Consider the following 229,815-nt stretch of genomic DNA (forward strand, 5'->3'; position numbering starts at 1 on the left):
TAAAAGTATTAGTGAGGGTTTTAAAAGCGACTGGCCCTTAGATGTATATTGGAAGGCGTTCTCGCGATATCGACCAAAATATGGACCGGGTGATCCAGAAAATCATCTGTCGGGTACTGCTAGTTTATTTATATATGCAATACCACTAACAGTATTCCTGCCAAGATTCCAAGGGCTGTTGATTTCGCCTTGTAGAACTTTTTCATTTTCTTCTACTTAATATGGTAGGTGTCATACCCATTTTACAAAGTTTTTTCCAAAGTTATATTTTGCGTCAATAAACCAATCCAGTTACCATGTTTCATCCCTTTTTTCGTAGTTGGTATAGAATTATGGCTTTTTTTTATTTTTCGTAATTTTCGATATCGATAAAGTGGGCGTGGTTATGGTCGGATTTCGGCCATTTTTTATACCAAGATAAAGTGAGTTCAGATAAGTATGTGGGCTAAGTTTAGTAAAGATATATCGGTTTTTGCTCAAGTTATTGTGTTAACGGCCGAGCGGAAGGACAGACGGTGGACTGTGTATAAAAACTGGGCGTGGCTTCCACCGATTTCGCCCATTTTCACAGAGAACAGTTACCGTCACAGAATCTATGCTTCTATCAAATTTGAGAAGGATTGGTAAATTTTTGTTCGACTTATAGCATTAAAAGTATTCTAGACAAACTAAATGAAAATGGGCGGAGCCACGCCCATTTTGAAATTTTCTTTTATTTTTGTATTTTGTTGCATCATATCATTACTGGAGTTGAATTTTGACTTAATTTACTTATATACAGTAAAGATATTAAATTTTTTGTTAAAATTTGAATTAAAAAAATTTTTTTTTAAAAAGTGGGCGTGTTCTTCATCCAATTTTGCTAATTTTTATTTAGCACATATATAGTAATAGTAGTAACGCTCCTGCCAAATTTCATCATGATATCTTCAACGACTGCCAAATTACAGCTTGCAAAACTTTTAAATTACCTTCTTGTAAAAGTGGGCGGTGCCACGCCCATTGTCCAAAATCTTACTAATTTTCTATTCTGCGTCATAACCTCAACCCATCTACCAAGTTTCATCGCTTCAACCACCTTTGGCAATGAATTATCGCATTTTTTCGGTTTTTCGAAATTTTCGATATCGAAAAAGTGGGCGTGGTTATAGTCCGATATCGTTCATTTTAAATAGCGATCTGAGATGAGTGCTCAAGAACCTACATACCAAATTTCATCAAGATACCTCAAAATTTACTCAAGTTATCGTGTTAACGGACGGACGGACGGACGGACATGGCTCAATCAAATTTTTTTTCGATCCTGATTATTTTGATATATGGAAGTCTATATCTATCTCGATTCCTTTATATATGTACAACCAACCGTTATCCAATCAAACTTAATACACTCTGTGAGCTCTGCTCAACTGAGTATAAAAATTGTAAGGCTCATTTTTCTTTTATGTAGCTATTTCATAGAGCTACATTTAAGATTTTTTTTAAAGCAAGTTACAATCCAATACGTTTAGTATTGTATCAGATTACATCTCTCCGACTTTAATTTATGATATATCTATATCCATATATAAATCTTTTAAAATAAAGTCGCTAATGTCATTGTAGGCCCATCACTTCACACAGAGTGCTCCGATTTTAAAACGGTTTTCTGCATTTCAAAGCTAAGCTAGATTAGATTGGCATTTTCGATATAATTTGAAGGTATATATTATAGTGGTGGGGAAATTTGCAAAATGTTCGGTTCCCGCAACATAAATGGTTAGAGGTTAAATATACTTATAAAGAAGGATGTATGTTTGCATACAACTTATGTACTCCGAAATCATTCCCCGATTTTGATCAAATTTGCAGGGTCGCTTCATCGCAAACTCAAGAGGATTCCTATCAAATCCCTTCCTGGAAAGGGGACCCGGGAACGATCCATTCCAACTAATTCTATTCACGGTTCGATTTGCCTGAAATTAGGTATTTAAGCAGCCCTTTGTCTGGATTAGTATTTACGAGACTTTTTCCGGGGAGCGGACCAGGGACTGGGACAGGGACTCCGGCGGGGACTTGGGCTTTGACTGGGGCTGGGACTGTAACTGGAACTGGGGCTGGGAATAAGGGATGGTGAAGAATAAGAACTATAGAGAGAAAAGAATGACGGAGAAAGAAACTGAGAAAGATATGGAGTTCGACGAAGATAGAGAAGAAAATACGGAGAAGGAGAAAGGGACGTATAGAAAGAGAAAAACAGAGGGACGAGTGAATAAAAGGACAAGGAAAATGGGGAGGAAGATTTTGAGACAAAAGCTTATGTAGATAGATCAAAGTTAAGACAGAACAACGTATGCCAGGTCTGCTTATATTTATAGATAAATGATATGAAAATTGATTTTTTTTACTTTTTAGAACTTTTTATGTTCTGCTTGCTTGGCTCATTATCAATATATGCAAAAACGTGTCTCTTAAAGGTAAATAATTATATTTTGTAGCTTATAATTGCGTTTTCAAAGCACTTTACGGAAACTAAAGTAGTATTGTGTGTTACTGAATTATAAAAATCAATAAGTTTTAGAACAAAAATGAATACCCAGCAGAAAAAACGAACGGTGCTGAACGGGTACAAATCGGATGAAGAGCGTGACATTTAGTACTCACACTTGTACCAGTAGCGCTTAGGGTCGAGCTAGGTTTATATATTTAAATAAATTAATTAAAGGCTGCGACTATTTCAAAACCACCTGCGACTGAGTTAGTTAACGACGCGTTCAAAAGGCAAGTTCAGTGTAGACACTTTTAAAGCATTCATAATTGGTTCAGTCTCCCGATATTCATCCGATTAGCAGCAGTTCGGAGGTAGTCATTAAGGGCCTTTTTACCATCTCCAGCTAAGGTAGATCTTATCTGGAGGATAGCTACCTATCAGATAGATTCATTTGACACTTATGTTTTCACCAACACAGGGTGACCTACCAAGGGTTAAATCGATAAGTAGAACAAAACATCTTTTGTGAATACACGAAAATTGGCCAAACAGTTAACTTTTTTTACACTATATTAGGAAATGCACATAACAGAGACGCGAGTATGTAGAAAATAGAAATTTGTATATGTAAACAAAATAAATGTAAGGCGCGATAACCTCCGAAGAGATCTAAGGCCGAGCTTCTCTTCTAATATGCGTCGTGCTCCTCTTGATTTTCTCTACAAATTGGCCGGACGGGACCTACTTGTTTTATGCCGACTCTGAACGGCATCTGCAGGCAGATGAGTTTTCACTGAGAGCTTTTCATGGCAGAAATATACTCGGAGCGCTTCCCAAACACTGCCGAGGGGCGACCCCGCTTAGAAAAATTGTCTTCTAATTGAAAAACCTTATTTCTAAAATTTTGATGTTGCTTTGCCAGGGATGGGAACCCAGGGCATAAGGTGTGGTAGGCGGAGCACGCTACCATCACGCCACGATGGCCGCCAATTTGTATATGTATCTTAGAAAAAAGGGACGGACCTAAATCTATTGCGAAACTGTCGCTTTGCGTGATTGTCTCTAATTTTTTCTGTAGGGTATATACAATGTTACCCGAACTTAGGCTACTTTCTGTTTTTGTTTTGTTATTTGGAATGGTATAATGTGTTTTGTGTGTGTGTGGAAATTTCGCTGAAAAAATCGGCATAGATTGCAAGTATAAAAGGTGTGAAAAATTTTAATATCACATTGTCAGTTTTAGTGTTGAAGACGTAAGTGATATTTTGTTGTAATTTCTTCAAGCTAATACTTTACAAAATGCTGAAACATCTGATTGCTAAGTAAGTAACTAAATTATATTATCCTTTCAGAAAAAAATAGTATCGCAAATTAAAAGATATTTTAAGAGTCAAATCGATATATTAGTAAAGCACATACTGCTATATGTCCTTTGGTTTAAATTTAGAGAAATATATATGTACATCCTGTTTTTGAATTTTTCCTTTATTTAAATCAGATATAGTATAGTTAGTGGCATAGGTCCTAGAAAGCTTTATCAAAAGGACGAACTTATTTTATAAGATAGGTCCTGCTTTTAAATATTATTTCTCAGTTTGGTCGTTAAACAAACACAATGGACGCATATAGTATATTTGGGGTCCTCACAGACCAGCTAGTTAACACAACCAGCTAACATAACTTTATTGAGCGCGCTGAATCTGATTTCTAATAGGCTATTGGCTACATTCAATGCGTTCACACGCAAACTAAATTTTAAAATACCGAGGGGATCGATTCGGCCACGTTATCAAATTGGTGATTTATTTCTGCAGTCGGTTGAAAAACATATCTATGTATGCCTTTGCAAAGTTTTCCTTCCAGATATTTTTAGATAATTTTATCGTCTATCACCAGAAAGTAACTAATTCGATACGTTTTGCAGTTACTACGGCGATATAAACTCATTTCATAAATAATTTGACGGAATTTTGGCCTCTAAGCAGATATTTAGGCGATCGTTAACTGTAGCGTTTTGAATTTTTCTTTGTTCCGATAATTTATATGGGGAATGGTCCAAACAGAGATTTTTTGCAAATAATTGCAAAACTTAAAATTTTTCTCTAGTCTATGCTTTCGCAGGAACACACTTTTGCACTTTCATTTGTATAAAAAACATAGAAAACATATAGTTTTTCTAATTATTGTGAAAAACTTTTCAAACACAACAGCAAAGTAAGTCGGTAAAACATTTTCTAGGATTTCTGAATTTCTGTACCCAAGTTCTTTATATTTGTGTTCGGGTGCAAGCGAACATTACATACTCAGATGAGAGCTATGGAGACAAAATAAGGGAAAATCACCATGTAGGAAAATGAACCTAGAGTAACCCTGGAATGTGTTTGTATGAAATGTGTATCAAATGGAAGGTATTAATGAGTATTTTAAAAGGGAGTGGGCCTTAGTTCTCTAGGTGGACGCCTTTTCGAGATATATCCATAAAGGTGGACCAGGCCTTACTCGAGAATTTGTTTGTACGATATGGGTATCAAATGAAATGTGTTAATGTGTATTTTAAAAGGGCGTGGGCCTTAGTTCTATAGGTGGACGCCTTTTCAAGATATCGCTATAAAGGTGGACCTGGGGTGACTCTAGAACTTGTTTGTACGATATGGGTATCAAATGAAATGTGTTAATGTGTATTTTAAAAGGGCGTGGGCCTTAGTTCTATAGGTGGACGCCTTTTCAAGATATCGCCATAAAGGTGGACTAGGGGTGACTCTAGAATTTGTTTGTACGATATGGGTATCAAATGAAATGTGTTAATGTGTATTTTAAAAGGGCGTGGGCCTTAGTTCTATAGGTGGACGCCTTTTCAAAATATCGCCATAACGGTGGACCAGGGGTGACTCTATAATTTGTTTGTATGATATGGGTAGTAGCAAATAAAAGGTGTTAATGAGTATTTTAAAAGGGAGTGGTGGTAGTTGTATATGTGAAGGTGTTTTCGAGATATTGACCAAAATGTGGACCAGGGTGACCCAGAACATTATCTGTCGGGTACCGCTAATTTATTTATATATGTAATACCACGAACAGTATTCCTGCCAAGATTCTAAGGGCTTTTGATTTCGCCCTGCAGAACTTTTTCATTTTCTTCTACTTAATATGGTAGGTGTCACACCCATTTTACAAAGCTTTTTTCTAAAGTTATATTTTGCGCCAATAAACCAATCCAATTACCATGTTTCATCCCTTTTTTCGTATTTGGTATAGAATTATGGAATTTTTTCATTTTTCGAAAATTTCGATATCGAAAAAGTGGGCGTGTCATAACCGGATTTCGGCCATATTTTACACCAATACAAAGTGAGTTCAGATAATTTTTTTTAAGTGGGCGTGGCCGTTCTCCGTTCTTCAACGACTGCCAAATTACAGCTTACAAAATATTAAAATTACCTTCTTTTAAAAGTGGGCGGTGCCACGCCTATTGTCCAAAATTTTACTAATTTTCTAATCTGCGTCATAAGTTCAACTCACCTACCAAGTTTCATCGCTTTATTCGTCTTTGGTAATGAATTATCGAACTTTTTCGGGTTTTCGAAATTTTCGATATCGAAAAAGTGGGCGTGGTTATAGTTCGATATCGTTCATTTTAAATATCGATCTGAGATGAGTGCCCAGGAACCTACATATCAGATGAGATACCTCAAAACGGACAGACGGACGTATGGCTCAATCAAATTTTTTTTCGATACTGATGATTTTGATATATGGAAGTCTATATCTATCTCGATTCCTTTATACCTGTAAAACCAACCGTTATCCAATCAAAGTTAATATACTCTGTGAGCTCTGCTCAACTGAGTATAAAAACAACAATGTTACACGTGTGGCACTTTATATTTTGTTAAGTTTCTCTAGACTTTTTTGACTCTAATTTAAATATATTTTTCTTTCCGTATGTTTCCGCATTCTTGGAGGCTGCAAGTCTTCTATTATTTATATTTCCGTAGGAATATATGCAACTGTTTCATCTACTACAAAGTTTTATTTAACTATCAAATGCAACTCAGCTTAAAGTACTCTTACGTACCAAAAAAAAGCAATTCTAGACCTGAGATTTGCGAGCGAGGCTGTTTGAATTTTGACATTTATCCCTTAGTTGACACACTTTGTATTGTACACAATGATTGTGAAAGTACTATATTTTCTCTGTTTTAAATATGAGTCCACACATATCAAAAGTGCCTAACTCCACAAATGGCATTCTTACTAGTGTTTCGTGTATTATACATTAGACGATCAAATCAAAAGTTTTTAATAAAACAAGCAAGGTTAAGACAAAATAAGGGAAAATCAACATTTAGGAAAATGAACCTAGGGTAACCCTGGAATGTGTTTGTATGGCATGGGTATCAAATGAGAGGTGGTAATGATTATTTTAAAAGGGAGAGGGCCTTATTTCGCAATAAGGTGAACCAGGGGTGACTCAAGAATGTGTTTGTACGTTATGGGTATCAAATTAAAGGTATAAATGGGGGTTTTCAAAGGAAGTGGCCTTTAGTTTTATATGTGAAGGCGTTTTCAAGATATCGACCAAAATGTGGACCAGGGAGACCCAGAACATCATTTGTCGGGTACCGCTAATTTATTTATATATGTACGAACAGTATTCTTGCCATGACAACAGATCACACAGACCTTGCTGCCAACGACCCAAGGCTCCTGGGCTAGAACGACGTCCTCATATGTTGTGCTGTGGCGTAATATTAGCGCAGCCGAAGCTGCCTTGGAGTGGTGCAGGTTTATATGCAGTACCTGCGCGCTCGCTAATGGTCGGTTTCAGCATCGATGTCCATCCTCCGCTGATCCGCACCGTCGTATCCTCCTCCACGATAGTATCGTCGAATTCAGCATCCGACGGATCGGATTTCAACAGAAGTTGCTCGTCCATGCTAGTAAAGAACTCGCCCGCAATCTCAGATACCGAGACTGTATCGCTCTCGACATCCGGAGCCTCATGTCCACTCAAGGTGTTGCACGGGTCCTCGAGATTTTTTTTGGCGGTTGCGGGTTCGCTCGAGGCGGTGTCCACAATCACCAGATTTTCAGTCGGCTAAGAAGTTCTTAAAAAACAATAAAGAACTATTAGTCCTGAACCCTGACAAGGGCAACGTAACAGTTCTGATGGAAAAATCTGATTATGATAAGATTTTACAGGAAATGATAAACGATATTTCCTCATATCGGGTCTTGAAACGCGACCTCACAAACAAGTTACAGGACAAGAATAATGAAATTGTAGAAAAAATTTTTAAAAAAATGTGATAAATATAAAAGAAAAATATAGTCTCCTCAGTAAAACTGCAAATACGCCTAGGTTGTATGGTTTGTTGAAAATCCTTAAAGAGGGAGTTCCACTCGTTAATTCTCCGTCGTATAATTTATGTAAATATTGTAACGAATTTAGTGAAACTCCAATATTTAGTAAAGCATGATGGCCTTTATTAGATTACTTTGGGAGTAGTACAATTATACTTCACAATTATACTCCACTTCGCAACTGATAGCGTGTTTAAATCAAACTGGTTACTGACTACTCAGCTTTCGCTGCTTTTATACTCTCTGTTGCACGTTCACCCATTTCTACTAAGGCCTAGTAACTTCGAGAACTTCACGCCTGGTTATCAACCATATATGTACATGTATATTTGTAGTTTATAGTCTCTCGCATAGCCACATGCCATATGTGAGTACTACTTCAGCTAATGGTGAGTATCCCTCCGCTGCCTTGGGTGTACATGATGATTGATTTGTTCACATACATACTGCTTATTATCGGCTTAGTGATGGTAGTATTGCTTAGTGATACTAATATTCGTCACACTGCCCTCTACCTAAGTCTGATCGTCCCGATCAGACAAATCTCTCGATCTAACCGCTGCTAGCCTCTCCAAGTGAACACCCTTCTATTTCGTGGTTTCCCAATTGTTTGTATTCGGTAGATGACATCACTGATCCTCTTCACAACTCTGTACGGGCCTCCCAAATTGCACCAAAATTTGGATGGAGCACCTTTCCGCCGGTGAGGGTTGTATAGCAGTACCAAATCTCCCTCCAGGAAACCTTCCGAATTATTATTCTTGTACCTGTGTTTCATCCTACTACTCATTATCCTGAACCGTTCCGTCACACTCTGTTGTTTGGCGAATGAACTACTTCGCAGAGCTTTATCTTGACGGATTGACTTTGCATCCTCAGTATAGTCTTGACAGTTCAAATTCTTTCCTTCGTTTTAATGCGTCCATTTGGTTTTGCCAATGCCAGTGTTTCTCTTGCAGATATCTTTGATTTTTCTTTATTTGGCCCATTCGTTCCATTAACCTTTACCTTTGACTTTCGTGGTCTTTGTTGAGTCTCCTCCACCAGCTCTCGCTTACTGCTGCACCCTTTCTCCAAACTGAAGTTAAGTGGCACATCCTGGTTCTCATAGCGCATAATCCTTCTCTGCATATCGATGATGATGTCATGGTCAACTCAGAAGTCCACTCCCACTCGTACTGAAACACGTATTTTCCTTATAGCAGAAAATATTCCTAGTAAAAAATGAACGGGATCGGTTAAATACCACGGCAAGTTAGATATAAAACAAGTTTAAAGGGGTCGTAGACTAGAATAATAAGCTATAACTTAGCAAAAAATAGTTTTGAATCAATGATATTTCACTTATCAAGTTTTATTGTAAGAGGAAATGGGGAAACATTTTTTTTAAACGGGCGGTGCCACGTGTTATGTAGACAAGTAATTTATCTGAAATGAAATGTACACTTAAAGCACACGCTGAGTATATAATGATCGGTTACACCCGAACTTAGACACCTTTACTTGTTATATTTTATATTTACCTTAAAAATCGCTTAGGTATGTACATCTGTTCACTATATATTTCTTATCTTATAAAGCCGATTATTTGGAGATTACGAATGGGATAAGATTATTGTTCAACCCCATTCATGAAAGGTATGAAGTCTTCGGCACAGCCGAAGACAGTCCCGTCCTTACTTGTTTTTTTGCGATTTTGCGAAGTGGAATTCCGGTTACAGTTAAGATAATTATTGTGCTTTTGTAGGGTCCTCTCCTTCATTGCCAGGAGGGAGCGTATCAGTTTGACGAGGGCCTCGAGCGGTCATGATTGCTACCACTTGAATTCGGTCGTCGTAGCCAAGGTGGACTTTGACCACCCTGTCCAGTCTCCATTCATTCGGGGGCAGGTTGTCTTCCTTTATGCTCATCAAATCCCCTATTGTCATATTTGTTTTTGGAGTTCGATTAGGTTGATGACCGATGGTGGGTTTTCGCTGGCATCGGGTTGTAGAGGAGCAAGTAGTGCCCTACAATTAGGAAATGCCCAGGCGTTAGTGGTTCCATATCGACTTTATCAATACTTCATTCTGCGCAATAGCGTGGCAAAGTCCTGGAATGTTTATTTGGAGTTTTGAGATATTTTCATGACATTTTTTGTGAAACTTTTGATTTCCACACAGCCCCCCCCCCCCCCCCCCCTCCCATGTGAGCAGCCGCAGCAGGGATAAAAAGCCACGCTATTTCTTGGTGGGAGTGAAGAGCTAGGATCTTGAGGCGGGCATCGGTTAATAATGCCTTAAATTCTGCTCTAAGCGCCCGAGCTGCCCCGACGAAGTTAGTTCCGTTCCACATGGATGGCCTTCGTAGAGAAACAGATGCAGCCAAATACGGTCTCTTGGACGATGAGAGTCCCTAGATTATCTTTTTTGATACCCCCTAACATGATTTGGAAGTAAATGTCACCGTCTAAAATAAGGTCGACTGATTCGTTAATAAAGAACCGTTTGTCCGCTAATATGATATTAGGGAAAGCTTGTAATGCGGTTGGATTTGCCTGACAGGTTGGGAAGTTTTACTTTCGCGGAAACCTGATTAGTGATACCAGTGACAGCCTAGTAGGCGGCAAGTTGATACGGCCTTTGAGCCTTTCTGTAATAAAGGTGCATTCGGGCCCAGAATCATTTAAGGCACGCGCCGAAAAATTTGTATTATTGTAAAATACGTTGGCGTGTGCTGTACCTAGTAAGGCTTCCGTATTTTATATTGGAAGCTGAGAAACATGATGTGACATTATTGACATTGTTGTTGTGCTTATTTGCCGCATCACGCCTCTGCATTGCTTCGGCCGAAGTGCTTGGGATGTTGTCATTGGGGTATGATCCTTTTGGCCTACCCGCAGGTGTTGATGCAATTGCCTGAATATGTAGGAGCGTGTGATGTCGTAGGTGGCAAATGCTGTAGTTATATGAGCTAGTACACTTAGAGACAGTATGTCCCGACGAGAGGCACTTGATACAAGTGTTGTTACTTTTAATAAAGTGTAATCTGATATCGGACATGAGTTTGGGCTCGTTGGACTTGCACATACTGCACGCGCGCTTGGCCACGCTTCTTTGAAAGGCGCCAAGATTTCGGCGCGAAGGATCGGTAGACTGTCTACCGTTCTGCTGTTTAGGGGCTTTACTAATATCGCTACCGGTAATGCCTGAAACAGTTTCCAGTGCCTGGAATCTATGGGAAGAATTTGTCCATTTCTTTCCACTTGGAGACTTTTGTCTTATTGGCGACTGTCTGCTCCCAGAGAGCTAAGGTACTTTCTGGCAGCTTGTTCGAGCATAGGTAAGTAATGATGGCATCCCAGTTTGAGATGTCGATCTGAGCGTTTTAAGGTACGCGATACAGTTATTGATCTCGCGTTGCGTCGAGTTACCACACTCACTCAAAATTTTTTTAAACTAAATAAAATCTTTAGTTGGGTGTTGATCAGGATACTTTAGTTTGCGTACCTGTCAGTTAAATTCTTCCATGCTGTGGTGAAAACGTCGTTTGTGAGTTGGTACTTTAGAACAATTTCCTTTGCTTCCCCCTCAGTCTTTTGAATGAGGTAATACAACCTCTCGGCATTAAGCGGACTCTTGTTGATATATATGGCCGTGAACATGTCCTGGAAAGTTGGACAAGATAGGTAATCGCCCTTAAATACTTCGGTGTCGCAAGGAGGCAAGCGGATATTGCGTTCACGCTCGCGCTCTCCTTTGGGTCGAACCTCACTATCTTTTATACCTTTCATGAAAATGAAATAGTATATTAATTTCGGCACGAATCCTAAAATTGTAAGTTCTGAAAAGAAAATAGGTAGACCCACCACTAGGTATACCGAAACAAATAAGATGAAGAGCTGAGTTGTTTTAGCCATGTCCGTCTGTTCGCCTGTCCGTCTGTCTGTTTGTGTGCAAACTGGTCCCTCAATTTTTGAGATATCTTAATAAAATTTCGTGAGCGGGTGTATTTAGGTGTCCGATTAGACATTTGTTGGAACCGGCCTGTTCGGACCACTATAACATATATCCTCCATGCAACCAATTTTTCAGAAAAAGAGGATTTTTGTCATATCTTCCTCAATTTATCAGATTGAAGCTTCAAACTTCACCATATGCTTTCGTATATTGCACATATTGTTGTCTGAATAAATGGATGAGATCGGTCGTATATATAGCACATATCTCCCACAACCGATTGTTCAGATAGGAAACTTTTCGTAATTACTGCCCCATTTTAAGAGCTAGAGGCTTCAAATTTCAACAAATGCTGCTGTGTGAATAAATGATAGAGATCGGTTGTATATATAGTATATATCTCATACAACCGATTTTTCAGATAAGAAACTTTTCGCAATTTCAGCCCCATTTTATCAGTTAGAAGCTTCAAATTTCATCAAATGCTCACATATATAGCATATATTGTTGTCTGAAAAAATCATGGAGATCGGTGGAAAATATCTAATATCTAATCTAATCTAATATCTAATCTAATCTAGTCTAATCTAATGTATATTATAAATATGAAAGTTTGGATGTTTTTATGTTTGGATGTTTGTCCAGACGTTTGTCTTTGTGACTCAATAACGCACGAACAGACAGATTTGGATGAAATTTCCACACATGTAGCCAATAGTCTAGAAGGATCTACTAGCTATATTTTTTTGAAAAGGTGGGCGGGTGGGAAGTCCCCCCGTTATAATTTAATTATTGTATTTTTTGGTCTTTGTGACTGAATCACGCCAGAATGGCTACACGGATTTAGGACAGAGACAATAGTTTACTGGCGAATACTTTACGTATATTGACCTTCACCAATATTACAAACTCAATGGGTCAAATAAGTCGAGGGCTTATAAAGTGCGCAGTGACATCCTACCCCCTACCCTTCCGGTATAATTTCTGAAATATTTTCGGGATGCGTCCGGCAACCCGTCGGAGTTATTTCGGGACTTTTTCGGGATCCTCTGGGGATCCTTCCGGTATTGTTTCTGGAAAACTTTCGAGATCTCGCCAGGGTCATTGCGGGATTTTTTTCGGGACTATTTCGGGATCATTTGGGGATCCTACCGGGATCATTTCCGGATGGTTTTCGGGATTCCGCTAGGGTAGTTTCGGGGCTTTTTCGGAACTATTTTGGGACCCTTCCGGCATCATTTCAGGATGATTTTTACGATCCGTCCGGGATCCCGTCAGGCTCATTTCGGGAATTTTTCGCGATCATTTCTGGATAGTTTTCGGAATACATCTAAGATCCCGCCGGGGTTATTTTGGGTCATTTTCGGTATCCCTCCGAGAGCATTTCTGGATCACGTGAGGGTTATTTCGGAACTATTTCGGGATCATTGGGGACTCTTCCGGTATAATTTCTGGACGACTTTCGGGATGCGTCCGGAATCCCGTCGGAGTTATTTCGGGTCTTTTTCGGGATCATCTGGGGATACTTCTGGTATCATTTCTGGACGACTTTCGGGATCCCGTCAGGATCATTTCGGAACTCTTTCGGGCCTATTTCGGGATCATTTGGGGATCCTTCCGGGATAATTTCTGGATGATTTTCGCGATCCGTCCGGGATCCCGTAGGGTCATTTTGGGACTTTTTCGCTATCATTTGTGGATAGTTTTCGGGATACATGTGGGATCATTTCGGGACTATTCCGGGATCTTTTGGGGACTCTTCCGGTATAATTTCTGGATGATTTACGTGATCCGTCCAGGTACTAGTCAGGGTCTTTTCGGGATCATTTTGGACTCTTACGGAATCATTTCTGGATAGTTTTCGGGATCCGTCCGGGTCTTTTCGGGACTTTTTCGGGTTCATTTGGGGACCCTTCGGTGATACTTTCGTGACGGTTTACGGAATCCCGTCGGGTCATTTCATGATGGCTCAATCAAATTTTTTTTCGATACTGACGATTTTGATATATGGAAGTGTATATCTTTCTCGATTCCTTTATACCTGTACAACCAACCGTTATTCAATCAGAGTTAATATACTCTGTGTGCAAAGCACGCTGAGTATAAAAATAAGTTGGTACTTTGTGTGAATGGTCCCGAAAATATCCCGAAAGTCCCGAATAAGTCCCGAAAAAGTCCCGAAATGACCCTGACGGGATCCCGGACAGATGTCGAAAACCATCTAGAAATGATGCCAGAAGGGTCCTCAAATGATCCCGAAATAGTCTCAAAAAATTCCCGAAATTGCTCTGACGGGATCCCAGACGGAGCCCGAAAGCCATCAAGAAATGATACAGGAGCCATCCTCAAATGTTCCCGAAATAGTGCTAAAAATTTTCCGAAATGACCTTTATGGTATCCCGGACAGATCCTGAAATGATCTCAGAAGGGTGCTCAAATGATCTTGAAATAGTCCAGAAAAAGTCACGAAATTACCCCGTCGGGATCCCAGACGGATTCCGAAAACCACACAGAAATGATCCCGAAAGGATCCGCAAATAATCCCGAAATAATCCCGGACGGATCCCAGAAACCATCCAGATATGATCCTTAAAAAGTCCCTGATTGATCCCGAAATGACCTTGACGGGATCCCAGATTGATCCCGAAAGCCATGCAGAACTGATGCCGGCAAACTCTCCGCCCGTCCGTCCGTCCGCTAGCACGATAACTTGAGTAAATATTGAGATATCTTCACCAAATTTGACACACTAGTTTATCTGGACCCAGAATAGGTATAGAAAATGAGCGAAATCGAATGATAACCACGCCCATTTTTTATATACATATATATAATTTTGGAAAACACAAAAAACCTGATGATTTAGTAAATAATACACCTAGAATGTTGAAATTTGAAATGGGACTGATATTGAGACTCTTGATAAAAATTTGGAAAAATGTTTTCAATTGGGCGTGGCACCGTTCACTTGTGATAAAATCAATTTTATAAATATTATTATTCCTAAACCAAAAATCATTAAACCTATCGTAACAAAATTCGGCAGAGAGGTTGCCTTTACTATAAGGAATGCTTTGAAGAAAAATTAACGAAATCTTTTAAAGACCACGCCCACTTTCATATAAAATATTTTTAAAAGGGTCGTGGACGAATAAAATAAGTTATATCTTTGTGCAAAAGAACTTTATATAATGGCATTTCATTTCTCAAGCAGATTTATAACAATCAATAGGAAAAACTTCAAATTTAAAAAAATGGGCGTGGTAGCGCCCCTTTTATGACTAAGCCATTTTCTGTTTCGGGAGCCATAACTCGAAGAAAAATTAACATATCGTAACAAAATTGTGTACACGTATTTTCCTTATAGCAGAAAATATGTCTAGTAAAAATGGACGGGATCAGTTAAAGACTACGGCAGCTTAGATATAAAATAAGCTTAAAAGGGTCGTAGACTAGAATAATAAGCTATAACTTAGCAAAAAATAGTTTTGAATCAATGCTATTTCACTTATCAAGTTTTATTATACGAGGAAATGGGGAGATATTTTTTAAACGGGCGGAGCCACGTGTTATGTAGAAAAGTAATTTATCTGAAATGAAATGTACAATTGAAGCTCACGCTAAGTATATAATGTTCGGTTACACCCGAACTTAGACACCTTTACTTGTTATACTCAACTGAGCAGAGCTCACAGAGTATATTAATTTTGTTCGCATAACGGTACCCCGTACCGGCATAAACTAATCTAGATAGATATAGACTTCTATATATCAAAATGATCTGGGCGAAAAAAGAAATCCATTTAGCCATGTCCGTCCGCCCGTCCGTCAGTCCGTCTGTCTCTCCGTGAACACGATAACTTGAGTAAATTTTGAGGAATCTTGATGAAATTTGGTATGTAGGTTCCTGGGCACTCATCTCAGATCGATATTTACAATGAATGAAATCGGACTATAACCACGCCCCCTTTTTCGATATCGAAAATTTCGAAAAACCGAAAAAGTGCGATAATTCGTTATCAAAGACGGATAGAGCGATGAAATTTGATGGGTGGATTGACCTTATGACAGCAGAATAGAAAATTAGTAAAATTTTGGGCATTGGACGTGGCAATGGCCACTTTTTAAAGAAGGTTATTTAAATATTTTGCCAAAATGTTTGCCAAATAAAAATTAACAAAATCGGATGACGAACACGCCCACTATAAAAAAAAAATGTTTAAAAGTCAAATTATAATTTAATATCTTTAGAGTATATAAGTAAATTATATCAACATTCAACTCCAGTAATGATATGGTGCAACAAAATACAAAACTAAAAGAAAATTTCAAAACGGGCGTGGCTCCGCCCTTTTTCATTTAATTTGTCTAGAATACTTTTAATGCCATAAGTCGAACAAAAATTTACCAATCATTTTGAAATTTAGTATTGGCATGGATTCCATGACGATAACTGTTTTCTATGAAAATGGGCGAAATCGGTTGAAGACACGCCCATTTTTTATACATAGTCGACCGTCCTTCCCTTCCGCTCGGCCGTTAACACGATAACTTGACCAAAAATCGATATATCTTTACTAAGCTTAGTCCACGCACTTATCTGAACTCACTTTATCTTGGTATAGAAATGGCCGAAATACGACTATGACCACGCCCACTTTTTCGATATCGAAAATTACGAAAAATTCCATAATTCCATACCAAATATGAATAAAGAGATGAAACATGGTAATTGGATTGGTTTATTGACGCAAAATATAACTTTAGAAAAAAACTTTGTAAAATGGGTGTGAGACACCTACAATATTAAGTAGAAGAAAATAAAAAAGTTCTGCAGGGCGAAATCAAAAGCCTTTGGAATCAGGGCAGGAATACTGTTCGTGGTATTACATATATAAATAAATTAGCGGTACCCGACAAATGATGTTCTGGGTTACCTTAGTCCACCTTTATGGCGATATCTCGAAAAGGCGTCCACCTATAGAACTAAGGCCCACTACGTTTTAAATAATCATGAACACCTTTCATTTGATACCCATGTCATAAAAACACATTCCAGGGTTACCCTAGGTTCATTTTCCTACATGGTGATTTTACTTTATTTTGTCTCCAAAGCTCTCAGCTGAGTATGTAATATTCGGTTACACCCGAACTTAGCCTTCCTTACTTGTTTTTTAATTAATTTCATTTTTTTTTTCAGTTCCCCTTTGTTAGTTTTAATTTTTTTGACATCATCATATTTGGTGGCCGGACAAGGTCGAAAGCCAGGTTCGTGTCGAACAGATATACAACATTTGCAAAGCGTCAACAGAGCAGATGTGAGTATGAAGTTTTATAAACTTAAATAAATTAAGTGTCAGCTCTATGTATATAGCTAGGCCAATTTTATAGTACTATGTATAGACTTTAAAGCCATTTTAAAAGCTTATCGTCGCTGCGCTAACGAAAACAGTTATGTGTTTTTCTTAAAATTTTTTTTATTGCATATTTTATTATCACTATATAGAGTCCACATTTCTGCATATGCAGTTTTTTTATATCTCTTTTGGTTTAGAAGTGAATGAATACAACTATGTGCTCACAGTACTAGAAGTACTCTGAAAAACGGTTATGTACTTACTCACTAGCTTATAATTTTTTTGAATCGCTGGCGAAAGTGCTTTGATTTCAATGTAAAAAATAATTACAAACCATCTCGATTCCCAAGGCAGCAGGTTCTATGAACCGGAGCGACTCAGGATTTTTCCCGACCAATTCAGTGTAACCCCATTTAATTTGTTGCGTCCCTCCCACAAATTGTCATCCTCCCAGCAGATCCTTGCAGCGTGACTGCGCAATATTCTCCTGCTCCGGGAGGGTATCGAACCCAATCCAGGACCTGTACCTGACCCCGGTGCAGAGAAATGGTTTTGCTGCGTTTGCCGGAAAATAACCTTTTTAGGACGGCCACACTCTTGTCAATGTGTCACGTGCAAGAGATGGTTGCATCGGACAGGATGTTCTGGGCTAGAGCCCAAAACCCGAAGCCTTCATAACTTTTATAAATTTGGCTCTTTGCTGATTACGCCCAAGGGAGTCCCGTAGTCTGCGTCCACTTCCTTCTAGCTGCCCCGCTTCTCAGCAAGCCATAACAAGTAACCACTGCGGCTCTGGCCCCATGGCGCCACCAGCTCATACGATCGCTCCTCCCCCGATGGGTAAGGGGGTCAGAATATATCCGCGGTAGGTATGCCTGTCGTAAGATGCGACTAAAATACCAGATTCAAGGGGTGTGTAGCGCAACCCTTCAGGTTCCCATCGCAATATATAGCTTCTCCAAACCCAATTGTTAACCTCACCTATCCGCGGCGAATCCTGTTTCACTAACAGGCGAGGCTCTGGCGACCCCAAGCTCCTCATGGAACTGGGATGGCCTGAAGGTTTAATGTGGCCACATAAATCGTTCCCGAGATGGTCGGGCTAGCACCTTAATGGTGCTGTGGTACCGGAGCGTACCGGACATGTATCCGGCAAAGGACCATCACATCGATAACACTCCCCAAAGCCTTCGGGGAGCACCCTATCGCTACAACAACAACAACATCGCTCCTCCTCATAGCTACAATCTCTGTAGTAGAGTCGGTAGCAATGCCGAGCATCAGCCCCCGCCCCCGTCTTCTTCTCCCCCTCTTTCCGGCACTAGCACTCGAGTAGGTCATAGAAACAAATTCTTTGGTCCCTACCACCTTTTGCACCGTTTGCCAGCACAGAATATATATGGTTGCAACATTTGTCCAATGCAGCTGCTGCCTTGGACGATGCCACTTTCCTAGATGTTCTGGTCTCAGCGACGGCAATCCCCTGACGGGTTTTATCACGCCATACTGCTAGGCCGCAAACCCAACTACACCGGGTACCCAAATGCTTACCCAGGAAAGTCTAGTCCCAAGGCCACAACAGCAATTGCATCCTGGCCTCCCTCAACTCAGACGTAGTCACCAATCACTTACCCCTAGAGTGACGACGTTTACCCCGTTGCACTTCAAAATTCTGCAGTTAAACTTTATGGGTTAACTGGGAAGATCACGGAGATATGCAGTTGATTTCACGAAGCGGCATAACATGCGCATTGCAGCGATCGAAAAAACCAAACATACAGCAAGATCTGCTGAGGACCTGCTCTGGACATAACGTCCACAGAAGAGATCGCGAGAGCGGAGATGCCCGCGGTCTCGCGTTTATCACCCACCACACAGTGCAATATAATCTATTTGATCCCGACATCGGCATTACGCTACCGACTGTCTTACACCCTAAAATCTTGGGTGTGACGTTCGATCAGGATCTACATTTTGGATTGTACCCAAAATCCAGAGCCGTAATAAAATCCCCAAACCTCTTTCCGGCAGCACTTGGGGTAAAGACAAAGAAAGGCTCATTACTACTTACAAAGTAATTGGCCGGCCGGTTGCATGCTTCGCGTCCCGATATGGTCGCCAAGCCTAAAGGTTACTCACTGGAAGAAAATACAGGCCTGCCAAAATACTGCTCTCAGAACCGCTACGGCCTGTTTTCTTACGTCCCCAGAACACCACGTACACAATGAGGCGAGAGTACTCCCAAACAGTTCTGTTTCTGTTGAATACCCAGAAACCTGGGCAGCCCAACAGACGTCTGATTGATGAAGCTACACCTCCCATGGGCTTAAGGGGTAATCTCCGTAATCATAATGAGGAATAACGGCAAAAATTGCATGCATTTCCCTACCGCCGACTGCAAATTTGAATCATGTTTGAAAGCAGCTATGTGCTATAAAACGGCGCAAATATTTATCACGTCATAATGGGTTAAAAATAATGATTTTTTCCTTCACACATCAATAACGTACTTTCCATAAAATATTTCAAAATACGACATTTGCAAAAAACCAGAAATAAGTTTTTTTGATCTCCTGAAAAGTTACTGAAAAACACATAACTGTTTTTATGAGCGCAGCGACGTTATGCTTTAATTATTTACAGTTCGAAGGTATATGGTATATGCACCTTGGAATGACCCTCGACGAATCTTGGGAGTTCCGCTGCCGAAGAATGAATTTCACGTATTTATATACAAGCCCAGACGAAACGGCGTATAGAGCAGAAGAATTCAAAATACGTAATATATGGTAAGTATTTTTAATTGCAGGCAAAGCTTTTGGTTTTAGTTGAAAGTTATGTTGTCTTTTATGTTGTTGATTTTTCGATAGGGTGCAAAAGTGAAGACTTGTGTCAAAAGAAACTTTTCTCAAATACCAAGTGCATTGCTAAAATATTAGTTTCGTTTTTCGTTCTCAAAAAATAGCACTGAAGATGGCACAACACCGAACCCGGTTCGTTTTCAAATCAAATTTGACAAGGAATGATGGAAAATTGTTCCAATATACAGCAATTACTTGAATTGGAACCATTTCCCGCCATTCCGCGTCAAGTTTGGTACGGAGACAAATCGGTTTCAGCGTTGCGCCATCTTTAGTGCAATTTATCGAGAACGAAACAAGAAAAATAATTTTACTATAAAATTTGATTTCGAAAAAATTTCTTTCAACCCAAATGACTACACTTTTCTTTATATTGGAACGAATTTCGGGGAAATTCCGCTTATTTCAAACTTTCTGCTAACGTTCGAATCGCTAAACTGTCGAAAATTTCACTGCAATTTTCAGTATTTCAAAGTGGTCTTTCTTTAGATTACTTTGGGAGTAGTACAATTATACTTCAATATCAAGTATATAACTCAAACTGATTACTCGTTCGTCAGCTTGCGCTGCTTTTATTCTATCTATTGTCTCTTCCGCATATTTCTCCAAAGGTCTAGACGTTTCACCTTCTGCAACTGTTGTATCTCCTGCTTGGTTACCAGCTATATATGTACATGTATATTTGTAGTTAATGCTTTTCTACTTGTAATATCCGTGTGTATGTATGAGTAACTACTTCGGCGATAACTACATCTGTGTGTGTGGAATATCTCTTCGTCGCCTTTACGTACGCGTGTAAATGGATTAAATTGATGTGTTCGTGTACACAAGAGTGGCAGCTTGCCTTATTGTTGTTGTGCCTTTATTTACTAACAGTCTAGTTATGCTAAAATTCGCCACACTGCATTCCACCTAAGTTGACTCGTCCCGATCTAAACACTGCCAGCCTGTCCAAATGAACCACTTTCATTTTCTTTCGTGGTTAGCCAATGGTTTGTATGATGCAAACCACATCGTTGATTCGTTTTACAACTTTGTATGGGCCTTCCCACTTACACTGTAATTTCGGAGACAAACCATTTTTTCGTTGTGGGTTGTATTACAGCACCAAATCTCCTTCCCGAAAGCCTTCTGAATTAATTGCTTTATCATATCTGGCTTTCATCTTGTCACTCATAATCTTGGTTCGTTGTCTTACAAGATCGTGTATTTCCTTCATCTCTTCCTCCAAGACGCCAGTGGATTTCTTGGTATTTCTCTCCGAATCGGCATTTATACCAAACATCAAATCAGCTGACAGTCGAAGGTCATTGCCAAAAATGACCTTTGCGGGAGTTTGGCCCATTGTTTCATGCACTGCCGATAGGTAAGCCATCAAGAATAATGATATGTATGTATCCCACTCTTTATGGAACTTGTCCACTACTTTCCTCAAGCGCTCCTCCAAGGTTCTATTGTATCGTTCCAACATACCAACGGACTGAGGATGCAATACAACTGTATCCATGTTTTTCGAATGCCCAATGTCTTACACATTTCTTGGAACACATGCTGCTTCAAAATTCTTGCCTTGGTGACAATATAACTCCATTGGTACACCTCCATCCCAATTGTTTGCAAACACTTCTGATACTGTTTCAGCTTCATGATTTGGGATTGGGTATACCTCTGGCCATTTTCTAAAGTAATCCATAACCACCAGTACATATTTGTTTCCGCGATTGCTAGTAGGAAATGGAACTGCGATATCCATAGTAATCCTTTCAAATGGTGCACCTGAGTTATATTGCTTCATCTGGCCACGACTTGGGGATTCGGGCCCCTTCGCTCTGCTGCAAACCTTGCAGTTGGCAATCCACTCCATGACCGACTGACGGCAAAGAACCCAATAGAATCTCTGCTTCATTTTCTCAAGCGTCTTCGTGATCCCCAGATGACCGCCACTTGGACCATTATGTAGCTCGTTGAGAACGTCAGGAATCCTTTTCCTGGGAACAACTACTAGTTTCCTCTTACATTGACCATCCTGTATCCAAAACGTTCCAATATGACTTCGCAATAGGACTCTCTGCTGACATCTCTTTATTTGGTTTTCGTTTCTTTCGAGCCCTCGCATAACATGTGACAGATCTGTATCTTCTTGTTGACACTTCCTTAGTTGTTCCATGGCCCATTCATCCGAACACATTATAGTCATAAGCCGGACATCTATGATGTTTTCCTTAGCCTCAGCTTTCGAACAGTGTTTGCATTCCAAATTACATGGTCTTCGTGACATTGCATCGGCATTCCCATGGGTACTACCTTTCCGACGCTCAATGTAAAAGTCATAGCTTTGTAGTCGCCCGATCCACCGTGTCAATTGACCTTCTGAATTACGGAACTGCAGGAGCCATTTCAACGCGATCTGTCCTGATGCGGAATCGCTGCCCGTAGAGGTACTTGTGAAAATGTTTAATGCACTCTACCAATGCCAGCAACTCTCTGCGTGTAAAGCAATAGTTCTTCTCTGGTTTTCCAGAGAAATCTCCTGTCCGTCGACCAGTTGTGATAAAACGCCTGCTATAGCATATTCACTGGCATCTGTATCTAGAATAAATGTTGCTCCTGCAATCGGATATGCCAACATTGGGGCAGTGCACAAACACTCTTTCAATGTTTGGAGGGCCACTTCTTGCTCCTTCTTCCACTCAGAAGCTTTATTTTTTCTTGTAAGCTCATGGTACAAATTGGCGGTAATATGTGCACAGCCAAAGGAAACTTCTCAATTCATGCAGGTTCTGTTGTCTTGGCCAATCCTTTACAGCCTCTATCTTTTCATTCGCAGTGTAGACGCCCTCTGTCGTTACCTTGTGAACCAAATAACTTACTTCCTTTTTAAACAGCGAACACTTTTTGGCACTTAGTTTCAGACCAGCGCCAGGTATTGTCTGGAAAACTTCCTCTAAGTTCTTAAGATGTTCTTTAAAGTTCTTTCCCAATTCGATAGTGTCGTCTAAGTATACTAAGCATATTTTCCAATGTAGTCCTTTCCGTACCTGTGTAAAATATATTAAATTATTTATTTGGGTGGAGGCACCATACCCCTTAATATTTAAACAAGATTATTTAAGGAGGTGGCACACTTGAGTGCCGAATACTGAATCTTCTTTATTAATAAAAACTTCAGCGTATTTATACATAATTCTTATGCGCTACTTAGTTACTACATAAACATATACATATTTACTCTTAATTCTTATTAAGTCTAACAAAATAACAAAAGTAATGTAGCCAAGCGTATGCATACACATTCGTACACACATTCATAAGTTGCTTCAATGCACTTGCTGAAAGCGTGTGAAAATGTTGGAGTAGAGGAATACGCGGTGTCAGCAAATTCTTAGTTACAGACTAAGCAACTTAGACACCGCGTGAGTTATGTGTGTAGATAGGTATGCAGTCACTTTGGATACATCTTTAAAAAGTAGCTGGTGTATTAAATTAAATTTCCAAAGACCAGCACCGACACTGAAGGCTGTTTTCTCTTTGTCTTCCTCCTTCACTTCCACTTGCCAGTAGCCGCTTTTCAAGTCCAGTGTGGAAAACCATTTCGTACCAGAGAGCGAGTCCAGAGTGTCGTCAATTCTTGGCAATGGGTAGCTATCCTTTTTCGTAACGTCATTCAACTTCCGATAGTCCACGCAAAACCTCATTTTTCCATCCATCTTCTTCACAAGTACCACCGGTGAGCTCAATGGACTAGCTGTCGCTTATTTCTTGTATGATTTGACTCACAACTTTCCCCTTCGCCAGTGAAAGACTACGAGGAGCTTGACGGATCGGCCTCGCATTTCCAGTGCCAATTTGATGTTTCACAATATTGGTGCGCCCTGGATTGGAGCCATCTTGGTCAAATATATTTGCGTACTTTATTAGCAGTTGATTTGCCTTATTCTGATAGTCTTCCTCTATACCCTCCGTCCATGCCGTGATGTCATTTGAAAGATCAATGTTGCTTGTTGAAACGTTTTGCTGGATCTACTCACAGTTAATAATTACATCAGCCTCTTGGCATCTTCCCAATATAGTATCAGTTTGAATGGTGACTTGAACTCATTGAGTACTCGTACCGAATACGTCCATCTTGTTTAGTTGTACCCAGGGTTTTTCCTACAAGTATTTTCGTTGTTGATTTGTTTGCTGCCTCGACAGCCCACAATTTGTTTGTTCCACAATCTCCATCAATCTTTGCCCAGATGACCGCCTCCGATTTTGGTGGTATTTGCTGATTCTCCTCCATCAGCACTTGTTTACTGCTGTAGCCTTTTTCGTAGCCAAAATTAAGTGGCACATCCATGTTCTTATATCGCATCGTCTTGCTTTGCATGTCGATCTTGATGCCTTGGTCGATTAAGAAGTCCACTCCAATTATGATTGCATCAACAGTTTCTGTCACTACAAAATTCTGTAGTACCGTGACGTTCCCAATTGCGACTTCACATGCTACTTCTCCTAGAACCTGGGTGTCTACTCCAGTGGCTGTAACCAATCTTGCTCCATGCAATGGTCTTATCTTCTCGTTGACTAAATCCGATCGAAAGATGGAATGAGATGCACCCGTTTCTACAGTCAGTAAACGTTCCTTTCCAACCACACGTCTCCCTATGGTAAGATTGCTGGACCTTCTTCCAATTTGCGAGATAGAGATTATGACTCGCTTTAGTTTAACGATTGAGTAAACTTGGAGATTTGCTCATCTCCTTCAGCTCTCCGTTTGGGGCCACCCCCATTGTTGGAACTATTAGGACCGGTGCTGCGATGACGTAGAATGTGAGCTGGGTTGCCGCACTTGAAACATTTCATAACTCCGGCATTTTTTTGTTGTGATCCCTTCAGTGCTTCCAAAATTATGTCTACCCAATCTGGCTTTTCTACTTCCACGCGATGAGCTTTGTATGCGGGCTTACTCAAAAGTGACGCTGTTTCCTGAGTCAGTGCATGGGATACAGTTTCAGCAAATGTTAGCTTTGGACTTGCGTATGTAGCTCGCTTCGTTACCACGTCCCGTATGCCATTTATAAAGCTCTGGATTTTTACCCTCTAGATGTATTCCACGGTTGCGTCCACATTTGCTAAATGGGCCAGCCTTTCGACATCCGACGCAACTCCTGCAAAGTCTCATTCGCTTTTTGGTAGCGGTTTTGCAACTCAATTTGGTATATCTGTTTCCTATGCTCGCCTCCGTAACGTCTCTCAACAGCGGCCATTAATGCTTCATAACTGTTCCGTTCGTACTCTGGAATAGTCTGGTGTGAGATGTCAGCGTGCGACAACATCGCGAGCCTGCGATGGCTGGAAGAAGTGGTTCCAAACCTCCAAAGGCAAGGCACGAACGCGCGGTTTGAGGTGGTGGATAAAGCTCAAATCCCAACGGTACCAAAAGTTAAGGTGTGGATACCATGCGTGATGACGTCGGAGGATACACTTCGACTTCTGCAGAATCAGAACATACCGACAAAGGATGAGGAGGTACTTACTGTATCTCGACCTACGGGGGAAGATCAGTTCTACATCTTCCAAATAAACAAGCAGGCGGAGGACAATATACGCAGCTTGGCAAAATGTTCTTTGGTATAGGAGAAATTTACATGCGACTCAGGAAAAGAAGTCCGAGGATACAAATCCTTACACGCTAGAAGTGGGCGAAGTCGAAAAGGACCTCAAAACCCAAAGAGAACAAGGACAGGTGGAGGTAGCCGACGGCACCACAAAGGTATTAGAAGAGGACCAGCAGCCAAATGGTGCTGCGAGTCGCACACCCGGCACAACAGTTACAAGAGGCTGAGGGGGTCTTCGAATTCTCTAAACCAAAAGGGCAAGGGTGCTGCGAGTCGTACAGATAAACTTCCAACACAGTAAAGTGGCATCGAGCGAACTGCTCCTAACCCTTGAGGAGCGCTTGACTTGGCGTTGATCCACGAGCCGTGGCTCTCATCGGGAGGAAAGGTTTCTGTAGTAATGGTAAGAAAACAGCTGCATTCATATATGCTGCCTAATTACACTACTGAGGACCTCGTATCTTTTTGGTATCAAAAAGTTTCATAAATTTTGTTTTATTTTTATAATAGCGGTATTTATGTATAAATTGCCATGCAACGTAAGATGCAAAATTTCTATTTTGATCTGCGTACAGCGCTTAATAATACAAAAATATCAGCTTTCGATTTCAAAGTATTTTCGAAAGTATGTATGTATCCTGTTTTTAAATAATTTTTTTATTTTTTATTTGGTACTTTTATCATCACTGGGTGTGTACATTTCATGCTTATATAATTTTAATAAAACAGTGTAATAATAGCAATGTAAATAAATGTTATATTTATATTTATATTATATTAATTTTAACATATCCGAATGCCATGCACCATTTGCTCCGTCGGATATGCATCATACTACTATTGTTCTTAAATTTGAGTTTTATGAGTTTTGTGTACCCTGTATAAATGATGATATCGCTTTTAATTTTGCACGGTGCGATATGTCTATCCTTAACCATGTTTTCTCGGAAATTAACTGGGCTGATCTTTTTTCCTCCTCAGATGTTAACATATCCTATGAAGTATTTATATCAACGCTTTTCGACCTATGCTTAAGGCATGTTCCAGTCTTTAACAAAGGGTTAAAAAAAATTGAGGAATTTGCGAAAGAAATACTACAAAAAGTTTAGTCAGACCAAAAGTCTATCCGTTTACGAGAAGTATTAGCAGTATCTAAAGGAGTTTAACTGCCTGGATAAGTTTCTTTACAAAAACTATATTCTTAGCTTTCAGATAAACATTAAGTCCCATCCTAAAACATTTTGGAATTTTATTAAATCTAAAAGGACATGCTCCTCGGTTCCTGCTTTTGTTTTTTACCAAGATAATGTAGCTAAAAATCCTAGTGCGGTATTGAACCTGTTTGCGGACTTTTTTAGTGCTAATTTTGCATCTTATAATGTTGCCCCTTCTTTATTATTTAAATTCTTCTCTGGATTTCGGTTCAATGTCATTTTCATGTGACGATATCTCAAGTGTTATTACTAAATTAAAGCAATCAGTCAAGACAGATTCTGATGGTCTCTCAAGTGCCTTGATTAAAGGTTGTCCGGCCTTAGTTTTGCCTCTTGAGATCCTGTTGACATATTAACTTTAGTGCGGGGAGTTTATTGATGCTTGGAAACTTGCACCGAAAACTCCTATCTACAAATCTGGAAATAAGAGTGATGTCTGTAACTACAGACCTATATCAAAGCTCACTACTGTTTCGAAGTTATTTGAATGTGTTGTAAAAGACAAGTTATACTTTTCAGTGAAGAGCCTAATTTGTTCCAAGTAGCATGGTTTTGTTGCGGGACGTTCGACGGTCACAAAATCTAGTTGAGTTTAGTGAGTATTGTATATCTGCTTTTGCATCTGGATACCAGGTAGATTGTGCTTATTCTGACTTCTCCAAAGTTTTAGATAAGGTATCACTTATTCATAAACTTTCCTGTCTTGGTTTTCACTCAATTTTTCTGCATTGGTTAAAATCATATTTAATTAACAGATGGTGTATTGTCTGTACTGATGGTGTATCATCCGATCATTACGTTGCGACTTCCGGCGTTCCGCAAGCCAGTATTCTTGGACCCTTGGTCTTTGTCCTATTCGTCAAGGACATCAGCGCTTGCTTTTCGTTTGCTAGGTTTCTGTTGTATGCTGATGATCTTAAAGTTTTCTCCTTTATGAAGTCTTCGCGTGATATTTTCGAACTTCAGTATGAAATTAATAGTCTCCATTCCTGGTGCGTTAGATCACACCTCTCTTTAAATATTAGTAAATGCTTTCACGTAACCTACTCTAAATTGAGCTTTAAGTTTAATTGTTCATATACCATTGATAACAATCCAGTGCAGACTGTTGATAAAATCAAGGACCATGGTGTGGTTTATGATACCAAATTTTCTTTCAACAGCCATGTAAACTTTATCATAGCCAAATCGTATGCAATGCTTGGTTTTATTCGGCATAATAGGTCCGAGTTCTCTGACCCGTATACACCTTAATTGCTCTACAATTCATTTGTACGATCTCATCTCTAGTATGCCACTATCATTTGGCGACCGTTCCAACAGTTTGCAATTAACAGGATTGAGCGAGTTCAAAAAGTTTTTCTTAAATACTGTTCTGCGGTCGCTTAGATATACTAGCCCTCTTCCCTCATAAAATGCACGTTTACTTCTTTTAAATCTTAAACCTTTAGAAGCGAGAAGGTCTATTCTTTCTTTGACCTATTATATTGCATCATCCATGGGGATACAGATTGTGCTGCTCTTCTTAAGAAAATTTATTTTAATGTTCCCATAAGAGAACTTAGAAGCTTTTACCCTTTTTATGGCATAAATAGTAAACGAATTATGCGAGAAATGCCCCAATTAATTACCCGCACTGTGAGCGAAATTAATAAGATCTCATATTTTATCGAGCTTGATTTCTCTTTGTCGAAGAATGTTTTTATTAATTTATTAAAGTGTGTTTTTTAGTTATCAATACTTTTATATTAGTCTGTAAGTGCTAGCTTTTCATTGACTTGTTAAATTTTTGTATTTATTAATTGTAGTCTGTTTTTTAATTGTATGAAAATTGTTAGTAGCCTGTAAGAATTTTGTTAATATTATGCTGTATAATTTTTGAATTGGTAGTCTGTAAGAACTTGTGTTCGTTAACTTAATAAACAAATAAATCAATTCCACTTCTGACACCAATTGTATCGAATTTCGGTGAAATTCCGCTTATTCCAAACCTTCTGCCAACGTTCGAATGGGTAAACTGTTGAATAGTTCACTCCAATTTTCAGTATTGCAAACTGGTCTTTATTTAGATTACTTTGGGGGTAGTATAATTGTACTTCAATATTACTTACTTAACAAAAGCGTGTTTAAATCAAACTGAGTAAACATTCCTCAGCTTGCACTGCTTTTATGCTCTCTGTTTTCTCGTCCGCATATTTCTCCAAAGGTCTTGACGTTTCACCTTCTAGAAATATTCGATCTCCTTGTTAGTTACCACCTATATAGACGTATATTTGTAGTTAATGCCTTTCTACTGGCCATATGCGTGTGTATGTGTGAGTAACTACTTCGGCGATGACTACATCTGTGTGTGAGATACCTCCTCATCGCATTTTATGTACGTGTGTAAATGGATTAAATTGATGTGTTCGGGTACACAAGAGTGACAGCTTGCTTTACTGTTGTTGATCCTTTATTTACTAACAGCTTAGTGATGCTAAAAATCGCCACAATATTATGATGTGATTATGATATAGATATGTCCCGAATTCGATCGAATTATTTTCATTGCGTAGCGAAGAGGGATTAGAGCTGAGTTCAGTATGCTCTACACTCCAACTTTAAAAACAATTGCTGCCAAGTGTTTGCCTACATAGATGACCTATACATGCTGGTTAGGGGTAAATTTCGTGTAAAATAAAAAATTGAGCCAAAAATCAGCGAAACAAACATTGGACTGAAGAACTGGTCTACCTAAATGATTGCTCCCAACAAGGCTCAAGCAGCCCTGGTGATTAGGTTTCCGATAATATTCATTAGGGATCTGACGAATACTCAAAACATCTTCGTGTTGAGGCTGCATTGAGGACGATGATATTAAATCATGTTGTCGATACATTCTTTAAGGGTTCGCCGCTAGGTTATGGTATTTTGTTCTAAGTTAGTCAGATCTCCGGAGGATATATCGATGATCTAATTTAGGGGTATTTGAAAACACATCCTCGCCACGTATGAGTTCTACAAGTGGAAAGTGGGGGGCAGGCAAGGGGAGCATTTGCACCGGGCGCTACACACAGGGGCGCCAAATGGTTCGCAAAGCAGAACTTCCTGGATAATTTGTATTTTTATTACAACTGATTTCTGGAAAATATTGATTTCTGGAAAAAATTTTCTGTACTAAAAAATGCATGCATATATCCGGAACACTTGCGACAGGTTCTGGAATAATTGAAAGCATATATGTTTTTTCTCACGTTCAACGTTACGATGTCAAACGTGAATATGATACACGATGCAGCGCCAGAATACAAGCGCTTAGCGTTATCCTCGATGGGCTAGAGAATGTAGTAGAACACATAGAACAGTTTGCAGATTAGCACATAACAAGTGACACCAGATGCGAAGCTACAATCCTTTCCAAAATATACTAAATTTTAGTTTCATAACATTAGCTTGTTTCTGGTATGAAATCTTAAGGAGGATTGATCGTGTGCAGCTCAGATTACAAGATCCGGGAATGAATTTTAGAGAAGGAAGCGTATCATGATCTTAATCATTAGCGACTGAACTATCCGAAATTCGAGACACTTTCTGTGAAGAAGTAATAGAAAAAGCGAAAGTCTCTTTTTGAAAAATGCGATATTGATATAGTAAAACGTGTAAGAAGGCACCGCAAAATGCCTGGAGAATCGGCTAGAGATGTTGGTCTTTCCGCAGAATGTGAAATTTCTCACATAATTAAAAGTGTTCTCGATCGTCTCCAAAAAGAAATACGTACAAGATTTACACGACTTATTTTACTTAATTAATTGGCGCTTAACCGTTAAAACGTGTATGGCCGTCCAACAAGGTGCGCCAGTTGCTTCTCCTCTCTGCCAACCGTCGCCAATTGGTCACACCAAGGAAGTATAATTGTTTTCCACCCAATCCTTAAAGCGGAATGGGGCGACCCTCTACCTCTGCTTCCATAGGCTGGTTCCGATAGAAACACTTTCTTGGCCGGAGCGTAATCTTTCATTCGCATAACGTGGCCTAACCAGCGCAGCCGCTGCCTTTTAATTCGCTGGACTATGTTGATGTCTGCGCAGAGCTCGTACAGCTCATCGTTAAATCTTCTTCGGTACTCGCCATCGCAAAGGCGTAGAGGTCCATAAATTTTTCGAAGAACTATTCTCTCGAACACTCCCAGAGCCGCTTCATCTCCATATAGCAGGACGGGTACGATAAGTGACTCCTATAGTTTGATTTTCCTTTGCCGAGAGAGGACTTTACTTTTCAATTGCCTATCTAGTTAAAAGTAGCATTTATTGGCAAGAGTGATTCTTCGCCTGATTTCAGAGCTGATGTTGTTGCTAGTGTTGATTCTGGTTCCCAAATAAACGAAGTCTTTTACTCTTTCGAAATTATGACTGGCAACAGTAGCGTGGTTGCCAAGGTGCATATGCGCTGACTCTTTGCTTGATGACAGAAGGTACTTCGTTTTGTTCTCCTCACCATCAAACCCGTCTTTACCGCTTCTTTTTCAAGTTTGGAGTCAGCAGAACTAACGCCGCGGGTATTTAGGCCGATGATATCAATGTAATCAGCATATGCCAATAATTTCACGTTTTTATAGAATATAGCCTTTACCCGCGGCCCCCTCCGCAAGGAGAAAATTAAATATATGGGCTATTCACGTTAGCCTGCTTATCAAGTTATCTGTTTAAAAAAATTTTTCTGTCTAATGCATTTTATTTTTGTAATTGAGAAAAAAAAAAGATCTATATGTGCTGATAACGTGATAGGATCCCCAAAGAATCCCGAAATTATCCAGAAAAATCCACGATATGACCCCGACGATATAGCGGACGGATCCAGAAAACCGTCCAGAAATGCCCCGGAAGGGTCCCGAAAGTTCCCGGAATATTCCCAAAAAACCCGAAATGACGACGACATGATTCTAGACTTATCCAGAGAACCACACAGAAATTATCCCTGAAGGGTACCAAAATTATCCCGAAATAGTCCCGGAAAAGTTCCGAAATGACCCTGACGGGCTCACGGACGGATCTCAAAAGCCATCCAGAAAATATCCAGGAAGGGTTCCAAAATTTTTTATTAGTCGAGAAAAAGTCCCAAAATGACCCCGACGGGATCCCGGACGGATCCCGAAAACCATCTAGAAATGATGCCGTATGGTACCTCAAATGATCCCGTATTAGTCGAGAAAAAGTCCCGAAATGACCCCGACGGGATCCCGGACGGATCCCGAAAACCTTCTAGAAATGATATCGGACGGCACCTCAAATGATTACGAAATAGTCTCGAAATGACCCTGGCGGGATCGCGGACGGATCCCGAAAATCATCCAGATATGATGCAGAAAGGGCCCCCAAATGATCCCGTATTAGTCAAGAAAAAGTCCAGAAATGACCCCGACGGGATCCCGGACGGATCACAAAAACCATCTAGAAATGATGCAAGAAGGTATCTTAAGTGATCCAGTATTAGTCGAGAAAAAGTCCCGAAATGATCCCGAAAACCATCCAGATATGGTGCCGAAAGGGCCCTCAAATGATCCCGTATTAGTCGAGAAAATGTCCAGAAATGACTACGACGGGATCCCGGACGGATCCCGAAAACCATCCAGATATGATGCCGGAAGGGTCCCCAAATGATCCCGTATTAGTCGACAAAAAGTCCCAAAATGACCCTGACGGGATCCCGGACGGATCCCGAAAACCATCGGGAAATGATGCCGGAAGGGTCCCCAAATGATCCCGTATTAGTCGAGAAAAAGTCCCAAAATTACCCTGACGGGATCCCGGACGGATCCCGACAACCATCCATATATGATGCCGAAAGGGTCCCCAAATGATCCCGTATTAGTCGAGAAAAAGTCCATAAATAACTCCGACGGGATCCCGGGCGGATCCCGAAAACCATCTAGAAATGAATTCGGACGGCACCTCAAATGATCCCGAAATAGTCCCGAAATGACCTCGACTGGATCCCGGACGGATCCCGAAAACCATCCAGATATGATGCCGAAAGGTTCCCCAAATGACCCTAACGGTATTACAAATAGGGTGAAGATAATTATAAAACCATGTTAATAAGGCAGCGGGCGCGTTGGAGCGAATGAAGAGTTGCAAAGAAACATACAGGTAAAGCTAATAAAAGCGTGCTAATAAGAGCAATTGATGGAGGGCGGATGGCGGGAGGAGGAGAGTACCACTGATCGTTTTTCCAAAATTGTTTAGATCTCGATCTGTATGAGCCAGATACCAAAAATTATTAATTTAGGAGAAAATTTACATTGATTTATAACAATTTATAGATTTTGGACCAGAGGGAGAGAGGAGGGGTGTGCCACTGCTCACTTTGTAAGCCCTCGACTTATTTGACCCATTGAGTCTGTAATATTGGTGAAGGCCCGTATACGTAAAGTTATGTGTAAAAATTATTAAAAAGTAATTGTTCGAAGGGGTCGTGGGAACCCCACCCCCCTTTCCATGTTCGAAAAAAATTTCGCTAGTAGACTATTGTCTGTGTCCCAAATTTCATCAAAATCCGTGTAGCCGTTCTGGCGTGATTCAGTTACAAAACGAAAAAAATACAATAATTAAATTATAACTGTTCCTAGGGGGCGGGGACATCCCCCCCTTTCAAAAAAATATAGCTAGTAGATCCTTCTAGACTATTGGCTATATGCGTGCCAAATTTCATCCAAATCGGTCCAGCCGTTCTTGCGTGATTGAGTCACAAAGGCAAACGTCTGGACAAACATCCAAACATCCAAACGTCCAAACTTTCCCATTTATAATATACTAGCCTTTACCCGCGGCCCCGTCCGCAAGGAGAAATTTAAATATTTGGGCTATTCGCCTGCTTATCAAGTTATCTGTTTAAAATTTTTTTTTCTGTCTAATGCATTTTATTTTTGTAATTGAGTAAAAAAAGAACTAAATGAGCTGATAACCTGATAGGATCCCAAATGATCCCGAAATTATCCAGGAAAAGCTACGAAATGAACCCCATGCTATCGCGGACGGATCCCGAAAACCATCCAGAAATGCCCCGGAAGGGTCTCCAAAAGTTCCTGGAATAGTCCCAAAAAAACCGGAAATGACAACGACACGATTCTAGACGTATCCAGAGAACCGCACAGAAATGATCCCTGAAGGTGTTCCAAAATGATCCCGAAAAGGTTCCGAAATGACCCTGATGGGCTCCCGGGCGGATCTCAAAAACCATCCAGAAAATATCCAGGAAGGGTCCCAAAACTATCCCGACATACTCCAGAAAAAGTTCCGAAATGGCTCCGAGGGGATCCACGACGGATCGCGAAACCATACAGAAATGATTCCGGAAGGATCTCAAAATGATCCCGAAATAGTCCGGAAATTACCCAGATGGGATCCCGCACAGATCCAGAAATGATCCCGGAAGGGTCCAAAAACTATCCCGGAAAAGTAACAAAAAATCCCGAAATGTCTCCTACGGCATCCCGGACGAATCAAGAAATGATCTCGGAAGGGTCCCCAAATGATCCCAAAATGGTCCCGAAATGACCCTGATGGATCAGGCAAACCATCAAGAAATTATGCCGGAAGGGTCCCTAAATGATCCCGAAATAATACAGAAAAGGTCACGAAACGATCCCTAGAGGATCCCCAAATGATCCCGTATTAGCCCCGAAAACGTCCCGAAATAACCCCGACGGGATCCCGGACAAATCCCGAAAACCATCCAGAAATGATGCCGGAAGGGATCTCAAATGATTCCGAAAGAGTCCCGCAATGATTCACGGGATCCCGAACGGATAACGAAAATCATCCAGAAGTGATGCCGGAAAGGTCCTCAAATGATCACCTAATAGTCCCGAAATGACCCTTAAGGGATCCTGGACGGATCCCGTAACCATCCATAAATGATCCCGATACAGTCCCGAAGAAGTTCCGAAATGACCCTGACGGGATCTCGAAAGCATCCCTAAATGACCCTGACGGGATCCCGGACAGATCCCGAAATCGATCCAGAAATGATCTTGGGAGGGACCCCAAATGATCCCGAAAAAGTTCCGTAATGATTCCGACGGGATCCTGAACGGATACCGAAAACCATCCAGAAGTGATGCCGGAAAGGTCCTCAAATGATCACCTAATAGTCCCAAAATGACCCTGACGGCATCCCGGACTGATCCCGAAATCCATCCAGAAATGATCTTGGGAAGGTCCCAAAATGATCCCGAAATAGTCTCGGAAAAGTCCAGAAATTACCCTGACGGGATCCCGGACGAATCCTGAAAACCAATCTTAAATGATGCCGAAAAAGTCCCGAAATGACCCTGATGGGACCCCGAAAGGATCCCGAAAACTATCCAGAAATGATGCCGGAAAGGTTCTCAAATGATCTCCTAATAGTTCCTAAAAAACCCTGACGGGATCCCGAACGGATCCCGACAACTATCCAGAAATGATACCGAAAGGGCCCGCAAATGATCCCGTATTAGTCGAGAAAAAGTCCCGAAATGACCCCGACCGGATGCCGGACGAATCCCAAAACCATCCAGAAATGATGCCGGAAGGGACCCCAAATGATCCCGAAAAAGTCCCGCAATTATTCCGACGGGATCCTGAACGGATAACGAAAACCATCCAGAAGTGATGCCGGAAAGGTCCTCAAATGATCACCTAATAGTCCCAAAATGACCCTGACGGCATCCGGGACAGATCCCGAAATCCATCCAGAAATGATCTTGGGAAGGTCCGAAAATGATCCCGAAATAGTCTCGGAAAAGTCCAGAAATTACCCTGACGGGTTCCCGGACGAATCCTGAAAACCATCTTTAAATGATCCCGAAAAAGTCCCGAAATGACCCTGACGGGATCCCGAAAGGATTCCGAAAACTATCCAGAAATGATGCCGGAAAGGTCCTCAAAAGACCCATAATAGTCCCGAAATGACCGTGACGGGATCCCGAACGGATCCCGACAACTATCCAGAAATGATGCCGAAAGGGTCCGCAAATGATCCCGTATTAGTCGAGAAAAAGTCCCGAAATGACGCCGACGGGATCCCGGACGAATCCCAAAAACCATCCAGAAATGATGCCGGTAGGTATCCCAAATGATCCCGAAATAGTCCCGAAATGACCTCGTCGGCATCCCGGACGGATCCCGAAAATTATCCAGAAATGATGCCGGAAAGGTCCCCAAATGATCCCCTAATAGTCCCGAAATTACCCTGATGGGATCCCGGACGGATCACGAAAACCATCCAGAAATGATGCCGAAAGGGTTCCCAAATTATCCCGTATTAGTCGCGAAATAGTATCGAAATGACCCCGACGGGATCCCGAAAACCATCCAGAAATGATGCCCAAAGGGTTCCCAAATGATCACGTATTAGGCGCGAAAAAGTCCCGAAATGACCCGACGGGATCCCTGACGGATCCCGAAAACCATCCAGAAATGATGCCGGAAGAGCCCCCAAATGATCCCGTAAAAGTCCTCAAATGACCCCGACGAGATCCCGGACGGATCCCGAAAGCCATCCAGAAATGATGCCGGAAGAGCCCCCAAATGATCCCGAAAAAGTCCCCAAATTACCCCGACAAGATCCCGGACGGATCCCGAAAACCATCCAGAAATGATGCCGGAAGAGCCACAAAATGATCCCGAAAAAGTCCCCAAATGACCCCGACGAGATCCCGGACGTATCCCAAAAACCATCCAGAAATGATGCCGGAAGAGCCCCAAATGATCCCGAAAAAGTCCTCAAATGACCCCGACGAGATCCCGGACGGATCCCGAAAACCATCCAGAAATGAAATGACCCCGACGGGATTCCGGACGAATTCCGAAGACCATCCAGAAATGATGCCTAAAGGGACCCAAAATAACCCCGAAAAAGTCCCGTAATGATCCCGGAAACCATCAAGAATTTATATCTCGAAGGTACGCAAATGATCCCGAAAGTACCCCGATGGGAACCCGGACGGATCCCGAAAACCATCCAGAAATGATGCCGGAAGGGTCCCCAAATGATCGCGAAATAGTCCCGAAATTATTCCGGAATAGTCCCGAAAATGTCCCAAAATAACCCCGACGGGATCACGGACGGATCCCGAAAACTATACAGAAATGATCCCGGGGGTCCCAAAATGATTCCGAAATAGTCCCGAAAAGGTCCCGAAATTACCCCGGCGGGATCCCGGACGGATCCCGAAAACCATCCAGAAATGATTCCGGAAGGGTCTCGATATGACCCTCACGGGATTATAAATAAGGTGAAGCTAATTATAAAACCATGTTAATAAGGCAGCAGGCGCATTGGAGCGAGTGAAAAGTTACATAGAAACATACAGGTAAAGCTAATAAAAGCGTGCTAATAAAAACAATTGAAGAAGGGCGGATGGCGGGAGTAGAAGGGGAGGACCACAGATCGTTCCTCCAAAATTGTCTATTGATTTAGGAGAAAATTTATATTGAGTTATAACAATTTATAGATTTTACACCAGAGGGGTAGATAAAGGGGAGGGGGCGGAGGAGGGTGTCACTGCTTACTTTGTAAGCCCTCGACTTATTTGACCCCTTGAGTCTGTGATATCGGTGAAGGCCAGTATACGTAAAGTTATAATGTGTAAAAATTATTAAAAAGTAATTGCTCGAAGGGGTCGTGGGACCCCCACCCCTCTTTCCATGTTCGAAAAAAATTTCGCTAGTAGACTATTGTCTGTGTCCCAAATTTCATCAAAATCCGTGTAGCCATTCTAGCGTGATTCAGTCGCAAAGACGAAAAAATATAATAATTAAATTATAACTGTTCCTATGGGGCGGGGACCACGCCCCTTTTGAAAAATATATAGCTAGTAGATCCTTCTAGACTATTGGCTATATGTGAGCAAAATTACATCCAAATCGGTCCAGCCGTTCTTGCGTGATTGAGTCACAAAGACAAACGTCTGGACAAACATCCAAACATACAAACATCCAAACTTTGCCATTTATAATATACTAGCCTTTACCCGCGGACCCGTCCGCAAGGAGAAAATGAAATATATGGGCTATTCACGTTAGCCTGTTTATAAAGTTACCTGTTTAAAATTTTGTTTCTGGGTAATGCATTTTATATTTGTAATTGAGTAAAAAAGGAACCAAATGAGCTGATAACCTAATAGGATCCCCAAAAGATCCCGAAATTATCCATAAAAAGCCACGAAATGACCCCGACGCTATCGCGCACGGATCCCTAAAACCATCCAGAAATGCCCCGAAGGGTCTTCAAAAGTTCCCGGAATAGACCCAAAAACCCGAAATGACAAGGACACGATTCTAGAGTTATCCAGAGAACCACACAGAAATGATCCCTGAAGGGTACCACAATGATCCCGTAATAGTCCCGAAAAAGTTCCGAAATGACCCTGACGGGCTCCCCGACAGATCTCAAAAACCATCCAGAAAATATCCAGGAAGGTTTCCTAAATTATCCCGACATATTCCAGAAAAAGTTCCGAAATGACCCCGAGGGGATCCACGACGTATCGCGAAAACCATACAGAAATGATTCCGGAAGGGTCCCAAAATGATTCCGAAATAGTCCGGAAATGACCCCGATGGGATCCCGCACGGATCCAGAAATGATCCCGGAAGGGTTCCAAAACTATCCCGAAAACCATACAGAAATGATTCCGGAAGGGTCCCAAAATGATTCCGAAATAGTCCGGAAATGATCCCGCACGGATCCAGAAATGATCCCGGAAGGGTTCCAAAACTATCCCGAAAAAGTAGCAAAAAAAATCTCGAAATTACTCCTATGGCATCCCGGACGGATCCAGAAATGACCTCGGAAGGGTTCCCAAATTACCCTGATGGATCCGGCAAACCATCAAGAAATGATGCCGGAAGGGTCCCCAAATGATCCCGTATTAGTCGCAAAAAAGTCCAGAAATGACCTCGACGGGATCCCGGACGGATACCCAAAACCATTTAGACATGATGCCGGAAGGTCCCCCAAGTGATCCCGAAATAGTCCCGAAATTACCCCGACGGGATCCCGGACGGATCCCGAAAACCAACCAGAAATGATGCCGGTAGGTACCCAAATGATCCCGAAATGACCCCGACGGGATCCCGGACGGATACCCAAAACCATCTCGAAATGATGCCGGAAGGTACCCCAAATGATCCCGAAATAGTCCTAAAATGACCCCGCCGAGATCCCGGACGGATACCCAAAACCATTTAGACATGACGCCGGAAGGTCCCCCAAGTGATCCCGAAATAGTCCCGAAATGACCACGACGGGATCCCGGACGGATCCCGAAAACCAACCAGAAATGATGCCGGTAGGTACCCCAAATGATCCCGAAATATTCCTGAAATGACCCCGACGAGATCCCGGACGGATACCGAAAACCTTCCAGAAATGATATCGGAAGGGACCCCAAATGATCCCGAAAAAGTACCGAAATGAAACCAATGGGATCCCGGACGGGTCCCGAAATTCATTCAAATTTATCCCGAAATAGTCCCGAAGAAGTCCCGAAATGACGCTAACGGGACCACGGACAGATCCCTCAAATCCATCTAGGAATGATCTTGGAAGAGTACCAAAATGATCCTGAAACAGTCTCGGCAAAGTCCAGAAATTGCCCTGACGGGATCTCGGACTGATCCTGAAAACCATGCTTAAATGATTCCGAAAAATTCCCGAAATGAACCTGACGGTATTCCGTACGGATCCCGAAAACTATCCAGATATAATGCCTGTACCTACCCCAAATGATCCCGAAATAGGCCCGAAATGACCCCGGCGGGATCCCGGACGGACACTGAAAACCAACCAGAAATGATGCCGGTAGGTACCCCCAAATGATCCCAAAATTACCCCGTCGGGATCCCGAACGGATCCCTAAAACTATCCAGATATGATGCCAGAAAGTCCCCAAATAATCCCCTAACAGTCCCTAAATGACGCAGACGGAATCCCGGAAGGAACCCGAAAACCATCCACATATGATGCCGAAAACGTCCCCAAATGATCCCGTATTAGTCGCGAAAAATTCCCGAAATGACCCCGACGGGATCCCGGACGGATACCCAAAACTTTCTAGAAATGATGCCGGAAGGTAACCAAAATGATCCCGAAAAATCCCTGAAATGACAAAGACGGGATCTCGGACCGATTCAGAAAACCATGTAGAAATGATGCCGGAAGGAACCCCAAATGACCCCGAAAAAGTCCCGAAATTACCCCGATGGGGTCCCAGACGGATCCCGAAAACCAACCAGAAATGATGCCGGTAGGTACCCCAAATGATCCCGAAATAGTCCCGAAGTGACCCGTCTGGATCACGGACGGATCCCAAAAAAGTTCTGAAATGATCCCGACGGGATCCCAGATGAATTGCGAAAACCATCCAGAAATGATGCCGGTGGATACCCCAAAATGATCCCGAAATAGTCCCGAAATTACCCTGAAGGGATCCCCGAGGGATCCCCGAAACTATCCAGTAATAATGCCCTAAAGGTTCCCAAATGATCCCCAAATAGTCCCGAAATGACCCCGACGGGATGCCGGACGAATCCCGAAGACCATCCAGAAATGATGCCTAAAGGGACCCAAAATAACCCCGAAAAAGTCCGGCAATGATCCCGGCAACCATCAAGAATTTATCTCGCGAAGGTACGCAAATGATCCCGAAAGTACACCGACGGGATCCCGGACGGATCACGAAAACCATCCAGAAATGATGCCGGAAGGGTCCCCAAATGATCGCGAAATAATCCCGAAATTATTCCCAAAATAACCCCGACGGGATCCCGGACGGATCCCGAAAACTATACAGAAATGATCCCGGAAGGGTCCCAAAATGATACCGAAATAGTCCCGAAAAAGTCCCGAATTTACCCCGACGGGATCCCGGACCGATCCCGAAAACCATCCAGAAATGATCCCGGAAGGGTCTCCATATGAGGTGAAGCTAATTATAAAACCATGTTAATAAAGCAGCAGGCGCTGGAGCGAATGAAAGGTTGCATAGAAACGTACAGGTAAAGTTAATAAAAGCGTGCTAATAAAAACAATTGAAGGAAGGCGGATGGCGGGGGTAAAAGGAGAGGACCACTGATCGTTCCTCCAAAATTGTCTAGATCTCGATCTGTATGTGCCAGATACCAAAAACTATTGATTTAGGAGAAAATTTATATTGAGTTATAACAATTTATAGATTTTACACCAGAGAGGGAGATAAAGGGGGAAAGGGGGCGGTGGGTGTCACTGCTTACTTTGTAAGCCCTCACTTATTTGACCCCTTGAGTCTGTGATATTGGTGAAGGCCAGTATACGTAAAGTTATTATGTGTAAAAATTATTAAAAAGTAATTGCTCGAAGAGGTCGTGGGACCCCCACCCCTCTTTCCATGTGCGAAAAAAATTTCGCTAGTAGACTACTGCCTGTGTGCCATATTTCATCAAAATCCGTGATTCAGTCGCAAAGACGAAAAAATATAATAATTAAATTATAACTGTTCCTAGGGGGCGGGGACCACGCCCCTTTTCAAAAATATATAGCTAGTAGATCCTTCTAGACTATTGGCTATATGTGTGCAAAATTTCATCCAAATCGGTCCAGCCGTTCTTGCGTGATTGAGTCACAAAGACAAACGTCTGGACAAACATCCAAACATCCAAACTTTCCCATTTATAATATACTAGCCTTTACCCGCGGCCCCGTCCGCAAGGAGAAAATGAAATATGTGGGCTATTCACGTTAGCCTGCTTATAAAGTTATCTGTTTAAAATTTTTTTTCTGTCTAATGCATTTTATTTTTGTAATTGAGTAAAAAAAAAGAACTTTATGAGCTGATAACCTGATAGGATCCCAAAATGATAACGAAATTATCCAGAAAAAGCCACGAAATGACCCCGACGCTATCGCGGACGGATCCCGAAAACCATCCAGAAACGCCCCGGAAGTGTTTCCAAAAGTTCCCGAAGTAGTCCCAAAAAAACCCGAAATGACAACGACACGATTCTAGACTTATCCAGATAACCACACAGAAATGATGCCTGAAGGGTACCAAATTGATCCCGAAATAGTCCCGAAAAAGTTCCGAAATTACCCTGACGGGCTCCCGGACGGATCTCAGAAACCATCCAGAAAATATCTAGGAAGGGTCCCTAAATTATCCCGACTAACTCCAGAAAAAGTTCCGAAATGGCTCCACGATGGATCGCGAAAACCATATAGAAATGATTCCGGAAGGATTCCAAAATGATCCCGAAATAGTCCGGAATTGACCCAGATGGGATCCCGCACAGATCCAGAAATGATCCCTGAAGGGTCCAAAAACTATCCCGGAAAAGTAACAAAAAATCCCGAAATGGCTCCTACGGCATCCCGGACGGATCCAGAACTGATCTCGGAAGGGTTCCCAAATGATCCCAAAATGGTCCCGAAATGACCCTGATGGATCCGGCAAACCATCAAGAAATTATGCCGAAAGGGTCCCAAAATGATCCCGAAATAATACAGAAAAAGTCACGAAACGACCCCTAGAGGATCCCCAAATGATCCCGTATTAGCCCCGAAAAGGTCCCGAAATAACCCCGACGGGATCCCGGACAAATCCCGAAAACCATCCAGAAATGATGCCGGAAGGAATCCCAAATGATTCCGTAAAAGTCCCGCATCGATTCCGACGGGATCCCGAACGGATACCGAAAATCATCCAGAAGTGACGCCGGAAAGGTCCTCAAATGATCACCTAATAGTCCCGAAATGACCCTTAAGGGGTCATGGACGGATCCCATAAACCATCCAGAAATGATCCCGATATATTCCCGAAGAAGTCCCGAAATGACCCTGACGGGATCTCGAACGCACCCCTACATGACCCTGACGGGATCCCGGACAGATCCCGAACTCCATCCAGAAATGATCTTGGGAGGGACCCCAAATGATCCCGAAAAAGTCCCGCAATGATTCCGAGGGGATCCTGATCGGATACCGATAACCATCCAGAAGTGATGCCGGAAAGTTCCTCAAATGATCACCTAATACCAAAATGATCCTGACGGCATCCCGGACTGATCCCAAAATCCATCCAGAAATGATCTTGGGAAGGTCCCAAAATTATCCCGAAATAGTCTCGGAAAAGTTCAGAAATTACCCTGACGGGTTCCCGGACGAATCCTGAAAGCCATCTCTAAATGATCCCGAAAAAGTCCCGAAATGACCCTGACTGGACCACGAAAGGATCCCGAAAACTATCCAGAAATGATGCCGGAAATGTCCTCAAATGATCACCTAATAGTTCCGAAAAGACCCTGACGGGATCCCGAACGGATCCCGACAACTATCTTGAAATGATGCCGAAAGGGCCCGCAAATGATCCCGTATTAGTCGAGAAAAAGTCCCGAAATGACCCCGACGGGATCCCGGACGAATCCCAAAAACCATCCAGAAATGATGCCGGTAGGTATCCCAAATGATCCCGAAATAATCCCGAAATGACCTCGTCGGCATCCCGGACGGATACCGAAAATTATCCAGAAATGATGCCGGAAAGGTCCACAAATGATCCCCTAATAGTCCCGAAATTACCCTGATGGGATCCTGGACGGATCCCGAAAACCATCCAGAAATGATGCCGGAAGAGCCCTCAAATGATCCCGAAAAAGTCCCCAAATGACCCCGACGATATCCCGGACGGAACCCGAAAACCATCCAGAAATGATGCCGGAAGAGCTCCCAAATGATCCCGAAAAAGTCGCCAAATGACCCCGACGAGATCCCGCACGGATCCCGAAAACCATCCAGAAATGATGCCGGAAGAGCCCCAAATGATCCCGAAAAAGTCCCCAAATGACCCCGACATACTCCAGAAAAGGTTCCGAGGGAATCAACGACGGATCGCGAAAACCATACAGAAATGATTCCGGAAGGATCCCAAAATGATCCCGAAATAGTCCGGAAATGACCCAGATGGGATCCCGCACAGATCCAGAAATGATCCCGGAAGGGTCCAAAAACTATCCCGGAAAAGTAACAAAAAATCTCGAAATGGCTCCTACGGCATCCCGGACGGATCCAGAAATGATCTCGGAAGGGTCCCCAAATGATCCCAAAATGGTCCCGAAATGACCCTGATGGATCCGGCAAACCATCAAGAAATTATGCCGGAAGGGTCCCCAAATGATCCCGAAATAAAACAGAAAAAGTCACGAAACAACCCTAGAGGATCCCCAAATGATCCCGTATTAGCCCCGAAAAAGTCCCAAAATGACCCTGACGGGATCCCGAAAGGATTCCGAAAACAATACAGAAATGATGCCGGAAAGGTCCTCAAATGATCCCCTAATAGTCCCGAAATGACCGTGACGGGATCCCGACAACTATCCAGAAATGATGCCGAAAGGGTCCGCAAATGATCCCGTATTAGTCGAAAAAAAGTCCCGAAAGGACCACGACGGAATCCCGGACGAATCCCAAAAACCATCCAGAAATGATGCCGGTAGGTATCCCAAATGATCCCGAAATAGTCCCGAAATGACCTCGTCGGCATCCCGGACGGATCCCGAAAATTATCCAGAAATGATGCCGGAAAGGTTCCCAAATGATCCCCTAATAGTCCTGAAATTACCCTAATGGGATCCCGGACGGATCCCGAAAACCATCCAGAAATGATGCCGAAAGGGTTCCCAAATGATCCCGTATTAGTCGCGAAAAAGTCCCGAAATGACCCCGACGGGATCCCGGACGGATCCCGAAAACCATCCAGAAATGATGCCGGATGAGCCCCAAAATGATCCCGAAAAAGTCCCCAAATGACCCCGGCGAGATCCCGGACGGATCCCGAAAACCATCCAGAAATGATGCCGGAAGAGCCCCCAAATGATCCCGAAAAAGTCCCCAAATGACCCCGACGATATCCCGGACGGATCCCGAAAATCATCCAGAAATGATGCCGGAAGAGCCCCCAAATGATCCCGAAAAAGTCCCCATATGACCCCGACGAGATCCCGCACGGATCCCGAAAACCATCCAGAAATGATGCCGGAAGGGTCCCCAAATGATCGCAAAATAGTCCCGAAATGATTCCGGAATAGTCCCGAAAATGTTCCAAAATAACCCCGACGGGATCCCGGACGGATCCCGTAAACTATACAGAAATGATCCCGGAAGGGTCCCAAATGATCCCGAAATAGTCCCGAAAAAGTCCCGAAATTACCCCGGCGTAATCCCGGACCGATCCCGAAAACCATCCAGAAATGATCCCGGAAGGGTCTCGATATGACCCTTACGGGATTACAAATAAGGTGAAGCTAATTATAAAACCATGTTAATAAGGCAGCAGGCGCATTGGAGCGAATAAAAAGTTAGATAGAAACATACAGGTAAAGCTAATAAAAGCGTGCTAATAAAAACAATTGATGGAGGGCGGATGGCGGGAGTAGAGGAGAGGACCACTGATCGTTCCTCCAAAATTGTCTAGATCTCGTTCTGTATGTACCAGATACAAAAAACTATTGATTTAGGAGAAAATTTAGATTGAGTTATAACAATTTATGGATTTTACACCAGTGGAGGAGATAAAGGGGGGCGGGCGGAGGGTGTCACTGCTTACTTTGTAAGCCCTCGACTTATTTGACCCCTTGAGTCTGTGATATTGGTGAAGGCCAGTATACGTAAAGTTATAATGTGTAAAAATTATGAAAAATAATTTATCGAAGGGGTCGTGGGACCCCCACCCCTCTTTCCATGTTCGAAAAAAATTTCGCTAGTAGACTACTGTCTGTGTCCCAAATTTCATCAAAATCCGTGTAGCCATTCTGGCGTGATTCAGTCGCAAAGACGAAAAAATATAATAATTAAATTATAACTGTTCGTAGGGGGCGGGGACCACGCCCCTTTTGAAAAATATATAGCTAGTAGATCCTTCTAGACTATTGGCTATATGTGTGCAAAATTTCATACAAATCGGTCCAGCCGTTCTTGCGTTATTGAGTCACAAAGACAAACGTCTGGACAAACATCCAAACATCCAAACATCCAAACATCTAAACATCCAAACATCCAAACATCTTAACATCCAAACTTTCCCATTTATAATATATATTAGACTAGCCTTAACCCGCGGCCCCGTCCGCAAGGAGAAAATAAAATATATGTGCTATTCACGTTAGCCTGCTTATCAAGTTGTCTGTTTAAAAATTTTTTCTGTCAATGTATTTTATTTTTTAATACAGTAAAAAAAAAGAACTAACTGAGCTGATGGGCACGCTTACATGAATAGTACAATACACATTTTTCGAATTAAAAAAATACATTTTGTTTCTAAGTTAAATTAATTGATATGACAGGGGTGAAAGAATTACTACTCATAGAACAAAGGAGTGAAACTACAATTAGCTAAAACCAAAAAGAAGTTTTTAAATGAAAGCAGTGTTGCTTTTTCTGGTATTTAGTTGGTTAAAATATTACAAAAATTTTAATTATAGTTATAATAGTTCGTTACAGGATTCATTTAAAAATAGAACGAAAAAGCTGTGATATATTAAAGATAAAACATACCGAATTTTAATTACGAATAATTTGCCGTAAATCCACGGCCATGTGTGCTGAATTACCGGTTTCGAAGAGACCTAAAATGATCCCGGAAGTGTCCCTAAATGACACCAAATAGTCACGAAATGATGCCGACGGGATCCTGGACAAATCTCGAAAACTATCCAGAAATGATGCCGGAAGGGTCCCAAAATAATCCCGAAGTAGTCACGAAAAGTCCCGAAATGACCCTGACGGGATCCCGGACGGGATCCCGAAAACCATCCAGATTTGATTCCTCAACGGTCCGCAAATGATCCCGATATAGTCCGAAAAAGTCCCGAAAAAACTCTGACGGGATCCCGGACAAATCCCGAAAATCGCCCAGAAATTATCCCGGAGGAGTCCCAAAATGATTCCGAAATAGTAGTCACGAAAAAGGCCCGAAATGACCCTGACGGGATCCCGAAAACCATCCAGAAATGACTCTGGAGGGATCCGGAAATGATCCCGGAAAAGTCCACAAACCATCCAGAATTGATCTCTGAAGGTTCCGCAAATGATCCCGAAATAGTCCCGAAAGTCACGAAAAACTCAGACCCATCCCGAAAATCATGAAGAAATTATCCTGGAAGGGTACCAAAATTACCCCGAAGTAACTCCGACGGGATCCCGGACAGATCCCGAAAATCATCCAGAACTGAGCTCTGAAACGTCCGCAAATAATCCAGAAATAGTCCGGAAAAAGTCCCGAAAAAACTCCGTCGGGATCCCGGACAGATCCCGAAAATCACCCAGAAATTATGCCGGAGGGGTCCCAAAATGATTCCGAAATAGTCCCGAAAAAGTCCCGAAATGACCTTGAGGGGATCCCAGACCGATACCGAAAACCACCCAGAAATGATCTTTAAGGGCAACTGACCCCGAAATAGTCGTGAAAAAGTCCCGAAATTACCCCGACGGGATCCCGAAAACCATCCAGAAATTATCCCTGAAGGATCCCCAAATGATCCAAGAACAGTCTCGAAATTCCCTGACATTTTCCCCAAAAAGTAAAAAAATAAACCCGACGGGATCTCGGACGGATCCCGGACCATCCAGAAATGATGCCGGTTGGTACCCCAAAATGATCCCGAAATAGGCCAGAAATGACCCCGTCGGGTTCCCGGACGGATCCCCAAAAGTATACAGAAATGATGCTGGAAGATGAAATGATCCCCTTAAAGAAAGATGAAAAATTAAATGATCCCCTTATAGTTCCGAAATGATCCTGACGGGATTCCCGACGGATCCCGGAAACTATCCAGAAATGATGCCGGAAAGGTTCCCAAGTTATCCCTAAATAGTCCCGAAATTACCCTGACGGTATCCCGGACGGATCACGAAAACCATCCGGAAATGATGGCGAAAGGGTCCCCAAATGATCCCGCATTAGTCGCGGGTTCCGAAATGACCATGACGAGATCCCCGAAGGATCCCGGAAACTATCCAGAAATGATGCCGGAAAGGTTCCCAAGTTATCCCCAAATAGTCCCGAAATTACCCTGACGGTATCCCGGACGGATACCGAAAACCATCTAGAAAAGTGGCCGGAAGATACCCCAAATGATCCCGAAAAAGTCCTGAAATGATCCAGACAGGGTCCCGGACGGATATCGTAAACCATCCAGAAATGATGCCGGAAGAGACCCCAAATGATCTCGCAAAAGTCCCAAAATGACCCCCACAGGATCCCGGACGGATCTCGTAAACCATCCAGAAATGATGCCGGAAGAGACCCCAAATGATCCCGCAAAAGTCCCAAAATGACCCCGACAGGATCCCGGACGGATCCCGTAAACCATCCAGAAATGATGCCGGTAGGTACCCCAAATGGTCCCGATATGACCCCGTCGGGATCCCGCACGGATCCCTAAAACTATCCAGAAATGATGCCGGAAAGGTCCCCAAATAACCCCCTAATAGTCCCGAAATTACGCCGACGGAATCCCGGACGGATCCGGAAACCATCCAGAAATGATGCCGGAGGAGACCCCAAATGATCCCGCTAAAGTCCCAAAATGACCCCGACAGGGTCCCGGACGGATCCCGTAAACCATCCAGAAATGATGCCGGTAGGTACCCCAAATGGTCGCGATATGACCCCGTCGGGATCCCGAACGGATCCCTAAAACTATCCAGAAATGATGCCGAAAGGGTCCCCAAATAATCCTGTATTAGTCGAGAAAAAGTTCCGAAATGACTCCGACGGGATCCCGGATGGATCCCGAAAACCATCTAGAAATGATGCCGGAAGAGACCCCAAATGATCCCGCAAAGGTCCCAAAATGACCCCGACAGGATCCCGGACGGATCCCGAAAACCATCCAGAAATGATGCCGGAGGAGACCCCAAATGATCCCGCTAAAGTCCCAAAATGACCCCGACAGGGTCCCGGACGGATCCCGTAAACCATCCAGAAATGATGCCGGAAGAGACCCCAAATGATCTCGCATAAGTCCCAAAATGACCCCGACAGGATCCCGGACGGATCCCGTAAACCATCCAGAAATGATTTCGGAAGAGACCCTAAATGATCCCGCAAAAGGCCCAAAATGACCCCGACAGGATCCCGGACGGATCCCGAAAACCATACAGAAATAATGCCGGAAGAGACCCCAAATGATCCCGCAAAAGTCTCAAAATGACCCCGACAGGATCACGGACGGAAAAGGCGCGAAATAACCCTGACGGGATCCCGGACGGATCCCTAAAACCACCCAGAAATGATCTTTAAGGGCAACTGACCCCGAAATAGTCGTGAAAGTCCCGAAATTACCCCGACGGCATCCCGAAAACCATCCAAAATTATCCCTGAAGGATTCCCAAATGATCCGAGAACAGTCTCGAAATTCCCTGACATTTTCCCGAAAAAGTAAAAAAATAAACCCGACGGGATCCCGGACGGATCCCGAAAACGATCCAGAAATGATGCCGGAAGGAACCCCAAATGATCCCGAAAAATTCCCGAAATTCCCCCGATGGGATCCCGGACGGATCCCGGATCATCCAGAAATGATGCCGGTTGGTACCCCAAAATGATCCCGAAATAGGCCAGAAATGACCCCGTCGGGATCCCGGACGGATCCCCAAAAGTATTCAGAAATGATGTTGGAAGGTGAAATGATCCCCTTAAAGAAAGATGAAAAATGAAATGATCCCCTTATAGTTCCGAAATGATCCTGACGGGATTCCCGACGGATCCCGGAAACTATCCAGAAATGATGCCGGAAAGGTTCCCAAGTTATCCCCAAATAGTCCCGAAATTACCCTGACGGTATCCCGGACGGATCACGAAAACCATCCGGAAATGATGGCGAAAGGGTCCCCAAATGATCCCGCATTAGTCGCGGGTTCCGAAATGACCCTGACGGGATCCCCGAAGGATCCCGGAAACTGTCCAGAAATGATGCCGGAAAGCTTCCCAAGTTATCCCCAAATAGTCCCGAAATTACCCTGACGGTATCCTGGACGGATACCGAAAACCATCTAGAAAAGTGGCCGGAGGATACCCCAAATGATCCCGAAAAAGTCCTGAAATGATCCAGACGGGATCCCGGACTAATCCCGAAAACTATCCATCTGGGTACCCCAAATGATCCCGAAATAGTCCCGAAATGACCCCGCCGGGATCACGGGCGGATCCCGAAAAAGTCCTGAAAGGACCCCGACGGGATCCCGTACGGATCCCGAAAATCATCCAGAAATGATGAAGGTAGGCACCCAAATGATCCCGAAATAATCCCGAAATGATCCCGGACGGATCCCGAAAACCAACCAGAAATGATGCCGGTAGGTACCCCAAATGGTCCCGATATGACCCCGTCGGGATCCCGAACGTATCCCTAAAACTATCCAGAAATGATGCCGGAAAGGTCCCCAAATAACCCCCTAATAGTCCCGAAATTACGCCGACGGAATCCCGGACGGATCCGAAACTATCCAGAAATGATGCCGGAGGAGACCCCAAATGATCCCGCTAAAGTCCCAAAATGACCCCGACAGGGTCCCGGACGGATCCCGTAAACCATCCAGAAATGATGCCGGTAGGTACCCCAAATGGTCCCGATATGACCCCGTCGGGATCCCGAACGGATCCCCAAGACTATCCAGAAATGATGCCGAAAGGGTCCCCAAATGATCCTGTATTAGTCGAGAAAAAGTTCCGAAATTACTCCGACGGGATCCCGGACGGATCCCGAAAACCATCTAGAATTGATACCGGAAGGTACCCCAAATGATGCCGAAATAGTCCCGAAATGACATCGACGGGATCCCGGACGGATCCCGAAAACCATCTAGAAATGATGCCGGAAGAGACCCCAAATGATCCCGCAAAGGTCCCAAAATGACCCCGACAGGATCCCGGACGGATCCCGAAAACCATCCAGAAATGATGCCGGAGGAGACCCCAAATGATCCCGCTAAAGTCCCAAAATGACCACGACAGGGTCCCGGACGGATCCCGTAAACCATCCAGAAATGATGCCGGAAGAGACCCCAAATGATCTCGCAAAAGTCCCAAAATGACCCCGACAGGATCCAGGACGGATCCCTAAAACCATCCAGGAATGATTACGGAAAGGACCCAAACTGACCCCGAAAAAGTCCCGTAATGATCCCGGAAACCATCAAGAATTTATCTCTCGAAGGTATGCAAATGATCCCGAAAGTACCCCGACGGGATCCCGGACGGATCCCGAAAACCATCCAGAAATGATGCCGGAAGGGTCCCCACATGATCGCGAAATAGTCCCGAAATGATTCCGGAATAGTCCCGAAAATGTCCCAAAATAACCCCGAAGGGATCCCGGACGGATCCCGAAAACTATACAGAAATGATCCCGGAAGGGTTCCAAAATGATCCCGAAATAGTCCCGAAAAAGTCCCGAAATTACCCCGGCGTAATCCCGGACCGATCCTGAAAACCATCCAGAAATGATCCCGGAAGGGTCTCGATATGACCCTTACGGGATTACAAATAAGGTGAAGCTAATTATATGTTAATAAGGCAGCAGGCGCATTGGAGCGAATGAAAAGTTACATAGAAACATACAGGTAAAGCTAATAAAAGCGTGCTAATAAAAACAATTGAAGGAGGGCGGATGGCGGGAGTAAAAGGAGAGGAGGATCGTTCCTCCAAAATTGTCTAGATCTCGATCTGTATGTGCCAGATACCAAAAAATATTGATTTAGGAGAAAATTTATATTGAGTTATAACAATTTATAGATTTTACACCAGAGAGGTAGATAAAGGGGGGCGGAGGGTGTACACCCTTGAGTCTGTGATATTGGTGAAGGCCAGTATACGTAAAGTTATAATGTGTAAAAATTATTAAAAAGTAATTGCTTGAAGGGGTCTTGGGACCCCCACCCCTCTTTCCATGTTCGAAAAAAAATTCGCTAGTAGACTACTGTCTGTGTCCCAAATTTCATCAAAATCCGTGTAGCCATTCTGGCGTGATTCAGTCGGAAAGACGAAAAAATATAATAATTAATTATAACTGTTCCTAGGGGGCGGGGACCACGCCCCTTTTCAAAAATATATAGCTAGTAGATCCTTCTAGACTATTGGCTATATGTGTGCAAAATTTCATCCAAATCGGTCCAGCCGTTCTTGCGTTATTGAGTCACAAAGACAAACGTCTGGACAAACATCCAAACATCCAAACATCCAAACATCTTCACATCCAAACTTTGCCATTTATAATATATATTAGATTAGATTAGACTAGCCTTTACCCGCGGCCCCGTCCGCAAGGAGAAAATTAAATATATGGGCTATTCACGTTAGCCTGCTTATCAAGTTATCTGTTTAAAAAAATTTTTCTGTCTAATGCATTTTATTTTTGTAATTGAGTAAAAAAAAGAACTAAATGAGCTGATAACCTGATAGGATCCCCAAATGATCCCGAAATTATCCAGAAAAATCCACAAAATGACCCCGACGCTATCGCGGACGGATCCCGAAAACCATAGAGAAATGCCACGGAAGGGTCTCCAAAAGTTCCCGGAATAGTCCCAAAAAATCCGAAATGACAACGACACGATTCTAGACTTATGCAGAGAACCACAAGGAAATGATGCCTGAGGGTCACAAAATGATCCCGTATTAGTCCCGAAAAAGTTCTGCAATGACCCCGACGGGATCCCATACGGATCCCGAAAACCATCCAGATATGATGCCGAAAGAGTCCCCAAATGATCCCGTATTAGTCGAGAAAAAGTCCCGAAATGACCAAGGCGGAATACCGGACGGATCCCGAAAACCATCTAGCAATGATGCCGGAAGGTACCCTAAATGATCCCGTATTAGTCGAGAAAAATTCCCAAATGACCCCGACGGGATCCCAAAACCATCTAGAAATGATGGTACCTCAAATGATCCAGTATTAGTCGAGAAAAAGTCCCAAAATGACTCTGACGGGATCCCGGACGGATCCCGAAAACCATCTAGAAATGATGCCGGAAGGCACCCCAAATGATCCCGAAATAGTCCCGAAATGACCCTGACGGGATCCCGGACGGATCCCGAAAACCATCCAGATATGATGCCGAAAGAGTCCCCAAATGATCCCGTATTAGTCGAGAAAAAGTCCCGAAATGACTCCGACGGGATCCCGGACGGATCCCGAAAACCATTCAGAAATGATGGCGAAAGGGTCCCCAAATGATCCCGTATCAGTCGAGAAAAAGTCCAAAAATGACCCCGAGGAGATTCCGGACGGATCACGAAAACCATCTAGAAATGATGCCGGAAGGCACCCCAAATGAACCTGAAACAGTCCCGAAATGATCTTGAAGGGATCCCGGACGGATCCCGAAAACCATCCAGAAATGATTCCGAAAGGGTCCCCAAATGATCCCGTATCAGTCGAGAAAAGGTCCAGAAATGACCCCGACGGGATCCCGGACGGATCCCGAAAACCATCTAGAAATGATGCCCGAAGGCTCCCCAAATGAACCCGAAACAGTCCCGAAATGGTCTTGACGGGATCCCGGACGGATCCCGAAAACCATCCAGAAATGATGCCGAAAGGGTCCCCAAATAATCCCGTATTAGTCGAGGCAAAGTTCCGAAATGACCCCGACCATCAAAACCATCTAAAAATGATGCCAGAAGGGACCCCAAATGGTCCCGAAAAAGTCCCGAAATTACCCCGATGGGATCCCTAACGGATCCCGAAAACCAACCAGAAATGATGCCGGTAGGTACCCCAAATGATACCGAAATAGTCCCGAAATGACCCCGTCGTGATCACGGACAAATCCCGAGAAAATCCTGAAATGACCCCGACGGGATCCCGGAAGAATACCGAAAACCATCCAGAAAAGATACCGGTGGATACCCCAAAATGATTCCGAAATAGTGCCGGAATGACCCTGAAGGGATCCCCGAGGGATCCCGGAAACCATCCAGAAATGATGCCGAAAGGGTCCCCAAATAATCCCGTATTAGTCGAGACAAAGTTCCGAAATGACCCCGACCATCAAAACCATCTAAAAATGATGCCGGAAGGGACCCCAAATGGTCCCCAAATAGTCCCAAAATGACCCTGACGAAATCCCGGACGGATCCCGAAAACCATCCAGAAATGATGGTGAAAGGGTCCCCAAATGATCCCGTATTAGTCGCGAAATAATTCGGAAATGACCCCGATGGGATCCCGCACGTATCCAGAAATTATCCCGGAAGGGTCCCAAAACTATCCCCAAAAAGTAAAAAAAAAAATCTCGAAATTACTCCTACGGCATCCCGGACGGATCCCGAAATACCCTCGGAAGGGTCCCCAAATCCCAAAATGTTCCCGAAATTACCCTGATGGATCCGGCAAACCATCAAAGGATCCCTAAATGACCCTAACGGCATACGGACAGATCCCAAAATCCATCCAGGAATGATCTTGGAATGGTCCCAAAATGATCCTGAAATAGTATCGGAAAAGTCCAGAAAATACTCTGACGGGATCTCGGATGTATCCTGAAAACCTTGCTTAAATTATCCCGAAAAAGTGCCGAAATGAATGTGACGGGATCCCGTACGGATCCCGAAAACCATCCAGAACTGATGCCGGTAGGTACCCCAAATGATCCCGAAATAGTCCCGAAATGACACCGACGGGATCCCGGACGGATCCCGAAAAGCAACCAGAAATGATGACGGTAGGTACCCCAAATGATCCCGAAATGACCCGTCGGGATCCCGGACGGATCCCTAAAACTATTTAGAAATGATGCCGGAAAGTCCCCAAATTATCCCCTAATAGTCCCGAAATGACGCTGACGGAATCCCGGACGGATCCCCAAAGCCATCCAGAAATGATGCCGAAAGGGTCCCCAAATAATCCTGTATTAGTCGCGAAAAAGTCCCGAAATGACCCCGACGGGATCCCGGACGGATCCCGAAAACCATGCAGAAATGATGCCGGAAGGGAAACCAAATTATCCCGAAAAAGTCCCGAAATGACCCCGGCGGGATCCCGGACGGATCCCGAAAACCATCCAGAAATGATCCCGGAAGGGTCTCGATATGACCCTAACGGGATTACAAATAAGGCGAATCTAATTTTAAAACCATTTTAATAAGGCAGCAGGCGCGTTGGAGCGAATGAATAGTTACAAAGAAACATACAGGTAAAGCTAATAAAAGCGTGCTAATAAAAACAATTGAAGGAGGGCGGATGGCGGGAGGAGAAGGACCGCTGCTCTTTTTTCCAAAATTGTCTAGATCTCGATCTGTATGTGCCAGATACCAAAAACTATTGATATAGGAGAAAATTTATATTGAGTTATAACAATTTATAGATTTTACACCAGAGACCATAGGGCTGAAAAAAGGGGGGGGGGCGGAGGGTGTCACTGCTCACTTTGTAAGCCCTCGACTTATTTGAGCCCTTGAGTCTGTGATATTGGTGAAGGCCAGTATACGTAAAGTTATAATGTGTAAAAATTATTAAAAAGTAATTCCTCGAAGGGGTCGTGGGACCCCCACCCCTCGTTCCATGTTCGAAAAAAATTTCGCTAGTAGACTATTGTCTGTGTCCCGAATTTCATCAAAATCCGTGTAGCCATTCTGGCGTGATTCAGTCGCAAAGACGAAAAAATATAATAATTAAATTATAACTGTTCCTAGGGGGCGGAGACCACGCCCCTTTTGAAAAATATATAGCTAGTAGATCCTTCTAGACTATTAGCTATATGTGTGCAAAATTTCATTCAAATCGGTTCAGCCGTTCTTGCGTGATTGAGTCACAAAGACAAACGTCTGGACAAACATCCAAACATCAAACATCTAAACTTTGCCATTTATAATATACTAGCCTTTACCCGCGGCCCCGTCCGCAAGGAGAAAATTACATATATGGGATATTCACGTTAGCCTGCTTATCAAGTTATCTGTTTAAAAAGATGTTTCTGTCTAATACATTTTATTTTTGTAAGTGAGTAAAAAAAGAACTAAATGAGCTGATAACCTGATAGAATCCCCAAATAATCCCGAAATTATCCAGAAAAATCTACGAAATGACCCCGACGCTATCGCGGACAGATCCCGAAAACCATCTAGAAATGCCACGGAAGGGTCTCCAAAAGTTCCCGGAATAGTCCCAAAAAACCCGAAATGACAACGACACAATTCTAGATTTATCCAGAGAACCACAAAGAAATGATGCCTGAAGGGTACCAAAATGATCCGGAAATAGTCCCGAAAAAGTTCCAAAATGACCCTGACGGGCTCCCGGACGGTTCTCAAAAACCATTCAGAAAATATCCAGGAAGGGTCCCTAGGGGATCCACGACGGATCGCGAAAACCATACAGAAATGATCCCGGAAGGGTCCCAAAATTATCCCGTATTAGTCCCGAAAATGTCCTATAATGACCCCGACGGGATCCCAGACGGATTCCGGAAACTATCCAGAAATGATGCCGAAAGGTATCCCGAAATAGTCCCGAAATGACCCTGACGGATCCCGAAAGCCATCCAGAAATTATGCCGAAAGGATCCCCAAATGATCCGATGCCAGTCGATAAAAAGTCCCGAAATAACCCCGACGGGATCCCGGACGGATCCTCAAAACCATCTAGAAATGATGCCGGAAGGTACCCCAAATGATCCCGAAATAGTACCGAAATGACCCCGACGGGATCCCAGACGGATCCCGAAAGCCATCCAGAAACGATGCCTAAAGCGTCCCAAATGATCCCGTATTAGTCGAGAAAAAGTCCCGAAATGACCCCGACGGGATCTCGGACGGATCCCGGAAACCATCTAGAAATGATGCCGGAAGGTACCCCAAATGATCCCGAAATAGGTCCGAAATGACCCCGACGGGATCCAGGACGGATCCCGAAAACCATACAGAAATGATGCCGAAAGCGTCCCAAAATGATCCCGTATTAGTCGAGAAAAAGTCCCGAAATGACCCCGACGGGATCCCGGACGGATCCCGAAAACCATCTAGAAATGATGCCGGAAGGTACCCCAAATGATTCCGAAATAGGTCCGAAATGACCCCGACGGGATCCAGGACGGATCCCGAAAACCATACAGAAATGATGCCGAAAGCGTCCCAAAATGATCCCGTATTAGTCGAGAAAAAGTCCCGAAATGACCCCGACGGGTTCCCGGACGGAACCCGAAAACCATCCAGGAATGATGCCGAAAGGGTCCTCAAATGATCCCGTATTAGTCGCGAAAAAGATGATGCCGAAAGGGTCCCCAAATGATCCCGTATAAGTCGAAAAAAGTCCCGAAATGACCAAGATGGGATCCCGGACGGATCCCGAAAACCATCTAGAAATGAAGCCGGAAGGTACGCCAAATGATCCCGAAATAGTCCCGAAATGACCCTGACGGGATCCCGGACGGATCCCGCAAACCATCTAGAAATGAAGCCGGAAGGTACGCCAAATGATCCCGAAATAGTGCCGAAATGACCCTTATTGGATCCCGGACGGATCCCGAAAACCCTCTAGCAATGATGCCGGAAGCTACCCCAAATGATCCCGTATTAGTCGAGAAAAAGTTCAGAAATGACCTCGACGGGATCCCGGACGGATCCCGAAAGCCATCCAGAAATGATGCCTAAAGCGTCCCAAATGATCCCGTATTAGTCGAGAAAAAGTCCCGAAATGACCCCGACGGGATCCCGGACGGATCCCGAAAACCATTTAGAAATGATGCCGGAAGGTACCCCAAAATGATCCAGAAATAGTCCCGAAATGACCCCGACGGGATCCCAGACGGATCCCGAAAGCCATCCAGAAATGATGCCGGGGGGGTCCCCAAATGATCGCGAAATAGTCACGAAATGATCCCGGAATAGTCCCGAAAATGTCCCAAAATAATCCCGACGGAATCCTGGACGGATCCCGAAAACTATACACAAATGATCCCGGAAGGGTTCCAAAATAATCCAGGAATAGTCCCGAAAAAGTCCAGAAATGACCCCGGCGGGATTGCGGACGGATCCCGAAAACCATCAAGAAATGATGCCGAAAGGGTCCTCAAATGATCCCGTATCATTCGAGAAAAAGTCCAGAAATGACCCCGACGGGACACGGACGGATTCCGAAAACCATCCACAAATGATGCTGAAAGGGTCCCCAAATGATCCCGTCTTTGTCGAGAAAAAGTTCCGAAATGACCCCGACGGGATCCCGGACGGATCCCGAAAACCGTCCAGAAATGATGCCGGGGGGTCCCCAAATGATCGCGAAATAGTCACGAAATGATCCCGGAATAGTCCCAAAAATGTCCCAAAATAATCCCGACGGAATCCTGGACGGATCCCGAAAACTATACACAAATGATCCCGGAAGGGTTCCAAAATAATCCCGGAATAGTCCCGAAAAAGTCCAGAAATGACCCCGGCGGGATCGCGGACGAATCCCGAAAACCATCAAGAAATGATCCCGGAAGGGTCTCGATATGACCCAAACGGGATTACAAATAGGGTGAAGATATTTATAAAACCATGTTAATAAGGCAACAGGCGCGTTGGAGCGAATGATGAGTTACAAAGAAACATACAGGTAAAGCTAATAAAAGCGTGCTAATAAAAACAATTGAAGGAGGGCGGATGGCGGGAGGAGGAGAGTACCATTGATCGTGTTTCCAAAACTGTTTAGATCTCGATCTGTATGAGCCAGATACCAAAAATTATTGATTTTAGGACAAAATTTACATTGAGTTATAACAATTTATAGATTTTGCCCGAGAGGGGAAAGGAGGGGGTGGGGGTGTATCACTGCTCCCTTTGTAAGCCCTCGACTTATTTCACCCATTGAGTTTGTAATATTGGTAAAGTTATAATGTGTAAAAATTGTTAAAAAGTAATTATTCGAAGGGGTCGTGGGACCCCCTTCTCCCTTTCCATGTTCGAAAAAAATTTCGCCAGTAGCCTATTATCTCTGTCCCAAATTTCATGAAAATCCGTGAAGCCGTTCTGGCGTGATTCAGTCGCAAAGACAAAAAAATATAATATTTAAATTATAACTGTTCGTAGGGGGCGGAGACCACGCCCCTTTTGAAAAATATATAGCTAGTAGATCCTTCTAGACTATTGGCTATATGCATGCCAAATTTCATACAAATCCGTCCAGCCGTTCTTGCGTGATTGAGTCACAAAGGCAAACGTCTGGACAAACATCCAAACGTCCAAACTTTCCCATTTATAATATACTAGCCTTTACCCGCGGCCCCGTCCGCAAGGAGAAAATTAAATATATGGGATATTCACGTTAGCCTGCTTATCAAGTTATCTGTTTAAAAAGATGTTTCTGTCCAATACATTTTATTTTTGTAATTGAGTAAAAAAAGAACTAAATGAGCTGATAACCTGACAGGATCCCCAAATGATCCCGAAATTATCCAGAAAAATCCACGAAATGACCCCGACGCTATCGCGGACAGATCCCGAAAACCATTTAGAAATGCCACGGAAGGGTCTCCAAAAGTTCCCGGAATAGTCCCAAAAAACCCGAAATGACAACGACATGATTCTAGACTTATCCAGAGAACCACAAAGAAATGATGCCTGAAGGGTACCAAAATGATATCGAAATAGTCCCGAAAAAGTTCCAAAATGACCCTGACGGGCTCCCGGACGGTTCTCAAAAACCATCCAGAAAATATCCAGAAAGGGTCCTTAGGGGATCCACGACGGATCGCGAAAACCATACAGAAATGATTCCGGAAGGGTCCCAAAATGATCCCGTATTAGTCCCGAAAAAGTCCTGAAATGACCCCGACGGGATCCCAGACGGATTCTGAAAACTATCCAGAAATGATGCCGGAAAGGTCCTCAAATGATCCCCTAATAGTCCCGAAATGACCCTGACGGGATCTCGAATGGACTCCTAAATGACCCTGACGGGATCCCGGACAGATCTCGAAATCCATCCAGAAATGATCTTGGATACCCAAAATAATCCCGAAACAATATCTGAAAAGTCCAGAAATTACTCCGACGGGATCCCTCACGGATTCCAAAAACTATCCAGAAATGATGACGGAATGTCCTCAAAAGATCCCCTAATAGTCCCGAAATGACCGAAAACCATCCAGAAATTATGCAGGAAGGGACCCCAAATGATCCCGAATACCATACAGAAATGATGCCGGAAAATACCCCAAATGATCCCCAAATAGTCCCAAAAAAGTTCCGAAATGACCCGGAAGGGATCCCGGACGGATCCCGAAAACCATCCAGAAATTATGCCGAAAGGGTCCCCTAATGATCCGATACCAGTCGATAAAAAGTCCCGAAATAACCCCGACGGGATGCCGGACGGATCCTCAAAATCATATAGAAATGATGCCGGAAGGTACCCCAAATGATCCCGAAATAGTCCCGAAATGACCCTGGCAGGATCCCGTACGGATCCCGAAAACCATCCAGAAATGATGCCGAAAGGCTCCCCTAATTATCCCGTATTAGTCCCGAAAAAGTCCCGAAATGACCCCGACGGGATTCCTGACGGACCCCGAAAAGCATCCAGAAATAATGGCGAAAAGGTCCCCAAATCATCCCGTATTAGTCAAGAAAAAGTCCTGAATTGACCCCGTCGGGATCCCGGATGGATCCCGAAAACTATCCAGAAATGATGCCGGAAGGTATCCCGAAATAGTCCCGAAATGACCCTGACGGGATCCCGGACGGATCCCTAAAACCATCTAGAAATGGTGCCGGAAGGTACCTCAAATGATCCCGAAATAGTACCGAAATGACCCCGACGGGATCCCGGACGGATCCCGAAAACCATCTAGAAATGATGCCGGAAGGTACCCCAAATGATCCCGAAATAGTCCCGAAATGACCCCGACGGGATACCGGACGGATCCCGAAAACCATCCAGAAATGATGCCGAAAGCGTCCCAACTGATCCCGTATTCGTCGAGAAAAATTCCCGAAATGATCCCGACGGAATCCCGGACGGATCCTCAAAACCATATAGAAATGATGCCGGAAGGTACCCCAAAGGATCCCGAAATAGATCCGTAATGAACCTGACGGGATCCCGGACGGATCCCGAAAACCATCTAGAAATGATGCCGGAAGGTACCCCAAATGATCCCGAAAAAGTCCCGAAATGACCCCGGCGGGATCCCGGACGGATCCCGAAAACCATACAGAAATGATGCCGAAAGCGTCCCAAAATGATCCCGTATTAGTCGAGAAAAAGTCCCGAAATGAACCCGACTGGTTCCCGGACGGATCCCGAAAAGCATCCAGATATGATGCCGAAAGGGTCCCCAAATGATGCCGTATAAGTCGAGAAAAAGTCCCGAAATGACCAAGACGGGATCCCGGACGGATCCCGAAAACCATCCAGAAATGATGCCGAAAGCGTCCCCAAATGATCCCGTATTAGTCGAGAAAAAGTCCCGAAATGACCCCAACGGGTTCCCGGACGGATCCCGAAAAGCATCCAGATATGAAGCCGAAAGGGTCGCCAAATTATCCCGTATTAGTCGAGAAAAAGTCCCGAAATAACCCCGACGGGATCCCGGACGGATCCCTAAAACCATCTAGAAATGGTGCCGGAAGGTACCTCAAATGATCCCGAAATAGTACCGAAATGACCCCGACGGGATCCCGGACGGATCCCGAAAACCATCTAGAAATGATGCCGGAAGGTACCCCAAATGATCCCGAAATAGTCCCGAAATGACCCCGACGGGATACCGGACGGATCCCGAAAACCATCCAGAAATGATGCCGAAAGCGTCCCAAATGATCCCGTATTCGTCGAGAAAAATTCCCGAAATGACCCCGACGGCATCCCGGACGGATCCTCAAAACCATATAGAAATGATGCCGGAAGGTACCCCAAAGGATCCCGAAATAGTTCCGTAATGAACCTGACGGGATCCCGGACGGATCCCGAAAACCATCTAGAAATGATGCCGGAAGGTACCCCAAAGGATCCCGAAATAGTTCCGTAATGAACCTGACGGGATCCCGGACGGATCCCGAAAACCATCTAGAAATAATGCCGGAAGGCACCCCAAATGATCCCGAAATAGTCCCGAAATGACCCCGACGGGATCCCGGACGGATCCCGAAAACCATCTAGAAATAATGCCGGAAGGCACCCCAAATGATCCCGAAATAGTCCCGAAATGACCCCGACGGGATCCCGGACGGATCCCGAAAACCATCCAGAAATGATGCCGAAAGCGTCCCCAAATGATCCCGTATTAGTCGAGAAAAAGTCCCGAAATGACCCCGACGGGATCCCGGACGGATCCCGAAAACCATCTAGAAATAATGCCGGAAGGCACCCCAAATGATCCCGAAATAGTCCCGAAATGACCCCGACGGGATCCCGGACGGATCCCGAAAACCGTCCAGAAATGATGCCGGGGGGTCCCCAAATGATCGCGAAATAGTCACGAAATGATCCCGGAATAGTCCCAAAAATGTCCCAAAATAATCCCGACGGAATCCTGGACGGATCCCGAAAACTATACAGAAATGATCCCGGAAGGGTCCCAAAAATATCCCGAAATAGTACCGAAAAAGTCCCGAAATGACCCCGACGGGATCCCGGACGCATCCCGAAAACCATCCAAAAATGATCCCGGAAGGGTCTCGATATGACCCCAACGGGATTACAAATCTAATTGTAGAACCATTTTTAAAAAGGCAGCAGGCGCGTTGGAGCGAATGAAGAGTTACAAATAAACATACAGGTAAAGCTAATAAAAGCGTGCTAATAAAAACAATTGATGGAGGGCGGATAGCGGGAGGAGAAGTACCGCTGCTCGTTTTTTCAAAATTGTTTAGATCTCGATCTGTGTGTGCCAGATACCAAAAACTATTGATTTGGGAGAAAATTTATATTGAGTTATAACAATTTATAGATTTTACACCATAGGGGTAGAAAGGAAGGGGGAGGGGGGCGGATGGTGTCACTGCTCACTTTGTAATCCCTCGACTTATTTGACCCATTGAGTCTGTGATATTGGTGAAGGCCAGTATACGTAAAGTTGTTATGTGTAAAAATTATTAAAAAGTAATTGCTCGAAGGGGTCGTGGAACACCCACCCCTCTTTCCATGTTCGAAAAAATTTCGCTAGTAGACTACTGTCTGTGTCCCAAATTTCATCAAAATCCGTGTAGCCGTTCTGGCGTGATTCAGTCGCAAAGACTAAAAAATATAATAATTAAATTATAACTGTTCGTGGGGGGCGGGGACCTCCCCCCTTTTGAAAAATATATAGCTAGTAGATCCTTCTGGACTATTGGCTATATGTGTTCCAAATTTCATCCAAATCCGTCCAGCCGTTCTTGCGTGATTGAGTCACAAAGACAAACGTCTGGACAAACAGCCAAACATCCAAACATCCAAACATCTAAACATCCAAACACCCAAACTTTGCCATTTATAATATATATTAGATATTAGATATTAGACTAGCCTTTACCCGCGGCCCCGTCCGCAAGGAGAAATTTAAATATATGGGCTATTCGCGTTAGCCTGCTTATCAAGTTATCAGTTTAAAATTTTGTTTTCTGTCTTATGCATTTTATTTTTGCAATTGAGTAAAAAAAGAACTAAATGAGCTGATAACCTGATAGGTTCCCAAATGATCCCGAAATTATCCAGAAAAAGCTACGAAATGACCCCATCCAGAAATGCCCCGAAAGGGTCTCCAAAAGTTCCCGGAATAGTCCCAAAAAAAAACCCGAAATGACAACGACACGATTCTAGACGTATCCAGAGTACCACACAGAAATTATCCCTGAAGGTGTTCCAAAATGATCCCGAAAAGGTTCCGAAATGACCCTGACGGGCTCCCTGGCGGATCTCAAAAGCCATCCAGAAAATATCCAGGAAGGGTCCCTAAATTATCCCGACATACTCCAGAAAAAGTTCCGAAATGGCTCCGAGGGGATCCACGACGGATCGCTAAAACCATACAGAAATGATTCCGGAAGGGTCCCAAAATGATCCCGAAATAGCCCGGAAATGACCCAGATGGGATCCCGCACAGATCCAGAAATGATCCCGGAAGGGTCCAAAAACTATCGCGGAAAAGTAACGAAAAATCCCGAAATGGCTCCTACGGCATCCCGGACGGATCCAGAAATGATCTCGGAAGGGTCCCCAAATGATCCCAAAATGGTCCCGAAATGACCCTGATGGATCCGGCAAACCATCAAGAAATTATGTCGGAAGGGTCCCCAAATGATCCCGAAATAAAACAGAAAAAGTCACGAAATGACCCCTAGAGGATCCCCAAATGATCCCGTATTAGCCCCGAAAAGGTCCCGAAATGACCCCGACGGGATGTCGGACGAATCCCAAAAACCATCCAGAAATGATGCTGGAAGGGACCCCAAATGATCCCGAAAAAGTCCAGCAATTATTCGGAAGGGATCCTGAACGGATACCGAAAACCATGCAGAAGTGATGCTGGAAAGGTCCTCAAATGATCACCTAATAGTCCCAAAATGACCCAGCCGGCATCCCGGACAGATCCCGAAATCCATCCAGAAATGATCTTGGGAGGGTCCCAAAATGATCCCGAAAAAGTCTCGGAAAAGTCCAGAAATTACCTTGACGTGATCCCGGACGAATCCTGAAAGCCATCCTTAAATGATCCCGAAAAAGTCCCGAAATGACCCTGACGGGATCCCGAAAGGATTCCGAAAACTATCCAGAAATGATCCTCTAATAGTCCCGAAATGACCGTGACGGGATCCCGAACGGATCCCGACAACTATCCAGAAATGATGCCGAAAGGGTCCGCAAATGATCCCGTATTAGTCGAGAAAAAGTCCCGAAATGACCTCGACGGTATCCGGGACGAATCCCGAAAACGATCCAGAAATGATGCCGGTAGGTATCCCAAATGATCCCGAAATAGTCCCGAAATGACCTCGTCGGCATCCCGGACGGATCCCGAAAATTATCCAGAAATGATGCCGGAAAGGTCCCCAAATGATCCCCTAATAGTCCCGAAATTACCCTGATGGGATCCCATACGGATCCCGAAAACCATCCAGAAATGATGCCGAAAGGGTTCCCAAATGATCCCGTATTAGTCGCGAAAAAGTCCCGAAATGACCCCGACGGGATCCCGGACGGATCCCGAAAACCATCCAGAAATGATGCCGAAAGGGTTCCCAAATGATCCCATATTAGTCGCGAAAAAGTCCCGAAATGACACCGAAACCATCCAGAAATGATCCCGAAAAAGGCCCCAAATGACCCCGACGAGATCCCGGACGGATCCCGAAAACCATCCAGAAATGATGCCGAAAGGGTTCCCAAATGATCCCGTATTAGTCGCGAAAAAGTCCCGAAATGACCCCGACGGGATCCCGAAAACCATCCAGAAATGATGCCGGAAGAGCCGCCAAATGATCCCGAAAAAGTCCCCAAATGACCCCGACGAGATCCCGGACGGATCCCGAAAACCATCCAGAAATGATGCCGGAAGAGCCCCCAAATGATCCCGAAAAAGTCCCCAAATTACCCCGACGAGATCCCTGACGGATCCCCAAAACCATCCAGAAATGATGCCGAAAGGGTCCCCAAATGATCCCGAACGAATCCCGAAGACCAAATGATCGCGAAATAATCCCGAAATGATTCCGGAATAGTCCCGAAAATGTCCCAAAATAACCCCGACGGGATCCCGGACGGATCCCGAAAACTATACAGAAATGATCGCGGAAGGGTCCCAAAATGATCCCGAAATAGTCCCGAAAAAGTCCCGAAATTACCCCGACGGGATCCCGGACCGATTCCGAAAACCATCCAGAAATGATCTCGGAAGCGTCTCCATATGACCCTTACGGGATTACAAATAAGGTGAAGCTAATTATAAAACCATGTTAATAAGGCAGCAGGCGCATTGGAGCGAATGAAAAGTTACATAGAAACATACAGGTAAAGCTAATAAAAGCGTGCTAATAAAAACAATTGAAGGAGGGCGGATGGCGGGAGGAGAAGGAGAGGACCACTGATCGTTTTTCCAAAATTGTTTAGATCTCGATCTGTATGTACCAGATACCAAAAACTATTGATTTTGGAGAAAATGTATATTGAGTTATAACAATTTATAGATTTTACACCAGAGGAGGAGAGAAGGGGGGGAGGGGGGCGGAGGGTGTCACTGCTCATTTTGTAAGCCCTCGATTTATTTGACCCATTGAGTCTGTAATATTGGTGAAGGCCCGTATATGTAAAGTTATAATGTGTAAAAATAATTAAAAAGTAATTGTTGGAAGGGGTCGTGGGAACCCTACCCCCCTTTCCATGTTCGAAAAAAATTTCGCTAGTAGACTATTGTCTGTGTCCCAAATTTCATCAAAATAGCCATTCTGGCGTGATTCAGTCGCAAACACGAAAAAAATATAATAATTAAATTATAACTGTTCCTAGGAGGCGTGGACCACGCCCCTTTTCAAAAATATATAGCTAGTAGATCCTTGTAGACTATTGGCTATATGTGTGCAAAATTTCATCCTAATCGGTCCAGCCGTTCTTGTGTGATTGAGTCACAACGACAAACGTCTGGACAAACATCCAAACATCTAAACATCCAAAAATCCAAACTTTCCCATTTATAATATATATTAGATATATTAGATTTATAATATATATATATTAGACTAGCCTTTACCCGCGGCCCCGTCCGCAAGGAGAAAATGAAATATATGGGCTACTCACGTTAGCCTGCTTATCAAGTGATCTGTTTAAAAAAATGTTCCTGTCTAATGCATTTCATTTTTATGATTGAGAAAAAAAAGATCTAAATGAGATGATAAGCTGATACCCAAATGATCCCGAATTTATCCAGAAAAAGTCGCGAAATGACCCCGACGATATCGCGGATGGATCCCGAAAACCATCCAGAAATGCCCCAGAAGGGTCTCCAAAAGTTCCGGAAAGAGTTCCAAAAAAACCCGAAATGACAACGACATGATTCTAGACTTATCCAGAGAACCACACAGAAATGATCCCTGAAGGGTACCAAAATTATCCCGAAATAGCCCTGGAAAAGTTCCGAAATGACCCTGACGGGCTCCCGGACGGATCTCAAAAAGCATCCAGAAAATATCCAGCAAGGGTTCCTTAATTATCCCGACGTAGTCCGGAAAAAGTTCCGAAATGGCTCCGAGGGGATCCATTACGGTTCGCGAAAACCATACAGAAATGATTCTGGAAGGGTCCCAAAATTATTCCGAAATAGTCTGGAAATGACCCCGATGGGATCCCGCACGGATCCAGAAATTATCCAGGAAGGGTCTCAAAACTATCCCGGAAAAGTAACAAAAAAATCTCGAAATGACTCCTATGGCATCACGGATGGATCCAGAAATGACCTCGGAAGGGTCCCCAAATGATCCCGAAATGGCCCCGAAATGACTTTGATGGATCCGGCAAACCATCCAGAAATGATGTCGAAAGGGTCCCGAAATGATCCCTTATCAGTCGAGAAAAAGTCCCGAAAAGACCGCGACGGGATCCCGGACGGATCCCGAAAACCATCTAGAAATGATGCCGGAAGGTACCCCAAATGATCCCGAATTATTCCCGAAATGATCTCGACGGGATCCCGAACGGATCCCGAAAACCATCCAGAAATGATACCGAAAGGGTCCCCTAATGATACCGTATTAGTCTAGAAAAAGTTCCGAAATGAGCCCGACATAATCCCGAAAACCATCCAGAAATGATGCCGGAAGATACCCCAAATGATCCCACAATAGCCCCGAAATGGCACCGAGGGTATTCCGGACGGATCCCGAAAACCATCCAGAAATGATGCCGGACGGGACCCAAAATGACCCCGAAAAAGTTCCGTAATGAACCCGGAAACCATCAAGAATTTATCTCTCAAAGGTGCGCAAATGACCCCGAAAATACCCCGACTGAATGCCGGACGGATCCCCAAACCCATCCAGAAATGATGCCGGAAGGGTTTCCAAATGATCGCGAAATAGTCCCGAAATGATCCCGGAATAGGCCCGAAAATGTCCCAAAATAACCCCGATGGGATCCCGGACGGATCCCGAAAACTATACAGAAATGATCCCGGAAGAGTCTCAAAGTGATCCCAAAATAGTCCCGAAAAAGTTCCGAAAGGACCCCGGCAGGATCCCGGAAGGATTCCGATAACCATCCAGAAATGATCCCGGAAGGGCCTCGATATGACCCTAACGGGATTACAAATAAGGTGAAGCTAACTATAAAACCATGTTAATAGAGCAGCAGGCGCGTTGGAGCGAATGAAAAGTTACAAAGAAACGTACAGGTACAACTAATAAAAGCGTGCTAATAAAAACAATTGAAGGGAGGATGGCGGGAGGAGACGGAGAGCAATACCGATCGTTATTCCAAAATTGTTTAGACCTCGATCTGTATGAGCCAGATACCAAAAATTATTGATTTAGGAGAACATTTATATTGAGTTATAACAATTTATAGATTTTACACCAGAGAGGGTGAGAAGAGGGGAGAGACCCGCCGTCGCCTCATTTGTAAGCTCACTGCTTATTTTGTAAGCCCTCGACTTATTTGACCTATTGTGTTGTATTATTGGTGAAGGTCAGTAAAGGTAAAGTTATAATGTGTAAAAATGATTAAAAAGTAGTTTTGCGAAGGGGTCATGGGACCCCCACGCCCCTTTCCATGTTCGAAAAAAATTTTGCTAGCAGACTATTGTCTGCGTCCCAAATTTCATCAAAATCCGTGTAGCCGTTCTGGCGTGATTCAGTCATAAAGACGAAAAAATATAATAATTAAATTATAACTGTTCCTAGGGGGCGGGGACCTCCCCCCTTTATATAGCTAGTAGATCCTTCTAGACTATTGGCTATATGTGTGCCAAATTTCATCCAAATCTGTTCAACCGTTCTTGCGTGATTGAAGCACAAAGTCAAACGTCTGGACATCCAAACATCCAAACTTTCCCATTTATAATATATATTAGATTAGATTAGATATTAGATTAGATAGATTAGAATTAGATTTTTCCAGAGCAATTAAATTCTGCAGCTGGCATAATTTTCTCCAGCAACGAATTAAAGAAATCGCACGATAGAGGGTCACCCTGTCTGAAACCTCGTTTAGTTTCGAACGACTCGAAGAGGGTTTTCCCAATTCTGACTGAGCTGATGGTGTTGCTCAACGTCAGTTTTGCGGGCAAACCAAAAAAATATTTTTCCGGGCGCAAGAAAACCTCACTACGTCACTGATCGTCCGAGATCTTGTTGTTTTTTAATCTGGTTATTGATATTCTGATTTCGTCATAGTCGGGTGGAGGAACATAAGTTCATCGATTGCGGGCTCAAAGTTGGGCGATAGGTACATCGCTGTCTCCATTTGGAAGGTCAGAGAAGTGTTCCCTGCACAATCTAAGTGCTCTCGGAACATCGGTTAAAAGGTAACCGTTTTCATTCTGACAGTATTTTACCCCAGACTAAGAACTTTTCGTCTGTCGTCGAATTTGTTTGCTAAAATTTGCAGGCGCCATTCGTGGTGACTAACAGCTCATGCTCCTCGCGCTCATGCCTTTCTGCCTATGCTTTTTTCCTCCTGCAAAGGCGTGTCTCACTTCCTCTTTAAACTCGCAGTAGCGTTCACATACTCTTCTTGTTGTTTACTTTGAAAATATACACAGCAGCTTAACACATTTTTTTCACAATTACTAGGGAGACCCCAATTGTTAGCGTCGGAGCACTTAAATTCCCTTCGAATTGTGAAGGACAATTTCCAATTACATATAGCGAAACAGGTATGTTATTATAATCATATCTTTCTAAGAAAAGTAAACTATAAATTTTATTTATATTTTGCAGGTATTCCCGGAACTGGAGAGATTGATTGGAATAATCTTAGGTACAAAGTTCTAATTCTTGATCCAGAGAAACTTATCATCTATGCCTGCCAGGATTTTGAATCGTCTTCAGAGCACGCTGGTTAGTAAGTTTTGATTTGACTAAGCATTTCAATTTTTGTCTGTGTCCGAACGCCGCCAGACCAGGTCCCTATTAAGCATGTTCGTCACCGAAAGCGAATGGTCTGCAAGATCATTTGAGCGATATAAATATAAATAGAAGCGGTTTTCTTATTGGTGGAAAATCAGTTGTACAATTCTTATTTTACTAAAAATTATTTCCGCCAACTTATTCTCATTCCCTATGCCATAAAAGCAGTAAAGAAGATATAGGAGCACAAGCTAATACAATACGACTCTCTCACATACAGGACATGTATTTTAAAATGTATTGCAATGTATAGTTGATCTGGCCGATCCGTGAGGACGTCAAATAGGATGATTGAGCCCGCCGGTTTTTACTAATTATTTTTATTTTTATAAGTTTTTTTTCTAAATTTACATATTTCTTTCTTCTTTTAAATAAATATTTTTTACCAATATTCTTTACTAATTTTAATGAAATTAAGGCTTCTTTCTACTTTGTTACATTTTCACAAATTTTATGAATTTTTTTGTTCTTGTTACTAATTACTTGTTTTTATTTTTTATACTCATTTCAAAAAATTACTTAGTTTTTATACTCAGCTGTACTTGTACGCAGAGTATTATAACTTTGATTGGATAACGGCTGGTTTTGCAGGTATAAAGGAACCGAGATAGATATAGACTTCCGTATACCCGTACCAAAATCATCAGTGTCGAAAAAATGTGTCCGTCCGTCCGCCCGTCGATGCGTTAACACGATAGCTTGAGTAAATATTGAAATATCTTCACCAAATTTGATACACGAGCATATCGAATAGATTGGTATTGAAAATGTGCGACATCCGATGATAAACACGCCCACTTTTTATATATATAACATTTTGGAAAACACAAAAATCCTGATTATTTCGTAAATAATATACCTAGAATGTTGGAACTTGACGAGTGGACTGATATTGAGACTCTTGATAAAAATTTTAAAAACTTTTTTAAAATGTGCGCGGTACCGCCCACTTGTGATAAAATCAGTTTTACAAATATTATTAATCATAAATCAAAAATCATTAAACCTATCGTAACAAAATTCGGCAGAGAGGTTGCCTTTACTATAAGGAATGCTTTGAAGAAGAATTAACGAAATCGGTAAAGGACCACGCCCACTTTTATATAAAAGATTTTTAAAAGGGTCGTGAACGAATAAAATAAGCCATATCGTTGCAAAAAATAGCTTTATATGAATAGCATTTCATTTCCCAAGTTTCGGGAGCCATAACTCGAAGAAGAATTAGTTCAGAATAGAACCATATGTACATATATATTATTTTGCAGCCTTGTAACAATATTAAGAACACAAAACAAACAACAACAGCATTTCAAGTGTACAGCTGGGTATGTAATGTTTGGTTTCACCCGAACTTAGACTTCCTTACTTGTGTTTACTATTTTATTTCCAAAAAAAATTCTTTGTTTATTTATTTTACTACTTCTAAATAAAAAAGTTATTTTTCGAATTTTTTTTATCAAATATCTGTACTCGTTTTAATTAAATCAAGTTTTTATCAAAACCTTTTCTATTTTTCTTTTTATTAACAAGTTTTATAAGTTCTTAAATTTTTTTACTCCTTTTTGGCTACTTATTTTTATCAAATACATTTTTAATAATTTATCAAAGTACTTGTGCTTTTCATCATATTGTGGTGAACTAAATAAAGTAAACAAAAATCAGCTGTTTAGTGCAAGAATCGTGAAATGGAAAAAACGTAAGAAAAAAACATAAGTAAATATTGTTCATTTTTTTTTGTAACAAATATTTTAAAATCATAGTTTTTTCAAGGAAATCAAAAGTGGAACGTGCAACGCATGAGCAATTGGAGCGATATGTCTCATTTTGTGCTGCTAACCCCGAAATGGGAATAGGAAAAAATAATCCGCTGGATTTTTGGGGGTCATTTCGGCATGACTTTGGGGACTCCCTCTGGTCATTTGGGGGTTATTCCTGGATCATTTTGGGGACTACCTCGGGGTCATTTAGGGGTCGTTCCGGGATGTTTATGGGGACTCCCGTCGGGTTCATTTGCGGGTCGTTCCGGGATCTTTTTGGGGACTCTCTCGGGGTCATTTGGGGCACATTCTGGGATGGTTTTGGGGACTTCTTCAGGGTAATTTGGGGTAACTTCCGGGATGGTTATGAAGACTCCCTTGGGGTGACATTCCGGGATGGTTTTGTGGACTCCTTCGGGGTCTTTTAGGGGTCGTTCCGGGATTTTTTGGGGACTTCCTCGGGGTCATTTGGGGGACAATCTGAGATGATTTTGGGGATTCCATCGGGGTCCCTTGGGGTAATTTGAAGGACCTTCCGGAATGGTTATAGGGACTCCCTCGAGTTAATTTGGTGGACATTGGGGACTCCCCAAAACCATCCCGGAAGACCCCGAATTACCCCGAGAGAGTCTCCGAAAAGATCCCGGAACGACCCCCAAATGACCCAGGGAGGACCCCGAGGGAGTTTCAAAAACCACCCAGAAATTACCCCCAAAATCCAATCAAGGAGGATCTTCGCACAATAATACCAAAAGTAATAAATCTTCTTCCATTTTCTCTCGATCGCACAATAACAGAATTCTAGTTTAAATTTATCCGTATAAATTAAATTATCAAGAGCGTTTGACTTATTGACAATTTGTCAGCGAAAAAGCTTTTTATTTTTTACATAGAATAGCAATTATGTACTTCATAAATTGTCAAACTTGACTGTTGGAGAACATCAACCATATGTATTTCTCATATTTCATATATAATATTACTACTATTATAGTACACTGCATATGTCCATATTTCATTTCGCTGTTGTATTTCAGCTTTATAGCTCGCATGTAATTACTAACTTGTATCAAATGAATTCATAATCACAAGTGAAAGAATTGTATTAACAAGTTTCTTGAAGTAACCAAATTTGTATAAACGTATATCTGCGCTCTATACATACCTTAAGTATTAAATTTTATACTTTTATATTTTATATGAATGCATCTCTGCATAGTTACAATTACTTATACATTCATTCTCATGCAAATTTAAACACTCATTTTCTCATTTGAATTATAGGTATTGATTTATTGAATTCGCTTTATTCTCATCAATCACAAATACACATATAGATGCGCTCATTACTGTCTTTATATTTAATCTATATACATACATATTCATATGAACATATGCAAAGAAACAAATTTTTGCTGGTAAGCTTCTAATTTGAATCAAATGAATGAGTATATGTTAAACCACCCACGCGGCAACATTGATTTGATTGCGACGGCAATTTGATAGTGACAGTTTTTTTTTTTTTTTGTCTAGTTGCACAAACGAGTGCAAATACATTTTGGCGACCGTGACAGGACTGTACAGTGAAGTCCTAGCTTTTATAAAGAAAATACAAAGTGAAAGTGCCGTGCTTTAATAAAAACAAAAACAAAATTATTAAATTTCTAATTACTGCTGCGTTGGTGTAACAAATAAATAAATAAAACATATAATAGTGATACTGTTGCTGGTTGCGGTGAAAAATAGATGCAGATTTGGTGGTACATGTGGAGTTGTTGTTGATTGCCTGGTCGACTCCTGCTGCTGAAGACAATTGAGTTGGGTTCTCGCTGGTTGATACGGCTGTTGCTGATTGCTGGGATTGGTGATCCGAATTGGCTGGTGTGGTGGCTTGTGGCCAAATTGTGGTGCATCTGTTGTTGCAGTTGGTTGGTGAACACGTAAGAAATGTGCATAGGTTTGGATGAGGTATGTAAATTTGAAACTTAAAATATATATATAAAACAAAAAAAAAAAAAAATAAAGAATAAAAACAAAATTTCAAAGTTAAAAAAAAAAAAATGTGAGTAAAGGATTCATTAGAAAAAGGTCATAATAAAGACGGTGCATAAAAAGGGAAAATTAGTGGATTCTTCTAAAAACCCAAAAGGCCGAGCCATTAAAAATAGCGGCAGTTTTGTATATAGGTCCCGGTAACTTTTATAAAACGCCACCAAAGAGTTAGCAACAGGTATACAAAAGAGAGGGGGAATATATATATATAATGAGCGGTAAATGTATAAGGGCTGACTATGTAAAGAACGCATGATATTGCGGTGTTCAAAATTTGCACATATAATTTCAAAGGTATGCCTTAAAGTAGTATATGTACATATACATATACATAAATATATGTTTTTCAATAAAGACGAGTTAGCAGGATCATACGATTTTAATAAATATATGAGACTAATATGGTACTGTGAATGCAATTATGCTAGCAGTAAAACCCAATATTAAGTTGGTATACTAATGTGGCATTAGGGTGGTCATATATTTAACAAAATTGATTTTAAACTTCGATAAGTTGACAATGCGCTAATATTAGCATTCAATTAATAATTTGATGGTTTAAAATTGAGTTATTGGAACCTAATTTTTACATCCGAAATTCTTGAGCAGAGTTGCTACTAAATTAAATCGAAAATTTGTTGATATTTTCGAGCCAAAGGTTTATTGCAAACCTTTTCACACATTTGAGAATAAATCGAAACCAAATCAAACCGGAAAGTAAATTTAATACAGTTCGGGCTGGGTGTGGAACAAGGGTATATTGAATCCCTGTTCAATTGTTGCTTATTTGTACATTTCGTTTATTACATTAAAGTCACTTTGCTCAAAATGCCTCTTTCAAGCGATAACGCCGGTGATTCAGTAGCCAATTCTCTTGCTACTCTGAAACAACAGCGTGCTTCTTCTCGCAAAAATATAACTCGCATCAAGAATCTTCTTGATGATTCTTCAGCTGCTTCGAACCCAATAGACCTTGAATGTAGGTTAGACATTCTAAACTCGTATATGAAGCAAGTTGTGGCATATCAAACGGAGATAGAAAAAATTGACTCTGAAGATGAGAAACGAGGTGAAATTGAGCAATTATGTGTTTCGACAAAATCCAAGTTGCTTTCGTTGTTGGGTAGAAACAGATTACATGATAACACAGCACTGGAAACTACGTTTAGTGCTACAATTGCACCTATAAATCGCTTGCCAAATTTAAAATTGCCAAATTTCAGCGGCAAATATGCGGACTATAAAAATTTTATTGGAACTTTTACAACTTTGGTTCATGATGAAACGTCCCTCTCGAATATTGAAAAGTTTAACCTTTTATTGAGCAGTTTATCTGGTGAAGCTCTACATACAGTAAAAGCGTTTCAGCGAAAATTACCCGAAAGCGTTAGAACGTTTAGCGGAAAGATATGACAAAAAGTGTCTAATTTTTTTTGACAGTGTAGAGCAAATGTTTAGCATACCTAAAATTTCTCAGCCAAACGCGTCCCTCCTCCGCAATGCCGTTGATACTATATCTGCCACATATGATTCATTGCATTCGTTGGGTAACGATAAGGACATAACAAATGCGCTACTTATTCATTTAGCCATGTCTAAAGTTGATGGTGCAACAAGGGCAAAATGGAATGATCAACTCGATTACTCTAAACTGCCAACATGGAATGATTGCGCTAAAGTTATTATAAGGCGCTGTCAGTCTCTAGAAGTAAATGACCATAAAAATTATAAGCCCTCATCGCTCAAAGAAAATAAGCCATCGGAAAAGCGATCTGAAAGATCTACATTTACCGAATCTAAAGTTAACAAATGCGCATATTGCAAATTAAAAGGTCATTTTATCACTAATTGTGGATCATTTGCTAATTTAACGGTTACCGATCGATTTAATTTTGCAAAGAAAAATGCGCTTTGCATTAATTGTTTAAAAGCAGGCCACAGCGTGTCTAGTTGTCGTGCTGGACGATGTCGGGTTTGCCAACGCCCACATAACTCACTGCTACACAAATACCAAGTGGCGTCCATTTCTGCAGCAAGTAATGATGCACCCGTTACGTCTCAGGTTGCATCAAACACTGCTTCTGTAACCTATCCGACCAATGGTGCAGTCAGTCATGCTTCGGTCTCAGATGACGTAGTATTATTAGCAACTGCAGTGATCCAAATTAGAAGCCAAAACGGTGAATACATGGTAGCTAGAGCGTTATTAGACTCAGGGTCGCAAATTAATTTAATCAGCGAAGAAACGGCCAAAAGACTAAAACTGAAAAAAGATCGCAAACAGTTGCAAATAGCTGGTGTTGGGCAAATCGAGGCAAATATCAAGGGCAGGGTGTCAACCTTTATTAAATCTCGTGTAAATGAATACAAAGCTACTGTTGATCTTTGGGTTATCAAGTCAATTTCAGGATATCAACCACAAGGCAATATTACCACGACAGATTGGAACATACCTTCAAATATAAAATTAGCCGACCCATTCTTCTTTAAACGACAAAAGGTTGATATTTTAATTGGAGCTGAAATTTTCTTTAGCCTCTTATCAGTGGGTCAAATAAAGCTGAACGATGAGTTACTGACTTTACAAAAGACCCAATTGGGATGGATTGTTTCAGGAAAATGTAAAGCTAGCCCAAAAATGATAAGAGCGGGTTGCGATCTAACAGTTGCCACTGTACAAGACCTTGATGAAAAAGATAACACCATAGATGAGGCGCTTAAAAAATTTTGGGAAATAGAGGAGGTTGCCTGAAGTTTATAACATGTATAAAGAATTTATGAATGAATATATTAACTTAGCTCATTTGACTCAAATCGAGGATATTGATATAAATTCACCACATTATTTTATTCCGCATTAATGCGTTTTAAGACCAGACGCCGCAACTACCAAACTACAAGTAGTTTTCGATGCGTCATGCAAAAGCTTCACAAAAGTTTCATTAAATGATACGTTAATGGTTGGCCCTACCATTCAACCAGAATTATTCGGCGCATTGATACGCTTTCGCTGTCGCAAATATGCAATTACCGCTGATATTACGAAAATGTACCGGCAAGTAGCCATAAATGACGATGACAAAAGGTTCCAACTCATTTTATATAGAGAAAGCCCATTAGATTCAATCCACATATTTTGCCTAAACACCGTCACATATGGTACAGCGCCAGCGCCATACCTAGCAATTCGATGTTTGAAAGACTTAAGCGAAATGTACGCTCAACAATATCCGCTAGGATGGAAGGTAATACGCGAAGAATTTTACGTCGATGACAATTTATCGGGCGCTGACAACATAGATGATTTGCCACAAATTGAAAAAGAAGTCGTTACGATTTTAAGGGTGGGGGTTTCAGCCTTGCAAAGTGGCACTCCAATCATCCAAAATTATTTAGCACAGCGGCACAATCAAGGCCCTCGGAGTTACTTGGTCTCCGAAAAAAGATACAATAAAATTTAAAATCGACCGACATTCACTTAAAATAAAGGCCACAAAAAGAAATATACTGTCAGTGTCGTCACGAATATTTGGCCCATTAGGTTTGCTCTGTCCAATTATTATCAAAGTTAAAATACTATTGCAAGAATTATGGCTATTAAAGTTGGCTTGGGATGAATCAATTCCCCAAAGTATTGAGACAATATGGCAAAAGCTATCAGAAGATTTGGCCCAAGTAGACAAGATGGAAGTATCTCGGTTTATTAATATATCGCCAAATAATGGAATACAAGTTCATGGGTTTTGTGATGCTCCGCAACGCGCATATGGTTGCTGCATATATATTCGAAGCTCACATAATAACGTTTTAACATCACGGCTTTTAACAGCCAAGTCTAAAGTAGCGCCTTTAAAAACCAAAAGCCTTCCGCGGCTTGAACTTTGCGCCGCGTTACTGCTCACAAGACTCTATAAAGTAATTGAGCCACTGTTCAAATCTTTATTAGTTCAAAGCGTATATTTTTGGTCGGACTCAGAAATAGTGCTATATTGGTTGAAAAAGCACTCATCAACTCTATCAACATTCGTAGCGAACAGAGTAGCTGAGATCCAAGAAAAAACAACCAATGTTGTATGGAAACATGTGCAAAGTAAACAAAATCTGGCTGACCTCGCCTCACGCGGATGTGACATTGATCAACTTATACAACCTCTGTGGCGTGAAGGGCCAAATTTTCTATTAACAGATTCGACGAATTGGCCAAAAAACCCAAAATTTGAACTAGCAGAGAGCAACGCACAGTTAGAAAATAAACAGGGTAAAACCACACTGAATCTAGGGTTAAAGGAAAATATAATATTAAATATTATTAACTCAATATCATCCTTTAACAAAATTGTCCGAATCGTGGCATATCTTTATAGATTCATAAGGCCGTTAACAAATACAAAAAATACAAATATAACTGCAACTGAATATAATTGGGCATTTTTAAAAATTGTAGAAACAGTTCAAAAATTCGAATTTGCAGAAGTAACGGATCAGTTGAAGAAGGGCGAATATCCAAAAGCAAACATCCAAAAGCTGAACCCTTTCATAGAGGAGCATAGCGAAGAAAATCGAAGTTTGTCTCTGATTCGCGTTGGAGGCCGCCTCAAACATTCAGAGTGTCCAAACGATGTAAAATTCCCATTGTTGTTGTCAAAATCATCAACCTTTGTGCACAAATATATTGAACATTTGCATAAAGAGAATTGTCATGCAGGTCCAAAGATTTTAATCGGTTTGATGCGACAAAAGTTGTGGGTCATAAATGCCAGGGATGTGGCTAGGAAGGTAGTTCATGAATGCGTTCGCTGTTTTAAATACAGGCCTAAACTGATGAGCCAAATAATGGGTGAATTGCCACGAGATAGGTTGCGCTCCGTTAGACCGTTTCTTATTTGCGGAGTTGATTTTTGCGGGCCCTTTTATACCACACACAAGTTAAGAGGCCGACCACCTTATAAATCTTATGTTGCTATTTTTGTTTGTTTCAGTTCAAAAGCTCTACATATAGAACCCATTTCTGATCTTTCAACTAATGCATTTTTATCTGTACTTAAAACGTTCGTCGGACGTAGCGGAATACCGGAGAAGTTGTATTGCGACAACGCAACGAATTTCGTCGGCGCCAACGCATGCCTCAAAGAACTCACCAAACTAATCGAAGACGACGCCAAACGCATAGCAATATACCTATTCGCAGCAGAGTAAGGCATGGAGTTCGTTTTTATACCCCCACGCACACCCCATTTCGGCGGACTATGGGAGGCATCCGTGAAGAGCGCCAAGCACCTATTAGTGCGCGTAATCGGCGACACAGCACTAACCTTCGAAGAGCTAGGCACCGTGTTAATAGAGGTAGAGGCAATCCTCAATTCGCGTCCAATCGCAGGCGCATCCGACGATCCGAACGATGGCGAAGCAATAACTCTTGCCCGAAACCCACAAATCAACCGAGAAACTGCGCTTCTTAGATCGCTGGCAGCGGCTCTCGTCCCTGAAGGCACAGTTCTGGTCCGCCTTCCAACGGGACTACATACTGAGCCTGCAGGCGCGAACTCGATGGGAAAAGCCGCAGCCCAATTTGGAAATTGGCACCCTCGTACTGCTGCACGAAGACAATTTGCCACCCCAAAAATGGATGGTGGGAAGAGTAATAGGTATAAAAACCGGCGCCGAGGGTAAAGTGCGTGTGGCAGACGTAAAAACGGCACCGGTGTGTTACGCCGCGCAATTCACAAACTAGCGATGCTCCCAACAAGCGTATATTGAAGACCGCAGATCATCCAACGGGGCCGGAATGTTGGAGAACATCAACCATATGTATTTCTCATATTTCATATATAATATTACTACTATTATCGTACACTGCATATGTCCATATTTCGTTTCGCTGTTGTATTTCATATTTATAGCTCGCATGTAATTACTAACTTGTATCAAATGAATTCATAATCACAAGTGAAATAATTGTATTAACAAGTTTCTTGAAGTAACCAAATTTGTATAAACGTATATCTGCACTCTATACATACCTTATGTATTAAATTTTATACTTTTATATTTTATATGAATGCATCTCTGCATAGTTACAATTACTTATACATTCATTCTCATATTCTCATGCAAATTTAAACACTCATTTTCTCATTTGAATTATATGTATTGATTTATTGAATTCGCTTTATGCTCATCAATCACAAATACACATATAGATGCGCTCATTACTGTCTTTATATTTAACCTATGTACATACATATCCTTATGATCATATGCAAAGAAACAAATGTTTGCTGGTAAGCTTCTAATTTGAATAAAATGAATGAGTATATGTTAAACCACCCACGCGGCAACATTGATTTGATTGCGACGGCAATTTGATAGTGACAGTTTTTTATTTGTCTAGTTGCACAAATGACTGCAAATACATTGACAAATAAGCAAGATGGTGAATTTGTCCAAGTGCACAGAATAGCGCTTTTAATTTATTTTGTGGAAGCCTTCGGTAGCATAGCAGAGAAGAGAAAGGTAGAGCCAATACTATTACAATAACTTTAAATTGGCAATTTTTCCGAGAAAGGAACAGAACAAAAATTCTCAAAAGTTGTAGAAAAATTTGGTACCCAATTTGATTCTCTGCTTTTTTCATTCATCATGTCAATTAACGTTAGCCTTGTTCTCAAACCTGACACGTTAGCTCTAAAAAGAAACTCAATCAACAATTGGTAGGCAAGTTTTTAATATGAGATTTTCACCAACTCTCAAATTAATATTAAGCAAAAGACATCTGTATTGTTGGGCTTCGTGTATTATGTATTTGCAATATGTTTTAGCTATTTTTTCTACAAAATATTGGAATGCAGAAAAAACAATGACACTGGACATCGTAATAATTTCGTTAACAAACCAAATTCCAAAAGGGATGTGGGTAAATCATTCCCACACTTATCTTCAACATAGTCTTTGAACCAAAAGTTTACATAATGGATTAGAGTTCAACAATCCATTTCTACCTTTAATAAAATTTTAAGAATGCTGCACAAATGGACGAACGTAGTCACACTTTTACATGCCATTCAAAAATCACATATAAACATATTTATAACATTATTTTCTCTTCCAAAATTTAGAACTCGTTTGGGTTTATTCACGATCTTGCACTCGATGGCGTTGGCTTGAACAAATGTACATGGATGATTTAAGGGAGAAAGGGATTGACGTAGAGGAACTCTACCATATCCGTCACGTGTATTGCGAAGATTATGAATTCCCATGAGCTGCAGAAGCTGTGTATATTATAATCTAGTTTTCATTTGTAATTGTCAGAAACTTTATTATAAAACTGAAAATTTTTGAAACTGATTACAAAATAGAGAATTATGAAATATTTTACATTTGTAATTTGTTTGTTTGGTAATTCTATTGACACTGTACGATATGGCTAGACACCGCATTGCATAGGGTGGTAATAAGCATAGAGAAATCCTTGGAATATAAAGAGTGTGCTCTAGGAGTCTTCTTGTACATTGCCGGGGCTTTCAATAATGTTGCAAAATTGGCTATTATTGATGGTCTTAATTACATTAAAGTACATGCTGCCTTAGTTAGGTGGAACGGCTGCATGTTAAATTGCAGAAAGATTACATCACAATGGGGATTGTACGAGGCCACGAAATCAGTGGACAAGGTCACGCCGCAGAGAGGGGTGCTATCACCTCTGCTGTGGACGCTGGTCATCAACCAACTTCTCAGGCGATTCGATGAGTGGCCCGTAGTACTAACGGCTTACGCAGATGACGTTGCAATTGTCATAAGTGGAAAGTGCCTTCCAACGATTAGTTCTTTGATGGATCGGGCGCTTCGGGATATTCATACCTGGGCATCTAATGTCGGGTTGAAAGTCAATGCGGAGAAGACGGATATGGTCTTGTTTACAAAGAGGTAGAAAGTCCCAAATTTGACCAGGCCTATTTTGGTAGGGGTGACCTTACAGGAGAAACCTTGCACAAAATATCTAGGAATCATCCTAGACAATAAGCTACCATGTAAGCTCAACGTGGAGGAGAGGGTCAATAAGACTTCAACGCCACTCTATGCATGTAAAAGAATGCTGGGGTGTACGTGGGGTCTATCGCCCTCTCTTTCTAATTGTGTTTTTACAGCGTGAATGGGGACAGAGAGAAGCATACATCTAAATTGGGTCCCAGGGCATATGGGAATAGATGGGAATGAAAAAGCAGAAGAGCTAGCTAAAAATGTCCCATCCCTTGAAGCTTGCTCCACTGGGCGAGATTAAGCGAAAGCCAGAGATGCACATGATCGACCAAGCGGGAAAGGCGTGGGTTCAAGCGCGGGGCTGTAGGTCTTATAACCTTAGACTAACAAAGTTGCTTCTATCATTAAGAAGAGAGGACTGTAGACTCATGACAGGTATTCTGACTGGACACTACCTTTTGGCGTCACATGCCTTTAAATTAGGCTTGTCAGTGATAGCAGATTTAGGAAGTGCGGGTTGGAGGAGGAAACCATCGAGCACGTTCTGTGCTCGTGCCCTGCACTTGCCAGGCTAAGACTCCAGCTGTTAGGAGTGACACAGCTGTCAGATCTAGAAGCAGCAAGTGCCTTAAATCCTAGGAAGCTTCTAGTATTTGCCAAGAGGACGGAGTTATTTTATAACATAGGTCCTGGTTTTTGATAGGGTTTTTCAGTTTAGTCGTTAAAACAAACTTCCGGTAACACTACGGACTCAATCAGTCTATGTGAGGTCCTCATGGACCGGCCAGTTCAATCTAACCCAACCTTACGATATGGCTGATCTAAGGTTGGCGATTACGAAATTGTATCGCGATAAACACGAGCTGTAAAAATATAGAATGCAGCTTATTATGAAGATGGAACAGGATTGGGATTTCATTGAAGGTCCTGTTCGTGAATCTCGAGATGCCTTATGGAAGCAAAGAGACACGAATGCTTCAATTATTATTGGATTGACGGTTGAAGATACGGAAATCTTTCGGATGAGGTTAGGTTAGGTTGAACTGGCCGGTCCATGAGGAAATAAAAAAAAGATTCAATGAGTCCGTAGTTTTACCAGAAGTTTGTTTTAACGAACAACTGACAAACCCTATCAAAAACCAGGACGTATGTTATAAAATAACTCCCTCCTCTTGGCGTATACTAGAAGCTTCCTAGGACTTAACCCACTTGCTGCTTCTAGATCTGACTGCTGTATCACTCCTAATAGCTGGAGTCTTAGCCTGGCAAGTGCAGGGCACGAGCACAGAACGTGCTCGATCGTTTCTTCCTCCTACCCGCACTTCCTACATATGCTATCACTGACCAAGCCTAATTTAAAAGCATGTGACGCCAGAGGGCAGAGTCCAGTGAGAATACCCGTCATGAGTCTACAGTCCTCTCTTTTTAATGATAGAAGCAACTTTGTTAGTCTAAGGTTGTAAGACATACAAATAATCTTCGACACTTTACAGCCCCGCCCTTGATACTACGCCTTTCCCGCTTGATCGATCATGTGTAGCTCTCACCTTCGCTTAATCTCGCCCAGTCTAATTGGGAGCTTCAAGGGATGCGCCCTCTTTAGCCCGTTCATCCGCTTTTTCATTCCCATCTATTCCCTTATGCCCTGGGACCCAATATAGATGTATGCTTCTCCCTGTCCCAATTCTCTCCAGAGACTGCTTACACTCTAACATGCATTTAGATGCTGTGCTATGTGAGATTATTGTCTTAATTGCTGCTCCACTGTCAATATAAAACTTAACACATACAGATGCAGCTTAAGCTATTCTCTTCCTGGGTTTCTACTGCGTTGGTTACGGCTAATATTTCCGCTTGGAAAACGCTACAGTAATCCGGTAGCCTGTAGGATCTGTTTATTTCCGAAACAGCACAGGAGTCATTCGGCATCATTTCCGGATGGTTTTCGGTATTCGTACGGAATCCCGTCAGTGCCATTTCGGGATAATTTAAGGATAGTTTTCACGATTCGTCCGGGATCCCGTCAGTGTAATTTCTGCACTTTCCGAAACTATTTTGGGACCCTTCCAAGATCATTCGGATTTCCGCATCTGTGCGGGATCAATGCAGGGTCATTTAGGGATCCGTTCGAGATCCCGTCAGTGTCATTTCGCGACCTCTTCGGGACTATTTCGGGATCATTTCTCGGTGGTTTTCGGGATCCGTCAGGGTAATTTCGGGACTCTTTCGGGACTATTTCGGGATCACTTGGGGACCCTTTAGGGGTCATTTCTTCACTTTTTCTGTATTATTTCGGGATCAAATGGGGACCCTTCCGGGATAATTTCTAGATCCGTGCGGGATCCCGTCGGGGACCTTTCTGGACTATTTCGGGATGATTTTCGAAACCTTCCGGGATCATTTCTGCATAGTTTTCGCGATCTGTCGTGGATCCCCTCGGGGTCATTTCGGAACTCATATGTCGGAATAATTTAGTGACCGTTCCTGGATATTTTCTGGATGGTGCTCGAGATCCGTCCGGGAGCCCGTGAGGGTCATTTCGGAACTTTTTCGGGACTATTTCGGGATCATTTTGGTACCCTTCAGGGATCATTTCTGTGTGGTTTCTGGATAATCGTGCCGTTGACATTTTTGTTTTTTTGGGACTATTCCGGGAGCTTTTGCAGACCCTTCCTATCAGGTTATCAGCTCATTTAGTTTTTTTTTTTACTTAATTATAAAAATAAAATGCATTAGACAGAAACAAATTTTTAAACATATAACTTGATTGTGCCATTCTGCATATTCCACCTTTAGACCTGATAGCAAGGAACATAGCGTCAACAACTGCATCCAGGCTCGGTGCCTCGGGGCAGCTTGAGCGCCGACCATACGGCCATAGTAGTATAGCGTCATTAATCTCAAAGCGAACATACTACCTGATTCCCTATCTGCGCTTCGAGGGAGATATTAAGGCCACCATAGAGGTGGACGGTTGGCGCAAGGGGGCTCAAATGGCGCACGAGGCGATACATGGGTACACGGATGGTTCCAAAGTAGTGGAAGGAGTAGGGTCTGCGAAATTCTCGAAATGACCCCGACGGGATCCCGAAAACAATCCAGAAATGATTCCTTAAAGGTCCTCAAATGATCCCGAAAAAGTCCTGAAATGACCCCGACGTGTTCCCGGACGAATCCCGAGAACCATCCAGCAATGATGCCGGAAGGGCCCCCGAATGATCCCGAAAATCCCGAAATGACACCGACGGGAGCCCGGACGAATACCGAAAACCATTCAGAAATGATGCCGGAAAGGTCCTCAAATGATCCCCTAATAGTCCCGACGGGATCCCGAAAACCATCCAGAAATGATGCCGGAAAGAACCCCAAATGATCCCGTATTAGTCGCGAGAAAGTCCCGAAATGACCCCGACGGGATCCCGGACGGATCCCGAAAACCAATAAAAATGATTCCGGAAGGTACCCCAAATGATCCCGAAAAAGTCCTGAAATGACCCCGAAGTGATCCCGGACGAATCCCGAGAACCATCCGGCAATGATGCCGGAAGGGTCCCCGAATAATCCCGAAAAAGTCCCGAAATGACACCGACGGGATCCCGGACGAATCCCGAGAACTATCCAGCAATGTGGCCGGAATGGTCCCCGAATGATCCCGAAATTGCCCCGAAATTACCCCGACGGGATCCCGGACTGATCCCGAAAACCATCCAGAAATGATGCCGAAAGGGTCCCCAAATTATCCCGTATTACTCGCGAAAAGGTCCTGAAATTACGCCAACGGGATCCCGAAAACCATACAGAAATGATGCCGGAAAATACCCCAAATGATCCCGAAAAGTCCCGAAATGACCCAGAAATGATACTGGAAGGGTCCCCAAATGATCCCGAAATAGGTCCGAAATGATCCCGGAATAGTCCCGAAAATGTAACAAAATTACCCCGACGGGATCCCAGACGGATCCCGAAAACCATCCAGAAATGATCCCGGAAGGGTCTCGATATGACCCTGACGTTGTAATTCCGTGAATAAAGTGAAGCTAATTACACTGGTTTACAGCCAAAATGCATCAGAGACGGCATTACGAAATTCCTATGTAAAATCACTTCTAATTCCGAAAGTCAAGGTTATTTTTTAACGGTTTTATTTAGGTTGATTTGACTGGCATTTCGTAATTGAAATTTAAGTAACTTCCCGATAAGCTACAGGTTTGAAACTTGGAGTATAGTTCAGAACCCAATGACAATGCAATAATAGGAAAAAAATCGCCGTTAGGCGCCGCAAGGATCGATATATTCACAAAAATCGTATTTGTGGTCCGATTTGGCTCACATTTGGAACCAGACCTATTAAATAATGATTACTAATGGTAATGATTAGCCGTTCCATTGATTATTTGCTTGAAACGCCATTTAATGATTATTTGCCATTATTTTCTATTTTTAATGATTACTTTTCAATTGATTAAAAAAATAATCAAAAAAATCATGATTTTTTCCGATTATTGAAAATAATCAAAAAAAATCAGAAATAATCAAAAAAAATCAAAAATCAGAAAAAAAATCTAAAATCAAAAATAATCAAAAGTAATGATTACACTACTCGACAAAAAAAATCTCCAAAAATAAAATAGGCCTTTCCTAAAGTAAAATTTTCTCCTGATTCCGAATATGACATTTTCCTGTGGCAGATCTGTTTTCCGAGATATCGTCGAAAATATGAAAATTTTCATTTTTGCAGAACACTACTTCATATAGGTACGCCAAAAATTTGTATTGTGATGAATATGAGTGACACTAAGTGATACTCACATCCCTAGTATTATGCTAAGTAAATAAAGTCACAACAACAATAAAGCAGACAGTCACTTGTATCTACATAAACGAATCAATCATTATGTCTACACATATGTAGGTACACGCAGCTGAGAGCAACGCACAAGCATATGCAGATATCTTATCTGAAACGCTCCAAAAGGTATGCAATTGCGATTGTGGAAGTGTCGCTCACACATCCAAGCGCATGGGGTATATGAGAAGTAACTAAGTAAATTCTGGAAGCGCCTAGAAGATGCAACGAGGAAATCACTCGGGCAATAGATCAGTTTTATTTGAGCTAGCAATCAGTTTGGTTATTAAGTAAGCTATTCGTTGCAAGGTATAAGTGTTATTGTGAAGTACTTTAAGAAAAGGCCATTTTTCCATTATTCAATATTGGAGTTATTTATTCAACAGTTTAGCGATACGAACGTGGGCAGAAGATTGCAAATAAGGGGAATTGCAGTAAAATCGTAACAATTTGTGTCAGAAGAGGAATTGTTGAATAAATTCCAGAGGACAACAAGGACATGGCAAAGTTCAGTGAATTGTTATTGTGAAGTACTTTAATAAAGGCCATTTTTCCATTATTCAATATTGGAGTTATTTATCCAACAGTTTAGCGATACGAACGTGGGCAGACGATTGCAAATAAGGGGAATTGCAGTAAAATCGTAACAATTAGTGTCTGAAGAGGAATTGTTGAATAAATTCCAGAGGACAACAAGGACATGGCAAAGTTCAGTGAATTGTTATTGTGAAGCACTTTAATAAAGGCCATTTTTCATTATTCAATATTGGAGTTATTTATTCAACAGTTTAGCGATACGAACGTGGCAGAAGATTGCAAATAAGGGGAATTGCAGTAAAATCGTAACAATTAGTGTCAGGAGAGGAATTGTTGAATAAATTCCAGAGGACAACAAGGACATGGCAAAGTTCAGTGAATTGAAGATCCAGCAACTGAAGAATAAGTTGAACAGCCGTGGATTGAATACAACCGGCAATAAATTCGAGCTTCAGGCACGACTACGAGAGGCAATGGAATTAGAGGGAATTAAGAGTATGTCTTTCATCTTGATGGCGAGGAGACAACAAAAATTGAAGAGAGAAACGAAACATCGCAGACAGTTACCAGCACAGACTTGAACATGATATTGGCTGCAATATCTGCACAAACATCGACAATAACAAAATGCCGTCGCAAATATCATCCCAACTGGGGGCACAGGAGGCACGCATTTCAGAAATGTCGTCACAAATGTCATCTCTACTGAAATCACAGGAGAGACGCATTACATCCAAGCTGGAATCTCAACTGGAAGAACAGAAAACATATATGGCATCCCAACTGGAAGAGCAAAAGACATATATGACATCTCAGTTGGCTGAGCAGTTGAAAGCACAGGAGGCCCGCATATCCACACAGCTGGAGGCACAGGAGATAAGGGCAACATCGGAGCTGGAGACCCACGACACAAAAATTGTACAGTTAGAGGAAAAAATCGAGGCCGAGGTGGATGCTTTGAGAGGACGTATCGAGCAGTTGCAACTAAATCGCCCAGCAGTTTCAACAAGTAATCCAAAGGTAAAAACTCCATCTTTTGACGGTTCTGTTCCTTTCCAGGTCTTCAAGCTACAGTTTGAGAAGATCGCAGCAGTGAACAACTGGAATGCGGAAGATAAAGTTGCTGCACAGTTCGTGACATTGAAGGGGCTAGCAGCCGAAATCCTACAGACGATTCCCGAAGGAGAGCGGAACAATTATGAAGCATTGATGGCTGCTGTAGAAAGGCGTTATGGAAGCGAGCATAGAATACAGATATTCCAAATTGAGTTGCAAAACCGCTACCAAAAAGCAAATGAGACATTGCAGGAGTTTGCTTCAGATATTGAAAGATTGGCTCATCTTGCAAATGCGGACGCACCTGTGGAATACACTGGAAGCGTAAAGATTCAGAGCTTTATAAATGGCATACGGGACGTCGCAACAAAGCGAGCTACATACGCAAACCCAAAGCTAACATTCGCAGAAACCGTGTCGCAAGCTCTGATTCAGGAAACAGCGTCGCTTCTGTGTAACCTAGTTTTCAAAGCACGCCGTGTGGAAGTAGAAAGGCTAGAGTGGGTAGACGCAATATTGGAGGCGCTGAAAGGCTCGCAAAAGCGGAGTGGAAGAGTTATCAAATGCGTCAAATGCGGAAAGCCCGATCACATTGCACGTCATTGCGATCTTGGTCCTAATAGTTCCAACAATGCGGGTGGCCGTAAACGCAAAGCTGGAGGAGACGAGCAAGAGCGTGTCAGTTGTAAAGAACGAAAACTTGCCCCAGCTATTGAATGTCCTGTGATATCTGTGTCGCAAATTGGTAGAAAATCGAGCAGTCTTACCGTCAGAGGGAATGTGGATGGCAAAGAACGTGCACTGACTGTAGATACGGGCGCATCTCATTCCTTGATCCGATCTGACTTGGTCAACAGGAGAGTAAAACCGTTACCTGGAGCAAGGTTGCATACGGTCACTGGCGAGTATAACCAAGTCCAGGGAGAAGTGATATGTGAAGTCTTGATTGGAAAGGTCACGGTCTACACAAATTCGTTGTGGCGAAGATCGTTGAAGAAGTCATATTGGGAGTGGACTTCTTGGTTGACCATGACATCAATACCGATATGCAGAGAAGTGTGACGCGTTATGAGAACCAGGATATACCACTTAACTTCAAGTTCGAGAAAGGGTTCAGTAGTAATCGAGTAATGGTGGAGAAAACTCAACAAAGGCCACGAAAGTCAAAAGAAAAGGTTGATGGATCGAATGGGCCAAATAAAGCGAAATTAAAAGTACCTGCGAGAAAAAGACCATCATCGACAAACCCTAATGGACGCATGACTGAAAGAATTTTTCAGAAAGAATGCAAGGGTGGTTTCAAGCCAGCGCGCACTACTGTTGTGAAACGTCCAGACGATAATGATGATGCAAGGCCAATCCGTCAAGTGCAAACTCTGCGAAGAATTTCAATGGCCAAACAACAGAGTGCGAGGGAACGATCAAGAATAAGTAAGATGAAACGCAGGTACAATGAGAACAAAAATTCGGAAGGTTCCTTGGAGGGAGATTTGGTACTGTTAAACAACCCTCACCGGCGGAAACGTGTTCCAGCCAAATTTCGGCGCAGTTGGGAAGGCCCGCACAAGGTTGTGAAGAAGATCAGTGATACCATCTACCGCATGCAAAGCATTGAGAAACCACGGAGTTGAAGAGTGGTACATTTGGAGATGCTAGCGGCATTTAGATCGGGAGATTTGCCTGATCGGGACGATCAGACTTAGGTGGAGGGCAGTGTGACGAATATGAGTGACACTAAGTGATACTTATATCCCTAGTCTTATGCTAAGTAAATAAATTCAAAACAACAATAAAGCAGACAGTTACTTGTATCTACATAAACCAATCAATCATTATGTCTACACATATGAAGGTACACGCAGCTGAGAGCAACGCACAAGCACATGTAGATATCTTATCTGAAATGCTCCTAAAGGTATTCAATTGTGATTGTGGAAGTGTCGCTCACACATACAAGTGCATGGGGTATGAGAGAAGCTATAAAAATTATACATCTGTAGTTGTAGCTTAGAAATTTATAAGTAACTAAGTAAATTCTGGAAGCGCCTAGAAGATGCAACGAGGAAATCACAGAGTATAAAAGCACCAACGGTAGAGGCGCGAGAGTTTAGTTTTCAGTTAAGCACGCTATCTGTCGGGCAATAGATCAGTTTCATTTGAGCTATCAATCAGTTTGGTTATTAAGCAAGCTATTCGTTGCAAGGTATAAGTGTTATTGTGAAGTACTTTAGTAAAGGCCATTTTTCCATTATTCAATATTGGAGTTATTTATTCAACAGTTTAGCGACAAGAACGTGGGTAGAAGATTGCAAATAAGGGGAACTGCAGTAAAATCGTTACCGTATTTTTCACTCTTTCGTTTTAAGCTGTAGAATTATACATTATACTAATTCCCATAAACATATCTTGCCTACACCTCCTTTCAGTATCTTCAGTAATTTGGCCACTATGACGTCCCTTATTTTAGCGGAATAAGTTGAAAAGTTTACATAATTAGTAGCTAATTTAGTGCAAATTAACTGCAAGAAGAAACAATTTATAGCTTTACAAATTTTTTTTTTATGAGATTCTGCGCTAAATTAAGACTGAAGTTAGCGAAACCCTCCGACGAAAGGTTGGCGGAATAAGATGAAAATTTTGTATAATGTGTACCTAATTTGGTGCAAATTAACTGCGAGAAAAAAATGTATAGCTTTACAAATTTTTTTTATGACATTCTGCGCTAAAATAAGACTGAAGTTAGCGAAACCAATCGGCGAACGGTTCGCGCAATAAGTTGAACATTTTACATAATGAGTAATAACTGCGAGAAAAAAAAATCTATAGCTTTAAAAAATTTTTTATGACATTCTGCGCTAAAATAATACTGCAGATAGCGAAACCAATCGGCAAAAGGTTAGCGGAATAAGATGAAAATTTTACATAAAGAGTACCTAATTTATCGCAAATTAACTGCGAAAAAAAAAAATTATAGCCTTACAAATTTTTTTTATGACATTCTGCGCTAAAATAAGACTGAAGTTAGCGAAACCAATCGGCGAAAGTTTGGCAGAATAAGATGAAAATTTTACATAACGAGTAGCTAATTAAGTGCAAATTAAGTGCGAGAAGAAAAAATTTATAGTTTAACAAATTTTTTTATGAGATTCTGCGCTAAATTAAGACTGAAGTTAGCGAAACCAATCGACGAAAGGTTGGCGGAATAAGATGGAAATTTTGTATAATGTGTACCTAATTTATTGCAAATTAACTGCGAGAAAAAAATGTATAGCTTTACAAATTTTTTTATGACATTCTGCGCTAAAATAAGACTGAAGTTAGCGAAACCAATCGGCGAACGGTTCGCGGAATAAGTTGAACATTTTACATAAAGAGTACCTAATTTATCGCAAATTAACTGCGAGAAAAAAAAATCTATAGCTTTAAAAAATTTTTTATGACATTCTGCGCTAAAATAATACTGCAGATAGCGAAACCAATCGGCAAAAGGTTAGCGGAATAAGATGAAAATTTTACATAAAGAGTACCTAATTTATCGCAAATTAACTGCGAGAAAAAAAATTATAGCTTTACAAATTTTTTTATGACATTCTGCGCTAAAATAAGACTGAAGTTAGCGAAACCAGTCGGTGAAAGTTTGGCGGAATAAGTTGAAAATTTTACATAATGAGCAATAACTGCGAGAAAAAAAATTCATAGCTTTACAAATTTTTTTTTATGACATTCTGTGCTAAAATAATACTGAAGTTAGCGAAACCAATCGGGGAAAGTTTGGCGGAATAAGATGAAAATTTTACATAATGGGTAGCTAATAAAGTGCAAATTAACTGCGAGAAGAAAAAATGTATAGTTTAACAAATTTTTTTTATGAGATTCTGCGCTAAATTAAGACTGAAGTTAGCGAAACCAGTCGACGAAAGGTTGGCGGAATAAGTTGAAAATTTTACATAATGAGTACCTAAGTTATTGCAAATTAACTGCGAGAAAAAAAATTATAGCTTTACAAATTTTTTTTTATGACATTCTGCGCTAAAATAAGACTGAAGTTAGCGAAATCAATCGGCGAAAGTTTGGCGGAATAAGATGAAAATTTTACATAATGGGTAGTTAATTAAGTGCAAATTAACAGCGAGAAGAAAAAATTTATCTTATCTTATTTTGCGCTAAAATAAGACTGAAGTTAGCGAAACCAATCGGCGAAAGGTTGGCGGAATAAGTTGAAAATTTTACGTAATGAGTAATAACTGCGAGAAAAAAATCTATAGCTTTAAAAATTTTTTTATGACATTCTGCGCTAATATAATACTGAAGTTAGCGAAACCAATCGGCAAAAGGTTAGCAGAATAAGATGAAAATTTTATATAATGAGTACCAAATTTATCGCAAATTAACTGCGAGAAAAAGATAATATAGCTTTACAAATTTTTTTTACGACATTCTGCGCTAAAATAAGACTGAAGTTAGCGAAACCAATCGGCGAAAGGTTGGCGGAATAAGATGGAAATTTTGTATAATGTGTACCTAATTTAGTGCATATTAACTGCGAGAAAAAAAAATGTATAGCTTTACAAATTTTTTTTATGACATTCTGCACTAAAATTTGACTGAAGTTAGCGCAACCAATTGGCGAAAGGTTGGCGGAATAAGATGGAAATTTTGTAAAATTTGTACCTAATTTATTGCATATTAACTGCGAGAAAAAAAATTTATAGCTTCACAAATTTTTTTTTATGACATTCTGCACTAAAATTAGACTGAAGTTAGCACAACCAATCGGCGAAAGGTTGACGGAATAAGATGGAAATTTTGTATAATTTGTACCTAATTTATTGCATATTAACTGCGAAAAAAAAAAAATGTATAGCTTTACAAATTTTTTTTATGACATTCTGCACTAAAATTAGACTGAAGTTAGCGCAACCAATCGGCGAAAGGTTGGCGGAATAAGATGGAAATTTTGTATAATTTGTACCTAATTTATTGCATATTAACTGCGAGAAAAAAAATTTATAGCTTCACAAATTTTTTTTTATGACATTCTGCACTAAAATTAGACCGAAGTTAGCGCAACCAAAATTTTACATAATGAGTAATAACTGCGAGAAAAAAAATTCATAGCTTTACAAATTTTTTTTATGACATTCTGCGCTAAAATAGTACTGAAGTTAGCGAAACCAATCGGCGAAAGTTTGGCGGAATAAGATGAAAATTTTACATAATGGGTAGCTAATAAAGTGCAAATTAACTGCGAGAAGAAAAAATGTATAGCTTTACAAATTTTTTTTATGAGATTCTGCGCTAAATTAAGACTGAAGTTAGCGAAACCAATCGGCAAAAAGTTAGCGGAATAAGATGAAAATTTTACATAATGAGTACCTAATTTAGGCAAATTAACTGCGAGAAAAAAAATTATAGTTTTGCAAATTTTTTTTATGACATTCTGCGCTAAAATAAGACTGAAGTTATCAAAACCAATCGGCAAAAGGTTGGCGGAATAAGATGAAAATTTTGTATAATAAGTACGCACTTTATTGCAAATTAACTGTGAGAAAAAAAATGAGAGCTTTACAAATTTTTGTATGACATTCTGCCCTAAAATAAGACTGAAGTTAGCGAAACCAATCGGCGAAAAGTTGACGGAATAAGTTGAAAATTTTACATAATGAGTACCTAATTTATTGCAAATTAACTGCGAGACAAAAAATTTATAGCTTTACAAATTTTTTTATGAGATTCTGCACTAAAATAAGGCTGAAATTAGCGAAACCAATCCGCAAAAGGTTACCGGAATAAATAGAAAATTTTACATAATGAGTACCTAATTTAGTGCAAATTAACTGCGAGAAAAAAAATTATAGTTTTACAAATTTTTTTTTATGACATTCTGCGCTAAAATAGTACTGAAGTTAGCGAAACCAATCGGCAAAAAGTTAGCGGAATAAGTTGAAAATTTTACATAATGAGTACCTAATTTAGTGCAAATTAACTGCGAGAAAAAAATTATAGTTTTTGCAAATTTTTTTTATGACATTCTGCGCTAAAATAAGACTGAAGTTATCGAAACCAATCGGCAAAAGGTTGGCGGAATAAGATGAAAATTTTGTATAATGAGTATGTAATTTAGTGCAAATTAACTGCGAGAAAAAAAATTATAGCTTTACAAATTTTTGTATGACATTCTGCCCTAAAATAAGACTGAAGTTAGCGAAACCAATCAGCAAAATGTTAGCGGAATAAGTTGAAAATTTTACATAATGAGTAACTAATTTAGTGCAAATTAACTGCGGGAAAAAAATTATAGCTTTACAAATTTTTTTTATGACATTCTGTGCTAAAATAAGGCTGAAGTTAGCGAAATCAATCGGCAAAAGGTTACCGGAATAAATAGAAAATTTTACATAATGAGTACCTAATTTAGTGCAAATTAACTGCGAGGAAAAAAAATTATAGTTTTACAAATTTTTTTTTATGACATTCTGCGCTAAAATAAGACTGAAGTTATCGAAACCAATCGGCAAGAGGTTTGCGGAATATGATGGAAATTTTGTATAACGGGTACGTAATTTATTGCAAATTAACTGCGAGAAAAAAAATTATAGCTTTATACATTTTTTTTTATGAGATTCTGCGCTAAAATAAGACTGAAGTTAGGGAATCCAATCGACGAGAGGTTGGCGGAATAAGATGAAAATTTTACATAATGAGTAGCTAATTAAGCGCAAATTAACTGCGAGAAGAAAAAACTTATAGCTTTACAAATTTTTTTTATGAGATTCTGCGCTAAAATAAGACTGAAGTTAGCGCAACCAATCGGCGAAATGTTGGCGGAATAAGCTGAAATTTTTACATAATGAGTACCTAAGTTAGTGCACATTAACTGCGAGAAAAAATACTATAGCCTTACAAATTTTTTTTATGACATTCTGCGCTAAAACAAGACTGAAGTTTGCGAAACCAATCGACGAAAGTTTGGCGGAACAAGCTGAAAATTTTACATAATGAGTACCTATTGAAGTTAGCACGAATGAATGTTCTCGAATCAAAATTTTTATTAATACTGAAAATATATTTGAATACTATGTCTAATATAATTTGTAACAAGAAAAGATCTACGTTGCTTTCTAAGTTGTGTGAAACAAGTAGATGGTTTAAGCAAGTATTTCAACACTCCTCCTCAACGTTGATACTCCTTTTCTACGACTAAAGCGTTGGTTCATAATAAATTCATTTTCTTTGTAGACTGCATATGCTTGGGCTTTGCCAAGTTCTTTGTTAAAATATCTGCCGTCATCTCATCCGTAGGGCAATATGATAATACAATCTTCTTGTCATGAACCAATTGTTTTAATGTTTAAATGTTTTGTGCGATTGTGGTATACTGGATTGGATGCTAATTTCTCTGCAGACTGATTGTCAATATGTAATAAAATCGGATAATTTTCCCAAAAACCAAGTTCTGTCAGCAATCTCTGCAAATATATTGCTTCCTTAGCTGCATTTGATGCGGCAATGTATTCTGCTTCGGTACTGCTTAAAGCAACTGTGTTCTGCTTTTTCGACTCCCATGATATAGTACAGTTACCATACAGGAACACGAAACCTGTATACGACCTGGGATCATATGAATCGCTTCCCCAATCGGCATCTACGTATCCTTCTACACGCTTGTTACCTGCACGATATGTAAGTTTAAAATTAATACTACCTTGCAAGTACCTTAAGATATGTTTCGCCGATGTCATGTGCTCTACATGAGGATCAACATTTCTTTGCGAGAGCTTTGAAACCGAGTGCAGGATATCAGGTCTTGTAGTAATACCCAAATACATAAGCGCCCCAATCAGTGATTGATATTGCGTCACATCTGCTTTGACACAATCTTTGGTACACGCCACCTGGTAACCCTTTTCCAAAGGAACTGACACGCTCTTGCATTCCTCCATACCATATTGTATAAGTAAATCACGTATGTATTGCTTTTGACTAACAGTAATGGAACCAACTTCGCCATCACGTTCGATTTCCATGCCTAGGAAATGCTGCAGTACACCTATATCAACCAGGTCGAAACTATCAGATATGAGTCCTTTTACCCTAGTTACCTCAAAAATATTCTTGCTGGCAATAATCATATCGTCAACGTACACTGCTATAAGAATTAATTCATCACCCGAATTCATCTTATACAAACATGGTTCATAATCGCATGCTATAAAGCCAATTCGCTTAAGAACCTCATCAAGTTTGAAGTTCCATTGCCTGCCAGATTGTTTCAAACCATAAATGGCCTTGCGTAATTTTAAAACTTTTCTTGGTCTCTTCGGATCTATGAAACACTCGGGCTGTTGCATGAAAATTTCATCCTGCAAATCACCATTTAAATAAGCTGTGCTCACATCCAGGTGGTGAAGATGCATTTTCTCTTCCACTGCTATAGCTAAAAGCATACGTATAGTCGCATACCGAACCACTGGCGAAAAAGTTTCTTGATAGTCGATGCCTAAACGTTGTTCACATCCCTTAGCCACGAGTCGTGCTTTATACCGTTCAATTTCTCCGCTTTTGTTCCCCTTTAATGCAAATACCCACTTACTCTTTATAGCCTTCTTACAGGGAGGAAGATCGACATATGCCCACGTTCTGTTCTTTTTTAGTGCTGCAAATTCTGCTTCCATTGCATTCTTCCATGCGCTACATTTAGAACTTGATAAAGCTTCCTTGACACTTGTAGGAATATCTTCATTGGCAATAACATTTATTGCATTATATTGCTTTCTCGGACGACCAGGCTTGCCAGTTCGTAATAACTTAGGTCTACCTCTACCATTTTTGTTTTCACTTTCTATTATCTCCTCCTGATTGTCACTTGTCCCACATGCATCATCTCCATCAGCGCTATCATACGTCGAACTGTCTGTTTCCAACTCTTCATTGCTTGTTGGTGGCGTAAAAGTATTTTGAATCCCTTCTTCCTGAATAAATATTTTTAGCACATCGGCATTTTCGTCCTCTTTAACTAAATCACTACATTTTGTGTCCTTATTAGCACAATTTTCATCAAAGAGTACATCCCTCTTAACAACAATTTTATTTAACTCTTCATCGTACAAGCGATACGCCTTGCATTCTAAAGAATAGCCAACCATAATTAGCTGTTTACCTTTTGCTGCGAACTTTTCTCGCTGGGTCTTGTCAAGTGCAACAGCTCCAAACGTTTTCATATGACTAACTTTTGGTTTTCGCTTGAACCACATTTCATAAGGAGTTTGGCCTGTTAGGCTTTTTGTAGGACATCTGTTTCTTATGTATGCCGCCGTTGATACTGCCTCCGCCAACAAGCTTTGTTTCACTTTTGCATGTAACCGCATGCACCGTGCCATCTCCACTAGAGTTCGGTTTGCTCGCTCAGCCACCCCATTCTGTTGTGGAGTATATGGGACCGTCAACTCATGTCGTATGCCATGCAGCCTTAGAAAAATGTCAAACTCGTTATTAACGTATTCCTTACCATTATCGCTTCTAAATGCTTTGATTTTGCGATTCATTTGCCGTTCTACGTATGTCTTGTACATTTTAAATTTCTCAAATACTTCGCTTTTCGCTTTTAGGAAGTAAACACAGGTGAATCTAGATTTGTCATCTATTAATGTCAAAAAATATCGGGATCCTCCAACTGATTTCAGATTAACAGGACCACATATGTCAGAGTGTATAAGATCTAACACATTTTCCGAGCTGTGCTCTGATGCCTGAGGAAAAGGTAGAACGTGTATTTCTCCTAACATACACGTATTACAGCATCCCTTTTCAACTTTGGTATCATACTTGAAGCCATTTACCATACCTTGACGATCTAAATCGCGTAGACTCTGAAAATTTAAGTGGCCAAATCTATTGTGCCAGACTTCATTGGTCACTGCTAACAAACTTTGCTGCCGTAATTCGACAACATACAAATTACACTTTCTTTTTGCTTTCAAAATAACGTCACCCTCTTTGTTTTTTATCAGACCATGTTGTTGCCCGAAATTCACCGTCATACCATTTTCAACGGCTTTACTAATAGATATAAAATTTTCCCTTCAACTCTGGTGAGTATAACACATTGCGTAATCGAATGGTTCTTTCTTTCGTACACAACAATACATCACCTTTTGCTAAAGCATTTATAGAGGAGTTCGCTGCTAACCAAATATTTTCTTTCGATTCGCCATATTTTACAAACATTTTCCGGTTGTTGCACATATGCGATGTAGCACCGCTATCTAGATACCAACACGATGCATCAAATGTGCCAGGTACCGTAGTTGTCCCTATAGCACTCATTGCAGATTCCTCGCTTTTCTGCTTCTCTTTACATTTGTTAGCGAAATGTCCTTTCTTGCCGCATGTGAAGCATTTTCCTTTAAAATTCTTCTTCTGTTTTTTGGAATTTCCCCGCACTACGAAGGCTTGCTGACTACTTTCATCCACCGATTCGTTGTTCTTTCGCCTCTCACCTTCTTCCAAAATCTTCACGTGCAAAGCCCTAAGAGACGGCAAACTGTCACGCGTCTCAATTGCGACAAAGAAGTTATCAAATGACTTGGGTAAACTTGAAAGAAGAATAATGCTTAGTAACTCTTCTTGAATAACTATACCTATCTCTGCCAGCTTATCTGAAATCTCAGTAAAGGAATTGAGATACTCCGCAATATTCTCGTCCTCACGCATACGTTTGTTTAATAACTGTTTGTACAAGCTCACTTTTTGCACAGGACCTTGTGGCTTGTGTACCTCTTCCAGTTTCAACCATGCTTCTGCAGCCGTCTTACAGTTCTTAACGTAGTTCAGTTTATTCGACTTCACGCCCAAAAGAATGGTAGCCAATGCTTTCTCATCATTCACAGTCCAGATTGCAAGCTCATCCTCGTTTGATGGTTTTGTGCAACTCACCGCTTTCCATAGACCACCATGAATCAGCACGCTTCGCATTTGTACTGACCATTTGTACTTGACCCATCAAGCTTATCTATTGAATAAAACGATGTCATTATGCAAAAACTTATCTCTGTTAAGCTTGAATAAATGGTGCCTCTGGGCCCATAACCTATTGAAGTTAACACGAATGAATGTTCTCGAATCAAAAGTTTTATTAATACTGAAAATATATTTGAATACTATGTCTAATATAATTTGTAACAAGAAAAGATCTACGTTGCTTTCTAAGTTGTCTGAAACAAGTAGATGGTTTAAGCAAGTATTTCAACAGTACCTAATTTAGTGCAAATTAACTGCGAGAAAAAAAAATGTATGGCTTTACTAATTTTTTTTTTTATGACATTCTGCGCTAAAACAAGACTGAAGTTAGCGATCCCAATCGGTGAAAGGTTGGCGAAATAAGTTGACAATTTTACATAATGAGTACCTAATTTAGTGCAAATTAAAAGCGAGAAAAAAATTTTTAGTTTTACAAATTTTTTTTTATGAGATTCTGCGCTAAAATAAGACTGAAGTTAGTGAAACCAATCGGCAAAAGGTTTTTGGAATATGATGAAAATTTTGTATAACGAGTACGTAATTTATTGGAAATTAAGTGCGAGAAAAAAATTATAGCTTTACAAATTTTTTTTATGAGATTCTGCGCTAAATTAAGACTGAAGTTAGCGAAACCAATCGACGAAAGGTTGGCGGAATAAGATGAAAATTTTACATAATGAGTAGCTAATTAAGTGCAAATTAACTGCGAGAAAAAAAATGTATGGCTTTACTAATTTTTTTTTATGAGATTCTGCGCTAAAATAAGACTGAAGTTAGTGAAACCAATCGGCAAAAGGTTTTTGGAATATGATGAAAATTTTGTATAACGAGTACGTAATTTATTGGAAATTAAGTGCGAGAAAAAAATTATAGCTTTACAAATTTTTTTTATGAGATTCTGCGCTAAATTAAGACTGAAGTTAGCGAAACCAATCGACGAAAGGTTGGCGGAATAAGATGAAAATTTTACATAATGAGTAGCTAATTAAGTGCAAATTAACTGCGAGAAAAAAAAATGTATGGCTTTACTAATTTTTTTTTATGACATTCTGCGCTAAAATAAGACTGAAGTTAGTGAAACCAATCGGCAAAAGGTTTTTGGAATATGATGAAAATTTTGTATAACGAGTACGTAATTTATTGGAAATTAAGTGCGAGAAAAAAATTATAGCTTTACAAATTTTTTTTATGAGATTCTGCGCTAAATTAAGACTGAAGTTAGCGAAACCAATCGACGAAAGGTTGGCGGAATAAGATGAAAATTTTACATAATGAGTAGCTAATTAAGTGCAAATTAACGGCGAGAAAAAAAAATGTATGGCTTTACTAATTTTTTTTTATGAGATTCTGCGCTAAAATAAGACTGAAGTTAGTGAAACCAATCGGCAAAAGGTTTTTGGAATATGATGAAAATTTTGTATAACGAGTACGTAATTTATTGGAAATTAAGTGCGAGAAAAAAATTATAGCTTTACAAATTTTTTTTATGAGATTCTGCGCTAAATTAAGACTGAAGTTAGCGAAACCAATCGACGAAAGGTTGGCGGAATAAGATGAAAATTTTACATAATGAGTAGCTAATTAAGTGCAAATTAACTGCGAGAAAAAAAATGTATGGCTTTACTAATTTTTTTTTATGAGATTCTGCGCTAAAATAAGACTGAAGTTAGTGAAACCAATCGGCAAAAGGTTTTTGGAATATGATGAAAATTTTGTATAACGAGTACCTAATTTAATGCAAATTAACTGCGAGAAAAAAAATTATAGCTTTACAAATTTTTTTTTATGAGATTCTGCACTAAAATAAGACTGAAGTTAGCGAAACCAATCGACGAGAAGTTGGCGGAATAAGATGAAAATTTTACATAATGAGTAGCTAATTAAGTGCAAATTAACTGCGAGAAAAAAAAATTTATGGCTTTACTAATTTTTTTTTTATGACATTCTGCGCTAAAATAAGACTTAGTGTGTTAGTGAAACCAATCGGCAAAAGGTTTTTGGAATATGATGAAAATTTTGTATAACGAGTACGTAATTTAGTGGAAATTAAGTGCGAGAAAAAAATTATAGCTTTACAAATTTTTTTTATGAGATTCTGCGCTAAATTAAGACTGAAGTTAGCGAAACCAATCGGCAAAAGGTTTTTGGAATATGATGAAAATTTTGTATAACGAGTACGTAATTTATTGGAAATTAAGTGCGAGAAAAAAATTATAGCTTTACAAATTTTTTTTATGAGATTCTGCGCTAAAATAAGACTGAAGTTAGTGAAATCAATCGGCAAAAGGTTTTTGGAATATGATGAAAATTTTGTATAACGAGTACGTAATTTATTGGAAATTAAGTGCGAGAAAAAAATTATAGCTTTACAAATTTTTTTTTATGAGATTCTGCGCTAAAATAAGACTGAAGTTAGTGAAACCAATCGGCAAAAGGTTTTTGGAATATGATGAAAATTTTGTATAACGAGTACGTAATTTATTGGAAATTAAGTGCGAGAAAAAAATTATAGCTTTACAAATTTTTTTTTATGAGATTCTGCGCTAAAATAAGACTGAAGTTAGTGAAACCAATCGGCAAAAGGTTTTTGGAATATGATGAAAATTTTGTATAACGAGTACGTACTTTATTGGAAATTAAGTGCGAGAAAAAAATTATAGCTTTACAAATTTTTTTTTATGACATTCTGCGCTAAAATAAGACTGAAGTTAGTGAAACCAATCGGCAAAAGGTTTTTGGAATATGATGAAAATTTTGTATAACGAGTACGAAATTTATTGGAAATTAAGTGCGAGAAAAAAATTATAGCTTTACAAATTTTTTTTTATGAGATTCTGCGCTAAAATAAGACTGAAGTTAGTGAAACCAATCGGCAAAAGGTTTTTGGAATATGATGAAAATTTTGTATAACGAGTACGTAATTTATTGGAAATTAAGTGCGAGAAAAAAATTATAGCTTTACAAATTTTTTTTTATGACATTCTGCGCTAAAATAAGACTGAAGTTAGTGAAACCAATCGGCAAAAGGTTTTTGGAATATGATGAAAATTTTGTATAACGAGTACGTAATTTATTGGAAATTAAGTGCGAGAAAAAAATTATAGCTTTACAAATTTTTTTTTATGACATTCTGCGCTAAAATAAGACTGAAGTTAGTGAAACCAATCGGCAAAAGGTTTTTGGAATATGATGAAAATTTTGTATAACGAATACGTAATTTATTGGAAATTAAGTGCGAGAAAAAAAATTATAGCTTTACAAATTTTTTTTTATGAGATTCTGCGCTAAAATAAGACTGAAGTTAGTGAAACCAATCGGCAAAAGGTTTTTGGAATATGATGAAAATTTTGTATAACGAGTACGTAATTTATTGGAAATTAAGTGCGAGAAAAAAATTATAGCTTTACAAATTTTTTTTTATGAGATTCTGCGCTAAAATAAGACTGAAGTTAGTGAAACCAATCGGCAAAAGGTTTTTGGAATATGATGAAAATTTTGTATAACGAGTACGTAATTTATTGGAAATTAAGTGCGAGAAAAAAATTATAGCTTTACAAATTTTTTTTTATGACATTCTGCGCTAAAATAAGACTGAAGTTAGTGAAACCAATCGGCAAAATGTTTTTGGAATATGATGAAAATTTTGTATAACGAGTACGAAATTTATTGGAAATTAAGTGCGAGAAAAAAAATTATAGCTTTACAAATTTTTTTTTTATGAGATTCTGCGCTAAAATAAGACTGAAGTTAGTGAAACGAATCGGCAAAAGGTTTTTGGAATATGATGAAAATTTTGTATAACGAGTACGTAATTTATTGGAAATTAAGTGCGAGAAAAAAATTATAGCTTTACAAATTTTTTTTATGAGATTCTGCGCTAAATTAAGACTGAAGTTAGCGAAACCAATCGACGAAAGGTTGGCGGAATAAGATGAAAATTTGGTATAGTGAGTACGTAATTTATTGCAAATTAACTGCTAGAAAAAAAATTATAGTTTTACAAATTTTTTATGACATTCTGCGCTAAAATAAGACTGAAGTTATCGAAACCAATCGGCAAAAGGTTGGCGGAATAAGATGAAAATTTTGTATAATGAGTACGTAATTTACTGCAAATTAACTACGAGAAAAAAATTATAGCTTTACAAATTTTTTGTATGACATTCTGCATAAAATAAGACTGAAGTTAGCGAAACCAATCGGCGAAAAATTGACGGAATAAGTTGAAAATTTTACATAATGAGTACCTAATTTATCGCAAATTAACTGCGAGACAAAAAATTTATAGCTTTACAAATTTTTTATGACATTCTGTGCTAAAATAAGGCTGAAGTTAGCGAAACCAATCGGAAAAAGGTTACCGGAATAAATAGAAAATTTTACATAATGAGTACCTAATTATTGCAAATTAACTGTGAGAAAAAAAATTATAGTTTTACAAATTTTTTTTTATGACATTCTGCGCTAAAATAAGACTGAAGTTATCGAAACCAATCGGCAAAAGATTTGCGGAATATGATGAAAATTTTGTATAACGAGTACGTAATTTATTGCAAATTAACTGCGAGAAAAAAAACTATAGCTTAAAAAATTTTTTTTTTGAGATTCTGCGCTAAAATAAGACTGAAATTAGCGAAACCAATCGAGGAGAGGTTGGCGGAATAAGATGAAAATTTTACATAATGAGTAGTTAATTTAGTGCAAATTAACTGCGAGAAGAAAAAATTTATAGCTTTACAAATTTTTTTTATGATATTCTGCGCTAAAATAAGACTGAAGTTGGCGCAACCAATCGGCGAAACGTTGGCGGAATAAGCTGAAATTTTTACATAATGAGTACCTAATTTAGTGCAAATTAACTGCGAGAAAAAATACTATAGCCTTACAAATTTTTTTTATGACATTCTGCGCTAAAACAAGACTGAAGTTAGCGATCCCAATCGGCGAAAGGTTGGCGAAATAAGTTGACAATTTTACATAATGAGTACCTAATTTAGTGCAAATTAAATGCGAGAAAAAAATTATAGCTTTACAAATTTTTTTTATGAGATTCTGCGCTAAAATAAGACTGAAGTTAGCGAAACCAATCGGCGAAAGGTTTGCGGAATATGATGAAAATTTTGTATAACGAGTACGTAGCTTATTGCAAATTAACTGCGAGAAAAAAAATTATAGCTTTACAAATTTTTTTTCATGAGATTCTGCGCTAAAATAAGACTGAAGTTAGCGAAACCAATCGACGAGAATTTGGCGGAAAAAAATGAAAATTTTACATAATGAGTAGCTAATTAAGTGCAAATTAACTGCGAGAAGAAAAAATTTATAGCTTTACAAATTTTTTTATGAGATTCTGCGCTAAATTAAGACTGAAGTTAGCGAAACCAATCGACGAAAGGTTGGCGGAATAAGATGAAAATTTGGTATAATGTGTACCTAATTTATTGCAAATTAACTGCGAGAAAAAAAATGTATAGCTTTGCAAATTTTTTTTTATTACTTTCTGCACTAAAATAAAATTAAAGTTAGCGAAACCAATCGGCTAAAAGGTGTTGGCGGAATAAGTGGAAAATTTTACATAATGAGTACCTAATTTAGTGCAAATTAACTGCGAGAAAAAAATTATAGCTTTACAAATTTTTTTTATGACATTCTGCGCTAAAATAAGACTGAAGTTAGCGAAACCAATCGCTAAGTTAGCGGAATAAGTTGAAAATTTTACATAATGAGTACCTAATTTATTGCAAATTAACTGCGAGAAAAAAATTATAGTTTTACAAATTTTGGATATGACATTCTGCGCTAAAATAAGACTGAAGTTATCGAAACTAATCGGCAAAAGATTGGCGGATTAAGATGAAAATTTTGTATAGTGAGTACGTAATTTATTGCAAATTAACTGCGAGAAAAAAAATTATAGCTTTACAAATTTTTTTATGACATTCTGCGCTAAAATAAGACTGAAGTTAGCGAAACCAATCGACGAAAGGTTGGCGGAACAAGCTGAAAATTTTACATAATGAGTACCTAATTTAGTGCAAACTAACTGCGAGAAAAAAATGTATGGCTTTACGAATTTTTTTTTTATGACATTCTGCGCTAAAATAAGACTGAAGTTATCGAAACCAATAGGCAAGAGGTTGGCGGATTAAGATGAAAATTTTGTATAATGAGTACGTAATTTAGTGCAAATTAACTGCGAGAAAAAAAAATTATAGCTTTACAAATTTTTTTATGACATTCTGCGCTAAAATAAGACTGAAGTTAGCGAAACCAATCGGCGAAAGGTTGACGGAATAAGTTGAAAATTTTACATAATAAGTACCTAATTTAGTGCAAATTAACTGCGAGACAAAAAATTTATAGTTTTACAAATTTTTTTTTATGAGATTCTGCGCTAAAATAAGACTGAAGTTAGCGAAACCAATCGACGAGAGGTTGGCGGAATAATATGAAAATTTTACATAATGAGTAGATAATTAAGTGCAAATTAACTGCGAGAAAAAAATTATAGCTTTACAAATTTTTTTATGACATTCTGCGCTAAAATAAGACTGAAGTTAGCGAAACCAATCGGCGAAAGGTTTACGGAATAAGTTGAAAATTTTACATAATGAGTACCTAATTTAGTGCAAATTAACTGCGAGACAAAAAATTTATAGTTTTACAAATTTTTTTTTTTATGAGATTCTGCGCTAAAATAAGACTGAAGTTAGCGAAACCAATCGACGAGAGGTTGGCGGAATAATATGAAAATTTTACATAATGAGTAGCTAATTAAGTGCAAATTAACTGCGAGAAAAAAATTATAGCTTTACAAATTTTTTTATGACATTCTGCGCTAAAATAAGACTGAAGTTAGCGCAACCAATCGGCGAAATTTTGGCGGAATAAGCTGAAATTTTTACATAATGAGTACCTAATTTATTGCAAATTAACTGCGAGAAAAAAAATTATAGCTTTACAAATTTTTTTATAACATTCTGCGCTAAAATAAGACTGAAGTTAGCGAAACCAATCGGCGAAAGGTTGACGGAATAAGTTGAAAATTTTACATAATGATTACCTAATTTAGTGCAAATTAACTGCGAGACAAAAAATTTATAGTTTAACAAATTTTTTTTTTATGAGATTCTGCGCTAAAATAAGACTGAAGTTAGCGAAACCAATCGGCAAAAAGTTAGCGGAATAAGTTGAAAATTTTACATAATGAGTACCTAATTTAGTGCAAATTAACTGCGAGAAAAAAATTATAGTTTTGCAAATTTTTTTTATGACATTCTGCGCTAAAATAAGACTGAAGTTATCGAAACCAATCGGCAAAAGTTTGGCCGAATAAGATGAAAATTTTGTATAATGAGTACGTAATTTAGTGCAAATTAACTGCGAGAAAAAAAATTATTGTTGAAATATGATACATAAAATAGCAACCCTAAATTTGTAACAATGCGTATGTCAGATAATCTCACTCTTTTATTGTTTTTGACACTTTGAGTCTCTTATTAAACATTGAACAGTACACTCGTGTTTTTACTTATTGATCTTTGGGAAACACCTCAACATAACTTTTAACAGGTTATGGGCCCAGTAAGCGCATGTTCAATTGAAAGTTAAAAAGTATATTTTTCGTAAAATGAGTTCGATGTACCAGATCGAGAAGCTGGACGATAAGAATTATGATTCTTGGTCCGTTCAGATGCGCAGTGTGTTGGTGCATTCTGAGCTATGGAAAATAACTTCAGGGGAGTCCAAAAGAGACGACACAGGTGATGCTGACGAAGTGGCAAAGTGGATTGCTCGCGACGAGAAGGCTTTGGCCATGGTCACATTAAGCGTGAAGCCAACGCAACTGAATTATTTGCGGCATTGCAAAACGTCGGAAGAAGCGTGGAAAAAACTTAAAGAAGTTTATCAGCCAAGTGGTCCGGTAAGAAAAGTTTCACTTTATAAAAAGTTATTGAGCCTAAAAATGTCAGAGGGTGAAAACGTTGCGGCGTATTTGAATGTGTTCACCACAATTATGGACAAACTAGCTGAAGTGGGCATAGAGCTAAATCAAGAGCTGGTTGCCATTATATTATTATCTAGTTTGCCAAAAGAATTCGAGAATTTTGTCATTGCGATGGAAACGAGGGACAATCTTCCAGCGGCTGACGTGCTAAAATTGAAGCTTCTAGAAGAAGGCGAGCGTCGTGGTAGCATGCATGAACATACAGCTAACGAATTTAGTGGACAGCAAGCGTTTGCAGCGAAGTCGACGTCTAGCGGCAACAGAGAGAAGAAAAAAGGCAATTACAACAATGTTACTTGCTATCGTTGTGGAAAAAAGGGCCATATAAAAAGCAATTGTTCGGCGAAATTAAACAAATCTACGAAAGAAAACGATTCAGCTAAACAGCAACAACAAAGCTCCTTCACTGTTTTGGGTGCAACAGATTGCGAAACATTCGACAGAGGAAAGTGGTGTTTAGATAGCGGTGCGACAGCGCATATGTGTTGCGACCGAAAATTTTTCTCGAACTTTGTGAATCATACAGAGTGGATCGCAATGGCCGGTGACAACAGCATTCGTGCAGAAGGTAAAGGTGATGTCAAAATACAAACGGACATGTATGTTGTGACACTAAAAGACGTTTTGTTCGTGCCTGGTATGAGAGGCAATTTTATATCAGTTGTTCGTGCAGTCGAGATGGGCTGCGCAGTAGTTTTTGGCAGCGAATTTGCAACAATTAAGAAAAACGGCGCCGATATTTTGCGTGTAAAAAGAACAAAGCATTTGTTTATGCTGAGTAATGAGAAAAGTGGTTGTTTTGGTGCTATTCAAAGTGACGCAGTAATGTGGCATAATAGATTTGGCCACATAAATTATGCGAGTTTGAAAGAAATGTCAAACAAGTGCATTGTAAATTGTTTAGAAAATGTAGATTTTTCTGTGAAGCCATCGTGTCAAACGTGTATGCTTAGCAAAATACACACACAACCATTTCCAAGTGCAGCAGAAAACAAATCAAAGAATTTGTTAAAATTGATACATACGGATGTATGTGGGCCATTTGAAACAACTTCACTTGGTGGTGCGAAGTATTTTTTACTATTTATTGACGACATGTCAAGGCGAGTTTTTGTTTACTTCTTAAAATCAAAAGATGAAGTTTTTGATAAATTTGTATCGTTTTGCTCAATGGTAGAGCGACAAACTGGCAGAAAAGTGAATGCAGTTCGTAGTGGCAATGGACGTGAGTACGTCAACAAATCATTTAATGAATATTTTGATAAGCATGGCATAGTGCGGCAATTAACAGTTCCCTACACTCCTCAGCAAAATGGAGTGGCTGAGAGGGCAAACCGCACGTTGGTTGAAATGGCCAGGTGTTTATTGGCACATTCGGGTATGTGTGCGGCGCTATGGGCAGAGGCAGTGGCAACTGCCGTGTATTTGCGGAATCGATTGCCAACTAAGGCATTAAATAATATGACACCATATGAAGCATGGTGTGGTAAGAAACCTACAATAAAACATTTGCGAGTATTTGGCTCTACGGCAGTGGCATTAGATAAAACGCAGCGTAGCAAATTTAAAGTGAAGGGTAAACAATACAAAATGGTTGGTTACTCAATGGTTTCAAAAGCGTATAGATTATACGATCCTGATGTTAGACAGGTGGTTGAAAAACGCGACGTATTATTTGATGAATGCCATAGCGTGGAAGCGTGTAACGACGAACAAATAACATTCGATTTTTTTGATAACCATCAGGTTCAAGCTGACACTGGTACTGCTGGTGATGTAGATTCTGATAAAGAAATCTGTAGCGATGATAATAAAGAAATCTGTAGCGATGATAATGCAAGCGATATGTATGCGAGTGCTGAAGAAGAAGTTGAGCACATTGGGCGTGGTAGACCTAAGCTCGTGCGTAATGGTAAACGAGGTCGTCCACGAAAAGTATTTAATGTTTTAAATGCTATGAGTACTAAGGAGGTGCTTGTTCCTCAAACATACGAGGAGGCAATTAGTAGCGATGAAGTTGATTTATGGAAGGCCGCCATGAAAAAAGAACACGATTCGTTGGTTGGAAATAATACATGGTCTTTGGTAGACTTACCAAAGGGCCAGTCAATCGTAGGGTGCAAGTGGGTATATACCCTAAAGCGCAACGAACATGGTGGCATTGAGCGGTATAAGGCACGGTTGGTGGCAAAGGGGTGTTCACAGAAATATGGAGTGAATTACTCGGACACTTTTTCTCCAGTATGTCGGTTTGAGACCATACGGTTGGTATTGGCATTAGCAGCAGAGATGAAACTACATGTACACCAGATGGATGTATGCACAGCATATTTAAACAGCGAACTAGATGATGTCGTATACATGAAACAACCACAAGGTTACCGTGATGAAAGTCAACCAACAAAAGTCTTAAGGTTGAACAAGGCCATATACGGTTTGAAGCAGTCTGGAAGAGCTTGGAATTTCAAGTTAGATGAAGCGTTGAGAAGTTTAGGTTTCAGTCAGTGCGAGAGCGAACGCTGTTTGTATAAACAAGATATAGAAGGTAACCTTTGCTTAATCCTTGTTTATGTTGATGATCTGCTTCTAGCATGCCAATCGAAGGAAATCATGACTAGGGTCAAGGCGAATATATGTGATATTTTTGAATGCATTGACAAGGGTCCCCTTCATATGTTTTTGGGTATGCAGATTGAGCGTGAAGGTGAACTAGGTGATATCACCATTGTTCAATCCCAATATATCAAAGATTTATTGACGCAGCATTGTATGGAAGTATGTAGGTCAGCATCGACACCATTAGATGCTGGTTACAAAGTAGCGTGTGATGATGAACGTTGTACTAGGGTTGATCAGACATTATACCAATCTACGATTGGGGCGCTGATGTGGCTGGCACTTTCGACAAGACCGGATATATTCCATTCGGTAGCCAAGTTGGCACAGCGAAACAAAGATCCACATAGCGAACATTTGGCGGGCATAAAGCACATTTTAAGATACCTAGCATCAACCAAAAATATGAAGTTGCGATATAGAGCATGCGGTCAAGGGTTGAAGGGTTACGCAGATGCCGATTGGGGCGCCAACAGAATTGATCGAAGATCATACACCGGCTACGTGTTTTTCCTTGCAGGAGGGGCGATTTCCTGGAAGTCAGAAAAACAGGATTGTGTAGCCTTAAGCAGTACCGAGGCCGAATACATGGCCATGTCATCGGCAGCAAAAGAAGCACTACATTTAAGACGTATTATAATTGAGATTGGATGTGGTAACGGTCAAACTCCAACGATATTGTACGGGGATAACATTAGTGCTCAACATTTGGCAAAGAATCCAGTGCATCATGCTAGATCGAAGCACATTGATATCAGATATCATTTTATTAGAGAGATTGTTGAGAAAGGTGAAATAAAGTTAGAATATGTATCAACTAATAACATGATAGCTGATATTTTAACAAAAAATTTGTCGAAGAAGAAACATACAGATTTAATGAAATTGTTAAGTTTAGAAGAATAACATTCGCATTGAGGAGGGGTGTTGAAATATGATACATAAAATAGCAACCCTAAATTTGTAACAATGCGTATGTCAGATAATCTCACTCTTTTATTGTTTTTGACACTTTGAGTCTCTTATTAAACGTTGAACAGTACACTCGTGTTTTTACTTATTGATCTTTGGGAAACACCTCAACATAACTTTTAACAGTTGCGACCGAAAATTGTTCTCGAACTTTGTGAATCATACAGAGTGGGTCGCATTGGCCGGTGACAACAGCATTCGTGCAGAAGGTAAAGGCGATGTCAAAATACAAACGGACATGTATGTTGTGACACTAAAAGACGTTTTGTTCGTGCCTGGTATGAGAGGCAATTTTATATCAGTCGGTCGTGCAGTCGAGATGGGCTGCGCAGTAGTTTTTGGCAGCGAAATTGCAAAAATTAAGAAAAACGGCGCCGATATTTTGCGTGTAAAAAGAACAAAGCATTTGTTTATGCTGAGTAATGAGAAAAGTGGTTGTTTTGGTGCTATTCAAAGTGACGCAGTAATGTGGCATAATAGATTTGGCCACATAAATTATGCGAGTTTGAAAGAAATGTCAAACAAGTGCATTGTAAATAGTTTAGAAAATGTAGATTTTTCTGTGAAGCCATCGTGTCAAACGTGTATGCTTAGCAAAATACACATACAACCATTACCAAGTGCAGCAGAAAATAAATCAAAGAATTTGTTAGAATTGATACATACGGATGTATGTGGGCCATTTGAAACAACTTCACTTGGTGGTGCGAAGTATTTTTTACTATTTATTGACGACATGTCAAGGCGAGTTTTTGTTTACTTCTTAAAATCAAAAGATGAAGTTTTTGATAAATTTGTATCGTTTTGCTCAATGGTAGAGCGACAAACTGGCAGAAAAGTGAAAGCAGTTCGTAGTGACAATGGACGTGAGTACGTCAACAAATCATTTAATGAATATTTTGATAAGCATGGCATAGTGCGGCAATTAACAGTTCCCTACACTCCTCAGCAAAATAGGGTGGCTGAGAGGGCAAACCGCACGTTGGTTGAAATGGCCAGGTGTTTATTGGCACATTCGGGTATGCGTGCGGCGCTATGGGCAGAGGCAGTGGCAACTGCCGTGTATTTGCGGAATCGATTGCCAACTAAGGCATTAAATCAAGTGTCGGCAAAAATGTTGTGTGGATGTATTAGTGAGAGCGCTTTGATCGCAGGAATCAATTAATTCACTGATCATTCTCTTGTTAAACTGCAACGGCTAAGCACGCTATAAATAATCACCCCTATTATGGTTGTCAACGTCAACTGTCGCTTCGTATCAATATCAGCATCACGTCGTATTAATATCAACGTCGCGTCAATACAATTCTGGTATTTACTTCGTCAATGTATTGACGTTGACGTGTTATCGATAATTTCAAAGCAAAACTACGATCCTTATACTTTTGACAATTGTTTATTTACAATTTGTTGTGCATAAAAAGTGTTTAAGTTTTGTTTATAGATTTAAAGATGTTTTTTACGAAAGTTCGAGCTCAAGCGATGAGGAGAGGAAGGAGATGTTGCTCCTCAGAAGAAGAGAAATGCGCCAAAGATCTCAAATATTCGATTTGCCAGATACGAAGTGAGTACCATAACTGCTCATTGCAATTTCTATTAGTGCACAAGCGAAAATTACACGCTAAATATAAAGAACTTCTTTCTAAACTCTTGTGAAGATATTAGTGGATGATTAAATTTCCCATTAGTACACCAAAAACGATTCTACATCCTAGAGCGGTGTGTACTAATGGAAAATATAATCGAATTGTTAGATGTTTGCTAAATTGATTCAACCATCTTTCATGTTTATGTTTAATTTATTTCAGATTTGTTGATTATTTTCGGCTAAGCAAAGAAGCTTCCAAATTCGTTCTGGAGAAAATCGTTCCATCAATGAAAGTAGCGAAGCGAACAACAATTATTTCTAATGAAATAAAGTTGGCAACTACGCTAAGGTTCTTGGCACAAGGCTCATACCAAGTTGGTGTTGGAAATGATTTCAACTTGGCCTTATCCCAACCGACCGTGTCCGCAATATTGGCTGAAACACTTGAAGCTCTGGAGAAGGTACTATGCCCCCTGCTTATAAAATTCGAAATGTCCGAGGAGGAGCAGACAGAAGCAAAAAGGCATTTCTTCCAAAAGGCAGGGTTCCCCGGCGTAATAGGTTGTGTAGATGGAACGCACATTAAAATTTCGGCGCCCACTAAGTTGGACCAAAATCTGTATTTTAACAGAAAAGGGTTTTTCAGCTTAAATACAATAATTGTAAGTAGAAATTTTGCCACCAATTGATTTAATTGGTTTTGATAAATTTTACTTATAGATTTGTGATCATAAAATGAAGATAAGGTACTTCGATGCGCGATATGCAGGCTCATCCCACGACTCCCTGATATGGAACATTAGTTCTGCAAAACAGGTGTTACGTGAGCGGTACGATTCTGGAGTGCACAACGCTTGGCTATTAGGTAAAAAAAGCATGATATGTATGTTTATATTGAAGTTAACCAAAAGCAAACAAACATTTACAGGCGATGCAGGCTGCCCTCTGGAACCGTATTTGATGACGCCCTATAGATCATCTTCAGAAGGAAGCGCTGAAGCCATTTTTAACACCAAGCAAGCAAAAACTAGAAACATAATAGAGAGAACTATTGGAGTCCTAAAAAACCGTTTTCGCTGCTTACTAGGAGCGCGTCAGCTACATTATAAGCCGGAAAAAGCAACGCAAATAGCAAACGTTTGTGCTGCTTTACATAATCTTTGTATTGACTTTAATGTAGAGTCATCAAACTACGATTTATCACCCGAAGCTGAAAATGTTCAAGATGGGTTTGAAATTGATGTATCTGACGACTTGCTAAACGTGGAAGCTTCGCAAATACGGCAACAAATTAAAGAAAGCTTTTTGTAATTCGTTTTTGATTGCTTTTATTAAAAAATATAAAATACTTCAGTATTTTGTGCATAAAACAAACATTTTTTGTTCCATTTTTTAAAAATTGATCGTTAAACATTGCTTTCATAGCATTGATTTTTGTAGTCCTCGGGACAATAGGTACAAAGTTTGTATAAAAAAAACGTATAAACTATAAACTACACAAATTCAGTCTCTTTGAGGTCTTCATTGACCGACTATTTCAAATAAAAAAAATTAGTTGAACATAAAACATAAACTAGTTCAGTTCAAATAAAAAAAAATGAATTCAACATAAAACATAAATAAATTCAATGTAAAACTATGTGTACATCTGTTAGTCAGCTTTCTTATTTTTTTTAATTGTTAATATTTCTAGTTCAGCCTCTTTTATTTTTAGTTTAATCTTTTTTAGCCTCATTTCTGTTTGGTACAGATTCTCTTCTCTTTCATCCTGCCTTTCCATTAGCTTTAGTTTTTTTCCCTCTATTTCTAAGAGCTTATCAAATGAGTCAAACTGTATGTTCTCCATTGAATTGATATTGTTCCGCAAGGGTTGTTCCGCAAGGGTTGTGGACATTTGTGTCAGCACACCCTCTTGCATTGCAGTGTGGTTTTGCAACAAATCCTGCCGCTGTCTTTTAGCACGAACACGACTTCTGCTGCTGTGATGAGGTGAATCTGCATTTTGCTCAGCATTTAAATTTTGGTTCTCCGCAGCATTTTAATTAACTGGAGCTCGACTATCTACTACAGAAACACTAGCGGCGGTTGTGTTGAGCCCAGTGGTATCATCGATCTCCATCATTGTAAGATCCACCGAAGGAGCTGGAGAATCTTCTCGTAGCACTTCTGATAGCACTTCTTCAGCATTCATGCAACTTCTACTTTTCGGAACACCTTGAGCCATTCCTTTTGGGTTAAACTGCTTTCCGAATTGAAGAAGGTTGGCAACCTGCTCCTCCAATGGGCTCAGCACCAATTGCCTGTATCTTCCTCCTCCTGTGGCGCGGCACTCCTGCTTGTTTTGCACGAGTTTTCTTTTGACCTTGCATTTCAGATCCCTCCAAACCTTTAAATTTACAAAATGTTAAACCACATAACTTTAAAAATAAGTTGTTTTTTACCTTTTGCCAACCCTCACCATCCCTGAGTGGTGGACCGGGAGCATTGACTGCAATTGCAATATCCTGCCATTACGCCTTAAAATTATTGGGAACTGTCCCTTTGGAAAATCCTTTAGCAAGCGCAGGATTTTTTTCTAATTCTAAAACAAACTGCGCAAATTGATTGCTGTTTGTTATTTTCATTTTGTTATCCATTTTCCCAAATTAAATAAAAGCTAAACAAATAAAGTGTGTAAAAAGGTATAATTCAAAATTATTTTACCAAATTTTTACAGCAGAATATTTAATTGAGCGCTTGTCGTCACCAAAAACTGTGTTGACAGATTTTGTGTTGACACGCGTCAATAGAATATCAATATTGTTGTAGTCAATACCAAAAAATCATCAACAGCTGTCAATAGTTATCGACATTGACAACGCCGATACCATTTCATGAGCGTCGACACTATTTTTGACAATATTGACTTGATATTGACAACCGTAATAGGGGTGAATAAGTTATTGATGCGCACAATGGCAAGCGAATATTTTATGTTGAACAACGCCTTTGGGCAAATTCAATGCCCGGATCAAATCTACAGATACAGGATGCTGCTTAATAGGAATTTCAAAAAGACCAGGGGGGCTACTCTGTATTGCGATTCGAAAACGAATTCGATGCGATTGTCAAATCCGAGTCGATAAGCAAATGGTACTCTGTATTGCTATAGCATTGCTAACAGTGTTGCCTTTTTGCTGTTTGCGTATTTTCCTGTGTGGGTTGGCATTACTGCTAGAAGATGTCAAAGAATGTAAGAACAAAACAAATAAAGTAAAAAAATAAACAATTGTAGGAACGCGTTCAATTCGGCTTGTGTTTTAAATTAATAGTTGCAATAAAGATTTAAAAGTTTATAAAATGGATTCAGTGGCACTGTGGGATGACACAAACGAGGAGCGCATTGAAAGACGAATTATTCGTGATAGCTCCAATATAATGAACCTTAGTGATAAGAGGTATGCAAAATCTATGAATTTGTAAGTTTGCGACCTATAGAAAGTTTATTTTTTGTGTTTAGTTTTGTTAAAAATTTCCGCCTGAATAAGGATGCATTTTTATATGTGCTAGATAGCATAAACGGCGAACTCAAGAGCCCAAAAAGGTCAACCGCAGTTCCAAACATTTTAAAGTTGTCGAGCACATTGAAGTTTCTTGGCCAGGGGGCCTATCAACACTTGATTGGTCAAGATCGCCACACGGGTATGGCCCAGCAAACGTTTTCCCGTTGCATGTTCGAGGTGTGTAGCGCCATTGAAAAAGTGCTATGTAAAAAACATATAGAGTTTCCATTGTCTGAAGCGGAAAAGAATGAAGCAAATAGAAGTTTCTATTCGGCTTGCGGAATTCCAGGAGTGATTGGTGCGGTCGATGGAACTCACATTCAATTGGTACGACCGGCTCGAGACGAGCATTTATATTTTAACCCTAAGCTCAAACATAGCATTAATGCAATGGTGGTAAGAGTGATGCATTATTTATAAATACACATTTAAATGCAACTACATATTTATGTATTTATATATTTTAGATTTGTGACCACAAAATGCGCATAAGGGCAGTAGATGGAAGGTTTGGAGGTGCTTCGCATGATTCCCACGTCTGGAGCCTATCTTCAGAGCGTGCTTGCTTAAAGGCGAATTTTGAAAATGGAGACAGAGGAGTGAGAATTCTTGGTAAGATTAACATACTTTAGGTATTTCGCCTGAGGATTTGCTTCCCAGTTTTTCTAACCACATACTTATGTTACTTTATTATAGGAGATTCTGGATATCCCCTCGAGCCATGGCTGCTAACACCATACAGAAACGCAGCAGAGAACTCTGACGAAATTTTTTTTAATGATAAGTTTGGCAAAGGAAGATCGTTAATCGAACGAACTTTTGGAGTATTAAAAGGCAGGTTTAGATGCCTCTTAGCTGCAAGAGAGTTGCATTATACACCCGAAAAAGTGGTTAAAATTCTAAACGTATGCTGTGCTTTGCATAATATTTTTCATTCTATACAAACTGGAAGATCCTTCAAACATTGTTTTCGAGCGAAATGACCCTTCAAGTGCCAATGTCGATGCACAGGAAAGCCGAAATTTATCAAATATCGCCAAAAACATTAGGGAACAAATTAAAAATAATATGGTTAACTCGAGAAACCCAAACTAAAGAAATAAAATATATGAATTGCTCAATTATTTTTGTTCATGTATTTTGAAATAGTTTTTACATACACATATGTATACAAATGTATGTGAATTTAAACATGTTTGATGTAAAAAAATGAATACAAAACATAAAAATATTAAATTAAAATAAATTCGCACATGTTCACATATACACTTATGGCATTAAAAGGTACATTTTTTTTTTTAATTTTTTAATTTTAATTTTTTAATGTAAATGCATACATATATGTATGTATGGTTCAAATTAAAAGGTACAATATTTTTCACTTTTTAATGTAATATATATATGTAAATATATTTAGTTAAATTAAACATAAAAGCATTCAATTAAATCAAAATTAAATTCACTTCAATAAATTTACGTCATTAAATTAAATAAAGCGTACCGACTTTTTCTTTCAACAATGTACACATTATCACATACGTTTATACACTCTTACAGTCTCTTATATTCATTTGGTTAATTATTTGGTAATTAATATTAAATTTAGCATCATGTTTGTAAAATCACATATTTTTTTATAAATAGGTACGGTCTTATTAGTATATATACATAGTGAAACAACACCTCTTTTGGTTTACTGTGCCTGTCGCTTTGAGCTAGAGATCAACGCGTTGGTACTTGCTTCAACAGCTAGGACCTCCTTTTGTAGTTCTAGTTTGGTTAGCTTCATCTTAATTTTTTTATTGTCTGCTGTTTGCTGGTAAAGGAACCTTTCTCTCTCCAGCTTTAGTCGGCATTCTTGTAGCTCTCGTTTTTTTTTCATTTCGCTGTAAATGTTTATCAAGTTCGAGTTTATTTCGTTCAGCAAATTTGTTGAACGCTTGTGGTACTCGATTTGATTCGACACTTGATGTTCCAACAGACTTTGCTTTCTGCGCGGAGTTTTGGCCGTGTTCGAACAAGTGGGAAGCTCTTCTTGCTCGCTTTCTTCTGAGCCTGTATGTTCATTATCTGAGCACGAGTTCCCCGACCCGGCGGAACTGTCTGCTCGTGCTACCGGACTCCCACGTTGTACCACCGGACTCCCACGTTGTACCACCGGACTCCAACGTTGTACCACCGGACTCCAACGTTGTACCACCGGACTCCCACGTCGTACCACCGGACTCTCACGTCGCGCCACCGGTCTCTCCCTCGGTTGTATTGAAGCCGACTTTGGCTTAGCACCAAACCTCGAGGTGCTAATGGTTCCGCTCATGGACTTATCTGCACTCAATAGCTTGCTTACTTCTTCTTCTAGGTGTGTTAACGGCACAAACCCCGACGGACCCCCACCAGTTCCGGAAACGCTTATCTTATTGCGTCGCATTTTTGATTTTAGATGCACTTTGTAATCAGCCCACACCTAAAATTTTTTGTATTTAACTATGTACATAAATAGCTACCGAGAAGTACTTACTTTTTTCCAACCAGCAACATCGCGTGATGGTGGACCAACTGCATTTAGCTTTGATGTTACCCTCTTCCACAAATTTGAGGCAGCATTTCGACCATTCGCGGACTTTAGTAATCCCTTCGACAAGTCGGGATGCGCCTTCATGAAATCCACGAGCACTTCGAATTGCTTTTGTTGCGTGTGCTTCATTTTAGATTTTTCCCTAAAAAACATTAACAACACTATTTATTAAGTGTTTAAATAAACATAAAAAATAAAACAGCACACAGTTTTTGGTAAAAACTTACATTTTTTTGCCGCGCGACTGAGTTTTGTTGTAGGAAGAGAGATTCGAATTTACAGAGCAATTGACATTCGCTTTCGCGATACAGAGTGTACGCAATTCGAAAGGGAAAAATGAATGCGAAAGGGAAAAAGCAAATCCGAAAATGTCAAATGTCAGTTGCGATAGTTGAGTTACAGAGTGTCGATAAGGCAAATGCGAAAAAATTTCCATTCGCATCGCAATACAGAGTAGCCCCACTGCTTTTTGATCAATTTTTATAAAGGTAGTCCTTAAATGTTTTTTATTATCTTTTACTTACTACTTTAAATTCCACTTGCATATACAAATAGATCCCTATAATTTTCCTAATAAATACATACGTTTTTTACTATTACTATTAATATTTACAAATTTAAGACTGACACCTGATTGTACTAGAAATAAATGGGCAACAAAACTATATATGGGGTATTCCATGGGATGGAATACCCCATATACACTAAAAAATTAAGAATTTTGATGAAAATCCACCGAATTTTTAGTATTATTTTCAAATAAAATTTACAGTTTCTCTATTGGATCCTGTTGCATTTTTTCGTATTAAATTAATTCATATTAATAAAATGTATTTACGTAAATACTTGCATATATTTTTCGCTGCACAACTAGCGATACCAACACTCGATGTTGACACGCCAATTGCTCATTGCAGACTGAACCATTCACTAAACAAAGAGCGCAGGCTATCTGTGTGAGTTGCTCACAATCTTAAGATGTATGAAACGCCGATGTCTGCATTAAATAATATGACACCATATGAAGCATGGTGTGGTAAGAAACCTACAATAAAACATTTGCGAGTATTTGGCTCTACGGCAGTGGCATTAGATAAAACGCAGCGTAGCAAATTTAAAGTGAAGGGTAAACAATACAAAATGGTTGGTTACTCAATGGTTTCAACGCGTATAGACTATACGATCCTGATGTTAGACAGGTAGTTGAAAAACGTGACGTATTATTTGATGAATGCCATAGCGTGGAAGCATGTAACGACGAACAAATAACATTCGATTTTTTTGATAGCAATCAGGTTCACGCCGACACTGGTACTGCTGGTGATGTAGATTCTGATAAAGAAATCTGTAGCGATGATAATAAAGAAATCTGTAGCGATGATAATGCAAGCGATATGTATGCGAGTGCTGAAGAAGAAGTTGAGCACATTGGGCGTGGTAGACCTAAGCTCGTGCGTAATGGTAAACGAGGTCGTCCACGAAAAGTATTTAATGTTTTAAATGCTATGAGCACTAAGGAGGTGCTTGTTCCTCAAACATACGAGGTGGCAATTAGTAGCGATGAAGTTGATTTATGGAAGGCCGCCATGAAAAAAGAACACGATTCGTTGGTTGGAAATAATACACGGTCTTTGGTAGACTTACCAAAGGGCCAGTCAATAGTAGGGTGCAAGTGGGTATATACCCTAAAGCGCAACGAACATGGTGACATTGAGCGGTATAAGGCACGGTTGGTGGCAAAGGAGTGTTCACAGAAGTATGGAGTGAATTACTCGGACACTTTTTCTCCAGTATGTCGGTTTGAGACCATACGATTGGTATTGGCATTAGCAGCAGAGATGAAACTGCATGTACACCAGATGGATGTATGCACAGCATATTTAAACAGCGAACTACACTCTTAAAAAAAAGCATGTAAATCTACACACATTAAGCCAGCAAAAAAGTTGCCTCGCTTAATTATTGCAAATTTACACACATTGTATATCTACTATCAGACTATGTAAAGCCCTTACTAAATACATGCGTAAAAACTACCATTCAAAATGCGTAAAATATACAACGGTTTTAGTGAACTTACTTATCATATGCGCAATGCCAAATACACCTTAGCCCCTGTAACCCACTTCCCACCTTTTTGAAAATATTTGATTGTATTTTCAGCTAATAACATGTATATGTTTAAATGCATTTATATTTTTTAAAAAACAGGTATTATAAAATACTTATTTTGCTTGATCCTGGGTGTTTAATTATAAATATATACATTGAATAATTTTCTTCCGATCAGTATGACATATGTGGAGATTAAGTTTCCTTTAAGCTATTCTGATCTACAACGAAATAGATCAGAATAACTTAAAGGAAACTTAATCTACACATAAACATATACATTTTATGTAGTTGCTATACGAATAAGATTTTGATATTTTAATAAAATTAATTTTCAGTCAGAATTCAGTTCAGTTCATACAGGCACTTTAATTGAATTAATATATACTATATTATCCTAAATTAATACAGGCAGTGAGTAACACCCAAAATGGCCCACATTAAAATAGCAATTTTCAGGAAGACTTCTTTTAAATAATTTCGGCAATTTTGTACTAAAGTCCTTAGCTTTAATTTGCAGTATTTGTATTGCACTGTTACGTGTACTTTCATAAGAAATTAGCAAAATTATTGAAAAGAAAAATATCTTGCGAAACTTGCAATTTTAAGGTCGTGGCACTCATCGTATGTTTTTATGTATTTAAAAACATTACACGTTACTAATTTTTGAAATAAGATTATTCACTTTTTGCAAACTGTTTATGTTTTGGGGCTGATTCGGATAGTGCTTATAGCAAAATCTAGTCAAAAACTCTAAAGTCTGCGATATTTCTGCTGGGTACATTTTGTTTAAGACAAAGTAATAATTAATTATTACTTTGACAAAATTTATAAAGTCATATTCTCCGTATTCAGCAACGGGTGTTTTCTCAATTATAATGTGAGCCCTTTCAGTTTCTGTAAAAATGCAATAGAATCAAAATTAATTAATTTTTACGTAAAAGGTCGCCGTGTAGAAAGGCCTTATAATAATAAATAGTAATATACATACCTATTATAGCTATGAGAGGCAAATTCGATGGTAGTTTATTTATTATTGTATCCATTGCGATTCTAATCTGGAAATATAATTAAAAGAAGAATTATGTATTGTAACGAATTTAATTGCAAATCCTCTTATTTGCAACCCTCTGCTAAGTTCGTATCGCTAAACTGTTGAATAAATAACTCCAATATTGAATAATTGAAAAATGGCCTTTATTACAGTACTTCACAATAACACTTATACTTTGCAACGAATAGCAAGCTTAATAACCAAACTGATTGATAGCTCAAATGAAACTCTACTATTCAAAATAATTCTGCTATAGCTCGTTAGATAGCGCATAATCGAAATCTCAAATCAAACTAGTAATTCAGGTACTCATTATGTAAATTTTTCAGTTTATTCCGCCAACCTTTCGCCGATTGGTTTCGCTAACTTCAGTCTTTTTTAGCGCAGAATGTCATAAAAAAAATTAGTAAAGATATAAATTTTTTTTCCCGCAGTTAATTTGCAATAAATTAGGTACTCATTATGTAAAATTGTCAACTTATTCCGCCAACCTTTCGTCGATTGGTTTCGCTAACTTCAGTGTTGTTTTAGCGCAGAATATCATAAAAAAGAAATTTGTAAACTATAAATTTTTTTCTCGCAGTTAATTTGCACTTAATTAGCTACTCATTATGTAAAATGTTCAAGTTATTCCGCCAACCTTCCGCCGATTGGTTGCGCTAACTTCAGTCTAATTTTAGCGCAGAATGTCATAAAAAAAAATTTGTAAAGCTATAATTGTTTTTCCTCTCAGTTAATTTGCACTTAATTAGTTACTCGTTTTGAAAAGTTTTCAACTTATTCCTTCAACCTTGCGCTGATTGGTTTCGCTAACTTCAGTCTTATTTTAGAGCAGAATGTCATTAAAAAAAAAAAATTGGTAAAGCTATAAATTTTTTTTTCTCGCAGTTAATTTGCAAGAAATTAGGTACTCATTATGTAAAATTTTCAACTTATTCCGCCAACCTTTCGTCGATTGGTTTCGCTAACTTCAGTGTTGTTTTAGCGCAGAATATCATAAAAAAGAAATTTGTAAACTATACATTTTTTTCTAGAGACAATTTTTATTCAAAACTACGTTTTAATTTTTTTATAACGTTTTATTATAGACATATGTTTGCACGTTAAACTGTATTCAATTGAGTAATATGAGTATAAATCAGCAATTCAGTAAAAAACAACAACGACAGCAACATTTAATACATACATATCTACATCTAAAAAAGTCAAATTGAGCGATTTTACCGTGGTGGTCAATAGTGAGGGACGTGGGTACTTTTAACTATCCGTTTATAATTATCTCGGTTTGTCTCCCGTATTATTGTCCAGCAATAATCTCCCATCATTTCTTCATTCCAAAAACCTTGGTAACATTTTTCAAAAATCATGAGGTCTTGGTGAAACCTTTCACCCTGTTCATCACTTTCAGCACCTAGGTTTGCGGGAAAATTATCCAAATGTGAATGCAAAAAATGCATTTTGAGGACATGTTGCATTTCATAACACTGTAGTTTTTCAACATGGCTTTGACCATCTCTCTATAGTTGGGATCTTTGTTGTTTTCAGGTTAGCCGTTTCAGCAGCTAACTCACCGAATTTTTGCATAATGCGCTCTTCAGTCTTCCCCATTACAGCTGTCAACTCTTTAACTATGGAGTCTCTCAGCTCTTCAAATTCCTTTTTAAGCACATTCGATGATGGTGTGAGGGGGGTTTTAGGGGGAGATGACTGTCCTCTTGCTGGATTTTTCCGCGACATAGCTGTTGGTTTCATAAATTATTTTTTTGTATTATTCAAGTTTATTCGACAATTGGCTGGAACAGGTAAACTGGTACAAACAAATTAACACCACAAACAGTTCGCAGCACACGCGCACACCTACAACACAAACGATGTGGACAATAGTCGAGGTATTTCTGAGGAAATATACAATTATATGAGAGCGCTTAAAAAACACGTCCTACTCAGCCGACATTAGAACGATACATCCTTTACAAAATTTTTCATTAATCCTAATTTGAAGTGAAGTGCTGGCAAAATAACTCGTTCGGGATTTACTAAAGGCGGGTTTGCGATATTGAAGGCACCTGGTTCGTATTCAGCTCTACAATCCTTTACAAAATTTTTCATTAATCCTAATTTGAAGTGAAGTGCTGGCAAAATAACTCGTTCGGGATTTACTAAAGGCGGGTTTGCGATATTGAAGGCACCTGGTTCGTATTCAGCTCTTGGTGGCCAGTTTTCCCGAGTATAATGGATTTCTCTAGCACGGCTGTCCCAAAGACAGAGAAAACAGCAATATTTAGTGAAACCTCCTTGAAGTCCGAGAATTATAACTACAACCTGGGATGTATTTCATATACTATTGTTGTTTAAGCCGATGCTAAACAGTGATATCATGCACATCCATAAATCAATCATTATGTATCTATATAAACGAATCAATAATTGCGTCTACACATATGTACGTATACGAGCAGCGGAGAAGCAACGCACAAACACATGCATATATTTTATCTGAGTTGCTCACAAAGAGGGCAATAATTTGTGCAAGTGCAGTTAATTCGTTACAGTTGGTGTCGGAAGAGGAATTGTTGAATAAATTCTGAAGATTGGGAATACAACTTGGACATGGCAAAGTTGAGTGAATTGAGGATACAGCAACTGAAAAAGGAGTTGGAGCACCGTGGATTGAATACAACCGGCAATAAGATCGAACTTCAAGCACGGCTACGAGAGGTAATGGAGTCGCAAGGAATTGATGTGGACGAGTATGTCTTTTATCCTGATGGGGACAAGACAACAACAAAAATTGAAGAGAAAAACGAAACATCGCAGACAGTTACGAGCACAGACTTGAACATGATTTTGGTTGCAATATCTGCACAAACATCGACAGTAACATCAATGTCGTCGCAAATGGCAGAAATGTCGTCAGAAATAACATCGAAGATTGAAGCACAAGAAACGCGTATGTTAGAAATGTCGACACAGATTACATGGAAGATTGAAGCACAAGAAACGCGTATGTCAGAAATGTCGACACAGATTACATCAAAGATGGAAACACAACTGAAAGAACAAGAGGCACGCATAACAGTACAACTCGAAGCGCAAGAGGTGCGTATATCATCAAAACTCGAAGCGCGTATGGACGAGAAAATAACGCAGTTTGAGGAAAAAATCGAAGCCAAAGTGGATGCTTTGAGAGGTCGTATACAAGAGTTGCAATTAAATCGCTCAGCTGTTTCAGCAAGCAATCCAAAGGTGAAAACACCATCCTTTGACGGTTCTGTTCCTTTACAGGTCTTTAAGCTACAGTTTGAGAAGACCGCAGCAGTGAACAACTGGAATGCTGAAGATAAAGTTGCAGGTCTATTCGTAGCATTGAAGGGGCCAGCAGCCGAAATCCTACAGACGATTCCCGAGCCGAAGGAGAGCGGAACAACTATGAAGCATTGATGGCCGCTGTCGAGAGACGTTTTGGAAGCGAGCATAGAAAACAGATATTCCAAATTGAGTTGCAAAACCGCTACCAAAAAGCAAATGAGACATTGCAGGAGTTTGCGTCAGATATTGAAAGATTGGCTCATCTTGCAAATGCGGACGCACACGTGGAATACACTGAAGGGGTAAAAATTCATAAATGGCATACGAAATGTGGAAACGAAGCGGGCTACATATGCGAATCCAAAACTAACTTTTGCTGAAACGGTATCGCATGCACTGACGCAGGAAACAGCCTCACTTTTGAGTAAGCCAGCGTACAAAGCTCATCGCGTGGAAAGGCCAGACTGGGTAGACGCAATTTTGGAAGCATTGAAGAGTACGCAGCAGAAGAATAATGATGCAGTCAAATGCTTTAAGTGTGGAAAGCCAGGGCATATTGCGCGTTATTGCAACACCAACTCTAACAGTACCAACAATGTGGGTGGTCGTAAACGCAGAGCAGAAGGAGATGAGCAAATCTCCAAGACCACTCAATTGTTAAACTAAATCGAGTCAGCCGCAAAGGGCGACAGCTGGCTCCCGCAATTGAATGCCCCATAATCTCTATCTCGCAGATTGGAAGAAGATCGAGCAATCTTACTGTTGGAGGACATGTGGATGGAAAGGAACGTTTACTGACTGTAGATATGGGCGCATTTCATTCCATCATTCGAGCGGATTTAGTCAACAAAAAGATAACACCATTGCTTGGAGCAAGATTACGTACAGCCACGGGAGAGGACATCCAGGTAATTGAAGAAGTAGAATGTGAAGTAGCAATTGGGAACGTCACGGTACTATACAATTTTATAATGGCAGATATTGTTGATGAAACCATAATTGGAGTGGACTTCTTAATCAACCAAGGCATCAAGATCGATATGCAAAGCAAGACGATGCGATATAAGAACATGGATGTGCCACTTAATTTAGGCTACGAGAGGGGCTACAGTAGTAAACGAGTGCTGGTCAAAGAGAGTTAGCAAATACCACCAAAATCCGAAGAAGTCATCTGGGCAAAGGTTGATGGAGATTGTGGGACAAACAAATTGTGGGTTGTCGAAGCAGCAAACAAATCAGCACTGAACATACTTGTAGGAAAAACCCTGGCTATGACAAAGCAAGATGGACGTATTCCGGTAAGAGTACTCAATGAGTTCAAGTCAACATTTAATTTGACCAAAGGAGCTATTTTGGGAAGATGCCAAGAGGCTGAAGTAGTTATTAACTGTGAACAGATCCAGGAACACGCTTCATCTAGTAATACTGATTGAAAATGACATCACGGCATGGACGCAAGGGCTAGAGGAAGCCTAACAGAATAAGGCAAAACAACTGCTCCTAAAGTACGCGAATATTTTTGACCAGGATGGTTCCAAAACACTCCGCACCAATGTTGTGAAACATAAAATTGACACTGTAGACGCGAGGCCGATACGTCAAGCTCCTCGTAGTGTTGGCGAAACCGGGAAGTTGTGAGTCAAATCGTACAAGAAATGAGCGACAGCGGCGTCATCGAACCATCAGCTAGTCCACGGAGCTCACCGGTAGTACTTGTAAAGAAGAAGGATGGAAAAATGAGGTTTTGCGTGGACTACCGCAAGTTGAACGACGTTACGAAAAAGGATAGCTACCCATTGCCAAGAATTGACGAGACTCTGGACTCGCTCTTTGGCACGAAATGGTTTCCCACACTGGACTTGAAAAGCGGCTACTGGCAAGTTGAGGTGAAGGAGGAAGATAAGGAGAAAACAGCCTTCAGTACCGGTGATGGCCTTTGGCAATTTACAGTAATGCCTTTTGGACTTTGTAATGCACCAGCTACTTTTGAGAGACTCATAGACCAGGTACTGAAAGGGCTACATTGGAAATATGCTTGGTGTACCTGGACGACATCATCGTATTGGGAAAGAATTTGATGAACATTTTAAGAACTTGGAGGAAGTTTTCCAGAGAATTGTTGGCGCTGGTCTGAAGTTAAGTCCCAAAAAGTGTGCGCTGTTTAAAAAGGAAGTAAATTATTTGGGCCACAAGGTAACGACAGAGGGAATCTGCACTACAAACGAAAAGAGAGAGGCTGTAAAGAATTGGCCAAGACCACAGAACCTACATGAATTGAGAAGTCTCCTTCGGTTGTGCACATATTACCGCCGATTTGTACCAAATTTTTCCAGCGTAGCTCATAGCTTCCATGAGCTTACAAGAAAAAATAAAGCTTTTGAATGGAAGAAGGAGCAAGAAGTAGCTTTCCAAACATTGAAAGAGCATTTGTGCACTGTCCCAATGTTGGCATATCCGATTCCAGGAGCAACGTTTATCCTAGATACAGATGCGAGCAGATATGCTATAGGAGGTGTTTTGTCACAACTGGTTGATGGACAGGAGAAGGTAGTTGCATATTAAAGTCGTTCGATTGGAAAACCAGAGCGGAACTACTGCGTTACGCGGAGAGAGCTGTTGGGATTGGTAGAGTGCATTAAATATTTTCACAAATATCTTTACGGCCAGCGATTCCGTGTCAGGACAGATTACGCAGCTTTAAAATGGCTTCTGCAGTTCCGTAATCCGGAAGGACAATTGGCACGGTGGATCGAGCGACTACAAAGGTATGACTTTTCCATTGAGCATCGGAAGGTAGTACCCATGGATATGCCGATGCAATGTCGCGAAGACCATGTAGTTTGGAATGCAAGCACTGTTCAAGGGCCGAGGCTAAAGAAGATATCATAGATGTCCGGCTAATGACTATAACGTTTACGGATGAATGGGACAAGGAACAACTAAGAAAGTGTCAGCTAGAAGATACAGATCTGTCACATGTTATGCAAGGGCTCGAATGAAACGAAAGACCAAGCAGAGAGGAGATGTCAGCAGAGAGCCCCACTGCGAAGTCATATTGGGCACAGTGAAACAGTTTAGAATTGATATCCGGTTGCCTTCATCAAGTATGGGAGAGTGAGGATGGTCAATGCAAGAAGAAACGGATAGTTGTTCCCAGAAAGAGGATTCCTGACGTGCTCAGCGAGCTGCATAATGGTCCAAGTGGAGGTCATCTTGGAATCACGAAGACGCTCGGGAAAATTAAGCAGATTCTATTGGGTTGGTTGCCGTCAGTCGGTCACCGAGTGGATTGCCAACTGCGAAGTATGCAACAGAGCGAAAGGGCCCAAAACACGAAATTATGGCCAGATGAAGCAGTATATTTCAGGTGCACCATTTGAAAGGATCGCCGTGGATGTCGCAGGTCCATTTCCTACTAGCAACCGCGGAAACAAATACGTACTGGTGGTTATGGATTATTTCAGTAAATGGCCAAAGGTATACCCAATTCCAAACCAAGAAGCAAAAACAGTAGCAGAAGTGGTTACAAACGATTGGGTTGCAAGATATTGTGTACCAATGGAGTTACATTCTGACCAAGGCAGGAATTTTGAATTAGCTGTGTTCCAAGAAATGTGCAAGAAGTTGGGCATTCGAAAAACACGGACAACTGCATTGCATCCTCAGACCGATGGTATGGTGGAACGTTTCAATAGAACATTGGAGGAGCATTTAAGGAAAGTAGTAGACAAGTACCATAAGGACTGGGATACACACATATCATTATTCTTGATGGCCTACCGATCGGCAGTACATGAGACAACGGGCCAAACTCCCGCAAAGGTAATTTTTGGCAATGACCTTCGACTGCCAGCTGATTTGAAGTATGGGATAGATGCAGATGCGGAGAGGAATGTCAAGAAATCCACTGGTGTCTTGGAAGAAGAGCTGAGAGAGATACACGATCTGGTAAGGCAACGAGCAAAGATTATGACTGACAAGATGAAAGCGAGGTACGATAAAGCAATTAATTCGGAAGGGTTTCAGTAAGGATATTTGGTACTGCTATACAACCCACAACGAAAAAAAGGTTTGTCCCCGAAATTTCAGTGTAACTGGGAAGGCCCATACAAAGCTGTAAAACGAATCAACGATGTAGTGTATCGCATACAAACCATTGGCAAACCACGAACCAAAATGAAAGTGGTTCATTTGGAGAGGCTAGCAATGTTTAGATCGAGAGATTTGTCTGATCGGGACGATCAGACTTAAGTGTAGGGCAGTGTTACAATATTAGCAACACTAAGGGGTACTGCCATCTATAAGCCGATGCTAAACAGTGATATCATGCACATCCATAAATCAATCATTATGTATCTACATAAACGAATCAATAATTGCGTCTACACATATGTACGTATACGAGCAGCGGAGAAGCAACGCACAAATACATGCATATATCTTATCTGAGTTGCTCACAAAAGAGGGCAATAATTTGCGCAAGTATTACTCAAATGAGAAGTTATAAAGGTAGTTGTGGCTGGCGATTTTGTAGCTGATAGCTAACTAGTAATTCTGGAATGGAAAAGCCTAGAAGTATGCAATGAGAAATCAAAAAGTATAAAAGGCGCGACAGTAGAGGCGAGAAGTCAGTTTCGTTTGAGCTATCAATCAGTATGGTTATTAAGCAAGCTATTCGTTTCAAAGTATAAGTGTTATATTGTGAAGTACTTTAATAAAGGGCCATTTTTCCATTATTCAATATTGGAGTTATTTATTCAACAATTTAGCGATACGAACATTGGCAGAAGAATGCAAATAAGGGTAATTGCAGTAAATTCGTTACACTATTTATTTTAAATTGTACCACCGAAACTGCTTACCTTTAAATCCGCACAAATTTTTAAATTGTTTATATTGAATGAGTTCAAGTAAATTGGATATGCTTAAATAAGTTTCTTTAGTATTCTCAGAATCTGCCACTGGTATTAACGGTAACGAATTTCCTATATGGAGTAATGCTGCTTTTAAACTATGCTTTGATCTGTCTATAAACAAGCGCCAATCATCCACTTTATTTTCTAATTTTAGTGCTTCAAATAAACCTTGAACATCATTGCAGTAGCAAATATTTTCACTTTTAGTAAAAAAAGAAGAGAAAGTCTTGTGTCTATTTCGTAATTTGGAAGTACTTGTCGAAGGGCTCAGGGTACCCCATTGCTGCAAACGAGATCCTAGAACTTCGCTATCAAATTTCGATAATTTCAAATCTCTGGCCAAGTTATTAAGTCCGGCTTGTGAGTCTCGATGTGGGACCTCTCCTTCTTGTTCACTGTCTGAATTATCTACTTCGGAGTCACTTTCGCTTGAGGCTTCACAACTTATAGGCGGTCTAGGTATGGGTAAGGTATGGTCATGTAGTTTTGTTTTTTTAGCTGATGCCACATTTGGATAACTTATTAATTTCCTCTTTTTTCTCGTTTTACCTTTAAGATCTATCACGCAAAAATAACACTGGTCGTGGTTAAAGGGTTCAGTCCACATCATTGGAACACCAAACTTCATGTTATGACCTTTACCCGATACCCATCTCATTAAAGTTAATCTACAGGAGGCGCAAATAAAATGAGGTGTCCCAGATTTATCGCGCTTTTTTACACGGAAACCGAAATAATGAAAGTATGCATCTTTGACAGAATTAGTTATTTTCCGAGCTGAGTTTCCGAAAATATAATGTCCGCAAATAAAGCAAAAATCATGCGGATTATATATACATTTAAAATCTCTTTTGCAACAAGCCATTTCGTAAACACATCTACCGATATAGTATGTATAAATTTGCACTACAAAATTTACAACAAACAGTGGTGACAATTAAATACTTGATGTCTTTTTAAATTTATTAGACCCTAAGGTAGAGTGACCAAATTAAATGTCTCGCCAATTTTATCAAAGTAATTCTAAAATTTTAGGATAGACGCTTGCAAGTTAATGGGGCTATAGTCTCAACGGCACGTTCGATTGTTGTACTGGTATGCTTAAAATTTTCGTAGTTAAATTACCTACAACATAGGAGGGCTAACTTTTTTCGTCCATAGAATTTTTCCGATTTTAAAGTGGTTAAATCTGAAATTTGCAAAAAAAATTTTTTTTTCTCAAAATTTTTTCAATGTGGTAACGAACAATAAAACATTCTAATAAGCCCGTGTGCTAATTTCCAGCAACCGATGTAACTAAGTCCGTTTAAAGAAAACCGCTTAGCACTTTTTGCTGATTTTAAATTCTTTATTGATTTACCGACGGTAATATCGCGACGGTATGCATATGAGCGCAAAATTTTACTGACTTTACTTTAGTATTTCAATTACCAAAAAGGTGTATATTTACTTATTAAATAAATTACATAGGTAAAGAGTTTAACAAAGGAAATTAGAAAACAATGAAATCAAGAAAAAATAAAATAATAGCAAATATTGAAACCAATAAGCGGACTGTAACAATTGACTGCGTAGCGGTAGAATCGTATAATGCTGCTGGCATTGAACTTGCATTCGCTTTGTATGTACATAGGGATAGGCATACATATGTAAATATGTATGTACGCTTGTTATTAGGCAAATGCATGCTAGTGAGCGCTCAACAGCTTTAGTAGGCTATGCAGTTATTATGTATTAAATATGATGTTATGTTGAAGGAGTTGAATGACTTCCGGCGTATGACGAGGTTCCCAAGTAGTTATTACGATGCAACAAAGTAGTCTGCGGTTCCCAAACATACCGCCACCCCTGAACGACGCGTTCAGAAAGGCAATGTCGCTACCTTTGAAATTGGACGCTTGTATTCTCCTTTTCTCGTTTTGATGGTAACCACATGTACTAGATCATCATCTCCTTTGTGCACTTCGATGATGCGTCCTAAAATCCACTTTGATGGTGGGGGATTAGGTTCTTTCAATACGACCAATTTGCCGATTTCAAGATTAGTAGTGGACTGTTGCCATTTATTCCTCTGTTGTAAAGAGGTTAAGTACACAGTATGCCAGCGTTTCCAAAAGCCTTGAACCATAGCCTGCAGATGGCCCCAATGTTGTTTAAGGTTAAAATTTGTAGTTAAAGCAGATGGCTCAGGCATACATGTATACGGTTCGCCAATTAAAAAATGTGCCGGAGTAAGAGGATCGAGATCTGTATCAGAAATGCTGCACAGAGGTCGTGAATTTAAAATAGCTTCGCTTTGACATAGTACCGTGATGTGTTCTTCGAACGTAAGTAGGCTGTCTCCAATCACTCTTCTCAAATGTAATTTTATAGATCGTACTCGAGTTTCCCACAATCCTCCAAAATGTGGTGCTGAGGGTGTGATGAAATGCCAATTAACGCCTTCGTTTGCTAAGGATTGAGCCACCTCTGCCCGATCTTCATGAAATATTGAGAGCCGTTGAAGTTCGTTCATAGCTCGTTTCGCACCGTGGAAGGTGGTACCATTATCGGAATAAAGGCGACTGGGCTTTCCTCGGCGTGCAATAAATCTGCTAAAAGAAGCTAAAAAAGCATCGGTTGTTAAATCACTCACCAATTCGATGTGTAGGGCTTTAGTAGACAGACAGAAGAATATGGCAAACCAAGCTTTACCAATTTTTGGATTTCGCGTTTTTGAATACTTTATGCGTACAGGGCCAGTGTAGTCAAGTCCGCAATGTAGAAAACACCGACTGGGCTGAACTCTTGTTGATGGCAGATTACCCATAAGTTGAGTACTGGTTGCTCTTCTTTGCAAGAAACATGTTTTGCAACCAAATATGACCTTCCTTACTAAGTTTCTACAGCCCAAAATCCAAAATTGTTGACAAACAAGAGCGAACGTCGCTTCGACACCTGCGTGCATATTGATTTCGTGCGTATATCTTACGATGAGTAGCGAAATTTTGGCGTCTTTAGGTAGTATAATCGGAAACTTTATATTGTAATTTATATCTCCATGTTTTATGCGACCACCAACCCAAAGTACACCTGATTCGTCTCTGAATGGTGAATACCGGATCAGCGTACATTTGCAATGTAGTTGTTGTAAATTTTGTAACTGATCAATGTCTTTAAATAATGCATGAGCTTGCGTGCCTTTTAGTAATAGGATTCTAGCTTATTGGAGCTCGTATGTAGATAAAAACGAGTCACTGTAACCCTCTCCACGACGGCGTGCTTTGTTGATAAATCTTATGCAATATGCGACTATACGTGTCAATCGCCACCAAGAAGATATTTTTGAGCTTAGCAACAACAGCGGATTATCAATTTCGTTGGCACATAATACTATCGCCGCCTTACGATTTTCCTCTACGAGTACCAACGGGTTCGATGACGATATATTGAATTTAGTGTTAGAAGGCCACGATGGTTCAGGGCGTGCTAACCAGCTGGGCCCTGACCACCAAAGCGTATGCTCAATTAGCTCTGTAGGTAGAATACCACGAGAGGCACAGTCAGCAGGGTTGTCTTCGGATCGAACATGTCTCCATTGACTTCGAGGAATTACGTCTAAAATTTCTTCGGTTCTGTTGCTAACAAACGTAGCCCATTTCCTCGGTGGAGCGGAAAGCCAATATATCTCCGAATCCGTCCAACAAACAATATTTGAAATTGTTAAAGTTAACGACTCCTTGACGAGAGTGATCAGCTTCGTTAGCAACAATGCGGCGTTCAATTCAAGCCTTGGAACTGATATTAGTTTCAGCGGCGCCACACGCGTTTTTGCTGCTATTAATTATTGCGTAGGAGCCTTCAGTATGCACGCGACAGTATACAACAGCCGCGCAAGCCACGGTTGATGCATCTGAAAATCCAAGAATCTCCACAGGCTTTGAAGGATATGAAATGTATCATGGTATCTGTAATTGTTTTAAATGATGGAGCTCCCCCATATAATTGCACCATCGTTTGCATAAGGCCTCCGGTAGTGGGTCATCCCAAACAAGGCCGTAACACCAGGACTCCTGGAATAAAACTTTAAAAAGAACCACAATAGGTGCAACCATACCTAATGGATCGTAAATCTTCGAAGTTTCTGACAACACCATTTGCTTCGTAGGTTTCGCCTCAATTACAGGATCACCAATATTCAAAAATAGCTGATCGCTAGACGAATTCCAATGTAGCCCCAGAATTTTTACAGATGTTTCAGATGTTTGAGAGTGTATGGCAATTGGATTAAATTCGCAGATTGCTTTTGGTAAAGTTTCAAGCAGAGGCCAACAATTTGAGCTCAACTTTCTCAATTTGAAATTAGCTTTTGATAAGAGTTCTATAAGTTCGTTCTTCAAAGCTATAAGATCTTCGACGGTGTCGCATCCAGTGGATATGTCATCTACGTATGCGTCGTGCTCAAGAACGCGTGAAGCATTGGGATATTCTGCTTTGTAGTCTTCCGCAATTTGTTTTAAAACTCTCACAGCCAGAAAAGGAGACGGCGCAAGCCCATAAGTAACAGTTAGCAATCGGTAATGTTGAAATTTAGCTGTTTGTTCATGCCTCAGTACAATGCGTTGATAATCAGTTTGTTCTGGATGCACCCTTATGCCGCGGAATATTTTCTCAATATCGGTTGCGAACACATACCTATGCTGGCGGAAACGTAAAAAGACACCAAACAAATCGCGTTGAATCGGTGGACCAATATGTAACCGATCATTCAATGAATACCCAGAGGAATCTTTAAGCAAACCATCAAAAACTACACGGCATTTGGTTGTTGAACTGTCAGACTTAAGTACGGGATGATATGCTAAATAAAAACGTTTTGAAGTACTCACATTAATATGCTGCTCTGGAATCAATTCCATGTGTCCCAACTGAAGATATTCATGTAAAAATGCTGTGTATTGTTGTTTTAGCGCAGGTTGACGTTGCAGTTTGGCATCCATACTATTAAGGCGTGAAATAGCTTGCGGAAAAGTGTCATCGATGGGTTTGATATCGGCTTTAAATGGATATTTGACCACATATGTCCCATTCTCAGCTCGTTGCACTGTTGAAGAAAAATACTTTTCTACCGGATCGTGATCGGTGATTTTACTCTTCGATGATTGTAAACTATCCATTTCTAAAAGTGATCGAACCAGGTAATCTATATCTTCCAACGCGTGATTTACTGACACCTGACTTCGACACACTGCCTCAGATAAACATGACCCAGTGATTACCCAACCGAATGAACTATTTAACGCAGTCAAAGTTTGATTGTTTAATTGTATATTTTCACTCGTTAAAATCTTCCAAAGTAGATCAGAACCAAGAATCATGTCGATTGGACCAGGAATTCCGACAGTTGGATCTGCTAATGATAATTGATTTATTTGCTTACGGGTTTGCTCGCATAAATGAATTGATTGAGGTGGTAGTATTGAAGTCAGCTTCTGAAGAATAAGCGCTTCAACCTCAACATTATTTTTGCTATTTGCAGAGAGTAGTGTAAGAACTACACGACCTCGAGTATTGCCGACGCTTTTCGACGATAGCCCTACAATTGGAACACGGGCATGTTTGCGCTCTACGCCCACCAACTGAACAAATGCTTCTGAATGAAGCTTTTGACCCAGTGTCAATCAGCATTCGACAATTTACCACAGTGCCCCATTTATCACGGTAGGTAAAATTGTTTGCGACGAGACTTTGACCATTTGATTTGTATGATTACTCACAATAGGTTGAAGTATTTTTGCTACTTGTTGCATTTTCAACATTGGCTACACTTTGTCTTTCTAAATCTTTGGGCTTGGCATTATTTTCAAAATGTAATAAGGTATGATGGGCGGAAGAACAAACACGGCATTTCACAGAGCTCAAACACTTGTTAAACTGGTGGGAGCTACCTAGGCTCCGTCAGTTATTTTCCGGAGAGAATTCGCATTTGCCGTGTGGCAAGTAGGAAGAGATAAAAAGGTTTGAATAAACGATTGTACGATAAGCGGTTTACGATCATACTGCTGTGTCAGACGATCCCATGCCTCCAAACAATTTGCATCTGTCAGCGCCAAATGCTTCACCAGCTGCAAGGCTTCTCCAGCTAGGTAGGACTTCAAATAATGAAATTTTTGTGTCGGTGTTAGATTATTCTTTTCATCGATGGCACCCGTAAATAAATCCCTGAGCGAGGGCCAATCTTGATAACTACCGGAAAACGTTGGTAGTTAGATTTTTGTTAAGTGGATATTCGAAATATTTTGTGTTTCATTTAGGCGTTCGAGGAAAGCAGCTTGTTGACCAGCCAACTTGTTGATCGAATCTTCATTCGACGCACCTGGCAGGTCTCGAGTCTTGCTTTTCAGTGCGGTAGACAGCAATGCATGAGCCGTAAAATACTTATCCTCGTAGTCCAGTATATCGTCTACTCGATCTACGAACCCTTCTTGATTCTCGTACTCGTAGAGCTGCTTGCTCAATTCAGACAACTCACTAAAACTTAGCTCTAGCTTTTGTAAGCGACTTGCCAAGAGCTTTGACTGTCTCCTCAGTATTTTGAGCTGCATCATATACACGGGATATGGTTGCCTTAGCCCAACCACGCCTTCTCGTCAAAGCATTCATTTTGTTAATTTAAATTTAAATATTTTATAAAAATTTCAAGTAGGTATTTCAATATTTGCAGTTAGTTATTTTTTCTCAAATGAACGACTCTATGTTGCAACGTCTTAACTTTTTTCGTTTTGATATAAAAATGAGCTATTGAATTATTGTTGTACTTTTTTATCTCCATAGATAAGACTTTTTCCCCACTTTCACAATTTAAAGCAGTTTTTTTTTGTATTTATTTTACAAGGTTTCAAATGATTTTGTTTTTTTTTTTGCAAATGAACTAGGTATTTACAAATGAAATGTAAAATTTTTTCTCAAATAAAACAGATAGCTTTTGTATTTGTTTTATGATTTAGATATAAGAAAGTATTGCCACTTTCACAGTTTAGTTTTTAGATAACTTGTTCCAAAATGAAATGTTTAATTTTTTTCTCAAATACACTATATCTGTAGTTTTTTAATATAACCGATTAATTTTTCCTTGATTAGATTCACAATCTTTTAAATGATGATTTGCAAATGAAATATTAAAGTTTTTTGCAAATACACAGTTTTTGTTATTTTTATCGTTCTCACTTGACTGATTCCCACGCGAATCAGTTTCAAATATCGATATTAGAGACCGGAACCCGCTTGATCCGGCTCGAAGGACCAAATTTTTTAATGGTAACGAACAATAAAACACTCTAATTAGCCCGTGTGCTAATTTCCAGCAACCGATGTAACTAAGTCCGTTTAAAGAAAACCGCTTAGCACTTTTTGCTGATTTTAAATTCTTTATTGATTTACCGGTAATATCGCGACGGTATGCATATGAGCGCAAAGTTTTACTGACTTTACTTTAGTATTTCAATTACCAAAAAGGTGTATATTTACTTATTAAATAAATTACATAGGTAAAGAGTTTAACAAAGGAAATTAGAAAACAATGAAATCAAGAAAAAAGTCGGCATTCTAATATTTGATAGTTATTCTTACCAACTCCTTGCCACCATTGAAGCACAAATTTGGAGTTCCACCAATTGTAAAATTGAGTACATGTCTTCGTTTTTTCGCATAGGGAAAAGGCGTCGGAAAGGACCATGTTTCAGTGAGGTGCTCAACATTTTGGAACCGTTGCATTGTCCACAATGGATATCTTGGCCGACTGATACGTTGTCATAAAAAACTGAATTTACAGCAATACAGGAATTTCACTTTTTTCCACTCAGCTTCCGATTGTGCATTGTTTATTGATATATTTCTAATAATAAAAGTGCATATAATTATAAGAGTATCAAATTTCAAAACAAAAAATCACTTACATTTTTGTTTTCCTCTCGTTCGCCTGTAAAATATAAGTGAACAAATTTGGGTTTCCCCGCAGTTCATTTCGCCCGAACAAAGAGCTGCCGATAAGGTGAAATCTTTTTCGAACATGAACAATTTTTTCGCCACCCTCTGCGATAGGGTGAACAAAAACTGTGAATATTTTCGGGTGAAAATAAAACTCGCGATAAGGGTGATTATGTATTAAATATGATGTTATGTTGAAGGAGTTGAATGACTTCCGGCGTATGACGATATCGCAGAGAAGTCGTTATTACGATGGAACAAAGTAGTCTGCGGTTCCCAAACACAATGTTATTTTGGCATAGTGGCCAAAGTACTGAAGATACTGAAAGAGGTGAAGGCAAGAAATGTTTATGGGAATTAGTATAATGTATAATTCAACAGCTTAAAACGAAAAAGGGAAAAATACAAATTTTTGCATTACCTATGTATATGGAGTAGTGTTCTGCAAAAATGGGAATTTTCATATTTCGCCGATATGTCTGAAACTAGATCTGTCAGTCATATTCGGAATCAGGAGAAAATTTCACTTTATGAAAGACATATTTTATTCTTGGAGACTAAAGGTGATCAGAATTTGTTGAGTAGTGTTATTTTTGCTTTTTTTTGATTTAAAAAAATTTTTTTTTGATTATTTTCCGCTTTGTTGAAAGATAAATTTTCGTTTTTTGCATGCATACAAGTACATTTTTAGGATGCGACAGTAAATCGTAAGCGCTTATCGAGGTGAATATATACATGAAACATATAGGGCAACTAATATATGAGCGTTGATTCAAATATATTCTCATTATATAAAATAATAATGGTTTCATCCTAAAGTCAAGCTATTTTTGTTTTGTATCTAAAATTAATATATCTGCTATTTTGGATTAAGTTATGGCTATGCACTGATTGTTTTGTAATCGAAGTTTATCATATTGTTCGCTTTATTTTAATAATATTGGTTTTATATCATCCCCACTATGTGAGTGTTTTCGTCCCATTTAGAGAGCTTTATCATATACATATAGGCATTTTTCTTCGTTAATACTCAATTAAAAACTCAAAATTTTTGTTTTTCCGCCTTCGGATTATTAATACTGATGTCAATCTAAGTCTTTTAGGACACGTATTAGCAGCCGACCGCTGTTATAGACTTTTAAAATGTATATATTGTACCGTAGTACAAGGCCTCAAAACATTTTTCCTAATTCTTACTTTTTTTTATTTACAGCAGAATTTACATTTTTTTTGTTCACGTACATATTTTTATTTTGCCACCACTGTCCTTACTTCAAAACACTAACTAACACCGCCCATGTCATATATATATGTTTTTTCGAACCGATTTATCTACTTATCTGAGCAACATGCCGCTCGAATTTAAGCCGCCAGAAAAATTTGCAGAGTTTAGTTGTTCGGGTAAATTTTCAAAGTTATATAGTTTTAAAGTTTTAAACCCGAGTGCAGTGATTAATAGACTTGTAACAGATTTGCCAATATAAGTACGCATTTTCACGCCGAGTGTTAAAAAGTTATAATTTTTTTATAACCACTATGGCACATTTTTTGAAGCTATATAAAACTTATAATTTGTGATTTCACATCAAGGTTAATATATTAATCCGACACCCGTGCGAACTTAATATTAATTCATAAATTTGCCTCCGGTAACCAGCATATTTTGAGCCCAAATTTATAAGGAGAGATACATGGTAAGTGTACACATTTTTATTAAATAATAGAAATCCCTTTTCCCCTCTTATTGTGATATATATGTGGTGCAAATAATTTGAACATAAATATAAAAGAGCGGTACCTTCTTCATCCGCAGATTTTCCGTAAAAACCACATTTTCTGCAAATTCATTTGCCATCAATTTTATATCATATACATGTGGGGTTGCTTTGTGAATTTAAATTTTAAATTAAATTATTCAAATTTCCTGACATGTCTTGGGATTATGTTAGAAACCTCCGGCGATGATGAAAACTGGCCATTTTCAAAATGTCAGGAAATTTGAATAATTTAATTTAAAATTTAAATTCGTTTTAGTAATATAGATAATAGATTAGTAATACATATAGATACATAAAATGTATATAGAAATATAGAAATCGAACTCGAACTCAAAAATAAGTATGAATAAGAATCAAGTTATGTTTAGAAACATTGATTCGTATGCCTAAAATGTTGCTAAGAAATAGTAAATTATAATTGAAATTTTCTCATAAAAAATTTTTTTTGAAATCACTAAATGTATTCAATATAAGCAAATAGGCTAAAAGAAAACTTCTTTAGGCCCCTTATTTTGAATACCCACTGTAGTTTGAATTAGCCAAATTTGAATAGTGGTAATATGTAGCACCTTACCAAAAATTTAACTAGCCAAACCGCAAATTATCATATTTTTGTTGTTATTGTTGCACAGCATTCTTTTGAACAGTGTTGCCAGGTGATGAAAAAAAAAGAAGCTAGATTGCAAAAAAAAAGGTTAGAAAAGGCTAAATTTAGAAAAAAGAGAAGCTAAAAAAGGCCAGAAATTTTTTTGGTTAATTCATTAAATTTTTTTTTATATTTTAGTTTACACATTTGTAACTAAAAACTTACAAAACATAACTTAAACATAACTTTCAAAACATATCAGGCACATTTTCCTTTACTAGCACATGGAATTGCTTTAAACGGTTGCATATGTCTATATACATACATAAAAAAAAATATTACAAACTAAATATTTATATAAAATATTCCCCGTCTGAAGAATCACAAGAGCTTAAGTCTGCGTATAAAGTTTGGCTATTTACCATAGATATGAGATCATCGGTAATTTCAAAATCATTACAACATTTAGATAAGCGTTTTAACGAGCATCTAATATTAAGCAGCGCATTAAGCATTTTAATTTTTAGTTTCTTCCTTAATTTAGTTTTTGAGAATTTCATGCCACTAAAATTCTTTCAACCTCCGCGATACTGAGTGGTAATACCAAAAAACTAAATATGAATCGACAAGTTCTAAAAAAGGAGGTTCGTTTAATACATTTTTATGTTCTCGGACTTCCGACCAAAATCCCATGGTGAGTGTAAATTTTTCCATTGTATAGTTTATATAGTTTTCGCCACGGAAGCTCTATTAATGCTATTTGACTTGAAGAATAACTATACCTCTCTTTTTCAAAATAAGAAAATACATCTGGCTTTGAAACTTTCAACGAATTTTCAGCAGAAAAAGAATTAATCTTTTGTAGAGAACTCATCTTATTAGGTATTAGGTGTTCAGAGGAACTTTTGAAATTATTTTATTTTAGAAATTATTAAAAATACATTCGGAGTAAAAAAGGCTAGAAAAAAGTCACGAAGCTAAACCAAAATTTCGAGGCTAAAGGCAAAAAAAAAGGCTAAATCTAGCCTCGAAAAGGCTAACCTGGCAACACTGCTCTTGAACCTGTGCCCAATCACATACATGTGAGTGAAGTGGACATGTTCTAGAGAGCTGTATGATGCGTTTGAGAGAACTGTATGATGCCATCTAAAGAAATATTGTTCAATTTTTATACGCAGTCGCAATCAGATCGATCACGTTGTGATAGACGGACGGCATGCCTCCAGTGTTTTAGATGTACGCACGATCCGAGGACCTAACATCGATTCGAACCATTATCTCGTTTCAGCCAAAATACGCACCCGATTCAACGCGGCTAAAAACAAGGAACAAAAAACACAAGGAAAGCTAGACGTCGAAAAGCTTCAATCACAACAGACTGCCAATGATTTCGCAACTCGACTCTCACACCTGCTCTCTGAGGGCATAACTCATCCTGAAGAATACAGGAGCAGTGGGAGCATATCTCCAAAGCACTTCGTACCGCCGCCGAGGAAAAAATTGGTTACCGGCGGCCACGAAAAAACAACTGGTACGATGAAGAATGCCGCGTTGCAACCGAAAGAAAAGACGCTGCCTACAGGGCTACGTTAAAAGCGAGCGCGACAAGAGGAGTGTGTGAACGCTATTGTGAGTTGAAAAGGGAAGCGAGGCGCCTTTTCAGGAAGAAAGAAGCAGAAGCAGAAAGGCGTGAGTGCGAGGAGCTTGAGCTGCTAGCCACCAGCAATAACGCCCGAAAATTCTACCAAAAAATACGGCGACAGACGGAAGGTTTTAAGACCGGGGCAAACTCCTGTAGGAATGAAAACGGCGACCTTGTAACTGATGTCCAGAGAGTGCTTAGATTATGGAGGGAACACTTCTCTGCTCACCTAAATGGAGGCAGCAATTCACCGCGCAGAGACGAAGAACCCGATCCCGCAATCGATGATGATGGAATATATGTCCCCCCGCCCGATTATGACGAAGTTAGAATAGCAATAACCAGATTGAAAAACAACAAGGCCGTGGGCGCTGATGGATTGCCTGCGGAGCTATTCAAGTTCGGCGGCGAGGAGTTGGTAAGGCGCGTGCAGCAGCTTCTTAGCAAAATATGGGCGGACGAAAGCATGCCCGACGGTTGGAATCTAAGTGTTATTTGCCCAGTCCACAAGAAGGGGGATACTGCAAAATGCACCAACTATCGTGGAATCAGCCTTCTTAATATCGCATATAAGGTCCTTTCAAGTGTATTGTGCGAAAGATTGAAGCCCACCGTGAACCGCCTGATTGGACCTTATCAGTGCGGCTTCAGACCTGGTAAATCTACCATCGACCAGATTTTCACAATGCGCCAAATCTTGGAAAAAACCCGTGAAAAGAGAATCGACACACATCACCCCTTCGTCGACTTTAAAGCCGCCTTCGACAGCACGAAAAGGAGCTGCCTATATGTCGCTATGTCTGAATTTGGTTTCCCCGCAAAACTTATACGGCTGTGCAAAATGACGTTGAGCAACACCATCAGCTCACTCAGAATTGGGAAGGACCTCTCCGAGCCGTTCGAAACTAAACGAGGTTTCAGACAGGGTGACCCCCTATCGTGCGATTTCTTTAATTTGATGCTGGAGAAAATTATACTAGCTGCAGAACTTAACGGCACTGGAACAATATACTATAAAAGCGTGCAATTACTGGCATATGCTGATGACATTGATATCATCGGCCTAAACACCCGCGCTGTTAGTTCTGCTTACTCCAAGCTGGAAAAAGAAGCGGTAAAGATGGGTTTGATGGTGAATGAGGACAAAACGAAGTACCTGCTGTCATCGAGCAAAGAGTCAGCGCATATGCGCCTTGGCAACCACGCTACTGTTGGCAGCCATAATTTCGAAATAGTAAAAGACTTCGTTTATTTGGGAACCAGCATCAACACTAGCAACAACATCAGCACTGAAATCCAGCGAAGAATCAATCTTGCCAATAAATGCTACTTTGGACTAGGTAGGCAATTGAAAAGTAAAGTCCTCTCTCGGCGAACGAAAATCATACTCTACAAGTCACTTATCGTACCCGTCCTGCTATATGGGGCAGAAGCATGGACCATGACAACAGCAGATGAAGCGGCTTTGGGAGTGTTCGAGAGAAAAGTTCTTCGAGAGATTTATGGACCTCTACGCGTTGGCGATGGCGAGTACCGAAGAAGATTTAATGATGAGCTGTACGAGCTATACGCAGACATCAATATAGTCCAGCGAATTAAAACGCAGCGGCTGCGCTGGCTAGGCCATGTTATGCGAATGAAAGATGACCTTCCAGCCAAGAAAGTGTTTCTATCGGAACCCGCCTATGGAAGCAGAGGTAGAGGGCGACCCCCACTCCGTTGGAAGGACCAGGTGGAAAACGATTTAAACTCCCTTGGTGTGACCAATTGGCGCCAGTTGGCGGAGCGAAGGAGCGACTGGCGCGCCTTGTTGGACGGCCATAACCGTTTAGACGGTTAAGCGCCAATTAAGTAAGTAAGTAAGTTTTATACTCAGTTGAGCAGAGCTCACAGAGTATATTAAGTTTGATTGGATAACGGTTGGTTGTACATATATAAAGGAATCGAGATAGATATAGACTTCCATATATCAAAATAATCAGGATCGAAAAAAAATTTGATTGAGCCATGTCCATCCGTCCGTCCGTCCATCCGTCCGTCCGTCCGTTAACACGATAACTTGAGTAAATTTTGAGGTATCTTGATGAAATTTGGTATGTAGGTTCCTGAGCACTCATCTCAGATCGCTATTTAAAATGAACGATATCGGACTATAACCACGCCCACTTTTTCGATATCGAAAATTTCGAAAAACCGAAAAAGTGCGATAATTCATTACAAAAGACCGATAAAGCGACGAAACTTGGTAGATGAGTTGAACTTATGACGCAAAATAGAAAATTAGTAAAATTTTGGACAATGGGCGTGGCACCGCCCACTTTTAAAAGAAGGTAATTTAAAATTTTGCAAGCTGTAATTTGGCAGCCGTTGAAGATATCATGATGAAATTTGGCAGGAACGTTACTATTATTACTATATGTACGCTTAATAAAAATTAGCAAAATCGGAGAAGGACCACGCCCACTTTTAAAAAAAAAAATTTTTTAAGTAAAATTTTAACAAAAAATTTAATATTTTTACAGTACATAAGTAAAATATGTCAAGATTCAACTCCAGTAATGATATGGTGTAACAAAATATAAAAATAAAAGAAAATTTAAAAATGGGCGTGGCTCTGCCCTTTTTCATTTAATTTGTCTAGGATACTTTTAACGCCATAAGTCGAACAAAAATTAACCAATCCTTTTGAAATTTGGTAGGGGCATAGATTTTATGGCGGTAACTGTTTTCTGTGAAAATGGGCGAAATCGGTTGATGTCACGCCCAGTTTTTATACACAGTCGTCCGTCTGTCCTTCCGCATGGCCGTTAACACGATAACTTGAGCAAAAATCGATATATCTTTACTAAACTCAGTTCACGTACTTATCTGGACTCACTTTATCTTGGTATGAAAAATGAACGAAATCCGACTTTGACCACGCCCACTTTTTCGATATCGAAAATTACGAAAAATGAAAAAAAATGCCATAATTCTATACCAAATACGAAAAAAGGGATGAAATATGTTAAGGTAATTGGATTGTTTTATTAACGCGAAATATAACTTTAGAAAAAACTTTATAAAATGGTTGTGACACCTACCATATTAGGTAGAAGAAAATGAAAAAGTTCTGCAGGGCGAAATAAAAAACCCTTAAAATCTTGGCAGGTATTACATATATAAATAAATTAGCGGTATCCAACAGATGATGTTCTGGGACACCCTGGTCCACATTTTGGTCGATATCTGGAAAACGCCTTCACATATACAACTACCACCACTCCCTTTTAAAACTCTCATTAATACCTTTAATTTGATACCCATATCGTACAAACTCATTCTAGAGTCACCCCTGGTCCACCCTAATGGCGATATCTCGAAAAGGCGTCCACCTATAGACCTAATGCTCACTCCCTCTTAAAATGCTCAGTAACACCTTTGGTTTGATACCCATATCGTACAAACATTCTAGAGTCACCCCTGGCCCACCCTAAAGGCGATATCTCGAAAAGGCGGCCACCTATAGACCTAATGCCCACTCCCTCTTAAAATGCTCAATAACACCTTTCGTTTGATACCCATATCGTACAAACACATTCTAGAGTCACCCCTGGCCCACCCTAATGGCGATATATCGAAAAGGCGTCCACCTATAGACCTAATGCTCACTCCCTCTTAAAATGCTCAGTAACACCTTTGGTTTGATACCCATATCGTACAAACATTCTAGAGTCACCCCTGGCCCACCCTAAAGGCGATATCTCGAAAAGGCGTCCACCTATAGACCTAATGCCCACTCCCTCTAAAAAATGCTCAGTAACACCTTTCGTTTGATACCCATATCGTACAAACACATTCTAGAGTCACCCCTGGCCCACCCTAATGGCGATATATCGAAAAGGCGTCCACCTATAGACCTAATGCCCACTCCCTCTTAAAATGCTCAGTAACACCTTTCGTTTGATACCCATATCGTACAAACATTCTAGAGTCACCCTTGGTCCACCTTTATGGCGACATCTCGAAAAGGCGGCCACCTATAGACCTAATGCCCACTCCCTCTTAAAATGCTCAATAACACCCTTCGTTTGATACCCATATCGTACAAACACATTCTAGAGTCACCCCTGGCCCACCCTAATGGCGATATATCGAAAAGGCGTCCACCTATAGACCTAATGCCCACTCCCTCTTAAAATGCTCAGTAACACCTTTCGTTTGATACCCATATCGTACAAACAATCTAGAGTCACCCTTGGTCCACCTTTATGGCGACATCTCGAAAAGGCGTCCACCTATAGAACTAAGGATTACTCCCTTTTGAAATACTCATTACCACCTTTCATTTGATACCCATATCGTACAAACTCATTCTAGAGTCACCCCAGGCCCACCATAATGGCGATATCTCGAAAAGGCGTCCACCTATAGACCTAATGCCCACTCCCTCTTAAAATGCTCAGTAACACCTTTCGTTTGATACCCATATCGTACAAACATTCTAGAGTAACCTCTGGCCCACCCTAATGGCGATATCTCGAAAAGGCGTCCACCTATAGACCTAATGCCCACTCCCTCTTAAAATGCTCAGTAACACCTTTCGTTTGATACCCATATCGTACACACATTCTAGAGTCACCCCTGGCCCACCCTAATGGCGATATCTCGAAAAGACGTCCACCTATAGACCTAATGCACACTCCCTCTTAAAATGCTCAGTAACACCTTTCGTTTGATACCCATATCGTACAAACACATTCTAGAGTCACCCCTGGCCCACCCTAGTGGCGATATTTCTAAAAGGCGTCCACCGATAGACCTAATTCCCACTCCCTCTTAAAATGCTCAGTAACACCTTTCGTTTGATACCCATATCGTACAAACATTCTAGAGTCACCCCTGGCCCACCCTAATGGCGATATCTCGAAAAGGCGGCCACCTATAGACCTAATGCCCACTCCCTCTTAAAATGCTCAATAACACCTTTCGTTTGATACCCATATCGTACAAACACATTCTAGAGTCACCCCTGGCCCACCCTAATGGCGATATTTCTAAAAGGCGTCCACCTATAGACCTAATTCCCACTCCCTCTTAAAATGCTCAGTAACACCTTTCGTTTGATACCCATATCGTACAAACATTCTAGAGTCACCCCTGGCCCACCCTAATGGCGATATCTCGAAAAGGCGGCCACCTATAGACCTAATGCCCACTCCCTCTTAAAATGCTCAATAACACCTTTCGTTTGATACCCATATCGTACAAACACATTCTAGAGTCACCCCTGGCCCACCCTAATGGCGATATATCGAAAAGGCGTCCACCTATAGACCTAATGCCCACTCCCTCTTAAAATGCTCAGTAACACCTTTCGTTTGATACCCATATCGTACAAACAATCTAGAGTCACCCTTGGTCCACCTTTATGGCGACATCTCGAAAAGGCGTCCACCTATAGAACTAAGGATTACTCCCTTTTGAAATACTCATTACCACCTTTCATTTGATACCCATATCGTACAAACTCATTCTAGAGTCACCCCAGGCCCACCATAATGGCGATATCTCGAAAAGGCGTCCACCTATAGACCTAATGCCCACTCCCTCTTAAAATGCTCAGTAACACCTTTCGTTTGATACCCATATCGTACAAACATTCTAGAGTAACCTCTGGCCCACCCTAATGGCGATATCTCGAAAAGGCGTCCACCTATAGACCTAATGTCCACTCCCTCTTAAAATGCTCAGTAACACCTTTCGTTTGATACCCATATCGTACACACATTCTAGAGTCACCCCTGGCCCACCCTAATGGCGATATCTCGAAAAGACGTCCACCTATAGACCTAATGCACACTCCCTCTTAAAATGCTCAGTAACACCTTTCGTTTGATACCCATAATGTACAAACACATTCTTGAGTCACCCCTGGCCCACCCTAATGGTGATATATCGAAAAGGCGTCCACCTATAGACCTAATGCCCACTCCCTCTTAAAATGCTCAGTAGCACCTTTCATTTGATACCCATATCGTACAAACATTCTAGAGTCACCCTTGGTCCACCTTTATGGCGACATCTCGAAAAGGCGTCCACCTATAGAACTAAGGATTACTCCCTTTTGAAATACTCATTACCACCTTTCATTTGATACACATATCGTACAAACACATTCTAGAGTCACCCCTGGCCCACCCTAATGGCGATATTTCTAAAACGCGTCCACCTATAGACCTAATTCCCACTCCCTCTTAAAATGCTCAGTAACACCTTTCGTTTGATACCCATATCGTGCAAACATTCTAGAGTAACCCCTGGCCCACCCTAATGGCGATATCTCGAAAAGGCGTCCACCTATAGACCTAATGCCCACTCCCTCTTAAAATGCTCAGTAACACCTTTCGTTTGATACCCATATCGTACAAACATTCTAGAGTCACCCCTGGCCCACCCTAATGGCGATATCTCGAAAAGGCGTCCACCTATAGACCTAATGCCCACTCCCTCTTAAAATGCTCAGTAACACCTTTCAGCCCTGGTCCACCTTTATGGCGATATCCCTAAATGGCGTCCATCCATAGAACTATGGCCTACTCTCTATTAAAATACTCTTTAATACCTTCCATTTGATACACATGTCATACAACCACATTCCAGGGTTACCCTAGGTTCATTTTCCTACATGGTGATTTTTTTTATTTTGTCTCCATAGCTCTCAACTGAGTATGTAATGTTCGGTTACAACCGAACCTAGCCTTCCTTACCTGTTTATACTCAGTTGAGCAGAGCTCACAGAGAATATTAAGTTTGATTGCATAACGGTTGGTTGTACAGGTATAAAGGAACCGAGATAGATATAGACTTCCATATATCAAAATCATCAGCATCGAAAAAAAATTTGATTGAGCCATGTCCGTCCGTCCGTCCGTCTGCCCGTTAACACGATAACTTGAGTAAATTTTGAGTTATCTTGATGAAATTTGGTATGTAGGTTCCTGAGCACTCATCTCAGATCGCTGTTTAAAATGAACAATATCGGACTATAACCATGCCCACTTTTTCGATATCGAAAATTTCGAAAAACTGAAAAAGTGCGATAATTTAATACCAAAGATGGATAAAGCGATGAAACTTGGTAGGTGAGTTGAACTGATGACGCTGAATAGAAAATTAGTAAAATTTTGGACAATGGGCGTGGCACCGCCCACTTTTAAAAGAAGGTAATTTAAAATTTTGCAAGCTGTAATTTGGCAGGCGTTAAAGATATCATGACGAAATTTGGCAGGAACGTTACTCCTATTACTATATGTACGCTTAATAAAAATTAGCAAAATCGGAGAAGGACCACGCCCACTTTAAAAAAAATTTTTATTAAAAGTAAAATTTTAACAAAAAATTTAATATCTTTACAGTATATAAGTAAATTATGTCAACATTCAACTCTAGTAATGATATGGTGCAACAAAATACAAAAAATAAAGAAAATTTCAAAATGGGCGTGGCTCCGCTCTTTTTCATATAGTTTGTCTAGGATACTTTTAATGCCATAATGTCGAAAAAAAATTTCCCAATCCTTTTGAAATTTGGTAGGGGCATATATTTTATGACGTTAACTGTTTTCTGTGAAAATGGGCGAAATCGGTTGAAGCCACGCCCAGTTTTTATACACAGTCGTCCGTCTGTCCTTCCGCATGGCCGTTAACACGATAAGTTGAGCAAAAATCGACATATCCTTACTGAACTTAGTTCACGTACTTATCTGAACTCACTTTATCTTGGTATAAAAAATGAACGAAATCCGACTATGACCACGCCCAATTTTTTGGATATCGAAAATTACGAAAAAGGAAAAAAATGCCATAATTCTATACCAAATACGAAAAAAGGGATGAAACATGGTAATTGGATTGGTTTATTGACGCGAAATATTACTTTAGAAAAAACTTTGTAAAATGGTTGTGACACCTACCATACTAAGTAGAAGAAAATGAAAAAGTTCTGCAGCGCGAAATAAAACACCCTTGAAATCTTGGCAGGTATTACATATATAAATAAATTAGCGGTATCCAACAGATGATGTTCTGGGTCACCCTGGTCCACATTTTGGTCGATATCTGGAAAACGACTTCACATATACAACTACCACCTCTCCCTTTTAAAACTGCCATTAATACCTTTAATTTGATACCAATATCGTACAAACACATTCCAGAGTCACCCCTGGTCCACCTTTATGGCGATATCTCGAAAAGGCGTCCACCTATAGAAATAAGCCCCACGCCCTTTTAAGATACTCATTAAGACCTTATATTTGATGCCCATATCGTACAAACAAATTCTAGGGTCACCCCTGGTCCACCTTTATGGCGATATCTCGAAACGGCGTCCACCTATGGAACTAAGGATCACTCCCTTTTAAAATATTCATTAACACCTTTCATTTGATACCCATATCGTACAAACAAATTCTAGAGTCAACCCTGATCCACCTTTATGGCGATATCCCTAAATGGCGTTCACCTATAGAACTATGGCCCACTCCCTCATAAAATACTCTTTAATACCTTTCATTTGATGAACATGTCATACAAACACATTCCAGGATTATCCTCTGTTCATTTTCCTACATGGTTATTTTCCCTTATGTTGTCACCATAGCTCTCAACTGAGTATGTAATGTTCGGTTACACCCGAACTTAACCTTCCTTACTTGTTATACTTTCTTTTATAATAATTTTCTTGGATGATGAATCAAAATAAATCTCACAAATTAAGTTTAGGTTAACTAAACTAAGTAACGAATTGTATAATGGATTGAATTTGTTTTAAATAATAATAATTCATAATGGGTAACTAAGTTGTTTGATTTGGTTTGAGACACCGGAGTTAGTGGTAATGTATTGGGGCCAAAGGTAGGGTGGGTACAGAGGCAGCCACCAAATGTTGCAACAACGAGCTGCCAGCCATAAGGGTAAGTTGAGGGTGTCGTATTGGTGAAGTGTGGAATGCAAATGCGTAGGTTCCCTTCAAAAAACGCGAGTACTCCATAAATAATGTAAGAAATACTCCTTTGGGAGTATAGGAGTGTTCAAAAACTAATCTGTATTCATACAAAAAATGTGCTCCAATTAACATTGCGATGTCCTAGGAGAGGAGTAGGTGATCCCACTCTCGCTTTGTTTGTGAGTATTCCATAGAGTACATACGTGAGAGTACTTTCCAAAGTACCTTCACTGTTATACTCCATGGAATACCCGCAGAGGATCATATGCCAAAGTACTAAAGAGGAATTGTGTCGGAAAGAATTATCGGAGTGAATTTAATTTAAAATGAAAGTAAATGAAGAGGGGCAATACAACTTTTATATTTTTTACTACGAATATTCTTATGTTATTTAGCATTTGCGTGTATAAAGAAATTAATATTTCTCTATACTATAGTATGTAAGTTAAACTTTTACAAATTGGAAATTCTAAAAAAATATATTTTTTACACGGGAGACGTGCTCGTTTATTGAATGCAAACTTATATCTGACTTTACACAATAATAATTCTTACAATCTAACCTACGTTTGCCTTACCGCGATGAAAGTGAAAACTGCTGATCACGCGCTTTGTTTATTATACTCAGTTGAGCAGAGCTCACAGAGTATATTAAGTTTGATTGGATAACGGTTGGTTGTACATATATAAAGGAATCGAGATAGATATAGACTTCCATATATCAAACTAATCAGGATCCAAAAAAAATTTGATTGAGCCATGTCCGTCCGTCCGTCCGTCCGTCCGTCCGTTCGTTAACACGATAACTTGAGTAACTTTTGAGGTATCTTGATGAAATTTGGTATGTAGGTTCCTGAGCAACCATCTCAGATCGCTATTTAAAATGAACGATATCGGACTATAACCACGCCCACTTTTTCGATATCGAAAATTTCGAAAAACCGAAAAAATGCGATAATTCATTGCCAAAGGCGGTTAAAGCGATGAAACTTGGTAGATGCGTTGACGTTATGACGCAGAATAGAAAATTAGTAAGATTTTGGACAATGGTTGTGGCACCGCCCACTTTTACAAGAAGGTAATTTAAAAGTTTTGCAAGCTGTAATTTGGCAGTCGTTGAAGATATCATGATGAAATTTGGCAAGAACGTTACTAGTATTACTATATATGTGCTAAATAAAAATTAGCAAAATTGGATGAAGAACACGCCCACTTTTTAAAAATTTTTTTTTTTTAATTCAAATTTTAACAAAAAATTTAATATCTTTACTGTATATAAGTAAATTAAGTCAAAATTCAACTCCAGTAATGATATGATGCAACAAAATACAAAAATAAAAGAAAATTTCAAAATGGGCGTGGCTCCGCCCATTTTCATTTAGTGTGTCTAGAATACTTTTAATGCCATAAGTCGAACAAAAATTTACCAATCCTTTTGAAATTTGGTAGGAGCATAGATTCTATGACGTTAACTGTTCTCTGTGAAAATGGGCGAAATCGGTGGAAGCCACGCCCAGTTTTTATACACAGTCCACCGTCTGTCCTTCCGCTCGGCCGTTAACACAATAACTTGAGCAAAAACTGATATATCTTTACTAAACTTAGCCCACGTACTTATCTGAACTCACTTTATCTTGGTATAAAAAATCGCCGAAATCCGACCATAACCACGCCCACTTTATCGATATCGAAAATTACGAAAAATTAAAAAAATGCCATAATTCTATACCAAATACGAAAAAAGGGATGAAACATGGTAACAGGATTGGTTTACTGACGCAAAATATAACTTTGGAAAAAACTTTGTAAAATGGGTGTGACACCTACCATATTAAGTAGAAGAAAATGAAAAAGTTCTACAAGGCGAAATCAACAGCCCTTGGAATCTTGGCAGGAATACTGTTAGTGTTATTGAATATATAAATAAATTAGCAGTACCCGACAGATGATTTTCTGAATCACCTGATCCACATTTGGTCGATATCGCGAGAACACCTTCACATATACATCTAAGGGCCACTCGCTTTTAAAACCCTCATTAATACCTTTAATTTGATATCCATATCGTAAAAACACATTCTAGAGTCAACCCTGGCCCACCCTAATGGCGATATCTCGAAAAGGCGTGCACCTATAGACCTAATGCCCACTCCCTCTTAAAATGCTCAGTAACACCTTTCGTTTGATACCCATATCGTAAAAACATTCTAGAGTCACCCCTGGCCCACCCTAATGGCGATATATCGAAAAGGCGTCCACCTATAGACCTAATGTCCACTCCCTCTTAAAATGCTCAGTAACACTTTTCCTTTGATACCCATATCGTACAAACATTCTAGAGTCACCCCTGGCCCACCCTAATGGCGATATCTCGAAAAGGCGTCCACCTATAGACCTAATGCCCACTCCCTCTTAAAATGCTCAGTAACACCTTTCCTTTGATACATATATCGTAAAAACATTCTAGAGTCACCCCTGGCCCACCCTAATGGCGATATCTCGAAAAGGCGTCCACCTATAGACCTAGTGCCCACTCCCTCTTAAAATGCTCAGTAACACCTTTCGTTTGATACCCATATCGTAAAAACATTGTAGAGTCAACCCTGGCCCACCCTAATGGCGATATCTCGAAAAGGCGTGCACCTATAGACCTAATGCCCACTGCCTCTTAAAATGCTCAATAACACCTTTCGTTTGATACCCATATCGTAAAAACATTCTAGAGTCAACCCTGGCCCACCCTAATGGCGATATCTCGAAAAGGCGTGCACCTATAGACCTAATGCCCACTCCCTCTTAAAATGCTCAGTAACACCTTTCGTTTGATACGCATATCGTAAAAACATTCTAGAGTCACCCCTGGCCCACCCTAATGGCGATATCTCGAAAAGGCGTCCACCTATAGACCGAATGTCCACTCCCTCTTAAAATGCTCAGTAACACCTTTCCTTTGATGCCCATATCGTACAAACATTCTAGAGTCACCCCTGGCCCACCCTAATGGCGATATCTCGAAAAGGCGTCCACCTATAGACCTAATGCCCACTCCCTCTTAAAATGCTCAGTAACATCTTTCGTTTGATACCCATATCGTACAAACATTCTAGATTCACCCCTGGCCCACCCTAATGGCGATATCTCGAAAAGGCGTCCACCTATAGACCTAGTGCCCACTCCCTCTTAAAATGCTCAGTAACACCTTTCGTTTGATACCCATATCGTACAAACATTCTAGAGTCACCCCTGGCCCACCCTAATGGCGATATCTCGAAAAGGCGTCCACCTATAGACCTAGTGCCCACTCCCTCTTAAAATGCTCAGTAACACCTTTCGTTTGATACCCATATCGTACAAACATTCTAGAGTCACCCTTGGTCCACCTTTATGGCGATATCTCGAAAAGGCGTCCACCTATAGAACTAAGGATTGCTCCCTTTTAAAATACTCATTACCACCTTTCATTTGATACCCATATCGTACAAACACATTCCAGAGTCACCCCTGGCCCACCTTAATGGCGATATCTCGAAAAGGCGTCCACCTATGGACCTAATGCCCACTCCCTCTTAAAATGCTCAGTAACACCTTTCGTTTGATACCCATATCGTACAAACACATTCTAGAGTCACCCCTGGCCCAACCTAATGGCGACATTTCGAAAAGGCGTCCACCTATAGACCTAATGCCCACTCCCTCTTAAAACGCTCAGTAACACCTTTCATTTGATTCCCATATCGTACAACTAGAGACACCCCTGGTCCACCTTTATGGCGATATCTCGAAACGGCGTCCACCTAGGGAACTAAGGATCACTCCTTTTCAAAATACTCATTAACAGCTTTCATTTGATACCCATATCGTACAAACATATTCTAGAGTCACCCCTGGTCCACCTTTATGGGGATTTCTCGAAAAGGCGTTCACCTATAGAACTAAAGCCCATTCCCTTTTAAAATACTCATTATCACCTTTCATTTGATACCCATATCGTACAAACACATTCTAGAGTCAGCCCTGGTCCACCTTTATGGCGATATCCCTAAATGGCGTCCATCCATAGAACTATGGCCTACTCTCTCTTAAAATACTCTTTAATACCTTCCATTTGATACACATGTCATACAACCACATTCCAGGGTTACCCTAGGTTCATTTTCCTACATGGTGATTTTCCTTATTTTGTCTCCATAGCTCTCAACTGAGTATGTAATGTTCGGTTACACCCGAACTTAGCCTTCCTTACTTGTTTTTAATTTGGTTTCCGTTTACCGCTTACTGTTCACACGGTTTGCTTTGTATGTGTTGCGGCTTCAGCAATTTTGTCAGTTTGTTATGTCTGGAGTATTATGTGTCTGAATATTTGTTTTTTTTTTATATTATATAAATATGTGCCGTGGTAACATTTCTAGAGAAAGTATTTCTTCGTTTCTGTTTGATAGTGATATTGGTTGGAGTATCGCAGGTAGGGGTTTGTTTGTTGATTTTTCCGCAATGAAAAATTTCTCCCCGTTAATTTGGATTGTAGCGTTATTAAAGTGAATTACAAAGGTTCCGTTTAGAGTTGTAGAATCTTCGTTTATTAGTACATAGCCCCTGAAGTCGCTTAGGAATATAACTTCAGGTGACAGCTCCTCAAAGTCTGGAATGTGCTGACTGTTTGTGACGGTGCAGTTTGGCAAACGGCTCGTTAAAAGATTACTAATACAATAATCATTACTTAAATCTGCGTTATATTGTTTACAATTTCTTTTTATTCCATACATAGTTTTTTCGCAGCTAAGGATTGGATTGAAATTTATTTTGTTAATTTTATTGTCTTTCTTTACTGCTCTGATATCGATAGTTTGGCAAATTTGATTCTCTGTTGTTGGTAAACTTATAATATATATGATTGTCTTGCCATTGGTCGCTATTTTAATTTCGGAAAATTCTAGCGCTTCGTCTAAATTTACGAATGGGATATTATCCTTATCAAAGATTTTTTTAGCAATATCAATTTCTTCGGTCGACAAAATATATGAATTTACTATATTGGCCTTTGCCCAATGTATCGCGTAAGCTATGTTCACGACTTCCTCTTTCATAATTTCTAACTTGTATTTTAATTCTGAAAATGCCTCTATTTCTTTACTCTTGTCGTTTTGCATGTGCTTCATAATATGGTTTGTAATATTTGTGATTTCATTAACTTTTTCTACTGTAATTTTATTAATGAGGACTTGATTGTTGTTGTTTTCTAAAACGTTATTTACATTGTTCAGAACTATTTCATGGTCCTCATGGTCTGGACTTTCCGCAATCCATTTCCATGCACTGCCCAAAAAATTAAGTGACCTTTTTGATCTTTTTTCTATTCTTAGATTATTAATATGGGCCTTCACTTGGGATATTAGGACGGATATAAAAGGGTAATTCGGATTTCTGTAGAATTTTTCTGCTTTTGTCGTTGTTTCTATATGTTCCAGAATTTCTGTATATTTGTCGATGTTTATTTCGTGTGTTATCCTAAATTGTCCTGTCTGTAGTCTGGCAGTTCCTTTTTCTATTGTAATTAATTGGGAGTTCGAATAGTCTAATATCTGTACCTCTGCGAGGCATAGTGGTAAAAAGAATCTGAAAAAAGAAAATTTTATTGTAGTAGTTAATTCCGTATCCTACTTTTATGGACGATTTGTCCTCTCTCGGTCACTATTGTGCTGTTCCTGTCTTCTTTAACTATTTCCCTACTATTTAATTTGCTTAGTTTTGTTCCTAACCTCCTATTTTTTTTTTACAGATATGACTTGTCCTGGCAAGTAGGATTTGAGCGTTTGTTTACCTTTATTATGGAACTCAATATCCTTATTATACTCAGTTGAGCAGAGCTCACAGAGTATATTAACTTTGATTGGATAACGGTTGGTTGTACAGGTATAAAGGAATCGAAATAGATATAGACTTCCATATATCAAAATCATCAGCATCGAAAAAAAATTTGATTGAGCCATGTCCGTCCGTCCGTCCGTCTGCCCGTTAACACGATAACTTGAGTAAATTTTGAGGTATCTTTATGAAATTTGGTACGTAGATTCCTGGGCACTCATCTCAGATCGCAATTTAAAATGAACGATATCGGACTATAACCACGCCCACTTTTTCGATATCGAAAATTTCGAAAAACCGAAAAAATGCGATAATTCATTGCCAAAGGGAGATAAAGCGATGAAACTTGGTAGATGGGTTGACGTTATGACGCAGAATAGAAAATTAGTAAGATTTTGGACAATGGGCGTGGCACCGCCCACTTTTACAAGAAGGTAGTTTAAAAGTTTTGCAAGCTGTAATTTGGCAGTCGTTGAAGATATCATAATGAAATTTGGCAGGAGCGTTACTACTATTACTATATATGTGCTAAATAAAAATTAGCAAAATCGGATGAGGAACACGCCCACTTTTTAAAAAAAAATTTTTAAAAGTTAAATTTTAACAAAAAAATTTAAATTCTAGAGTCAACCCTGGCCCACCCTAATGGCGATATCTCGAAAAGGCGTGCACCTATAGACCTAATGCCCACTCCCTCTTAAAATGCTCAGTAACACCTTTCGTTTGATACGCATATCGTAAAAACATTCTAGAGTCACCCCTGGCCCACCCTAATGGCGATATCTCGAAAAGGCGTCCACCTATAGACCGAATGTCCACTCCCTCTTAAAATGCTCAGTAACACCTTTCCTTTGATGCCCATATCGTACAAACATTCTAGAGTCACCCCTGGCCCACCCTAATGGCGATATCTCGAAAAGGCGTCCACCTATAGACCTAATGCCCACTCCCTCTTAAAATGCTCAGTAACATCTTTCGTTTGATACCCATATCGTACAAACATTCTAGATTCACCCCTGGCCCACCCTAATGGCGATATCTCGAAAAGGCGTCCACCTATAGACCTAGTGCCCACTCCCTCTTAAAATGCTCAGTAACACCTTTCGTTTGATACCCATATCGTACAAACATTCTAGAGTCACCCCTGGCCCACCCTAATGGCGATATCTCGAAAAGGCGTCCACCTATAGACCTAGTGCCCACTCCCTCTTAAAATGCTCAGTAACACCTTTCGTTTGATACCCATATCGTACAAACATTCTAGAGTCACCCTTGGTCCACCTTTATGGCGATATCTCGAAAAGGCGTCCACCTATAGAACTAAGGATTGCTCCCTTTTAAAATACTCATTACCACCTTTCATTTGATACCCATATCGTACAAACACATTCCAGAGTCACCCCTGGCCCACCTTAATGGCGATATCTCGAAAAGGCGTCCACCTATGGACCTAATGCCCACTCCCTCTTAAAATGCTCAGTAACACCTTTCGTTTGATACCCATATCGTACAAACACATTCTAGAGTCACCCCTGGCCCAACCTAATGGCGACATTTCGAAAAGGCGTCCACCTATAGACCTAATGCCCACTCCCTCTTAAAACGCTCAGTAACACCTTTCATTTGATTCCCATATCGTACAACTAGAGACACCCCTGGTCCACCTTTATGGCGATATCTCGAAACGGCGTCCACCTAGGGAACTAAGGATCACTCCTTTTCAAAATACTCATTAACAGCTTTCATTTGATACCCATATCGTACAAACATATTCTAGAGTCACCCCTGGTCCACCTTTATGGGGATTTCTCGAAAAGGCGTTCACCTATAGAACTAAAGCCCATTCCCTTTTAAAATACTCATTATCACCTTTCATTTGATACCCATATCGTACAAACACATTCTAGAGTCAGCCCTGGTCCACCTTTATGGCGATATCCCTAAATGGCGTCCATCCATAGAACTATGGCCTACTCTCTCTTAAAATACTCTTTAATACCTTCCATTTGATACACATGTCATACAACCACATTCCAGGGTTACCCTAGGTTCATTTTCCTACATGGTGATTTTCCTTATTTTGTCTCCATAGCTCTCAACTGAGTATGTAATGTTCGGTTATACCCGAACTTAGCCTTCCTTACTTGTTTTTAATTTGGTTTCCGTTTACCGCTTACTGTTCACACGGTTTGCTTTGTATGTGTTGCGGCTTCAGCAATTTTGTCAGTTTGTTATGTCTGGAGTATTATGTGTCTGAATATTTGTTTTTTTTTTATATTATATAAATATGTGCCGTGGTAACATTTCTAGAGAAAGTATTTCTTCGTTTCTGTTTGATAGTGATATTGGTTGGAGTATCGCAGGTAGGGGTTTGTTTGTTGATTTTTCCGCAATGAAAAATTTCTCCCCGTTAATTTGGATTGTAGCGTTATTAAAGTGAATTACAAAGGTTCCGTTTAGAGTTGTAGAATCTTCGTTTATTAGTACATAGCCCCTGAAGTCGCTTAGGAATATAACTTCAGGTGACAGCTCCTCAAAGTCTGGAATGTGCTGACTGTTTGTGACGGTGCAGTTTGGCAAACGGCTCGTTAAAAGATTACTAATACAATAATCATTACTTAAATCTGCGTTATATTGTTTACAATTTCTTTTTATTCCATACATAGTTTTTTCGCAGCTAAGGATTGGATTGAAATTTATTTTGTTAATTTTATTGTCTTTCTTTACTGCTCTGATATCGATAGTTTGGCAAATTTGATTCTCTGTTGTTGGTAAACTTATAATATATATGATTGTCTTGCCATTGGTCGCTATTTTAATTTCGGAAAATTCTAGCGCTTCGTCTAAATTTACGAATGGGATATTATCCTTATCAAAGATTTTTTTAGCAATATCAATTTCTTCGGTCGACAAAATATATGAATTTACTATATTGGCCTTTGCCCAATGTATCGCGTAAGCTATGTTCACGACTTCCTCTTTCATAATTTCTAACTTGTATTTTAATTCTGAAAATGCCTCTATTTCTTTACTCTTGTCGTTTTGCATGTGCTTCATAATATGGTTTGTAATATTTGTGATTTCATTAACTTTTTCTACTGTAATTTTATTAATGAGGACTTGATTGTTGTTGTTTTCTAAAACGTTATTTACATTGTTCAGAACTATTTCATGGTCCTCATGGTCTGGACTTTCCGCAATCCATTTCCATGCACTGCCCAAAAAATTAAGTGACCTTTTTGATCTTTTTTCTATTCTTAGATTATTAATATGGGCCTTCACTTGGGATATTAGGACGGATATAAAAGGGTAATTCGGATTTCTGTAGAATTTTTCTGCTTTTGTCGTTGTTTCTATATGTTCCAGAATTTCTGTATATTTGTCGATGTTTATTTCGTGTGTTATCCTAAATTGTCCTGTCTGTAGTCTGGCAGTTCCTTTTTCTATTGTAATTAATTGGGAGTTCGAATAGTCTAATATCTGTACCTCTGCGAGGCATAGTGGTAAAAAGAATCTGAAAAAAGAAAATTTTATTGTAGTAGTTAATTCCGTATCCTACTTTTATGGACGATTTGTCCTCTCTCGGTCACTATTGTGCTGTTCCTGTCTTCTTTAACTATTTCCCTACTATTTAATTTGCTTAGTTTTGTTCCTAACCTCCTATTTTTTTTTTACAGATATGACTTGTCCTGGCAAGTAGGATTTGAGCGTTTGTTTACCTTTATTATGGAACTCAATATCCTTATTATACTCAGTTGAGCAGAGCTCACAGAGTATATTAACTTTGATTGGATAACGGTTGGTTGTACAGGTATAAAGGAATCGAAATAGATATAGACTTCCATATATCAAAATCATCAGCATCGAAAAAAAATTTGATTGAGCCATGTCCGTCCGTCCGTCCGTCTGCCCGTTAACACGATAACTTGAGTAAATTTTGAGGTATCTTTATGAAATTTGGTACGTAGATTCCTGGGCACTCATCTCAGATCGCAATTTAAAATGAACGATATCGGACTATAACCACGCCCACTTTTTCGATATCGAAAATTTCGAAAAACCGAAAAAATGCGATAATTCATTGCCAAAGGGAGATAAAGCGATGAAACTTGGTAGATGGGTTGACGTTATGACGCAGAATAGAAAATTAGTAAGATTTTGGACAATGGGCGTGGCACCGCCCACTTTTACAAGAAGGTAGTTTAAAAGTTTTGCAAGCTGTAATTTGGCAGTCGTTGAAGATATCATAATGAAATTTGGCAGGAGCGTTACTACTATTACTATATATGTGCTAAATAAAAATTAGCAAAATCGGATGAGGAACACGCCCACTTTTTAAAAAAAAATTTTTAAAAGTTAAATTTTAACAAAAAAATTTAATATCTTTACTGTATATAGGTAAATTAAGTCAAAATTCAACTCCAGTAATGATATAATGCAACAAAATACAAAAATAAAAGAAAATTTCAAAATGGGCGTGGCTCCGCCCATTTTCATTTAGTTTGTCTAGAATACTTTTAATGCCATAAGTCGAACAAAAATTTCCCAATCCTTCTTAAATCTGGTAGGGGCATAGATTCTATGACGATAACTGTTTTCTGTGAAAATGGGCGAAATCGGTGGAAGCCACGCCCAGTTTTTATACACAGTCCACCGTCTGTCCTTCCGCTCGGCCGTTAACACGATAACTTCAGCAAAAACCGATATATCTTTATTAAACTTAGTCCACGTACTTAACTGAACTCACTTTATCTTGGTATAAAAAATGGCCGAAATCCGACTATAACCACGCCCACTTTATCGATATCTAAAATTACGAAAAATGAAAAAAATGCCATAATTCTATACCAAATACGGCAAAAGGGGTGAAACATGGTAATTGGATTGGTTCATTGACGCAAAATATAACTTTAGAAAAAACTTTGTAAAATGGGTGTGACACCTACCATATTAAGTAGAAGAAAATGAAAAAGTTCTATAAAGGCGAAATCAACAGCCCTTGGAATCTTGGCAGGAATACTGTCCGTGGTATTGAATATATAAATAAATTAGCAGTACCCGACAGATGATTTTATGGATCACCCTGGTCCACATTTTGGTCGATATCGCGAAAACGCCTTCACATATACATCTAAGGGCCACTCGCTTTTAAAACCCTCATTAATACCTTTAATTTGATATCCATATCGTACAAACACATTCTAGAGTCACCCCTGGTCCACCCTAATGGCAATATCTCGAAAAGGCGTCCACCTATAGACCTAATGCCCACTCCCTCTTAAAATGCTCAGTAACACCTTTCGTTTGATAAACATATCGTACAAACATTCTAGAGTCACCCCTAGCCCACCCTAATGGCGATATCCCGAAAAGGCGTCCACCTATAGACCTAATGCCCACTCCCTCTTAAAATGCTCAGTAACACCTTTCGTTTGATACCCATATCGTACAAACACATTCTAGAGTCACCCCTGGCCCACCCTAATGGCGATATATCGAAAAGGCGTCCACCTATAGACCTAATGCCCACTCCCTCTTTAAATGCTCAGTAAAACCTTTCGTTTGATACCCATATCGTACAAACACATTCTTGAGTCACCCCTGGCCCACCCTAATGGCGATATCTCGAAAAGGCGTCCACCTATAGACCTAATGCCCACTCCCTCTTAAAATGCTCAGTAACACCTTTCATTTGATACCATTATCGTACAAACATTCTAGAGTCACCCTTGGTCCACCTTTATGGCGACATCTCGAAAAGGCGTCCACCTATAGAACTAAGGATTACTCCCTTTTGAAATACTCATTACCACCTTTCATTTGATACCCATATCGTACAAACACATTCTAGAGTCACCCCAGGCCCACCCTAATGGCGATATCTCGAAAAGGCGTCCACCTATAGACCTAATGCCCACTCTCTCTTAAAATGCTCAGTAACACCTTTCGTTTGATACACATATCGTACAAACATTCTTGAGTAACCCCTGGCCCACCCTAATGGCGATATCTCGAAAAGGCGCCCACCTATAGACCTAATGCCCACTCCCTCTTAAAATGCTCAGTAACACCTTTCGTTTGATACCCATATCGTACAAACACATTCTTGAGTCACCCCTGGCCCACCCTAATGGCGATATCTCGAAAAGGCGTCCACCTATAGACCTAATTCCCACTCCCTCTTAAAATGCTCAGTAACACCTTTCATTTGATACCATTATCGTACAAACATTCTAGAGTCACCCTTGGTCCACCTTTATGGCGACATCTCGAAAAGGCGTCCACCTATAGAACTAATGATTACTACCTTTTGAAATACTCATTACCACCTTTCATTTGATACCCATATCGTACAAACACATTCTAGAGTCACCCCTAGCCCACCCTAATGGCGATATTTCTAAAAGGCGTCCACCTATAGACCTAATTCCCACTCCCTCTTAAAATGCTCAGTAACACCTTTCGTTTGATACCCATATCGTACAAATATTCTAGAGTCACCCTTGGCCCACCCTAATGGCGATATCTCGAAAAGGCGTCCACCTATAAACCTAATGCCCACTCCCTCTTAAAATGCTCAGTAACACCTTTCATTTGATTCCCATATCGCACAAACACATCCTGGAGTCACCCCTGGTCCACCTTTATGGCGATATCTCGAAACGGCGTCCACCTATGGAACTAAGGATCACTCCCTTTTAAAATACTCATTACCACCTTTCATTTGATACCCATATCGTACAAACACATTCTAGAGTCACTCCTGACCCACCCTAATGGCGATATCTCGAAAAGGCGTCCACCTATAGACCTAATGCCCACTCCCTCTTAAAATGCTCAGTAACACCTTTCGTTTGATAAACATATCGTACAAACATTCTAGAGTCACCCCTGGCCCACCCTAATGGCGATATCCCGAAAAGGCGTCCACCTATAGACCTAATGCCCACTCCCTCTTAAAATGCTCAGTAACACCTTTCGTTTGATACCCATATCGTACAAACACATTCTAGAGTCACCCCTGGCCCACCCTAATGGCGATATATCGAAAAGGCGTCCACCTATAGACCTAATGCCCACTCCCTCTTTAAATGCTCAGTAAAACCTTTCGTTTGATACCCATATCGTACAAACACATTCTTGAGTCACCCCTGGCCCACCCTAATGGCGATATCTCGAAAAGGCGTCCACCTATAGACCTAATGCCCACTCCCTCTTAAAATGCTCAGTAACACCTTTCATTTGATACCATTATCGTACAAACATTCTAGAGTCACCCTTGGTCCACCTTTATGGCGACATCTCGAAAAGGCGTCCACCTATAGAACTAAGGATTACTCCCTTTTGAAATACTCATTACCACCTTTCATTTGATACCCATATCGTACAAACACATTCTAGAGTCACCCCAGGCCCACCCTAATGGCGATATCTCGAAAAGGCGTCCACCTATAGACCTAATGCCCACTCCCTCTTAAAATGCTCAGTAACACCTTTCGTTTGATACACATATCGTACAAACATTCTTGAATAACCCCTGGCCCACCCTAATGGCGATATCTCGAAAAGGCGCCCACCTATAGACCTAATGCCCACTCCCTCTTAAAATGCTCAGTAACACCTTTCGTTTGATACCCATATCGTACAAACACATTCTTGAGTCACCCCTGGCCCACCCTAATGGCGATATCTCGAAAAGGCGTCCACCTATAGACCTAATTCCCACTCCCTCTTAAAATGCTCAGTAACACCTTTCATTTGATACCATTATCGTACAAACATTCTAGAGTCACCCTTGGTCCACCTTTATGGCGACATCTCGAAAAGGCGTCCACCTATAGAACTAATGATTACTACCTTTTGAAATACTCATTACCACCTTTCATTTGATACCCATATCGTACAAACACATTCTAGAGTCACCCCTAGCCCACCCTAATGGCGATATTTCTAAAAGGCGTCCACCTATAGACCTAATTCCCACTCCCTCTTAAAATGCTCAGTAACACCTTTCGTTTGATACCCATATCGTACAAATATTCTAGAGTCACCCTTGGCCCACCCTAATGGCGATATCTCGAAAAGGCGTCCACCTATAAACCTAATGCCCACTCCCTCTTAAAATGCTCAGTAACACCTTTCATTTGATTCCCATATCGCACAAACACATCCTGGAGTCACCCCTGGTCCACCTTTATGGCGATATCTCGAAACGGCGTCCACCTATGGAACTAAGGATCACTCCCTTTTAAAATACTCATTACCACCTTTCATTTGATACCCATATCGTACAAACACATTCTAGAGTCACTCCTGACCCACCCTAATGGCGATATCTCGAAAAGGCGTCCACCTATAGACCTAATGCCCACTCCCTCTTAAAATGCTCAGTAACACCTTTCAGCCCTGGTCCACCTTTATGGCGATATCCCTAAATGGCGTCCATCCATAGAACTATGGCCTACTGTCTCTTAAAATACTCTTTAATACCTTCCATTTGATACACATGTCATACAACCACATCCCAGGGTTACCCTAGGTTCATTTTCCTACATGGTGATTTTCCTTATTTTGTCTCCATAGCTCTCAACTGAGTATGTAATGTTCGGTTACACCCGAACCTACACTTCCTTACTTGTTTTGTTTTTGTGTTAACTTTTGCAAATTCTCGTATCTAGTTTTTTCTATGTCTTCGGGCGTGAAGTTCATATTTCTTCCGAAGAATATGTCGACCGGTCTTTTCTGTGTAACTGAGTGAATGGTATGATTGTACTCGGATACTGCTCTTTCTAAAAGTTCCTCAAAGTTTCGATGTCCCCCATTATCTTTCACACAGCGCATTATCTCACTTAGGGTGGAGTGGAATCTTTCCACTTGGCCGTTAGCCTGGCTTTTATATGGGGGAGTAGTGTAAACTTCGATGCCTAATTCGTCTTTCATCATAAACTTCATTGAAATGGAATTTAACGATGGTTCATTATCGATTACTATTATCTTCGGGACGCCGAAGGAAAATATTATATCCCTTAAGGGTCTCCTTACATCCTCTATGGCCCTACTATTTAGCATTTTTGTTACTGCATATTTCGAGAACTTATCCAGTGCAGTCATAACTCTCTTCCCTTCGGTTAGAAAGATGTCTATATGGACTGTGTGTCCTGGGAAGGTTGGCAATGGGGTTGCTGCTATTTTTGGGTTGTTAGGGTGCCTTTCATACTTGCTTTCTTTACATACCGTGCAGTTTGTTATCAGACGCTTGATTTTGTTCATCATCCCGGGAAAATAACTCTTCTCTATGATCTGTATTTTATTTTCGGTCGCGTTCCTATGTGCTCTTAGATGTTCTTTCAAAATAATATTTTCCTGCTCTTGTTCGTTAGTTATGTCCTTCACCAACTTCTGGGTGTACTTGCATTTATAGTTGCTAAAGTGTTGTGGATAGACGTTTTGTATTATACCCATAGTCCTCTCGTCGGTGTGGATTCCGTTGATTACGGATGGGTTTAGGTATCTTTTGAAGCAATCTATAATCTTTTGCTCGTCGAAAAATGGTTCGTTAACTGTATGGCGGTGTACAGTTGGGAAGATTATTTTGAATTGGTAAGATGGCGTTTCTGAATGCTCGAGAAAAATTTGGTTTTTGAACACGTTAATCGGTACCTCCGCGCAGGATATTAGGTTGAGTCCTGAACTTTCATCACTATGGGTAGTGGGTGTAAGCGAATTTATTTGGGCGGGTATTCTTGATAGCGCGTCTGCGACTACATTCGATTTACGGGGCTTGTAGATAAGTTCATAGTTATGTTCTTCCAAGATGGCTTTCCATCTTTTCATCTTACTGTTCGTATTTTTGTGGCTCAGGGCATACGTAAGAGGTTGGTGGTCGGTCACTATCTTAATTTTCTTAGAGCCGTACAGATAACTGCGCAAATAATTAAGAGACCAGATTATGGCGAGCATCTCCTTTTCATTGACGGCATAGTTCTCTTCTGTCTTGCTCAAAGTTCTTGAAATATAGGTGATGGGCTTTCCATCTTGTGAAAGGACGGCTCCTATTGCAAAATGGGAGGCGTCAGTGGTTAATTCGAAATCTTTCTCAAAGTTCGGGTGAGCGAGGACAATATCCCTTGATATTAGTGAAGTTTTTAATTTGTTAAATGCATTTAAAGCTTCTTTGTCGAGTTTTATTTCGATCTTCCTAGACTGATTTTTTGAAACATTCCCGGCTTCTCCTCGAAGGAGTGCAGTTAAGCGTTTGGCTAATTTGGAGTAGTCCCTAATAAAGCGACGGTAGTAGCCTGACATACCTAGAAATGATCTTAGTTCCTTCAGGTTCTTTGGCACTGGGAACTGTGCTACGGCCTCTACCTTCTTGGGATTGGTTTTTATGCCATCGGGAGTGACGACGTATCCTAGGAATTCGACTTCCTGTTTTGCGAACTCGCATTTGTCTAGTTGTATCTTCATGTTCGCTTCTTCTAATGTTTTAAATACTAATTTAATATTCCTTAAGTGTTCCTCTTCGGTTTTACCGAATATTATAACGTCATCAATATAGACGTAGCATCTAATTCCGATTTGCTGGCGAAGTATGTCATCTAATGCCCTTTGGAACGTAGAAGGGGCATTTTTAAGCCCGAAAGGTAATCGGAGAAATTCGTATTTTCCGTTATTCACGGAAAATGCCGTTTTCTCTATATCAGATTTACGAAGGGGTATTTGATGGAAACCGCTCTTAAGATCTATAATGGTAAATATTTTATTGTTTCCGAGGTTGGCCAGGACCTCGTTAATTTCGGGTATTGGATATTTGTCTGGGATAGTTACGGCGTTAAGTAGTCGATGACCATTCGATATTTTATTTCGCCTGAACCGTCGGTTTTCTTATTGACTATCCAGACCGGGGAGTTGTAAGGAGATTTAGATCTCCTTATTATTCCATTAGCAAGAAGTTCTTCGACTTGACGTTCTATTTCTTCTTTCAGAGGCATTGGGTATGTGTACGGTTTGGAGTAGATCGGGGTGTCTGTCGTTGTTCTAATTTCGCCTTTGACCAGCGTAGTATACGTCAGTTTTTCGTCTGGGTCCGAAAATAAATTTGGGAATTTTGCTATTACGTCCTTGATTTTATCTTTTTGTTCTTCAGAAAGATGGGGAACCCTTATTACCGCGTTATTAACTTCTTCGGATATTCGCTGTTTTAGAGGTATGATTGTATTCGTAAATATGGTCATAATATTTTTATCGGTATGGATGGTGGCTTTTAATTGTTTTAATGTGTCATTACCGATAATCCCGTGAAATGATTTTAATGACGGAAGTATAAAGAATTTTATTTTTCCTACCTCTGGTCCTAGAATGTCTATGAATGTGTGGTGTGTAATTTCGATATCACCAGCTACCGACTTTATCTTAAAAGGGACTTCGTTTGGAATTGGGTTCCTAATTCTTGTAGATTGTATATAATTTTTGTTAGACCCGGTGTCTATCAAAAAGTCTAGTGCGTCTCCACTTCTAGATACGAATTCGTAATAAGGAAGTGAAGACGGGGTTAATCTAAAAAATGAATGGTGTCGAGGTTGTAGCATTCCTGTTCGCAATTCTCCATTCCATTTTGTCTCATTACATTATCATCTGATTTTGGAAATTGGTTCGACGTTCCATAGCTATTGGGGTTTGTGTTCCCCCCGTATATGTGGTCAGGATCTTCATATACTTGTTGCTCATTTGGATTCGCTGATCCCGTATCAACATGGAAGTTCCTTTGAATCTTATTGGGTTGATGCATATGTTGAGATGAGAGGGGACGCTTCTGTGCGAAATTATTATGATTGTTATTTGGCCTGTTTTGGTAATTTACCTGTCTTGAGTGGATAGAATGATCTACGTCCATAGGGACAGGTGGTTTAGGGGGTAAATTAGGCCTATTCATATTAGGATGGTTCGCTTGATTGTTATAACCGAATTGATTCATACGGAATCCTTGGTTGTTTTGAGGGTAATTGTAGTTATTAGGTGACGTAAATGGTTGTTGTTGACGATACGTTTGTGGTTGATATCTATTCGGTTGTCGATTAAATGTTTGCGTTCTTGGTATAAAATTAGTTCTAGGTGTCGTAGAGTATGTCAATTCGGGATAAAATGGTCTATTGTTATTATAGTTTGCGCTATGTCGAGGAGGTCGGGGTGGTGCGTAGTTGAATGTTTTGTTAATGCTATGTGCATGATTCATACGAAATGCCATATTGTCAAGTTTCTGGCACAGGTGTAATGCCTGTGGCAGTGTGGTTGGTTCGCGGATGCTAAGGAGACGACGAAGGTCTCCGTTAAGTCCGCGAACGAAGGTATCGAGGGCTTTACCTCTGTACGAATTTTTCATGGTTCTAATTGATTCCTCTCCTAAGTCTAGGCAGGATATCTTGTCTAGGATAAGGGACAGATGTTGGTAAACTTTTTGGTAAAACGTCGGGATGTCGTCGTTTCTTTGGGTCAGAGTTGTCATTTGGTACTCGAGAGTACCAATGTCTCTTTTATCTAAATAATGCATCATAAGGCATTTCCTAATTTGTGCCCAATCGAGCGGTGTGCTATACGATTCTAGCGCAGTGTCGGCTTCGCCGACAATTTTGTGCCTAACTGTATGGAGTATAGAAAAGTACTTTGGTGTATCCCTCAATCCTTCGTAAACCTTAAATATTCTGTCGACGCTTTTCCGCCAGGAGTTAAATTCTCCTGAGCGTCCTGAGAACTCGCGTAGGCATTTGACCATATCTGGTATTTTGTCTAATTCATTGATGTTATTTACGTTCACTGTCACGTTATGGTCGGGTTGATGAAAATCATTTATTGGTGGAGTTTTAATTCTCTCCATCACTTCTTAAACGATTGTCTCTACTAATGAGGAATTAGAGGTAGAGGGGGTTTCTTGTTGTGGGGGATTTCCATGCTGGGAAGACCCATATTCTAACCTGAGTTGATTCAGTTGATTAACCAATTCTTCCGCGGTATCCGGCATTTTTCTCAACAGAGCAATTAGATTTCCTTAAAATTTTTAGTTTTTATTAATTTTAATTAATTTTTACTAAACCGCTTTTGATCCGCTTTTTTTTCTAAAAAAATCTTTACCTTTCTAAAACTTGCGAGAATAGTTCTTTAAATTTCACTTTTTGTTTCCTTTTTTCTAACATTTCTTATTATTCTTCTTCTTAAATTTTTTATACGAATTTTTCTTTTCTTTCCTTTTGTAGTTTCCTTTTTTCTGAAAAAAATCTTTTCCTTTCAAAAATCTGCACAGTCAATTCTTGAAATTTCACTTATTATTGTTGCTTTTGTTTCTCTTTTTTTTTCTAAGATTTATTATTATTCTTCTTTATAAACTTTTTATCTGAATTTTTCCTTTTCACAGTTGTATCTTCGATAATAATTTTTTTTCCTCGCAATTTCTTTTACATAAAAACGATTTCACTTTTTGTTACTTTTTGCTTTCTTACATAGCTTAATCTTACATAAAAACATTGGTCCAGCGAAGGTCCTTGGGGTTGATGAGTGGTTCGAATTTATCCTGTTTCCTTTCCGGTACTGAGGGTTCTAGCCGCTACTTTTATCCAGGTCCTTGTAAAGTGTATACCGCATTTAGTTTACACTCGCGTAGCCGTACTTTTTGTTTTTCGGGCTAATACTACTTTCGCACGCTGGTCCCTGCTCGGGCGCCAGTTAAACTTTTACAAATTTGAAATTCTAAAAAAATATATTTTTTACACGGGAGACGTGCTCCTTTATTGAATGCAAACTTATATCTGACTTTACACAATAATAATTCTTACGATCTAACCTACGTTTGCCTTACCGCGATAAAAGTGAAAACTGCTGATCACGCGCTTCCCACAGGCAGGTGAGTTTGTTTATTATACTCAGTTGAGCAGAGCTCACAGAGTATATTAAGTTTGATTGGATAACGGTTGGTTGTACATATATAAAGGAATCGAGATAGATATAGACTTCCATATATCAAAATAATCAGGATCGAAAAAAAATTTGATTGAGCCATGTCCGTCCGTCCGTCCGTCCGTTAACACGATAACTTGAGTAAATTTTGAGGTATCTTGATGAAATTTGGTATGTGGGTTACTGAGCACTCATCTCAGATCGCTATTTAAAATGAAAGATATCGGACTATAACCACGCCCACTTTTTCGATATCGAAAATTTCGAAAAACCGAAAAAGTGCCATAATTCATTACAAAAGACCGATAAAGCGACGAAACTTGTTAGATGAGTTGAACTTATAACGCAAAATATAAAATTAGTAAAATTTTGGACAATGGGCGTGGCACCGCCCACTTTTTAAAGAAGGTAATTTAAAACTTTTGCAAGCTGTAATTTGGCAGTCGTTGAAGATATCATGATGAAATTTGGCAGGAACGTTACTCTTATTACTGTATGTACGCTTAATAAAAATTAGCGAAATCGGAGAAGGACCACGCCCACTTTTAAAAAAAAATTTTTTTAAAGTAAAATTTTAACAAAAAATTTAATATCTTTACAGTATATAAGTAAATTATGTCAAGATTCAACTCCAGTAATGATATGGTGCAACAAAATACAAAAATAAAAGAAAATTTAAAAATGGGCGTGGCTCCGCCCTTTTTCATTTAATTTGTCTAGGATACTTTTAATGCCATAAATCGAACAAAAATTAACCAATCCTTTTGAAATTTGGTAGGGGCATAGATTTTATGGCGTTAACTGTTTTCTGTGAAAATGGGCGAAATCGGTTGATGCCACGCCCAGTTTTTATACACAGTCGTCCGTCTGTCCTTCCGCATGGCCGTTAACACGATAACTTGAGCAAAAATCGATATATCTTTACTAAACTCAGTTCACGTACTTATCTGAACCCACTTTACCTTGGTATGAAAAATGAACGAAATCCGACTATGACCACGCCCACTTTTTCGATATCGAAAATTGCGAAAAATGAAAAAAATGCCATAATTCTATACCAAATACGAAAAAAGGGATGAAACATGGTAAGGTAATTGGATTGTTTTATTGACGCGAAATATAACTTTAGAAAAAACTTTATAAAATGGTTGTGACACCTACCATATTAAGTAGAAGAAAATGAAAAAGTTCTGCAGGGCGAAATAAAACACCCTTAAAATCTTGCCAGGTATTACATATATAAATAAATTAGCGGTATCCAACCGATAATGTTCTGGGTCACCCTAGTCCACATTTTGGTCGATATCTGGAAAACGCCTTCACATATACAACTACCACCACTCCCTTTTAAAACTCTCATTAATACCTTTAATTTGATACCCGTATCGTACAAACAAATTCTAGGGTCACCCCTGCTTCACCTTTATGGCGATATCTCGAAACGGCGTCCACCTATGGAACTAAGGAATACTCCCTTTTTAAAATACTCATTATCACCTTTCTTTTGATACCCATATTGTACAAACAAATTCTAGGGTCACCCCTGCTTCACCTTTATGGCGATATCTCGAAACGGCGTCCACCTATGGAACTAAGGAATACTCCCTTTTAAAATACTCATTATCACCTTTCTTTTGATGCCCATATTGTACAAACAAATTCTAGGGTCACCCCTGGTCCACCTTTATGGCGATATCTCGAAAATGCGACCACCTATACAACAACCACCACTCCCTTTTAAAACCCTCATTAATACCTTTAATTTGATACCCATATCGTACAAACACATTCTAGAGTCACCCCTGGTCCACCTTTGTGGCGATATTCCGAAAAGGTGTCCACCTATAGAACTAAGCCCCACACCCTTTTAAAATACTCATTAACACCTTTCTTTTGATACCCATATTGTACAAACAAATTCTAGGGTCACCCCTGGTCCACCTTTATGGCGATATCTCGAAACGGCGTCCACCTATGGAACTAAGGATTACTCCCTTTTAAAATATTCATTAACAGCTTTCTTTTGATACCCATATTGTACAAACAAATTCTAGGGTCACCCCTGGTCCACCTTTATGGCGATATCTCGAAACGGCGTCCACCTATGGAACTAAGGATTACTCCCTTTTAAAATACTCATTAATACCTTTAATTTGATATCCATATCGTACAAACGCATTCTAGAGTCACCCCTGGTCCACCTTTATGGCGATATTTCGAAAAGGCGACCACCTATACAACAACCACCACTCCCTTTTAAAATCCTCATTAATACCTTTAATTTGATATCCATATCGTACAAACACATTCTAGGGTCACCCCTGGTCCACTTTTATGACGATATTTCGAAACAGCATCCACCTATAGAACTAAGGCCCACTCCCTTTTAAAATACTCATTAACACCATTCGTTTGATGCCCATATTGTACAAACAAATTCTAGGGTCACCCCTGGTCCACCTTTATGGCGATATCTTGAAACGGCGTCCACCTATGGAACTAAGGATTACTCCCTTTTAAAATACTCATTAACACCTTTCATTTGATACCCATATCGTACAAACGCATTCTAGAGTCACCCCTGGTCCACCTTTATGACGATATCTCGAAACGGCGTCCACCTATAGAACTAAGGCCCACTCCCTTTTAAAATACTCATTAACACCTTTCGTTTGATGCCCATATTGTGCAAACGCATTCTAGAGTCACCCCTGGTCCATCGTTACGGCGATATCTCGAAAAGGCTTCCATCTATAGAACTTAGGTCCACGCCCTTTTAAAATACTCATTAATACCTTTCATTTGATACCCATATCGTACAAACGCATTCTAGAGTCAACCCTGATCCACCTTTATGGCTATATCCCTAAATGGCGTCCACCTATAGAACTATGGCGCACTCCCTCATAAAATACTCTTTAATGCCTTTCATTTGATACACATGTCATACAAACACATTCCAGGGTTTCCCTCGGTTCATTTTCCTACATGGTTATTTTCCCTTATGTTGTCACCATAGCTCTCAACTGAGTATGTAATGTTCGGTTACACCCGAACTTAACCTTCCTTACTTGTTTTTAATTTGGTTTCCGTTTACCGCTTACTGTTCACACGGTTTGCTTTGTATGTGTTGCGGCTTCAGCAATTTTGTCAGTTTGTTATGTCTGGAGTATTATGTGTCTGAATATTTGTTTTTTTTATATTATATAAATATGTGCCGTGGTAACATGTATACATAAAACCAGTGCGCATTTTATCAGAGTTCCCATAGTAAAATTTTATTATCAGGTATTTGTATGCAATATTTTACTTTTAGCAACTCTGCTCGATCGTCATCATGTTGTGATCACGGTCGTTAAAAAACGAGCAATGATTGGCTGATGGTGGTCCGCAAACGCATTGCAAAGGAGTATTGTTAGAGTACTCCAACATGAAGAAAATAGAACACGTAATCCAACAATTTTTGCAGGGTTTGTTTTCTTTTTTTATTCTGTGTGAATATCCCCAGTGTGCAAAAATAATTATCGTGTTTGACCATTGACTGGGGAGAGCAATGCTATGCAGTGATCGCGTCATCGAATCCACGAAGCTGAAGCTCCGGGCCAAAACGCCAGTGCACACGCCGTGGTCATTGCACCTTGCCACAAGCACTGCAGCTCTTTCGTCCTTGAATGTGCCTGTTGCACACTCAGTCAATGAAGATCATAACAATATATATGGGGTATTCCATCCCATTTCGACCAATTTTGAACCACACCCCTTTAGAATTGGCTGAAAGTTTTTCTTCTTTTTCTAGCTTACGAAACATGATTTTCAGAAGTTTTTCAAATTTTTTCATCCAACTCAAAAAAAGTTATGAATTTTTAAAAAAACACCGTTTTGGTTTTCAAAATGCTTTTTCAAAAATTTACCGTTCGGGATCTTTTTTTTTTAAATATGTTTTTAAATGTACTTTTCGGAAAAAATACAAAAAAAATTTTAAAGTTTTTTTTCAATTAAATAAAAAAAAAAAAATTCGGCCCACTCCGGGATTAGTGGGGATGATTTCAGAGTTGATTGAAGTTTTTTATGAGAAAAAAAGGGCGAAATTCGAAAAATCTCGAAAAGCTGAAAAATTATAAAAAAAAACTTTAAAAATTTTTTTGTATTTTTTCCGAAAAGTACATTTAAAAACATATTTAAAAAAAAAAGATCCCAAGCTGTCAATTTTTGAAGTTGCAGCATTTTGAAAACAAAAACGGTGTTTTTTTTTAAATTCATAACTTTTTTTGAGTTGGATGAAAAAATTTTAAAAACTTCTGAGAAACGTCTTTCGTAAGCTAGAAAAAGAAGAAAAACTTTCAGCCAATTCTAAAGGTGTCGGGTTCAAAATTGGTCGAAATGGGATGGAATACCCCATATATATTCTTGGAAAATATCCAACCATGTCGAAAAAAATAATGTATGCTAGGCAAACAAATGTGTCCATTTTTATAGGAAATATCCACGGAATCATAAGGAAATAAAAAGAAGTTTCAATCTAATGTACATGGACATATGTTAATAAATTTATTTGGGATATAACAACCTTTGGTTAGACAACTGATCATGATGATGAATGACAACTTAGAGGATCGCTCCAGTTGGAAGTGAAGCTATCAACCTCAGTAGTATTACTCATACATATTGTTTAGTCGTAAAACAATACGCACTTCCCCGCAAGTATTCGTCGCATACATCTATAGACACGATAATTTGTAGGTGGGTATGTATGTACCCTTATGCCTAGATAAGCGCTCACGATATACCGTTACATCCAGCAATGTACTTGTATGTACTAAATAATCAGTACATAGCCATAACGTTGTCCAAAATAGTGGATATATTTATTTTGGATATAACAAAATTGGCTATACTTAAGGATGAAACCATAAAGAATCGTTGCTAAATCAAAGCTTTTGGATGCCAACCTATGAATCCAACATTTTTTTACATATTGTCTGGGCAATTAGAAAAACCGCCGTTTTCGATCCTACATTATTTTATATAATGAGTGTAGTAAAATATGCACATGCGTGTCTACTTACCGGGGAATATGTTTAGATCATTCACCCTATACGATGCATGTATGTATATATTCGCCTCGATAAGCGCTTACGATTTACTATTGCATCTTGAAATGTACTTGTACGAAGAAATTATTCCGTGCATGCAACAAAGGAGAATTTTTCTTTCAACAAAGCGGAAAAATAATCAAAAATAATCAAAAAAAAAAAAAAACAAAAAAAATTAAAAAAATCAAAAAAGTCAAAAATAATAAAAAATAATAAAAAAAAACCAGTAAGGAAGGCTAAGTTCTGGTGTAACCGAACATTACATACTCAGTTGAGAGCTATGGAGACAAAATAAGGGAATCTCACCATGTAGGAAAATGAACCTAGGGTAACCCTGGAATGTGTTTGTATGACATGTGTATCAAATGCAAGGTATTAAAGAGTATTTTAAAAGGGAGTGGGCTTTAGATCTATAGGTGGACGCCTTGTCGATATATCGCCATAAAGGTGGACCAGGGGTGACTCTATAATGTGTTTGTACGATATGGGTATCAAATTAAAGGTATTAATGAGGGTTTTAAATGGGAGTGGTGGTAGTTGTATATGTGAAGGCGTTTTCGAGAGATCGTACCGCTAATTTATTTATATATGTAATACCACGAACAGTATTCCTGCCAAGATTCCAAGGGCTTTTGATTTCGCCCTGCAGAACTTTTTCATTTTCCTCTACTTAATATGGTAGGTGTCAGACCCATTTTACAAAGTTTTTTTCTAAAGTTATATTTTGCGCCAATAAACCAATCCAATTACCATGTCTCATCTCTTTTTTCATATTTGGTATAGAATAATGGCATTTGTTTCATTTTTCGTAATTTCAGCTGAGTATAAAAAATCAAAAGTAATCGGAAAAATCATAATTTTTTTTAAATTTTTTTCTAATGGTAATTAATTAGTAATTGCTTTTTTCGGAAAACAATTAAAATAATCATTGGCCATTACAAAAGGCATCTAATTAATTGATTACTAATGCGAATTCAAATTTAACAGGTCTGTTTGGAACATATAATACATGCAAGAATAGAAAGCGACCTATGAAAAAAACGCCGCTAGGTGACGCAAAGATCGAGATATTCAAAAAAATCGTATTTGTGGTCCAATTTTGTCTATATTTGGAACACCATAATACATACATGAATAGAAAGCGACCTATGATGTCCGATTTGGCTCATATTTGGAACAAATATTACATACAGTCCGGTAGAAGTGACATCAAAATATTTTGGAGTTGGAGGAGGGACAAGCATACGTGGCGCAGAGTAGAGTAACATCTTTGGAAGGATTATGTATTCAGGACTTGGATTGTAACAAATTGTCAGGAAAAAGTCCTTGTAATGAGTCACTAAATGAACTAAATAGAAGGAGAAATATTAGGCAATTAAATAAAGACTAAAAACTTGAAAATAAAATAATTTAAAAAAAATTTTAAGTTAAACGGTTTTATTGAAAACAATACTTACATGAAGTAATAATAATACTAAAAGCTAGAAAATAATTAGGTAGGTCCTAGGTACTAGCCATCACACTCCTCATCAATATAGGGCGTTGATCAGACAATTAAATAAAAGTGTTGGACGCGTCAAATTTCTATTGATAGTCATATATAAGACCAACTGAACCTTAATCAGGTTATGCTACGCCTCACACTTTTAGAAACTTCACGCGCCAAACACTTTTATTTAATTGTCTGATCAACGCCCTATATTGATGAGGAGTGTGATGACTAGTACCTAGGACCTACCTAATTATTTTCTAGCTTTTAGTATTATTATTACTTCATGTAAGTATTGTTCTCAATAAAACCGTTTAACTTAAAAGTTGTTTTTAAATTTTTTTTATTATTATTATACCTTTATATTAAGTCCCTTTCATGTTTGTCACCTCATTTCCATACGAATTTTTGACCCACGGAAAAGTCTTTTCGGTAAATTCCCGTTGAGCTAGACACTTGATACTTAGAACATAGTTCAGATCTGGGAGACATTACAATGCAAGTGAAAAAAATCAGCTACGTGGCGCACGGACGAGATAAACGAAAATCCCTGAAAATCTCTGAAAAAACGCAGGGAACTGAACTGGAGATATAAAACTTGAGCCGTAAGTCAGAACCCGATGACAATGCAATATTTTATCAAAAAATTTCGCTAGGTGGCGCATGGATCGAGATATTAAGAAAATTAGTTTTGATTTGGGAATCTTTCAATCCATTTTTAACTAACTTCCCGGTTACCTAGAGACTTGAAACTTGGCGCACAGTTCGAGGCTTGGTGACAATACCACATACAGAAAACAAAATTCCGCTAGGTGGGGCCGGTAAGTGAGATAACTACAAATCCTTGAAAAACGGGGGGGAATCTTGCAATCGATTTTTGAGTAACTTCCCAGTGAGCTGGAGATATGAAACCTGAGCCGTAAGTCAGAACCCGGTGACAATGCAATATTTGATCAAAAAAATTTCGCTAGGTGGCGCATGGATCGAGATATTAAGAAAGCTAATTTTGATTTGGGAATCTTTCAATCCATTTTTAACTAACTTCCCGGTTACCTAGGGACTTGAAACTTAGCACACAGTTCGAAGCTTGGTGACAATACAATATACAGAAAACAAAATTCCGCTAGGGGCGTGCTAATTGAGACAACTACAAATCCTTTAAAACTGAGGGGAATATTGCAATCGATTTTTGAGTAACTTCTCGGTGAGCTGCCAATATGAATATGAAACTTGAGCTGTAAGTCGGAACCCGGTGACAATGCAACATTTGATAAAAAAAATTCGCTAGATGGCACGCGGATCGAGATAGTGAGAAAACAAATTTTAATTTGGGAATCTTTCAATCCATTTTTAAATAACTTCCCGGTGACCTAGAGACTTGAAACTTGGGTCTTGGTTTAGAACCCGGTAACAATGCAACATTTGATAAAAAAAAATTCGCCAGGTGGCACGCGTATCGAGATAGTAAGAAAACAAATTTTAATTTGGGAATCTTTCAATCCATTTTAACTAACTTCCCGGTGGCCTAGAGACTTGAAACTTGGCACTTATTTAGAGGCCTGCAGACATTACAACTTTCAGGTGGCGCGCTAGTCAAGATAACTGCAAATGTTTTAAAAACGGGGGGAATCTTGCGATCGATTTTTGAGTAACTTCCCGGTGAACTGGAGATATGAAACTTGAGCCGTAAGTTAGAACCCGGGGACAATGCAATATTTTATCAAAAAAATTCCGCTAGGTGGCACATGGATCGAGATATTGAGAAAACTAGTTTTAAATTGGGAATCTTGCAATCGATTTTTAACGAACTCCCTGGATATCTAGAGACTTGAAACCTGAAATATAGTTTAAAATTCGGTGAAAATGCAACGTTTGATCAACTAATTTGAGCTACGTAACGCACAAGTCAAACTATTTAGAAGATTATGCCATACCTTCATGGCTAGCCTCCTGAGTGTTGCAGGCGTTGTAGAATCCCACCTCTTTGAAGGCCCAACTCTATGCACGTCCTTGCATAGTTTTAGGCGTACGCGACTTTCACCACGATTATTTTAGACTTTCAGGCGTATGTGAATATCACCACGATTTTCAGCTGTGAAAAATAAGTAGCTGACAAACGAGGTGGAATACTCCCTCAACAATTGTGATCATATTGACCAACATCGATTGCTTTGCACTATCCGGCTTCGGCTGGAGTCGAATAATCGCCAACAAGAACCATTCATTACATTCATCCTCTTTGTCCAACTCACCCGCTCCACCAATATCAAGAACATCGAACAGCTATAATAATTTTCCGATTTATATGTAGCACACATACATCTTTCTACAGTCACCTAAGCCGAATATAGATGTAGACGTAGTACGGCCGAGCAACGCCAAAGAACTGGTATCTATTTTGAACAAATAAATAAAGATAAGAATTTTCACTTAGGAATTACTGAAATTACTAATCAATGTTGCAATTGCCTTTTTGTAGGCAGTACTAAAAAATTGAAAATAATTATAATTTTAAATCCCGAAATTCTTTTACAAGAGCTATTGTTATAGTTTTTTAGTCAAAACTCAAGAAGACTATGTCTGTATTAAACGAAAAATTGCCTTCTATTTTTTGGTCCATTTATATAAAGGTAGTCCGTAAAATATTTTTATCATCTTTTTATTATGAATAAAAAAAAAATACATTTTGTTTTTAAGTTAAATTAATTGATATGACAAGGGTGAAAGGATTACTACTCATAGAACAAAGGAGTGAAACTACAATTAGCTAAAACCAAAGGCAATTTTTAGATGAAATAGTGTTGCTTTTTCGGGTATTTAGTTGGTTACAAAGAGTGTAATTATAGCTATAACCTTTCGTTACAGGATTCATTTAAAAAACCCAAAAATAGAACGAACAAGTAAGGAAAGCTAAGTTCGGGTGTCGCCGAACATTACATACTCAGCTGAGAGCTATGGAAATCACGATGTAGGAAAATGAACCTAGGGTAACCCTGGTATGTGTTTGTATGACATGTGTATCAAATGGAAGGTATTAAAGAGTATTTTAAGAGGGAGGAGCCTTAGTTCTATAGGTGTACGCCATTTAGGATATCGCCATAAAGGTGGACCAGGGCTGACTCTAGAATTTGTTTGTACGATATGGGTACCAAATGAAAGGTGTTAATGAGTATTTTAAAAGGGCGTGGGCCTTAGTTCTATAGGTGGACGCCTTTTCATGATACTGGCATAAAGGTTTATATATGTAAACGCCGAACAGTATTCCTGCCAAGATTCCAAGGGCTTTTGATTTAGCCCTGCAGACCTTTTTTCATTTTACAAAGTTTTTTTCTAAAGTTATATTTTGCGTTAATCATCCCTTTTTTCATATTTGGTATAGAATCATGGCATTTTTTTCATTTTTCGTAATTTTCGATATCGAAAAAGTGGGCGTGGACATAGTCGGATTTCTGCCATTTTCCATACCAAGATAAAGCGAGTTCAGGTAAGTACGTGAACTGAGTTTAGTAAAGATATATCGATTTTTGCTCAAGTTATCGTATTAACGGCCGCGCGGAAGGACAGACGGTCGATTGTGTGTAAAAACTGGGCGCGGCTTCGGCCCATTTCGCCCATTTTCACAGAGAACAGTTATCGTCATAGAATCTATGCACCTACCAAATTTCACAAGGATTGGTGAATTTTTGTTCGAATTATGGCTGTAAAAGTATCCTAGACAAATTAAATGAAAAAGGCGGAGCCACGCCTATTTTGAAAATTTCTTTTATTTTTGTATTTTATTGTACCATATCATTACTGGAGTCGAATGTTGACATAATTTGCTTATCTTCTATATATATATAAAAATGGTGTGAAAAATGTATAGTAATTCATCAATTGAGAACGGCAGGACCAATTTGGCTCACATTTTTTTTTTCAGTTTTTCGTAATTGCTAGGAGAAGGTTTTTACTAAAGAAAATTTTGGGAAAACCCTGCGGAAAGGTCGGAAAGTTGGAGAAATCGAAAATTCATTATTAATATAACGAGATAAATAACAGATGGTGCTGTATTTCTGTAAGTTTCGGATAATTGTGAAATTCATTGTGATAAAATTGCATTTTGAGTGGAGAAATTAACGAGATAAATAACAGATGGCGCTGTTGAGCGTAATTTGACAGGTGCATTTTTCTCATTGTCATTTTTTATTAAACAAATGTGCTATTTTTCTTAGTGCAATTTATTCGAGTTTTTCTGATTTTCGTGTTCATCGATTTATTTTTCTGATTTCGGATAGTCATATATCGCGTTTCACATCCACAAACGGTACAAGCATTACTATCAATTCGATCATTTTATAAGAAAATAAGTTTGCGTGTAAAAAGTGAGGTTATCTTCTAGAACTGTGGGCATACATTGCGATACATTCCTTCCGTAAGTATTTTTTTTAAAGAATTTTCTTTTTAACAGGATTAGTCAAAAATTACTTTATTGCATTTTAGCTACAGTTATTTGCTTGGCTAATGCCTCCTATTAGACGATCGAACCTTGGACGACGAACACGCCGTGCAATAATTAGTCAGAATGTCCGTGATAATCAAACGCAAGAGGAACGTGAGAAGAAAATGAATGGAGACGTGCCCATATTGCACAAGTTCGCGCTGCACAATCACCACCACAAATTCAACAAAATGCTGCTTCCGAATACGTTTCCGCGACAGCCTACAAAGATCTTTGCTGCGTTGTTATCGGCTCATTGTCTGTCGTACGCCAGCATTGCAATGCTTTGAAGTTTCAATCAGAAACCCCCGGCTTATGCTGCATTGGTGGCAAAGTGAAATTACCCGTTTTAACCCACCCACCAGAGCCATTGTATTCGTTACTCTATGGAAATACAATCCAATCAAAACATTTTCTAGAGAATACACAAAACTATAACGGATGCTTTCAAATGACATCATTTGGAGCCCAAGTTGTTGATGTACCGTACCCGGCTACAATTACACTTTTAAGGTAATGATGTCCCATTATTATCAAAGTGAACAATTATTGTTATATTTTTTCGAAATTGCTTCCAAAGATTCAGATTCAAGGGAAAATTCACCATCGAGCGAGCGCTTTGTTACCACTACCGAACGAAGATCATAAGTTCCTTCAGATCTATTTCGTTGGTGATTCGGCAATTGAACTAGATCAGCGTTGTGCAATTTTTACTGCGACTAAACGTGAAATGATCGAACAATTACAAAATCTTCTGCATGAGCATAATGAATTGGTCAGATTGTTCAAAACAGCATTGGATATGATGCCTTCAGACGACCACGAAATCATTATTAGAGCAGACAAAAGACCCGCTGGAGGCCATGCAAGACAATTCAATGCTCCCACTATCAATGAAGTCGCAGTGGTGATTGTTGGCGAAAATAAGGAATCACGCGATATTGTTCTTTACCGAAGGCATGGTGGATAATTTAAGCGCGTTTACGAGACGCATCGGTTATATGATGCACTTCAATACCCGTTGATGTTCTGTCGTGGAGAGGATGGATATCACTTCAATATAAAGATGGTTAATGCAACGACAGGTTTGTTTACAAGTCATCACTATTATTTTATTTTGCATCCGAGTTCGAAATCATATTTCAGGAGAAGAAACGAATAAGAAGGTCACCTCAATGAATTTTTATGCGTATCGTTTGATGATTCGGCGCGATGTTGACAATCATCTCTATATCTATCTAGATATCGCCGGTTGTTTCAACAGTACTGCGTTGACATGTACGTCAGGGTCGAAACGGAGTGCCTCAATTTCATTCGTTTCAATCAGTCCAAGTTACGATCAGATGAATACATTCACTTGCGTGATGCCATGGCTACTGTCGGTTGTTTGACCATTTTTCCAGCTACTTACGTTGGAAGCCCGCGCCACATGCACGAGTACGCTCAGGTTGCGATGACGTATCTGTGGAATTACGGACGGCCGGATTTATTCATCACGTTCACTTGCAATCCGTATTGGCCTGAAATTACGAATCTCTTGCTGACAGGACAAACTTCCAGCGATCGTAATGACATCATTGCACGAGTGTTCAAACAAAAGATCAAAGTACTCATGGATTAGATCGTTAAGCATAAGGTTTTTGGCATAATCCGTTGTTGGATGTACTCGGTTGAATGGCAGAAGCGTGCCTTACCACATGCAAACATTTTGCTTTGGATGCTCGACACAATCCGTCCAGATGATATTGATTCGATCATTTCGGGTGAATTACCAGATCCATAAACTGATCCGGAGCTGTATTCCATTGTGACAACGAACATGATCCATGGGCCTTGCGAAGTCCACAACCCAGACTCGCCGTGCATGGAAAACGGAAATTGCACAAAGCGTTTCCCCGTCCGTTGGTGGCTGACACAATCCCTGGTATCGATGGATATCCATTGTATCGGCGTCGACATGGCGGTATTTGGCATTGTTGAACCAAATGCAAACGACGAGGTAACGAAATTTCAACTTGGACTTTACGTGAGTTGTAACGAGGTAATTTGGCGCCTGTTTTCGTTTCCGATTCATGAACGTCACCCGACTGTGGTACATTTGGCAGTACACTTGGAGAACGGTCAGCGTGTCTACTTACGGACGCAAAAGAGCAGAACAACCACCAGCTACAACGTTGACAAATTTCTTTTCGACATGCGAAAGCGATCCGTTCGCAAGGACTTTACTGTATTCGGAAATGACACGCTATTATACATTTAGCGCTGCATCAAAGAAGTTTCAACGCCGGAAAAAAGTTAATGTTGTTGCTGACTTTACTGGTGTCTATTCCACCAATGCTCTCGGACGAATATACACAGTTCATCCACGCCAAGATGAATGCTTCTATCTTCGCTTGCTTTTGGTATACATCAGAGGCCCTACATCCTTCGATTCCCTGCGTACTGTGGATGTTGGGTTATGCGCCACGTTTCGAGAGGCTTGCCAACGTTTGAATTTGCTTGAAAACGATACACATTGGGACTCCACTCTCGCCGATGCAACTGTTTCTTCGCCAGCGAATCAAATTCGTACATTGTTTGCGATCATCATAGCCGCATGTGATCCATCGAACCCGACCGCATTGTGTGACAAATATAAGGACGAGATGGCTGACGACATTTTATGCAGATTTCGTATGAAAACTTTGAATTTCGATCTTCAAGTTAATGACGAGATGCGCAACGAAGCGTTAGTTCTGACTATGATCGAGATGAGCTGGCCGAAAGAGTCCGAACAAATGGGCAGCTGTTGAATGCAGAGCAGAAGAACGTGTACATTTACTTTCTCGATGCTCCTGGTGGGACAGGAAAAACATTCGTCATTCTTTGGCTACAATTCGGGCAAGATCTCAAATTGCGTTGGCTGTTGCTTCCTCTGGCATTGCTGCCACGTTATTGGAAGGCAGTCGAACTGCACATTCAACTTTAAAACTGCCGATGAATCTACACTCGGTAGACAAGCCAACGTGCACAATCTAACGATATATGAGATCAAGGCAAGAAAGCCAACTATTTTGCTATTATCGTTGATGCTACGCCTGATGCTAGTCACGTTGAACAGACTACGTTCATTTTGCGCTACCTCCATTTCATTTCGAAAGCAACAAATTTTACAATTCAAGAACGGTTTTTGGCCTTCGTGGATTGTAACCAACAAACTGGTCAGGAAATCGCAGATTTAATTTGCTATACTCTAGGTAAACATGAAATCCCATTAAAAGATCGTTGTGCACAAGGGTATGATAACGGCGCCAACATGAAATGAGCTTACAATGGAGCAGAACGTCATATTCTCAACAAAAGCTCGAATGCTGATTATTCGCCTTGTGCAACCCACAGTATCAATTTATGTGGTATTGATGCTGCAGAATGTTGAACGGCTGCAATTACTTTCTTCGGAGTTGTACAAAAATGTGTTACTATTTTCAGCAGTAGTTGTTACGCCAGCCTTAAGGGCAAAACATCACCAGCAACCAAACCATGTGCATTCTATGCAAAAGTATCTTAATCCCGGTAGCTAGGCGTGTTGCGCAGCATTAGTGGAAGGATGCTGCTATGCGCATGCGGGGGCGTGTTCAAGTTATGCAACGAAAGCGCATGCGTGGGTGTGTGCGTGTGGAAAAACGAAAGCAAAGTACATAGGTGTGTGTGGTGTGTTTGAGTGAAATTTAAGGAATTCCGTTTAGATACGGGTATGTGAAGAGTTAACCGAAACTCAGAAATTCATTAGAAAAGTTGTCTCAATAGTGCGTGGTCGTGCTGCGGAAAAGTCGCGTGTGAAAGTAGTCAAGTCAAGTCAAAAAAAAAAAAAAATTTTTAATATATATATTTTTTTTATGTAAAAAAAAAAATACCGATACGGTCGTACCGCTTTAGCGGTTTTTTTAAACACGTTATTAAAGAAACCGCAAACCCAGGGAAGAAAAAAAAACCCTTCAACATCCTACCACAGGTAAGGTGATACCGTTTTAAAAATTATTTTTATTTAAAAGTGTTAAATTAATTTTTGCCCCTTCCTTGCATAAATTTCAATCAAGTATAAAAATAAATCGTAAATTTCCTTTTTGGTGTCTTGATTTTTAAATAGTTTGACAATAAATTAAATTTGCACGTAAATTAAACTCACTTTTATATAAACCTTTTCTTCATCTGTAAATTCCCTTTTTTTCATAAAGCGGATTTTTGTGCATAAAATAATGCATGGGGTGTACCAAAAGGTGTTGTAAAAGGTGAATCAAAATTAATAAAAAAAAAAAAAGTTGTGATCAAATGGAAATTTAATGAATTTTAATTGCAAATAAAATAAATTTTTGATGAAAAATTACGATTTAATTAAAATAATATATAAAAGCAAATAAAACCTACGTAAGATAAAAATAAAATTAAATGATAAATAAAATAGAAGTGTTTAAAATAAAAATAAAATAAATAAAAATAGAAAAAAAAACTAAAAATAGCATTAAAAATAAGAAAAGAAAAAAACTCGAAATTAAACCAAAAATAAAATTTATTTGGAAAAAAAAAATGCAAATTAAACTAAAAATAAAATTAATATAAAAAGAAAAAAAAATTTGTATGAAGTTAAATTTAGTTAAAGTAAAATCAAAATTAAATTAAATTAAAGTTATTTAAAATTAACGCAAAAAGAAATAAAATTAAATTTGCCTAAAATAAAATCTAAATGTAAATAAACCTAATGTGTTGAAAATTAAATCAAAAAGTAGCTTAAATTAAATTAGTTGGAAATAAAAGCAGTGGTAACCTAAAGTCCGTTATGTGAAATAAAATTCCAAAATTAAATTAAAGTAAATTTATTGAAAATAAAAGAAAAATTAAACCGAATAAAAAGTATCTAAATTAAAAACGAAAAGTAAATGGAAATAAAGCTTCCTAAAATAAGATCCAAAATTAATTAGATTAAATTTATTTAAAGTAAAATCAAAAATTTAATTGAATTAAAATAAAATCAATATTAATTTAATGCAAACTTGCTAAAAGTGAAATCAAAAGTAAATTACACAACACCGACTATTAAATTTGAAATTGAAATGAATAAAGGCTTTTTTTTTTTGAAATGAAATAGGAATTAAACTAAATGAAATTAATTTAAAATAAAACTAAAAATTAAGCCTAAATAAACTTCAGTTAAAATTAAAAGTAAGAAGGTTTAGCCAATATGGAAGTTAACATTTTTTTTTTGCATTTGATATACATGTGTACATACCGACATATAGACATATAAGCCAAAGTTCGGTATCGAAGATACTCAACCGAACTTGAGAAAATATGGCTATGTGAGGTATATACATACATATGTACAAAGACACCAGCTGTAAATTTTGATTTTAGTCATTTTGGTTTTTTTTTTCGTTTGCGGAATTCTTTGGCGGGACGAAGGAAACGGGCCAGAATACTTACCCGCATACATTACCCAGAGCGACCGCAGGAACGGCGGAATATTGGGACCGCCGATCAGTAGAGCTCGGAGAAGAGAGAGAGAGAGCGCAAGAGAGAGGATCGGCCAAAGTGACCGAAAGTGGACGGTAGACAGCAGCAGCGACGACAGCGACGCCGCCAGCACCCACGCAGCGTCAAGAAGCGACAACAGCAGCAGCAACACAGCGACGTCACCATCGCCGACGCCATCAACATTGAACGCCCAAGGAGGGCATGAAAGGGCATTTGCATACACATTTTTATACTCAGTTGAGCAGAGCTCACAGAGTATATTAAGTTTGATTGGATAACGGTTGGTTGTACATATATAAAGGAATCGAGATAGATATAGACTTCCATATATCAAAATAATCAGGATCCAAAAAAAATTTGATTGAGCCATGTCCGTCCGTCCGTCCGTCCGTCCGTCCGTTAACACGATAACTTGAGTAAATTTTGAGGTATCTTGATGAAATTTGGTATGTAGGTTCCTGAGCACTCATCTCAGATCGTTATTTAAAATGAACGATATCGGACTATAACCACGCCCACTTTTTCGATATCGAAAATTTCGAAAAACCGAAAAAATGCGATAATTCATTGCCAAATGCGGTTAAAGCGGTGAAACTTGGTAGATGGGTTGACGTTATGACGCAGAATAGAAAATTAGTAAGATTTTGGACAATGGGCGTGGCACCGCCCACTTTTACAAGAAGGTAATTTAAAAGTTTTGCAAGCTGTAATTTGGCAGTCGTTGAAGATATCATGATGAAATTTGGCAGGAACGTTACTACTATTACTATATATGTGCTAAATAAAAATTAGCAAAATTGGATGAAGAACACGCCCACTTTTTAAAAAAAATTTTTTTTAAATTAAAATTTTAACAAAAAATTTAATATCTTTACTGTATATAAGTAAATTAAGTCAAAATTCAACTCCAGTAATGATATGATGCAACAAAATACAAAAATAAAAGAAAATTTCAAAATGGGCGTGGCTCCGCCCATTTTCATTTAGTGTGTCTAGAATTTTTTTAATGCCATAAGTCGAACAAAAATTTACCAATCCTTTTGAAATTTGGTAGGAGCATAGACTCTATGACGTTAACCGTTCTCTGTGAAAATGGTCGAAATCGGTGGAAGCCACGCCCAGTTTTTATACACAGTCCACCGTCTGTCCTTCCGCTCGGCCGTTAACACAATAACTTGAGCAAAAACCGATATATCTTTACTAACCTTAGCCCACGTACTTATCTGAACTCACTTTATCTTGGTATAAAAAATGGCCGAAATCCGACCATAACCACGCCCACTTTATCGATATCGAAAATTACGAAAAATTAAAAAAATGCCATAATTCTATACCAAATACGAAAAAAGGGATGAAACATGGTAACTGGATTGGTTTATTGACGCAAAATATAACTTTGGAAAAAAACTTGGTAAAATGGGTGTGACACCTACCATATTAAGTAGAAGAAAATGAAAAAGTTCTACAAGGCGAAATCAACAGGCCTTGGAATCTTGGCAGGAATACTGTTAGTGTTATTGAATATATAAATAAATTAGCAGTACCCGACAGATGATTTTCTGGATCACCTGATCCACATTTGGTCGATATCGCGAGAACGCCTTCACATATACATCTAAGGGCCACTCGCTTTTAAAACCCTCATTAATACCTTTAATTTGATATCCATATCGTACAAACACATTCTAGAGTCAACCCTGGCCCACCCTAATGGCGATATCTCGAAAAGGCGTGCACCTATAGACCTAATGCCCACTTCCTCTTAAAATGCTCAGTAACACCTTTCGTTTGATACCCATATCGTAAAAACATTCTAGAGTCACCCCTGGCCCACCCTAATGGCGATATCTCGAAAAGGCGTCCACCTATAGACCTAATGTCCACTCCCTCTTAAAATGCTCAGTAACACCTTTCCTTTGATACCCATATCGTACAAACATTCTAGAGTCACCCCTGGCCCACCCTAATGGCGATATCTCGAAAAGGCGTCCACCTATAGACCTAATGCCCACTCCCTCTTAAAATGCTCAGTAACACCTTTCGTTTGATACCCATATCGTACAAACATTCTAGAGTCACCCCTGGCCCACCCTAATGGCGATATATCGAAAAGGCGTCCACCTATAGACCTAATGCCCATTCCCTCTTAAAATGCTCAGTAACACCTTTCGTTTGATACCCATATCGTACAAACATTCTAGAGTCACCCTTGGTCAACCTTTATGGCGATATCTCGAAAAGGCGTCCACCTATAGAACTGAGGATTACTCCCTTTTAAAATACTCATTACCACCTTTCATTTGATACCCATATCGTACAAACACATTCTAGAGTCACCCTGGCCCACCCTAATGGCGATATCTCGAAAAGGCGCCCACCTATAGACCTAGTGCCCACTCCCTCTTAAAATGCTCAGTAACACCTTTCGTTTGATACCCATATCGTACAAACATTCTAGAGTCACCCTTGGTCCACCTTTATGGCGATATCTCGAAAAGGCGTCCACCTATAGAACTAAGGATTACTCCCTTTTAAAATACTCATTACCACCTTTCATTTGATACCCATATCGTACAAACACATTCCAGAGTCACCCCTGGCCCACCCTAATGGCGATATCTCGAAAAGGCGTCCACCTATGGACCTAATGCCCACTCCCTCTTAAAATGCTCAGTAACACCTTTCGTTTGATACCCATATCGTACAAACACATTCTAGAGTCACCCCTGGCCCACCCTAATGGCGACATTTCGAAAAGGCGTCCACCTATAGACCTTATGCCCACTCCCTCTTAAAACGCTCAGTAACACCTTTCATTTGATTCCCATATCGTACAACTAGAGACACCCCTGGTGCACCTTTATGGCGATATCTCGAAACGGCGTCCACCTAGGGAACTAAGGATCACTCCTTTTCAAAATACTCATTAACAGCTTTCATTTGATACCCATATCGTACAAACATATTCTAGAGTCACCCCTGGTCCACCTTTATGGGGATTTCTCGAAAAGGCGTTCACCTATAGAACTAAAGCCCATTCCCTTTTAAAATACTCATTATCACCTTTCATTTGATACCCATATCGTACAAACACATTCTAGAGTCAGCCCTGGTCCACCTTTATGGCGATATACCGAAATGGCGTCCATCCATAGAACTATGGCCTACTCTCTCTTAAAATACTCTTTAATACCTTCCATTTGATACACATGTCATACAACCACATTCCAGGGTTACCCTAGGTTCATTTTCCTACATGGTGATTTTCCTTATTTTGTCTCCATAGCTCTCAACTGAGTATGTAATGTTCGGTTACACCCGAACTCAGCCTTCCTTACTTGTTTTTATTGGAATTTTTCTTTTTTCGTATGGGCTTTTGCACTATTTTGCCTCACCATTTTCTTTTTGACTATTATTATTAATATTCACTTTGAAATTTTCCTGTAATTATTTTTATTAATTTTCGTCAATAGTTTTTTTTCATACCATATCTTCACTTATTTTGTTCACTGCAGCATTTCGTATTACATTTAGCTCGTAGTAATTTTCCGTAGGTTCTCCTAATTAGGGTTATATTCAAAAATACACTAGCACTAGCATTTAATTGCCGATTTGGAGCTTCTCTCCTCGATTTTTTTTTTGTAATTCGCTCTTTCTCGTTTTAAACTTTCTATATTTTTTCGGTTTTTTTTTTTATTTCTCTGTCACTTATAGTTTTCGCGTTTTCCTCTTCGTTTTTAATTTTGTTCAGTTTGCGTGTTTACCCACTCGCCGCCCGCTATCGCGAGTGAGTGATCACGGTGACATTTAAAAACTTCATTGAACCTTTGCTCAGGCAGTAAAAGGTATTTTTTTTATGAGTAGGCAAAGGCATATGTATGTAAATTTCCCTTCCTCACAGGTCCCCGCAGCTTGAAGGCGCCTCCAATGCTGATGTGCTGAGATCAGGTGAGTGAGAAAATTGACAATACTATTTGTGTTCCATTTCTTTACATATATGTCAATGACCGATATATCTAATGCCTTAGCCTAGGTCAGGGATTTACTTTTAATTTTTGCTTAACGTTTGAATTTTTGCCACATATATATGAATTCGTTTTTTTTTGTAATTTTAAAGATATCAAAAGACATAGTTAGATACGACAACCATTAGGGTGTGCCTGTTCACGTACACCAGATTATTTTTCTCGTTAACTTCTTTTTGATCAAATATATTTTTCTTGCCTTTTGGTATCAAATACTAAGTTAAAATAATATACGGGTTTTTGCTTGTATATCGGTGGTTAAAGCGATAGCTAACGTTGAATTTTTGATTAGCATATATTTTTATTCAACTAATTTTCAAATTTTTTATTTTTCTTTTATTTCCTTTCCTTTTTTTTTGTATATTTCATATTTTTGGAATTTTTATATTAAGGAATGGTTAGAATGTAAGCTTTTTTATATTTTTTTTTTTTGTAAGAATATCTGAGGAATCACACTTAGTAGGAGATAGGTCTAACTTTAAATTTTATAAATAAAGATATGCTTATAACGATTTGGAATTTTACGAGTTGAGCTTTTTGTTGATCACTGTAATGGAGGGCTGATTTTAAGATCTTTGGTGTGGGGGTTGCTCTGGGCTTAAGAGGGGACGTAGGGGTGATGGCCTAATAGACTTGCAGACAGACAGACTTGAGTCAGGTTTGGGGGCGCCGTAAAATTAGAGGAGTCAGCACGGCGCCCATGGCTTCGTGTAAGATACGCGAAGAGGGTGGGTAGACTCCACCTGACTAGACAGGCCTCCACCTTTTTTCCCCCTTTTTTTTGATTTCCCCCTCCTTTATCTCTCTGCTCCCCTTACGTCTATTGTATCTCTTTCAGCTTTCCCCTTTTCTTTTTAGAACTTGGCATGAACTCCACTTTTTTTTGTTAGTGTAGTTGTTGGTAAGGCTGGTGCGCAAAACCCCACCCCGTCCGACGAGCTAGCAGGGCTTGCCACCATGCCACACGCCACCTCTGTCTTACCACTGAAAGCCAGTCCACAACGACATCCTCAAAAAAAAAAGTATACCGAGCTCTCTTCACAGTCTTTCAGACACTAGGTGGTCGGCTAGATTTAAGGCAATCAGAATATTCGCAAACTATGTTCCAAGATTAACACAAGCACTAAACGCATTATTATTATTATATTCCTTGATAAAATTGAACATCTAGTTGACAATCGCAAAAGTTAAAACTAATACCATAGCCATCCAGTAGCACAACTTATCGCTCCTAGCCGGAGCATGGGGTGGAGACAAACGCTCTCCAACGATTTGTATCAGTAGCTAAACGTCTTGTTTCATTCCAGGTGGCGGTGGAAGAGCTCTCATTGAAAATCGTACGCATTCAAGTTTGTCGAGGACGTCCCCTGCGCCGGCTTAGTTGTGGGTTCCATTGGAAGGCCATTTTGGCAACGTTGTCATCTTCTCTGCTGAGAGTGTGACAGATCCAACCCCACTTACGTTTTTTACTTTCAGTTTTGATTGAGGGGTTGTTTGTATGTCACTCACACGGCAGACTATTCTCAGATACTTGTTTATAAACGTTTGCAGTCGTCAGCTAATACGGTCAGAGACAAGCCAGGTTTCGGATCCATATAACTGATTTCACGCTGGTGTTAAAAATCCTCAATTTTGTTTTCATCGACAGTATGCGAGAGCGCCATACTCGGGTTAACTTATGGAATGCAGTTGTGCCCTACAGATCATTTCAGATACATTCGATTCTGCACCGCCATCTTTAGTAATTTGGCTACCAAGGTAGCAGAACTCTTCTACATCCTCAATGACGGTAGTGCTGCCATTTGATACAAGTTGGAGAGGAGATGTGTTCGTTGTTTGCAGTCTCATTAGCTTAGTTTTTGCGCTTAGTTTCTGATTCAGCCTCCATTGTAACCCATCCGCGGCTTCTGCGTTTGTGCGCTTCAAGATATCATGCAGCACTACTATGAAAAGCAGCGGTGATAAGACGCACCCTTGTCGTACACCTTTGTTTATGCTAAATTTGTTGCTGTTTATTCCTTTGAAGCGTACACTGATCATTGCATATTTGTAAAGGGCCTTAATCATGTCGATGTCTTTCTCTGGGACGCCACAGTGTTGCAGCGCACTCCATATCGCGTCACGGAAGATTGTGTCAAACGCACGTTGAAAGTCAGCGAAGAGAAGATATAGTGGCGATCTCCATTCATTAGACTATTCTATGATTATTCGTAAGGTATTGATGTGGTCCAGGCAATACCGATTTGGTCTAAAGCCGTTCTGTTCTTTACGCAATTGTGCGTTGAGCGTGGGCGTTATTCTTGCAAGTATGATGAATGCTAGAACGTTATGGATTGTGTTAAGCAATGTAATGCTGCACCAGTTTTTGCATTGGCTAAGATCGCCTTTTTTTGGATAGTGATTATAGCCCCTTCTTCCCATTCACCAGGAATTGTGGAGCCTGTCTACGCTGATTTTATAATAGGATGTAGGGCGCGGGCAGTGACGTTCGCATTACCTAAGCTACATTTGACTGCACAAGCATATTAAGATGTTACCGACATTCTCAAGTACATCAACAAGTTCGAATGTATCTTGCTGTACTCAATTTGGTTCAAAATACTGACTACCATTAATGAAAGAAACGTCGTACTCCAAGCTAGAGACGCCACCATAGATGAAAAGGTCCGACATCTAGATGCCTTATCTGCTGATTTGAAGTTGATCAGAAACCAATGGGAAACAATTTGAAACGAATGCAAAACCGTTGCTATTCAATTAAACATCTCGCCAAAGTTTCCAGACATTCGGAGGAGAACACCCAAAAGACGTTTTGAAGATAATGGAAATGAGATGATTACGGATGATCCAATACATTCTTGTTGATCATTGATTCGGTAACCACGGCATTACTGAGAAATTTGAACGAGACGTTTTTCTTTTGGTGGCAATTTGACGACATCGATGAAACTACGGTTCGGGCGAGTGCAGCAAAATTTGTCGAAAAATACAAGTCGGACGTCTCTTAAAGCTCAGAATGCGAAATAATTCACTTGAAACACATTTACCAAGCAAATTTTGATAAAAGTCTATCGCCATTGGAAGTGCTAAATGCCATCTATGTTCAAAATCTGTATACAATTTTCCCCAACATTTGTGTTGCTTTATATATCTTTAGCACTATATCTGCCATTGTAGCTAGTGCGGAACGTTTTTTCAGCGTCCTTGAAAGAACCAAAAACTTTCATAGATCGTGTTCATCTCAAGAGCGAGTTTCAGGACTTGCCACCAGGTCTGGATTAACAAGTAGGCAGAATAGCGAGTTGCCTAAATCGGGGGCCCTAGAAAAATGTAAAAAGTTTTCAAAAATTTTCTTACCAACATAAAATTCTAGAGAGTGAAAGAAAAATATAATCCGGGCCCGTATTACGATCAGTGACTGAAAACCATTTTCACTCAAGCAATAAGTATGCAACTGTCAAAATTTTTTTAAAAATTATAATAAGGAATAGATCTAACAAGTACTATTTGTCGCTAGTTCAAATACGCCATTAATCCGATCCACATTTCAAGAGCTATTGTGATTTAAAAAATGTGTTTCGATCACGAATCGTAACACGTAATACAGGCCCAGAAGTGAAAATAAATTTTACTCAAATAAATAAAACTCAATTTACCGCTTTCAAAATGCGACGACCGACGAACTAGGCAAGGTTCTTAAAAAGCACATTTCCAACTCATTTGACAAATTTTATGAGCGTACAAAGAAGTGTATCGAAGTGAAAGGGGAGTATATTGAATAATAAAAAAGAATTATCTAAAAATGTACACTGGTTGTTTTATTTTGAAAAATTTGGGTTAGTTTTGGAACAGAGGGTGTAGAAGCTTTCAAGCGGAAATTTCAACTACAATGATGAATGAGTGAAGGATTAATGACGGATGACATATAAATGAATAACGAATTTGGGGATTTCCTGATATTGTGCACCTTCTGCTAACGGTCGTTTCGCTGAACTGTCGAAGAAATAACTTCAATATTCAGTATTGTAATATGGTCTTTATTTATTCTACTTTGGGACTAGTACAATTATACTTCAATATGGCGTACTTCATAAAAGCGTGGTTAAATCAAACAGATTGCTGATTCCTCAGGTTGCGCTGCTTTTATACTCTCGGTTTTTCGTTCACACATCTCTCCTAAGGTCTAGTAATATCGCGAACTGTTGTAAGTCAGGCTTGGTTACCAGCTATATACATATATATTTGTAGTTTATACATGTGTATGTGTGAGTTACTACTTCGGCTGATGACTACATGTGTGTGCGTGAGATATCTCTTCACTTCGAGCTGCTGGTTATATTTGTGGAATGTTTTTCGTTGACTTGTACATAAGTGTCGCTGCTTGCTGTGTTTTGTTGTTGCGAATCCAGCCCTGTTTGCCACGCTTTGTGTTGAATCTGTTTTGGCAACACAGTTAAATTTGGATATTATTATAAAAAAATTTGAAGCGAAAAAAGGCAAGAAAAGCCACTCTTTGATATCCGAACGTTCTATATTGAATAATTAAAATTTATTATCAGCATTATATTTATCAGAAATGTACTAAAATGTTACCAAATAACTAGAAAAGATTATTTAAAACAATATGTGGCTGTTAAAAGAGAATTTTATTTCTACGTTACAATAAAACAGTATAAATAGTAAATATTCTGTGTTGATTTTATTTTCAGATCTTAGGCCAAAAATCAATTAGTTGATGTGGCAAAAACTTTTTTGATGTAATCTATCAATAATTATTCATGAATGAGATGTCCTTAATTCAAATTAATCAAATGTATTGTAACGAATTTTCTGCAAATCCTCTTATTTGCAATCCTCTGCTAAGTTCGAATCACTAAACTGTTGAATAAATAACTCCAATATTGAATGATGGAAAAATGGCCTTTATTAAAGTACTTCACAATAACACTTATACTTTGCTACTCACTGGCTTAATAAACAAATTGATTGATAATTCAAATGAAACTTTACTATTGGCCGCCAGATCGCGTGCTTAATCAAACTGATTGATAGCTCAACTCAAACTGAATTACTTTTTACTCGCTTGCGCCGCTTTTATAGTTTACGCTGCATACATCTAGGCTCTTCTATTTCCAGAACTTACCAACTATTTCGAGAGTTTATAGTTCTCATATAGTTTCTACTTGTTTACAATTTTCTACTTTTCAGCGTCTCTCAGATGTATGTGAGTTTGTAGTTTACAGTCTCTCGCACATAGGCCTTATATATGGGTATACATGATTTGATTATTGACGTAAACACCGCTTAGCATGGCCTTAGCATTGCCTTAGTGATGGTATAGCTTAGTGATGCTAATATCCGTGACACTGCCCTCCACCTAAGTCTGATCGTCCCGATCAGACAAATCTCTCGATCTAAACGCTGCTAATCTCTCCAAATGAACCACCCTTCTATTTCGTGGTTTCCCAATTGTTTGTATGCGGTAGATGGCATCACTGATCCTTTTTACAACGTTGTACGGGCTTTCCCAACTGCACCAAAATTTGGAAGGAACACCTTTCCGCCGGCGAGGGTTGTACAACAGTACCAAATCTCCCTCCAAGAAACCCTCCGAATTATTCTTGTTGTCGTACCTGTGTGTCATCTTACTACTCATTATCCTGGATCGTTCCCCCGCACTCTGTTGCTTGGCCAATGAACTACTTCGTAGAGCTTGCGCTTGACGGATTGGCTTCGCATAATCAGTATCGTTCCCACATTTCACAACAGTAGTGCGATCCGGCTTGAAACTACCCTCGCATTCTTTCTCGGAAATTTGTTGCTTCGTTTTCCTGCGTCTTTTAGGTTTTGTCAATGCCACTCGTCCACATCAATTCCTTCTGCTTCCATTGCCTCTCGTAGCCGTGCCTGAAGTTCGAGTTTAACGCGCTTGTATTCAATCCACGGCTCTCCAACTCCTTCTTCAGTTGCTGGATCTTCAATTCACTGAACTTTGCCATGTCCAAGTTGTATTCCGAATCTTCGGAATTTACTCAACAATTCCTCTTCTGACACCAATTGTAACGAGTTTTCTGCAAATCCTCTTATTTGCAATCCTCTGCTAAGTTTGAATCACTAAACTGTTGAATAAATAACTCCAATATTGAATGATGGAAAAATGGCCTTTATTAAAGTACTTCACATTAACACTTATACTTTGCTACTCACTGGCTTAATAACCAAACTGATTGATAATTCAAATGAAACTTTACTATTGGCCGCCAGATCGCGTGCTTAATCAAACTGATTGATAGCTCAACTCAAACTGAATTACTTTTTACTCGCTTGCGCCGCTTTTATAGTTTACGCTGCATACATCTAGGCTCTTTTATTTCCAGAACTTACCAACTATTTCGAGTGTTTATAGTTCTCATATAGTTTCTACTTGTTTACAATTTTCTACTTTTCAGCGTCTCTCAGATGTATGTGAGTTTGTAGTTTACAATCTCTCGCACATAGGCCTTATATATGGGTATACATGATTTGATTATTGACGTAAACACCGCTTAGCATGGCCTTAGCATTGCCTTAGTGATGGTATAGCTTAGTGATGCTAATATCCGTGACAGTATTATTGAATTTGTTATAGGGGGCCCGTAGATTGTTTAGTACCGGGCCCGGATTTCCTCTCTACGGCCCTAGGTGGCGCATGGATCGCAATATTTCACAAAAAATCGTATTTGTGGTCTGATTTGGCTTTAAATGCGATTTGTGAAAAAACTAAGAAAGATAAAAAATTTCGGTTTGCTCCATTGGAAAGAGCGTTAAATTTCCTATAAGAATCACTCAAAAAGTGAACAACGGTATTTTCGCACAATAGGGTCGTTTCATGATTCCAGGTCACATATGCAAAAAAGATTACGAATGAGATAAATTAAACAACACGTGTCTCTTAAAGGTAAATAATTTATTTTTGAAGCTTATAATTGCCTTTTCATAGCACTTTAAGAAAACCAAACTAAAAATTGTGTGCTATTGAATCAAAAAAAAGCAATAAGCTTTAGAATAAAAATGAGTACCCAGCAGAAAATTAAGAGCGGAACATTTAGTATTCACACTTGTACCAATAGCGCTTAGGTCCGAGCTAGGTATATATATTTAAATAAATTAATCAAAGTCTGCGACTATTTCAAAACCACCTGAACTGAATTAGTTAAAGACGCATTCAAAAGGCAAGTTCATTGTATACCTTTTTAAAGCGTTCCTAATTGGTTCAGTCTTAGGTGGTTCTGAAATAGTCGCAAACTTTTATTAATTAAACTTTCAAAATTAATCAGCATTGTTGATACAAGTGTGGCTACCTACTCTCCCAATATGCATCCGATTAGCACTAGTTTGGAGGTAGTCACTAAGGGCCTTTTTACCATCTCCAGCTAAGTTAGATCTTATCTGGAGGATAGCTACCTACCAGACAGATTCATTTGACAGTTATGTTTTCACCTACACAGGGTGACCAACGAAGGGTTTAATCTATAATTGGACAATTTTTTAGAACAAAACATCTTTTGTGAATACACTAAAATTGGCCAAACAGCTTACTTACTTACTTACTTTTTACACTGTGTTTGGGGGGCACGCGCACTTCACAGTAGGGGGACTCATGAAAGCATATAAACTTATAAGGTGTAAAAGTATATCCATTTACACACGCTGTTATATGAACGCACCTAGTAATACTCTTGATAAACTTGATTATTTATCAGCTGTATTATTGCCAAACAAAATTTTTTTGATTCTTATACAAATTAAAAAATGCCAAGATTAAATGAAAAATCAAAAATAAAACTCCTTTACTTGCTGATGTTGGAGATTTCTGATGAAAATGCCTGCTGTAATGTCTGCAAGGTTGCATTCCTTTGAGTTTATCGCGTTTACACATTGAAATGTGCGCGTAAATTTATACAAATTAGGTGGACTCATGTAACCGTATAAATGCCTTAAAAAGTGTGTAAACGTATAAATTTATCTAGTTTACGCACGAGCTGTCAAATTTTGTATGAAAAATCATTTACACAATAGGGGGACTCATGATAGCATATAAACTTATAAGGTGTAAAATTATATCCATTTACACACGCGGTTATATGAACGCACCTAGTAATACTCTTGATAAACTTGAGTGTTTTTCAGCTGTATTATTTCCAAAAAAATTTTTTTGATTGTTATACAAATTAAAAAATACCAAGATTAAGGGAAAAATCAAAACTAAAACGCCTTTACTTGCTGATGTTGGAGATTTTTGATGAAAATGCCGTCTGTAATGTCTGCAAGGTTGCATTCCTTTGAGTTTACCGCGTTTACACAATAGGGGGACTCATGTAACCGTATAAATGCCTTATAAAGTGTGTAAACGTATAAATTTATCTAGTTTACGCACGAGCTGTCAAATTTTGTATGAAAAATCATTTACACAATTTGTATAAATTTACGCGCACATTTCGTTGTGTAAACGCGGTAAACTCAAAGGAATGCAACCTTGCAGACATTACAGACGGCATTTTCATCAAAAATATCCAACATCAGCAAGTAAAGGCGTTTTAGTTTTGATTTTTCACTTAATCTTGGTATTTTTTAATTTGTATAACAATTAAAAAAATTTTTTTGGAAATAATACAGCTGAAAAACAATCAAGTTTATCAAGAGTATTACTAGGTACGTTCATATAACCGCGTGTGTAAATGGATATAATTTTACACCTTATAAGTTTATATGCTATCATGAGTCCCCCTAATGAAATGTGCGCGTAAATTTATACAAATTAGGGGGACTCATGTAACCGTATAAATGCCTTAAAAAGTGTGTAAACGTATAAATTTATCTAGTTTAAACACGAGCTGTCAAATTTTGTATGAAAAATCATTTACACAATAGGGGGACTCATGATAGCATATAAACTTATAAGGTGTAAAATTATATCCATTTACACACGCGGTTATATGAACGCACCTAGTAATACTCTTGATAAACTTGAGTGTTTTTCAGCTGTATTATTTCCAAAAAAATTTGTTTGATTGTTATACAAATTAAAAAATACCAAGATTAAGGGAAAAATCAAAACTAAAACGCCTTTACTTGCTGATGTTGGAGATTTTTGATGAAAATGCCGTCTGTAATGTCTGCAAGGTTGCATTCCTTTGAGTTTACCGCGTTTGCACAATAGGGGGACTCATGATAGCATATAAACTTATAAGGTGTAAAATTATATCCATTTACACACGCGGTTATATGAACGCACCTAGTAATACTCTTGATAAACTTGATTGTTTTTCAGCTGTATTATTTCCAAACAATTTTTTTTGATTGTTATACAAATTAAAAAATACCAAGATTAAGTGAAAAATCAAAACTAAAACGCCTTTACTTGCTGATGTTGGAGATTTTTGATGAAAATGCCGTCTGTAATGTCTGCAAGGGTGCATTCCTTTGAGTTTACCGCGTTTACACAATGAAATGTGCGCGTAAATTTATACAAATTGTGTAAATGATTTTTCATACAAAATTTGACAGCTCGTGCGTAAACTAGATACATTTATACGTTTACACACTTTATAAGGCATTTATACGGTTACATGAGTCCCCCTATTGAAATGTGCGAGTAAATTTATACAAATTGTGTAAATGATTTTTCATACAAAATTTGACAGCTCGTACGTAAACTAGATAAATTTATACGTTTACACACTTTATAAGGCATTTATACGGTTACATGAGTCCCCCTAGTTTTTTCTAGCTTGCTGGTAACAAAGAATTCAACTACGATATACAGTTAAATGAAATTGATATAATGGAGCAAAGTTCGAAAGTTAGAAAATGTTTGAAAATGGGTGTGGCACCTCCACTTTTTTAGTAAATCTCTCTTATTCATATACATTGAAAATCAATGAGGTAAATCCTCGCCTAATTAATATCAATAAACAATTTTGGTAAATTCTATGTCTTTTGTGGGCTCACAGAGGCACATACTAGGAAAGCCATAAGTAACTGGCAAGCCAAACAGTTCAGACAACACTGGATTGAATGACCAGGGCAAAGACAGACCAATTCGTTTATGCCCCCAGCAACGAGAGTATTAGCCCACTCATTAATCTAAGCGGAGATTACTTATGAACTCTGCGTACTTTACGACACACTGTAGTCTACGATATCACCTAAGTAAGTTAAATTTATCCGACAAAAACATCTGTCACTTCTGTGAGCTGGAGGATGAAACGCCGGTTCTGCGTATACATAGCTCTGTTAAGGCAGAGACACTCCCGCCTAGGTAGCGTGTCTCTTATTTCCTTCGCGATATGAACCAAAGAGATTGATGGAGTGCCTAAATTCATTAAAAGCCTCCACATACAGTAGAAGGTTGAGAGGTCAAGCACAAATAATAGATCTAAATAAAGGTTGCAGTACATCGAGGCCTAATAATAATAAAATAATAAAAAAAAGCTCATTGTATTCCTATAAATATAACAAAGAAACCAGTCCTTTTAACCACCAACAACAAAAAAAGCCTTGAGCCAAAGCTAACATACAAAGTGTGTACTGTGCAAAGAATAAACTATGCAAGGAAGTCAATTGGGACACGTTGCATAATAAAAAAGACATAGCCTTTACTGAATGTGCTTGTTACGGTTCAGACTTCGGAGGAGTGCGGGTTCGAATCCCTCTCCCGTGAAAAAAGGCTCTGAAGATATTTACAAAGTAGAATAGCGAAACCTGTCACCTTGTCCGTCCTGATGCGACGTTTTTTAAATCTTTCCCAAATTATTAATAAATTATCCACGAATTCTCACAATATTTGATTAGAGTATTGTTTTTACAACAATAACTGTTTAGGAAAAAAATAGGCGGAAACAATTTGAAATCACGCTTACTTCTTATACACAGCCTCCCATCTGTCTTTCCATATCGAAATTTTCGAGATATGAAAAAACTGGGACAATACATTAACAAGTAATGATAAAGTGCGTGGGTGGAGCCGTGTGTAAAAGTCTACGAAAGTGGGGAAAGCTTCTGATCGCCATTCACCTGAGAAAGGCCAGAGCGATTCTTTTGCATGCGGTTCAAGCAGCTCACTTCTTCCGGTCGCCTGCGGCCAAGTATCCTCTGGGTAGCCGTTTAGTGGTGAGCTAATGTGAGAAGGCGACAACCTGGCTTGACCACTCTGATATAATCGGTTTAAGGATACCCAGGGGATCTTTCATCAGCAGAATCTGTCCACAACGAGGTGCGGCTGCAAGCGGGCGTCTGTCTTGGATCAAGCGGGTAGCTATATAAACGTGCCATTAATATTTTCACCTCCGCTGAGCGGGTTGTGCGCTGGGCTTGGAACCCGCGACGTCAAACCACACTCCAATGTAAAGAACCAACAAGCCTCGGATAAAAAGAAACGCTCCTATTGATGACGACCATGGCAAACGTTTGAAGGACAATGAATTGGGGGCATGCAACTGGAACGTCCGCTCCCTGAATGGGATTGGCGCAGGTGCCCGGCTGGTTGATGTCCTCATCAAAGCAAAATCTGACATCACCGCAATCACGAAATGCGTTGGACGAAGGAAGGTAGAAGGAAGATAAAGAAGTGTGGCATCTATTAGAGTGGCCATACAAATAAGCGGAGTTTCGGCGTTGGATTCGTGGTGGGAGACTTTGTCGCCAAGTACTGGCGTTGACGCCTGTGGAGGAACGTCTCGCCGCTATCCGAATTAAAGCAAAGTTTTTTAATATATCATTCATCTGCGCCCATGCACCGACAGAGTAGAAAGACGATGAGGAGGCGCTGCCCACGCCATAATATAAAAGTCGTGCTTGGCGACTTTAACGCCAGGGTGGGCAAAGAAGGTGTAAAACATAAATGTCCCATCTGCCAATTTGTAGGGAAAATCAAAATGGAGCAAGACGCAAATTTGAAGAGACGTTCGGCCTAAATATTCATGGAGATAAATTGCGCCAAGCACTAATTATCATTATTTTATTTTTTATTTTTTATGGTTAATGCGTCAAGCGTAATACAAATGCTGAATCAGTTAAACAAATAAATAGCTTTTATTCTACCGAAATAGCAAATTCAAGGTTTCTATGTTTATTCTAGCAAAATGAAATTAGTTCGTATATTCTATTATTTTTCAAAGGAAAATTTAATTGTGCTTCATTGTTCGTTTCTATATTTGTACAGCTGAATCGTGGTATTAACTTCACATACGTTAAGTGATACGTGTACAATATGACCGTATTTTTTCCTCAGCGGGTCGGGGGGTCAGAATATATCCGCGGTAGGTATTTCTGTTGTAAGAGGCGACTAAAATACCAGATTCAAGGGGCTGTGTAGCGTAACCCTTCAGGTTGCCAGCGCAATATATATCTTCTCCAAACCCAATAGTCAACCTCACTTAACCGCGGCGAATCCTGTTTCATTAACAGGCGAGCCTCGGGTGACCCCAAGCTCCTCATGGAACTTGGGGGTGGGCAGGGAGGGATGGCTTGAAGGTTTAATGTGGTCACATAAATCGTTCCCGAGATGGTCGGGATAGCACCTTAATGGTGCTGTGTTACCGGAGCGTACCGGATCTATATCCGGCAAAGGACCATCACATCGACAACCCTCCCCAAAGCCTTCGAGGAGCAACCTTATCGCTACAACAACAACATGACCGTATTTTTAACCATTTCGGGCATATGCGACACAGGTGTCCCAAAAATATTTCCTTGTACAGCAAGTAGGCCGTCAATATTTTACTAGTTTTTTCGTTATAAGTTACTTAATCTTATCAGAATGTATACATCCGAACCGATTTTCATTAAATTTAAAAAATGTTTATTTCTGTGTATTTCTACTACGAAAAGCTTTTCGGTTAAAATGCCCTACAGTCGGAAAGTTCAACCTACACAATGAAACTTCTCCTAATGGACTGAGGCTGATTGACTTTGCCGGTGCTCGAAAAATGATCATATCCAGCACGAGGTTCATGCATAAGAAGATACATCAAGCTACATGGCTGTCCCCCGCACGAAATACTGGCAATCAGATCAATCACGTTGTGATAGACGGACGGAATGCCTCCAGTATTTTAGATGTGCGCACGATCCGAGCACCTAACATCGACTCGGACCATTATCTCGTCGCAGCCAAAATACGCATCAGCCTCTGCGCGGCTAAAACCAAGGAACAAAAAACACAAGGAAATCTAGACTTTGAAAGGCTGCACTCGCAACAGACTGCCAATGATTTCGCAACTTGACTCCCACACCTGCTCTCTGAGAGCTCAACTCAGCCTGAAGGAGCAGTTGGAGCATATCTCCAAAGCACTTCGTACTGCCGCCGAGGAAAATATTGGTTACCGGCGGCCACGGAAAAACAACTCGTATGATGAAGAATGTTGCGTTGCAGCCGAAAGAGAAGACGCTGCCTACAGGGCTACGTTAAAAGCGAATGCAACAAGAGGTGTGTGTGAACGCTATCGCGAGTTAAAAAGCGAAGCGTGACGCCTTTTCAGGAAGAAAAAAGCAGAGACAGAAAGGCGTGAGTGCGAGGATCTTGAGCTGCTAGCCACCAATAACGCCCGAAGATTTTACAAAAAAATTCGGCGACAGACGGAAGGTTTTAAGACCGGGGCAAACTCCTGTAAGAACGAAAACGGCGACCTTGTAACTGATGTCCAGAAAATACTTAGATTATGGAGGGACCACTTCTCTGCTCTCCTGAATGGAGACATCGATTTACCGCACAGGGATGACGCACCCGATCCCGCAATCGATGATGATGGAATAAATGTCCCCCATCCGATTATGACGAAGTTAGAATAGCAATAACCAGATTGAAAAACAACAAGTCCGCGGGCGCTGATGGATTGCCTGCGGAGCTATTCAAATACGGCGGTGAGGAGTTGGTAAGGCGCATGCATCAGCTTCTTCGAAAAATATGTGCTGACGAGTGCATGCCCCACGATCGGAATCTAAGTGCTCATTGCCCAGTCCACAAGAAGGGGGATACTACAAACTGCAACAACTATCGCGGAATCAGCCTTCTTAATATAGCATATAAGGTTCTGTTAAGTGTATTGTGCAAAAGAGTGAAGCTCACCGTGAATCGGCTGATTGGACCTTATCAGTGCGGCTTCAGGCCTGGTAAATCTACCATCGACCAGATTTTCACAATGCGTCAAATCTTGGAAAAACCCGTGAAAAGAGAATCGACACACACCACCTCTTCGTCGATTTTAAATCCGCATTCGACAGCACGAAAAGGAGCTGCCTATATGCCGCTATGTCTGAATTTGGTTTACCCGCAAAACGTATACGGCTGTGCAAAATGACATTTTGACGACGAATTGAGCAACACCATCAAGCCGTTCGAAACTAAACGAGGTTTCAGACAGGGTGACCCCCTATCGTGCGATTTCTTTAACTTGATGCTGGAGAAAATTATACTAGCTGCAGAGCTTAACCGCTCTGTAACAATATTCTATAAAAGCGTGCAATTACTGGCATATGCGTATGACATTGATATCATCGGCCTAAACACTCTTGCCAATATATGCTACTTTGGACTAGGTAGGCAACTGAAAAGTAAAGTCCTCTCCCGGCAAACGAAAATCATACTCTACAAGTCACTGCTGTATGGTTCAGAAGCATGGACCATGACAACATCAGATGAAGCGGCTCTGGGAGTGTTCAAGAGAAAAGTTCTTCGAAAGATTTATGGACCTCTATGCGTTGGCGATGGAGAGTACCGAAGAAGATTTACCGATGAGTTGTACGAGCTATACGCAGACATTAACATAGTCCAGCGAATTGAAACGCAACGGCTGCGCTGGCTAGGCCATGGTTTGCGAATGGAAGATGACGCTCCGGCCAAGAAAGTGTTTCTATCGGAACCCGCCTATGGAAGCAGAGGTAGAGGGCGGCCCCCACTCCGTTGGAAGGACCAGGTCGAAAACGATTTGAACTCCCAATTTGTGCCGGTGGGCAGAAAGAAAACCGACTGGCGCGCCTTGTTGGACAGCCATAACCGTTTAAACGGTTAAGCGCCAATTAAGTAAGTAAAATCTCTCAGTGAAAACACATCTGCCTTGCAGATGCCGTTCGGTGTCGACATAAAACATGTAGGTCCCGTCCGGCCAATTTTTAGGGAAAATCAAGAGGAGCACGACGCAAATTCGAAGAGAAGCTCGGCCTTATATCTCTTCGGAGATTATCGCGCCTTATATTTATTTCTTTTATAAGCAAGTAAGATTAAGTGCGTGACACATTTTGGGTGGATTAAATTCTTTGCGTACAGTTCAAAAGGTACATTTTTTAAATTTATCTTACAAGCTTTGCGCGTGTGTTATTACTGTGGCTTGAAGCTTATGTTGTGAAGCTTTCCGAACAATCCCATATTTTTTTTGTATCCTTCGTTTAATCCCTTCCACGTTAGGGTGTATCGCTTTATCTTCGGTTTCATCAGGTCAAAATGAATACATTCGGCAAAGAGGCTGGCTTTACTATAAGGAGGGCTTTTAAGAAAAATTAACAAAATCGATTAAGGACCACGCCCACTTTTATGTAAGAGATTTTTAAAAGGTTCGTGGATGAATAAAATAAGCTATATATTTGCAAAAAAGAACTTTATAGCAATGGTATTTTATTTCCCAAGTGGATTTATAACAATAAAGAGGAAAAACTTCAAATTTAAAAAAATTAGCGAGGCACCGCCCCTTTTATGATTAAGCAATTTTCTATGTTTCGGGAGCCATAACTCGAAGAAAAATTAGTTCAGAATAGAACCATATGTGTATGTAACATCGCGCAGCCTTGTACCACTATTAAGCACACAAAACAAACAACAACAGCATTTTAAGTGTACAGCTGGGTATGTAATGTTCGGTTTCACACGAACTTAGACTTCCTTACTTGTTTACACTGTTTTTGTACACAGCTGAGCAGAGCTCACAGAGTATATTAACTTTGTTCGCATAACGGTAATCCGTAACGGCATAAACTAATCGAGATAGATATAGACTTCTATATATCAAAATGATCTGGGTGAAAAAAGAAATTCATTTAGCCATGTCCGTCCGCCTGTCCGCCCGTCCGTAAACACGATAACTTGAGTAAACTTTGAGGTATCTTGATAAAATTTGGTACGTAGGTTCCTCGTAGGTGCTCATCTCAGATCGCTATTTAAAATGAACGAAATAGGACTATAGCCACGCCCACTTTTTCGATATCGAAAATTTCGAAAAACCGAAAAAGTGCGATAATTCATTAGCAAGATTGCGTACTGGAGAAGACACCACTGTCCTAGGAGAAGTAGTATGTGAAGTCGCAATTGGGAACATCACGGCAGTATACAATTTTATAGTGGTGGAGATTGTTGATGAAATCATAATCGGAGTGGACTTCTTAATCGACCAAGGCATCAAGATCGATATGCAAAGAAAGATGATGCGATATAAGAACATGGATGTGCCACTTAATTTCGGCTACGAGAGAGGCTACAGCAGGAAACGAGTGATGGTGGAAGAGAATCAGCAAATACCACCAAAATCAGAAGCAGTCATCTGGGCAAAGTTTGATGGAGATTGTGGGACAAACAAATTGTGGGTTGTCGAAGCAGCAAACAAATCAACACCGAATGTTCTTGTAGGAAAAACCCTGGCTATGACAAAACAAGGTGGACGTATTCCGATAAGAGTACTCAACGAGTTCAATTCACCAATAAAACTTACCAAACGAGCTACATTGGGAAGATGTCAAGAGGCTGATGTAATTATTAACTGTGAGCAGCTCCAGGAGCACGTTCCAACCAGCAACAATGATCTTTCAAATGACATCATGGCATGGACGGAGGGGCTAGAGGAAGATTATCAGAGTAAAGCAAAACAACTGCTTTTAAACTACGTGAATATATTTGACCAGGATGGCTCCAAACCAGGCCGCACCAAAGTTGTGAAACATCAAATTGACACTGGAGATGCTAGGCTGATCCGTCAAGCCCCTCGTAGTGTTCCACTTGCGAAGCGGGAAGTTCTAAGTCAAATCGTGCAAGAAATGAGGGACAGCGGCGTCATCGAACCATCAGCTAGACCATGGAGCTCACCCGTGGTACTTGTGAAAAAGAAGGCTGGAAAAATGAGGTTTTGCGTGGACTACCGCAAGTTGAACGACGTTACGAAGAAGGATAGCTACCCATTGTCAAGAATTGACGATACTCTGGACTCTCTATCTGGTACGAAATGGTTTTCCACACTGGACTTGAAAAGCGGCTACTGGCAAGTGGAAGTGAAGGAGGAAGACAAAGAGAAAACAGCCTTCAGTGTTGGTGATGGTCTTTGGCAATTTACAGTGATGCCTTTTGGACTTTGTGATGCACCAGCTACTTTCGAGAGACTCATGGATCAGGTATTGAAAGACTACATTGGAAAACTGCTTGGTGTACCTGGACGACATCATCGTGTTGGGCAAGAACTTTTATGAACATCTTAAAAACTTAGAGGAAGTTTTCCAGAGAATAGCTGGCGCTGGTCTGAAACTAAGTCCCAAAAAGTGTTCGCTGTTTAAAAAGGAAGTAAATTATTTGTGTCACAAGGTAACGACAGAGGACATCTGTACTGCGAATGAAAAAATAGAAGCTGTAAACGATTGGCCAAGATCACAGAACTTGCATGAATTAAGAAGTTTCCTTGGGCTGTGCACATATTACCGCCGAATTGTACCAAACTTTTCCAGCGTAGCCCATAGCCTTCACGAGCTTACAAGAAAAAATAAAGCTTTTCAGTGGAAAAGGGAGCAAGAAGTGGCTTTCCAAACATTGAAAGAGCGATTGTGCACTGCTCTATGTTGGCATATCCGATTCCAGGAGCAACGTTTATTCTAGATACCGATGCGAGTGGATATGCTATAGGAGGCGTTTTATCACAACTGGTCGATGGACAGGAGAAGGTAGTTGCATATTACAGCCGATCAATTGGAAAACCAGAGGAACTATTGCGTTACACGGAGAGAACTATTAGCATTGGTAGAGTGCATTAAACATTTTCATAAATACCTCTACGGGCAGCGATTCCGCGCCAGGACAGATCACGCAGCGTTGAAATGGCTCCTGCAGTTCCGTAACCCAGAAGGTCAATTGGCACGGTGGATCGAGCGACTACAAAGCTATGACTTTTCCATTTAGCATCGAAAAGGTCGTACCCATGGAAATGCTGATGCAATGTCACGAAGACCATGTAGTTTGGAATGTAAACACTGTTCAAAAGCTGAGGCTAAGGAAGACATTATAGATGTTCGGCTTATGACTATGACGTGTTCGGATGACTGGGACATGGAACAGCTAAGGAAGTGTCAGCTAGAAGATTCAGATCTGTCCCATGTTATGCACGGGCTCGAACGAAATGAGAGACCGAATAAAGAGGAGATGTCAGCAGAAAGTCCTATTGTGAAGTCATATTGGGCCCAGTGGAATAGTTTACAATTGATATCCGGTTGCCTGTATCGAATATGGGAGAGTGAGGACGGCCAGTGCAAGAAGAAACTGATAGTTGTTCCCAGGAAAAGGATTCCTGACGTTCTCAACGAGCTACATAATGGTCCAAGTGGAGGTCATCTGGGAATCACGAAAACGCTCGAGAAGATTAAACAGAGATTCTATTGGGTTGGTTGCCGTCAGTCGGTCACTGAGTGGATTGCCAACTGCGAGGTTTGCAGCAGAGCCAAAGGGCCCAGAACACGAAGTCATGGCCAGATGAAGCAATATAACTCAGGTGCACCGTTTGAAAGGATTTCTTTAGATGTCGCGGGTCCATTTCCTACTAGCAACAGCGGAAACAAATACGCATTGGTGGTTATGGATTATTTTAGCAAATGGCCAGAGGTATACCCAATCCCAAATCAAGAAGCGGAAACAATTGCAGTCTTGGTTGTAAATAATTGGGTTGCAAGGTATGGTGTACCAATGGAATTACATTTTGACCAAGGCAGGAATTTTGAATCCGCTGTGTTCCAAGAAATGTGTAAAATACTGGGCATTCGAAAAACACGGACAGCTGCATTGCATCCTCAGTCCGATGGTATGGTGGAACGATTCAATAGAACCTTGGAGGAGCACTTAAGGAAAGTAGTCGACAAGTACCATAAAGAGTGGGATACGCACATACAATTATTTTTGATGGCTTACCGATCGGCAGTGCATGAGACAACAGGCCAAACCCCCGCAAAAGTAATTTTTGGTAATGACCTTCGACTGCCAGCCGATTTGGAGTTGGGATTAATGCCGATGCGGAGAGAAATGCCAAGAAATCCACTGGTGTCTTGGAAGAAGAGATGAGAGAAATACACGATCTTGTAAGACAACGGACAAAGATTATGAGTGACAAGATGAAAGCCAGATACGATAAAGCAATTAATTCGGAAGGTTTTCAGGGAGCCGATTTGGTGCTGTTATATAACCCACAACGGAAGAAAGGTTTGTCCCCGAAATAGCAGTGTAATTGGGAAGGCCCATACAAAATTTTAAAGCGAATCAACGATGTAGTTTACCGCATACAAACCATCGGCAAACCACGAACCGAAATGAAAGTGGTTCATTTGGAGAGGCTAGCAACGTTTAGATCAGGAGATTTGTCTGATCGGGACGATCCGACTTAGGTGGAGGGCAGTGTCACGAATATTAGAATCACTAAGTGATACTCACATCACATCGCTAGGATGATTCTAAGCAGTATGTGCGTAAATAAATAAATCATTATGTACACATTACGACAAGCAACATTTACATACAAATTAAAATTTATGTTGGGTTAATTGAGTTTTTAAAAAACTCTTGCATTTTATTTCAATGCTGCTCAAAAACTGACTAAGCTTTACATTTTACTCTTATTTATAACTTACAAATAGTTTACAATAGGAATATTGAATAGGATGTTTATCTTAATACGATACCTTAGTAATTTTACTCCTGGCATTGCATCAGCTGGCTAACGCAATGTCAGTATGTGGGAATGGAATGTTACAACAGATTCCGTAAATAAATCAAATAGCAATGTTTAAACAATTTGTTTATATTTGCCACCTGATTTGAGTGGAGTCATGTTCCTTAACTCCCCCCTTTCTTCAGATGAAACGTCCCTGTTTCATTCAGTGAATTAGTTAATATTTCAATTTGAGAACTCAAGTTTTTAAATATCTTTTCATTAATTTGTTTTCTTTGCTTAAATATTTTGTATTGATTAGCAGCTTTGACTAATACTATTATCATAAATATAACTGTTACTATTATTAAACCTATCCAAAATATGGGTTTTGATTTTATTTCACCTTTTATGACATCAATAAAGCTTATATTTTCAAATTTTAAATTTAAGTCTTCAGATTCTATATATTTAACAAAATCAAAGTTACTGAATTTATTATTTTTTACATATTTCCATATTTTTGCATCTGTGTTCTCATAAGTTACATTGTCAATTTTTGACTAATTTTTAAAAGTTACGAGATAAATTCCATTAACATTATGATTGTCAACAGTATGATTTCCTGAAACTAAAATAACACCATCTTTTATTACATTAATTTCTTTATTCCTCTCTTTAATTTTTATACATCTAGTCGATTTTCCTAACAAAATATCCACTAAACAAGAATTTGAAGATTTTATTTCACAATATACATTCACTATTTCTTTCTTACAATTTTTAACATTAACATATTGATTCTCACATTTTGCAATCTCTTTTTCGATAAATAACTTACCATCTTGCTTAGCTATTGCTGTTACTTCGTAAAATTTACAATCTAAAAAAATTTTTGGATACCTAATATAAATAACTATTAAATCTTTATTCTGTAATATTTTAAAATTAGAAATATCTATTAAATCTGTCACACTCAATCGTCCATGTTCGTTTGCAATAATGTCTCTAATTTCATCTAAATGTAAAATTGCTGGATTCAAAATTCCTAATTTTCCTAAAGTTATTGTATGAATAATATTCTGTAATTCATTTAGTAAAAATTTATTCCTACGTTTCCTTAGTTGTGTAGCATGATCATTTTTATTTGCGTTTTTTATTGTCTCTGATTATTGAGAAATAACTTTAAATACTTCTGAATTTGTCATAAATTGTTTATTGTTATTTAAAATTAACTCGTTTAGTTTATTATTTACCAAAACTAAATCGTCGTGATCCGGGGTACCGGCTATCCACTTCCATAAAGTCCCTAATGCATTAATTCCTCTTTTTAAACGTCTCTCCGTTTTTTTTAATTGCCCTAACAACGTCTGTATTAGCTCTATTTCTGGGTCCATATTGATATGAAACTCGTCACGTATGTCAATTTCCCTAACATTATCATAACCTAAATTTTTGTTGTAATCCTCCTGATCTAGTAGTAATATTTCGGAAAAATAAGTTAAATTTGTAACATGGAAAAGGTCACCAAAGTCGTTGTATAATGCTACGTCTCCATCTTCTATTAATACATAATCTTCTCTTGTATAATCGATTATATCCGTCCCTACTATAGGAATTAATGCCAGAAATATGATTAACTCCATTTCCTGTAATTAAAGTTAAGATTTAATGTTATCTTTATGTACTATTCTATTCCTGTAATTGATTTTAACTTTATTTCCTAAATCTTCCTTTACCACTTGCTTTTTAAATCTAGGTTTTAGCTTATTTCTCTCCCCTATAATCTTTTCATGTATAACATCGCCACGTTGGTATGTTTTACTAACCCTGTTTCTATTTTCCCTATCTAACATTTTATTTTGCGCAGTCAAAAGCTTTGACCGAACTGCATCAAGTGGCACTTTATTAAAAAGTATTTGAAATGGTTTTTCTTCTATTACTGAGTGAATCGTTTTATTGTATTGATGCACAGCACGATATATCGACTCAGCAAAACTTATTAAATTATATTCGTGTTTAATGCAACGCGCGATTTCTATTACGGTCAAATGCACTCTTTCAACTTGTCCATTAGTTGTGCTATGACCTGGACTACAAAAAATAATTCTTATTCCTAATCTTTGCATTAAAGATTTAAACTGCATTGTAATAAACCCAGGTTCATTATCAACCGTTATTTCCTTTAACTCAGGAAAACTTTGGATAACTTCCATTACTTTTTCCTCCAAATTAATTTTATCTTCAATTTGCTTTACTACCAAATATTTAGAATATGCATCAATGCAAGTAATAAATTTCAAATGTTGAGCATAAAAAATATCAACATGAACTTGTTCTCCCTCTCTTTCCGGTATTGGAACTTCCCCAATTGGAATCTTTTTCGGATGCCTGTCGTATTTATTCCTGTTACATACTTCGCAATTTCTTGAATATTGTTTAAATTGCTTATACATTTCGAGCCAATAGTACTGATCTTTGATTTGTTTTAAGTTTTCTCTATAATTGCGGTGTGCGCGATTATGAGTTTGTTCTATAATAGCCGCTTGGTCCTCCCTATTAGTAATATCATTAGGGAAAGATCTAGAATGCATAAATTTTGTCGATGGGTAAGTTTCTCTTAAGACATGTTTAATTCCATAAAGCACCTCTGGTGTGCAGTAAATTGCGGTAACCAATTTTGGGTTCAAATATTCTGTCAAAACCGAAGGAATATTTTCAGGTTGATCATATTCGATCAAAAAGCGTTTGTTATTAAATGGAAATATGGCTTCTAAGGCTGTAATTCTAGCACCCTTATCAATAAGGATTTGCTGTTTGAAATGATTTAATGGTTTTTTTGTTGCAGCAATTTGACATTCATCACTACTTTCTGCAGAATGTTGTGTATTAGTTAAAGAGTCGCTTGAGTTACTTTCATCATTTTCCGACTCTGTTACATTATTTAAAATTTGTCGGGATAAAGCATCTGCAACCACATTTATTGCACCTGGTTTATAAATAATTTTTGGGGAAAACTCCTCAATAAATGCCCTCCATCTTTTCATTTTGATATTTGGATTTCTTTCAGAAATTGTAAATGATAATGGTTGATGGTCGGTGTGAATCTCCAAATCTCTCACCGAATAAAGGTAATTTCGTAAATTCTTCAATGCCCACACAATGGCAAATAATTCCTTTTCATTTGTCGCATAGCTTTTTTCAGTCGTGGTTAATGTTTTTGAAATAAAAGTCACTGGTCTCCCCTCTTGAGATAACACAGCTCCTACGGCTACATTTGATGCATCTGTTGTTAGAACAAATTTTTTTGTAAAATCTGGTTGTATCAATTCTATCTGCCGACACAACAATCCCTTTAGTTTTTCGCAAGCAGCTATTGCCTCTTGGTCTAGATTGACAATAGTTTTTTTTGATTTAAATTGGGAGATTTTACCATTTTCCCCTTGTAAATATTTTGTAATTGGTTTTGCTATTTTAGCGTAACCTTCTATAAATTTCCTATAATATCCCGTTAAACCTAAAAATCCTCTAACCTGACGTAGAGTTCTTGGTATTGGATAATTTTTTATTGCTTCTACTTTCTTTGGATCGGTTTTAATGACCTTATGAAATACAATGTATCCCAGAAACTCAACTTCTTGCTCAATAAACCCAGACTTTTCTAGAGATATTTTCATATGGGCCTTTTTTAGTACTTCTATTACCAATTCTAAATGTTTCAAATGATCCTCCAAATTACGTGAATATACTATAATGTCATCAATATAGACATGACAAAACTTCCCGATATATTCATGCAAAATATTATTCATAGTCCGCTGGAATATGCTGGGCGCGTTGCGAAGGCCAAAGGGCATCCGCACATACTCATACTTCCCGTTATTAACAGAGAAAGCCGTTTTTTCAATATCCTCTTCTCTCATTAATATTTGATGAAATCCAGATTCGAGATATATCATTGAAAAATATTTTGATTCCCCCAAATTTGAAAGTATGATCTCTGGATTCGGCATCGGATATCTATCCGGAATGGTTTTTTCGTTTATTTTTTTAAAATCAATCACTAAGCGTAGCTTAGGACTTCCATCCTTATTAATTCCCTTTTTTGGAACTACCCAACATGGAGAGTTATATGGACTCTTACTTTCCCTTATAATCCCCTTCCGCAATAGACTTTGGACTTCTTCATTAACAAAATCATTAACAGACATTGGATATGGATATTGTTTGGACCAAATGGGTCTTTCCTCATCCATGCGAATTTCTGCTCTGACATCTGTGTTGAATGGTAAATCCAAATCAACATCTTCATGTTCTTTTTTATAACATCAATTATCTTCTGACGAAGATTTTTTATATTGCCCTCTTTTGGGCTTATTTTATTATTTGGAATTTTGCTGGTACATTCTTCAGCTGGCGCTGTGGAACGTTCTTGTTCCACATTTGTTCTATTTTTTATATTATCTGTACTATTGCCGGTATTACCATCGGCTGGCGCTGTGGAACATTTTTGTTCCACAAAGTTCACTTTATCAACCTCACTTTCTTTTTCACAACTGTGCTTCATAGCACTCCTTTCCCCAAATTCATAAATTTCCCAATTCTATTAACAATTAACTTCTTCTTATCAATTTCGTAAAAAATCTCCTTAACACCAAACAGATAAATTTCATGGTAAAATCTTATTATTGTATAACCATTAATGGTTTTTATCCTCTTATAAATATCCAATTCTTTTGGATTCCTATAAATTCCCTTCCTGATGTAACAGGATGTTGCACCTGTATCCACTAAAATTTCAAAATCTTTTTTTATAGCTTGGTCATACAGATATATATATGGCAAGCTTACTCTTGGCCTAAAAAATGACCTTCATTAATATTATTTACTCGTTGTTCTTTTTCTTGTGGTTGCGCACTGACTTGCGCACCTCCAACTCTTTTATTAAAATTGTTGTTTTGCAAATTGTTTCTAACTCCCTGTGGCATATATCTATTACTAGGCCTATACTCAATTTGCAGGGATGGATCTACATCCATTGGCTCTGGACGGGTTTTTTTATCGTCGCCGAATATTGGACTATTTTTCTGCGGGTACCTCAAATTATTCTGAAACTCCTGACTTCTCCGATTATTATAAGGAAGTCTGTGGGGAGGTGAATTAAAACTTTTCTGCGGGTGGCTTTGCGAATATTGCAAAGCAAATTGTGACCTCATTTGATTGGCATTTAACTCTTGAGCCTTGGCAAGCGCATTTGGCAAATCCTTCGGTGCCAAGGTAAACAATATTTGATCTAATGGGTGATTAAGCCCAGTTATAAAGGTCCGCAGAGCAGTGGCTCTGTTTTTAGAGTTTAGCTCTTTAGTTATGGGTGAGCTTGTCCAATGAGTCATTATGGTCTTATTTATGAGAAGCGTCAACTTCTCGTTAACCTCATTATAGAAACCTATCAGGGATTTCGATCCCTGTCTCAGGACACTCATCTCCTGTTCGATTATATGACTTGGCCTTTTGTCAGCAAAGGCAAAGTCCAGACGACTTAAAATTGCGTCGAAATTCAAAACTGTTCCCTGATTGGTCAGTATATCATTGGCCTCACGGGTAATTTTATTCCTTAAAATTGTTAACGCCGCGAAATATTTCCTACTTCCCCTTGTGTACAAGGACATGGAATTATTGGCTTCTTCGCGCCAACTTACATAATTATTTATCTTGCCCCCAAACTCAGGCAAAGATTTGATAACGTCTAAAGGTTCGTCACAATTTATATTTGAATCTATTTGTTCGGGTACAAACTCGGTCACAGCATCACTGGTGTTGATGGCCTGTATCTGTCGCCTCATTTGCTCTACTTCCGTTCGTAATGATGCCGTACTGGCGGCAATCAATCTAGATATTACATCCATATCAGTGGTACTATTATTACTATTTAGTGACATTTTTGTCAAATCTTCTATCAAAGAATCCAGATCTATATATCCATTTCAAATTTTCTTTTACAATCCTTCAGCACTTCATATAACTTTTTTTTTTAATTTTGCTTTATCTCTCCTTGTTTTGCTTTCACTTTTATAATCTTCTAATTTATATGTAAATACATATAATTATTTATACATACTATGTATTAACATATACCTTAACTATTTTATTCATTAACTTATGCTTTTTCGCCTTCGGATTCTCGTCCTTCTATTAGATCCTTGTTCGCTTTGTGGATGAATGCTGCTGTTCATATGTTGGTGGTCCTTTCATTTTCTGGAGTTACGTACTTCGCGTTTTTAGGTTTCTTGTAAGCTGACAAATTTTTTGTTTGCTTTAATTTTAGAGGGTTTTTTTTTTCCTTTTCTCTCTTTTTTAGAGATACTTGTTTTATTTTAATTTTCACAGTGTTTTTTTTTCTTTTCTCTCCTTTTTAGAGATACTTGTTTTCTTTTATTTTTGCAGTTTTTTTTTTCCTTTTCTCTCCTTTTTAGAGATAATTGTTTTATTTTAATTTTTACAGTGTTTTTTTCACTCCGGAGGACACGCAACCTTTTTACAGGCTATCACTGCGTGGCTCCTGGCAGGATCGCCCATTAAAGTTTATGTTGTGTTAATTGAGTTTTTAAAAAACTCTTGCATTTTATTTCAATGCTGCTCAAAAACTGACTAAGCTTTACATTTTACTCTTATTTATAACTTACAAATAGTTTACAATAGGAATATTGAATAGGATGTTTATCTTAATACGATACCTTAGTAATTTTACTCCTGGCATTGCATCAGCTGGCTAACGCAATGTCAGTATGTGGGAATGGAATGTTACCACAGATTCCGTAAATAAATCAAATAGCAATGTTTAAACAATTTGTTTATATTTGCCACCTGATTTGAGTGGAGTCATGTTCCTTAACTTACACGCAGCGGGGAAATACAGATAAACACATTAATCGTCGTTTACCCACATGCATCATACATCAACAGTCAAAGTATTACTCACATATATACACGCATATGCCTATGTGAGAGTCTATAAACTACAAATAGGTATACATATATGTAGCTCAATTACTAGGGTAAACAAGTAGAACATTCCACAAGGAGAAACATCTGGAATATCCCAACCATGCAGAAAAGAGTATAAAAGCGGCAAAAGCGGAGTAGTCTGACTTGAGTTTGATTTAAAACACGATAACAGTTGTGAAGTATAAGTGTTATTCAAAGTAGTCTAATAAGGCCGTTTTGCATAATTAAATATTTGATTTATTTATTCCACAATTTAGCGATACGAACGTAAGAAGCAAGTTGAAAATAATCGGCGTTACAGTAAAATCGTTACAATATATATCCCATACAACCGACTGTTCCGGTAAGAGGATTTTCATCATTTTTGTCGAAATCGATTTTCAGTCCGATTAAGACGATTTTTTCAGACAACCGTCTATGCCGAATACGTAAGCTTGTGGTAGCTGTTAAAATTTGCTAGCTGTTAAAATGAGGCAGAAATAGCGCAGAAATGGCAAAAGCCCCCTTATTGAACAATCGGTTGTATGGGAGGTATATGCTATAGTGGTCCGATCCGGTCAATTCCGACAAACGTCAAATTCCCCATCAAAATATGCCTGCTTACCAAATTTCATCAAGATATCTCAAAAATTGAGGGACTTGTTTGCGTTCAAACAAACAGACAGACGGACAGACGGACATGGCTAAATCAACTCAGCTCGCTCCCTGATCATTTTGGTATACTTATTGGTGGGTCTAACGGAAACATATATATAAAAAATGATATGGAGCACTGAAAATGAAAAAAATCGATTTCGACCAAAACAAGTCCCAAAAACCAAAAAAACAAAAAATATATATATTTTTTTAAAACTGTTAATGCCAACGTTTTTATCGCATAATTTTAAGTGGGATAGGAACTATGAGACAAATTCGTTTTCATCAGCAACACTTTTAAAAAAAAAAAACAGGCAAAAAAAATAAATTTTTTCACCAAAACACTCCTCAAAATCAAAAAAAATATTTTTTTTTTTTCAAAAATCTGTTATCGCCAAAGTTTTTACCGGACAATTTTGAGTCGGACAGGGTATACATGAAAATTTTTTAGTAGGTCATGAAAAAAACCTTAAAAATCAAAGAAAAAAAAGTCACATAAATAATAGTTTAAAAAAAGTAAAAAACACGCTTTTATAGTAAACCGAACTAAAAAATAGAAAATAGTTTTCAATTAAAAAGAATTTATATAACAGTAGTAGAAGGTCAGTCACCTCAAATTAAATTATAATAAAATTTAAGTTATTAACAGAATAATTTAATTCAGATTAAAAAGCGTGGGGTGCATTTGACTACATTTCATATCTTTCCTCTCAGATAGTTGCCAATAGAATGATTGTAACATTCAATATCAAGCACCCCACGCTTTTTACTGTGAATTTAATTATTCTGTTAATAAATTAAATTCTATTATATTTTTATTTTGAGGTGATTAACTATAAACGATTGTTTGACCTTTTACTACTGTTATATAAACTCTTTTTAATTGAAAACTATTTTCTATTTTTTAGTTCGGTTTACTATAAAAGCGTGTTTTTTTAGTTTTTTTAAACTATTATTTATTTTTAATTTTTTAGTTCAAGTAATTTTAAAAGTTTTAGTCGAGAGTGATGAAACCTCGAAACGCCAGCGGTCCATGGATAAATCCAACCCCACGGCACCGAAAAGGGCCAAGACGCAGGGAGGCTGAACGCGGTATTTCGCCGAAATTGCCAAGGGTCGGCAGATCATTGGCATTATAGATGAGAGCAGCGAAGATGGCAGGATCCCGAAACAACAGTGGAAGTGGATCGAGGCCGCGCTCGCTACGGTGGCCGTTAAGGTTAAGAAAGACAACCCTGGCCCACCGCCATCTTACACTGATGCAGGGTGGTTCCAGGGCAATGTCAAGCTAATTGCCTGTGACGACGCCAGGTCGGTAAACCTCTATAGGGCCGCCGTCACACTGATAGGGGTGGTATATCCGGGCGCGCGCCTGGGTTCCAGTGACGCCAGCGGATCCAGCTGACATCCTGGAGCTGCTCCAGGAGTAAAACCCGCCACAGTTTTGGAAGTCAACCGGGATAAAACCGAGCTTGTTTTCTTCACGAAGAGGTACAAAGTACCAAATCTTACACCGCCAAGAATTGGGGGTACGTTCTTAGCGTTTAGCGATCAAGTCAAGTATTTGGGAGTCATTCTGGATAGGAAGCTATTATGGAGTGACCATAGAGTGGAGCGATCCAAGAAGGCAGCAGCAGAGCTGTTCACCTGCAAAATGGCAATTGGCACGTCCTGGGTATTCTCCCCTAAGGCGACCTACTGGATTTACACAGCCATTGTGTGCCCGATTCTTCCTTATGGTGCCTTGGTCTAGTGGCCTGCACTAGCTAAAAGTACCTATCTTAAAATGCTTCAAAAGTTGCAACCGAGTTTGGAGCTCTGCATTACCAGGGCTCTCGGCTCCACTACAGAGTCCGTTCCATACATACATGGATACATAGATACATAGATAGATACAGGCCAAGCTAATAAAAGCGTGTTAAAAAGGGCTCCAGTATGCTCTTTCCACTTCTATCATTAATAAAGGAATGCGTTTTTCGCATTATGTACAAGGTTTCAAATCTATGGCCATTTGGGGTGGTCATAAGTTCAATTGACCTTATGTCCGTTAACCTTATGTGACCCCACCATCACATTATTGCATTGTCATCGAGCCTTGATACGTGTGCAAAGTTTCAATCAAACTTATGGCCATTCAAAGTGGTAATAAGGCCAATTGATCTTATGGCCGTTGACTTTATGTCACCACACCATCACATTAATGCATTGTCATCGAGCCTTGATACGTGTGCAAAGTTTCAATCAAATTCATGGCCATTCAAAGTGGTAATAAGGCCAATTGACTTTCTGGCCGTTGACCTTATGTCACCACACCATCACATTAATGCATTGTCATCGGTCCTTGTTACGTAGGCAAAGTTTCAAATTAATCAGACTTCTATAAACCGGTGAAAATTAAGCTCAAAGATTCCGTTACATAGATACAGGCCAAGCTAATAAAAGCGTGTTAAAAACGCAAATTTTGCGACTCGAAAATTATTTGTTTGCATATATGTAATACTCCTATATTGCTACAAAAGGCTAGGTACATTCCCAAACATCAGAGTGCCGATATAATATTATGTATTGCTTTTTAAAGGTTTTTGTTTTTATATTGAATAATCGAATGTACCTAAATTAAAATTTTTTCTTGTCACACTTATGCTGCTAAAACACAAACATTTTATAGGCTGTCTTGTTTTGATTTCGAATTCAAAACACATTGCGAGCATTTTCTATTAGCAACATAGGAGTATTACATATATGTTTTTTTGGGTATGCGTAGTAGAACTTTTTTTCCTGAGCTCAAAACCTATCGAAAAATCGATGGCGCGATATAGGTTAACAAATCGACCCAGCTTACTATATAACATTTCGGAAAACACAAAAGCCTGATTATTTAGTAAATAATACACTTAAGCCCCCATTACTGATACTTAGTATAGACTTGACTTGACTTGGCGTAAACTTGGCAACTTAGCCACGATTATACACCACTTGGCGCATAAAATCTGGCATCATAATCAGCGTTGAAATTTATTTTTAAATAAATGTCAATTTGTATGACAAACTGTCAAAATGAAATGGAATCAAACAAATGGCATCTCAAAATGTAAACGTCACTTAGAACTTACATAGAAAATCAAAATTCAACAGACTTCTAAGTCAAGTTAAGTTTTGAGTAATCAGTAACATGCAATGTTCATTTAACAGAACTGTAAGTGACAGTTCGCAAGCCAAGTCAAGTCTATGCTAAGTATCAGTAATGGAGCCTTAAGAATGTTGAAATTTGACGTGTGGACTGATATTGAGACTCGATAAAAATTTGAAAACATTTTTTAAAATATGATAGAATCAATTTTACAAATATTATTAATCATAAATCAAAAATCGTTAAACCTATCGTAACAAAATTCGGCAAAGAGGCTGGCGTTACTATAAGGAATGCTTTAAAGAAAAATTTACGAAATCGTTTAAGGACCACGCCCACTTTTATGTAAGAGATCGTGGACGAATAATATAAGCTATATCTTTGCAAAGAAGAGCTTTATATGAATGGTATTTCATTTCCGAAGAGGTTTTATAACAATAAATAGGAAAAACTTCAAATTTAAAGAATGGGCGTGGCACCGCGCCTTTTATGACTAAGCAATTTGCTATGTTTCGGGAGCCATAACTCGAAGAAAAATTAGGTTAGAATAGAACTATAGTATATGTATTATTGCGCAGCCTTGTAACACTATTAAGCACACAAAACAAACAACAACAGCATTTCAAGTGTACAGCTGGGTATGTAATGTTCGGTTTCACCCGAACTTAGACTTTCTTACTTGTTTAAACTGTTTTTATTGAAGAATTTTATTTTGATTTGAAACACAAATTTTTAAAGTTTTAATCAAGGCGATTCCATAAAAGGTGATGGCAAAGCGAATTCAAACAATCAGAACGTCAAAACAAAATTTTCATTGATTTCGATTAATTAACATATTGTTGTACAAGGCGTTGCATGGTAAATAATCATGAAGAAGCAACCAGCTGTTGAGATAACAACATCTGGTACTGAATTCGCCTTGGTTTTAATTGATAGGTATTTCCAATGATTCACAACAATTTTTCAAGTTTTAAATAAATAAAACAACTTTTTAGAATGAGATGAAATGAAATGTCAGACTGTTGCTTAAAAAGAGTCGCCGTGCGTAAATATGATAAGCATCTCTAAAAGAGAATTTGCCGATAATCAGCAAGCAATGTAATTATCGCTTTTGACGTTGTATGACAAGTCGTTTTTATTGATTTGACCAAAATTGTCCAAGCGAAAACCAAGCTATAGATTGTTATAACGTGGATTTAGTCATTTGCAAAGGATTTGATGTTGGGAGTAGATGAGAATTTCTGCAGGTTAAATGCCGCTTTATTTATTTTTCAAGAAATACTTCTTTGTTTACTTTTGAACAGGTGAAAAATATCTTAAAAACAATTTTTTTTTTGTTCAAATAAATAGGTGATTAATTGTCAAACATCATAATTGAAACCTTAATTAATGTGCTTTGTTTGTTTGTATAAACAAATGGCAAAAACTAGAAAAATAATAACTTAAAAATAACAAAATGTTTCCCAATGAACCCATAGCAAAAAATCGTTCTGCGGTCAGTGACTAAAGTTGAAAGGGTTTTGGAACATTCTTTAATTTGTTTGTATCCTTGCACTGATCCCTTTCATGTTTATAACTAAATCCTTTACAGTACGAATGCATTAGGTATAATAAGTACACAAATGTAAGCCCTAGATACTTAGGCATTGAGAACCAAGAATTCCCATGCCTTCACAGCCTTCTTTAGATGTTACACAACTCAATGATAGATACCCAAATAGATCTTTAAACTTCACTTCACTCATAAGGAACTGCATTATATTTTTTTTTATTGCACCTTCGCTGACAACGCACATTCGTATGTGTAACCCGCAAACTTTCATTATTTCGTCGCTGATCCACAAATGGGATTTGCGTCTTGTCATTGCAATAGTGCCTATGCATTAGACTGGGTCGATTTATTAACCGATATCGCGCCATCGATTTTTCGATAGGACTTGGGCTAAGGAAAAAAAGTTCCACCACGCCTGCGAAATTTCATTTTTGGGTCGGAAAGGTTATACATATGAAATTTTTTTTAGTAGGTCATGAAAAAAACCTTAAAAATCAAAGTCGAAAAAAGTCAAAAAATGAAATTTCGCAGGGTATGTGTAGTGGAACTTTTTTTCCTGAGCACAAATCCTATCGAAAGATCGATGGCGCGATATGGGTTAACTTTCGTCCATACAAATCGACCCAACCTAATTAAATAAAATAAGAAAAGTATTATTTTTTATCAAATAAAAATGTTTTCCGTGTTAAATTCGCTGAAAATTTCCTGAAAATTGAAATGAAAACATAAGAAAAACAAGTAAGAATGGGACTGTCTTCGGCTGTGCCGAAGACTTCATACCTTTCATGAATGGGGCTGAACAATAATCTTATCCCGTTCTTAATCTCCGAATAATCGGATGTATAAGATAAGAAATATATAGTGAACAGACGTAACGTAACTATTTGATGAAATTTGATGAATTTTGAAGCTTCTAGCCGTAAAAAGGGGGTAAAAATTAGAGTTTATATGGGGTATATAATATATATACCACCGATCTCTATGATTTTTTCAGACAACAATATGTGCTATATACGTAAGCATGTAGTGAAATTTGAAGCTTCTAGCTGTTAAAATGGGGAAGAAATTGCGCAAAGTTTCTTATCTGAACAATCGGTTGTATGGGATATATACTATATATACCACCGACCTCAATGATTTTTTCAGACAAAAATATATGCTATACACGTAAGCATTTGGTGAAATTTGAAGCTTCTAGCTGTTAAAATGGGGAGGAAATTGCGCAAAGTTTCTTATCTGAACAATCGGTTGTATGGGATATATACTATATATACCACCGGTATCTATGATTTTCTCAGACAACAATATATGCTATACACGTAAGCATTTGGTGAAATTTGAACATATCTAAACGATTTTTAAGATAAATATAAAATAAAAAATAGGTAGGTAATCTGTGTGAGGATGCAAAGCTTCACGGTTTTTGTGGTCTGCATGTAAAAACTATGACTACGAATCACGCATTTCAAAAATATATGACGTAAACGTAACTATTTGATGAAATTTGATGAATTTTGAAGCTTCTAGCCGTAAAAAAGGGGTCAAAATGACAGTTTATACGAAGTATATAATATATATACCACCGATCTCAATGATTTCTTCAGACATCAATATATGCTATACACGTAAGAATTTGGTGAAATTTGAAGCTTCTAGCTGTTTGAATGGGGCCGAAATCGTAAAAAAATATATATATACTATATATATATATACTATATATACCATCATATATATATTATATATATCACCGATCGCTATGATTTTTTGACACAACAATACGTACTATATACGTAAGCAATCGGTGAAATTTGAAGCTTATAACTGTTAAAATAGGGTAGAAATTGCGAAAAGTTTCTTATCTGAACAATCGGTTGTATGAGATATATACTATATATACAACCGATCTCTATGATTTTTTCAGACAACAATATATGCTATATACGTAAGCAATCAGTGAAATTTGAAGCTTATAGCTGTTAAAATGGGGTAGAAATTGCGAAAAGTTTCTTATCTGAACAATCGGTTGTATGAGATATATACTATATAGACAACCGATCTCTATGATTTTTTTGGACAACAATATATGATATATACGTAAGCAATCGGTGAAATTTGAAGCTTATAGCTGTTAAAATGGGGTAGAAATTGCGAAAAGTTTCTTATCTGAAAAATCGGTTGTATGAGACATATACTATATATACAACCGATCTCTATGATTTTTTAAGACAACAATATATGCTATATACGTAAATATTCGGTGAAATTTGAAGCTTCTAGCTGTTAAAATGGGGCTTAAATTAGCGAAAATATATATATATATATACCATATATATATACTATATATACCACCATATATATACTATATATACCACCGGTCTTTATGATTTTTTCAGACAACAATATATGCTATATACGTAAGCATTCGTTGAAATTTGAAGCCTCTAGCTCTTAAAATAGGGCAGTAATTACGAAAAGTTCCTTATCTGAACAATCGGTTGTGGGGGATATATACTATATATACGACCGATCTCATAAATTTTTTCAGGCAACAATATGTGCAATATACGAAAGTATATGGTGAAGTTTGAAACTTCAATCTGTTAAATTGGGTAAGATATTACAAAAATTCTCTTTTTCTGAAAAGTCGGTTGTATGGAGGATATATGCTATAGTGGTCCGATCCGGTCGGTTCCGACAAATGTCTAATCGGACACCCAAATACACCCGCTCACCAAATTTTATCAAGATATCTCAAAAATTGAGGGACTAGTTTGCATACAAACAGACAGACGGACATGGCTAAATCAACTCAGCTCTTCAACCTGATTATTTCGGTATACTTAATGGTGGGTCTATCTATTTTCCTTTAAGGACTTACAATTTTCGGTTTCGTGACGAAATTAATATACCATTTAATTTTCATGAAAGGTATAAAAATAGGTAGGTAATCTGTGTGGGGATGCAAAGCTTCACGTTTTTTGTGGTATGCATGTAAAAACTATGACTACGAATCACGTCTTTCAAAAATATATGACGTAAACGTAACTATTTGATGAAATTTGATGAATTTTGAAGCTTCTAGCCGTAAAAAAGGGGCAAAAATGACAGTTTATATGAAGTATATAATATATATACCACCGATCTCTATGATTTTTTCAGACAACAATATATGCTATATACGTAAGTATTTTGTGAAATTTGAAGCTTCTAGCTGTTAAAACGGGGCAGAAATTGCGCAAAGTTCCTTATCTGAACAATCGGTTGTATGAGATATATACTATGTATACCACCGATCTCAATGATTTTTTCAGACATCAATATATGCTATACACGTAAGCAATCAGTGAAATTTGAAGCTTATAGCTGTTAAAATGGGGTAGAAATTGCGAAAAGTTTCTTTTCTGAACAATCGGTTGTATGAGATATATACTATATATACAACCGATCTCTATGATTTTTTCAGACAACAATATATGCTATATACGTAAGCAATCGGTGAAATTTGAAGCTTATAGCTGTTAAAATGGGGTAGAAATTGCGAAATGTTTCTTATCTGAACAATCGGTTGTATGAGATATATACTATATAGACAACCGATCTCTATGATTTTTTCAGACAACAATATATGCTATATACGTAACTATTTGGTGAAATTTGAAGCTTCTAGCTGTTAAAATGGGGCTAAATTTTGCGAATATATATATATATATACTATATATATATACTATATATACCACCATATATATACTATATATACCACCGATCTTTATGATTTTTTCAGACAATAATATATGCTGTATATGTAAGCATTCGTTGAAATTTGAAGCCTCTAGCTCTTAAAATAGGGCAGTAATTACGAAAAGTTCCTTATCTGAACAATCGGTTGTGGGGGATATATACTATATATACGACCGATCTCATACATTTTTTCAGGCAACAATATGTGCAATATACGAAAGTATATGGTGAAGTTTGAAGCTTCAATCTGTTAAATTGGGTAAGATATTACAAAAATCCTCTTTTTCTGAAAAATCGGTTGTATGGAGGATATATGCTATAGTGGTCCGATCCGGTCGGTTCCGACAAATGTCTAATCGGACACCCAAATACACCCGCTCACCAAATTTTATCAAGATATCTCAAAAATTGAGGGACTAGTTTGCATACAAACAGACAGACGGACAGACGGACATGGCTAAATCAACTCAGCTCTTCAACCTGATTATTTCGGTATACTTAATGGTGGGTCTATCTATTTTCCTTTAAGGACTTACAATTTTCGGTTTCGTGACGAAATTAATATACCATTTCATTTTCATGAAAGGTATAACAATAAAAAGCATTGAAAAACAAATCAAAACAAACATATCTAATGCTTGTTTTTATTAGGTCAAAATGACTGACATCAAAACTGTAGCTTGACTGACCCTGACTGACCCTGTGGTCAGTTGGGGTCAAAGCCGTTTAATTCTGAACATTACTAACTCAAAGTCGATTAAGGAGTTCATGGTGAAAATCCATGCTAAAATTTTGTGTTCATTTATTTCACAATATATTTCATTATTTTCCGTTGTTTTACATGCTGTGTCATTATATGATGATGGGACGCCAGTCGGCAAACGAAAATAAAATGCCAACATGTTAGCAAATGAAATTTTAATGGTAAATGGGCAATTGTTGTTTTCATTTATTGGTCAACTTAGTTGTCACTTTGTAGTCAAAATCGACGGCACACCATTTGACATTGTATATAAACCGTTTTTGTTGACATGGTCAAGCATTACAGTATTTGCCAAATTCAGTTGCATAGTGGAAAAGCGAACTGACTTAAACTTGACACTGCCTTCACTCCATTGATTTCGTCATGGCTTGACTTTCAGAAAATTCACTTTACATATGGGATAGCCCAAATACGTAGTTTCTTTTTCATTTTATTAGTTAGCGTGCACTTACTTTAACAGAACGTAGGGTTGTTGATTTACGAATCACACAATCATACTTCTAGTCACTAAGTGCTGTAGTGCCTTCGTTTGCAGCAATGTTGTACGTAGTGTAAAAAATTGTAAGGCTCATTTTTCTTTTATGTAGCTATTTCATAGAGCTACATTTAAGATTTTTTTTAAAGCAAGTTACAATCCAATACGTTTAGTATTGTATCAGATTACATCTCTCCGACTTTAGTTTATGATATATCTATATCCATATATAAATCTTTTAAAATAAAGTCGCTAATGTCATTGTAGGCCCATCACTTCACACAGAGTGCTCCGATTTTAAAACGGTTTTCTGCATTTCAAAGCTAAGCTAGATGAGATTGGCATTTTCGATATAATTTGAAGGTATATATTATAGTGGTGGGGAAATTTGCAAAATGTTCGGTTCCCGCAACATAAATGGTTAGAGGTTAAATATACTTATAAAGAAGGATGTATGTTTGCATACAACTTATGTACTCCGAAATCATTCCCCGATTTTGATCAAATTTGCAGGGTCGCTTCATCGCAAACTCAAGAGGATTCCTATCAAATCCCTTCCTGGAAAGGGGACCCGGGAACGATCCATTCCAACTAATTCTATTCACGGTTCGATTTGCCTGAAATTAGGTATTTAAGCAGCCCTTTGTCTGGATTAGTATTTACGAGACTTTTTCCGGGGAGCGGACCAGGGACTGACTGGGACTAAGACAGGGACTCCGGCGGGGACTTGGGCTTTGACTGGGGCTGGGACTGTAACTGGAACTGGGGCTGGGAATAAGGGATGGTGAAGAATAAGAACTATAGAGAGAAAAGAATGACGGAGAAAGAAACTGAGAAAGATATGGAGTTCGACGAAGATAGAGAAGAAAATACGGAGAAGGAGAAAGGGACGTATAGAAAGAGAAAAACAGAGGGACGAGTGAATAAAAGGACAAGGAAAATGGGGAGGAAGATTTTGAGATAAAAGCTTATGTAGATAGATCAAAGTTAAGACAGAACAACGTATGCCAGGTCTGCTTATATTTATAGATAAATGATTTGAAAATTGATTTTTTTTACTTTTTAGAACTTTTTATGTTCTGCTTGCTTGGCTCATTATCAATATATGCAAAAACGTGTACGAATGGGATAAATTAAACAACACGTGTCTCTTAAAGGTAAATAATTTTATTTTGTAGCTTATAATTGCGTTTTCAAAGCACTTTACGGAAACTAAAGTAGTATTGTGTGTTACTGAATTATAAAAATCAATAAGTTTTAGAACAAAAATGAATACCCAGCAGAAAAAACGAACGGTGCTGAACGGGTACAAATCGGATGAAGAGCGTGACATTTAGTACTCACACTTGTACCAGTAGCGCTTAGGGTCGAGCTAGGTTTATATATTTAAATAAATTAATTAAAGGCTGCGACTATTTCAAACCCACCTGC

At 39.2% G+C, this 229,815-nt stretch overlaps 4 protein-coding genes and 1 long non-coding RNA gene across 16 annotated transcripts; 3 read left to right on the forward strand and 2 right to left on the reverse strand.

Annotated features, from left to right (window-relative positions):
* Positions 1-3,690: 3,690 nt before the first annotated feature.
* On the forward strand, positions 3,691-81,068 carry LOC137250461 (uncharacterized). 3 transcript variants are annotated; one of them, XM_067783339.1, is made up of 6 exons: positions 3,691-3,792; positions 16,973-17,090; positions 19,773-19,918; positions 69,538-69,620; positions 69,685-69,804; positions 80,798-81,068. In XM_067783339.1, the coding sequence occupies exons 1-6, from the start codon at positions 3,770-3,772 to the stop codon at positions 80,941-80,943; spliced, it is 636 nt and encodes a 211-aa protein (XP_067639440.1). In that variant the 5' UTR covers positions 3,691-3,769; the 3' UTR covers positions 80,944-81,068. The 3 variants fall into 2 exon arrangements, 1 of the variants encoding a protein (XP_067639440.1); XR_010952969.1 differs by lacking the exons at positions 3,691-3,792; positions 16,973-17,090; positions 19,773-19,918; positions 69,538-69,620; positions 69,685-69,804 and adding an exon at positions 69,820-80,195 and having other exon boundaries at positions 80,798-80,932.
* Positions 72,079-191,457, reverse strand: LOC137250494 (uncharacterized). 10 transcript variants are annotated; one of them, XM_067783454.1, is made up of 5 exons: positions 190,631-191,457; positions 179,480-179,552; positions 137,421-138,099; positions 121,525-121,591; positions 72,079-73,614 (listed from the first exon to the last, which is right to left on the reverse strand). In XM_067783454.1, the coding sequence occupies exons 3-5, from the start codon at positions 137,562-137,564 to the stop codon at positions 73,295-73,297; spliced, it is 531 nt and encodes a 176-aa protein (XP_067639555.1). In that variant the 5' UTR covers positions 137,565-138,099; positions 179,480-179,552; positions 190,631-191,457; the 3' UTR covers positions 72,079-73,294. The 10 variants fall into 10 exon arrangements, 9 of the variants coding, with proteins under 9 accessions (XP_067639555.1, XP_067639506.1, XP_067639525.1 ...); XM_067783405.1 differs by having other exon boundaries at positions 179,094-179,552; XM_067783424.1 differs by lacking the exon at positions 179,480-179,552 and adding an exon at positions 175,644-175,786 and having other exon boundaries at positions 190,540-191,457.
* On the forward strand, positions 112,585-113,500 carry LOC137238928 (uncharacterized). Its single transcript, XR_010949248.1, has 3 exons — positions 112,585-112,966; positions 113,025-113,169; positions 113,233-113,500. It is a non-coding gene; the product is annotated as an uncharacterized lncRNA (long non-coding RNA).
* Positions 115,401-117,436, forward strand: LOC137238586 (putative nuclease HARBI1). The gene is made up of 5 exons (XM_067763763.1): positions 115,401-115,741; positions 115,804-116,242; positions 116,314-116,458; positions 116,543-116,751; positions 117,404-117,436. The coding sequence occupies exons 1-5, from the start codon at positions 115,644-115,646 to the stop codon at positions 117,434-117,436; spliced, it is 924 nt and encodes a 307-aa protein (XP_067619864.1). The 5' UTR covers positions 115,401-115,643.
* On the reverse strand, positions 117,427-118,669 carry LOC137238929 (uncharacterized abhydrolase domain-containing protein DDB_G0269086-like). The gene is made up of 3 exons (XM_067763953.1): positions 118,649-118,669; positions 118,365-118,563; positions 117,427-118,310 (listed from the first exon to the last, which is right to left on the reverse strand). Coding segments are annotated over exons 1-3 (972 nt in total). The 5' UTR covers positions 118,651-118,669; the 3' UTR covers positions 117,427-117,539.
* Positions 191,458-229,815: the final 38,358 nt, after the last annotated feature.

This window comes from Eurosta solidaginis, chromosome 1, assembly GCF_040869045.1.
Source record: "Eurosta solidaginis isolate ZX-2024a chromosome 1, ASM4086904v1, whole genome shotgun sequence".
NCBI lineage: Eukaryota > Metazoa > Arthropoda > Insecta > Diptera > Tephritidae > Eurosta > Eurosta solidaginis.

Excerpts from the sequence above, each read along its gene's own strand:
- LOC137250461 (XM_067783339.1), top strand. The coding sequence starts at position 3,770 with ATGCTGAAACATCTGATTGCTAA. Across the intron at positions 3,793-16,972 it reads CTGAAACATCTGATTGCTAA|TTCCCCTTTGTTAGTTTTAA; the intron begins GTAAGTAACTAA and ends TTTTTTTTTCAG. Across the intron at positions 69,621-69,684 it reads AATTACATATAGCGAAACAG|GTATTCCCGGAACTGGAGAG; the intron begins GTATGTTATTAT and ends TATATTTTGCAG.
- LOC137238586 (XM_067763763.1), top strand. The coding sequence starts at position 115,644 with ATGGATTCAGTGGCACTGTGGGATGACACAAACGAGGAGCGCATTGAA. Across the intron at positions 116,243-116,313 it reads ATAGCATTAATGCAATGGTG|ATTTGTGACCACAAAATGCG; the intron begins GTAAGAGTGATG and ends TATATATTTTAG. Across the intron at positions 116,459-116,542 it reads CAGAGGAGTGAGAATTCTTG|GAGATTCTGGATATCCCCTC; the intron begins GTAAGATTAACA and ends ACTTTATTATAG.
- LOC137238929 (XM_067763953.1), bottom strand. Across the intron at positions 118,311-118,364 it reads ATGTTGCTGGTTGGAAAAAA|GTGTGGGCTGATTACAAAGT; the intron begins GTAAGTACTTCT and ends AAAAAATTTTAG.
- LOC137250494 (XM_067783454.1), bottom strand. The coding sequence starts at position 137,564 with ATGCAACGGTTCCAAAATGTTGAGCACCTCACTGAAACATGGTCCTTT. Across the intron at positions 121,592-137,420 it reads TCAATGGTGGCAAGGAGTTG|ATTAGAATCGCAATGGATAC; the intron begins GTAAGAATAACT and ends TTATATTTCCAG. Across the intron at positions 73,615-121,524 it reads GCCTCTCATAGCTATAATAG|TTTCAAATTTACATACCTCA; the intron begins GTATGTATATTA and ends ATATATTTTAAG.